The following is a 288,358-nucleotide window of genomic DNA, read 5'->3' as shown; positions in this document are numbered from 1 at the left end:
CAATGCAATTCCCAGTTAAGTAGACCAGATGTGTATGGAGACTTAGCGGCAATGTTCAATGCTATAAAATATACAAAGAGGTATCTCCCAGAGAAAGAGAGAGACAACACACTAGTGCCGCCTATTGGAAGGGGCTTGCTATGAGTTAATATTTCACTTTTTAAAGGGAACCTGACATTCTGGATATGTCTGTGTGGGATGTAACGAAAGCGGGGATAACGTTCCCTGCCTGAGAGAACGTCAATCATGATACAGGAAGCTGGGGCGGGCGGGGAATCCATGACTTGGAGGAGTAAAGCGTCGGCCTCCTTGAATTGAACGGACTCATTTCCATATGGCGGGAAGAAGACTAAAAGTGTATTTTCAGCGCATTTACTAGTTTAGGAATACCGCAACAAGAACAGCCTCCAGAGCTCCATAATCACATGAATAAGGTACCGCGGGTTAAATTGCGTATCCGAGATGTCCGTTTCTCTTTTACAAGACTTGGAATATGAAAAGGGAAAACAGCCATAGTCATATAAGCATCTGCAGACAGCCACATGCTCTTTGCATTTTATGTCACTCCGTAGAAAGAAAAAGAAAAAAGTCATGGATCTTAGGATGCGGAGATGCGAAAACATTTTCTTCTTTTTTTTTTTTTAAAAGGTTTTAATTGTGCAAAAGTAGTAAAACATAAAAAACACTTTCAGAGATCCTTTGGAAAATGAAAGGTGGAATCTGATTGGCCGCTATTAGCAACTAAGCCAGTTCTACTTTACACCAGTTTATTAAATCTCCCCCTATATATATATATTTGGTATCGTTGTAATCGTACCGGCCCATAGAATAAGATTATCGTGTTATTTATGCCGAAAAAATGAACGCCACAGAAATTATAACGTAAAAACTCAGCGGCGGTATTGCTATTTTTTTCCATCCCCCTCCCAGAAAGAGTTAAAAAAAGTTAATCAATAAGTTATGTGTTACGTCAAAAGGGCACTGCTATTTATGATCTCTCCTATGTGAGGTCACAGCTACACCTGTTACACTGTACACATACACAACTTGCCAGGAGGCACACGGGGTTACCCTATATCAGGGGTGGGGAACCTCCAGCCCCCGGTCCACATACAGCTTGCGGGATCATTTTTATATGGCCCCCAGCTCCCTGCCCCCCTGCCAGAGCATTCGCCGATTGCCGACTATACACTAATAATGCCACAAGAAGTGATAACTTCATCCATCACATCACTTCTCGCTGCGTTTGTAGAAGCGCTGCTCCTAGCTGGCGGACTGCAGGGTAAGAGCAGCGCTTCTACATGCGCCGAGAAATGCGATGGCTTCTGTCAGCTATACGCTGGTAACGCTGCGAGTGTGATATGATGACAGAAGTCATCACTTCTCACGGCGTTTGTAGAAGCGCTGCTCCCCGTCCCCTCCCGGATATCCCGCTCTAACCGCTGAGAAAGGGACAGTGGAAGCTGGATGAACCTCTCTGGGATGAGCTTGGCTCCCATTAATGCCAAATAAAGAAATAAAAAGCTATATATATATATATATATATATATATATATATATATATATATAGTGCAGGCCAGGGGTCAAGTCCTGGGAAAAAAAGTGTGGGAACTCACCCAAGATCCACTGCAACCCCCCCCCCCCCCCAAAAAAAAATATATTTCGCCGAAAATTCAGTGCAACATTTATTGTAAAGCACCAGTTTACACAAACAACTGCAAAATTAACATGAAATAAACAAATATATATAGGGACCCGCACCTATCAAACAATGGGGGCATATCCTAGCGATATGCCCCCATTGTCTGAGATGGGAAAACCCCTTTAAAATACAATACATGTGAATGGGCTTTTGAAAGCTACGTGTAGCGGGGAAAAAAAAAGCACAGAAAATCTAGCATGCTGTAATTTGTGTCACTGCGGACTGAGCCAAATGTACACATTGTGATCAAAACAAAACAAAAACTCCCCTTATATATAATTTACTTACAGTTCTGAAGACTCAGGGGTGCTGGCTGGCTTGGCCAAGCAGAAGGAGTGTGGGACTGTGAGGCCTTTTTTCTCCAAGCTGCTCCGGATCAGTGCTCTGGGCTCCGCGCTGGAAGTGGGCACAATAAGAAAAAAATATTTTTCATTACACCTCAGGTCAGACCACCAATCAGACCCCCAATGTTAATCAGACCTCAGATCACACCTCAGCTCAGACCCCAATATGAATGACCCCCAATCAGACCTCAGATAAGAGCCCCAGTGCCTCTCATCAGCCCCCCAGTGCCTCTCATCAGCCAGTAATACCAGACCCCCCCAATCATGTGCCAGTAATACCAGACCCCCCAATCATGTGCCAGTAATACCAGACCCCCCAATCATGTGCCAGTAATACCAGACCCCCCAATCATGTGCCAGTAATACCAGACCCCCAATCATGTGCCACTATACCAGACCCCCCCCCCCAATCATGTGCCAGTAATACCCGACAGACCCCCCAATCATATGGCAGTAATACCAGACACTCCCCCCCCCAATCTGTGCCAGTAATTCCAGGGCCCCCCCAAATTCCCAAATCATGTGCCACTATACCAGACCCCCCCCCAATCATGTGCCAGTAATACCAGACAGACCCCCCAATCATATGGCAGTAATACCAGACACCCCCCCAATCTGTGCCAGTAATTCCAGGGCCCCCCCAAATTCCCCAATCATGTGCCACTATACCAGACCCCCTCCCCCAATCATGTGCCAGTAATACCAGACAGACCCCCCAATCATATGGCAGTAATACCAGACACCCCCCCCCCCCCAATCTGTACCAGTAATTCCAGGGCCCCCCCAAATTCCCCAATCATGTGCCACTATACCAGACCCCCCCCCCCAATCATGTGCCAGTAATACCAGACAGACCCCCCAATCATATGGCAGTAAAACCAGACCCCCCCCCCCCCCCCAATCTGTGCCAGTAATTCCAGGGCCCCCCCAAATTCCCCAATCATGTGCCACTATACCAGACCCCCTCCCCCAATCATGTGCCAGTAATACCAGACAGACCCCCCAATCATATGGCAGTAATACCAGACACCCCCCCCCCCCAATCTGTGCCAGTAATTCCAGGGCCCCCCCAAATTCCCCAATCATGTGCCACTATACCAGACCCCCCCCCATTCATGTGCCAGTAATACCAGACAGACCCCCCAATCATATGGCAGTAATACCAGACACCCCCCCCCCCCCAATCTGTGCCAGTAATTCCAGGGCCCCCCCCAAATTCCCCAATCATGTGCCAGTATAATATAGTTAAAAAAATTAAAAAAATGAACACTTATACTTACCTCTCTGGAGCGATGCGATGCAGGCCTCTTCCAGCCTGTGTCCTGACTCCTGCGCTGTACGGCTCAGGCCGGCGGCGCGATGACGTCATCGCGCCGCCGGCCTCTGATAGGCTGCTGGCCTAGTAGTGCCGGCAGCCTATCAGAGGAACAGGAAAGGGACACACCTCCCTGCCCTGCTCCTCCGCAGCCTTCTGTTTGTATCGCTGTCCTGAGGACAGCGATATAAACAGAAACAGATCACCAGGGAGATAAGCGCTTCACTTCCCCAATGGAAGCGCTCATCTCAGTGCCTGCCGCCGCCGCACACAGACCATGATGAAAGGGAACGGCGTTCCTGCCATGAAAAAAGTGCAGGAACGCAAACAATTTTGTATGGCCCGCAAACAAATATCCAAATAGGCCTTGGCAGCAAAAAGGTTCCCCACCTCTGCCCTATATGTACGTTATGTTTAGTGTTAAGCGAAACTGTCTGAAGGAAAATTCAATTCGCCGCACAGTCAAATTTCCTTGTGCTTTGTGGTAATGAATCAATTTTCCCTGAAATAGGGTAAAAAAAAAAAAAAAACATACTCTCCTCATCTGTTTAAGTGCGAAGAGCCCGCCGCCGCCATTCCGATTGAAGACTCGGCGCTAAATCTTGTGTGCGTTGATACATGATGTCCCCACGCCAGCCGACGTGATGAAGTCATCACGCGCTGCGCGAGATTTCGCGGTGGATCTTCAATCAAGATGGTGGCGGCGGGCTCTTCGTGCTCAAACGGATGAGGTAAGTATGTTTATGTTTTTTTTTTTATATTATTAATGTCAGATGTTGCGATCATGGATAAACGCGGCATCTGAGGGGTACAATGACGGGGAGTGGCACAATTGCCGCTGCCCTGTCATTGCACCCACTACTTACAAAGAAAGGCGGTTTGTGACGAAGTAATTCGTCATAAAGCGAATTTTAGTTTTGTAAAATCCGTGGAGCGGCCGAATCGAATTTTCAAGAACTTCGATCATCACTAGTTATGTCAACTGAGCCAAGCGGTGCCATGCTCCAGTGTTCGCACCCGTGACCAGAAGCAGTTCGCGTTCGGTGCCGAGCTCTAACATCACACCCACAGTGAAGTGGTCGTAAGAAACATTGGTGCAAAACACTGCAAACATGACCCAGTTGCCCTAACTGGAGGATAACAGTTCAATGCACAATAAATAGAGTCCGGTTCAGACACATCTTTGTAAGGGGGATGGATCAGGGCTGCAGATAGCTTATCCCAACCACCCCCCGTAACATGCCCACCCTAGAAGCTATAAATCCATATCCCACATCCTGATATTTTAATGCATTTCTTGGTGGTCAAAGTCTATGAGAAAACAGCAATAAAATATAAGCTGTAATTTCACAGACACTTATCTACAAGGAAGTTCTCTGGAAACATTCTTTTGTATGGTTATCATATACAGAATCACTTCCCAACCTCTAATCAACCAGACGCTCTGGTTACCATTAATCTGATGGGGTTATATTTAGGACGGTTGGCATTCTTGAAACGTCTAATTTTCTTTTCCACTGATGGATGGAATGTGACATCGCAGTCGCTAAGGTCCTCTCTGGGAATTTTAGCTGTTTGAGGTTTCAGTGAGAATGCGGGTACTGGCCGTCTAGTGTAGGGTAAGTGCGCTGAGTGATGGGAAGTTTTATGAGATGCCAAATTCATTTTCTAGTCCTTACATTGGGGCAGATCTATTAGACTTTGGAGTCGGAAGATGTGCCAAGTTTATTACAGTGGCGCGAGCTGTCCTATAAATTTGGCACATCTTGGGAAGTTGGCACATGTACTTTTGCCTTTTTTATGCCACCTCTTGGGTGTTATGCATTAGACTAGTATTTTGCACCAAAAATAGGTGCACGCCGGTAATAAACTTGGTGCATTGTGGAACTCAACAAAGTTGTGCCCTTTACTAGGTGCAAACATCTGTTTTGTTAGCTTTTCTTTTTCCCACCTGTCAGATTTGTTGCAGAAATTTCTCAGACTGAAAATCAGTTCCATACATCTGAATGGGTTATGGAGTTGAGAATATGGATTTCTCCAAGCCCCAGTTGCAACGGGCAGGTCCCGCGCCAGGGGTCTCTTCTACAGGTGTTATGAGAGTTTTTAGAGTTTTTGTCGTGCCGGAACTGCCTGCTGGATCCGGAAATCCGTACGCAAACGGATAGCATTTGTTTCCGGATTCAGATGCGGATCCGTCTGACAAATGCATTGAAATGCCGTCTCTCCGGTGTCATCCTGAAAAACGGATCGGGTATTTATTTTTTTCGCATTTTTAAAGGTCTGCGCATGCGCATACCAGCAAACCGGATCCGTTTTTCCGGAACACTTAGTACCGGATCCGGCATTAATACATTTCAATGGAAAGTGTTCCGGAATTTTGGCCGGAGAAAATACAGCAGCATGCTGCGGTATTTTCTCCAGCCAAATACCGTAAGAGGGACTGAACTGAAGACATCCTGATGCATCCTGAACGGAATGCTTTCCATTCAGAATGCATTAGGATAAAACTGAAGCGTTTTTTTTCCGGTATTGAGCCCCTGTAATGTAACTCAATACCGGAAAACTTTAACGCTAGTATGAAAGTACCCTTACTTAAATAAACTTTCATCAGGGAGCAATCTTCCAACTTTATCTTCGTTATTGGCATTAATTTTGGCAGGCAAACACATTCAGCTCTGCTACATCTGTACTCTTTCAGATCTGCTATGCTGGCTGGATTAAATTGGAACTTTTCCTTTCTGCTGTAGGCTGCAACTTAACTTTCTGTAGTCTGACTCAGTCTTTATCTTTATCTGTATCTTTCTCTTTATCTCTGTCTTTATTCAGGGAATCTTTCTCCTGACTTTGGAGGCACTCAGCTTAGGCCTCTGGGCCCAACAGAGCAGACAGGCTCTGCTGGCCGGATTATAGCCTTCCCCTTACAGGGGGTAAGCTCAACTGTCTTCTGCAGGCTCGCCCAACAGGGACGAGGGCCTGCTCCTTCCCCAAGGAGGGGATCAGCTAGACTGACCCTCACTAACCCCCTTCACACGGGCAAGAATTCTGCGCAAGTGCAATGCGTGAGGTGAACACATTGCACCCGCACTGAATCAGGACCCATTCACTTCAATGGGGCTGTTCAGATGAACGGTGATTTTCACGCATCACTGGTGCGTTGTGTGAAAATCGCAGCATGTTCTATATTCTGCGTTTTTTACGCAACGCAGGCCCCATAGAAATGAATGGGTCTGCTTGAAAATCAAGCAAGTGCGGATGCGGTGCGAATTTAACGCATGGTTGCTAGGAGATGATAGGGATGAGCAACCCCAGACCCCATTAAAGGGAGTCTTTCACCTATACTGACCGTTTTTGAACACTAACACCATTCTCAGCATTATAGTACCCAGATGTGAATGCTACTTACTGTTTAGATGTCCGTCGCTTATTTCCTTCAAAAAACACTTTAATCCAATATTCAAATTAGGTCTGAAGGTGCCCCCCAGGGGCGGCGTTCAAGCGGCCGGTGCCCAGGCCCCTCTTCGCTATTCATATGAAACCCCTCCCCTTTAAACACTCAGGCCGGCCCTAGGTTGTTCTTATTACCGCCTCCATTCAGTGTGAAATGCAGCGCCTGCACCGTGCATCCGAATCACGGCGCCTGTGCACAGCATTACCCATTATGGGCATCGGCATCCGAGCGTTTATTGCGCATGCGCCGGCCCCAACGCTCAGGTGCCGATGCCCATAATGGGTAATGCTGTGCGCAGGCGCCGTGATTCGGATAAATCAAGCCGCCGGTGTTCTGCCGAAAGTCTATAGTTTGCCGAAAGTCTATAGCGGAAGTCACGTGGCGCGCTGCGCAAGCGCACAAGCGTACTTCAGCTAAGCATTCCTGCAGCACCGCGCGTGCGCACACTTAAGGGTATAGATTTCTTAAAGTGACAGTCATCTCCATTAAAATACAGCTCCATTAATCTACATTAATTTGTACCCTCACGGGCTCGCTTCGCTCGCCACGCATCGGGCTCGGCCTCGCTGCGCTCGGCATTTAGTGATACTAACTCTATGCCGCCATTGATAGTAAAGAAGGAAATGGATAGTAAAGAAAGAGATGGATAGTCTCTTTCTTTACTATCCATTTCCTTCTTTACTATCAATGGCGGCATAGAGTTAGTTTTACTAAATGCCGAGCGCAGCGAGGCCGAGCCCGATGCGTGGCGAGCGTACAAATTAATGTAGATGCTGTATTTTACTGGAGGTGACTGTCACTTTAAGACGATGATTCGGATGATTTGTGGAAGTGCGCTTGTGCGCTTGCGCAGCGCACCACGTCACTTCCGCTATAGACTTTCGGCAAGCTATAGAGATCTGGCAGAACACCGGCTAGATCGGGATGTTGGAGCCGGCGCATGCGCAATAAACGCTCGGATGCCGATGCCCAGCTAAACAGTAAGTAGCATTCACATCTGGGTACTATAATGCTGAGAATGGTGTTAGTGTTCAAAAACGGTCAGTGTAGGTGAAAGACTCCCTTTAAAGTCTAATCACTGTATTATTTTCCCATATAACATTGTTACAAAGGAAAATAATAGCATTCTTAATACAGAATGCTTAGTAAAATGTGGCTTGAGGGGTTAAAAAATAATAATAAATGAACTCACCTCATCCACTTGTTCGCGCAGCCGGCACGTCTTCTTTCTTCTTCTTTCAGGACCTGCCAAAGGACCTTTAATGACGTAATTGCGTTCACCACGTGAAAGAAGAAGAAAGAAGACATGCCGGCTGCGCGAGCAAGAGGATGAGGTGAGTTAATTTTTATTAATTTTTTTAACCCCTCAAGCCATATTTTACTAAGCATTATGTATTAAGAATGCTATTATTTTTCTTTATAACCATGTTACAGCAGCTGAACAGCAGCAGATACCAAAATGAAGGGAGCTGCACTGCGCTGACTTCATGTCAGAGATGCCACCTTCCTATGCGGCCATGCACAGGTTACAGAGCAGCTTGGAAACTAGGATTTAAAGGACCAGTAACGGCCCTGGTATGGATCCATTTAAAGTTGGGATTAGTCATCAATATAAAAATACTCGAAAAACCCCTTGAAGGGTGCTAAATATTTTCGACCTTTAGCAAATAACAATTATTTTTAGTGTTAAGCGAATTAATCCGGACAAAGTGGAATTCGATGTGAATTTCAGGGAAAATTCGATTCGCTGTAAGGACGAATTTCCTCATGCTTCATGGTAGCGAATCAACTTTCCATGAATGGCGGTAAAAAAACAAAACAAAAAAAAAAACATACTTACTTCATCCGTTTGAGTGTGAAGAACCAGCTGCTGCCATCTTGATTGAAGATCTCACATAAAATCCAGTGTGCGGTGAACTATGACATCACGACGCCGGCCGACGTCATCATGGGCCGCGTGAGATTTTGCACTGGATCTTCAATCAAGATGGCGACAGACAATTCTTCGCAATCAAAGAAATGCGCATCGTGACTAAGGAATTTGTTACAAAACTATTTTAAAAAACTAAAAATTCATCGAAGCAGCCGAATCAAATCTTTGAATACTTCACTCATCGCTAAGTATTTTACTTTGTTTTTGCAAAGAGCTCTACATTTTTTCTGATGTTGCCTGTTTTAAAAGTTGTAGTTTTTATTGTCACCAGTTTAGAGTAAATATAAATAATGGAGTAACTTTCTTAAAGGGGCAGTCCCGCAATATATAGTAACACGTATTAAAGAGGTTGTGAAGTGGACTAATATTGATGACCTACCTTTAAGATAGGTCATCAATATCAGATTGGTGGGGAGTCCAACTCCTGGCACCCACACCGATTAGCTGTTTGAAGGCATAGCAATATTAAAGTCCTGGGGCCAGATTTATCATTACTCTGACAGCTCCCTCCACTTTAACATATGGCTAAAGTCAGTTTTAGCCAAGTCAGATTTATGATCGGCCCTTTAAGACTGTAATAAATGTGGTATGACGGTAGCAGTTTATCCGTCAGTAAGCAGCTTTACAAAAGTAGCACATCTTTACGAAAAAGTCACACGTTTTTAGGAAAAAGTCACATGTTCTATTAAAAAGTCTCATAAGATAAGCATGGTCCTCACTGGAGTGAAATTGCGACTTTTTTGCGACTTTTTAAATAGTCCCAATAGTAAATCTGTCTAGAGATTAATTTACATAAGAAAACACACCCACTTTCAGAAAACTGGCGAGCATAGTGCAGAGCAGAAAAAAGTCGCAAATTTGTGCGCAGTTTTAGCGTTTGGGACTTTTTGGGGGACTTTTTCACTCCATTATTCTGACCTGAGCTAATGATAAATCTGGACCCATGAGTTCTACAAGGCAACCATCAAAATCACATCAAAAACCATCAAAATTGCCATGGAGCAGAAGGGCAAAACATGAAGGATTCTTCCACTGCAAATCTGGAGGTGGATTTCGAGGCAAATCCACGGAAAACCCAGAGCAAAATTCACATATAAAAGGGAAGAAATCTGCAGTGAAAATCTGCAGGTCATTATCTATGTGGAAATTTTCTGCTGCATGTGGATGAGATTTGTTAAAATCTCATCCCCATGGATTGTCCTGTAATTCTCACGTAAAATCCCACAGCAATTTTGGTACGTGTGGCTTTTATCCTTACAGGAAATTTTGAAAATACTGTCCAAACTGGTCAACCCTGTTACTTCTTTTTCCTTTCAGCTAAAAACAGATTGAACTCAATGAACCTTTTTTGTTAATGATGGGAGAGCTGGGTTCAGGGGATTATTCAGAGTAAACATTCAGTTAGCATTGATTCAGCCGCGTTCAGTTGCTCCATAGACTCGTACCATGGGTACATGGAGGACAGACCTGTTCCTACAAGACCTATGGGGATATTGGTTGGGTGCACTGAAGCAGAACCTCTTTGAATGACCTACATCAGGAGACAGGAATGTTAGAATCAGAATCCACATCTGCACAACTGGTTTTAATATAATTGCACTTGGCGTAGTTTTTTTTTTTCAAACACAAAACGTCAAGAAATGTGATCTGCCCTGGCTCCCATATTGTAATCATTGGCTCGCCATGTTTTACAGTCTTTAGACCGGCTGTCTCTGATTTCAGATTGTCTGACATGAAATTTTGGAATACTTTCCAGCATGTTTAATCAAATCACATTAGACACGTCTTATTTTTTATGGAACGTGTAAGTGAACAACAGATGGATGCAATTTTCTTCACAGAGTGCCTGAGCTATGTGTGTGGCCACACAAGAATAAAGGATTGTGATATATTCATTTATCTTGATAATTTTGTGTTTTAGCAATTACAAAATGAAAAGTTTCAGGTATAATTCCTTTCATGATGAACCCTCCAATGTGCCGCTCCTCTATTATTGTTACTCAGTGGGTGTGACACCACTGCGTCAACCAAACAGAGTTAAATTAGGGTTACTCCTAAGGGCGTTATCCTGGAAGTCCTCTGGTTTTTACCCTTTAACCCCCCATACAAGATCTGGACTTCTCTGCAGTGGCAATCACCAGGCTGCTACCTCCGAGACCGAGCCTCTAGGTGCTGAAGCAACGCCCAAATAGCACCTAGAGGCTCATTAGAGTATTTTAAAAGTCTTTATTTTAAGAGAACGGCGGTAGGCAAGGAGTTATAAAGCATATTGTTATGTACTGCTGACATTAGCACATCGCTAATATCAGTCAGCTATATAACGTTATTTCTCATGACAGAAACCCTTTAAGCACCCAAAGGTGACTAGTCATTGGTTAATGAGGATTAGGGTCTTTCAAAGCCAGAGAGAATGTGCCAGAGGGGCTTAGGCAGCAAGAAGGCTATAGCCTGCTGCCAAAACCCGAACCGACACTTAAACTCCGGTCCGGTATTTGACCTCACCTGGCTGGAAACCCGCCCAGGCGCACATGCTGGGAGGAAAATACCTGCCTTGCCAGACACAACCCCTTACTGTGTCACATACCACCCACCCTTTGTTCAACCCCGAGGGGGTGGACACACGTTAGACAATTCACCCAGGACAGGGCATCCATGTTTCCCTGCAACCAGCCTGCTCTGTGTTCTACCGAGAACTTAAAGTTCTGCAGAGACAAAAACCATCTGGTGACCCGGGATTCCTATCTTTGGCCTGGCTCATCCACTTGAGAGGGGAGTGGTCGGTCAACAGGCGGAACTTTCTCCCCAACAAATAGTAGCGGAGAGACTTGAGGGCCCACTTGATAGCCAGGCACTCTCTCTCCACTATACCGTACCTGGTTTCGGCTGGAGTGAGCTTGTGGCTTTTAGAGACAAACGGGATGCTCCTCCCCGTTGACTTCCTGAGACAGTACAGCACTGAGGCCTACTTCGGAGGCATCCGTTTGTACCACAAACTACCTCTTGAAGTTGGGCGTCACCAAAGCCGGGGACCCACACAGGGCCGACTTCAAAGCGGCAAAAGTCTCTTCTGCCCGATCATCCCAGCGAACCATCACTTATTTTCATCCCTTCAAGAACCCTGTCAAGGGCGCGGCTAGAGTAGCAAAGTGGGGAACACACCTCATGTAATAGCCCACCATTCCCAGGAATGACTTTATTTGCCTAGTAATGACAGGTCGGGGCCAATTCTGTATCGCCTCTATTTTGTTCACTTGGGGTTTGATGACTCCGCACCCAATGACATACCCCAGGTACTTAGTCTTTTCTAACCCTATCGCACATTTTTTGGGGTTAGCAGTTAGGCCAGCTTTCCAAAGGGAGTCCACTACAGCCTGCACTTTGAGTAGGTGACTTTCCCAGTCGGTATTTTGGATGACAATATCGTCCAGGTAAGCTAAAGCGTACCGACGATGTGTACAAAGCACAATGTCCATTATTCGCTGAAAAGTGGCAGGGGCGCCATGCAGACAGTGGCGTAGCTATAGGGGTCGCATCGGTCGCAATTGCGACCGGGCCCCTAAGTCAGGGGGGCCCACGGGGCCCCCTCAGCCAGGAGAGCGCGGCCCGCAGCTGATAACAGTTTTAAGTGAGTGAAATCAGATTCACATGGGGCGGGGGCGGAGCGGAGGCGAGGCCCTGCGTGACGCGCACTGTGCAGGGCAGGGCAGGCTAAGTAGGAGGAGGGAGGGGGAGCGGCTTCAGTTGAGGTCAGAAGACGAAAGAGGAAGCTGTGTGCAGCCGCCGGTACTGACTGACTCCGCCTCCTCTCCTGGCTGAGAGCTCCCCTCCTCGGCTCCTCCTATCCTGAGCCTGCAAGTGCGACTGCCTGCCAGACTGTCTGCTGTGCTGAGGTGAGCGTGGCTGGCTGGGCCATCCGACCTGACCAGGGTCCTGGTGGTCCGGTCCAGACCATTTAAAGTGTGTGTCTGTGAACTGTGATTGTCCCTGAGTGAGTGAGTCCGGTCCGGGGGCCCTAACCCGCCTGGTGGGAGCGCCGGTGGCGGTGACATAGTCAGTGATAACTAAGCCCAGCAGCCCCAGACCAGACCAGTCAATACCCGCTCCTTTAGGAAAAAACAAATCAGTACTCTCATCACTCAGATGTGACTGCAGGCAGCACAGCAGCAGGCCAGAGCCCAGAAGCGATCGATCAGCCAGGATTAATGTGCACAGCCTGGGTGGGAGGCCCCCCTTACCCTGGCCTTAGGCAAGTGACAAACTGCCCCCCCCCCCCTCTTCAATCTGAGGCAAATGACAAACCCAGCTCTGCTACATCTACAATGAGCAACTACAACAAATGTAATGCCAAACTGCAGTTCCTCTATGTGATTGTGATGCCTTGGATAGCTTCCACTGGACCTACAGCCTGTGGGTCCAGTGGAAGCTATCCAAGGCATCACATAGAGGAACTGCAGTTTGGCATTACATTTATTGTAGTTGCTCATTGTAGATGTAGCAGAGCTGAGTTTGTCACTTGCATAAGAATGAGGGGGGCAGTTTGTCACTTGCCTAAGGGAGGCCTCCCACTGTGCACATTAATCCTGGATGATCGATCGCTGCTGCTCTCACATCTTATGAGAGATTTCCTAAGGGGGTATTGACTGGCATTAAGGACGGGCTGGTGGATGAGGGCAGCCACTCAGTCCTGCCTATGGATCACCCAGTTTGCACTTAGCTATGCTGTGGGTCACAGCAGAAGTATATGTCAATCGTCCACCAGCAAGGCAGCTGGCACTGGGATCTCCATGTTATCGGTCAGTTAATACATCAGGGATGTATTAACTGGCGGCGTGATAAACTGGGTGTGGAGCACAATCCTGATAGTTTAGCTTGAACATGGTGGGCGTGCAGGGGTCTGGTGGTGTTAGGAAACGGTATTGAGGGTAGGGGGGCCCAAATTGAACGCTTGCACCAGGGCCCATGAGCCTATAGCTACGCCCCTGCATGCAGACCAAAGGGTAAGACCTTATATTGATACTGCCCCCAGGCATGATGAGGCAGTTTTCTCTTTGGCAGCCTCCGTTAAGGGCAGCTGCCAGTACCCTTTCGTGAGGTCTAAAACAGAAAAATACCAGGCTTGTCCTAACCTCTCGATGAGCTCATCTACCCGGGGCATGGGATACGCATCGAATTTGGAAACCTAGTTAAGTTTTCGAAAATCCTTACAAAACCGCAATGTCCTGTCTGGCTTGGGTATCAATACTATAGGACTGGCCCACTCACTTTTTGACTCCTGAATGATGTCTAGCTGCAACATTAGCTGCACCTCCTCCGATATGGCTTGTCGCCGAGCCTCAGGTACCCGGTATTGTTTTAATCTGACTTTTGCCTGAGGCTCAATGACAATGTCATGCTGGATTATGGAAGTGCATCCAGGGAGGTCCGAGAACACATCCATGTTTCCACTAATGAACTCCCTGGCCTCCTGAGTCTGTTTAGAGGAGAGGCTGTCAGCAATTTTTACTTGCATCAGACAGAGGGGCCGGTACCTCTTCTCCTAGAAAACCCGGCCGCAGGCTGTCTTCTGTACAGGTTTCCCTATCTTTCCACGGTTTGAGTAAATTCACACGGTAAACCTGTTCCGGCTTTCGCCGCCCTGGCTGGTGTACCTTGTAGTTTACATCTCCAATTTTCTCGAGTACCTCGTAGGGCCCCTGCCGCCTAGCCAGGAACTTACTTTCCACGGTCGGCACCAGAACCAAAACCCGATCACCCGGGTTAAAGATCCGGACCCGAGCCTGCCGATTAAAGACCTGACTTTGGGCTCGCTGAGCTGCCTCCATATGCTCCCTATCATGAGGCAACAATGTCTCTTTCCGATCTTGCATCTGGGTAACGTACTCAATGACACTTTTATGTGGAGTGGGTTGTTGTTCCCACGCTTATTTGGCCATGTCCAAGAGACCACAAGGGTGTCTGCCATATAGCAGTTCGAAGGGCGAGAACCGAGTAGAGGCCTGGGGTACCTCTCTCACTGCGAACATGAGATACGGCAGAAGGAGGTCCCAGTTCTTCCCATCTTTAGACACTACCTTTTTCAACATATTTTTTAATGTTTGGTTAAACCGTTCTACCAGACCTTCCATTTGCGGATGGTAAACGGACGTCTGTAGTTGTTTTATGTGCAGCAACTTATAGAGTTCCCTCATAATCGGGAGGTACTAGTAGACTACAGAAATGTGGCTGGGGGCTAGTTATCTGGCAGGTCGGGCAAGACTTACAAAACCCTTCCACTTCTTTGAATATGCTGGGCCAGTAAAACCGCTGTAGAATACGATTCTGAGTTTTCTGCTGCCCCAGGTGACCCCCGAGAACGTGTTGGTGGGCTAGATCTAACACAAGCTTGCGATAAACCTTGGGGACCACCAACTGTTCAATAGGCTCACCTCTTAGTTGGTTTACCCGATACAACATATCCTGATGAACCACAAAACAGGGAAACACTGACTCTGCCCCAGGTTGTTGTCGTTCACTATCTACTATTAGCACATTTTCCCAGGCGTGGGATAGGGTTGGGTCCCGACGTTGGGCGGTACCAAAATTATCCCTCCAAGTCCTCCACGTCTCCCACCATCACACTTAGCGGGGTTGTCTCACCCTCTTCCACTGAAGTGGCGGTCACCCCTACCGCTGGCCCTTCGGTCTCAGGTTCCCAGGGTTCTGGTCTCCCCCTGAGCCGGGCCACTCTGCTAGGGTTACCCCTGTCTCATGGGTATCAGTCACTCTTATAGCAGGCCAAAGTGCCGGGAAGCCTATTATAAATTTGTAGTGTAAATTTGGAGCATCTGCCAGCCCCTGTGGTTAGAGACACCAAGGCAGTGGGATAGTCTTTTAGGTCTCCATGGATGCACATGACCCCAACTTTCCAGCCAGTATACTCCTCTGACCATACCAGGGGAGCCCATACTAGGGACACCAGACTCCCCGAGTCCAGCAGAGCCTCCGTTGGAGTGTCTCCTACCTCCACCTGGCACATGTGGTTTAGAGTTTTTGGGATACCTGCTGCACACAGCTTCCTGGCATATAGCGACTGACGGTAGCCATAGTTAGTATCAATGGGATCCACCTGCTGGGGACAGTCAGCTCTTACATGGCCCGGCTCCTGACACCGCCAGGTCGTATAGGGTACACCCCGTGTGGGTTTGGTTGGTTCAAGTCGCCGGGTCTGGGATTCAGATTTACGGGGGTTGACTGCCCCCCTCCCAAAAGAACCCCCTGTAACAGTCTTAGTAGCCTCGTAGTGCTCCACCAGGTCCACCATTTTTAGGGCATTGCCAGGAGACACCTGGGCGATCCAGTGCTGGAGAGGAGGTGGCAGAACCCTCCAGAACATATTAGCCAATAGTCTATCCAGCATAGCCATGGGACTCAGCACATCAGGCTGTAGCCATTTTTGCAAGACGTGGAGTAAGTCATAATACTGGGTCCTCGCAGGCTCAGCCAGCCTAAACCCCCACTGATCTACCCGCTGGGCCCGGACCAACACATTCACCCCCAGTCTTGCCAAAATCTCACCCTTTACTTTTTGGTAGTCAGCTGCTTGAGTCAAAATACACCCGCAAGTCGAAATACACCCGCTGGGAATCAGATGCCAGGAATGAAGCGACAACCTCAGCCCACTGGTCATGGGGTAGCTTTTCCCTGATGGCCACTTTCTCGTACAACGCCAGGTAGGTTTTGATGTCGTCTGCGGGGGTCATCTTAGTAATCGCGGCATGGACTGCTTTCCGGGCATCGTGGATGCTCAGGGTTGCTCCTGCTGTCTGCAAAGCCAGTACATGTTGTAGCAGCAACTGGTTAGTCTCCTGCTGCTGCTTATTAGCCTCGTGCTGCTGCAGGTTTGTCTCTCGCTGTAGATTAGCTTCCATGAGGGCCTTCACAACAGCCTCCATTTTGTCATGGGGCACTGGTTGTAATACAGCTAGTTTATTTTACAACATACAACCATGCCTAAAAAAATGCAGAAACCAAAAATATAGGCGTTCCAGCCTCACTACTCGTGCACACATCCTCCACCAATTGTGGTGTTTCGCTCTGGTAGATAGGGTAAGCGGGCGCAGTACAGAGACAAAATACAAGTTCTTAACTCAAAATATCAGTGTTTATTCACTCTTGAGGCAATTGCACAAAAGAGAACGTAACTTTGCAGTCTTGGTGTTAATTCACACACAATGGAAAGTTCATATAACACAAGTCACCTTGCTGGCAGCTCTGCCTCGAGTAGTCCACAGCAGGCTTTAAGGTTCCTGTTTCCCCAGCATGCGGCTCTCAGCCCTCCAGCACGACACCAAGCCTCAGACCCTAAAACAGAGACATCTCTGCTGAGCCCAGCTGCCTATTTAAGGACAGCCAGGTGCTGCGAGAAACCCGGACCGGCATTTAAACTCTAGTCCGGTATTTGACCTCACCTGGCTGGAAACCAGCCCAGCCGCACATGCTGGGAAGAAAATACCTGCCTTGCCAGACACAAACCCTCACTGTGTCACAGATATCAAAGTCTGAGAAAGTGGGAGCCCATTCCCCATTCCTAGCAGAGAATAACATGTACAGTCCCTACTAATATGTAGATGTAAAATATATAAACAGCTGCATGACCTCTATTACCGGGTTCCTTGGATCAGTCGGGTCCCAGCAGTCATTGCCAATAGACACCAGAGGGCAGGTGCCTAGGGCAGCAAAATTTAGGCGGCAGCACTTTTATAAGTTTTTTTCTTTCAAGAATCCACCAGAGGGCAAAGAAGGTTTGTCCACACTGTGAAAACTGTACATTAATAACTACTTTGGCTCAGAAGTTGCCTCTAAGTCTCCTGGCATCCCCGAATCCCTCTTTTAGGAAAGAGCTAAGGAGCCACCATTTGTGTGTGAGTATATAGTGTGCATATGTGCGTGCCACTGTGTAATGAGTGTATGTAGAAGTATGTAATAAATGTACAATGCATTTGGAAAGTCTTCCGACCCTTTCACTTATTTCACATTTTGTTATATTGCAGCCTTGTGCTAAAATAAAAAAAAATAAAGAAAATAAAAAATAAAAAAATGTTTTTCCCCCAATCGTTCTGCACTCGATGCCCCATAATGAAAAAGTGAAAACAGAATGTTGAAACTTAATTCAAACACCTTTGGCAGTGATTACAGTCTCCATTCTTCTTGGGGATGATGCCACAGGGTTTCCTCACCTGGATTTAGGGATTTTCTACCATTCTTCTGTGCAGATCCTTTTAAGCTCTGTCAGGTTGGATGGGGACCATTGGTGGACAGGCATTTTCAGGTCTCTCCAGAGATGTTCGATTGAGTTCAAGTCAGGTCTTTGGCTTGGCCACTCAAAGACATTCACATAGTTGTCCCTAAGCCACTCCTGTGTCATCTTGCATGTGTGCTTAGGGTCATTATCTTCTTGGAGGCCGACCCTTTGGCCTAGTCTGAGGTCCAGAGCACTCTGGACCAGGTTTTCATTAAGATTATCTCAGTATCTCAATATTTTGCTCCATTCAGCCTTCCCTCAACCCTGACCAGTCTGCCTGTCCCAGCCGTTGAAAAATACCCCCATAGCATGATGCTGCAACCACCATGCTTCACTGGATGGATGGTATTGGGCAGGTGATGAGCAGTGCCTGGTTTCCTCCAGACATGATTCTTAGAATTGAGCCTAGAGATGAGCGAATCGAAGTTGACGAAGTTTAATTCGATCCGGATTTCATGAAAAATTTGATTTGCATCGAATCCAAATTTCCTCACACTTCGTGGTATTGAATTGCATTTTTTCCTAAAATGGCTGCTGCAAGTGTGCGGACATGGAGCAAGGAACTCTGGGAACGCGGGATCACCCATAATTCCATGCATGCAGCCAATCAGCAGCCAGCCCTGTGATCTCACAACCCTATAAATAGCCTCAGCCATCTTGGATTCTGCCATTTTCCAGTGTACTTAGGGCAGGGAGAGATGTCAGCAGGCGCTAGGGACAGTGCTAGGAAAGACTTCATTGTGCTAAAAAAACGATTTACAAGTTCAGGGAAAGATTATTCAAGGTGTAGGGAAAGAATAGGGAGTAATCATTCCACAGCATTTATGTAGAACAGGGTTCAGTAGGGGAGTTTACAACCTGGGTAATAGGAACAATCCTATTACACCTTGCTGCACTGACTGCGGATCCAAATTGCCATTATACAGCTCTGTAATTCCAGCAAACCGTTCTTGTTATTGGGGTGCAAGTGCTGTTTGATACAGCCATTAACAGGGTTTATTACAAGGAAATATTTCTAAGTCTTATTTGCCCTTGTGCGGTGCAGTTATATGTTCTAAAGCATTTTTTGGCTTATATTATTGGGAAAAAAGGGATTATTAGCCGTTGTGTGGTGAAGTGCGAAAATTACAACCCTTTTTGTCATGTATTAGTGGCAAAAGAAAAATACATTTGCCGTTCAGCGGTGCAGTTATATGTTCTAAAGCCGTTTTTGTCGTGTATTAGTGTCAAAAGTAAAATATATTTGCCGTTTAGTTATATGTTCTAAAGCCTTCTGCGGCGTGTATAAGTGGAAAAAATAAGGGCCTATTTGCCATTCAGCGGTGTAGTTATATGTTCTAAAGCGTTTTTTGTCGTGTATTAGTGGCAAAAGAAAAATATATTTGCCGTTCAGCGGTGCAGCTATATGTTCTAAAGCATTTTGTGGCGTGTATACGTGGAAAAAAAATAAGGGCCTATTTGCCGTTCAGTGTTGCAGTTATATGTTCTAAAGCCCTTTTTGGTGTGTATTAGTTGAAAAAAAAGGGCTTATTAGCTGTTGTGTGGTGAAGTGAGAAAATTACAGACTTTTTTGGGGTGTTTTTATTTCCGTTTTATTTATTTATTTGATCTAACAGTATGTCAGACAGAGAAGTGCCAGGCCCTGCACAGGGGAGTGGCAGAAGCCTAAATGCTTCTGGCACAGGCACAGGTCGCAGCAGAGTAAGGGGCATTGCAGCAGGAGTCGCAGCGAGAGGCCTGAGCTCCCGCGGTCATCTAGCGGTCGTGTCTTGACTAGCAACCCAGCGGTTCTTGAATGGTTGACTCGGTCATCTCTGTTTTGGATCCACTCCTGTTTTTTTGACATTAGCAATACTGATGGATTACTGACCAAATGCTGACCGAGTGAAGGCCGATGCTCAGACAGGATCCATTTTTTGGAGGTTATTGTTCTGACAGATCAGAGGAAGGGCAAAATAATCAGTGACGTCAACACAAACTTACTGCTGACACCCTCTCCACTCTGTCGGGCGCTCTACTTTTAATAGAGCAGGTTCTGCAGACATCTATGTGGAATCAGCTGACGATGGTGTAAAAGGAGTGCGCTTCTTCTTGGCGCTAACATCGACCTGTAAGGCTGAGTTCACACTTGAGTTATTTGGCCAGTTTTGGCCCCGTGACTGCCCAAATAAGTGAAATGTGCAGTGATTCTAAGAGCGACGCCTGTCATCTGCGTGTCATACTGACTCACAGTATTGTTTCACTACCAAAGCAGACTCCCTGTGCGTGTTACTGCAAGGCATAGTGTTCTACACCAGAAAATAGAAGTTTTTAACCTGATTCGCCGCGAATAAATTCGGATCGGACCAAATTTTTTTTTAAAAAATTGGCGAATCGGCCAAATTAAGTTTTTGAAAAATTTCCTCATCTCTAATTGAGACCAGAAAGCTCAATCTTGGTTTTATCACCAGAGAATCTTGTTTCCCCTGATTGCTTAGTTTGGTGGGGCCGCCAGCTCTAGGAAGAGTTGGTTGTTCCAAACATCTTTCATTTAAGAATTATGGAGGCCACTGTGCTCTTGAGAACTTTCAGTGCATGAGAATTTTTTTGTCCCCTTCTCCAGATCTATGAGCTCTACAGGCAGAAATCTGAGAATCTCAGTGCCTAGGGCTGCATAAGATGTAAAAAACGACCCTGCCAGCAGGTAGATCGCCACTATGTCGTCACTATTACATAACAGTCTTAGGTGGAAAACCCCTTTAGTTTGCCTGCTTACTAAACTGCAAGTGCAAAACGGGATGTCCTCCCATAATATTGGTATTTTATATGCATATTAAGTACAGAAACAACACTACAACTCTGATTAACCCTTCATACATAGTCTGTATAACTCTAGATATCCAATCATCCCCAAATATATATTGTAAATTGAGCAACTATTCAGGGTAATTGTGGTTTTCATTCAAAAACTGTTTAGATTTAGCATATTGAAAGCTAGAGGTGGCAATTAGAATAATCTGTGGCCCTGTCCACAAAAAAAGTAGACAATGCATGGCACTAAACTGGCATTGAGTCGCTGTATCCAAATTGTTCAAGGTCAAGCTGCAAGAAGCAAAAAAGATCTAGAATAACTCAACTTAATATTGTGACAACCACACAACATATTTTGAACTACAACTTTTTTATGGAAGTCACCAAGAAGTCTAAGGAACCCTTCTGTTCTTCACCCTCCTAGAGGAATAAACTTTTTTTTTAAATCAGATCCTTGGGTTGCAGTGGAGTGGCAATGGAGACGTGGCAGCTTGGGGATGGCATAGGTCAGGATGGCCAAGGGTGGATAGCAGGAAGCCAGTCAGAGATAGAAGTGTTAGAGATGATTTGAGAGGTAGCCAGAAGAAGGCCAGGGTCATTATCTGGATTTACATCTGGTACCCACTCTGTTTAATTTGGTAAGACGGCCGACAAGAACAAAGGTCAGATTCATAACCCAAAGAAACACAAAACAATGGAATTGGAACAGTATGGCAAACAAACAGGAGATATCAACCTGAGATTTAGGCAGGGTGTGAAGTAAGGAGGCTTAACCTTTTCTGGTGTGAGGACTACATTATCATAATGAACACTCCCAAGGGCCACACAAAAACTTTAAGGGGTATAAAATATATGCCATAAAAGTCTGATAGGTGCTGGTTCCACTTACAGGATTCCCACTTTTTGAGAAATTGGGGATTCCTTCTCTTCTGTTCACACTCCAGAAAGGAAGAAACAGCCACATATTTCATGAATCCCATAAATCTACAATGCAAATAGTAGTATGCATGCATGGCCACCTTCTGTGCTCCTTTCTAAAGTGCCACACAGGGGTCAGGAGGCCCCATGCTTTCAATATTTGGGTGTCCATATGGGGGTAAGCAGTGACTAAACTATCAATGGTGTGCCCAGTGCCACAATGGAATATCTGTGGTAGCAGCCAACAGACACCGACAAGCATATCTGTGACCAAATGATTAGGGGCTGAAAAGAATGGGTTACCGGGACACATGTGGCCACCAGGCTGCAGGCTGTGCACCTCTGGTGTGATAGGTTGCTTTCTAATAAATCGACTGCCTGTAGTGACATCATAAGGCTGTCCTAGGAGTAGGAAACCATCAGCAGGGAGCAGGAAAGCGGCTCTGGAATGTATAGAGGACAAACACAGCACAAGGCCACTGGTGGGAAGGGGTGCTGAACTACAAATGATAGAACACCTGGGTTTTCTAGTTTTGTTTACCCGATGAGCCAGGGAAGGTCTTGCATGTGTCAAACATGCCCATTTAAAATAATTTCCATTATCATTCATAAAATGCTCCTAACTAGTACAATAAAATACATAATCCTATAAAGCAGCATGTTATAGAGCGGGAGCAGGTGAGCAAATTGATGTTTAGTTTTACGGGAAATCATTCAGCATTATTATTTGTAATGTATTTATTTTAGACTTCTTTCACACTAGCGTTTTAGTTTTCCGGTATTGAGATCCGTCATAGGGGCTTAATACCGGAAAAAAAACGCTTCAGTTTTGTCCCCATTATTTGTCAATGGGGACAAAACTGAACTGAACAGAACGGAACGCTCCAAAATGCATTCCATTCTGTTTAGTTGCATTCCCATACCGGAGAGCAAACCGCAACATGTTAATTTTATAAATTTAATTTTTTTATGATTAATTATTTTTATGACCATAATTAATAATTCTTAATTGAATTATTACCCACCGACAATGTTGTAGTTTGCTTTTCATCCTGGGATGCAGAGCAAGATGGCATGACCCCCAATGCAAGTCAATGGGACGGATCCGTTTTCTCTGACACAATCTGTCACAATAGAAAACGGATCCGTCCTCCATTGACTTTCAATGGAGTTCATGAAGTATCCGTCTTGGCAATGTTAAAGATAATACAACCGGATCTGCTCAGAACGGATGCAGACGGTTGTATTATCAGTAATAGAAGCGCTTTTGCTGAGACCTGCTGGATCCAGTAAAAACGCTAGTGTGAAAGTAGCCTAAATCTGTACTTTTCCTGAGTTCAGCAGCCATATGGGCAGTCTTTTCAGTGACTGACAGCCTTCCCTGTAAAAGTGTGTATACAAAGACAGCTGTCAATCACAGATAAGACCACCCACATGGCTACTTAACTTAGAAAGAGTACAGAGGACCTGTCACCACTCCTGACCTGCCTGTTTTAATAGCTACATGCATTCCCCATCTAATAACAATTCTGGAGCATCTAATCTTATGTCTCTATGTTGTGCCATTCCTTTATTATTTCTACTAGAAGTTATGAATGAATTGCTAGCAGTCTGCAGTAAAGGTACAGAGGGAGGTAACCAGTTGGGGGGGGGGGGGGGGGGGGTGTACCTGCACAGACTCACTCTATCCAATCAGTGCTGCCATTTTCAGACTGTGCAGGTACACCCCCCCCCCCCCACCCAACTAGTTACCTCTCCTCTGTACCTTTACTGCAGACTGCTAGCAGTTCATTCATAACTTATAGTATAAATAATAGAGGAATGGCACAACATAGAGCCATAAGAATAAATGTTCTAGAATTGTTATTACATGGGGAATGCATGAAGCTGTTAAAACAGGAATGTCAGGAGTGGTGAAAGGTCCTCTTTAAATGTGTAAATTGCAAGTTAGCCCCATCCCCTTAAAGACCAAGAATTGACAAGAAAGATGCATACAGAACTGCATCTGTGTGTACAGTTCCTCTACCCTGCATTATCTAGGCTTCCAGCTATCATTCACCTGCCAGTGTCTAATGATAATGAGATGATTCGGTTCATTCTGTCCCACTATATACGGCAGAGCTAACAGGTGAGCTATAGAAATCAGAAAGCATCAACCTATTAAATCTGTCCTAGTGGACAGTGTGCAAACTGGAAATATTTTATGTTAATCCTAACATAAAAAATTAAAATAAAAACCCAATGTAAACCTGATTTTAATATATCCGATGATACGTTACCTTTAAAAGTACGAAAATGTTTATAAAACTAACTTCATACCACTGTACCGAAAGATGCGCCAAGATTTGACCTCCTGGAAATCCTTGCATGGGTGGGGAGGATAAATATTATCAGAATGGTAGTCCTCCCGAGACTTCTTTATTTGTTTATTTGTTCGCTCCCGATACCAGCCCCCATTAGTGATTTGAAGTCCATTCAAGTGGATGTGCTTAGGTTTATTTGAGCAAACAAACGTCAACGCATTTCTAAGCTGACCATGTGCAGACACAAGTCACAAGGTGGACTATCAGTCCCAGATATTGTGAAATACTACAAGGCAGCTAGATTAGCCCAAATGTTCCTAACTCACCTGGACCCACAGACGCACCCTCTATGGATTGCTATAGAGCACTCCAATCTTACCCCCTACACATGGAAAGCCCTGATTTGGAATACTAATTCTATTCCACCTACCATACGCACTAATTCCCTCCTGTCATACTATTCGCTGATACTTTGGAGGTCGGTTAGATTTAAATTTGCATTACAATCCAAACCTTCTCCTTTATTGAATCTTTTAGGAACCACTGCATTTCCCCCGGGCCTCCAGCACTCCAATTTTGCTTGGTGGCTAACTAACCGTCTGTACATTACATAGGTTCCTAATTAGAGGTAAATTGCTTTCCCCCGCGGATTTCAAAGAGAACTACTCACCTCCTGATAGGGAACACTTTAATATAAATCAGGTGTTTTCTTTTTTACGAACCTTACAAACATCTGACCGAACCAGAGAATTTACACAGTTTTAACGTACTATCACTTATTTATTATATAGACAGGGATTGTTGTCAAGGATATATGGGACACTCAGCGCTGCTCCTGAAGGAGATAAGTTACCTTATATGAGGGCATGGGAGGAGGACATGCAACAAGAATACTCATCCTCCAGATGGTATCAACGTTCCCGGATCCTTATGAAGGGTTCATGGCAAGTTACATTAGCGGAGACTTCTATTAAGGTTCTCCACAGAACGTATATTGTCCCTACCCGACTCCACCATATACAGTCAGGTCCATAAATATTGGGACAACGACACAAATCTAACATTTTTGGCTCTATACACCACCACAATGGATTTGAAATGAAACAAACAAGATGTGCTTTAACTGCAGACTGTCAGCTTTAATTTGAGGGTATTTACATCCAGGTGAACGGTGTAGGAATTACAACAGTTTGCATATGTGCCTCCCACTTGTTAAGGGACCAAAAGTAATGGGACAATTGGCTTCTCAGCTGTTCCATGGCCAGGTGTCTGTTATTCCCTCATTATCCCAATTACAATGAGCAGATAAAAGATCCAGAGTTCATTTCAAGTGTGCTATTTGCATTTGGAATCTGTTGCTGTCAACTCTCAAGATGAGATCCAAAGAACTGTCACTATCAGTAAAGCAAGCCATCATTAGTCTGAAAAAACAAAACAAACCCATAAGAGAGATAGCAAAAACATTAGGCTATGCCAAAACTACTGTCTGGAACATTCTTAAAAAGAAGGAACGCACCGGTGAGCTCAGCAACACCAAAAGACCCGGAAAACCACTGAAAACAACTGTGGTGGATGACCGAATAATTCTTTCCCTGGTGAAGAAAACACCCTTTACAACAGTTGGCCAGATCAAGAACACTCTCCAGGAGGTAGGTGTATGTGTGTCAAAGTCAACAATCAAGAGAAGACTTCACCAGAGTAAATACAGAGGGTTCACCACAAGATGTAAACCATTGGTGAGCCTCAAAAACAGGAAGGCCAGATTAGAGTTTGCCAAACAACACCTAAAAAAGCCTTCACAGATCTGGAACAACATCCTATGGACAGATGAGACCAAAATCAACTTGTACCAGAATGATGGGAAGAGAAGAGTATGGAGAAGGAAAGGAACTGCTCATGATCCTAAGCATACCACCTCATCAGTGAAGCATGGTGGTGGTAGTGTCATGGCGTGGGCATGTATGGCTGCCAATAGAACTGGTTCTCTTGTATTTATTGATGATGTGACTGCTGACAAAAGCAGCAGGATGAATTCTGAAGTGTTTCGGGCAATATTATCTGCTCATATTCAGCCAAATGCTTCAAAACTCATTGGACGGCGCTTCACAGTGCAGATGGACAATGACCCAAAGCATACTGCAAAAGCAACCAAAGAGTTTTTTAAGGGAAAGAAGTGGAATGTTATGCAATGGCCAAGTCAATCACCTGACCTGAATCCGATTGAGCATGCATTTCACTTGCTGAAGACAAAACTGAAGGGAAAATGCCCCAAGAACAAGCAGGAACTGAAGACAGTTGCAGTAGAGGCCTGGCAGAGCATCACCAGGGATGAAACCCAGCGTCTGGTGATGTCTATGCGTTCCAGACTTCAGGCTGTAATTGACTGCAAAGGATTTGCAACCAAGTATTAAAAAATGAAAGTTCGATTTATGATTCTTATTTTGTCCCATTACTTTTGGTCCCTTAACAAGTGGGAGACACATATGCAAACTGTTGTAATTCTTACACCGTTCATCTGATTTGGATGTAAATACCCTAAAATTAAAGCTGCAGTTAACGCACATCTTGTTTGTTTCATTTCAAATCCATTGTGGTGTCGTAGAGAGCAAAAAATGTTAGAATTGTGTCGATGTCCCAATATTTATGGACCTTACTGTATATCCAGAAATCTCTCCTAGGTGCTTTAGGGGTTGTGATGAAGATGGTTCAATGCTTCACACTTGGTGGTCATGCCCAATTGCTAAACTCTTTTGGATTCAAATAACAAACTTGCTATCATCAGTGCTAGATTGTAACTACCCAATGACACTCCCATTATGCCTTTTGAGTGATAAGCCCCACTGGTTGACCTATGCCAGATTTTAATTATCCCAATTCATATTGTTAGCTCCTAGAATCCACATTGCTTTCAAATGGCGTTCTAACTCGCTCAGCTTTCAAGCAGTTTCTGGATAGGATCAATAGAATTTTACTATGTGAAAAGATGTCGGCTATATGCACTGACACATTTCCTACCTTTTGAAAGGGTGTGGGAGCCTTGGCTGTCTTCCTCCCATTCCTCAGATTTGCGCTACAGCATTACTTTGCAAGTCCTGATTTTAACACTATGATTCATTACAGCTCTGATGGAATACCATATTCATACTTCTTGTTTGGAAGTAGATCGCTTTTTTTCTGGTGTATGAGATACTCTGATCAATGAAGTGTACACTCACCTAAAGAATTATTAGGAACACCATACTAATACGGTGTTGGACCCCCTTTTGCATTCAGAACTGCCTTAATTCTACGTGGCATTGATTCAACAAGGTGCTGATAGCATTCTTTAGAAATGTTGGCCCATATTGATAGGATAGCATCTTGCAGTTGATGGAGATGCTCTATTGGGTTGAGATCTGGTGACTGTGGGGGCCATTTTAGTACAGTGAACTCATTGTCATGTTCAAGAAACCAATTTGAAATGATTCGAGCTTTGTGACATGGTGCATTATCCTGCTGGAAGTAGCCATCAGAGGATGGATACATGTTCTCATTCTGTTTACGCCAAATTCGAACTCTACCATTTGAATGTCTCAACAGAAATCGAGACTCATCAGACCAGGCAACATTTTTCCAGTCTTCAACAGTCCAATTTTGGTGAGCTTGTGCAAATTGTAGCCTCTTTTTCCTATTTGTAGTGGTGATGAGTGGTACCCGGTGGGGTCTTCTGCTGTTGTAGCCCATCCGCCTCAAGGTTGTGCATGTTGTGGCTTCACAAATGCTTTGCTGCATACCTCGGTTGTAACGAGTGGTTATTTCAGTCAATGTTGCTCTTCTATCAGCTTGAATCAGTCGGCCCATTCTCCTCTGACCTCTAGCATCCACAAGGCATTTTTGCCCACAGGACTGCCGCATACTGGATGTTTTTCCCTTTTCACACCATTCTTTGTAAACCCTAGAAATGGTTGTGCGTGAAAATCCCAGTAACTGAGCAGATTGTGAAATACTCAGACCGGCCCGTCTGGCACCAACAACCATGCCACGCTCAAAATTGCTTAAATCACCTTTCTTTCCCATTCTGACATTCAGTTTGGAGTTCAGGAGATTGTCTTGACCAGGACCACAACCCTAAATGCATTGAAGCAACTGCCATGTGATTGGTTGACTAGATAATTGCATTATTGAGAAATAGAACAGGTGTTCCTAATAATTCTTTAGGTGAGTGTATATCTCCAAGAGAAGATATTTGTTCTATGTAAAATGATTTGTTATCATATGAAACTTATTGTAATTACTTGCTTGCTTATACTAAAATACCAATAAATGACCTTTAAAACATAAAAGTTCGAAATTGATAAGATTCCAGTTATTTCATTTGCTTGGTGGTGGTCTGTGAAAAAAAAAATGGGCCAAACAACTTCAGCAACATTTTTGACGTCTGAAGGAAACTGCTAAATGTTTATCAATGTGTATTAAAAGCCTTCTTAGGGGAAATATGTCTTACCAAATGTAAGGAGGTCTGGTGCAGATGTGAAGACTGGAGACATTAAAAATTCGGAGTGTATCCTCATTATGGTAAGCACACGCACTTGGCTGTCCCTTGAAAAGCGCAGTGTGCATTCATTTCACTTCCTACAAATTAGATAGACGTCCTCCGGAGCACAGTCTGGTGGAAAGATGGGAGTAAAGTGACATCTTTCCAAATCAGTTAGCAATAAACTAAAAGCTGTTTCTGCTTAAGTATATCTGCCATCATTTAGTGTAGTTCACTTAGGTGACGGAAAATGGGAACATTCTGCAGCTTGGACGTAATGTGACATAGGAGGCAACTGAGCAAGTGTTCTAGAAATGAGAGAAATGAATGCGCTGCATGAAACTCATCCTCTTCTACACATGAGGACAAGTGGCACTTCATTATGCTCAGGGTCTCGTACCAAGTTCGGGTCAAGGACCACTCATCTTATGAGCATGAACTTCTGGAAAAGGTGCAAAAAATATGTTTTCTCAGTCCTAATATCAATACCAACAATATCAGCTGACCCCTTAGAAAGCTGCCACTGAAAGTGGTAAAACGCGTGGGTTCATACCCCCCCCCCCCCCACTTTGCTCTGGTTATCCCCCATTTTTGTCTATTTGGAGCTGTAAGTATGTGTCACTTGGCCTGTGTAAATGATTACTTATTGTACCTGTATACGATTCATTATGCAGACTGATTTGAAATTAGAGTATATTATACATACAGGGAGTGCAGAATTATTAGGCAAGTTGTATTTTTGAGGATTAATTTTATTATTGAACAACAACCATGTTCTCAATGAACCCAAAAAACTCATTAATATCAAAGCTGAATATTTTTGGAAGTAGTTTTTAGTTTGTTTTTAGTTTTAGCTATTTTAGGGGGATATCTGTGTGTGCAGGTGACTATTACTGTGCATAATTATTAGGCAACTTAACAAAAAACAAATATATACCCGTTTCAATTATTTATTTTTACCAGTGAAACCAATATAACATCTCAACATTCACAAATATACATTTCTGACATTCAAAAACAAAACAAAAACAAATCAGTGACCAATATAGCCACCTTTCTTTGCAAGGACACTCAAAAGCCTGCCATCCATGGATTCTGTCAGTGTTTTGATCTGTTCACCATCAACATTGCGTGCAGCAGCAACCACAGCCTCCCAGACACTGTTCAGAGAGGTGTACTGTTTTCCCTCCTTGTAAATCTCACATTTGATGATGGACCACAGGTTCTCAATGGGGTTCAGATCAGGTGAACAAGGAGGCCATGTCATTAGATTTTCTTCTTTTATACCCTTTCTTGCCAGCTACGCTGTGGAGTACTTGGACGCGTGTGATGGAGCATTGTCCTGCATGAAAATCATGTTTTTCTTGAAGGATGCAGACTTCTTCCTGTACCACTGCTTGAAGAAGGTGTCTTCCAGAAACTGGCAGTAGGACTGGGAGTTGAGCTTGACTCCATCCTCAACCCGAAAAGGCCCCACAAGCTCATCTTTGATGATACCAGCCCAAACCAGTACTCCACCTCCACCTTGCTGGCGTCTGAGTCGGACTGGAGCTCTCTGCCCTTTACCAATCCAGCCACGGGCCCATCCATCTGGCCCATCAAGACTCACTCTCATTTCATCAGTCCATAAAACCTTAGAAAAATCAGTCTTGAGATATTTCTTGGCCCAGTCTTAACGTTTCAGCTTGTGTGTCTTGTTCAGTGGTGGTCGTCTTTCAGCCTTTCTTACCTTGGCCATGTCTCTGAGTATTGCACACCTTGTGCTTTTGGGCACTCCAGTGATGTTGCAGCTCTGAAATATGGCCAAACTGGTGGCAAGTGGCATCTTGGCAGCTGCACGCTTGACTTTTCTCAGTTCATGGGCAGTTATTTTGCGCCTTGGTTTTTCCACACGCTTCTTGCGACCCTGTTGACTATTTTGAATGAAACGCTTGATTGTTCGATGATCATACTTCAGAAGCTTTGCAATTTTAAGAGTGTGCTGCATCCCTCTGCAAGATATCTCACTATTTTTGACTTTTCTGAGCCTGTCAAGTCCTTCTTTTGACCCATTTTGCCAAAGGAAAGGAAGTTGCCTAATAATTATGCACACCTAATATAGGGTTTTGATGTCATTAGACCACACCCCTTCTCATTACAGAGATGCACATCACCTAATATGCTTAATTGGTAGTAGGCTTTCGAGCCTATACAGCTTGGAGTAAGACAACATGCATAAAGAGGATGATGTGGTCAAAATACTCATTTGCCTAATAATTCTGCACGTAGTGTATTTCCACACTTAGGGGATCATTTATCAAAATGGTGTAAAGTTTAATTGGCTTAGTTGCCCATAGCTACCAATCAGATTCCTCCTTTCATTTTGGACAGCTCCTTTGGAAAATGAAAGGTGGAATCTGATTGGTTGCTAGGGGCAACTAAGCCAGTTCTACTTTACACCAGTTTGATAAATGACCCCTTTCCTCTTTTGGTAATAGAATTTAAGCACGGGGGCTATGCCTATACATTAACCCGCTTACTGTATATGCTATGGGGAGGGGACAATCGTAGTTGGAAATGATGCCAGTAGTTTTCAGTTGTGTAAAAGGCAGATTTGTCCCTATGACACTGGCTACACAACAAGGCATCCACATTGACGTTCTTAATCCCAGGGCAATAGATGATAATGAAATTAAATCTGGTAAAAAACAACGACCATCTGGCCTGCCTTCGGTTTAGACGTTTAGCCGACTCCAGGTAAGCCAGATTTTTGTGATCGGTAACTACCGTAATAGGATGAATCGCTCCTTCCAACCAATGACGCCATTCCTCAAAAGCCAACTTAATGGCCAGCAATTCTCTATTGCGTATATCATAATTTCTTTCAGCACCCGAGAGTTTCTTAGAGAAGAAAGCACATGCAAAATTTACTAGTTGAAGGCCATGAGACAAGACTGCTCCTACCCCTACCTCGGATGCTTCAACCTCCACAATAAATGGCTGCGACACATCCGGCTGCACCAGTATAGGAGCAGAAGCAAAACACTTCTTCACTGCTGAAAAGACTAGTAATGCCGCATCAGACCAAACTGAGACATCCGAACCTTTCCTAGTCATGTCTGTTAAAGGTTTAACCACAGTCGAGTAGTTTAAAATAAATTTACAGTAGTAGTTGTTGAACCCCAAAAATCGCAGAAGCGCTTTCAGTTTTTTGGGTCAATCCCAGTCCAACACAGCACGGACCTTTTCAGGATCCATACGAAAACCTGAAGATAAGAGTAGGTAACCCAGGAATTGCACTTCCGGAACCACAAATACACACTTCTCCATCTTAGCATACAATGTATTCTCTCCTAGGATCTGTAACACTTGTCTCACATGATCCTGATAAGTTTCCATGTCTGAAGAATAAATTAGTATATCATCCAGATACACCACAACAAACCTGCCCACCAGAAAATGAAAGATGTCATTAATGAAATGTTGAAAAACTGCAGGAGCATTGGTCAACCCAAAAGGCATGACCAAATTCTCAAAAGGACCTTCAGTGGTATTAAAGGCCATCTTCAATTCGTTCCCCTCCTTGATTCTTTCCAGATTATATGCCCCCCTCAAATCCAATTTAGAGAAAACATTGGCACCGACAATCTTATTGAACAAATCCGGGATCAAAGGAAGGGGATAAGGATAATGGACAGTAATGCGATTAAGCTCACGGAATTCTAAACATGGTCTAAGAGTTCCATCCTTTTTCTTAACAAAGAAGAACCCTGCAGCCAATGGGGATTTGGATGGTCTAATATGAGCTTTAGCCAAACTCTCTGTGATATGTTCTCGCATGGCTACTCTTTTGGGTTCAGAAAGATTATACAACCGAGACTTGGGCAACTTAGCTCCAGCAATAAGATTGACGGGGCAATCATACTCCAGATGTGGAGGTAACTCCTGGTCTCCACTTTCAGAGAATACATCGGAAAAATCAGAAATAAACGAAGGTATAACTTTAGTTGTTACAACAGAAAGCGACGTGCTAAGACAGTTGTCTATGCAATAATCACTCCAATCAAGAATCTGTCTCGCTTGCCAATCGATGGTAGGATTATGTTTGCTTAACCATGATAAACCTAGCACCAAGGGAGCAGGCAGACCCTCCAGCACAAAACATGAAATGGATTCTTGATGAAAATCACTCACCTTTAAACAAATGTCCTGCACCATTTGTGATAAACATTTTTGTGAGTGGCATCAATTGCAAACACTGAAATATTTTTGTCTAATGCATTTGTTGTCAACCCATGCATACGAACAAACTAACCATCAACTAGGTTAACCCCTGCGCCACTGTCAATAAATACCTCAATTCCCACAGTTTTGGAGTCTAGTGCCACCTTGGCAGGCAGGAGAAATAGGGTACGACCTGGGTACGACCTGACAAAGGTAATTTCTCAGATTCCCCACCCACACCACCAAGAGTGAGATGAGGACTAAACACATTCTTTTTTCCACCTTGACACTTAACATAAGGACATACGTTAAGGAAATGTCCCCCTTTTCCACAGAAAAAGCAGAGTCTCTTCTTAAGCCTAAAGCTCTTATCAGCAGGTCCAGGGGTAGCTCCCCCCAGCTGCATTGGCTCATCGCCAGACATGTGCTCAAGTGTCTCTTTAACCAAAGTGTCGGTACATCCTGAGTGTGAGGAACCTTAGATCTCTCCCTCAGGCGTCTATCAATACGTACAGCAAGGGACATAGCCGCCTCCAAAGACTCGGGATATTCGTGAAACGCCAATGCATTCTTCAGGCTCTCGGATAGCCCTTGACAAAATTGACTACGGAGAGCTGGATCATTCCACTCCATATCCGTAGCCCATCTCCTAAATTCAGAGCAATAGGTCTCCGCAGAACGCTCTCCCTGCCGTAAGCCACGCAACTTAGTCTCGGCCAGGGAGATCCGATCTGGGTCATCATAGATATGCCTTAGAGCTCTGAAAAATTCAACTACCGACCGGAGGGACTGTACGACCAGTGCAGAAATAGGATCCATTGCCGCACTGATACAAACAAAATGGCGTTTTTTGGGCGATTGATAATGTCATGAATGATGGGGAGGGACACCAGAATAACAACAGAAGGGGAAAGACAAAGAACTAGGCCTCAAGGCTAGGGAGAGGGGAACGGTCACCTCCTAGGAAACCCCTAAACCTGGCCCTGAATCCTGTCAGTATGTATAGACCCTGAAGGTGGGAAAATACATACACCGGAATCTAAACCCTAGGAGCCCTGGAATGCCCTAGAGGTAGTGACAGGGAATGACTACTGGTTCCTTCCCAGGTGAACGCACCAGCATCTCCCTGAGGCCTAGTAACAACAACCACAAGGGAAACAACCAAATAGAAAGAGCAGTACAACTTATCTTAAAGAAAATGGATGAGCAGGAACACAAGAAAGGTCCACACACCAACTCTTCCAAATCCAAGCAGAGAATATCCGCATGGTATGAAGTGTGAGACCAAACTAAATAGGGAAGCAGTAATGACCACAAGCTGCCCCTGACAAGAGGCGTGGTCATTACCAAACTCCAACACTGAGAATCAAGAGACAGTCAGTTAACCTCACGTGCAGTCAGTCTCTCAGATCTTCTAACTTCTGTCACAGGAGGTCCCGTGACAATTATTCTCTGGATTGGTCATCAATATTAGATCGGTGGGGGTCTGACACCCCGCACCCCCTGGTTTGCTGATTTGGGTGGTAACTGGAGAAAAATTACTTTTTCTCCAGAATGAAGTAATGGATTGCTAAGTGAAAGGTAGCATTGTGCTTGGTTTAACAGTGAATTTTCTGGTGACAGATTCCCTTTAAAGATGGCCATACACATTAGATGTATGTTGGCTGAACCCGCCAACTTCGGCGGTACTGGACTACCATCTAATGCTTATGGGGCCTCCCGACTCTCCTGGAAGATGTTAGCAGGAGATTGGGATCAGGTTAATTCAACTATTTAGCCACTGCCGCCTTCTCCTCTTTTTTTTATTGAGGAATCATGCATACTTGGCCGAGGTGAGCAAGCATGTATATGAGTGTTAGCTTATGGCCGAGTATAGCTGGCCTAAGAATTTTCAAGAGAGATTGAGGAGAGAGGCGTGCTTTGACCTGCATTCTAGTCCAGTAAGATAACTTATGAAGTTTCTGGTATTATGCCAGATAATATTACCATAACTAGACATAATATATTGAAGAAAACACAGATTAAAGCATACCTGGGTTAAAAAAAAAAGTTTGCATAATGGATGTGCTTCATTGTAGAAACATAACTGTGAAGGAACAGGTCTTTTTTGGGCTCCCCTTACGTCTTAGCCATGTTATTCTCTGTTTCACTTGCACAGCTAGATGCATTTCTCTCACATGCAGGGTCCCTTCTGTGAAATCTGCCAGTACTGTATGCAGTGACCCCACTTCCCTTACTTCCCACTATGTTTGTTTTTATCTAGGGAACTCAGAAAGCTGATGAGGAGAGGGGAGATCAGACTTACAAATACCTAGGAGTAAGGTATAGGGAGTGCTTCTATCAGGCTCTGCATCTCAGCTAGCTCTGACACGCCCCCACTTTCTGTGAACTGTCTTCTATGTCTCTGTTACTAGAGATGGGTCTAGTCTAACAGGCAGTGGACTGCAAGTTAGATGGAACTGAGACCCTGACCTTGTGGTAATGATTTTACAGATTTTTTTTTTCAGGTGGGTACAGGCGTATGTTTTAAATGACGTGACTTAGAAATTTGCTAATTACACCATTCTCTATTAAATTAAATTGTGTGAAAGTACAGTGACACTAAGGTTCTGTTCATGATTGTGTTTGAGGGGCCATTCTAAGCTTCTTTTGCAAATTACATCAGATTTGACAGGAAGAACATCACAAAATTCCAATGAAGAACGCCTGACAGACCCCATTATAAGTCAATGGGATATCCATCATATTTCAGATCTGTAGTTTCGTCATCATTTCCCTAATTTCTGGTGCATTTCTATTTTGAGGACCATGTTCTTCAGTTTAATGTACCAGTATATAAAATATAGTATACTATAACTATAATTTCTATTTTGAGGACCATGTTCTTCAGTTTAATGTACCAGTATATAAAATATAGTATACTATAACTATAATTTACTAGGTAAACAAGGTATTATAAAGCTGTACAAAGAGAAAATTATTGTGAAGTGTGAGGCATTTATATTTGGTGTGAAAAATTTCTTCACGCATCTTCTTAAGTGATAAAAAGTATACTGGAAATTTTCCACTTATAATCCACATGGCATTGTGTTGTTTCTGGACAACTCTCATTGTTTTACCAAAAAACAATGCGAAAAAAATAAATCCAAATACAGCTGAAATCATTTATGAAGCATTGTGGATACCGTAGTATGAAATCCAACATCTGGGCTCATACACATGGCAGAGCCTTAGTACAGACCCCCACTGCCTCCTTGTGCACACAACAGAGTTTGATGGAGAGTGCCACAATGTGTTTTCTGTCACTGGTACAAAATCTGACAGAAACCTCTGCATGTCTCTGAATGAAATTAGATAAGAGGTACAGTAAGCTCTCATACACTTGTACATCGGAGGTTGCATCTATATACAGTATAAAAAAAAAGACATATATACACTGCTCAAAAAAATAAAGGGAACACTTAAACAACACAATGTAACTCCAAGTCAATCACACTTCTGTGAAATCAAACTGTTCACTTAGGAAGCAACACTGAATGACAATCAATTTCACATGCTGTTGTGCAAATGGGATAGACAACAGGTGGAAATTATAGGCAATTAGCAAGACACCCCCAATAAAGGAGTGGTTCTGCAGGTGGTGACCACAGACCACTTCTCAGTTCCTATGCTTCCTGGCTGATGTTTTGGTCACTTTTGAATGCTGGCGGTGCTTTCACTCTAGTGGTAGCATGAGACGGAGTCTACAACCCACACAAGTGGCTCAGGTAGTGCAGCTTATCCAGGATGGCACATCAATGCGAGCTGTGGCAAGAAGGTTTGCTGTGTCTGTCAGCGTAGTGTCCAGAGCATGGAGGCGCTACCAGGAGACAGGCCAGTACATCAGGAGACGTGGAGGAGGCCGTAGGAGGGCAACAACCCAGCAGCAGGACTGCTACCTCCGCCTTTGTGCAAGGAGGAACAGGAGGAGCACTGCCAGAGCCCTGCAAAATGACCTCCAGCAGGCCACAAATGTGCATGTGTCTGCTCAAACGGTCAGAAACAAACTCCATGAGGGTGATATGAGTGCCCGACGTCCACAGGTGGGGGTTGTGCTTACAGCCCAACACCGTGCAGGACGTTTGGCATTTGCCAGAGAACACCAAGATTGGCAAATTCGCCACTGGCGCCCTGTGCTCTTCACAGATGAAAACAGGTTCACACTGAGCACATGTGACAGACGTGACAGAGTCTTGAGACGCCGTGGAGAACGTTCTGCTGCCTGCAACATCCTCCAGCATGACCGGTTTGGCATTGGGTCAGTAATGGTGTGGGGTGGCATTTCTTTGGAGGGCCGCACAGCCCTCCATGTGCTCGCCAGAGGTAGCCTGACTGCAATTAGGTACCGAGATGAGATCCTCAGACCCCTTGTGAGACCATATGCTGGTGCGGTTGGCCCTGGGTTCCTCCTAATGCAAGACAATGCTAGACCTCATGTGGCTGGAGTGTGTCAGCAGTTCCTGCAAGACGAAGGCATTGATGCTATGGACTGGCCCGCCCGTTCCCCAGACCTGAATCCAATTGAGCACATCTGGGACATCATGTCTCGCTCTATCCACCAACGTCACGTTGCACCTCAGACTGTCCAGGAGTTGGCAGATGCTTTAGTCCAGGTCTGGGAGGAGATCCCTCAGGAGACCGTCCGCCACCTCATCAGGAGCATGTACAGGCATTGTAGGGAGGTCATACAGGCACGTGGAGGCCACACACACTACTGAGCCTCATTTTGACTTGTTTTAAGGACATTACATCAAAGTTGGATCAGCCTGTTGTCACGGCCAGGCCCATGACCGTGACTTCTTACCGCATGCAGTTGCCGGCGGTTTTGCATGGGTCTTCAACCACGGGTGAGGGCCCCTTGTCTGTGGCCTCACTTGTGGTTGCCGCGGGCAACCAGTGTTGGGGTTTAGCAGCAGAGTAGCCTGAGCGTTGCTAGGCAGCTTGCTGCCCTGGCATGCGGTCACACCTAGCAACCTTTTTGTTAGGTGTGTGTGTTGTGTGCACTGTGTTGTATGTTATTGTGTGCACTTTCCTTTATGTATGTGTGTTTCCCTTCTGTGGTGCTGGAAGGGTTAACTCCCTTCCCAGTGTGTGTGATGTCACTGGGTGGGTCTGACTGTTGGGTGTGGCCTCTTAGGCCTATATAGCCTTGGTGTTTGGCAGGGCTCAGTAGGTTGCTTCAGCATGCTTGCTGATAGCAACCTCCTGTGTATACCAACTGCCTGTGAGAGCCACCCTTGTGGTTCATAAACCATATGTCACATTTTAGTTTATGTTAAGTTTATGTGTGATGTCTATTTGATGTTTTCCTGTCCTATCTTGTTTTAGTGCAGCTTATGGATCTGGATTCCTGTTTGCACAGGGATCCAGTCAGCAGGGCTGTGGCAGGTAGGTGGAACTCGGATAGTTCACCTGCCATATCCGTAAGTTTGTTTCTGTTCCCCTTTTTCCTGCAGCTTGGCCAGTGAGACCCCTGTTCCTCCGTGTACAGTAGGAACAGGCCGTCTTACCTTGACTCCTAGTCCAGGGACCGGTCGGAGGGTGAGTTAGGGATCCGAGGTTCCGGAGCATGGGTCCTCCTACCTTAAAGGTCGGCCCATGCAGCTAGGAGTTAGGGTCAGGTTAGGGACGCTTTAGGAGGTGACCTGCTCCCTAATCCTGTTGTCCTGGCCGAGCAGCCAAAACATCAACTGGCATCGCACGGCTGAGGATTTCCCCCATCCTCAGCCGTGACACCTGTAGTGTGTTTTTCCACTTAAATTTTGACTCCAAATCCAGACCTCCATGGGTTGAAAAATTTGATTTCCATTTTTAAATTTTTGTGTGATTTTGTTGTCAGCACATTCAACTATGTAAAGAACAAAGTATTTCAGAAGAATATTTAATTAATTCAGATCTAGGATGTGTTATTTTTGTGTTCCCTTTATTTTTTTGAGCAGTGTATGTATGTATGTATGTTCCGCGATCACTCAAAAACGCAGCCATCGATTTCAATGAAACTTGGTATACACATCCCTTGCTACCTAGAAAGAAATCTTGTGGGGGTCACAGCTCTCTAGGACGTACCGTTCCTGAGATATTCCCAAAAAATTACCTGCATTAGCCAATACAAGTAGATACCAAAAGTATGGCGGCTAACCTGGGAGATCACTACAGGAAGGTGCACTCCTCAAGGTTCACCCAATTCCAAAAGTGATAGCAAATGAGAGAAAAGGAGGGGCACTCAAATATCAAGGAGCCCTGGACAACGTATGTATTTAAGTGCAATATTTAATAAACACCAATATATCTCATGAAACACCACTTGGCTAAAATACATAAAATAAAATACCATAAAATACCATCAAATGCACATAGGGGGTAATAATACGCCGCACTGGTGAACAAATTCTCTGGCTCCAATGGTGACCAGATAAAGTCTTTAGAGTACTTCAATGGAACCAAATGTACTGTGAGTACAATGTATTAGCGTTCCTAGTAGAGATGGTAAACTGTACGTATGAATAATACAGCTCTTGTAGATGAAGGAAAACGCTCATGGAATACTGTCCATGTATTAACTGGAGCAATACAAAAGGAACCATATACGTTACCAGATGGTAGCCCGATCCTGGTTGGCGCTGTAAATATTAATCTTACCGCCAAGAGGCAGATTGGTTGCTCAGGATCCTCTCTGATTCACCGTCGAGACTGACTAGCGGCGTCCCGTGTAGTCTCGCGGTGTTCTCGTGGCGTCCCACGTGACTTGGAGAGGGATCCCACGTGACTGAGGGCCCGTGCACATAATCAGGCAGTCGTGTATTACAAAGGTAGCGCTCGTTGGTTCCGCTTTTCCAAAGAGATGGTGTACTATGGAGTTAGTCAATATTCCTATGCGAATTCAAGAGCTAAAGACTACCCTAGATGAGGGAGTCACTTGCGGCAATGTCCATGTAAGTCCTGGCTTGCTACTCCGTTCAAAACTGACCAGTATTAGCCAATACAAGCCTGCAAGTCTTTCTCTTCATATCCCAACTGCCATGCACATGGTCACATGTCCCTTATCAGCTAATTGAAGCTTGCAGGCCCTTAGTCTCCACATACAAACAGTTTTACTCCAGGTTTCCATAACAACCCAGCCATTTTTCTTCACTGCTGTAGGTCAGCTTTAGGTTAGGGTTACACGACGACATGTGTCGCACGACAATTTTTTTAATGATAATCTATGGTGTTGCACTGTGACATGTCTGCTGAAATGTCCCAGTCACACACATTACACTTAGATACACAGCAGACAGTATCACACATGATAGGATTAGATACACAGCTCAACAGACAGTATCACACATGACAGGATTAGATACACAGCTCAGAAGACCGTATCATACAATAGGCCTAGATACACAGCAGACAGTTTCACACACAATAGGATTAGATACACAGCTCAGCAGACAGTATCACACAGGATAAGATTAGATACACAGCTCAGCAGACAGTATCACACAATAGACTTGGATACACAGCAGACAGTATCACACATGATAGGATTAGATACATGCAGTAGTTCAGACCGACAGGGGAATTATACATGAGGTCACGGTGTGAGCATTAGGTGGGCCGAGGTAAATACAGTTCTGGTTACTCACGGTTATGTCGTCCCTGGGCAGGCTCGCACAAGTGATGAGGAGAACGGCACAGGAATTCTCTGGGGGCACACTCTGGTGTAAGGGACACTGGCCAGATGGTGGTTGGAGGTGCCCTTGATGGTCTGTATTAATGTGCCTATGGCAAGGTCCCTTGTAGTAGGGACGCCAGTACCTTTTATGGTGGTACAACCATTTACTGTAGTGTTAACTGAGGAATTGGAGACTGAGACAAGGATGGTAAAATCCAACTTATAACTTTTACTGAACGTTGCTCCTGGTAACGGTTACATCCAAGTATAAAACATAGAAACATAGAATGTGTCGGCAGATAAGAACCATTTGGTCCATCTAGTCTGCCCAATATATCTGAATCCTATGAATAGCCCCTGGCCCTATCTTATATGAAGGATGGTCTTATGCCTATCCCATGCATGCTTAAACCCCTTCACTGTATTTGCAGCTACCACTTCTGCAGGAAGGCTATTCCATGCATCCACTACTCTCTCAGTAAAGTAATACTTCCTGATATTACTTTTAAACCTTTGTCCCTCTAATTTAAAACTATGTCCTCTTGTAGCAGTTTTTCTTCTTTTAAATATTCTCTCCTCTTTTACCTTGTTGATTCCCTTTATGTATTTAAAAGTTTCTATCATTTCCCCTTTGTCTCGTCTTTCTTCCAAGCTATACATGTTAAGGTCCTTTAATCTTTCCTGGTAAGTTTTATCCTGCAATCCATGTACCAGTTTAGTAGCTCTTCTCTGAACTCTCTCCAAAGTATCAATATCCTTCTGGAGATATGGTCTCCAGTACTGCGCACAATACTCCAAATGAGGTCTCACTAGTGCTCTGTAGAGCGGCATGAGCACCTCCCTCTTTCTACTGGTAATTCCTCTCCCTATACACCCAAGCATTCTGTTAGCATTTCCTGCTGCTCTATGACATTGTCTGCCTAAATAGTTTTCTGAAATAATGACCCCTAAATCCCTTTCCTCGGATACTGAGGTTAGGACTGTATCACTGATTTTATATTCTGCTCTTGGGTTTTTACGCCCCAGGTGCATTATCTTGCACTTATCAACATTAAATTTTAGTTGCCAGATTTTTGACCATTCCTCTAGTTTTCCTAAATCCTTTTCCATTTGGTGTATCCCTCCAGGAACATCAACCCTGTTACAAATCTTTGTGTCATCAGCAAAAAGACACACCTTACCATCGAGGCCTTCTGCAATTTCGCTGATAAAGATATTAAACAATATGGGTCCCAGAACAGATCCCTGAGGTACCCCACTGGTAACAAGACCATGGTCTGAATATACTCCATTGACTACAACCCTCTGTTGTCTGTCCCTCAGCCACTGCCTAATCCATTCAACAATATGGGAGTCCAATCCCAAAGACTGCAATTTATTGATAAGCCTTCTATGTGGGACAGTATCAAAAGCCTTACTAATGTCTAGATAAGCGATGTCTACTGCACCTCCGCAATCTATTATTTTAGTCACCCAATCAAAAAAATCAATAAGATTAGTTTGACATGATCTTCCTGAAGTAAACCCATGCTGTTTTTCATCTTTCAATCCATGGGATTTTAGATGTTCCACAATCCTCTCCTTAAGTATGGTTTCCATTAATTTCCCCACTATCGATGTCAGGCTTACGGGCCTATAGTTGCCTGATTCTTCCCAACTACCTTTCTTGTGAATAGGCACAACATTTGCTAATTTCCAATCTTCTGGGACGACTCCTGTTGCCAGTGATTGGTTAAATAAATCTGTTAATGGTTTTGCTAGTTCACCGCTGAGCTCTTTTAATAGCTTTGGGTGTATCCTATCAGGCACCTGTGACTTATTTGTATTAATTTTAGACAGCTGACTTAGAACCTCTTCCTCTGTAAAGACACATGCATCAAAAGACGCGGCAGCAGTGTTTCAGCGATTTGTCAATGACATTTTCCATCATTTGGTGGGAAGGTTCATTGTAATTTACTTGGATGACATACTAATTTATTCTCCTGATCTGAAGACCCATCAGGATCACGTGAGACAGATTTTGTCGATCCTTTGGGAGAATAAATTATATGCTAAATTGGAGAAATGTTTCCTGTTCAGGAGCTTCCGTTTATGGCATATCTGCTTTCTGACTCTGGTTTTCGTATGGACCAATTATTTACTAATTATTTACCAATTATTATAGAAAATTTATCTTGAACTACTCTACCATTGTAAAACCGTTGACCGATATGACTAGGAAAGGCGTCGACTTCTCTGTCTGGTCGGATGAGGCATTGCAGGCCTTTTCGGCTATTAAGGAACGTCTGCTCCCATTCTGATGCAGCCCGATGTGTCTCAGCCATTCATGGTGGAGGTGGATGCATCAGAGGTGGGGGTTGGAGCAGTGTTGTCGCAGGGTTCATCTCCTGGCAAATGGCGTCCGTGTGCTTTTTTTTCCAAGAAGCTCTCGGTCGCCGAGAGGAATTATGATGTAGGAGATAGGGAATTGCTGGCCATCAAATTGGCCTTTGAGGAATGGCGTCACTGGTTGGAGGGGGCGTCTCATCCCGTTACGGTATATACTGATCATAAGAATTTGGCTTACCTGCAATCCGCCAAGCGTCTGAATCCTAGACAGGCTAGATGGTCACTGTTCTTTACTAGGTTCAATTTTGTGGTTACTTTTCGCCCGGGGGTTAAAAACGTCAAGGCAGATGCATTGTCTCGTAGTTTTCCTGGGGGAAGTGATTCGGAGGATCCTGCTCCGATTTTGTCTGATGGGGTGGTGGTCTCCGCTCTGTACCCTGAGTTGGAGATGAAGGTGTTGGGAGCCCTCTTGTCCCCCAGGGAGGTTGTTTGTTCCTGCTGGACTGCGATACAAGGTATTCAAGGAACATCATGATACTGTCCTGGCATCTCGTCCTTGGACGCACTTGTCTATGGACTTTATTACTGATCTGCCGAGTTCCTCTGGGAAAACTGTGATTTTGGTGGTTGTTGACCGTTTCAGTAAAATGGTTCACTTTGTATCGTTAGCTAGTCTGCCCAATGCTAAGACTCTTGCTCAGGTTTTTGTTGATAGCATCGTGAAATTACATGGTATTCGCTCGGATGTGGTTTCTGATAGGGGCACGCAGTTTGTTTCCAGGTTTTGGAGGGCATTCTGCTCTCGTCTTGGTGTTCAACTTTCGTTCTCTTCGGCTTTTCATCCGCAGTCGAATGGGCAGACAGAGCGTACTAACTAAAACCTGGAGACCTACTTGAGGTGTTTTGTGGCTGAGAACCAGGAGGACTGGTCCTCATTCTTATCTCTAGCAGAGTTAGCTTTGAATAACTGTAGCCAGGAGTCCACGGGTAAGTGGCAATTTTTTGGCGCATACGGTTTTCATCCTCAGTTTGGTTCCTTTTCTGGGACTGGTTCCTCTGGGATGCCAGAGGAGGAGAGATTTTCTTCTGCCTTGTCTTCTATCTGGCGGAGGATCTAAGTTAATTTGGAGAAGATGGGTGAGAGGTATAAGCGAATGGCTGTCAGGAGATGTGTGACTGGTCCGGACCTGTGTGTGGGTGATCTGGTGTGGTTATCTACTAAAAATATTAAACTGAGAGTACCATCTTGGAAACTGGGTCCAAGATTTATTGGACCTTACAAAATATCTGCGGTTGTCAATCCAGTGGTGTTTCGTCTGGATCTTCCGCAGATTTGGAGGATCCATGATGTGTTCCACAGGTCTTTACTGAAGAACTATGTGACATGCTGTCACGGGGAGCAGGCAGTTCCGAGAACAGCCTTCATCGGGCTGTTCTCGGAACTGTCTGCTCCCGGTGACTACATGTGTTTCAGAGCGGCTCGCGGCGCAGGCACAGATAAGGACTTACCTCTGCAGCGCTGGACTTGGGAGTGAAGATGGCAGATCGCATGTGTTCGTCGGCGAACACTGCGAACTGGCCATCACTGCCCACGTGGGTAGTGGGACACTGCAATACACAGCTCAACAGACAATATCACACAATATAAGATTAGATACACAACTCAGCAGACAGTATCACACAGGATAGGATTAGATACACAGTTCAGCAGACAGTATTACACATGACAGATTTAAATACACAGGTTAGCAGACAGTATCACAGAGGAAAGGATTAGATACACAGCTCAGCAGACAGTATCACACAGGATAGGATTAGATACACAGCTCAGCAGACAATATCACACAGGAAAGGATTAGATACACAGCTCAGCAGACAGTATCACACAGGATAGGATTAGATACACAGCTCAGCAGACAGTATCACACAACCTAAGATTAGATACACAGCTCAGCAGACAGTATCATACATGTCGTAGCTTGTCACATGTTGCAGTGCGACACCATAGCCTATCATTATAAAAATTGTTGAGACAAAATGTCACGTGACGCATGTCATCGTGTAGCCCTAGCATTAAAGAGGCAGGGCGCTGTGGAGGTCACTGTTAAAGGGGCGGGCACTGTGGAGGTCACTGTTAAAGAGGCGTTCACTGTGGATGTTACTGTTAAGGTTGCAGGCCGCTGTGGAGGTCACTATTAAAGGGGCGGACACTGTGGAGGTCACTGTTAAGGGGGTAGGGGCCACTATTAAAGGGGCAACTGCTTTGGAGGTCACTGTTAAGGCAGCGGGGTACTGTGGAAGTCACTGTTAAGGGGGCGGACCCCTGGGTAGGGTTGCCACCTTTCCCAACAAAAAATACTGGGCAAGTTAAGCCACACCCCAAAGGGGGTGTTGTTGTGGGGGCGTGGCTTAACACAGGGTGTGAAGTCGCTGTCATACTGTAGCTCCACAGGAATATTAACGCCCCCAGTAATAGTAATGCACCCAGTAATAGTAATGCCACCTCAGTAATAGTAATGCCACCTCAGTAATAGTAATGCCCCCATTAGTGTGCCCCAGTAAGAGTAATGGCCCTATTAGTGCGCCCCAGAATGAATAATGCCCCTATTAGTGCCCCCCAGTAAGAATAATGCCCCAGTAAGAGTAATGCCCCCATTAGTGCCACCCATTAAGAATAATGCCCCCATTAGTGACCCCCAGTTAGAATAATGCCGCCCTCATCCCCCGGGAACCGTCACTCGGGGCCGGCACACTGACTGTAGAGTGTTGTGTGAGAGTCCGGCAGCTTTCCTGGGCCCAGTAACGGAGACCGGGGGTGAGGGGAAGTGTCGTGATAGGAAAGGAGCGCAGCAGAAGAGTCGGGGACGGGAGGAGCGCAGGCCCGCGGCTCGTCTCATTGTTATCCGGCCTGATCTGGGAGTGAGAGCACCTCAGTCCCGCCGCGGCCGCCATGTTGTGGGGCGATGGTTTACTGCTGTCCTTCATTAGCGTCTTCGTGCTCCTGACCACCCGCAGCCCCCAACTCTCCGGCTTCCAATTCATCCTGACCAGCGGCCTCGTCCTCCTTAGGTTCGAGCCGGTCCCGGAGTGCCGGCTGCTCACAGCTCGCCGTCGCTCACTCACCGCCAGCTGTCAGGACCAAGAGCGAGCAAGTCAGACAGTCTGCACTGCAGTTTGAAATTAATCCTGTGTCCGGGTCTGAGAAAGGCGTGTACCTGGACACAGGATTACAAACCCGGACTGTCCGGGTCAATCCCGTACGGGTGGCAACCCTACCCCTGGGGAGGTCACTATGAAGGGAGTGGGGTGCTGTGAAACTCACTGTTAAAGGGACGGGCTGCTGTGAATGTCAAAGTTAAGGGGATGGGCTGCTGTGGAGGTCCTATTTTAAAGTGGCGGGGCACTGTGGGGGGTAAGTGTTAAGGGGTGGGGGACTGTGGAGTTCACTGGTAAAGGGGCGGGGTGCTGTAGAGGTCACTGTTATGAGGGATACTGTCGATATCTTGTAACGATTAAATATACCCTTGCGAAGCCGGGTCCTTCTGCTAGTGGAGCTATAAAATGCGCATGACCATCATGATTATCACCTCATTGCAAACTTGTTCATGGAGCCAGTGGAGAGCTACATTGTCCTTGGGGCTCCATACTGAGTAGCTGTAGGCACCTTGCTAGTTGCTGGTTGGTGACCTCTTCACTCTCCCCTAGAAGCAATAGCAAAGAGATGACATCCGTGTGCTGTTTTTTTGTGGACCCATAGGGTCCGTGTGCAAACCGCAAAAAATGAGGCTCGGGCACTGATACAAAATACGGTCGTATGCATGGTGATAGGAAAATCCCTGGATCTTATCCTGGACTGTGGTATCACAACAACTTCCTTGTCAGACAATAATCCTCATTAAACTCAATGGAATCTTTATCAGAAAATAGAAGATAAAATAAACCCGTTTCTTTTGAGTATGTTGACAGCTTAAAGGGGTTATTCCATGATTAGTGTAAAAAATAAAATCAGACATCCTTTAGTACATCGCAATCCCTTTTCTAACAAAGCTAGAACCAGCCCTGTACCTCACATGGATCCAGAGATCTTCCCATTCATTCACCCACTTGGTCACCCACTTCAACAATGTTACTGAGGTGGACAGAGAAATAATGAATAGAACACAGATGCATTTTACTGAATAGTTCAGTGCTTATACTACATTTTTAAATTGCATACAATTCCAAAACTATTCAGATCCATGTGTTGGTTTGAAAAATGTAGAATATTTTTTGTGGGACAACCTCTTTAACTTGGAATTAGATAAAGTATTTAGGTAAAGTATTCATTGACCTAGTTCAGCAGAATGCAGGTTGGGCCTTGAGTTGTGGTATGTATTATGTTACCAAAAAAGAAGACAAATAACGTGTTCACCTTGAAATAAATTACATAATCATGTCTACTGTGTTGCAAGAAAGAAAGGGAATGTAATTTATCTCATTGAAGGATAATATCCCATTGTTTTCTCTAGGCACGCAATCAGGACAGTTCCTCATGTTATGCTAGAGGTCCATGCCGCCAGAATCTCGCTGCTCCTGCTGCTCTGACAACTTTTGGCCTGGTACCAGACAGTATGAACTCTGCCTGCCCTTACCTTGGCTTGTCCCTGACTACAGCTTTACCTTATGCCTCAGTGCTCTGCATCGGTGTCTCTTCATTCCCATGGGTCAGCAGTTACTGAACAGAAACTACTCCAAAAGGTAGCAGCCACATTCACTTGCACATCCACTTTTGGACGTAACGCAAGCAGTCCATATCTGATTGTGTTACACCTTACATCAAGAAATGGTATGATGGGTGTTGCACCTGCAGATTGTCATCTTTAGATTCAACTCACCTACATCAAATAAGCAAAGTGACACTTGACCAAAGCCCAGGACCTAGACAAGAACCAAGAACGAAGTCAGTGGAGGCCAAACAGTAGACATCACTCAGGAACTGGACAGCACTGTGCTTGGTATACTGTGAGGAGGCTGCAGTGCTCTGGTGACCTCTTCAGCTGATCAGCAGGTGTGACTGGAGTTGGACCCTCACTGATCAGATATTGATGACCTTTTCTGAGGACAGTTTTGTCACAATGTTGAAGAACCAGCAAAACCCCTGAATTATTACAACAATGTTTATGATTTCCACCAACGAAAACTGGATAACGGAAACCAGATGGATCCATTATGTTTGCCCATAGACCTCTATTATGATGGATCAAAACGGAATGCCTCTATTTTTGATAACCTTGTTATAATGGAAATCAATAACAGAATTGGCAACGCTGATGCGAACTCCCCCTAAGCGAGCTGTGCTATGCTGTTTCCATAATTCTCATACATGTGAATGGGAGCTAGGAAAACGGCAAAACACTGTCCGCTTGGTTGAGTCCATTACTTCCGCCACGCCGACCACAACATAAGATGGGTATTATGACCCCAGCTGAGATGGGAATATCCTTTAATAAGAGTGAATTTTCATCATAGCTCCCTATGGAATCCTTCACTGGCATGCCAATTAACCAGCAATATTAGTGTAGTTACTTACATGCAGTTCAGTAGACAGCACATTTAATTTTAAGGTGGGTTTGAGCCTTATTGCTAGTGTTGGGCGCGAATATTCAAATCCCGAATATAAATTGCGAATATCGGCACTTGGAGAATTCGCGAATATTTAGAATATAGTGATATATACGTATTTGTAATTTCGAATATTCTAGATTTTTTCTCATCAGTAACCTCTGTAACGGCCTACAAGGGAATGCTCCAAACTCTGAACGGAACCTCACGAATAGCTGCTAGCAGACGAATAGGAAACACACCCAAGCGGCTTACACTCCTAGCAATCAGTCTCTAACAGCATACAGTGAATCCCCCCCAAGAACGAGACGAGGCTCCGTGTTGAGGGTCAAGCAGTGGTCACCCAGAGCTGTGCGTTTATTGATCTTATATAACATTGTTACACACTAGTACCACCCACAGGGTTTTGTAAGACAAACAAAAAACACGTACAATACAGTAAAACACTCCCACACAAAATCCTCCCCTCTGCCTGTGATACAATTACCTTACACAATGGGTTGATGTAATTATCACAGGCAGGAGAATACACAATGTCTTCTGTCCTGGAGACAACCAAGGAGTAATTCAATTATCTCTCAGGACAAAAGGAAATCGCCAATACACACGTGGGGACAATAGACAGTAACATAGACATTTAAAATATACCCAGACGGCTTGAATGTGAGCGCTCAAAATATCCAAACAGCGCTCAGATGCCGCAAACACAGTCAAATCGCCATGGGGTTTTAGTTTAGCATGGGCTGATGAGAGGGCCCATAATCCTGGGGCAAGAGGCTGCAACCAGGCCCCTCCAAAACCCAGTGGAGAGGTTAGTTTCGCCACAACCTCCCTTCTTGCTTGTGGGCCAATGAGAAGGCTGCAATGTCTTTGTCTGAGCTTAGCAACATCCCTAGCAACCTACCCCTTACTATATAAGAACCTCCCCATCAGCCATTTTCTACAGTTTAGTAAGTTCTGAGAGAGACAGCAGTGTTATTGCTGTGCTCTGTGGTTTGCACACTACATTAGATATATACAGTAGTTAGATAGCTTATATATATAATACAGATAGTTAGTGGGAGATAGTCAGTGTAGGTTAGATAGTGATATAGTGTAGCTGATAGGTTCTGCTGTCCATACATACATGCAGACCTGCTAAAATGTAAAGTTTCACGTATTGCGCCAAAATATTTGCATCATTAGCGCCGTTTAGCGCAATCGCGAATATATTGGAGCACTCTAACTGCATATAAAGCCATTTTAATGTTCTGCCGTGCCAAACATTTTCTCCAGTCTCAGGAAACTTCTAGGAGCTTGGAAAATGGAAAAGTGACCCACGCCTGTATTTCGCGCACAGTACGCGAATATTACATTGCCGATTTTTTGCAATCAAGAAGATAATCTCGAATTCACAAATATATGACAAATGTTCGCCCAAATATTCGCGAAATATTGCAAATTTGAATATAGACCCTGCCGCTCATCACTACTCATTGCCCGTAGTGCCCAAGTGCAGAGGCCCACATTGCACAAATAATACCCTCATGAATCAATCCTTAAGGTCTACCTGCTATATAGGAGGTAAAACTGTTTATACACAATCCATTATACACAAGAATAATTTAGATGTATGAGTAGGCAGGTTCATGGTGAGATCTCATATACTATGATAGCATGGACTGTCCTGCATCTATCCAGACTATGTAAAGAAATAACACTGCACACTCAAGAGTTGGATGCAAGTAAAATATATTTTATTATTGTAGTAAATCCTCCAAATAAATTGTCAATTTAAGAGAGAATTGGCTCTATGAACATGTGACTATTACTCCTGACGTTTCGGTCAAAATCCATACCTTGGTCACAGAATAACAGAGGGAGGAAGGAAGCAGAAGAATGGAGGAGACCCCGTGGTACAGCGAAATGGCGCTGCGGGAAAAAGCACATGTAATGCCGGGTGTGTGTTTTTTTTTCCTATCCAGACTATAACAGAAGTGTGCCAGTAGACAAAATTTTAAACGTTCTGATCCATTTTAAAGCTCAGTGATTTACTATACAGATCTTTCATCATTCAAAAGCAGTTTGTCATGGAGGAGATGCTTGGTGCCTCTCTCTCCAGGGCCAGATCTTGCATCGCTGTATGGAAGGTCCTGGAAGGGCTATAGTGAAGCAGCTATTACAGAGTCTTCACAAATGTATGGATTCACATGTTGGTGCGCACTTTATATCATATATGACAATGCACACCACTAGCACAGGTCTATTATGTCTACAATGCTGAACTTAACAGAATTCAAGTTTTCAACAAATGTTGATGCACCGCTTAGTTCAATTCCTAACTAAATACGTAAACAAGTTGCACTGCTATGGACTTCCATATAGTAGAAGACTGAGATTTACATTGTGCATCAGATAGTTTCCTGGGAAGAATGGGAAGAATGAAGGAAAATGGCTCTTGGGCATGTTGTGCAAGAACCAGAACATTACCGCAATATGAATCCTTGTACTCGTAGCTGTTTTCCACGAATCTTCATTCTATGGAATGTTATAGCACGCTACATTCTGGGACTAAATACAATTACAATTTCCCAAAATCAACTGATGGCATGCAATGGAAAAAAAATTGATTATGTAATGTTAAAGAAGAAACTGCACAATAGGCTGGAAGTATGGCATATGAAGCACAACCTCTATGCCTTTACAAAGGACCTGTCACCACAAAACACATGCAATCTGCAGGTATAGAGCAGGAGAAGCTGAGCAGATTGATATATCATTTTGTGGAAAAAGATTCAGTAAAACACATCATTTATGGTATATATTTAAATCTCTGTGACTGACAGCTATCTCTGTATACACACTTACACAGAGAATGCTATCAATCACTAATAACACCTCCCCATGTACAACTATCAGTGACTGACATCTATCTATGTTCACACACTTACATGGAGAATACTATCAATCACTGATAACACCTCCCTGTATACAGCTATCAGTGACTGACAGCTATCTATGTATACACAATTACACAGAGAATGCTATCAATTACTGATAAGTGATAACTCTCCCATGTATAGCTATCAGTGACTGACAGCTAAATCTGTATACACATTCACACAGAGAATGCTATCAATCACTGATAACACCTTCCCGTGTACAACTATCAGTAACTGACTGCTATCTCTGTATACACATTTACACAAAGAATGCTATCAGTCACTGATAACACCTCCCTGTATACAGCTATCAGTGACTGACAGCTATCTCCGTATACAAGCTTACACAGAGAATGCTATCAGTCACTGATAACACCTCCCTGTATACAGCTATCAGTAACTGACTGCTATCTCTGTATACACATTTACACAAAGAATGCTATCAGTCACTGATAACACCTCCCTGTATACAGCTATCAGTGACTGACAGCTATCTCCGTATACACACTTACACAGAGAATGCTATCAGTCACTGATAACACCTCCCTGTATACAGCTATCAGTGATTGACAACTATCTATGTATACACAATTACACAGAGAATGCTATCAATTACTGATAAGTGATAACAACTCTCCCATGTATAGCTATCAGTGACTGACAGCTAAATCTGTATACACATTCACACAGAGAATGCTATCAATCACTGATAACACCTTCCCGTGTACAACTATCAGTAACTGACCGCTATCTCTGTATACACATTTACACAAAGAATGCTATCAATCACTGAAACACCTCCCCGTGTACAACTATCAGTGACGGACAGCTATCTCTGTATACACACTTATGCAGAGAATGTTATCAATCACTGATAACACCTCCCCATATACAGCTATCAGTGACTGACAGCTATCTCTGTATACACATTTACACAAAGAATGCTATCAGTCACTGATAACACCTCCCTGTATACAGCTATCAGTGACTGACAGCTATCTCCGTATACAAGCTTACACAGAGAATGCTATCAGTCACTGATAACACCTCCCTGTATACAGCTATCAGTAACTGACTGCTATCTCTGTATACACATTTACACAAAGAATGCTATCAGTCACTGATAACACCTCCCTGTATACAGCTATCAGTGACTGACAGCTATCTCCGTATACACACTTACACAGAGAATGCTATCAGTCACTGATAACACCTCCCTGTATACAGCTATCAGTGATTGACAACTATCTATGTATACACAATTACACAGAGAATGCTATCAATTACTGATAAGTGATAACAACTCTCCCATGTATAGCTATCAGTGACTGACAGCTAAATCTGTATACACATTCACACAGAGAATGCTATCAATCACTGATAACACCTTCCCGTGTACAACTATCAGTAACTGACCGCTATCTCTGTATACACATTTACACAAAGAATGCTATCAATCACTGAAACACCTCCCCGTGTACAACTATCAGTGACGGACAGCTATCTCTGTATACACACTTATGCAGAGAATGTTATCAATCACTGATAACACCTCCCTGTATACAGCTATCAGTGACTGACTGCTATCTCTGTATACACATTTACACAAAGAATGCTATCAGTCACTGATAACACCTCCCTGTATACAGCTATCAGTGACTGACAGCTATCTCCGTATACAAGCTTACACAGAGAATGCTATCAGTCACTGATAACACCTCCCTGTATACAGCTATCAGTAACTGACTGCTATCTCTGTATACACATTTACACAAAGAATGCTATCAGTCACTGATAACACCTCCCTGTATACAGCTATCAGTGACTGACAGCTATCTCCGTATACACACTTACACAGAGAATGCTATCAGTCACTGATAACACCTCCCTGTATACAGCTATCAGTGATTGACAACTATCTATGTATACACAATTACACAGAGAATGCTATCAATTACTGATAAGTGATAACAACTCTCCCATGTATAGCTATCAGTGACTGACAGCTAAATCTGTATACACATTCACACAGAGAATGCTATCAATCACTGATAACACCTTCCCGTGTACAACTATCAGTAACTGACCGCTATCTCTGTATACACATTTACACAAAGAATGCTATCAATCACTGAAACACCTCCCCGTGTACAACTATCAGTGACGGACAGCTATCTCTGTATACACACTTATGCAGAGAATGTTATCAATCACTGATAACACCTCCCCATATACAGCTATCAGTGACTGACAGCTATCTCTGTACACTAACTTACACAGAGAATGCCATCAATCACTGATAACACCTACTTTTGTACAGCTATCAGTGATTGACAGCTATCTATGTATACACACTTACACAGAGAATACTATCAATCACTGATAACACCTCCTCTGTGTACAACAGTCATTCACTGACCGATATCTATGTATACACACTTACACAGAGAATGCTATCAATCACTGATAACACCTCCCTCATGTACAGCTATCAGTGACTGACAGCTATCTCGGTATACACATTTACACAGAGAATTCTATCATTAACTGATAACACCTCCCCCATGTACAACTATTAGTGACTGACAGCTATCTCTGTATACACACTTACACAGAGAATGCATTCAATCACTGATAACACCTCCCTGTATACAGCTATCAGTGACTGACGGCTATCTATGTACACAAACTTACACAAAGAATGTCATCAATCACGGATAACACCTCCCTGTGTACAGCTATCAATGATTGACAACTATCTATGCATACACACTAACACAGAGAATGCTATCAATCACTGATAACACCTCTCTGTGTACAACTATCAGTGACTGACTACAATCTCTTTATACACACTTACACAGAGAATACTATCACTGATAACACTTGTCCCCATATACAGCTATCAGTGACTGACAGCTGTCTCTGCATACACACTTACACAGAGAATGTTATTAATTACTGATAACACCTCCCCCGTTTATAAATCTCAGTGACTGACAGCTATCTCTGTATACGCACTTACACAGAGAATACTATTAATCACTGATAACACTTACCTATTTACAGCTATCAGTGACTGACAGCTATCTATGTATATACACTTATACAGAGAATGCTATCAATCACTGATAACACTTCTCTTGTGTACAGCTATCAGTAACTGACAGCTATCAATGTATACACACTTACACAGAGAATGCTATCACTGATAAAACCTCCCTGTGTACAGCTATCAGTGACTGACAGCTATCTCTGTATACACACTTACACAGAGAATGCTATAACTGATAACACCTCCCTGTGTACAGCTATCAGTGACTGACAGCTATATCTGTATACACACTTACACAGAGAATGCTATCAATCAGTAAAAACACCTCCTTGTGGACAGCTATCAGTGACTGAAAGCTATCTCTGTATACACACTTACAAAGAGAATGCTATCAATCACTGATAACACCTCCCCATGTACAGCTATCAGTAACTGACAGCTATATATGTATACACACTTACACAGAGAATACTATTAATCACTGATAACACCTCTCTGTGTACAGCTATCAGTAACTGACAGATATCTATGTATACACACTTACACAGAGAATACTATTAATCACTGATAACACCTCCCTTGTGTACAGTGAAGCCAGAAAAAACTGAGATATAAATGTATAAATTACAAATTTGACAAAATCTGTCACGACAGATAAGTGCTGCCCTAAACTCCACCCCACCTCTGTCCCTGCCTACTTACACGGTCCATCCTAACCTACGGCGTACAACTTGGCGGCAGTCCCTCGCTTATATACGTGCAGGGGTTAGAGGAATACCATAACAGAGTCAGGCAAGTCAAAGTCAAAGCCAGGAGGTCATTCAGGTACACAGGGAGCAATACAATAACGAGGTCAAAACACAATCCGGAGTCAGAAGCCGAGAGGTCACGTCAAATCCAGGGAGGTCACAAGGTCGAGGTCAAAAACAGAGCCGAGGTCCAAGAACACAGAAATGCACAATAGGAAACTGCTGGTGAGGGTAGCTGTCACGGCCTTTTGTGTGCGCTGTGACACTTATGCCACGCTTGCTGTTGCCTGTGGCAACGTGTTGCTGTTTCAGCATGCGGGGGCAGTGTCACAGCCTTTGTGGTGTGTGCCGTGACATGGTTGCCTTGCATGTTGTTGCCTGCATCAACGTGTAGCTTTTTATGCTGGTGTGTGCACTTCCCCTGTCAGTTGTTTCCTCCTCTGTCAGGTGCTGGAGGGGTTAACCACCTTGTTGGGCGTGGTCACTAGGTGCTTTATCTTACCTGTGGCTAGAGGCCAGGAGTCAGTGGTACTCCAGCCATGGTGTGTGTTGGAGTTATGCTCCTGGTTTTCATGTTACATCTCCCAGAGTGAGGGCCTCCTAGTGGGACATTGAGGTCTCCAGCGATGTCTTCTCTCCCTTACATGTGTTGTATGTTTGGTGTGGAGTTATGATTTGGTGTGTTGTAATGTCTAGCTTGGTGTTCCTTGTCTGGTATGTTTGGTGATATCTTCCAGCATGGTTGCTAGACTTCCTAGCCTGTATGCAGTGCCACCTGGGGCTGCCATGCACCTTGAGGCATGGGGGTCCTGGCGGAGTCTGGTGTGCTGGATAACTGTGTGAGTTGCTGTTACGGTGTCCTGTTTGGAGTTAGGGCTCCGGTACGTATTCACGGGTTCCAGTCATGGTGGCAGCGGCAGGTAAGTGTGTCGTCTTGTTTTATTACCTGCCGATTCTCTTGCTGCATATTGTCTTTTCCTTTCCCTGCTTCTAGGCCTTTTGAGACTCCTGTTCTTCCATGTCCTGGAAGAACAGGGCACCTCTCCTCAGCTCCTTTTGTGAGGGATTCTCAGGGCGACTCAGGGCCTTAGGTATCCAGGGTATGAGCCGTCCTACCACCCAGGTCCGCTCATACGGTGAGGAGTTAGGGCTAGGTATAGGGATGCATTAGGAGGTGACCTGCTCCCTTATCCTTGTGTTCAGTCCTAGTTGCTTTCCTTATCCCCCAGTCATCATACGGTGGGGGGTTTTACTCACTCCCCGCTGTGACAGTAGCAAGACGAATCACAGGCAACCTGTGGCCAGCAGGTTACCTGTTTAAATAGGCCCTCATGATGGGTCATGTGACGTGGCCAGCGTCACATGAACCGCCCCCCCGCAACTCAGAAAAGCTAAGTGTCAGCTCATCAATATCGGCGCTCAGTTCCCCACGTGCTCGTTTCCTAGGGGATGGAGGACGCCGGCCATGCCGAGGAAGCGTGTGCGGCCGGGTCCTCTCCGCCCTCTGGTTACTATGGAGATGAGGACGCCGGCCGCGGCCTCGCTCCTCTTCACTAGCGGGATGCCGGCAGGGCTGCAGAGGGGCAGCGCGTCACCGGCTCCCAGTTACAGTATCCCCCCTTCCACGAGGGGCCACCGGACCCATCGTGGCTGGAACGTTTTTTCCGGGTGAGCTAAATGGAATCTCCTCACCAAACCTTGTAGCATGCATTTTACTCACTGGTACCCAAGATCTTTCATCAGGACCAAAACCCTTCCAGTGAACTAAATATTGCAAAGAATTATAAACCTTTCTCACATCAATAATCCTAGAAACCTTGAATTCTAGTTGACCGGCAACCTCCACTGGCAGCGGAGGTTCCTGTGCAGGAGATACAGGAGACACATACTTCATGAGTAAGGCTTTGTGAAAAACACTATGGATGCAAAATGAGTCAGGTAACTGCAACTTAAAAGACACTGGATTAATGATATCAATGGACCAATAAATCGAGGTGCAAATTTACCCGAAGGTACTTTCAGAGATAAATTCCTGGTAGATAGCCACACCTTATCTCCCAACCCAAGATCTACCCCTCGAGAGTGCCTCTTGTCAGCATTAATTTTCTGAACCTCCTGGGCTTTTTTCAGGTTTGACTGAACCTGGGCCCAGACTGTGCACAGTTCCTTACCCACTAGATTGACTTCCAGAATCTGAGAGGAAGACAGCAAAAATGAGTTAAAACGAGGCTGAAACCCAAGATTACAAAAGAAAGTAGACATACCAGTAGACGAGTTCACCTGATTATTAATGGCGAATTCAACCAAGGACAAATGCTTCACCCAAAGATGTTGGTTGTCAGAGACGTAAAACCTCAAATACTGTTCAAGAGACTGATTAAGATGTTCAATTTGACTGTTGGTTTCCGGGTGAAAGGTCGAAGAAAAAGACAGAGAGATATTACATTTATGACATAAGGCCCTCCAAAACTTAGAGACGAATTGAACCCCTCTGTCCGAAACTACATTCTCCAGAATTCCATGTAAACGTATTACATGATCCACAAACAGGGAAGCTAGAGTCTTAGCAATAGCTAATTTTGCCAGAGGAACGAAATTAACCATTTTGCTAAATCTATCAACGATTACCAACAAAACTGATTTACCCTCCGAAACTGGTGACAAAATCCATAGAAATATGAGACCATGGTCTACTAGGGATGGGCAGCGGTCGTAACTCACTAATCGGACGGGACCTAGGAGTCTTGGACCTGGCACAAACTTCACAGGAGGATACATATGACTGGATATCTCTAGATAAAGAGGGCCACCAGTAAATCCTGGACACTAGTGCCTTGGTGGCATTAATACCTGGATGCCCACTGAAAACAGAATTGTTGCACTCATCTAGCAGCCGGAGATGCCAATGACCAGGGACAAGTAACTTATCTTTAGGGGATTGTACTGGAGCCAAGTGTTGTCCCGTAGTGATCTCGGTCGTCAAATCGGACGAGACCGAAGCCACAATAATATCTGCCGGCAAAATAGGTTCTAGTGGAGTATCAGGAGACTGAAAATCACAAAAACTCCAGGATAGGGCATCAGCTTAACATTTTTACTTCCTGGCCTAAAAGTAATGCAAAAATTTAAATGTGTAAAGAATAATGCCCACCTAGACTGTCTGGGATTCAAACGTTAAGCAGATTCCAAGAACATTAAATTCTTATGATCAGTAATTACTGTAACCTAATGTTTAGCCCCCTCCAAAAAATGGCGCCATTCCTCAAAAGCTCATTTAATAGCAAGTAATTCTTGATTACCAATGTCAGAATTTCTCTCGGTAGGAGAGAATTTACGAGAAAAGAAAGCACAAAGTCTTAGGTTAGTGAGAGTTGATGACCCCTGGGAAAGTACTGCCCCAACTTAATCCTCGGAAGCATCAACCGCCACCACAAAAGGCAGCTCTTGGTCAGGTTGAATTAATACTGGGGCGTTAACGAAACACCTCTTGAGTGTTTCAAAAGCCTTTATGGCCTGTAAGAAGGGGCCAGGGACGTTGTTGACGGAAGGTGTGTCACCGAAGTTCCTGACCTTGGTGGAGTAAGAGCCAGTTTTCATGTTTCAGCAGCAGTTGCTGTTTGACACCTTGCTATTTAGTATGGCTGCAATAGCTGACGGCTCTTACTGGGAGTAGTCAAAGTACTTTGTGGGTGACTACTCCCCACGTTCCAGGCCGGGTTTTGAGAAGCCTATAAAAAACAGCCAGCAGTGTCAGGTGGTGGTGATGATCTCTCTCTGACATTGGAGCTCTGGCAATCTCTGTGGGATCTGAGCCTTGTGCCAGGCTGGAGGCCTGAATCCAGGAGGACTGCTCTGTCCTGTGCTATGCCGACCGGGTGTGGATTAACACCCAGGATAAAAGGTGACTGTTTTTGCTGTATGAACTGTCTAGGTGTGAACGAACACCAAAACTGCAAATGTCGTACTGTTTTGTTGCCATAAGTGTGAATAAAACATTGAAGTTTTTGAGTTACAAACTGGTCTTTGCCTCTATACTGCGTCCGCTTGTCCTGTCTACCAGAGTGAATCCCCAGCTGTATTGCAACCCGTGCCCCACGACAAAATGGAGGCTATTGTGAAGTCCCTCATGGAGGCTAATCTGCAGCAGTGGGAAACAAGCCTGCACTAACGCAAGGCTAATAAGCAGCAGCAAGAGACCAACCAGTTGCTGCTACAACATGTGATGGCTTTGCAGACAGCAGGAGCAACCCCGCATGTCCCCGATGCCCGGAAGGCAGTCCATGCAGCGATTCCTAAGATGACACCTGCAGACGACATCGAAACCAACCTGGCGATGTATGAGAAAGTGGCCACAAGGGAGAAGCTACCCGGAGACCAGTGGGCTGAGGTCGTTGCTCCATTCCTGGTATCCGATTCTCAGCGGGTATATTTCGACTTGCCGGATGATCAAGCGGCCGACTACCAGAAAGTAAAGGATGAGATTTTGGCCAGACTGGGGGTGAATGTGTTGGTCCAGGCCCAGCGGGTACATCAGTGGGGGTTTAAGCCAGCTGAGCCCATGAGACCCCAATATTATGACTTACTTCACCTTTTGCAAAAGTGGCTACAGCCTGATGTTTTGAGTCCCACGGCTATGCTGGATAGACTATTGGCGGATATCTTCTGGAGGGCGCTGCCACCCCATCTCAAGCATTGGATTGGCCAGGTGTCTCCTGGCAATGCTCTGGAGATGGTGGACCTGGTAGAGCGCTACGAGGCTACTATGAATCTTAAGGAGGGTTCTTTCGGGAGGGGGCAGTCAAACCCCATAAATCTCCACCCCAGACCCAGGGACTTATGTCAACCAAAGCCGCCCGGGATGTACCCCCTATGGACCCGGCTCCGATGGTCTGTTGGCGGTGTCGGGAGCCTCCCCATGTTCAAGCTGACTGTCCCCATCAGGTGGAATCAATGGACACGAAGTATGGCTTCCGTCAGTTGTTATATGCCAGGAAGCTGTGTGCAGCAGCCACCCCAGAAACTCTAAATCACTTGGGCCGGGTGGAAGTGGGAGAAACTCCAGCAGAGGCCCTGCTGGACTCAGGAGGTCTGGTACGGTCTGCTGAGTATACTGGCTGGAAATTCGGGGTCATGTGCATCCATTGGGACTTAAAAGACTAACCCACCGCCCTGGTGTCTCTAACCACGGGGGCCGGCAGGTGGACTCACGAAGTGGAGGTTGCCACAAACTTACACTATAAGCTTATAATAGGGAGATACTTCCCTGGTTTACCGGCACTGTGGCCTGCTACAAAAGTGTATGAGACCCATTAGACAGGGGTAACCCCAGCAGAGTGGCCTTGCTCCGGGGGGAGGCCAAAACCCTGGGAACCCTAGGCCAAAGGGCCAGCGGTAGGGGTGACCGCCACTTCGGTGTAAGAGGGGGTGTAATGGTGGGAGATGTGGAGGACTTGCCGCCGGGGCCTGAGCTGGCAGACCTCAATGTCTCCGGGGATAATTTTGGTACTGCACAACACCGGGACCCCACCCTATCCCGAGCCTGGGAAAATGTATTAATAGTAGATGGTGAACCACAACAAGCGGGGGCAGAGTCTGTGTTCCCCCGTTTTGCAGTTCAGCAGGATATGTTGTATCGAGTAAACAGCTGTGGGATGAACTCATTGAACAGTTGGTGGTGCCCCAGGCTTATCGCAAACTCGTGTTAGAGCAAGCCCACCAACATGTTCTCGGGGGTCATCTGGGAATGCAGAAAACACAGGACCGGATACTACAACGGTTTTACTGGCCCAGTGTATTTAGGGAGGTGGACGAATTCTGTAAGTCTTGCCCGACATGCCAGGCAACTAGCCCCCAGCACCTTTTCTGCAGTCCCTTGGTACCTCTCCCGATCATCGAGGTACCATTTGAGCAAATCGCTATGGACCTCGTAGGCCCAGTACCGAAGTCTGCTAGAGGACACCAACACATCTTGGTCATCATAGACTACACCACTCGGTACCCGGAGGCGGTGCCACTGCGACATACACCGGCTAAACTTATAGCTAAGGAGATAATGGAGATGTTCTCCCGAGTGGGGCTACCTAAAGAGGTTCTGACTGACCAGGGGACCCCTTTTATGTCCAAGGTCATGAGGGAACATATCAAACAGTTACGGACGTCCGTGTACCATCCGCAAACGGACGGTCTGGTTGAAAGGTTTAACAAAACACTAAAAACCATGTTAAAAGGGGTGGTGGCTAAAGATGGTAAGGACTGGGAGCTTCTTCTGCCCTATTTCATGTTCGCTGTGCGAGAGGTGCCCCAGGCCTCTACTGGGTTCTCGCCCTTCGAATTGCTATATGGCAGACATCCTCGTGATTTGTTGGACGTAGCCAAAGAGGCATGGGAACAGCAATCTATTCTGCATAAAAGTGTCCTTGAGTATGCTACCAAGATGCAACAGCGAATAGAGACCATTTTGCCTCTTGTCAGGGAACATATGGAGGCCGCTCAGCGAGCCCAGAGTCTGATCTATAATCAGCAGGCTCGGGTTCGGATCTTTAACACGGGTGATCTGGTTTTGGTGCTGACTGTGGACAGTAAGTTACTCGCCAGGTGGCAGGGGCCGTACGAGGTAATTATTAATTAAAAAAATTGGAGAGGTAAATTACAAGGTACACCAGCCAGGGATGCGAAAGCCGGAGCAGGTGTACCATGTGAATCTACTCAAACTGTGGAAAGATAGGGATACCTGTACTGAAGATGTAGCATACCAAACCAGAGGGAAAACCACGTGAGGCTTACGGTGGGCTGATGGGTGCAATAGTTCATGTACTCACGGTTAGCAGATGCCTCCCTGGGCTGGCGTACAGTGGATGGGAAGACAGCACAAAATCCTCTGGGGCTTTCTCGGTTGCAGGGAACACCAGCCAGATGTAAATTTAGGTGCCCTTGATGGTAATTGGTGTTAGGTGCTTTTGCAGCTGGGCCCCTGGTTAGTGACGCCAGCACCGTTAGGTGCAAATGTTGGTAGTAGTAGTTGAAATGATAAAAATAGAAGAAAAATCAGCAGCACTCCAACTTCTCAATGCAATTCTGTGTTTATTTCTCACCCAGCATGCAACGTTTTAACTCCAGTGAGTCTTTATCAAGCCCACAGGGCCGGCGCTACCATAAGGCAGACCAAGCGGCTGCCTTAGGGCGCGCCCTGCGCAGGGCGGAAGAATGAATGTGAATGCTTTTTTTTTTGCACTTGACTTACTTGAACCCGCTGCGCCTGCCCTGCATGTGCCGGCCGGCGGCCGCGGCGCTCGTCTAGTCTAGTCAGGGACTCAGGGCAACAGATACCGCCCGCCCCCCCCAGCCTGCGTGTGCGGCTGTGTGCCGGGCTGCCCGGCCTTCGTAGTCAGGGCAACATAGCTAGGCAGAGATAGATGATCATAGATGATAGATTCATTCATTGGCTCAGCGTGCCGCTCTGGCTGCCACAAGTGACAAGTCACCTGCACAGGGGGAGCGTGAGTAGACACAGGCAGCCGCGGCCCGCGCCCGCCAAGAAATTGAATCAGAATTATCAGATTAATCTGATTAGATCATCTAATCAGATTAATCTGATAATTCTGATTCAATTTCTTGGCTGGCGCGGGCCGCGGCTGCCGTCTGACTCTGCTGAATATATTATGTCTGAGTGACTGAATGAATATTGATCTAATTTAGATCAGAATTCATTCAGTCACTCAGACATAATATATTCAGCAGAGTCAGACGGCAGCCACGGCCCGCGTCCGCCAAGAAATTGAATCAGAATCAGAATTATCATCAGCTTCGCTTGTGTTGGCAAAAATCCTTGCATCGGCCCTGCAAGCACATGTGCTTGATAAAGACTCACTGGAGTCGAAACGTCGCATGCTGGGTGAGAAATAAACACAGAATTGCATTGACAAGTTGGAGTGCTGCGTTTTTTTCTTCTATTTTTGTACTTTGGGGACCCAGAGGTCAGGATCCGACACCACTGGCACACCGCCACTGAATGGACTTATTGAGAACATCTTAACAGGTAGTGCTGTCTTACTTTTTATTTAAAGTAGTTGAAATGAGAATATAGAATAAGGCAGACTAGAGCTTTTAACAAACTCCCAGTACTTTACTGAAGCTGATCCACAGATCATCAAGGTATGTAACAGTCATTTACATAAAGGCAGCTTTCCCAGTGATTCACATTAGTTCTCAGAAGTTGCATAAGGAATTGTCCTCTATAACAATCAGTCTTTCTCTCTCTTATTTCTCCATGTTGGAGGGATGAACTATCTCTGTTTTACTGTATAATGCTGTACCTCCGTATCCTCTTCTAGGAATACTATACTCAGACAAATGGCCCTTTTGTCTTTAATTATGGTGGGTAGCTTGTAGCTTTGAATCTCTCCACCTGAAGCAAAGGAGTCTGGAGTCTGATAAATGAGGTTGCCTTCCCTCATCAATATCCTCATTCCCTCTCTGGGTAGCCTGGAGATACTGTAATCTTTTCCCTTCTATGGGCTGGTACATGGAACTAAGCATGGAGTTTGGACAACTCACAAAAATGGCTGCTGAGGTTCAGCTTTTCCTCAGACATGACACACTGACCTTCCTCTTCCTGCACTGTGCACTGAGTGTAGGACGGAGTTAGCCCTGGGAGGCTTGTTAGAACCTCCCGCTCACTATGCAACTTTATGAGAACACATTTACAAGTACAGTTTACATGAAACACAATCACAACATTAAGCAGTGTGTTTCAGGACACTGCAAAGACAGCCCGCAGCCAGGTTTTCTAGAGGAAGCAGTTTCAACCCCTGTCTGAAGCAAGGGAAGCGGCTGCCACAGTAAGAATTACTGACAGCCTCTCCTATAAGCAGGCTCAGGAGGCCAGGAAGTTTATTGGCCAGAACACGGATGTGTTTTCGGATCTCCCTGGACGCACTTCCACAATTCGGCATGACATTGTCACTGAACCTCAGGCGAAAGTCCGGCTAAAACCATACCAGGTACCCGAGGCTCGGCGACAAGCCATCTTAGAGAGGGGGATGTGTACTAGGATAGTGCACAAATATGATACCTCTTGGCGCAAATGCACGACCTCAATGGATGTATATAAAATCTTTTTTTATTTTCGATTGGTACAGAGCGACTATACCAATCGAAAATAAAAAAAGATTTTATATACATCCATTGAGGTCGTGTATTTGCGCCAAGAGGTATCATATTTGTGCACTTTCCTAGTACACATCCCCCTACTGCATTCTGCATCACTCCTCTGGAGGACCGGCAACTCCACTTACGAGGACTGAGAGATACCGGCAGCACCGACCCTTTGCCCTCACGAGCGTTGTGCCTGCGTAGGCACAACACCAAAAGGTGAGCATAACGACTAACATGTTTTATTCATAAACATCGTTTTTTTCTACATACTACACTATGAGCGCCTTTCCCCTTTCTGCCACATTTACTAAGCCATCTCAGAGGAAATGCAGATGATGCTGAGACTAGACGTCATTGAGGAGTCTAAAAGTGAGTGGGCTAGTCCAATAGTGCTAATACCCAAGCCGGACGTGACACTCCGGTTTTGTATCGACTTCCGAAAACTAAACGAGATCTCTAAGTTTGATGCATATCCCATGCCTCGGGTGTATGAGCTTATTGAGAAGTTAGGCAAAGCCCGGTATTTTTCTGTTTTGGACCTCACCAAAGGGTACTGGCAGGTACCCTTGACGGAGGCTGCCAAAGAGAAAACTGCCTTCATCACACAAGAGGGGCTGTACTAGTATAAGGTGTTACCCTTTGGTCTGCATGGCACCCCTGCCACTTTTCAACGGCTCATGGACATTGTGCTGTGTCCACATCATCGGTACGCTTCGGCTTACCTGGACGATATTGTCATCCACAGTACCGACTTGGAAAGTCATCTACCCAAAGTGCAGGCTGTAGTGGACTCCCTCCCCAAAGAAATAAGCGATAGGGTTAGAGGAAACTAAGTACCTGGGGTACGTCATTGGATGTGGAGTTATCAAACCCCAATTGAACAAAATAGAGGTGATTCGGAATTAGCCCCGACCTGTCACCACGAGGCAAGTAAAGTCGTTTCTGGGAATGGTGGCCTATTATATGAGGTTCGTTCCCCATTTTGCCACTTTAGCGGCTCTGTTGACAGGGCCCCTTGAAGGGGCTTTTTCCGCGTTGAAGTCAGTCCTGTGCGGGTCACCGATTTTGGTGACGCCTGACTTCAAGAGGGAGTTTGTGGTACAGACCGATGCCTCTAAAGTAGGCCTCGGAGCTGTACTCTCTCAGTAAATCAATGGGGAGGAACATCCTGTTGTTTTCCTGAATCGCAAACTCACCCCAGCCGAGACCAGGTACAGTATAGTGGAGAGAGACCGCCTGGCCATCAAGTGGGCACTCGAGTCTCCGCTATTATCTGTTGGGGAGAAAGTTCCGTCTAGTGACCGACCACTTTTCTCTCAAGTGGATGAGCCAGGCCAAAGAGAAAAATGCTCGGGTCACCAGATGGTTCTTGTCATTACAGAACTTCAAGTTCTCAGTGGAACACAGGGCAGGCCGCATGCAGGGAAATGCGGATGCCCTGTCCCGGGTACACTGTCTGGCAAGTGTTCCCCCCTCAGGGTTGAACAAAGGGGGGGATGTATGTAGGAAGGCGCAAGGGACCGTCGTTGACAGAAGGTATGTGTCACCGAGGTTCCTGGCCTCGGTGGAGTAAGAGCTAGTTTTCATGTATCAGCAGCAGTTGCTGTTTGACACCTTACTATTTAGTATGGCTGTAATAGCTGATCCGGGGTTGGCTTTTACTGGGAGTAGTCAAAGTGCTGGGTGGGTGACAACTCCCCATGTTCCAAGCCGGGTTTTGAGAAGCCTATAAAAAACAGCCAGCAGTGTCAGGTGGTGGTGATGATCTCTCTCTGACATTGAAGCTCTGGAAATCTCTGTGGGATCTGAGCCTTGTGCCAGACTGGAGGCCTGAATCCAGGAGGACTGCTCTTTCCTGTGCTATGCCTACCGGGTGTGGATTAACACCCAGGATAAAAGGTGACAGTTTTTTCTGTATGAACTATCTAGGTGTGAACAAACACCAAAACTGCAAATGGACTGTCTTACTATTTTATTGCCATAAGTGTGAATAAAACACTGAAGTTTTTGAGTTACAAACCGGTCTTTGCCTCTAGCTTCCTTCTTAGTTAGGTCTGTGAGAGGCTTGGTAATAATAGAAAAGTTCTTAATAAATTTCCGGTAATAATTAGCGAAACCCAAGAAGCGTTGTAACGCTTTAAGAGAGGAAGGTCTCACCCACTCCAAAATGGCGTGTACCTTCCCTGGATCCATCTTGAAGGATTAGGGTGTGAGAATATATCCTAAAAATGAAATTCCCTGTACTCCAAAAACACACTTCTCACCCTTCATGAGCAATCGGTTCTCCCGAAGAACTTCCAGTACCTGTCTATTGTGATCCACGTAAGAATCCCAGTCAGGAGAATAAATTAGAATGTCATCTAAATAAACAATCACGAATTTTCAAATAAGTTGTTTAAAGATATCATTGACAAAATTTTGGAAAACCGACGGAGCAATACTCAACCCAAACGGCATCACCAAATATTCATGATGACCCTCTGGGGTATTAAAGGCAGTTTTCCACTCATCCCCCTCCTTAATTCTGATAAGATTATAGGCCCCCCTGAGATCAAGTTTAGTGAACCAGTGAGCTCCAAGAATTTGGTTAAACAGGTCTGGAATCAACGGCAATGTGTACTGATTCTTAATAGTAATCTTATTCAACTCTCTATAATCAATACACGGTCTCAATCCACCATCCTTCTTAGCAACAAAGAAAAACCCTGCCCCCATAGGAGACACTGAGGGTCTAATATGTCCTTTTTGTAGACTCTCCTTCAAGTAGTCCCTCATAGACTTCTGTTCCGGACCTGACAAATTATAAATACGACCGATAGGGTACTTAGATCCCGGAACAAGGTCGATGGCACAGGTCTATGAGGGGGAAGGAAATTAGCCTCGGACATAGAAAAAACATCAGCAAAGCCACTAATGTAAGTGGGAAGAGAGTTTGACTCTGCAGAAACTCCAGCCTGAATAACAGGTAGACAACATGAATCACATTTCACTCCCCACTTCTCTAATTCACCCGTGGACCAGTTGATTACTGGATTATGAACCTGGAGCCAGGGTATACCCAGAACTACCTCAACAGGGAAATTTTTTAGAATAAAAAAAGAAGTACACTCCATATGACAGACCCCCACAGTCAAGGTTACTTCAGCAGTACAATATTCTACTGTCCTGCCCACTAGCGGCGTGGAATCAATAGCAATGATATGAATAGGGTTAGGGTTAGCAAGGGACATAGGCACACCAAGGTAAAGAGCAAAGTTATGGTCAATAACATTAGTGGCAGACCCAGAATCCACAATTGCCTTCCCAAAGCCCTTACTGGAGCCAAAAGAAACAACCACCGGCAATAACACTTTCTATTTAACCAGGTTCTGGGCTTCAGGACGTGGAGATCTCCCAGAAGGAGGAACTTAAGGACATTGTCGTAACCAGTGATCCGATTCTGCTCTATAACATGTGGCCTGCTGATTGCACTGCATCTTGTGGTGACAGGTCCTCTTTAAAGGAGATCTCCAGGTCTGATTCTTAAATCTTACTGTTTGTTTAGGCCATCAATATAAGACCCACCACTCGGCTCCCCTGTCGATCAGCTGAAGGGGCAGCAGTCAGCGCTGAGGCCTTATTATTGAGTGCTTTCTTTCATACTGCATAACGTCAAACTTTTAGTAGCAGCTGTGCTTGGTATTGCAGCTTGTCCCATTCATTTGAAAAAAAGCTGAATGAAGGGGATGCCAAGAGTCGGACCCCTCACTTATCTAGTATCGATGGCTGATAGGAAATGAATTGTAAAAAGCTGGATAACCTCTTTACAGAAGACGTTTCAGCTCTCTGGACTTGTCTGTTCAAATAAATACTGATACTCATAAAATAACAATTCTGGACCACCTTTCCTTAGAAACCATTCCTCTGTTATTCTTTCTGGAAATTTATGAATAGAATAAAAGCTATCAATGGGGCATGTCTTAACACAATCTTATGCAATTAGTGCTAACAGTGTAGAGACATTCACTGACAAGAGGAATGGAATACACTCAAATGTCAAGGGGCAGGGGCGTAACTACCATAGCGGCAGACCAGGCGACTGCTATGGGGCCCAGGGCAAGAGGGGGCCCAGTCTTAGTTGGGATCATCTCCGCTTCTACTGAAGGGGGGGGGGGGGACTTGGTCAGGACTCTACCTTCTAAAGCAGGCATGCCCAACCTGCGGCCCTCCAAGCTGTTGGAAAACGACAACTCCCATAATTCCCGGACAGCCTAGAGCTATCAGCCTACAGAAGAGCATGGAGGGAGTTGTAGTTTTGCAACAGCTGGAGAGCCGCAGGTTGAGCATCCCTGTTCTAAAGGAACAACTTTTAGCAAATTAAGCAATTGAAAAATGGCCCAAGGGTCACTGAAAAGGGTTTAGGCAGAAACCCTTCTGTCCTGTGTGGGGGCCTGGTTTGATCCTTGCTATGGGGCCCTTACTTCTCTATGTTCGCCACTGGTCAAGGCCCTTGCATGTGGCTCTCCAGCTGCAGATATGATTGTATACTAGTGACACCAGGAATGCCATAGTATTACTGAACATCGCCACAAAGGTAAAAATTAAAAAATTATCTCAGTTTTGAAAATACTACTCTTACCGTACTGAGATAATTGTAAAATTTTTCATTTATACTGTATAAGCTATACCTATATTAGCAACATAAACCTCTCTCCTGACTGATACTTATATTCTACTTGCATTAATGTATTGCAGATATCAGAATGTATAATGGACTGGATTGTGAAAAGTATCGGGTCTGGATGCGAACAGGAATGTTCCCATTTTTACTGAAATATAAAATATCGGTATATTCTAAAATTGTAGTCTTGTTCATTACGCAATAATTAAGATTGATTACAGCCATTTCAATCTACTATTTACCCCTTAGTGGCCAGCCTGTTTCTGGCCTTACTGACCAAGCATTTTTCTTCCTTTTTTCATCTTCACATTCCAAGAGCTATAACTTTTTTCTTTTTCCGTCTATATAGCCGTATGAGGGCTTGTTTTTTGTGGGAAAAGTTGTAGTTTTTAATGGCAGTATTTTGGGGTACACATAACTTTCTGACTAACTTTTATTAACTCTTTCTTGGAGGGAGATGGGAAAAACAACAATTCTGCCACTGCGTTTTTACGTCATATTTTTTATGGCGTTCATTTTCCGGTATAAATAACATAATAATGTGGTTTTTTTTCTTCTTCTTTTTTACCACTTAATAGTCCCACAAGGGGACTATAACAGACAGTATTTTGATTGCTTTTAAAATGCAATTCACTATCCCTATAGTCAACTTTATTCTGACATTGACCAGCAGGCTGCGCCAGAGAGACGCAGCCTGCTAGAAATTACTCAAGGCTGGTCTGGGGCCTACATCAGACCCCTGCCAGCCTTCACACACATCAGCACCCCGCGATCGCATTTGCGGGGTGCTGATGGGAGACAGAGGGAGTCCGCTCCCTCTGTCAGCACTTTACATGCGGCGGGCGCCCATGTAAAGTGTTAAACAGCCCCGATCAGCACTCCTGCCAGTCCAGGCTGTTAGAGCAGGGCTGCGGCTTTCATGTGAGAGCCAGGCCCCCGCTCCACGGTGCACGGGGCCCGTGCAGCACTTAGACTGGGCCGCCGTAAAAAAGCGGCAGCCCAGCCTAAGGCCCCTTAGTGACCGCCATAAAAACAAGTATCGGTGCTCACTAAGAGGTTAATCGTTTTTAAGCCAACTATACAAGTCATGAATTCTATAGCAGGCAGGACACGTTCTATCTTTTGCGGAATGGACATACAGATGTGTAAAGCACACAAAAGACTTGAGTGTTCTTTCTGAATCTCTATGTCCGTTCTGTAAAAGATAGAACATGTCCTATTCTTGGCCGCAAATGTAGACCTTGGACCTATTGAAGTTAATGGTTCCGCAAAAAATGTATGCAACACAGACATCACCCGACGTCATCTGTATTTTACGGATCCATGTTTTGCCCGTAAAATACATAAGTGTGAATGCCCCCTTACTCTGCAGTAGAACATAACAAGTGTTCAATTTCCCTGCAGTGCCACCACAGGAGAAAAGAAGTAGTGCACATTTCCCATTGAAATCTATGGGCTCTTTGTTTAATGCGTTGAGTTAACGGGTCCTCCAAAGCAAATTTTCGATGGCAAGTAGATGAGGAGATCCCTTTTTTTTTTACTAACTTATAATTTCCTAATTAGGCTACTTTCACACCTGCGTTAGGTGCGGATCCGTCTGGTATCTGCACAGACGGATCCGCACATATATATGCAAATGCTTGTATCCGTTCAGAACGGATCAGTTTGCATTATGAAGAACAAAGTCAAAACGGATCCGTCCTGACTTACATTGAAAGTCAATGGGGGACGGATCCGTTTTCAATTGCACCATATTGTGTCAGTGAAAACGGATCCGCCCCCATTGACTTACATTGTAAGTCAGGACGGATCCGTTTGCCTCCACATCGCCAGGTGGAAACCATAAATGCTGCAAGCAGCGTTTTGGTGTCCGCCTCCAGAGCGGAATGGAGATGGAACGGAGGCAAACTGATGCATTCTGAGCAGATCCTTATCTATTCAGAATGCATTGGGGCAAAACTGATCCGTTTTGAGCCCTGAAACGGATCTCACAAACGGAATTCAAAACGCCAGTGTGAAAGTAGCCTTACCCTGACAGATGACCACTTTCATTTCTATGGATGAGTAAAAAAGAGAACAGGTACTATGGGGTAGATTTCTTTGAAATAGTTTTGCTTGAGTCTGCCTTGGCATACTTTATACCACATTTATCAAATGTTGCACGCTGTTTGATAAATTTGTGTTACCCATATACCTAATAATTTTGTCAAGGAAAGCTCTTCCAGTTTTCCTCCTCCACACTCCTACTGCAGTGAGATTGCAACTTTTTGCGACTTTTTAAAAAGGTTTCAGTGATAAATCTGGAGTGAAACTCATTCACATAACTAACCGTGCCCACTTTTTTTTACTAACATTTCAAAACTGGAGTGAATGGTGTAAAACTGGAAAAAGTCGCAAAATGTTTGCGCAAGTGCGTGCAAAAAGTTGCAAAAGCCCTATTTTGCGACATTTTAAAGACAGAATTCTGGAGTGAAGGCATGATAAATCAGGGCCAAGGTTTGTGACTTTTTTTTACACCAAAAATAGGCGCAGGGAGATTATAAATCTCCCCCTGTATACCTGCAACTTTGCTTCTCTTGTGGGTGGGTAAAGAAATGAATTGGCTGAAAAGATTCACCACAATCAATTATTTTCCTATTAGGGAGGACGGCGGGTTGGTGTGACAGCCATAATATCTTCATACCTTTAGCATAGATGCACAGTGCCATCCTCCATTAGTTTCTTATAATGGGAGCAGTTCTCAGAAGTCCCTACATTTACAAAAATGGTTTGCAAATGTGAAATTCCCAGATCATTAAGCAGAAGGATCCATTGTTTGTATAATAAGTAAATATTAAGTTGTTAGGAAGAATCTGACTAGAAGCCAAATTACTTTGGGAAGTGGGTGTATGCTGGGGCTGTAGAAGACATCTTCAGCTAGCTGATAAGCAAATGTATTTCTCACAAGAAACCTTTGAATTTCAGGCTCACAATTCTCATACAGTGAATATTAATGTAAACTCATAATTTTCTACAATATCCCACTCACTTCACAGCCTTTAAATAATTATATAATTATTCAGACCCCTCAGTCATTGGTATCAGTCGTTCTTGTAGCTATTTCACAGTTTGGACATAATCAGAGATGAGAGACGTTTTGAAAAATTCGATTGAGGCAAATTCGCCGAAGTTAGCCAAGAAATTTGATTCATTACGAATTAATTTGTTACGAAACGATATAGATCAGGTCTACCCAGGCCACTCTGCCTTACGGTATGGCCACTGGGAGCGGCCATGCCAACCTTCATTTAATAATGAAGACCACACTGTATAGTCCTTCTTCATTGTTAATTGCCGCGCGGCACCTTTAGGCCTCTTGCACACGACCGTATGTCTTTTTCTGTATTTTGGGGTCCGCAAAAAACGGATTTGCAAAAAATCCGGATGACGTCCGTGTGCATTCCGTATTTTGCGGAACGGAACAGCTGGCCCCTAATAGAACAGTACTATCCTTGTCCGTTATGCGGACAATAATAGAACAAGTTCTATCTTTTAGCAGAACGGATATACGGAAATACGGAAATTGAATGCACACAGAGTACATTCTTTTTTTTTGTGGAACCATTAAAATGAATAGTTCCGCATACGGACCGCAAGCGGAAACTGCAAAAAAGGAACGGAAACTGAAATAAAATACGTTTGTGTGCAAGAGGCCTAAAACAGGGGCTTATTGCTGGTATGGGGTTTGGCTTGTTAGGTACGGGCACAATATGCATATTATTGCTGTTCTGGCCTGCAATCTCAAAATCTCAATCTCAAAATCATGCGAACATATCCGAGGGGTAGCCATAGAATGTACAAGCCTTAGATGCAGCTGCATTAGAGTAAAGCTAATATAATGACCCTGGACAGTAAATCTGGCTGCTGTTACTGTACACAATACAGATGGAAGAAAGTATAAAACCAAGTCTGAGTAAACACATCCTAATAGCGATGAACTGTTTATTTGTCCCATATATCTATGCAGCTCTGTGTGTAAAACCAAAACTACATTCCTAAAAACCACTGAAAAGGGAGTGCGCATCGTTCTAGGTCATGGAGCCAAATGTCAGATGTATGATATTTTTGTAACCTTCAGATACATCCATATAAGGAGTGGAGCGACCCAAAGAAGTCTCCTCTTCCAAACTATTCAGTCTCCTGAGCTGTCGATGATATAATTATCCATTTGAATCTTTTAACATCTTCAATTAGTTAGAATGTTCTAGGTCCCATTTTTGTAAAAGACCCTCATAGATGCAGAATTTAGTTTTCCATGTCCCAAAAACAATACTGAGAATCCTCTCCAAAAGATCAGCTCTACAGGCTGGATGGGGCATAAGAATTTGCTTCAATCTTATATTTTGCCCAGAGTTTTGTATATGCTTCAAATGGTACCAATATATTTATCCCATTCTTTTTTTCTTCTCTTTTTTTATGGCGAGGCAAAAGGCCTAGGATAGCTCATGACAGACTTACCATGGGTCGCCCTAAGGGAGGATTTGGCATGCAGGATCTAAGGTCATATTATAGAGCAATCCAATTAAAAAGATGGTTACAACTCTGCTGCCCAAAGTTTCATGTCTTAGGGTCTGATATTGAACTTGCTAACATATCCATGCAATTCCTGCTAGCGTGCTCCCCTCTAATTTCGACTCCACTACTTATCATGTCAGTGAGCTTGGTTCTTTACCTCTAGATTACAGCATAGCCAGAATTTTTGGCAGAAATTCAGGGAGATTACTTTAGCTGATTTCATTAAGGACATAGGTTCCAGGGATATTGGACATATTGTCTTTCTGTTCCCTGTTCATAGGAATTTTCTAGACACTTATGAGCTCTCCTACTCTTGCAAGAACTTACTAACAAATTATCCTAAGTTAGGGGAGGCAACCTGGCTAGAGAAGATCACTCAGGGGAACTCACTTCCCAAACATGATGTCTCTCTCTTTTACCACCACATGATATCTTTCAGATGCACAGGGACACCGGCTTACATTAGAGGTTGGGAGAAGGTCATTTTCAGAAGCTGAAATCACTCAGATCCACTTGTGGTCACATGGATTCCCCAAATGCGTTCGTATCCAGAAACACTCATATCAGACCATGTCTAGATGGTATAAGGACCCTCAAAAAATGTTTCAGATGGGTTTGATGGGAGCAGACACTTGCTGGCTTTGTGGGAAGGAACAGGGTTAATTGGGCAATATATTCTGGTCCTGCCCAGCTATACAAGATTAATGGAGGCAGATAGCATATCAAATGAATAGAATCTGTGGCACGACAATCAAGATCCACCCTGAATCTGTGCTGTTGGGGTTGTCATCACCTACTTGAAGGCCTGCCAAACTTGACATGCCCACAATGCTGGTTAAAGATACTAGACTGCTTATTCCACTGAAGTGGTTAAGCGAAACACCACCATTGATTTTTGGCATGCCAACGTTGATCAGAACTGCCTAATGGAGGAGCTTGCTAGCTGGGAATCCAGGAATCACTCCAAACTTTTGGGGTCCTTGGAGGTGGGCAAGGAAGGATTGTGTGACTGGATCTACCTGACCCTCCACGATGAGGATCATCCATTAAGGTTATTTTTATTGTACTCTTGCCAGGTCTGTGAACGCTACTTTTATATTAGATGCCAATTTGCAATGGTGGTCACAGATAGTTGTCATGTCATGTTGAGATGTATACTATGTTCTTAATATCATGCACTGGAGAGTCATGTACCTTCTGTCCCTTTACCTCTTCCCCTCCCTTCTCCCCTACCTTTGCCCTTCCTTTCATGACCTTCCCATTCTGCCTTGTTCTTTATGTCTTCTTTCCTTTATTATTTAAATTTTGTATTTTGATAGCAAGCTTTTGAATGTCAATTTGCATTTGATTTCTCTATAACAAGATATTTCACGAAAAAAGGATAGCTTTACGAGAAGACTACCTATTTATTTATTTAGTCTAGATTTCCTACAACAAATTGCAGTTTCATCATATACAGTATTAGGCTTAATAGCCATCTTTATTGTGAAGACCACCCCTGTAGAATACCATTTTTGCAATGCAATTTTGGGTGGTCATCTAACGGTTTCTCTGTCCAGTATATTCATTATATAACACATAGATATCCAGAAATTGCTTTGGAAAAAGTATTAGCAAAGACAAAAACTTCTAGGCTCAAGTATAAAAAACATGACATCAGACTACATACTGATGACATAACATAGGGGTTTGTCTAGCAGTCTCATAGACACACTGCACAGCCAAGCCCCCACATGACGGAAGGTTCGTAGTTCAAACAACTAAAATTTTTCAGGATTACCACGAAGCTCCAAATACTGGACCGAAAATACGCCTCTGGTCATGCATTTGGAAGTTATCGGGTGGACCCAATACCGGCATCTTCTTCTTTCCTGGACACGTCTTCTCCATCTTGCTTTCAAGGATAAGTAACCTCAATCGCAGACGTATGTGTGCAGGCAACATGTTCCCAATACAGAAAGAGCCTAAATGGATTAATCCCTACTTAAATACACTGTAAAAGTGGGTGGACACTTTGAGAAACGCCTTCTTATTACAAAACGGATCCGCAAAACAGAAGCGAAAACGGAAACAAACGTGACTAACGGATCCGCTTTACAGACGGATCTGTTTAACTGCCGCAGGATTGCGTCCTGCGGGCGGTCGATCTGTTCCTCCTGGACGCATCGGCGGGTCCTCTCGTGAGACGCGAGATTTCCTGTAAACGCGCGCACACAGGAGCGCGCGTTCACAGGATCGGGAGGTAAACGAGTACATCTACAGCCTGCCAGCGGCGATCATTCGCTAGCAGGCTGTAGATGCGATTTTTTTAACCCCAAAAAGGTATATTAGACGCTGTTTTGTTAACAGCGTCTAATATACCTGCTACCTGGTCCTCTGGTGGTCCCTTTTGCTTGGATCGACCACCAGAGGACACAGGCAGCTCTGTAAGTAGCACCAAACACCACTACACTACACCCCCCCGTCACTTATTAACCCCTTATTAACCCCTGATCACCCCATATTAGACTCCCTGATCACCCCTCTGTCATTGATCACCCCCCTGTAAGAAAAAACAAAAAAAATCAATTTCCGCTAACTTGTGCCAAAAAAAAATAACTTCTATGAACTCGCCATGCCCCTCACGGAATACCTTGGGATGCCTTCTTTCCAAAATGGGGTCACTTGTGGGATATTTATACTGCCCTGGCATTTTAGGGGCCCTAAAGCGTCTGGAATCCAAATGCCTAAAAATGCCCTCCTAAAAGGTACTCGTTGGAATTTGGGCCCCTTTGCGCATCTAGGCTGCAATAAAGTGTCACACATGTGGTATCGACATACTCAGGAGAAGTAGGGCAATGTGTTTTGGGGTGTATTTTTACATATACCCATGCTGGGTGAGAGAAATATCTCTGTAAAATGACAACTTTGTATAAAAAAATGGGAAAAGTTGTCTTTTACAGAGATATTTATCTCACCCAGCATGGTTATATGTAAAAAGACACCCCAAAACACATTGCCCTACTTCTCCTGAGTACGGCGATACCACATGTGTGACACTTTTTTGCAGCCTAGGTGCGCAAAGGGGCCCAAATTCCAATGAGTATCTTTACGATTTCACAGGGCATTTTTTTACGCATTTGGATTCCAAACTACTTCTCACGCTTTAGGTCCCCTAAAATGCCAGGGCAGTATAAATACCCCACAAGTGACCCCAGTTTAGAAAGAAGACACCCCAAGGTATTCCCTGAGGGGTATGGTGAGTTCATGTAAAAAAAAAATTTTTGTCACAAGTTAGTGGAATATGAGACTTTGTAAGAAAAGAAAAAAGAAAAAATCATTTTCCGCTAACTTGTGACAAAAAATAAAAACTTCCATGAACTGAATATGCCCATCAGCGAATACCTTAGGGTGTCTACTTTCCGAAATGGTGTCATTTGTGGGGTTTTTCTACTGTCTGGGCATTGTAGAACCTCAGGAAACATGACAGGTGCTCAGAAAGTCAGAGCTGCTTCAAAATGCGGAAATTCACATTTTTGTACCATAGTTTGTAAACGCTATAACTTTTGCGCAAACCAATAAATATACACTTATTGCATTTTTATTTATCAAAGACATGTAGAACAATAAATTTAGAGAAAAATTTATATAGAAATGTAGTTTTGTTTGAAAAAATTTACAACAGAAAGTGAAAAATGTCATTTTTTTGCAAAAATTACGGTCAATTTCGATTAATAACAAAAAAAGTAAAAATGTCAGCAGCAATTAAATACCACCAAATGAAAGCTCTATTAGTGAGAAGAAAAGGAGGTAAAATTCATTTGTGTCGTAAGTTGTATGACCGAGCAATAAACGGTGAAAGTAGGGTAGTGCAGAATTGTAAAAAGTGGTCTGGTCATTAAGGGGGTTTAAGCTAGGGGGGCTGAGGTGGTTAAACTGATTCGTCTGAATGGTTTCCGTTCGTCTCTGTTTTGTCAGTCGTATGACGGATCCGTTTCAAATGCGTTTCAAACGGATCAGTGAAACGCGAGTGTGAAAGTACCCTAACATCCTCCTAACCAAATTAAAATGGTGGGATAATGGGGCTACTATGTGTAAATAGAGCCCATCTGTCAAATGCCCTACTAAATTCTACATCACTGAGAGTGTTCTCGCCATTGCTGATTAAGGGTGCTGCCAAATGTTCAGGTTTTTTAATGCAGTTTTTGAAGCCAAAACCAGGAGTGAATTGAAATAAGTGAAAAAGTAATATCTGCCCTTAATACCTTCTCTCCTGTTATGATCCACACCTGATTTTGGCTTCAAAAACTGCATAAAAAAAGCCTGAACATGTGGCAGCACCCTAAAGGAGAGACACAAATATTACAGAGCTATCTTCATGCAGTTCCACCCCCATCCAAGACAGATATTTGGATGCAGCATAGAGCATGCACAACCAAAAATGGTGGGCACTGGGCAATCTTAAAAGGGGTTTTCCATGGAAAAAAATATTGGCAGCACAGCATATAGCAGGTAAAGATTGAGGTGCAAGCCCACAGGTGCAAAGCCTTGAGAAAAGCTCTATTGTTGAGCTGAAACGTCGCTACCACATGAGTGAATAAAGACAACCATTTATTTTCATTTTTTGAGACAGTGCTGCCTTTATATATATATATATATATATATATATATATATATATATATATATATATAAGTAGCTGATATGAGACGCACAGGATTGAGTGAGGCCACAGGAGGAGGTGCTCTCAGTAATAAAGGATTCGCCCTTCCTTTAACAAATGAACAAATATAAAACAATATACTGGGCACTCACACTACACATGGAACCATACGGAAATAGTAATTAAACAATTTATTAATAGTATATTAAACAATTTAATAATATAAGCTGGATGTGGATGATAAAATGCAATACAATATACTACTTAAAATCTAAAATTGATACATTGGTAAAATACAATTAATTATATAATAAATATATAATAGACTAGCGTTGGTAAAGTTAATCTCAATTAGTAATGCAGCTAAAATGTGGAATAGCAGAGATGGTGCTTCATAAATAATATCTCAATCCAAGTTAGGAGTGGGTGATAAATTAGAAAGTCTCAGATTATTCCAAAGGGCAAAAAAGCAATGCAGAACACTGCCTGCATTGCTTTTTTGCCCTTTGGAATAATCTGAGACTTTCTAATTTATCACCCACTCCTAACTTGGATTGAGATATTATTTATGAAGCACCATCTCTGCTATTCCACATTTTAGCTGCATTACTAATTGAGATTAACTTTACCAACGCTAGTCTATTATATATTTATTATATATTTAATTGTATTTTACCAATGTATCCATTTTAGATTTTAAGTAGTATATTGTATTGCATTTTATCATCCACATCCAGCTTATATTATTAAATTGTTTAATATACTATTAATAAATTGTTTAATTACTATTTCCGTATGGTTCCATGTGTAGTGTGAGTGCCCAGTATATTGTTTCATATATATATATATACTGTATTTTTTTTTTATGCGGTAGAATGGGTTAAAAATAATCATTATCAATCTGATCCCCCACCACTGACTTACTGATGCTGCTCTGTTCCCCATTCTTCACATTTTGGTCCTGGGCTTGACACAGGAGATAGCTTGGACATAGCCAATCACTGGCTGAGGGGGGGGGGGGGGGCACCTTTGAAGAACCCGGCTTGTCTGTGTATTACATGGATGGCCAATTGCTTTTCAAAGGCTGATCTCTGTTCCGGTGGCTAGTTCATTATCAGGGAACCTCTTCTCTGCCAAGGGGTAATCTAATCTGAGCAACCCTTTATCTGATTGCCTTTATGGACCAGTAAAGGCTTTTGTTAGCTAGGTCAGATTGAGCTAGAAAGGTTGAAGGACACACCTCCATTTAACAACCTACAGTATATCTTATCCTGTGATGTGCAGTGTAATCTGATGTGAAGAACACTTTGCCATTAGTGATATGTCCTATGAATATTGTTCCCATGATAGTGGCTGATCATTATCTGTGATGAGTTTCATGCTATGCAGATGTTAATGACTCTTCAGTGATGTACCCTTACATAACCAGGTTTGATAAAGTTAACAGACTGAAAATTAGGATAAATCTTATGCCTGGTAAACCATCCCAAGATTCCCCTAGATAATATAATATTACACTAACTAAGGCTAGTTTCACACATGCGGTAAGAGATCCGGCAGGCTGTTCCAGCAGAGAACAGCCTGCTGGAGCTCTCTAGATTAGACATTGCCGGTCGGTACCGGAATTACCGCCAGCTCCATCAACTGTAATGGAGTCCGGTGGAGATCTGACCGCTACCTGGCAATTATGTTCGGACGCGCCAGAAAAAAAAAATGCTGCATGCAGCCGGAACAGCCTGCCAGAAAGCTGTACTGCATATGTGAAAGTAGCCTAAACCCACTACATATAGAGTTGATCACAAACAGAAAGAAGAAATACTCAGTTAGTTTTTTTTGACCACCAGAGTATGTAACAATCCTTAATAGGGGGGCTCAGGCTCTGATATGCAAGAGGATCCCAAAGGTCTAGAGGAGAAAATCCCATTTGGAACTGACTTTGGAGGCAATCACTTTCCACTAGGGTCTGTGTCCTGAATAGATGGAGGGTTGTTCCTCATACCATTTCCTTTGGTCACAGGAACTCCAGTCCAACACTGGTGCATCTAGTGAAATTTGTAAGGTGCAAGGTAATGTAAGATATTCTGCTGCCATATCACAAAAGCAATCAGGTTAGAAACCATCGATCCAGCTTTTGGATAAATTGAAGAAAACGGGAAGTGAAGATGCTCCAATGACAAATCATGTTACTGTCCTATCTGTACTAACTGTATAAGTTGCAGCAGTGACAACATAAGTCCTCAACTCTCAAATTTCCTTTATCATATTTGATCATCTTTCGAAGACATGACATTATTAAACCTTGACCTCAGCCAGTTAATATGGATTCTGGATGCACTAGGTCTTGGTTACCATTTTGAGCTCAAAATTTGTATTGTCGTAATGTGACTGAATATGTAAAAAAACTGTATAAGCTGAGGGTATTTTTTTGTTATTGCTGTGAGCCAATCAATTCTAAGAAGTCTTTGGACATCAGGGGGCTGCTAGTGAGTGGTACTTATTTTATGTAAGTTGTTCACATAACAAATATGTTATTAAAGTGGTTGTCCTAAGGATAGGTCATCAATATCACATTGGTGGGGGTCCAACTCCTAGAGTGCTACAGTCTCTTCAAACAGCTGATTGGCAGGGGTGCCTAGCATCGGACCCGTGCCAATGTGATATTGATGACCTATCCTGAAGACTATATTAAACCCCCCCAAAAAAAACTTTTGTAGTATGACTTTTTCCATTTAACCTGGGTGACAAACAATGTGGCTGCCATTAAAGGGTAATGTCATTCAGCTTTGTGAAAATTGTTGTCTTCTAGCTACCCTGACTACCCTCTGTTGCTTCATATTCAATTAGTTACTAATTTTGTTTGGGCAGTTGCTGTGCTACTGCTTTGCACCTAATTCTAGGTTGGGTTATTGCCTAGCTTTGCCTGATTGATTAGGGTGGGGTTGTGATTAGAGATGAGCGAACTTCTGTTTTAAGTTCGGCGTCTAAAGTTCGGTATCCGGTTAGCGGAGGATCCCGATATGGATTCCGAATTTTAGACGCCGAACTTAAAACAGAAGTTCGCTCATCTCTAGTGTCTATTTCCAGGCTTTACTCCATTATGGCTCTCAGATATGGCATTTGTTAGGTGCATATTCCATTCCAGATAGTTTATGCTTTGTTCTATATTCCGGGATCTGTAGTTGCATGATTGTATCTTGTTCTAGTCTAGTGTGTTTTCTGCGTATTCTGTGATCTGTAGTTCTATGGTCTTTATTGTTGTGATTGAAATAAGATTGCTGCTGTGCTGTTGTATTGTCCTGGCTGATTCAGAGAGGGACCATTCAGTATTGCTTAAAGGCTATGTACACCTATGTACAAAAAAAAGACCGCACAGCTCAAACTCTTTCCATAGGAGCGTGGATGAATAAGGTAGGTGGATGGTATCTTTAGATGCACTCAATCACTGGATTTAAGGTTCCCTTCACATCCAGGTTTCTCACCTCCTGGATGTTAAATTAGAGGACTGAACATAGTGAGGTACCGCAACACTTCATTAAACAATTGGTTTTATTATACTCACATAGATAAAAAGTCTCATGCATATAAAAGTATAAAATGATGCTCAGAATCGCATCTATGTGAGTATAATAAAACCAATTGTTTCATGAAGTGTTGCGGTACCTCACTATGTTCAGTCCTCTAATTTAACATCCAGGAGGTGAGAAACCTGAATGTTAAGGGAACCTTAAATCCAGTGATCGAGTGCATCTAAAGATACCATCCACCTACCTTATTCATTCACGCTCCTATGGAAAGAGTTTGAGCTGCGCGGTCTTTTTTTGTACAAAGGACTGAGTGTGAATTGGAACCTACTTCACTACAGACCTGCTGCGCTCCAAGGGACTTTGTGGTTTGGGACAAATTTTATAAACAAATTTTGTATATTTGTGTTCGGAACTTTTATGTACACCTTTGGAGGCAATTTTGTTTATGATTGCATTTCGCAAATTTTTGGCTAAAAATAATATTTTCAATTGGCCAATAATAAAAATATTGAGCCATTCTGTCACAAAGGGTTAACAGTTTTTTTTAACTGTGTGCCTGGTACTTTCACTTTGTGCCAGTCATCTAATAAACCTTATCTCTAAACTACTAAGAGGTCATAAACACTTATTTAAGCCACAATCTTATCAGTAAGATAAGAACTGAGCTAAAATGAATGTTTATAATGTCAGAGAGCAGAGATAAGGAGTCTGGCTGCTTCTACTGCATCTCAACTATAAACCCAAAACTACACTCAGAACAGCATAGATTATAGAAATACAAAATCTTTTATTGGACATACACTTTTATAAAACATAGAAATCCGTATACATAAGCAGCATTATATCACACAGGATGATCTCCACAGGTCTGTTACATTATAATACATATAGTTTTGCAATAAAAAATCCCAGGCTGTGCAAAATGATAATCAGTCACAGCCCTCAGTCAGTATACACGTGTTTCGCGGTCGCTTTCTCTCCCTTGAGAAAGCGACCGCGAAACACGTGTTGGGATCCAGGACTGCTTGGTCTGTATTTACCTGTATTGCATGTATTTTCCCTGTGTCATGTTTTAGCTGAAGCACTATGCACTTTATGTATACTGACTGAGGGCTGTGACTGATTATCATTTTGCACAGCCTGGGATTTTTTATTGCAAAACTATATGTATTATAATGTAACAGACCTGTGGAGATCATCCTGTGTGATATAATGCTGCTTATGTATACGGATTTCTATGTTTTATACAAGTGTATGTCCAATAAAAGATTTTGTATTTCTATACTCTATGCTGTTCTGAGTCTAGTTTTGGGTTTATACGTGTAGTTGGTCTAGGACAGCAACAATACCGGGCGTTCATTCGCTTCGCGATTTGGGTGTGCATCTCAACTATGTACAAGGATTCAATATTTTTAATTAAGACCAATTGAAAAAAAAAATTTGAGCTCAAAATAAGTACAATGCAATAATAAAAAAAAAGAACCCAAAAGGTGTACATAGCCTTTAATTTCTGTTCCTTGTCATTTATTCACTATCTACCTGTATGCCAAACACCTGCCATCTTTGGAAACACATGTAAGTAGACAAGAAAAGAGAAAAAGGTGCACATGTGTGTGGCAACCTCTCTATTCAGTCTGCCGTTGGTTTTGGCTGCTGGGTCTAGGAGAACAAGGCTCAGGGGACCTCAAATCTCCTGATAAGTAGGAATCCCAGAGGTGAGTCCTCCATAGCATCTGAATATGTCTTAAAGAGCACTGGTTAACAGGATCAACCCTATTAAACGCCTACCTGTTGGGAATGATCCTGCTGATCGAAATTATACCTGTTTTGTGAAAATCGGTCATGGCGTTGCCAAGAAAAAATACTTTTACTCTTTATGCAGCTGAGGGCTTCAGTGCACCTTGGGGTGGGGCCTAGCACCTGAGTGCACCTCAGCCTTCCAGTGGTGGCCACGCCTCTCAGTGCACTGAAGGCCTCATTTACATAAAAAATTGGAGTATTTTTTGTTGTGAACGCAACAGCAGATTTTCACAAGACAGATATCATTTTAATCAGCAGGATCAGCCCTACCAGGCAGTACATCTGGTTTAATAAGGTTTATTACCCTGCTAACAGGCACTCTTGAGATGGCTGAGATGGGAGTACCCCTTTGCTTTATTATCTCTTTTTTTTTTTGCATTGTTTTAGTACTATAGTGTATTCAGGCACAGGCTAGTAAGTTTTAGAAGTGAGATCAGAATTGTGCTGCACTATAGGTTGCAAAATGGCACATACTTACCTAATCTAATGGCATCTGAATATGGAAACTCCCTTTAAGATTGTAAAGCTGTTTAAAAAATATACATACCAAAGTGGTTGAGAACCAGATGAACCCGGCTTTGCTATACGTCTACAACTATGCTTCTGTTATGTAATGCTCAGGTGATTGACTGGTGTCCAAGTATTTTATAGTACAAAGCCTGAGGTGCCTTTACTTTTATTACTGTTAGCTTTTATAAATGAGTTTGGTATTATTAGCTGGTGCCAACTAGTGATGTATTCAGTATTTATTTACACGTAATACAGCCTGTGCCAGGCATTCTTGTAACCGCGTCTAGCTGTGTCTGAAGTAGGACAGTACCCTAGAAAGGACACTGCAAAGGGTTCATTATTGCTACAACACTTAACCTAAAGTAAGGCTACTTTCACACTAGCGTTTCTATTTTACGATATTGAGATCCGTCATAGGGTCTCAATACCGTAAAAAAACGCTTCCGTTTTGTTCCCATTCATTGTCAATGGGGACAAAACGTAACTGAACAGAACGGAATGCCCCGAAATGCATTCCGTTCCGTTCTCATACCGGAGAGCAAACCGCAGCATGCTGCAGTTTTCTTTCCGTCCTGAGATGCGGAGCAAGACGGATCTGTCATGACCCACAATGCAAGTCAATCGGGACGGATCCGTTTTCTCTGACACAATAGAAAACGGATCCGTCCCCCATTGACTTTCAATGGAGTTCATGACGGATCCGTCTTGGCTATGTTAAAAATTATACAACCGGATCCGTTCATAACGGATGTAGATGGTTGTATTATCGGTAACGGAAGCGTTTTTGCTGAGCCCTGCCAGATTCAGCAAAAACGCTAGTGAGAAAGTAGCCTTATTTAGTGCAATGTTGGGATTTATGGTTAAATCTGGTTTTTCTATATTATGTAAGTCCCATGGCAAATGTACTGGCAACTACATGCTTAACATTTATCCTTCAGGTTGTCAGGGTGATGGAACCAGGTCTGCCCCCTGTTTAATTAGAGGAGTCTGGTCTGAGGAGAGCTGCAAGATAGACCTGTGTGAGAGAAGCTCTGCAGACAGACGAGTGAGAGAGAACTGCCATATTCGAGACTTCAATTTACCAAAGAACAGCTCTAATACTAAAATACTTCTGAAAGAAGGAGAACAGACATCTTGAGAAGGTCTAAAACCTGTAAGGCTGTGCCACCGATAATGCATACTGTAACATTTCTGAAAACCCAATAAAAATTATTGTTTAAAAAAAAAGGCTGTGTAATGCCAGTAAGGTGCAAACTGTGTATGGCAAGTCACCTTATTGCTGTGGGAGGCATACAACGCTCAAGCACTACTTCGATACGGGCTTGCCATTCGTGCCATAATCTGCACCCCTCAGTTTGGGAACTGCAATAGGAGGGAAGAACCTAATTGCATGCCTATGGTTACTTGGAAAGACTGTATAGAGAGAGGGCGAGAGACTGGTGAAAAAACTGTGAAGAGTACAGTATATAGAGAGAGGCCAGAGGCTAAAGGTACCTCTACCTCCATCAATGTGTTGCCTGTTCACTGCCATTGAGGAATTTGAATGGAATTGAAGAAATTGGTGCTCTGTAAGATACTTCTGAACTGTGATCTCACTGCTACTCGTACTGCAACTCTCATCATTCAATCAGTAAATATACTTTATTTATTGCAAGCCACGGGCCTAATCATTGTCTCCATACTCTGCCGGCCCTCTTCTGGCCATCTATCCTCCTAACTTTCACTCTGACCAAACGTATACCATCAAGGACAACCCATCTACCACCGGGCAGGAGTCCCAATACCAGGGTGTGCCCCGGGGAAGAAAGGGTGCTCCCTCTATTTATTGTGTGGCCTCAAGAAGCACCAGAGAGAGGGCTGCCACTGTGAACTCTGAGGGTTGTGATAGCCAAAACAACCACTCCCATCCTCCTGCGCTCCCCTTCCTGGGTTTGTGGCACAGCCAGCACTGGCCTCATGATAGGACAACTTCTACATGACAAGATGCTTCTGTTCACAGCAGTTGCTGAACCTGTTTAGGCTCCGTTGAAAGTCCGTCACTCACATTATAATTCCTCAGCTCATCGTTTGTGCAATGGTACATAGGGCAAAGTGACTGATGCTCCATGTTTTTCATGAAAGGTGCAGAAAGGTGTAGAATAAAATAGAATCTTGTATATTTAGCAATTACTACATATCTTTTCAGTTGCATTGAACGAAGCTTGGAGAACAAATCTCACAAAGGGGCATTATTATCAGGGTCCATTCACATGTCCGCAACTGTTTTGCGGTCCGCAAATTGCGGATCCGCAAAACACGGACACCGGCCATGTGCGTTCTGCATTTTGCGGACCGCACATGGCCAGCACTACAGGGAGTGCAGAATTATTAGGCAAGCTGTATTTTTGAGGATTAATTTTATTATTGAACAACAACCATGTTCTCAATGAACCCAAAAAACTCATTAATATCAAAGCTGAATATTTTTGGAAGTAGTTTTTAGTTTGTTTTTAGTTTTAGCTATTTTAGGGGGATATCTGTGTGTGCAGGTGACTATTACTGTGCATAATTATTAGGCAACTTAACAAAAAACAAATATATACCCATTTCAATTATTTATTTTTACCAGTGAAACCAATATAACATCTCAACATTCACAAATATACATTTCTGACATTCAAAAACAAAACAAAAACAAATCAGTGACCAATATAGCCACCTTTCTTTGCAAGGACACTCAAAAGCCTGCCATCCATGGATTCTGTCAGTGTTTTGATCTGTTCACCATCAACATTCGTGCAGCAGCAACCACAGCCTCCCAGACACTTTTCAGAGAGGTGTACTGTTTTCCCTCCTTGTAAATCTCACATTTGATGATGGACCACAGGTTCTCAATGGGGTTCAGATCAGGTGAACAAGGAGGCCATGTCATTAGATTTTCTTCTTTTATACCCTTTCTTGCCAGCCACGCTGTGGAGTACTTGGACGCGTGTGATGGAGCATTGTCCTGCATGAAAATCATGTTTTTCTTGAAGGATGCAGACTTCTTCCTGTACCACTGCTTGAAGAAGGTGTCTTCCAGAAACTGGCAGTAGGACTGGGAGTTGAGCTTGACTCCATCCTCAACCCGAAAAGGCCCCACAAGCTCATCTTTGATGATACCAGCCCAAACCAGTACTCCACCTCCACCTTGCTGGCGTCTGAGTCGGACTGGAGCTCTCTGCCCTTTACCAATCCAGCCACGGGCCCATCCATCTGGCCCATCAAGACTCACTCTCATTTCATCAGTCCATAAAACCCTAGAAAAATCAGTCTTGAGATATTTCTTGGCCCAGTCTTGACGTTTCAGCTTGTGTGTCTTGTTCAGTGGTGGTCGTCTTTCAGCCTTTCTTACCTTGGCCATGTCTCTGAGTATTGCACACCTTGTGCTTTTGGGCACTCCAGTGATGTTGCAGCTCTGAAATATGGCCAAACTGGTGGCAAGTGGCATCTTGGCAGCTGCACGCTTGACTTTTCTCAGTTCATGGGCAGTTATTTTGCGCCTTGGTTTTTCCACACGCTTCTTGCGACCCTGTTGACTATTTTGAATGAAACGCTTGATTGTTCGATGATCACGCTTCAGAAGCTTTGCAATTTTAAGAGTGCTGCATCCCTCTGCAAGATATCTCACTATTTTTGACTTTTCTGAGCCTGTCAAGTTCTTCTTTTGACCCATTTTGCCAAAGGAAAGGAAGTTGCCTAATAATTATGCACACCTGATATAGGGTGTTGATGTCATTAGACCACACCCCTTCTCATTACAGAGATGCACATCACCTAATATGCTTAATTGGTAGTAGGCTTTCGAGCCTATACAGCTTGGAGTAAGACAACATGCATAAAGAGGATGATGTGGTCAAAATACTCATTTGCCTAATAATTCTGCGCACACTGTATAATAGAAATGCCTTTTCTTGTCTGTGTCTGCGCACAAGAATAGGACAAGTTCTATTTTTTGCGGAAATGCGGATGCGGACAGCACACTGTGTACTGTCCGCATCTTTTGCGACCCCATTGAAAATGAATGGGTCCACACCCGTTCCACAAAATTGCGGAACGGATGCGGACCCATGTTGCGGACGTGTGAATGGACCCTCACAGTGAGCACAAATGTTGCTGTCTCACCAGGTCCTTAGTTGACTTTGCATCATACATAATACTAGTGTGAATCAGTGTCTACACGATCCTTGTATCATGGTTATTGTGGCTTTTTAATCCCTGTTCTGTATGTGTTATTCACATACTGTGCTATTGTAATGGAAAAGATAGTAGGCAAATGCAGTTTTAACAGAGGAATGCTACAGCACACATGGCCACAATTGCTGGGGGAAACTGGGACTTTATGCAAACAAGGAGGCACAGACTTAATGGTTACAGTTCTTGTACAAATGTTTGGCAGTTACAAATGGTACACAACTTGGTGGTTACAGTCAAGTGCAAACAGTGCAGGCACAAGCATAGTAGTTATAGTTCCTGGCAACAAAAGCATGATGGTTTCTCTCACTAGGAGGCTCTAAACATTGTGGTTCTTAAAAATAACAGCAGGAACGGTTCTTTTAACAGTCGAAGACAAATTATGGAACACTTGTGGGTCACTTGTGATGGTGGCTGTCTACTGGGCTTTAATCACAGCACAGGGGGTGGTTTGTCTACCTACTGTGAATCAGTTTCTCATTTAGACAGCGGCTTGATACTTGGTCACAGTTTTGTAATTCTCTGGCACTACTCATTCTCCTCGGCCTGGCCCAGACTTGCACTGACTTTACCCTCGTTCACACGTCAGTGTTCCACGGAAGTGTGCTGTACGTGTTACCCATTCATTTTAATGTGTGTATTGTAAGAAGGAACAAGGAGCCGTCATTGACGGAAGATACGTGTCACCGAGGTTCCTGGCCTCGGTGAGGTAAGAACCAGATTTTTTCCTGAAGTGTCAGTTCTGTAGTGCAGTCTGACACTTCAACTGTTAGTATGGCTGTAAAGCCGATCCGGGCCGGTTCTTATTGGGAGCAGCCAAAGAGCAGGGTGGGTGGCTGTTCCCCACGGTTCCAGCCCGGGTTTTGGCTGGAATATAAAAACCCACCCAGCACGTTCAGCTGGTGTGGATTATCCTCCATGACAGAGGAGCGGAGGAGTCTGTGGTTTGAGACACTGAGGCATCTATTTGTGAGAGCCATAGGCTGTGGAAACAGGCCTCTAAAGCCTGCTGCGGACTGTGAGTGAAAATCATCTGCTGACCAGGTGAAGTCTTTTTGCACTGTGAACTTTGTGTGGTGTGAACAGGCACCAAAAATGAACACTTACTTTTGGCTTGTTTTCTTTCTATGTGTGAATAAACACTGAACTTTGATTTACAACCTTGTTTTTGCCTCTGTACTGCGTCCGCTTACCCTGCCTACCAGAGCGAATCCCCACATTTGGTGGAGGATGCGGGCAAACGCAGTGAGGCAGGCCTGAAGGCTGAAAAGTTTTTGTTTTCCCTGGCACAAGTTTATGTCCTATATCAAGCCGGCAAGGTTGCAACCCGTGTCCCCTGACAAAATGGAGGCGGTCGTGAAGGCCCTCGTGGAGGCTAACTTGCAACAGTGGGAGGCTAATAAGCAGCAGCAGGAAACTAACCAGCTACTATTACAGCATGTGATGGCGTTGCAAGATGCAGAAGCATCTCACAACATCCACGATGCCCGGAAAGCTGTCCGCGCGGCGATCCCAAAGATGACCCCATCTGATGACGTCGAGACCTATCTAGCGGTATTCGAAAAGGTGGCTGTGAGAAAAGTTACCCCGTGACCAGTGGGCTGAGGTTGTCGCTCCATTCCTGGCGTCTGGAACCCAGCAAGTTTTCTTTGATCTCCCTGATGATCAAGCGGCCGACTACCTGACCGTAAAAGGTGAGATCCTGGCGAGACTGGGGGTGAATGTGTTGGTCCGGGCCCAGCGGGTGCATCAGTGGGAATTTAACCCGGCTGAACCCGCTAGACCATAGTACTATGAACTGTTACACCGGTTGCAAAAATGGCTGCAGCCTGACGTTTTGACTCCCACGGCTATGCTGGATCGTCTGCTGGCGGATGTGTTCTGGAGGGCTTTACCGTACCCTCTTCAGCACTGGATCGGCCAGGTGTCTCCGGGTAATGCCCTGGAGATGGTCGACCTGGTCGAGCACTACGAGGCCACCAGAAATCTACAGGGGGGTTCTTTTGGGAGGGGGCCAGTTAAACCCCGGAAAACTCCACCCCAGACCCGGTGGCCGGCGCCAGCAAGACCCGCCCGCGATGTACCCCCTGCAGACCCAAACCCGGTGGTCTGCTGGCGTTGTCAGGAGCCTGGACACATAAGGGCCGATTGTCCACATCGGGGGAAACCCATGGACACCAACTATGGCTACCGCCACTCATTATATGCCAGAAGGTTGTGTGCCACAAGAACCTCTGAGACTCTGGACAATAGACGCCTGTGCCAGGTGGAAGTGGGGGGCACTCTGGCGGTGGCACTGCTGGATTTAGGGAGCCTGGTGTTCCTGGTAAGAGCTGCCCTGGTGCGGCCTGCTGAGTATACTGGCCGAAAGGTCAGCGTAGTCTGTATGGGGTCTTAAAGGACTATACCACCGCATTGGTCTGTCTATAAACAGTGGCCGGCAGGTGGACTCATGAGGTGGCCGTCGCCACAGGGCTACCTTATGAATTAATAATTGGGAGAGACTTTGGCCGGATACGAAAGTCACCAATACACATGAGACAGAGGTAACCCTAGCAGATTGGCCCGGCTCAGGGGGGAGACCAGAACCCTGGGAACCTGAGTCCGAAGGGCCAGCGGTAGGGGTGACCGCCACTTCGGTGGAGAAAGGGGAGACAACCCCGCTAAGTGTGATGGTAGGAGATGTGGAGGACTTGCCGCCGGGTCCGGAGTTGGCAGACCTCAACGTCTCCGGAGATAATTTTGGTACAGCCCAGCACCAGGACCCGACTCTATCTCGAGCCTGGGAAAATGTAGTAGTGGTAGAGGGTGAGCCGCAACAACCGGGGGCCGAGTCTATGTTCCCCCGTTTTGTGGTTCAACAGGAGATGCTGTACCGAGTAAATCAACTACGAGGTGAGCATATTGAACAGCTGGTGGTGCCCAAGGCGTATTGCAAGCTCGTGTTGGATTTAGCCCACCAACATGTTCTTGGGGGACACCTGGGCCATCAGAAAATGCAAGACCGAATTCTATAGAGGTTCTACTGGCCCAGTGTGTTCAGAGAGGTAGAATAGTATTGTAAGTCTTGCCCAACCTGCCAGATAACCAGCCCCCAGCCACATTTCCGTAGTCCCCTGGTCCCTCTCCCGATTATTGAGGTTCCATTCGAGCGGATCGCTATGGAGCTCATAGGCCCAGTACCGAAGTCAGCTAGAGGACACCAGCACATCCTGGTCATCCTCGACTACGCCACGCACTACCCAGAGGCGGTGCCACTGCGTCATACGTCAGCTAAACTCATAGCTAAGGAGTTAATGGAAGTGTTTTCTAGAGTGGGTCTGGCTAAAGAGGTTCTAACTGACCATGGGGGAACTCTGTAAATTGCTCCACATAAAACAATTATGGACATCCATGTATCATCCGCAAACGGATGGTTTAACCAGACGCTAAAAAATATGTTGAAAAGAGTGGTGTCTAAGGATGGGAGGGACTGGGACCTTCTTCTGCCATATCTCATGTTCGCAGTGCGAGAAGTGCCCCAGGCCTCTACCGGGTTCTCGCCCTTCGAACTGGTATACGGCAGACACCCTCGTGGTTTGTTGGATGTCGCCAAAGAGGCGTGGGAACAACAAACCACACAGCACAAAAGTGTTGTTGAGTACGTCACCCAGATGCAGGGACGGATGAAAACAGTGTTACCTCTGGTTAGGGAGCATTTGAAGGCAGCGCAGCGAGCCCAGAGTAGGGTCTATAATCGGCAGGCTCGGGTCCGAAACTTTAACCCGGGTGATCGGGTGTTGGTTCTGGTACCAACTGTAAACAGTAAGTTCCTAGCTAGGTGGCAGGGGCCCTATGAGGTACTTGAAAAAATTAGAGAGGTAGATTACAAAGTACACCAGCCAGGGAGGCGGAAGCCGCAGCAGGTGTACCATGTGAATCTGCTCAAACCATGGAAGGAAAGGGAAACCTGTACGGAAGACAGCCCACGACCAGGGTTCCTAGGGGAAGCGGTTTTGGCCCCTCGGTCTGAAGCAGGGGAAGCGGCTGCCACCGTGAAAATTACTGACAGCCTCTCCTCTAAACAGGCTCAAGAAGCCAGGGAGTTCATTAGTCGGAACACAGATGTGTTCTCAGACCTCCCTAGACGCACGTCCGTAATCCGGCATGACATTATCACTGAGCCTCAGGCGAAAGTCCGGTTAAAACCGTGCAGTATGCAGCCCTGCAGGGTATTGCGATGTGAGGTCACGGTTAATAGGCATACGAGGGTTGCTATGGGTTACTCACAGTTTCTAGGATGACCCTGGGCAGGCGTACAGCAGTGATGGAGAGGCTGGCACAGAAGTCCTCTGGGGCACTCTCTGTATATAGGGAGGGACCAGGCCTGATGGTGGGTGAGGTGCCCTGGATGTTGCAGATGTTTAATGTGCCTAGGGCAAGGTCCCTTTAACCGCCTCCGGACCGCCTAACGCAGGATCGCGTTCCGGAGGCGGCAGCCTTGCGCACAGTCACGCATATATGCGTCATCTCGCGAGACGCGAGATTTCGCTCAAGGCCGGCCCGCGCATGCGCATCGCGGGCCGGCAAAAGTTAGAGGGGGGTCGCGTCATCAGCTTGCCAGCCAATGATCGTGGCTGGCAAGCTGATGATTTTTAAAAAATCTAATCAGAAGCCAGATAACACATTATATTTGTAAATATAATGTGTTAAATGGCTTCTCTGCTCCTCTGCTGGTCCTTTTCGTCGGTTGGTTCCAGAAGAGGAGCAGACATCACAGTGAGTACACCAAACAGCACACTTAGCCCCCAGATCACCCTCCATCACCCCAATTAACCCCTTGATCACCCCTTGCTCGCCCCTGTCAATCACCTAGTGAAAGGAAAAAAGTGATCAGTGTAAACTGTCACTTTTTTTTTTCACTGGTATTGACTGATAGGTTTTAGGATAGTTTAGGTCCCTTGGTTAGGTAGTTTAGCGATTGTTTAGCGCCCAGCCCACCGCACCGCAGTCCCTTATTCGCTGATTAGCGTATCACTAATCAGCATTTGTACTTTTATAGTATCTGTAAGTGATCAAAACTGATCACAGTCAGATCTATAATAGTATTAGTGTCACCTTAGCTCGCCCTCCACCCAAAACGCAGTGTTTGCCCGATCAGGCCTGATCGGTCGCCCACACGTGCGTTCACCCACGCCCGCCCCGCCGCAGTGACAAAAAATATATATTTTTTTGATCACTGCACAATCACTTTCCAAGCGCTGCGGCGATAAAAAAATCTGTTTTGATATTTTTTATCAATCGCAGCGGCCTCCGGTACTTCGCTAGCCTCCCCTTTGTAAGACAGGCTTGCTTTTTTTCTTGGGTAGTCTCAGGGAATACCCCTAAATTTAGTAGTCCAGATGTCAAACAGGGGGTATTCTTCTGAAGAGGCCTACAGGCTTCTGACCCAGTCGGATGAGGAATGGGAACCCTCCTCTGACTAATCTAGCGGGTCAGAATATGAACCTGTAGAGAGCAGTGGCAGTCTGACCCAAAGTTCGGACGAGGAGGTTGAGGTCCCTGATAGCACCAGGCGTACCCGGCCCCGTGTCGCTAGACCACAGGATCCGCTTCAAGAGCAGCAGAGGGCTGGCGCTGTCGGATCACGTGGTGAGGCATACACCAGCAGCGCAGCCCTTTCTGGACCTAGTACCAGCACTGCCGTACAACATGGTGAAGTGGCGAGCACCAGAAGGGCAGTTGAAGCTGGTACGGTGGCACGTGCAATAGTTACCCCGTCGCAGCCACCGCAAAGACAGGCCCGTAGACCCCCTAGAGTCCCTGAGGTGCTGGCAAATCCTGATTGGCAGTCCCCAACTTCAGCCGCACCTGTAGTTCCCCGCAGGGTCTGGAGTTCGGGTTGAGACAGCTCAGATCAGTTCGGCCCTGGGATGTTTTGAGCTGTTCTTGACTGCGGAGCTCTTGGACTTAGTCGTGGCAGAAACAAATTGGTATGCCACTCAATTTATATCCGCCAACCCGGGAAGCTTTTATGCCCAGCCTTTCTGGTGGAAACCAGTCCAAGTTTCCGAATTAAAATTTTTTCTGGGCCTTCTCCTGAACATGGGTCTAACCAAAAAGCATGAATTGCGGTCATATTAGTCCACGAACCCGATTCATCACATGCCCATGTTCTCTGCTGCTATGTCCAGGGCACGTTTGAGGCCATCCTGCGTTTCCTGCACTTTAGCGACAACACCACCTCCCGTCCCAGAGGCCACCCAGCTTTTGACCGGCTCCACAAAATTCGGCCCCTCATAGACCACTTCAACCAGAAATTTTCAGATTTGTATACCCCCGAGCAAAACATCTGCGTAGACGAGTCCCTAATACATTTTACCGGGCGCCTTGGCTTCAAACAATACATCCCAAGCAAGCGCACCCGGTATGGGGTCAAATTGTATAAGCTCTGTGAAAGGGCCACAGGTTATACCCACAAATTTCGGATCTATGAGGGAAAAGATCAGACCCTGGAGCCGGTCGGTTGCCCTGACTACCTGGGGAGCAGTGGGAAGACAGTCTGGGACTTGGTGTCACCCTTATTTGGCAAGGGGTACCATCTTTATGTGGACAATTTCTACACAAGTGTGGCCCTCTTCAGGCATTTGTTCCTAGAACAGATTGGCTGCTGTGGCACCGCGCGAACTAGTCGCGTGGGCTTCCCCCAACGGCTCGTTACCACCCGTCTTGCAAGGGGGGAGAGGGCTACCTTGTGTAACGAAGAACTGCTCGCGGTGAAATGGAAAAAACAAGCGTGACATTTACATGCTCTCCTCCATTCACGCAGACACGACAATACAAATTGAGCGAGCAACCCGTGTCATTGAAAAGCCCCTCTGTGTCCACAACTATAATTTGCTCATGGGAGGGGTGGACTTCAATGACCAGATGTTGTCTCCGTATTTAGTTTCCCGACGCACCAGACGCTGGTATAAGAAGGTGTCTGTATATTTAATTCAATTGGCTGCATATAATAGTTTTGTTCTCTACAGTAAGGCTGGGAGAACACGATCCTTCCTCAAATTTCAGGAAGAGATCATCGAGAACCTCCTGTATCCAGGAGGTTCCGTGGCCCCAACCACCAGTGTAGTGAGCCGTCTACACGAGCGACATTTCCCCAATGTCGTTCCTGGTACCTCAACCCAACCGTCACCCCGAAAAAGATGTCGTGTCTGTAGCAGGAGTGGAATAAGGCGTGACACCCGCTATTTCTGTCCTGACTGCCCTGACCACCCTGCCCTATGCTTTGGAGAGTGTTTCCGGAAGTACCACACACACAGGTACACTTAGCATAGGGATTGCATCTCACAGGACAGGCACACAGGGCTATTAGGGCCCTTTTACTCACAGCTGCTGCAAACCTCTCCTTTCACCTGGGATAAAGTGCATAATGTACTTCGCCACATCTTTGGGCGATTTGCGCTTTGCACATTGTCCCATGGGGAAGGAGAGGTTTGTCCTATAAAAAGTAAAAAAAACAAAAAAACAAAACACCAGTAAGCAAAAAAGTTAACGTTCAGTTAAAAAAGTTAAATAAAGTTTATATGTTCCGTTCAAAAGTTATTATAAAGTTAATAAAACGTATTGCGTTGCGGCCTGGTTTTTTCTTTTTTGTTTTGTTTTTTTTACCTTCCAGGTGGACCAACCGATCGACTAGCTGCAGCACTGATGTGCATTCTGACAGAAGCATTGCGCTGCTGTCAGATTACACAAAAGTCGGTGTATGCGGCGCTGCAAGACGAGATTTCTCCTCTGCAGTAAAAGATACGTTTGCCGAGGCATATGAGCTGAGGAGGCGGCGGTGTTCATATGCTTTGGCAAACACTTTGTATATATAAAAAAAAATAAAAAATCACGGCAATGATTTATTCATCCACATCGATTGATGTGAATGGAGAAATCTGGTTTGCCAGGGCATACGAGCTAAGTGGGTATGGATGTTAGGCGGAGCTCCTATGTCCTTGATCGATGCGAACATTGATCGATGCGAATGAAGAAATCTGTGCCGTTCATTTTTTCTTTCAGCCCAGAGGCTGAACGGAAAAAAAAAATCTCATTACCCGTATGCTCAATATAAGGAGAATAGCAGAAACTCCTAATGCTGGCCATACATGTAATGATTGCGGAGACCCTCAAATGCCAGGGCAGTACAAACACCCCACAAATGACCCCATTTTGGAAAGAAGACACCCCAAGGTATTCGCTGAGGGGCATATTGAGTCCATGAAAGATTGAAATTTTTGTCTCAAGTTAGTGGAAAGGGAGACTTTGTGAGAAAAAAAAAACAAAAAATCAATTTCCGCTAACTTGTGCCAAATTATTATTTTTTTTCTATGAACTCGCCATGCCCCTCATTGAATACCTTGGGGTGTCTTCTTTCCAAAATGGGGTCACATGTGGGGTATTTATACTGCCCTGGATTTTTAGGGGCCCTAAAGCGTGAGAAGAAGTCTTGGGTCCAAATATCTAAAAATGCCCTCCTAAAAGGAATTTGGGCACCTTTGCACATCTAGGCTGCAAAAAAGTGTCACACATGTGGTATCGCCGTACTCAGGAGAAGTTGGGGAATGTGTTTTGGGGTGTCATTTTACATATACCCATGCTGGGTGAGATAAATATCTTGGTCAAATGCCAACTTTGTATAAAAAAATGGGAAAAGTTGTCTTTTGCCAAGATATTTCTCTCACTCAGCATGGGTATATGTAAAATGACACCCCAAAACACATTGCCCAACTTCTCCTGAGTACGGCAATACCACATGTGTGACACTTTTTTGCAGCCTAGGTGGGCAAAGGGGCCCAAATTCCAAAGAGCACCTTTAGGATTTCACCGGCCATTTTTTACAGATTTTAATTTCAAACTACTTACCACACATTAGGGCCCCTAGAATGCCAGGGCAGTATAACTACCCCACAAGTGACCCCATTTTGGAAAGAAGACACCCCAAGGTATTTTGTGATGGGCATAGTGAGTTCATGGAAGTTTTTATTTTTTTGTCACAAGTTAGTGGAATATGAGACTTTGTAAGAACAAAAAAAAATAATAATTTTCCGCTAACTTGTGACAAAAAATAAAAAGTTCTATCAACTTACTATGCCCATCAGCGAATACCTTAGGGTGTCTACTTTCCGAAATGGGGTTATTTGTGGGGTGTTTGTACTGTCTGGCCATTGTAGAACCTCAGGAAACATGACAGGTGCTCAGAAAGTCAGAGCTGCTTCAAAAAGCGGAAATTCACATTTTTGTACCATAGTTTGTAAACGCTATAACTTTTACCCAAACCATTTTTTTTTTTACCCAAACATTTTTTTTTTATCAAAGACATGTAGAACAATAAATTTAGAGAAAAATTTATATATGGATGTCGTTTTTTTTTGCAAAATTTTACAACTGAAAGTGAAAAATGTCATTTTTTTGCAAAAAAAAACGTTAAATTTCGATTAATAACAAAAAAATTAAAAATGTCAGCAGCAATGAAATACCACCAAATGAAAGCTCTATTAGTGAGAAGAAAAGGAGGTAAAATTCATTTGGGTGTTAAGTTGCATGACCGAGCAATAAACGGTGAAAGTAGTGTAGTGCAAAAGTGTAAAAAGTGGCCTGGTCATTAAGGGTGTTTAAGCTATGGGGGCTGAGGTGGTTAAGGTTCGTGACGCCAGTGCCTGTAACGGTGGCACACCGGTTGATAGTGATAGGAGTAATAAGTGAGGAACACGTTGTGGTGAACCAAACTTTCTTTTCTAGAAACAGTTAACTTTGGACAGTCTTTGATAAGTTCAGTTCCACACAGCAGTATCGCATCACAAGCAGGCTTTTACATCAATGGCAGGCAACAATGTTCTTTGCAAGATACTCAGAGGGTAAAACAACACTCACAGACCAGGCTGTACCTTCTCCTCAGAAATACTGTACACTGTTCCTTAGAACTCCTGTCTGTCTTGATCCCAAGGCCCGTATGCCCTAATGCTGGCTTTATCCTTGGTAGCAAACTTCCTCAGGTATATATCCTTGCCTCAAGTATAAATCCTTCTGCCCTTCAGCTTACTTGTCTAGCTGGAATCCTGGCTCTGCTTGGCTTGTCGGAACTTGGTATCTCAGGAGGCAACTCTTCCCCTGGTGTCAAATCTTCTGAGCTAACTCTGGCTCAATACCCACAGTCAGGCTGATCTTCACTCTTACTAGCCTCCTGGTATCAACTAGAAGCCTGGGCTGTCTAGCTGCATGTCAGGATGTGGCCCTCAGCTTCTCTCTGGCTAAGGTGCACACTCCCTTCTGTCTCTACACAGACTCCTGACTACACAGACTGACTCCTCCCTGTCTGGGTCTAAATATATATACTAGGTGTTCCCTAGCTCCCTCTAGTGCCCAGGATGCTGAACTACACCCTAATAGGCCTGCTACACATGTCACGGGAAAATACACATAAATACATATTAAAATGCATTAAAATGTACTGTGAAATACACTGCCACTGTCCCACAGGAGGTGGAGAACAACGTAGCCCAATTGACCCTTGTGTAGTGCCCACATTTACCTAGTGGGACACTACAACCGTACCGGGTACCCGAGGCTCGGTGACAAGCTATCACGGAGGAAGTGCAGCTAATGCTCCAGCTGGGTGTCATTGAGGAGTCAAAAAGTGAGTGGGCCAGTCCGATAGTATTAATACCCAAGCCAGACGGGACGTTCCGGTTCTGTAATGACTTCCGCAAACTTAATGAGGTGTCCAAGTTTGACGCGTATCCTATGCCCCGAGTGGATGAGCTTATTGAAAAGTTGGGCCAAGCCCGGTATTTTTCTGTATTGGACCTCACCAAAGGGTACTGGCAGGTACCCTAGACAGAGGCTGCCAAAGAAAAAACGGCTTTCGTCACGCCAGAGGGGCTAATGGATATTGTACTCCATCCACATCGTCGATACGCTTCGGCGTACCTGGACGATATCGTTGTCCATAGCACCGACTGGGAAAGTCACTTACCTAAAGTACAGGCTGTAGTGGACTCCCTTAGGATAGCTGGCTTAACCGCTAACCCAAAAAAGTGCTCGATAGGGTTAGAAGAGACTAAGTACCTAGGGTATGTCATTGGGCGCGGAATGATCAAACCTCAGGTGAACAAAATTGAGGCAATTAGGAATTGGCCCCGACCTGTCACTACTCGGCAAGTAAAGTCGTTCCTGGGTATGGTAGGATACTATATGAGGCTTGTCCCCAATTTTGCTACAGTCGCCGCACCATTGACAGGCCTTTTGAAGGGACGCAAGTCAGTGACGGTCCAGTGGAATGAGCAGGCGGAAAAGGCTTTCTCCGCTTTGAAGTCGGCCCTGTGTGGGTCCCCAGTTTTGGTGACGCCCGACTTCAAAAGGGAGTTTATAGTGCAGACCGATGCCTCCGAGGTAGGTCTCGGTGCTGTACTGTCTCAAGATATTGACGGGGAGGAGCATCCCGTTGTCTTCCTCAGACGGAAGCTCACCCCACTAGAGACTAGGTACAGTATAGTGGAGAGAGAGTGCCTGGCCATCAAGTGGGCACTCGAGTCTCTCCGCTACTATCTTTTGGGGAGAAGGTTCCGTCTGGTGACCGACCACTCCCCTCTGAAATGGATGAGCCAGGCCAAAGAGAGGAATGCTCGGGTCACCCTGTCCCGCATACACTGTCTGACAAGTGTTCACCCCCTCAGGGTTGAACAAAGGGGGGAGGTATGTAAGAAGGAACAAGGAGCCGTCATTGACGGAAGATACATGTCACCGAGGTTCCTGGCCTCGGTGAGGTAAGAACCAGATTTTTTCCTGACGTGTCAATTCTGTAGTGCATTCTGACACTTCAACTGTTAGTATGGCTGTAAAGCCGATCCGGGCCGGTTCTTATTGGGAGCAGCCAAAGAGCAGGGTGGGTGGCTGTTCCCCACGGTTCCAGGCCGGGTTTTGGCTGGAATATAAAAACCCAGCCAGCACGTTCAGCTGGTGTGGATTATCCTCCATGACAGAGGAGCGGAGGAGTCTGTGGTTTGAGACACTGAGGCATCTATTTGTGAGAGCCATAGGCTGTGGAAACAGGCCTCTAAAGCCTGCTGCGGAATGTGGGTGAAAATCATCTGCTGACCAGGGGAAGTCTTTTTGCACTGTGAACTTTGTGTGGTGTGAACAGGCACCAAAAAATGAACACTTACTTTTGGCTTGTTTTCTTTCTATGTGTGAATAAACACTGAACTTTGATTTACAACCTTGTTTTGCCTCTGTACTGCGTCCGCTTACCCTGCCTACCAGAGTGAATCCCCACAGTATTCACACATCAGTTTTTTTTACCGCTGATCTTTTAGCGGCAGAACCGGATCAGTTCCATATAATGCAAAAGGTTCTTCAGACACCATTATGCATCATCTTAGGGACTGGTGGTTCCCCTTCCCTTTCCTGAGCATGGTTCGTTATCTGATATGGCCCCCAAATGGGATTTGGATGCAGCATTTTGGGCAGGTGGGGGTTAATTATGGAAGCATTGTTCGGGCCCTGCCTAATAGGGGTGGCTTAATAACCCCTACTATCTAGAGAGCATATATATCCCCTCCTCTCTGCTGGACTTCCTCTTGTCCATGGAAGCTGATTTGGTATGTTGCCTATTAGCTCTGTCCACTCCAGGATGTCCGCAGGAGATGCATCCTTGAGGGATTCCCTCCTGGCGCTCTTTAATCAGGAAGGGGAAGGATCGCTGCATGCTTTCTTGCAAAGCATCAGCTCCTCTCCTTTATCCTCCTCCCCTGCTGCTTCTGGCGCTATGGGGCCACGGCCAGAGCTGGCTCAGTCAGTGGGCAGCTCTGGTCTCCCTGCTGGGGGCCGGCGGTCCGCGCGTCGCACCCGCCCCCCTGTTCGCCTGGGTCATAGCCCCCCTTCTGTGCGCCACTCCGGCTCCCACAGATCCAGCTCTTACCTTATTTCACCTGGGTGTGCTGGATCTGCGCTTCCCTGCCGGCCTGCTCGGGTGTCCCAAGATAGTGTCGTGGCTCCGCCCCTTCCGCCCTCGTCACTTCCGGTTTCGGCTGCTCCATTTGGCGCGTGGCAGGCGAGTCAGTTAGTTAGTGCCAGTATAGGAGCGCAGGAGAGCGCTGTTCTTAGGGACCCCCCGCTCAATCCCCCTCCGTCTCAGCCCCCAGATAGTGATGTGCTGGCCCCAGTGCCGGCTAACCACCCTCCTTCCCCCGCAGTGATGTTGGCCCATGCCGGAGCGCCCCACCCTGCTTTCCTTCCCCCCCAGTGGCATCAGGTTCCTTCCCTGCCCCTGCTATTCATCATCCTGTATTGCTGCCTGCTCCCTCCTTTGTGCCTATTGCCAAGGGCAGTATGGGTCAGGCTGACATAGTCGATCCACATGCGGTTTCTCCTATTAGGGCTCCATCACCGTCTTCACCTCCTCTAGTGGCCTATCGTAGATCGCGCAGGCGCAGGGAGTGTTCGACCTCGTCCTCTTCATCGCAGGGAGATAGGAGGCATCGCCACCATGGATCTCGCCGGTGCCGGTCCCGACGCAGTTCCAGGGCTTCTGGGAGCAGCAGGCGATCCAGGTCCTCTAGATGGCGCTCTCCGTCATCTTTTGATGGATCGACGAGCGCGTCAGGGGAGTCTGGCCGAACGTCTAGGTCTCAGCGTAAAAGGCAGGTGCCTTCTCGTCCTTCCAGGGCTCCTAGTGTGGTCGCCGCTGCGGTACAACAGGAGATTGTCCCGGTACCCGGTCCTTCCGTGGTAGCTGAGCCGTCAGCAATCGGTGAGTACCAATATACTGGGGCTTGGGGAGCGGGAGGGTTTGGGTCAAACATAGAGTCGTTATTGAAAGCACTGTTGGAAAAAATGCCCCAATCTTATCAGCCTCCTCCCCCTCCTTCACAGAAGCTTGCGCCCATTTTAGCGGGGGTACATAAGGATTCTTTTTTCTGTGGCGTCAGTCCTCTGGGATGCCATGTAGAAGAGTCGGTTAGAGACAAGATTTGGGCTAACCAGTATATTGATATTTGGTCCTTGGTATCCGTGGACCAGCATACCATTGATAGGGAGCGGCTGGTATCTGACAAGCCTTATGAGCGTAGGCCAAAGACCATGAATAATTGGTTACAAGCCTTTTCGGTTTTGGGATGTATCATGGGTCAGAAACACCCTGAGCGTTCTTCTGAGGTTTTCGTCTACCAGGACACGATTTACAGCGCCTATAAGGCCCATGGCGGTAGCGCCTGGTGGCGGTACGACGAAGAATTTCGTAGACGTTTGGTGTTGCACCAGGAAATTGGTTGGGGGGTCAAGGCTACCGACGTTTGGTTTCGCCTCATGATGTCTCAGCGCCAGCCTCCCTTTCCCGGAGCGACTACTGGTTCCAGAACAATCCTCCAGGGACCAGTGGCCGTTCGCCGACCTGGAGTGTGTTGGTTATTCAACGAAGGGCATTGCAAATACGCGGGTTTATGTAAATACAATCACGAATGCTCGGCTTGCGGTTGCTCCCATGCGGCGAACCAATGTCCCTGGCCCCCCATTAAATTCACCAAGCCGCCTGTCGCAGGTGCCTCCGAGGACTCCGGTGAGCGTAACCGAGATGTTACCGTGGCTCGACAGGTACCCCAATAAAACGGCGGCTGCCCAGCTTCGCTCTGGTTTTACTGAGGGGTTTTATATTCTATTTGTGCTGTGTAGGTTTCCGATGTTTTCCAAGAATCTACGGTCTGCCAGAGACCTCCCGGGGGTTCTTAAGGAGAAATTGGATAAAGAGGTGTCCTTGGGCAGAATTAAGGGTCTTTTTCCATCCATCCCCTTTTCCAATCTTAGGGTGTCGCCCCTTGGGGGTGGTTCCCAAGAAGGAGCCTGGTAAATTTCGCCTTATTCATCATCTATCTCACCCTAAGGCTGTGTTCACATGGGCGAGATTTCCGCGCGGGTGCAATGCGGTAGGTGAACGCATTGCACCCGCACTGAATCCGGACCCATTCATTTCAATGGGGCTGTTCAGATGAGCGATGATTTTCACGCATCACTTGTGCGTTGCGTGAAAATCGCAGCATGCTCTATATTCTGCGTTTTTCACGCAACGCAGGCCCCATAGAAGTGAATGGGGTTGCGTGAAAATCGCAAGCATCCGCAAGCAAGTGCGGATGCGGTGCGATTTTCACGCATGGTTGCTAGGTGACAGTCTATTCACTGTATTATTTTCCCTTATAACATGGTTATAAGGGAAAATAATTGCATTCTGAATACAGAATGCTTAGTAAAATAGTGCTGGAGGGGTTAAAAAAAATAAACAAATTAACTCACCTTCTCCTCTTGATCGCGTAGTTCCCGGTCTCTTCTGATGAGCTGTCGGCTAAAGGACCTTTGGTGACGTCAGATCACATGCTCCAATCACATGGTCCATCACCGTGGTGATGTACCATGTGATTGGAGCATGTGATCTGACGTCACCAAAGGTCCTTTAGCCGACAGCTCATCATTAAAGAAGTAAAGAAGAGAATGGGAACTACGCTGAGGAGGTGAGTTAATTTTTATTTATTTTTTTTAACCCTCAATTGATCACCTATTATGCATTCTGTATTCAGAATGCTATTATTTTCCCTTATAACCATGTTATAAGGGAAAATAATACAATCTACAGAACACCGATCCCAAGCCCGAACTTCTGTGAAGAAGTTCGGGTCTGGGTACCACAGTCGGTTTTTTATCACGCGCGTGCAAAAAACATTGCACCCGCGCGATAAAAACTGAACATCGGAACGCAATCGCAGTCAAAACTGACTGCAATTGCATTCCTACTCGCGCGGGTTTGCCGCAACACACCGGGACGCATCCGGACCTAATCCGTACACGCTTGTGTGAACCCAGCCTAAAGGGGCGTCGGTCAATGACACCATCCTTCCTGCTGATGCTTCCGTGTCCTATGTCTTCTTTGACAGGGCGGTCGCGTTGGTCCGGGATGCTGGTAGGAGTGCACTCCTTGCGAAATCTGACATTAAGTCTGCCTTTAGGCTCCGCCCTGTTCATCCTGACTGTTTTCACCTGCTGGGTTGCTCCGTTGAAGATCAATTTTACTACGACATGTGTCCTCCCATGGGATGTTCCATTTCTTGTCATTATTTTGAGATGTTTGGTTGTTTTTTGGAATGGGTTGTCCGGTATGAGTCGGGGTTCGTCTTCAGTGATACATTATCTAGACGATTTTTTGTTTGTTTCCCTGGGGACGGGTGATGGTTGTCTTTCCCTTCTGAACACGTTCCTGTCACGTATGGCCCAGTTTGGTGTTCCGATATCAGCGGGCCCGGTCACGCGGCTTTCGTTTTTGGGTATCGAGATAGATTCTATTGATATGGCGTTCCGCCTCCCTGCGGATAAATTACGAAAAGCTGGTTGAGTTAGTTGATGGTTTTTTGGCGGTTCGTAAGGTTACTCTTAGGCAATTGCAGTCTTTGCTGGGTCTACTCTGCTTCGCATGTAGGGTCATGCCCATGGGGCAGGTTTTTTCTAGACGTATGTCGTTGGCTACCCAGGGTATACAGTCTTCGCATCACTGTATCCGTCTCACTAAGTCCCTAAAAGCTGATTTGGTTGTTTGGAGGACCTTTCTTAGCTCATATAATGGACATACGTTTTTTATGTCAAAGGAGGTCCCAAAAGCGGTTCTTGCATTGTTCTCGGACGCATCAGGTTCATGTGGTTTTGGGGTTGTCGTGGGCAACAGATGGTGTGCGTCCCCCTGGCCTGAATCCTGGCATTCCATGGGTTTGTGTAGGAATCTGACCTTTCTTGAACTCTTTCCTATTATAGTGGCGGTTGAGATTTGGGGCTCCATTCTCGCTAATCGCCACGTTTGCTTCTGGTTGGATAATATGGGGGCCGTTCAATGCATAAATAGCCTGTCTTCTTCGTCTTTGCCGGTTCTTTCCCTGGTGCGTCATCTGGTTTTGCTTTGCTTGGAACATAACATTCATTTCAGGGCTCGACACGTTCCGGGTGTGGACAACAGTATTGCTGATGCTCTCTCACGCTTTCGTAACATCCCACAGTTATGTTACTGAACTCTTTTTCCCTGCTACTATTTGTTGGTAACATGTGCCTTGTCATCTAATGTGATTTATTTAATATTCCTCACAAATGTGCATTTTCTAAGCCTGTTATATATATTTGCTGTAATTTCCATGTACACCAGCAGGTGGCAGCAATGTTTAGCAAGGCCTTAGTTCAGTTTAGCATATCTAAACTGGAATAGTTTATTCCAGTTTAACTCCCCCTCTTTGAGCAGAGTGGGCTGGCCCATGTCCTGCCTCATGGGGAGAAAAGGAAGTTAGTGTGCCAGCCACCCCGGCTAGGGGAGGGCTGTGCAAGTAGGAGCTCCCAGAAATAGGGATCCCAACCCAGGATCTTGTCTCGGTTGAGACCAAAGATCTTCATTCCCAGTCTGGGCCCTTCAGCCTCAACTAGTGACAAGCAAGCAGCCATCTCCAGAACTCCAGGACGAACCATTCCCTGTGAGCATAACTGTGAGTACCATCCAGAGACCAGAAGAAGCCAAATTCCTCCTCAGCTAGTCAGTCCCCTACACAGCAGAAGATAGACAGAGCAGAAGATATAGATTCCTGCCACAAATTACAGAGCCATAAGCAGACGACTAATCCTGCACATGATAGAAGCAGAAGAGATAGTAATCCCTGCCACATATTGCCAATACCTGCTGGGACCCAAGACTATTGCTGTATCTCATGTGGATTAATGCTGCCTCCAGTAAAGACCAGTTTGAATTATATTCCAAGTCTGGATCTCATTCATTACTACCAAGTTCGTCCATTACTCCTACTAGCAACACACTCATTTATTGCAAGTGAGCCAGGATCCAGGAGTCCAGCCGTACCAAGGTAGGAGACACCGTTGACACTATTGCCACTATCACACAGAGACATTATACCACTCTGGCATTCCTAACCTGGTACGTGAGCACCTTAAAGGGCCCTGAGACTGTACCCTGTGCATGCTGCAATTGGCGTCACGAACAAAAACTATAGACTTATATACCCATATCCGGACCCACTGCATAATTTGGCGTCCGTATAACCATACCACGGTCCTGCTCATTGCACTTTCATTGGCAGGTTTTTCGGGAGTTGCATCCGGAAGCGGAGCAGTTCGGGGTGGAATGCCCGCCCCTCCTGTGGCGGTTGGCAGAAACCAGCAACTGATGTCTCTCGTCAGCTTATCTGTTTCCACATCGACATGGCAAGCTCAAGGTAAGGCCTGGGCCGATTGGCAGTCCGGGGTGGGTACGAGGGATGTGTCCTCTCGTGATGATTTCGGTTAGAGGTAACGATAGAGTGGCTGCTTAAGTTACGATCCCAGGGTGTGTCTGCTCTCGTGGCGCAGCGCAGGTTGTCTGGTGTGGCTTTCCACTTCCAGTTGTGTGGATGGCCTGATGTGACGAAGCAGTTCATTGTGCGACAGGCATTGAAGGGTTGAGGAAAGGACATGTCTCCAGGGACTCTCGCAGGCCTGTCTCGTTCAGTCTGTTAAATAGATTAGTTGCTGCCTGTTTGTCTGCGTGTGTCTCCTCTTTTCAGTCTGTCATGTTTTCTGCCTGTTTCAGTTTGGCCTTTTTTGCCGCTCTTCGAATTGGGGAATTGCTTCCCCCGTACAGTTGTAGGTCTGGTGGTTTATTATTTTAGGATGTGGTGGTGGCCAATAACTCAGTCCGGGTCTTGGTCCGCAGGTCCAAGACAGATCAGTGGGGAAATGGGGTTTGGATCCCTCTACACCAGGTTGGGGGAGGGGGGGGGGGGTCGGTTTGCCCGGTTCCCCTGATTTCAGACTATGTGGGTATTCGGATGGGGGGAGCTAGTTTCTTTTCACACCTGGATGGTTCTCCCCTCACAAAGTTTCAGTTTACCGCAGTATTTTGCTCTTGTTTGGCACGGGTTCGGGTAGAGCCAAAGGAGTTTGGTACCCATTCCTTTCGGATTGGCGCTGCTACGGAAGCGGCCAGGGCAGGCCTGTCGGAAGCTGAGGTGATGCGCATAGGCAGGTGGCAGTCTGCTTGCTATGCTAGGTATATTAGACCTGACTTGTTGAATAAAAATAAAAAGATATACAAAAGATTTAAAGGTACTGCAGTGGCAATTATCAGTTGGTATTCTTTGTTACGTTTAGGTTCTGCGATGAGTTTGTGGTTCTAGTGCGAGTTATCTTCTCCAGATTTGCTAACAGTTTTTTCTTTCAGGTGCAACGCGCCCGGCGGTATGGCTATTAGGACACTGCTATGTATTTTGGGCAACACAGCGTGCGGACTGCAGACCCGGCAGAAGAACCCTAGGATTTCGAGAGGTGGACGTGTCCTGGAGAGGAATCAGAGGGCTCAGGTGGTCTCAAGTCCTTACGGAGGTGGTAAATATCGGGGCGCAGTCCAAAGGTCCTGTCATACTGGTCGTTCATGCTGGCAGCAATGATCTTTGTCAGTTTCCTTTAGCCGAGCTGATGGCACTCATGCGCACGGATATTTAGCGGTTCCCAGCTTTCTTCCGGGAGCTTGTGCTGGTATGGTCCGAGGTGATACCCCGGGTGGTTTGGCACGGTGCCAGGGTGGCGGAAGCCGTGGAGAAGTGCAGGAGAACGGTAAACTCTCGCATTTCACGTTTCGTAAGGTCCCGAGGGGGAATTGTGGTGCGGCACCGTCATTTAGAAGGGGATAAAGGTCCTTGATGAGACCAGATGGGGTCCACCTGACAGACATCGGGATTGACATTTTTCTTTCAGGTTTACAAGATGGTATTGAGCAAGCTATGTTTCTGCTGGGTGGTGGTCGGAGTCCTGTGTGAAGTGACAGGTCTCCTTCATGGCGGAATTTGAGATGGCAGAGTTTTGGTGGAAATTGTTGGCGTACTTGCCCGCCGGGAGACCGGCGGTTGGCATTACCGCCCAATGTTATATTTATAAAATATTTTCAAGAGTTACATATTGATAATAAAAGCTGTGGCCGATCACCTCCCAGCAAAGAGTTAACAGGTTATAGAATAACTATAGAATATAGGTAAGAAGAGGAGGCTCTTCCCCCTGCCCTCCCCTGATTTGCCAACAGTCTTGAAAAATTGTATAATTTGCAAATTGCATTCCACACAATCCTGTATTTGGGTAAAGTTGTTTTCATCTGCAGTTGTTTTACGCCTACTCCAAATCTGACACTTACAGCCTGCTCATTGACACAATAATATAACTATAAGAAGCCGCTGGGTTTTTATTATTGCCTACAGGGTGTTTGAAGGAAAATAACACATGTCATATGGAGCGTACAGGGCTCACTGTAAGTACAGTGTAACATAAATTGCTGGTAATGTTAATAGCTTGACTAATCTGTAGGATGTAACCGAGTTCATTGATGATTCATTGACACTGCACAGTTATGACGGAAACATTTCTTAGGGTATATTCTATAGCCGTTTAACAGTTTGACCGCAATGACATTTAGTTGAGTGAGGGGTGGTGGGGGCGTTAACAGATATTCTAAAGTCTATAGTAATCTTTGCAAAGGCTATAGAAATAAAATACACTATATAGAGAAAAGTATTGGGACACAGCTCCTAATAATTCAGTTCAGGTGTTTCATTCAGTCCCATTGCCACAGGTGTATAAAATCCAGCCCCTAGTCATGTAATCTGCCTTTACCAACATATGTCAAAGTATGGCTTGTTCTAAAGATCTTTGAATTCCTGTAATAGGATGCCACTAATATGTGGTCTATCATGTGGTGTAAATGTATCATGGCATGACCTTTTTAGGTCTGAGGACCACATTGTCAGATTGTACAGTATAACTCCCAAGTGGCACAATAAATGTTTATGTGGTATACCAATCTGAGACTTTTAGGACATATGGACAGTATATGCCCTAAATGTCTGACAGATGTCGGTTCCAAGTCAGGGACTTCCGTTTATCCCGAGAATGTTCCTTCATTGGGTGAAACTGTCGTTAGTGCTTGCAAGTAAATGATAGTTTCTGGGCAGCAGGTCGCGCTGTCTAAACAGCATTCTGCTGCCCAGAAACAATGCAGCTGTATGACGAGCAATTGCAATAGTTATCGCTCCTTCTCATACTGTGGAGGTGATTGCTGCAGGTAAATGTGTAACGCCCCAGAGGTGCATTACCACCTTTACTCCCCTCTACTATCTCCTATGGTTAACCTTATGTCATCCCCTGTAATGACTTCCAGGGCCTGCAAAATGTGTATTCCCATTTTCTTGTTTTGTAACTGTTTAAGTGTAATCAATGGCAGAGCTAGTTTACCTAGAATGGAACCCCTCTTTACATTATAGCTCTCTCTAAGAGAGGGAGGACTTTAGTTAATGAGGAGCAGTCTAGAGTACCCCTGCGAGAGGAAAGGAGCAGATCCTCGTCCCTGCTGGACGAGCCCTACCGAAGCCAGCCGGAGCACCTTAAAGGGAACCCGTCACCTGAATTTTGTGTATAGAGCCGAGGACATGGGTTGCTAGATTGCCGCTAGCACATCCGCAATACCCAGTCCACATAGCTCTGTGTGCTTTTATTGTGTAAAAAAAAACGATTTTATACATATGCAAATTAATCTGAGATGAGTCCTGTATGTGAGACGAGTCAGGGACAGGACTCATCTCAGGTTAATTTGCATATTTATCAAATCGGTTTTATTACATAATAAAAGCACACAGAGCTATGGGGACTGGGTATTGTGGATGTGCTAGCGGCCATCTAGCAAACCATGTCCTCAACTCTATACACAAACTCCCGGTGACAGGTTCCCTTTAAGCTCAGCTGGATCCAGAGGCAGAAGCCTTAAAGGGGTTGTCCGAGTTATGGAAAAAAAATATATAGCACTGTAAATCTGATGGTCAGCGATCTATAACTGTTGTATGTGTAGGACTACAAGTCCCAGCTGTATAATGACACTGCTAAGGGAATGAATACAAGTGCTGCCCTGAGTGACATGTCTACCTGCTGGGATACTCAGCAGCATGTTGTATGTGTAGAACTACAAGTCCCAGCTCTATAATGACACTAATACACACAGGATCTTCCCCCTACCTGCAATGCTCTGCAGAACTACTCTTTCAGTTCCCAGCATTTGTCTCCTCACTGCCTGTAGCTACACAGTAAACACTTCAGCCCTGAGTCTATGCAGCTAAAGGGGTTAAGAATCCTGGGAGAGAGCAATAAGCAGCAGCTGGCAGTGCAGGGGGCGTGGCCAGCACAGTGATGTCTCCTGTACAGATCTCTCAGGCTTGTGCACAAACATTATCAGAGCAGGGAGAGAAGCTGACATCACAGGTCATGTGACCCTCAGTGAAATCTGAGAAACCAGTCACTGGAGATAAAGTGAGTTAATTGGAAAGCTGTTACATTTGCCTAGTTAGAAACATAGAAAGAATTAAAAAAATAACTCGGACAACCCCTTTAACCCCTTAAGGACCGGGCTCATTTTCACCTTAAGGACCAGGCTCATTTTCACCTTAAGGACCAGGCCATTTTTTGCAAATCTGACCAGTGTCACTTTAAGTGCTCATAACTTTAAAACGCTTTGACTTACCCAGGCCGTTCTGAGATTGTTTTTTCGTCACATATTGTACTTCATGACACTGCTAAAATTGGGTCAAAAAAGTTAATTTTTTTGCATAAAAAAATACAATTTTTACCGTAAATTTTGAAAAATTAGCAAATTTCAAATTTTCAGTTTCTCTACCTCTGTAATACATAGTAATACCCCCAAAAATTGTGATGACTTTACATTCCCCATATGTCTACTTCATGCTTGAATTGTTTTGGGAATGATATTTTATTTTTTGGGGATGTTACAAGGCTTAGAAGTTTAGAAGCAAATTTTGAAATTTTCAGAAATCTTCAAAATCCCACTTTTTATGGACCAGTTCAGGTTTGAAGTCATATTGTGAGGCTTAGATAATAGAAACCTCCCAAAAATGACCCCATTCTAGAAACTACACCCCTCAAGGTATTCAAAACTGTTTTTTCAAACTTTGTTAACCCTTTAGGTGTTCCACAAGAGTTAATGGCAGATGGAGAAACAATTTTGAAATTTATATTTTTTGGAAAATTTTCCAATATAATCAATTTTTTCCAGGAGTAAAACAAGGGTTAACTGCCAAACAACACTCAAAATGGGTTGCCCTGATTCTGTAGTTTGCAAAAACACCCCATATGTGGTCGTAAACTACTGTTTGGCCGAACGGTAGCACATAGAAGGAGGGGAACACCATATGGGTTTTGGAAGGCAGATTTGGCAGGACTGGTTTTGTTTATACCATGTCCCATTTGAAGCCCCCTGTTGCACCCCTAGAATAGAAATTTCAAAAAAGTGACTCCATCTAAGAAAGTACACCCCTCAAGGTATTCAAAACTGGGTTTACAAACTTTGTTAACCCTTTAGGTGTTCCACAAGAGTTAATGGCAGATGGAGAAACAATTTTGAAATTTCTATTTTTTGGAAAATTTTCCAATATAATCAATTTTTTCCAGGAGTAAAACAAGGGTTAACTGCCAAACAACACTCAAAATGGGTTGCCCTGATTCTGTAGTTTGCAAAAACACCCCATATGTGGTCGTAAACTACTGTTTGGCCGAACGGTAGCACATAGAAGGAGGGGAACACCATATGGGTTTTGGAAGGCAGATTTGGTAGGACTGGTTTTGTTTATACCATGTCCCATTTGAAGCCCCCTGTTGCACCCCTAGAATAGAAATTTCAAAAAAGTGACTCCATCTAAGAAAGTACACCCCTCAAGGTATTCAAAACTGGGTTTACAAACTTTGTTAACCCTTTAGGTGTTCCACAAGAGTTAATGGCAGATGGAGAAACAATTTTGAAATTTCTATTTTTTGGAAAATTTTCCAATATAATCAATTTTTTCCAGGAGTAAAACAAGGGTTAACTGCCAAACAACACTCAAAATGGGTTGCCCTGATTCTGTAGTTTGCAAAAACACCCCATATGTGGTCGTAAACTACTGTTTGGCCGAACGGTAGCACATAGAAGGAGGGGAACACCATATGGGTTTTGGAAGGCAGATTTGGCAGGACTGGTTTTGTTTATACCATGTCCCATTTGAAGCCCCCTGTTGCACCCCTAGAATAGAAATTTCAAAAAAGTGACTCCATCTAAGAAAGTACACCCCTCAAGGTATTCAAAACTGGGTTTACAAACTTTGTTAACCCTTTAGGTGTTCCACAAGAGTTAATGGCAGATGGAGAAACAATTTTGAAATTTCTATTTTTTGGAAAATTTTCCAATATAATCAATTTTTTCCAGGAGTAAAACAAGGGTTAACTGCCAAACAACACTCAAAATGGGTTGCCCTGATTCTGTAGTTTGCAAAAACACCCCATATGTGGTCGTAAACTACTGTTTGGCCGAACGGTAGCACATAGAAGGAGGGGAACACCATATGGGTTTTGGAAGGCAGATTTGGCAGGACTGGTTTTGTTTATACCATGTCCCATTTGAAGCCCCCTGTTGCACCCCTAGAATAGAAATTTCAAAAAAGTGACTCCATCTAAGAAAGTACACCCCTCAAGGTATTCAAAACTGGGTTTACAAACTTTGTTAACCCTTTAGGTGTTCCACAAGAGTTAATGGCAGATGGAGAAACAATTTTGAAATTTCTATTTTTTGGAAAATTTTCCAATATAATCAATTTTTTCCAGGAGTAAAACAAGGGTTAACTGCCAAACAACACTCAAAATGGGTTGCCCTGATTCTGTAGTTTGCAAAAACACCCCATATGTGGTCGTAAACTACTGTTTGGCCGAACGGTAGCACATAGAAGAAGGGGAACACCATATGGGTTTTGGAAGGCAGATTTGGTAGGACTGGTTTTGTTTATACCATGTCCCATTTGAAGCCCCCTGTTGCACCCCTAGAATAGAAATTTCAAAAAAGTGACTCCATCTAAGAAAGTACACCCCTCAAGGTATTCAAAACTGGGTTTACAAACTTTGTTAACCCTTTAGGTGTTCCACAAGAGTTAATGGCAGATGGAGAAACAATTTTGAAATTTCTATTTTTTGGAAAATTTTCCAATATAATCAATTTTTTCCAGGAGTAAAACAAGGGTTAACTGCCAAACAACACTCAAAATGGGTTGCCCTGATTCTGTAGTTTGCAAAAACACCCCATATGTGGTCGTAAACTACTGTTTGGCCGAACGGTAGCACATAGAAGGAGGGGAACACCATATGGGTTTTGGAAGGCAGATTTGGCAGGACTGGTTTTGTTTATACCATGTCCCATTTGAAGCCCCCTGTTGCACCCCTAGAATAGAAATTTCAAAAAAGTGACTCCATCTAAGAAAGTACACCCCTCAAGGTATTCAAAACTGGGTTTACAAACTTTGTTAACCCTTTAGGTGTTCCACAAGAGTTAATGGCAGATGGAGAAACAATTTTGAAATTTCTATTTTTTGGAAAATTTTCCAATATAATCAATTTTTTCCAGGAGTAAAACAAGGGTTAACTGCCAAACAACACTCAAAATGGGTTGCCCTGATTCTGTAGTTTGCAAAAACACCCCATATGTGGTCGTAAACTACTATTTGGCTAAACGGCAGGACATAGAAGAAGGGGAACGTCATTTTTGGAAGGCAGATTTTGCTGGACTGGTTTATTGACACCATGTACCCTTTCAAGCCCCCTGATGCACCCCTAGAGTAGAAACTCCATAAAAGTGACCCCATCTAGGAAACTACGGGATAAGGTGGTTGTTGTTTTGGGACTATTTTTGGGGTAAATTTGATTTTTGGTTGCTCTATATTAGTCTTTTTTGAGGCAATGTAACAAAAAAATGTAATTCTAAAATTGTTTCTACATTCACTATTTGGTTTTGTGGAACACCTAAAGGGTTAACATAGTTTGTAAAGTAACTTTTGAATACCTTGAGGGGTGTAGTTTCTTAGATGGGGTCACTTTTTTGGAGTTTCTAGTCTAGGCTACATCAGGGGGGGCTTCTAATGGGACATGGTGTCAAAAAAAAAACTGTCCATCAAAATCTGCCTTCCAGAAACCATATGGAGTTCCCTTCGTTCTATGCCCTGCCGTGCGGCTATATAGCCATTTACGACCACATATGGGGTGTTTCTGCAAACTACAGAATCGGGGCAATAAATATTTAGTTTTGTTTGGCTGTTAACCCTTGCTTTATTACCGGCAAAATGGATTCAAATTGAAATTTTGCCCAAAAATTGGTGTTTTGGCACAGTTTTTATTTTATATTTTTAACACCGTTCATCCGAGGCGTTTGGTCAAAAGTTATTTTTATAGCGACGACTTTTACGCACGCGACGATGCCCAATATGTATGGCTCTCAGACTTTGGAGACACTAAGCAGGCATCCTAAAACTGCGGCCCTCCAGATATTGTAAAACTACAATTCCCACCATGCCCTGCTGATGGCTGTAGGTTGTCTGGGCATGCTGGGAGTTATAGTTTTACAACATCTGGAGGGCCGCAGTTTGAGGATGCCTGCTCTAAAACTAATATTTTTTGGGGAAAGAAAAATTGTTTCCGTGTCTCCAAAGTCTGAGAGCCATAGTGTTTTATGTTCTCTAGTGGACTGTTGAGGATTATAAAAATTTAGTACTCCATGGAAGTGTGATACTCCCTGAAGCAATTGATAATGCAGAGGCCCGGATGATCGGGGCAAGTGTCACATTGAGTAGTGGTGTCCTTCCGTATCCCCCTCTTGTGACACACTCTGCACTTTTTTTGGGTTCGTCCCTTCTTTCCAGTATGGGGGACCACACCTGGAAAGTGTTGGCCAGGGACGATCCGGGCGCCTCCAATTCCCGAGGTACTCCGGCCTGCTCTTTCCCGGTCCGAAAAGATCAGGTCTTTGAGGACTGCCTCATAGAACTGGAGGAATGTCCCTGTGCTGCCAGCGCTTCGGGATAGTACAAAAGAGTTGTACATGGCAACCTGTACCAAGTAGACCGCAACTTTTTTGTACCATGCCCGGGTTTTGCGCATGGCGTTATATGGCGTGAGGACTTGATCAGAGAGATCAACTCCTCCCATATACCGATTGTAGTCGACGATACAATCGGGCTTGAGGACCGTTGCCGCGGTACCTCGCACAGGGACAGGGGTGGTGCCGTTACCGTGGATTGTGGACAGCATAAGGACATCCCTCTTGTCCTTATACCTGACCAGCAACAGGTTTCCACTGGTAAGGGCACGGGTCTCACCCCTGGGGATAGGTACCTGGAGGGGGTAGGCAGGGAGGCCGCGTTGATTTTTCCGCACGGTCCCACAAGCGAACGTGGATCTGGCGGCAAGGGACCTGAACAAGGGAATGCTGGTATAAAAGTTATCCACGTACAAGTGGTAACCATTATCCAGCAGTGGGTACATAAGGTCCCACACGAGTTTCCCGCTAACACCCAGAGTGGGGGGACATTCTGGGGGTTCAATACGGGAATCTCGCCCCTCGTACACACGAAATTTGTAAGTGTACCCTGAGGCACTCTCACAAATTTTGTATAGCTTCACGCCATACCTCGCCCGCTTTGTGGGAATGTATTGGCGGAAACTGAGTCTCCCCTTGAACGCAACGAGAGACTCATCAACCGCGACCTCCCTTCCAGGTACGTAGGCCTGCTGAAATGTGGCCCCAAAGTGATCGATGACCGGCCGTATCTTATACAGCCGGTCATAGGCAGGATCACTTCGGGGGGGACATGCTGCATTATCGGAATAATGCAGACATTTCCGGATGGCCTCAAACCGGTGACGTATCATGACCATACTGTACAGTGGGGTCTGGTAGAGTATGTCCCCACTCCAGTATTGCCTGACACTGGGTTTTTGGACTAGACCCATATGCAGCACGAGGCCCCAAAATGTCCTCATTTCGGCTGCACTGACCGGCGTCCAGCCACCGGGTCTAGCCAAAACTGAGCCTGGGTTTTGAGCGACGAACTGTTGGGCGTACAGATTCGTCTGCTCCACCATCAAATTCACCAGTGAGTTACTGAAAAAAAAACTAAAATAGTCTATTTCAGTAAACCCCACTGTGGGAATCTGGATTCCAGGATTGCCAGCAAAATCCGGAATCTCAGGCTCAAAGTCCACTGGGGGACACCAGCTAAGTTCATCGGCAGGGGGCTCCGGTGGACTTATTTGGTGGGCCGGGAAACCAGTACGAACCCCAGGGCGGCTCGTACTAGGGTGGGCCACAGGATCCCTAGCATGTGGGGCCCCTGGCTCCGCCTGGCGGCGTCTCCGCCGCCTTGGTGGCTCATCGTCATCAGATGATGATGAGGAGGATGCGGATGACAAAAGGAATGTGGGGTCATCCTCATCCTCACTGGGGCTCTCAGAGTCGGAGGCAATCTGGGCGTATGCCTCCTCGGCCGAGAACATCCGGTGGGCCATGGGTGTGTGTGCGTGTAGGTGTGCGTGTGTGGCAAACTTTATTATATGTGCGTGTGTGTGGGGGCAACGGGTGTTCGCGTACTAAAAAGTCCAGGCAAAAAAATGGGCAAGTGTTAGAAAAAAAAAAAGTTAAAACTTGCTGATCAGCGGTACAACGCTGATCAGCGGTCGGTGGGGTGGTGGGGCGGGCGATGCGCTAAAAGTGGACGGACGCTAAAAAGTGCCGGCCAGTCAGCGCACGCAGAAAAAAAAAAGTGGTGGTGAGTGGGGGGTGGGGGGTGCTGGTGGGGGGTAGGTGGGGGGGGGGAGGCAGGGGGGGGGGGGGGGAAGGGGCTGGTGGGGGGGGGGGGGGGGGGCAAGTGGCAGGAGGGGTCTGGGTTAGGGTTAGATGGAAGTTTGGAAGTTTGGAATAAAAGTACTTTTTTTTTTTTTTTTCTAACTTACTTTTCCCTTCTTTCCCTGCCTAACGGTGCCTCTCCCTCACTGACCCTAACCTACCTGGGTGGCGATGGGTGCAGGAGGGTGATGGATGCCGATTAGGGGGACACAGGAGCTCGTTCTGGACGGTGCTGCACGGTCAGGGTGCTGGACAGGAAGAGGAGGGGAGAGAGGAGCGCAGGAAGTTTGAATCTCGCGCCTCTCTCCCCTGCACCAATCAGCACCCTGGACAGCGGCATTCAGCACCAGGGCCAGCACCGCCTCTCCAAATCCTCGGACTGCGATAGGTGGTGTATAATTACGCCACCGATCGCAGTCTTTTTCCGGTTCATCGGGTCACAGGACACCCGAATGGACCGGAAACGCAGAAAACCGCAGGTCTGAATTGACCTGCGGTTTTCTGCGACCGCCGATACGGGGGGGTCAAATGACCCCCCCCTGCATTGTTACGGGATGCCGGCTGAATGATTTCAGCCGAAATCCCGTTCCGATTAACCCCTGCGGCGCCGGAGTTCCGATTTTAAGTCAGGACGTACCGGTACGTCCTCGGTCCTTAAGGACTCGGGAAATAGGGCGTACCGGTACGTCCTAGGTCCTTAAGGACTCGGGAAATAGGGCGTACCGGTACGTCCTAGGTCCTTAAGGGGTTAAGCCTCTGAAGCCAAGGATAAAATTCACTGGACACATCTAGAGTCAGACTAAAGAAAGAAGTTGCAGCATCCCGCAGAGGAAAAGATTCCTATTTAATCCTGTTAGCACAGCAGGGACAAAGAGCAACAGAGGTAGCAGAGCCGAGTGTGTTTGCCTGCCCGAACTAATGCCAAAGCCTGCTGGTAACAAAGACAAAGCTTGGAAATCGTTTGAAAGAAAGTTTATTCAAGTAAAGTTGCTGTTCAACGTTATACAAAGTGTAAACTCCATTTCTTTCTCCATCGCTTCCATCAACTACCTCTTGATTTGCTTCGCACGACCACGCCTGGGATTCCAGCGTATCCAGGTAGGAGCACTGTGACAAGTGCAACACCATTAGGGACATTTAGGCCACCCTACACCACTCTGGAATTCCTACACCTGGGTACCACCACATCACTAAAAGGGGCCCTGTGCCCTTGTTGCTGCAATGCAACTGGCGTCATGAAAAACACTTATAACATCTTAAAGGGATCCCATGGACGTTTTTTCCCGTGCGCTGCAAATGTAGCTCTTCACCTCCGTTTAACGAACAATCGACTCCTAGTCACCCCATGTAAATCCAATTAAAGGACTGTTGTCCAAAACATGTAGGCAATATAATCATATAAGATTAGTGATTTTTAAAGCATGAAATAAAAGTGGATTATTTTATCCTGGAAATGGCGGAAATTGTTTATACTTTATGGCGGGTGGTAGTAAGGAGCTGAACATGTCTGTCCACTGCCCACCTCTGCAATGTTACGGAGGTGGACAGAGAAATAAGGAATAGAACAAACAGCAGGTGGCGCTATAAAGATACATTTTATTGAATAACTCAATGGCTATACTATATCTATTATTCCATGCATTTACAAAAGTATTCAGATCCAGGAGCAGGTTAAAAATGTGGAATATTTTTCATGGGACCATTCCTTTCATATTGCAGTGAATACATAAACAAAAGACCCCCAGTCATCAGACCCTGTGGATAGGTGATAAGGGTTGATCGTGGAAAGCAATCATGATACAGCTGTTCATCTATGAATAGGGCTTTGAAGACCCTCATTCTCTCTTGGGGTGTCATAGATTCCACGACTCCACCTAACTTTTAGAACCTGTCTGAAAGATGAATAATAAAAGTAAAAACAAAAAGTATTGTCATAGGACAACCCTGTTATTGAAGCAGGAAGAGGCTACAACGCAATGCCTCTGGGCCCTGCACCTGACATAACAAAGTGTATAAGTTTTGCTTAGGTTGCCATGTTGATTTTTGGGTAAGTGTTGATGGTTGACTGGAACTAACATCTGTTCCTTATCTGAGGTAACATCTGGAGCATGGAGTTTGTATGTGCTTCATATGTTTCCGCGGGTTTCCTTCAAAACTCTGGTTTCCTCCCACATTCCAAACACATACTGATTGGTTAATAGCTTCTTATGATATTGTCCCCAGGCTGTATGACATAGGGAAATTGGTTTGTGATTCACATTGGAGACAGGAACTGATGTGATTGGTTTTCCTAAAGTTCTCTGGTTTCCTCAAAAAACCATACTGAAAGTCTAACCGGCTGCCTCTAAAATCCTCCCTAGTTTGAGTGTCTGGAACAGGGAGATAAGATTATAATCTTCACCGGGAACATAAACGAATGCAAATTATGGCGCTATACAAGCAAAAGGAAATAATTGCATTTACCTGGGGGAATAATTCATATAAGTCTTTCCTTGGATTAACTGTTCTAGAAATTATATAATACACAGGTCTGAATCTATCTGTATGTGTAGGATGTCCATGGAGGAATGGTGTTTGCTGAAGGGAAAATGTTCATAAGGCAATTAACTTGTGTGTGTGTGTGTGTGTGTGTGTGTATATATATATATATATATATATATATATACAGTACAGACAAAAAGTTTGGACACACCTTCTCGATCAAAGAGTTTTCTTTATTTTCATGACTATGAAGGCATCAAAACTATGAATTAACACATGTGGAATTATATACATAACAAACAAGTGTGAAACAACTGAAAATATGTCATATTCTAGGTTCTTCAAAGTAGCCACCTTTTGCTTTGATTACTGCTTTGCACACTCTTGGCATTCTCTTGATGAGCTTCAAGAGGTAGTCCCCTGAAATGGTCTTCCAACAGTCTTGAAGGAGTTCCCAGAGATGCTTAGCACTTGTTGGCCCTTTTGCCTTTACTCTGCGGTCCAGCTCACCCCAAACCATCTCGATTGGGTTCAGGTCCGGTGACTGTGGAGGCCAGGTCATCTGGCGCAGCACCCCATCACTCTCCTTCATGGTCAAATAGCCCTTACCTTCAAAGTTTTCCCAATTTTTCGGCTGACTGACTGACCTTCATTTCTTAAAGTAATGATGGCCACTCGTTTTTCTTTACTTAGCTGCTTTTTTCTTGCCATAATACAAATTCTAACAGTCTATTCAGTAGGACTATCAGCTGTGTATCCACCTGACTTCTCCTCAACGCAACTGATGGTCCCAACCCCATTTATAAGGCAATAAATCCCACTTATTAAACCTGACAGGGCACACCTGTTAAGTGATAACCATTTCAGGGGACTACCTCTTGAAGTTCATCAAGAGAATGCCAAGAGTGTGCAAAGCAGTAATCAAAGCAAAAGGTGGCTACTTTGAAGAACCTAGAATATGACATATTTTCAGTTGTTTCACACTTGTTTGTTATGTATATAATTCCACATGTGTGGATGCCATAGTTTTGATGCCTTCAGTGTGAATCTACAATTTTCATAGTCATGAAAATAAAGAAAACTCTTTGAATGAGAAGGTGTGTTCAAACTTTTGGTCTGTACTGTATATATATTGACGGGATCCCGGACATTAAGGAGGGATCCACATTGCTATATCAGCATTGTCCCATATAGATTTGTCTTTTTCACTGGGCAGAGATTGATTTCTGCCAAGTGATTAAGAAACTATTTTTAGTAATGGTCTTGGAGGGAAAATTTTTCGCCGTTTTTGTGTGGGTCACTGGGCAGAATGCTCATTCTGCCCGGTGATGGCCATAATTGGTTAAAGAAATTGGCCTATTGTGTTGTAGGGCTCCCTGGACCCCTGGTAGCAGGTACCTAATTGGTGGAGGAGGTTGGGATTGGGGCTATGATTGTCCTGGCTCTGCAGGCTGGCTTGCCTTTTGTCTGCACCAGCCTGTGGAGCCGGATCCTTGTGACCTCGCCCGCCCTCCCTGAAGATGATATTATGGTCATTGGCCTGTTATGGGTTGTTTTTACTTATGTCATCCTGTGTAAAAGCATGGACTCTGAAGTTATTGTTGTTATTGATAGTTTGAGTCTGAGTTTACAACTAGGCTCTGAAACTGTCATGGTTGATGGTTTTAATTTATACGTTAATAAACAGGCCATGGCAAATTTTTTATCTCCACTCTCGTGTGTTAAATTTTTATTAATATTTCATAAGTAGATGTTGTATGCTTGATGTATGTGGGACATATATGCTGTATATTTGCCATTCATGAGCTGACCTTTCTTGCCATTTCTGGTGTGTCGAACCAATATAGGAAGTTAGGAAATGCAGAGCAACAAAAACCGGAGCAGCATTGGAATAGCAGTGGTGGAGGATTGCTTGGGGTGAGTAATATATGATATTTTTAACATTGTCTGGACCATTTTTTATAGCAAAAGTGTCTCCTTGGAAAACTCCTTTAGTGCTCATGCACACGAGAGTAATGGCTCAGTGCCCGTGCTGCAAATAGCGGTCCCATTGACTAGTGACAGATTCCCTTTATGGTGTGTCTTACTGGATGAGATGACCTTTATATATAACCTTCTGAGATGTAAGTACAGTAGAAAAAACACGGGTGGACAGCACTCCTTAGTAATAATGCTGCGGGTGCTCGTCTCCAATGGAGGTGGTAAAAAGCCCCCCAAAATTAACAACTCGTAGATGTCCAAAAAATAAAAAAATGGAGTCCAAAAGGTGGAATTTTATTCCAGATGCAACGTTTCGGCTTAGTGATAGCCTTTGTCAAGCATGCATTAACACCAGAGGGTGGGAATTAAATACCCACATACAAAACATGTGAGGGGGACTGACCTATGATACAATTAACTTCATTGGTATCAGCAGGTAATACATCGTACAAAACAATAGTGACATACCTTGTTTGTTATGTGCAGGTAAGTAAGAGCGGGCGCCCTGTAGTTCTGTGGCTATGAGAAAACGCCATGTGGGACGCCAGGCTAAAATGAAATGCTAATGGAGCGCATCTGCGTTCCAATACAGTGCTTCCGGGGACGTCACTTCCGGTGCCGGACTCTTGTGGACCGCATTTGCGTTCCAACTCGGCACTTCCGGTTACGTCACATGGAATGCAAGGAGCGCATCACGAAACACAAATCCACCATCAGGAAAAAGAATGTGGAACAACCAGTTCCAAGGCATTTCTTGGATGCTAACCACAACATCAGCCAATTACGTTCCCGTATTATCAATCATATTCCGAGGCAAAGAAGAGGTGGCGACAGAGAAAAACTTCTGAAAAGATGTGAACTCAAGTGGATTGATGAGTTGGACACTTTGAGACCGAAGGGCATGAACATTGACTTTGCAATAACCCCTTTTCTCTGAATTACATTACTCTGATACACTTTCACTGGGACTTATGGACTCTTCACATGTTCACTCTCCCCCATTTTTCTTCACCCTTATGCGTGGGTTGGATAAGACACCCATAGAATATGTAGTCTAAAATTGCCTGACTATATATGTTTATATATATATATATATATATATATAGACTACGCCATGTCATGTCATAGTATCAGTTTATACACACATGTCATAACAGTAGTGGTTTAGGCTGGTGCATGATTTGTGTTGCTTATTGGGGTAGGAGCGCCTTTAGACATTTAAAATTCCTTATGTTCCATTTTGCCTGACACTAGGCAGCAATTTGTGTCTCATCTTTGCGTATTTGCGATACCTATATGTGCCCCTCTTTTTGCGCATAGGCATACATGTCTTTTTACAGAGAAGCGCTTCATCCCATTGCGCGTGCGTCAACCCATCCCACAGCCCCATATGCGCACACAGCGATCTCAATGCATCAGCTGTAAGGGAGCTCCGTGTAAACCGGATAGGACGTAACCGGAAGTGCCGAGTTGGAACGCAAATGCGGTCCACAAGAGTCCGGCACCGGAAGTGACGTCCCCGGAAGCACTGTATTGGAACGCAGATGCGCTCCATTAGCATTTCACATGGCCTGGCGTCCCACATGGCGTTTTCTCATAGCCACAGAACTACAGGGCACCCGCTCTCACTTACCTGCACATAACAAACAAGGTATGTCACTATTGTTTTGTACGATGTATTACCTGCTGATACCAATGAAGTTAATTGTATCATAGGTCACTCCCCCTCACATGTTTTGTATGTGGGTATTTAATTCCCACCCTCTGGTGTTAATGCATGCTTGACAAAGGCTATCACTAAGCCGAAACGTTGCATCTGGAATAAAATTCCACCTTTTGGACGTGCTGTCTCCATTTTTTTTTTTTTGGACATCTATGAGATGCAAGTACAGTATTGATAATACATATGGTCATCTGTAGGCTGTGTGCACTTGTGTACAGGCCAAATACACAATCCTATATTAGGAAGCCTTTGGCTTTGGCTCTGTCTGTCTTCTGAATCTGGCCCTGTCTGTTCATATGAGTATGCTCTATTACAAGCTTTCATTATTTATTTTACACACTTATGTAGCTCTGCTATATTCCGCAGTGCTTTACAGACATTAGCATCCAACTGTCCCCAATGGGGCTCACAATCTAAAGTCCCTATCAGAATGTCTTTGGAGTGTGGGAGGAAACCAGAGAACCCGGAGGAAACCCATACAAACACGGGGAGAACATACAAACTCCATGCAGATGTTGTCCTTGGTCAGAATCGAACCCAGTGCTTACTGCTCCGCCACCGTGCTGCCCACATTAGCCCTTTCTTATAAGTAATCACAGCTAAGACGATATCCCGTCAGAGGGAGTGATGACCACAGGTGGTGTATATGTATAATAAATGTAATCACAGGAAACAACCTGTTTTAAAACGTAGCCTTTAATCTAATTTAAACATAAAATAACAAACTCCCACAGACACACATAGAAAAGAACAAAAAAGAAAAGATATATCCTTGATGACATAGAAGATAATACTGCAATCGTCCAATGGCACGGGTCAATGATAGACGAGGTGGACAGTCATGGGGTCTGATCTGTCCCTATATCTGGCCCTAGACTTGGTAGCCCTGCCTAAGAACGGAATAGCCGTCCTGATAAGGACGATCCCGTGTTCTGGAACCTCCTTGTGGGACCTGATTAGACCCTATAATCCAGGTGAGTCCCTATTCCGGGGCCTACTCTAGGTACACAGAACAAAAAACAAAAAAAAGGGATATAGATAACAGTATAGGGAGCAATGGACCACCCACACTCATGGAGGCTGCGTATCGTGAGTGGACAGTTGCTTGCAAAGATTATGTCATAAAGGTACACAGACCACTACAGGTATGATAATCTATGATTGTATATCATCAAATAGGCGATATCAGTGTGTAGCCCTCACACACCAGAATTAATGTGTGATGTTCACACACCGGAAGTCGCCGTACACATTTTTACATGCAAGTGTATAGTTTAGATGTGTATACACGCTAGGCACCAGGAGCAATGCCTTTAGTGGCATGCAATCAGGTGCCAGTGTCCCAACGCGTTTCACCTTAATTGATTGCCGGGTTCCTCAGGGGACATATACAGTGGGGGAAATAATTATTTGACCCCTCACTGATTTTGTAAGTTTGTCCAATGACAAAGAAATGAAAAGTCTCAGAACAGTATCATTTCAATGGTAGGTTTATTGTAACAGTGGCAGATAGCACATCAAAAGGAAAATCGAAAAAATAACTTTAAATAAAAGATAGCAACTGATTTGCATTTCATTGAGTGAAATAAGTATTTGAACCCCTACCAACCATTAAGAGTTCTGGCTCCCACAGAGTGGTTAGACACTTCTACTCAATTAGTCACCCTCATTAAGGACACCTGTCTTAACTAGTCACCTGTATAAAAGACACCTGTCCACAGAATCAATCAATCAAGCAGACTCCAAACTCTCCAACATGGGAAAGACCAAAGAGCTGTCCAAGGATGTCAGAGACAAAATTGTAGACCTGCACAAGGCTGGAATGGGCTACAAAACCATTAGCAAGAAGCTGGGAGAGAAGGTGACAACTGTTGGTGCGATTGTTCGAAAATGGAAGGAGCACAAAATGACCATCAATCGACCTCGCTCTGGGGCTCCACGCAAGATCTCACCTCGTGGGGTGTCAATAGTTCTGAGAAAGGTGAAAAAGCATCCTAGAACTACACGGGAGGAGTTAGTTAATGACCTCAAATTAGCAGGGACCACAGTCACCAAGAAAACCATTGGAAACACATTACACCGCAATGGATTAAAATCCTGCAGGGCTCGCAAGGTCCCCCTGCTCAGGAAGGCACATGTGCAGGCCCGTCTGAAGTTTGCCAATGAACACCTGAATGATTCAGAGAGTGACTGGGAGAAGGTGCTGTGGTCTGATGAGACCAAAATAGAGCTCTTTGGCATTAACTCAACTCGCTGTGTTTGGAGGAAGAAAAATGCTGCCTATGACCCCCAAAACACCGTCCCCACCGTCAAGCATGGGGGTGGAAACATTTTGCTTTGGGGGTGTTTTTCTGCTAAGGGCACAGGACAACTTATTCGCATAAACGGGAAAATGGACGGAGCCATGTATCGTGAAATCCTGAGCGACAACCTCCTTCCCTCTGCCAGGAAACTGAAAATGGGTCGTGGATGGGTGTTCCAGCACGACAATGACCCAAAACATACAGCAAAGGCAACAAAGGAGTGGCTCAAGAAGAAGCACATTAAGGTCATGGAGTGGCCTAGTCAGTCTCCGGACCTTAATCCAATCGAAAACCTATGGAGGGAGCTCAAGCTCAGAGTTGCACAGAGACAGCCTCGAAACCTTAGGGATTTAGAGATGATCTGCAAAGAGGAGTGGACCAACATTCCTCCTAAAATGTGCGCAAACTTGGTCATCAATTACAAGAAACGTTTGACCTCTGTGCTTGCAAACAAGGGTTTTTCCACCAAGTATTAAGTCTTTTTTTGTTAGAGGGTTCAAATACTTATTTCACTCAATGAAATGCAAATCAGTTGCTATCTTTTATTTAAAGTTATTTTTTCGATTTTCCTTTTGATGTGCTATCTGCCACTGTTACAATAAACCTACCATTGAAATTATACTGTTCTGAGACTTTTCATTTCTTTGTCATTGGACAAACTTACAAAATCAGTGAGGGGTCAAATAATTATTTCCCCCACTGTATAAGTACAATGCTGTTTTTGGCATCAGTAAGAGGTAACAGAGCAGTCAGCAGGGTCCTCAATTATGATGACACAGTTTGACCAGATCATTTGCTGGTCTTATTAAGTTCAATCATTAAATAGCTCTAGACGGTCAGATATAAAGACCGTATTCAGAGACCTTTAGGGGGGCACTAAGTGAGTAAGTCAATCGCCATAGTGGGTATGGAGCATGAGTTGCAGATTCCCACACAGATATACAGGCTCATGCAAACATAGATGGTTCCCACATAGGTAATCAGAGTGACGACCTCCTAAGACACCCACACATGTATGATAACATGTGTGATAAGCATAAAGATAGTAAACAGGTAACCAGATACTACTTGCGTGTCCGGATACAGCCACGGAGGGCCCAGGCTGTCTGTGGAGTAAGTAGTATGTCCACTGTCACTCCAGCCATAGCTCGTGTACACACTGTTTGGGGCAAAGAAAGTAATCAAAGTTAGAAGCCAGATAGGGCCATAGAAACCAACCTTATACAGGTGAGAAGAAAAACCCCCAATTCTCCGAGGAACTCACAGATAATGGTGCCCCACTGGTCCTGTGTGTGAGGTCGCCATGCAGGGAAACCTGTCCGGTTTAAATAGCCCACACTTACTAAATGGTGCGAGGGGCCGGATATTCACCAGGCCATCCCTGTCCAGGCCTTGGTTGGGCGTGGACCTGTGACTCAATCACACCTCTAGTGGGCGTGTCTATCTTGCTGGATAGCTAAGGCAACCCCCATATTTGATATGTCCTGTGTGCCGTGTGCCGCCCCGTCACACCCACACGGGGTGTGCCTTATTCATATAGGCGGACTTCGTCCTAATCATAGCACAAATCCAGCCGGCATCAGAGCCGTCGCTGATGACGTCACCGGCCGGCACCCGATCACATGGCCTTGCAAGCGTCACGTCATCGGCTCAGTGCCAGGGCGCTGCCTGATGACGTTGCCAGTTGCCTCCGATCACGTGGCTAGGCAAGTATAGTGTGAAGCAATTGGATGCTTGCGGTGCACAAATCCAATTATGATAACTATCAGGTCCAGTAAGATAAATAAAACATTATCAAGATACATTTGAAAGGACCTAATGTGGATGCCCAAGCCATAATTTGAAAGTAAAAGACAATTTGCGCAAAATAAGTGCAAGGACTATAGATCAATTTAGTGTAAATGAATAAAATGGGGACAATAAATAGGACAAGTATTGGCCCTTCGAACACGGTACACATAGGGTACACAATAATAGGAGGCGATAATGTTCATGGGATAGGAATCCTGCAGGCTTAATAAAGCTATTAATGAAATCTCTGTTGTATCATAGTGAATAGAGTTAATAGTCTATATATTATATAAATTGATTTGTACATGGGATGGATAAAAACAGCACAGTAATGGGGATGGCCACATATAAGTAGAAAGTACCCTCTAAAATGAAAAGCGCATGCCTTGCAATTGTTAAATGTTTTAGATGCTTCTTTTTTTTTTTTACCACAGGGAAGAGGGTGTGATCTACTGGAAAATGTCCTCAAAATTTGATGGAAAAGTCTGCTGTCAAGTAAGCCAACTAATAAGTGGTATAAACTTAGACTAGATATCCTTAAGGCCCTCATACACTCTAATCTGTGGCGATCTCCCGATCAGGATTGGGCAAAATGAATATTTTTGCTTGATCCTTTTGTTCTCCCAGGAGATAAACCGCCTTCAGATGTTTCTAGCAGTGGTTCTCTTTAGTGTTGGGTGAGGATGCTCGGCCGAACACCATTTTGACTCGAGTATCACGATGCTCGGCACAGCGCGGTGTTCTGCTGAACACCGCGTGTGCTCGAGCGGGATGCTCTAGTCTCCTCCCCGCACGTTTGTTGGCACTGTACTGACACTCATTGTAATGCCGTATTACAGTGATTGGCTGGCCGGAACAAGTCATCGGGAGGGACAGAAATCGTTTTTTTTTTTATTTTAGGCAGGGTTTAGTCTTGAAAGGTGTTAAAGACCCAAAAGTCCTTTTAAGGACTATTGCTTTATCTGGCTGCAATATATATTATTAGCCCAATCTGCGCTAAATTGCATGCAATTGTTTGGACGCTGCTGACAGTGACACAACCTCTGCTACATCTGTTGTGTTACATTTTCGCATTCTAAATATCTGTGACATTCAGCACAATTGTTTGGCCGCTGCTAACAGCGACATTACCTGCGCTACATCTCCTGTATAACGTTTGCGCATCCTAAATATCTGTGACATTTAGTGTAATTTTTTCTTAGCCGCTGGTGACAGCGACATTACCTGCGCTATATCTGCTGTATAACTTTTGCGCATCCTAAATATCTGTGACATTCAGTGTAATTTTTCTTAGCCGCTGCTGATTACCTGCGCTACATCTCCTGTAGAACGTTTGCGTATCCTAAATATCAGTGACATTCAGTTTCATTTTTTCCGCTCGTGACAGCCACATTACCTGTGCTACATCTCCTGTATAACGTTTGCGCATCCTAAATATCTGTGACATTCAGTTTTATTTTTCGCCACTGGTGATAGCAACATTACCTGCGCTACATCTCCTTTATAACGTTTGCGCATCCTAAATATGTTTGACATTCAGTGCAATTTTTTTGCCAGTGGTGACAGCGACATTGCCGGCGCTACATCTACGGTATAACGTTTGCGCATCCTAAATATCTGTGTGTCACGGATGTAGTAGGGGAGAACACCAAAAGACAACAAGAAGGAAGGGAAAAGACACTAGGCCGCACCGCTAGGGAAGGAAAAGGGTCACCACCTATAAAACCCTGCTCCTGGCCCTAACTCCTATCCGTATGGGCACCTCTCGATGGTAGAGATGCCCATAAACCGGAACCTAGAAAACCCTGGTGGCCCTCGGATGCCCTAATGGTAATGACAGGGCAGAAACAACCCGCTCCTTCCCTGGTGAAGGAACCAGCGTCTCGCTGAGGTCTAGTAAACAACAAAGGTGGGGGGGAATACAAAATACAACAAGCGGAACACTTAACTTCTGAGGCTGATGGATGATGGATGAAGAGGACTTCAACTAGAACCACACTCCAGCTCTTCCAAAAACCAAATGAAGCTATCCAGAGCAAGGAGTTATGGGTAAAGTTAGACTAAATAGGGGAAGGTAAAGGTCACATGATCCACACCTGAACAGGAGGTGTGGACATACCAGCAACACACAGACAAAGTGAAACCAAAAGAGGCTGTCAGATCACTAACGTGCAGATAATCTTTCAGACCTTCTCAAACCTGTCACCGGTGTGACACTGTGACATTCAGTTTGATTTGTTCACCGCTGGTGACAGCGACATTACCTACGCTACATCTTCTGTATAACGTTTGCGCATCCTAAATATCTGTGACATTCAGTTTTATCTTTTCGCCGCTGGTGACAGTGACATTGCCTGCGCTACATCTCCTGAATAATGTTTGCACATCCTAAATATCTGTGACATTCAGTTTTATTATTTCGCTGCTGGTGACAGCGACATTACCTGTGTTAAGTCTCCTGTATAACGTTTGCGTATCCTAAATATCAGTGACATTCAGTTTAATTTTTTCCGCTCGTGACAGCGGCATTACCTGTGCTACATCTCCTGTATAACGTTTGCGCATCCTAAATATCTGTGACATTCAGTTTTATTTTTCGCCGCTGGTGATAGCGACATTACCTGCGCTACATCTCCTTTATAACGTTTGCGCATCCAAAATATGTTTGACATTCAGTGCAATTTTTTTGCCGGTGGTGACAGCGACATTGCCGGCGCTACATCTACTGTATAACGTTTGCGCATCCTAAATATCTGTGTGTCACGGATGTAGTAGGGGAGAACACCAAAAGACAACAAGAAGGAAGGGAAAAGACACTAGGCCGCACCGCTAGGGAAGGAAAAGGGTCACCACCTATAAAACCCTGCTCCTGGCCCTAACTCCTATCCGTATGGGCACCTCTCGATGGTAGAGATGCCCATAAACCGTAACCTAGAAAACCCTGGTGGCCCTCGGATGCCCTAATGGTAATGACAGGGCAGAGACAACCCGCTCCTTCCCTGGTGAAGGAACCAGCGTCTCGAAGAGTGCTAGTAAACAACAAAGGTGGGGGGGAATACAAAATACAACAAGCGGAACACTTAACTTCTGAGGCTGATGGATGATAGATGAACAGGACTTCAACTAGAACCACACTCCAGCTCTTCCAAAAACCAAATGAAGCTATCCAGAGCAAGGAGTGATGGGTAAAGTTAGACTAAATAGGGGAAGGTAAAGGTCACATGATCCACACCTGAACAGGAGGTGTGGACATACCAGCAACACACAGACAAAGTGAAACCAAAAGAGGCTGTCAGATCACTAACGTGCAGATAATCTTTCAGACCTTCTCAAACCTGTCACCGGTGTGACACTGTGACATTCAGTTTGATTTGTTCGCCGCTGGTGACAGCGACATTACCTGCGCTACATCTTCTGTATAACGTTTGCGCATCATAAATATCTGTGACATTCAGTTTTATTTTTCGCCGCTGGTGACAGCGACAATACCTGCGCTACATCTCCTGTATAACGTTTGTGCATCTTAAATATCTGTGACATTAAGTTTTATTTTTTCGCCGCTGGTGACAGGCACATTACCTGCGCTACATCTCCCGTATAATATTTGCACATCCTAAATATCTAAGCACATTAAGTAAAATTTTTTCGCCGCTGGTGACAGTGACATTACCTGCGCTACTGTATAACGTTTGCGCATCCTAATTATCTGTGACATTCAGTGTAATTTTTCTTAGCAGCTGCTAATTGCTTGCGCTACATCTCCTGTATAACGTTGGCGCATCCTAAATATCAGTGACATTCAGTGTAATATTTTTGCCGCTGTTAACAGTGACATTACCTGTGTTACATCTTCTGTATAACGTTTGCGCATCCTAAATATCAGTGACATTCAGTTTAATTTTTTCCGCTGGTGACAGCGACATTACTTGTGCTACATCTCCTGTATAACGTTTGCGCATCCTAAATATCTGTGACATTCAGTGTAATATTTTTGCCGCTGGTGACAGCGACATTACCCGTGCTACATCTCCTGTGTAACGTTTGCGCATCCTAAATATCTGTGACATTAAGTTTTATTATTTAGCCGCTGGTGACAGCGATATTACCTGCGCTACATCTCCTGTGTAACGTTTGCGCATCCTAATTATCTGTGACATTCAGTTTAATTTTTTTGCCGCTGGTGACAGCGACATTACCTGCGCTACATCTCCTGTATAACGTTTGCGCATCCTAAATATCTGTGACATTTAGTTTAATTTTTTACGCTTGTGACAGCGACATTACCTGCTTTAAATCTCCCGTATAATATTTGCACATCCTAAATATCTGTGACAATCATTTATTTTTTTTCGCCGCTGGTGACAGCGACATTACCTGCGCTACATCTCCTGTATAACGTTTGCGCATCCTAAATATCTGTGACATTCAGTAAAAAATTTTTCGCTTGTGACAGCGACATTACCTGCGCTAAATCTCCTGTATAACGTTTGCGCATCCTAAATATCTGACATTTAGTTTTATTTTTTAGCCGCTGGTGACAGCGACAACCTGCGCTACATCTCCTGTAACATTTGCGCATCCTAAATATCTTTGACATTCTGTGTAATTTTTTTCGCCGCTGGTGACAGCGACATTACCTGTGCTACATCTCCTGTGTAATGCTTGCGCATCCTAAATATCTGTGACATTCAGTGTAATTTTTTCGCCGCTGGTGACAGCGATATTACCTGCGCTACATCTCCTGTATAACGTTTGCGCATCCTAAATATCTTTGACATTTAGTGTAATTTTTTCGCCGCTGGCTACAGCGACATTGCCTGTGCTACATCTCCTGTGTAACGTTTGCGCATCCTGAATATCTGTGACATTCAGTGACATTTTTTTGCCGCTGGTGACAGTGACATTACCTGTGCTACATCTTCTGTAAAACGTTTGCGCATCCTAAATATCTGTGACATTCAGTTTAATTTTTTCAACACTGGTGACAGCCACATTACCTGCGCTACATCTCCTGTATAACGTTTGCGCATCCTAAATCTCTTTGACATTCAGTGCAATTTTTTTGCCGCTGGTGAAAGCGACATTGCCTGCGCTACATCTCCTGTGTAACGTTTGCGCATCCTAAATCTCTTTAACATTCAGTGTAATTTTTTCGCCGATTGTGACAGCGACATTACCTGCGCTACATCTCCTGTATAACGTTTGCGCATCCTAAATATCTATAAAATTCAGTGTAATTTTTTTACTGCTGGTGACAGCGACATTAACTGCGCTACATCTCCCGTATAACATTTGCACATCCTAAATATCTGTGACATTCAGTTATATTTTTTCCGCTGGTGACAGCGACATTACCTGCACGTATGTTTGGGTCCGGCAGTAGGATCACGTCAGCATCTCGCAGGTGCGGCATGTTATGTGAATGAGCGCCGCACCTGATTGGGTCATAGAGAGAGGGTTTGGATATAAAGGGTGGGACGAATGGCAGGTTCATTGTGCCCTGTGATAAAGCCAGAGAGCGAAACGGTCGTCGGGTTGCTCCCCCTAGCCAGGTTGGTTATTTCATTGTCATGTACTCTGTATGCCCTTAATGCTGCTTGTGGGTTCACCGGTGCTCTAACTGTACTGCACACTGTTTATGCTCCAGGGTCTCCTCAGTTTCCCAGACTGGTAACTCTAACCTGGGATGATGTGGTGCCTCCACTGAGGTGACCCATTTAGGAGTTTCTTGATTGATTTTTTTTATTTTTTGATATTTCTAGTGTGCTTGATACAGTTTCCGGTGCACCACACAGGCAGTGGCAACTTGTTACTATAATTATGCACTGATATGTATACCGGCTATGGGGGGAATTTTCATCCACACTTGTCTGTATTTCTTTTCTGGGTCTTAACCTTGTATTTAATGTACTGTATTTTTTTGCATATATGTTTACTAAAGTTTTATATGAACATCACCGCTGGCGTGCTGTGCATCTATAGGAGTTCGTGAATTTGTGGCCGTGCGGTGCACATTTTAGCTGGCGACAGACGTTGTTGGGACATTACCTGCTTTAAATCTCCCGTATAATATTTGCACATCCTAAATATCTGTGACAATCAGTTTTTCTTTTTCGCCGGTGGTTACAGCGACATTACCTGCGCTACATCTCCTGTATAACGTTTGCGCATCCTAAATATCTGTGACATTCAGTGTAATTTTTTGCTGCTGGTGACAGCGACATTAACTGCGCTACATCCCCTGTGTAACGTTTGCGTATCCTGAATATCTGTGACATTAAGTGTAATTTTTTTGCCGCTGGTGACAGTGACATTACCTGTGCTACATCTTCTGTATAACGTTTGCGCATCCTAAATATCTGTGACAATAAGTGTAATTTTTTCGCAGCTGGTGACAGCGACATTACCTGCGCTACATCTCCCGTATAACGTTTCCACATCCTAAATATCTTGTGACATTAAGCTTTATTTTTTCACCGCTGGTGACATCGACGTTACCTGTGCTACATCTCCCGTATTATATTTGCACATCCTAAATATCTGTGACATTCAGTTTAATTTTTTCGCTGTTGACAGCGACATTACCTGCGCTACATCTCCTGTATAACGTTTGCGCATCGTTTGCGCATCCTAAATATCTGTGACATTCAGTTTAATTTTTTCCGCTTGTGACAGCGACATTACCTGCGCTAAATCTCCTGTATAACGTTTGCGCATCCTAAATATCTGTGACATTCAGTTTTATTTTTTAGCCGCTGGTGACAGCGACATTACCTGCGCTACATCTCCTGTGTAATGTTTGCGCATCCTAAATATCTTTGACATTCTGTGTAATTTTTTCGCCGCTGGTGACAGTGACATTGACTGCGCTACATCTCCTGTATAACGTTTGCGCATCCTAAATATCTTTGGCATTCAGTGTCATTTTTTCGCCGCTGGCTACAGCGACATTGCCTGCGCTACATCTCCTGTGTAACGTTTGCGCATCCTGAATATCTGTGACATTCAGTGAAATTTTTTTGCCGCTGGTGACAGTGACATTACCTGTGCTACATCTTCTGTAAAACGTTTGCGCATCCTAAATATCTGTGACATTCAGTTTAATTTTTTCAACACTGGTGACAGCCACCTTACCTGCGCTACATCTCCTGTATAACGTTTGCGCATCCTAAATCTCTTTGACATTCAGTGCAATTTTTTTGCCGCTGGTGACAGCGACATTGCCTGCGCTACATCTCCTGTATAACGTTTGCGCATCCTAAATATCAGTGACATTCAGTGTAATTTTTTTGCCGCTGGTAACAGTGACATTACCTGTGTTACATCTTCTGTATAACGTTTGCGCATCCTAAATATCAGTGACATTCAGTTTCATTTTTTCCGCTGATGACAGCGACATTACTTGTGCTACATCTCCTGTATAACGTTTGCGCATACTAAATATCTGTGACATTCAGTGTAATATTTTTGCCGCTGGTGACAGCGACATTACCTGTGCTACATCTCCTGTGTAACGTTTGCGCATCCTAATTATCTGTGACATTGTTTCATTTTTTTGCCGCTGGTGACAGCGACATTACCTGCGCTACATCTCCTGTATAACGTTTGCGCATCCTAAATATCTGACATTCAGTTTAATTTTTTCCGCTGGTGACAGCGACATTACCTGCTTTAAATCTCCCGTATAATATTTGCACATCCTAAATATCTGTGACAATCAGTTTTTTTTTTCGCCGCTAATGACAGCGACATTACCTGCGCTACATCTCCTGTATAACATTTGCGCATCCTAAATATCTTTGACATTCAGTGTAATTTTTTCGCCGCTGGTGACAGCGACATTGACTGCGCTACATCTCCTGTATAACGTTTGCGCATCCTAACTATCTTTGGCATTCAGTGTCATTTTTTTCGCCGCTGGCTACAGCGACATTGCCTGCGCTACATCTCCTGTGTAACGTTTGCGCATCCTGAATATCTGTGACATTCAGTGAAATTTTTTTGCCGCTGGTGACAGTGACATTACCTGTGCTACATCTTCTGTAAAACGTTTGCGCATCCTAAATATCTGTGACATTCAGTTTAATTTTTTCAACACTGGTGACAGCCACATTACCTGCGCTACATCTCCTGTATAACGTTTGCGCATCCTAAATCTCTTTGACATTCAGTGCAATTTTTTTGCCGCTGGTGACAGCGACATTGCCTGCGCTACATCTCCTGTATAACGGTTGCGCATCCTAAATATCAGTGACATTCAGTGTAATTTTTTTGCCGCTGGTAACAGTGATATTACCTGTGTTACATCTTCTGTATAACGTTTGCGCATCCCTAAATATCAGTGACATTCAGTTTCATTTTTTCCGCTGGTGACAGCGACATTACTTGTGCTACATCTCCTGTATAACGTTTGCGCATCCTAAATATCTGTGACATTCAGTGTAATATTTTTGCCGTTGGTGACAGCGACATTACCTGTGCTACATCTCCTGTGTAACGTTTGCGCATCCTAAATATCTGTGACATTAAGTTTTATTATTTAGCCGCTGGTGACAGCGATATTACCTGCGCTACATCTCCTGTGTAACGTTTGCGCATCCTAATTATCTGTGACATTCAGTTTAATTTTTTTGCCGCTGGTGACAGCGACATTACCTGCGCTACATCTCCTGTATAACGTTTGCGCATCCTAAATATCTGTGACATTCAGTTTAATTTTTTCCGCTGGTGACAGCGACATTACCTGCTTTAAATCTCCCGTATAATATTTGCACATCCTAAATATCTGTGACAATCAGTTTTTTTTTTCGCCGCTGGTGACAGCGACATTACCTGCGCTACATCTCCTGTATAACGTTTGCGCATCCTAAATATCTGTGACATTCAGTTTAATTTTTTCCGCTTGTGACAGCGACATTACCTGCGCTAAATCTCCTGTATAACGTTTGCGCATCCTAAAAATCTGTGACATTCAGTTTTATTTTTTAGCCGCTGGTGACAGCGACATTACCTGCGCTACATCTCCTGTATAACATTTGCGCATCCTAAATATCTTTGACATTCAGTGTAATTTTTTCGCCGCTGGTGGCAGCGACATTGACTGCGCTACATCTCCTGTATAACGTTTGTGCATCCTAAATATCTGTGACATTCAGTGTAATTTTTTGCTGCTGGTGACAGCGACATTAACTGCGCTACATCCCCTGTGTAACGTTTGCGTATCCTGAATATCTGTGACATTAAGTGTAATTTTTTTGCCGCTGGTGACAGTGACATTACCTGTGCTACATCTTCTATATAACGTTTGCGCATCCTAAATATCTGTGACAATAAGTGTAATTTTTTCGCAGCTGGTGACAGCGACATTACCTGCGCTACATCTCCCGTATAACGTTTCCACATCCTAAATATCTTGTGACATTAAGCTTTATTTTTTCGCCGTTGGTGACATCGACGTTACCTGTGCTACATCTCCCGTATTATATTTGCACATCCTAAATATCTGTGACATTCAATTTAATTTTTTCGCTGTTGACAGCGACATTACCTGCGCTACATCTCCTGTATAACGTTTGCGCATCGTTTGCGCATCCTAAATATCTGTGACATTCAGTTTAATTTTTTCCGCTTGTGACAGCGACATTACCTGCGCTAAATCTCCTGTATAACGTTTGCGCATCCTAAATATCTGTGACATTCAGTGAAATTTTTTTGCCGCTGGTGACAGTGACATTACCTGTGCTACATCTTCTGTAAAACGTTTGCGCATCCTAAATATCTGTGACATTCAGTTTAATTTTTTCAACACTGGTGACAGCCACATTACCTGCGCTACATCTCCTGTATAACGTTTGCGCATCCTAAATCTCTTTGACATTCAGTTAAATTTATCCGCCTCTGGTGACAGCGACATTACCTGCGCTACATCTCCTGTATAACGTTTGCGGATCCTAAATATCTGTAAAATTCTGTGTAATTTTTTTACCGCTGGTGACAGCGACATTAACTGCGCTACATCTCCCGTATAACATTTGCACATCCTAAATATCTGTGACATTCAGTTAAATTTTTTCCGCTGGTGACAGCGACATTACCTGCACGTATGTTTGGGGCCGGCAGTAGGATCACGTCAGCATCTCGCAGGTGCGGCATGTTATGTGAATGATGGCCGCACCTGATTGGGTCATAGAGAGAGGGTTTGGATATAAAGGGTGGGACGAATGGCAGGTTCATTGTGCCCTGTGATAAAGCCAGAGAGCGAAACGGTCGTCGGGTTGCTCCCCCTAGACAGGTTGGTTATTTCATTGTCATGTACTCTGTATGCCCTTAATGCTGCTTGTGGGTTCACCGGTGCTCTAACTGTACTGCACACTGTTTATGCTCCAGGGTCTCCTCAGTTTCCCTGTCACAACCAGACATCTGAGAAGCTCTGACAGAAGCCTTTCAGAACCTCCTCCTTGAGTTTTCTTTGTTTTGGTTTTCAGTTCCTCATCTCGTTAGCCTCTCTCAGCTGTCATGTAGTTGGACTGATTGCATCCCTTTAAATTCCTCCCCATGATGCATTAGTGTGCGGCTTATACAACTTCCTGGAGTGTGTGTGCATGCTGTTCCTATTTCCCAGTCTTCTGCAAGATAAGTGCTGTTCATTTATTTATGATTTTCTGTTTGCTGGATCTCAGGTGACCCTGACTCCCTCCGTGTCTAGTGTAGGGAGCCAATGGTCGTGTCCCCTCACTATTGTAGGGTCTTTAGGTGTTAGATAGTCGAGGTACGTGGATATGCGACCATCCACCTTTGGGGTGTTCACTTAGGCTGAGCAGTCAGGGAGAGTGTGCCAGGTCTCATGCAGGGGTCTCCCTTTTGTTCCTTAGTTGTGGATCCAGTGAGTCATAGATTATTTTGCATTGTCTTGTTTCCTGTACACCATCCGTGACATTATAAGCCGCCGAAACCGTCTCAAGTATGGATCCGGTTTCACTTTTGGCTGAACGCTTCCAGGGTCTTTCATTGGAGGTAGCTGATCTCCGTAAGACTTTTTCTCAGTTTCAAGTGACCGGTTCAGCTTGCGTTTATGGAGTTTGTTCTGAGCCTAAGATCTCGCTCCCGGATACGTTCTCCGGGGGTAGTGAGAATTTTGTGCGTTTTAGAGAGGCTTGCAAACTCCATTTTCGCCTTCTTCCCCATTCCTTTGGTGATGAGAAACGGAGGGTGGGGATCATTATATCGCTGCTCAGGGGTAACGCTCAGTCCTGGGCCTTTTCGCTGCCGGAGGGGGCACGGCCCCTCCATTCAGTGGATGAATTCTTTTTAGCCCTGGGTCAGATATATGATGATCCGGATCGTATTGCTCTGGCTGAGTCTAGACTACGTCTGTTATGCCAGGGTAAACAATCTGCAAAGACATACTGCTCAGAATTTCGGAGATGGGCAGCTGATACTTGTTGGAATGATGCTGCACTCCGAAGTTAATTTTGCCATGGTCTTTCAGAAGGATTGAAAGATGCATTTGCCTTTCATGAGAGACCTACCTCCTTGGATTCTGCTATGTCTCAGGCCGTTCGTATTGACAGTCGTCTTAGAGAGAGAGGAGAGATCTCTCCTTCCTGTCATACTCAGTCCCGGGACAGTGCAGCGGTCTCATTCTGTGCGCAGGGGTCTCAGTCGCTGTCAGCCCCTTCTGAGCAGGAGCCCATGCAGCTGGGGTTGATTGCCTCTGACAATAGAAGATTCAGCCCGCATGGGAGGGTTTGTTTTTGTTGTGGAGGTATAAATCATTTGGCAAATGTTTGTCCCTCTAGGAGATACAGGCAGTTTTCTGGGAGTAATAAAGAGACAAGAGGGAAAAAATCTTTTAAAAATGTTCCGTCTGTTACTATTGGCAGGGTTGAGGCGGAAATTGAAGGTTTTCCGTTTGCTTGTAGTTCCCGTTTTGTCCTGGCTGCTAGGGTGGCGCTAGAGAGCAAGAGCATTTTTTGTGAGATTTTTGTGGATAGTGGAGCAGCTGTCAATCTCATTGATAGTCAATTTGCAATAACTCATGGTTTCCAGGTATGCACTTTGGGAAAGGATATTCCTGTTTTTGCTATTGATTCTGCTCCACTTTCTCAGAAATCATTAAAGGGCATAGTTCACAATATCCGTTTAATTGTGAGTGATGCTCATGTTGAGGATGTGTCATGTTTCGTCCTTAGCGGTTTGCCTACTCCTCTAGTGTTGGGGCTACCCTGGCTCACTAAACATAACCCCACCATTGATTGGCAAGCGAGGCAAATAAATGGTTGGAGTGACTTTTGCAGAGAGAATTGCCTCACGACATCTGTTTCTGAGGTTTTTACTAAGACTGTACCACCTTTCCTCTCTGAATTTTCGGATGTCTTCTCTGAGAGTGGAGTTCAGGATTTGCCCCCGCACACGGAGTACGATTGCCCTATTAATCTCATCCCAGGCGCCAAGCTGCCTAAATCTCGTTTATACAATCTTTCCCAACCTGAGAGGGTCGCTATGCGTGCTTATATCTCTGAGAGTCTGAGAAAAGGACACATACGACCCTCGAAGTCACCTGTTGCCGCTGGTTTTTTCTTTGTTAAGAAAAAAGATGGTTCTTTAAGACCTTGTCTGGATTTCAGGGAGCTGAACAGTATCACTATTCGTGACCCCTATCCGCTTCCTCTGATCCCGGACCTGTTTAACCAGGTTGTTGGGGCTAAAGTCTTTTCCAAATTAGACCTAAGAGGGGCATACAACCTGGTCAGGGTCAGAGAAGGAGACGAATGGAAGACGGCCTTCAATACCCCTGAGGGCCATTTTGAGAATTTGGTTATGCCTTTTGGTTTGATGAATGCCCCAGCCGTTTTTCAGCATTTCGTGAACAGCATTTTTTATCATTTAATGGGAAAATTTGTATTAGTGTATTTGGATGACATTTTGATTTTTTCTCCTGATTTCAAAACTCATAAGGAACACTTACGTCAGGTCTTGCTCATCCTGCGGGAGAATAAATTATATGCGAAACTGGAAAAATGTGTGTTTGCGGTTCCAGAAATTCAATTTCTGGGGTTTCTTCTCTCTGCTTCTGGTTTTCGCATGGACCCCGAGAAGGTCCGCGCTGTGCTTGAGTGGGAGCTTCCTGAGAATCAGAAGGCGCTGATGCGTTTTTTGGGCTTTGCCAATTATTACAGGAAGTTTATTTTGAATTATTCCTCTGTTGTTAAACCACTCACTGATATGACCAGAAAGAGGGTAGATTTTTCTTCCTGGTCGGTAGAGACGCGTAAGGCCTTTTCTAATATCAAGGAGAGTTTTGCTTCCGCTCCCATCCTGGTACAACCTGATATTTCTTTACCCTTCATAGTTGAGGTTGATGCTTCTGAGGTAGGTGTGGGTGCAGTCTTGTCTCAGGGTTCCTCTCCTGCCAAATGGCGACCGTGTGCCTTTTTCTCGAAGAAACTCTCCTCCGCAGAGAGAAATTACGATGTGGGAGATAGGGAATTGTTGGCCATCAAGTTGTCTTTTGAGGAATGGCGCCATTGGCTAGAGGGAGCCAGACACCCTATTACCGTGTTTACTGACCATAAAAATCTGGCCTACTTGGAGTCAGCCAAGCGTCTGAACCCGAGACAGGCCAGATGGTCTTTGTTCTTTTCAAGGTTTAATTTTGTTGTCACGTTCCGCCCTGGGGTTAAGAATGTGAAGGCAGATGCCCTGTCACGTTGTTTTCCGGGAGGTGGGAATTTTGAAGACCCGGGTCCCATTTTGGCTGAAGGTGTGGTGGTCTCTGCTCTTTTTCCTGAATTGGAGGCAGAGGTGCAGGCAGCCCAGTCAGAGGCTCCTGATCTTTGTCCTCCTGGGAGGTTGTTTGTGCCTCTCGCTTTGAGACACAAGATTTTTAAGGAACACCACGATACGGTCCTTGCTGGGCACCCGGGGGCAAGATCTACACTGGATCTCATCGCTCGGAGATTCTGGTGGCCTGCGCTTCGTAAGTCGGTTGAGGGTTTTGTGGCAGCCTGCGAGACTTGCGCTCGTGCCAAAGTCCCTCATTCACTGCCATCAGGTCCTCTCCTTCCCTTACCCATTCCTTCCCGTCCTTGGACACATCTGTCCATGGACTTCATAACGGACCTGCCTCGTTCCTCGGGGAAGACTGTGATTCTGGTGGTGGTGGACCGTTTTAGCAAAATGGTGCATTTCATCCCTTTTCCTGGTTTGCCCAATGCTAAGACGCTGGCGCAGGCATTTATTGACCACATTGTCAAATTGCATGGTATTCCTTCAGACATAGTCTCTGATAGGGGCACGCAGTTTGTTTCCAGATTCTGGAAGGCTTTCTGTTCTCGCTTGGGGGTTCGGTTGTCATTCTCTTCTGCTTTCCACCCGTAGTCGAATGGCCAGACAGAGCGCGTCAATCAGAATCTGAAGACATATCTGCGCTGTTTTGTGGCGGAGAATCAGGAGGATTGGTGTTCTTTTTTGTCCCTTGCTGAGTTTGCTTTAAATAACCGTCGTCAGGAGTCCTCTGATAAGTCACCATTTTTTGGTGCATATGGGTTTCATCCGCAGTTTGGGACTTTCTCGGGAGAGGGGTCTTCTGGTTTACCTGATGAGGACAGATTCTCCTCGTCTTTGTCATCTATTTGGCAAAAGATTCAGGATAATCTAAAGAGCATGAGTGAGAGATATAAGCGTGTGGCAGATAAGAGACGTGTGCCTGGTCCGGACCTGAATGTTGGTGATCTGGTGTGGTTGTCTACCAAGAATATCAAATTGAAGGTTCCCTACTGGAAGTTGGGTCCTAGGTTTATTGGGCCTTACAAGATCCTGTCTGTCATCAATCCTGTTGCCTACCATCTTGATCTTCCTCAGACTTGGAAGATCCATAATGTTTTTCATAAGTCCTTATTGAAACCTTATGTTCAACCCATTGTACCCTCGCCTTTGCCTCCTCCTCCGATTATGGTTGATGGGAATCTTGAATTTCAGGTCTCTAGGATTGTGGATTCTCGTCTTGTCCGCGGTTCTCTCCAGTACCTCGTTCATTGGGAGGGTTATGGTCCTGAGGAGAGGATGTGGGTCCCAGTGACGGACATTAAGGCCACTCGTCTCAACAGGGCTTTCCATAGGTCCCATCCTGAGAAGGTGGGCTCTGAGTGTCCGGAGTCCACTCGTAGAGGGAGGGGTACTGTCACAACCAGACAGCTGAGAAGCTCTGACAGAAGCCTTTCAGAACCTCCTCCTTGAGTTTTCTTTGTTTTGGTTTTCAGTTCCTCATCTTGTTAGCCTCTCTCAGCTGTCATGCAGTTGGACTGATTGCATCCCTTTAAATTCCTCCCCATGATGCATTAGTGTGCGGCTTATACAACTTCCTGGAGTGTGTGTGCATGCTGTTCCTATTTCCCAGTCTTCTGCAAGATAAGTGCTGTTCATTTATTTATGATTTTCTGTTTGCTGGATCTCAGGTGACCCTGACTCCCTCCGTGTCTAGTGTAGGGAGCCGGTGGTCGTGTCCCCTCACTATTGTAGGGTCTTCAGGTGTTAGATAGTCGAGGTACGTGGATATGCGACCATCCACCTTTGGGGTGTTCGCTTAGGCTGAGCAGTCAGGGAGAGTGTGCCAGGTCTCATGCAGGGGTCTCCCTTTTGTTCCTTAGTTGTGGATCCAGTGAGTCATAGATTATTTTGCATTGTCTTGTTTCCTGTACACCATCCGTGACATTCCCAGACTGGTAACTCTAACCTGGGATGAGGTGGTGCCTCCACTGAGGTGACCCATTTAGGAGTTTCTTGATTGATTTTTTGATTTTTTTATATTTCTAGTGTGCTTGATACAGTTTCCGGTGCACCACACAGGCAGTGGCAACTTGTTACTATAATTATGCACTGATATGTATACCGGCTATGGGGGGAATTTTCATCCACACTTGTCTGTATTTCCCTTCTGGGTCTTAACCTTGTATTTAATGTACTGTATTTTTTTGCATATATGTTTAATAAAGTTTTATATGAACATCACCGCTGGCGTGCTGTGCATCTATAGTAGTTCGTGAATTTGTGGCCGTGCGATGCACATTTTAGCTGGCGACAGACGTTATTGGGACATTACCTGCTTTAAATCTCCCGTATAATATTTGCACATCCTAAATATCTGTGACAATCAGTTTTTCTTTTTCGCCGCTGGTTACAGCGACATTACCTGCGCTACATCTCCTGTATAACGTTTGCGCATTCTAAATATCTGTGACATTCAGTGTAATTTTTTGCCGCTGGTGACAGCGACATTAACTGCGCTACATCCCCTGTGTAACGTTTGCGTATCCTGAATATCTGTGACATTAAGTGTAATTTTTTTGCCGCTGGTGACAGTGACATTACCTGTGCTACATCTTCTGTATAACGTTTGCGCATCCTAAATATCTGTGACAATAAGTGTAATTTTTTCGCAGCTGGTGACATCGACGTTACCTGTGCTACATCTTCTGTATAACGTTTGCGCATCCTAAATATCTGTGACAATAAGTGTAATTTTTTTGCCGCTGGTGACAGTGACATTACCTGTGCTACATCTCCCGTATAACATTTGCACATCCTAAATATCTGTGACATTCAGTTAAATTTTTTCCGCTGGTGACAGCGACATTACCTGCGCTACATCTCCTGTATAATATTTGCACATCCTAAATATCTGTGACATTCAGTTTTATTTTTTCGCTGCTGCTGACAGCGACATTACCTGCGCTACATCTCCTGTATAACGTTTGCGCATTCCTAAATATCTGTGACATTCAGTTTAATTTTTTCCGCTGGTGACAGCGACATTACCTGCGCTACATCTCCTGTATAACGTTTGCGCATGCTAACTCTTTTTGGCATTCAGTGCAATTTTTTTGCCGCTGGTGACAGCGACATTGCCTGCGCTAAATCTCCTGTGTAACGTTTGCGCATCCTGAATATCTGTGACATTCAGTGTAATTTTTTTGCCGCTGGTGACGGTGACATTACCTGTGCTACATCTTCTGTAAAACGTTTGCGCATCCTAAATATCTGTGACATTAAGTGTAATTTTTTCAACACTGGTGACAGCCACATTACTTGCGCTACATCTCCTGTATAACATTTGCGCATCCTAAATATCTGACATTCTGTGGAATTTTTTTCGCCGCTGGTAACAGCGACATTACCTGTGCTACATCTCCTGTGTAATGTTTGCGCATCCTAAATATCTGTGACCTTCAGTGTCATTTTTTCGCCGCTGGTGACAGCGACATTGACTGCGCTACATCTCCTGTATAACGTTTGCGCATCCTTAATATCTGTGAAACTCAGTGTCATTTATTTGCGAATACACTTACAAAACCTACGCTTCTGTACGTGTGACATAATTGCAAGCATATATTCCATATACATATTTAATATTCTCAAGGCGATCAGTAAGGGATGGGAAAGTGGCCGTGCTGCACGCAGAGGTCATGGCCCTGGACATGGTGAAACTGTGCCTGCTGCCAGAGCACAAGAAACACACTCATCCACAATACCTAGCTTCATGTCCCAGTTTGCAGGGCGGCGCAGGATACCACTCTCGAAGTCACACCAGTGCGACCAGGTGGTCGGTTGGATTGCAGCAGATAATGCTTCCAGTCGGTTAAGCACCACCCTGTCTTCCACAAAGTCCAGTCTCAGTAGCCAAGAGTCTGGTCAACAGAATCCTCACCCTGATCCTCCTTCCTCCCACCATCGAGAGTATTGGCAAACAAGTGATCCCACGGTCGGATATTCCGAGGAGCTTTTTTCATTCCATTCCTTGATTTGTCCCTCTCGCCAAGCCTGCTTGAAGAGGGACATGAGGAGATCTTATGTACTGATTCCCAAACTCTTGAGCATCCACAGTCAGAAACAGATGATGGTGTGGAACGGCAATTAGTGTTTCACGAAGTGGATGATGATGATGAGACACAGTTGACATTAAGTCAACGCCATTTAGTGTCTCAAGAGGTTGATGATGAGGATGAGACACAGTTGTCAATAAGTGAGGTTATTTTTAGGTCAACAAGTCAGTAGGATGACCAGAGTGAGGAAGTGGTAGAGGAGGTGGTGGACGATAAAATTACTGACTCAACCTGGGAAGGTGGCAAGCCGAGCGAGGATAGCAGTACAGAGGGGGAGGGATCCGCAGCACCGCAAGAGGCTGAAAGAGGCAATGGGGTGGCAAAAGGGAGAAGGCAGGCCACACCAAACAGGCCTGCAACTGTTCCCCGGAGCACTCCCTTGCAGCAATCTCCCTTGCCAAGGGGTAGGTGTTCCGCAGTTTGGTGCTTTTTTGATGAAAGTGCGGACGATAAAAGAATTGTCATTTGCAACCTATGCCGTACCAAAATGAGCAGGCTCGTGAACACTAGCAACCTCACCACCACCAGCATGATCCGCCACATGACATCAAAACACCCTAATAGGTGGGCTGAACGCCTGGGTCCACAATCAGTGTCTGCGGGTCACACCACTGCCTCCTCTTCCCCTGTGTTACGTGCTGGCCAATCCCTTGTCAAAGACGCAGGCCCGGATACCTCCCACCCTGCACCTGGACCTTTGCAAGCACCATCATCTAGCACATCCACTTCTGTGTACCAGCGCAGCGTACAGATGTCCATACCCCAGGCCTTTGAACGAAAGCGCAAATACCTAGCCACTCACCCACTGGCCATAGCACTAAATGAGCACCTTTCCAAATTGCTGGCCCTGGAAATGTTGCCATTTAGGCTTGTGGACACTGAGGCTTTCTGCAGCCTGATGGCGGTGGCCGTCCCTCGTTAATCAGTTCCCAGCCGCCACTATTTTTCCCGGTGTGCCTTCCCCCCTTACACCAGCATGTGTCCCGTAACATCACCTGTGCCCTAACCAACGCAGTTATTGGGAAGGTCCACTTAACGACTGACACATGGACAAGTGCTTTTGGCCAGGGACGCAACATTTCCCTGACGGCACACTGGGTGGACATTGTGGAGGCCGTGAGCGAGTCTTACCCTGGGATGGCACAGGTGCTACCGACTCCAAGAATTGCGGGCCCTACTTCCATCAGGATTTCCGCCACCACCTACATTAGTGGCTGCAACCCCCCTTTCTCCTCCTCCACCTTCTCAGCAGCAGACCCTCACCTCATATGTTTTAGATGGTCAGATCAGCAGCAGGCCCTCACCTCTAATGTTTTAGATGGTGTAGGAAGGTGCAAGGGTCCGTCATTGATGGAAGGTATGTGTCACCGAGATTCCTGGCCTTGGTGAGGTAAGATCCGGTAATTTTAAGTGTCAGCGGAAGTTAGTGCTAACTGATACTATTTGTTATTTAGTATGGCTGTAGAGCCGATCCGGGCCGACTCTTACTGGGAGCAGCCAAAGTGCAGGGTGGGTGGCTTCTCCTCATGCTCCAGGCCGGGTTTTGGCTGGGATATAAAAACCCAGCCAGCAGTCTCAGCTGTGTGGTTTATCCTCCATTTCACAGTAAAGCTCTGGAGACTCTGTGGTTTTGGGATCTGCATGAGTTGTGCCGTGCTAAAGGGCTGACAGCCGCATTGCTGGAAAACAGGCCCCCTAAAGCCTGCTGTGGATGGCTGATACAAACCCGCCGACAAGGTGGATGCTTTTTGTTCTGTGGACTTGCCATGGTGTGAATAAACACCAAGACAAGGAACTGTCATTTTTGTTTATATGTGAATAAACACTGCACTGTTTAAGTCAAAGACTTTGTTTTTGCCTCTGTACTGCGTCCGCTAATCTGTCTACCAGAGCGAATCCCCACAATGGTCAGATCAGCAGCAGGCCCTCGCCCCTAATGTTTTAGATGGTCATCTCAGCAGCAGACCCTCATGCCTAATGTTTTAGATGGTGAAATCAGCAGCAGGACCTCGCCCCTAATGTTTTAGAGGGTCAGCTTAGCAGAAGACCCTCAGCCCTAATGTTTTAGATGGTCAGATCAGTAGCAGGCCCTTGCCCCTAATGTTTTAGAGGATCACCAGCAGGCCCTTGCTCCTAATGTTTTTGAGGGCCACCAGCTGTAGCTGACCAGCTAAGACCTGTCCTAGGTTGCTAATATAGCTTATATGTTTATACAGCTAGACCTGCCAATAACCTTAATACAGTTCCTATGTTTGTGTGTTAAAGACAAAAGCAGAGTTATTTACAGTGAATTCATGTTTGAATATCATATAACTGTTATATATATATTGTGTTCACAGAAGCAGAAAAGATAATATGCCTTTAAGATTTATTATATGAATGTGAGGTAAGCTCAATGACACAGCAGAAACAACAGAAAGCATAGAGTTAAACTGTTGTTGCTGGGCAGGAGTCTAGACCAATCACAGCCAGCCTCACATACAGCAGGAGTCTTGGCCAATCAGGAGCTGCTAGGATTCATTATTCACCAGAGAGAGGAGCTGAACAGACACACACTCCACTAAGAGCTGTGTTTTATGGAAGCAGAGAGGCCAAAATGGGTATTTAAAACAGTTATATAATGTTCCTACTGTTAAGATATCTGCAAAAAAAGGGGGTTAGTCAGCACCTCCCAGTGCGCAGGTGCACGCTGCCATGGCAAAAACGTAGAGGAAAAAAAGAAACAATGCAGCAGCACCCTGCAAATCAGATAAAGTACAACAATGCCATAGTCACATAAATAATGATTACAAAAATGATGGTGCTAATGCTACACTTATATATAAAGTGAGATGCTTGGCCAATGCATTTTGAACAAAACTATCTGAGCCTGTCTGCCGAACGTCAAGGCGATCTCTGTTAGACGGGTCCTAACACTAAATACTACCTGTTATGCGCCATAATGACCGCCATAAAATTCAGGGAGTGTTGGATCCACATGCATGTTGGATCCACTCTGCCTTTTTCCATTTTTTGTGCCATAATGGCCTCCATTACAAGGGATGCAGGTACCTGCACACTGGGAGGTGCTGACTAACCCCCTTTTTTTGCAGATTTACTATGCTGGACATGTGGCACTCCAGCGAGTCGTGCACTCCTGATTAGCCTGTCTGCCCCATAGGCTGATTTTAATTACTTTCAGTATAAAGCTGTAGCCTGCTCTCACTACATTTATTGGAAGCTGTCTAGCACCAGGAAAGGTATAGAGTGGGCTCGGCATGCATGTTGGTACCTGCATCCCTTGTAATGGAGGCCATTATGGCACAAAAAATGGAAAAAGGCAGAGTGGATCCAACATGCATGTGGATCCAACACTCCCTGAATTTTATAGCGGTCATTATGGCGCATAACAGGTAGTATTTAGTGTTAGGACCCGTCTAACAGAGATCGCCTTGACGTTCGGCAGACGGGCTCAGATGGTTTTGTACAAAATGCATTGGCCAAGCATCTCACTTTATATATAAGTGTAGCATTAGCACCATAATTTTTGTAATCATTATTTTTGTGACTATGGCATTGTTGTACTTTATCTGATTTGCAGGGTGCTGCTGCATTTTCTATTTTTCCTACTGTTAAGATAGTGATTAGAACTGTATACTGAACCAGTTATATGTGTGTTTACTTACAGTTCCACCAATTGCAAACTACAAAGTTCACAATCCAAATTCAAATTCCATATTGCAATCCAAATGGCATACAACCCTACCAGATCATACTCAACTAATCTGCAAATAGTTACTGCTAACTGCATATTACAAATTGCGACCAAATTTAGCAAGTGAACTATTAGACCTCAGATATACCTTTCAGAGAGATCATAAAGTGCTTAAATAACCTAAAGTCAGAGTACAGATACTAAAGAGAGAAATATAACCACCATTTTATGTTGAATGACAAGATTGAACAGTTGAACCACCATCCTATGCATACCGCCATTTTGTGATATCTTTTCAACACGTGTTATGTACATGGACTATCTGCTGCTGAGACGGCAGTGTTATATATGAAGAAAAGTTGAAGATAATAAAGAAGTTATTTCAAGCATTTGGTGTGCTCTTTAAACCTACTGTTTCCATAGAACGGCGCTAGAGGAATTACAGAGTAATAGACAGTCTGGTTAGACTAAAAAGTCAGAGATATCAACATTTTTCTAATGCCACAGCGCAAAAGACACTTCATAGTGCTGCGCCTGCCACACCAGCAGGCCATCAATCACAATTTTTCAAGGCTGTGTAGGATCCCCTCCTTTATGTATAATAAAGGGTGTATTGGAGTGCCTTTTCCTTGTAATTTTTGGCAGCCCTTTTACTTAGTGCATAGGGTTTATGAGTGTAGGAGTCCCACTACCTGAACAATTGTACCACAATGTGAATGAGGCCCTCCTTTATGTGATATACAGGTTGTATCGGAGTGCTTCTTCCTTGTAATTTTTGGCAGCACTTGCACTTTATATGCAAGTAAATATACAGGAAAGAATGTTTCCTAACAATTTTTCCTCTAAAATCGATTTTATCTTCAGTTTTGTGCATATTATTGTCAGTCTGTAAAAGTGGCGTACTACTCGGACAACATCGTTCGCAGCAGTGACCTGGGAGTCCAAGATCCATCCAAACATCCTCCCCATGCTGTTCCTGAACCATTTCAGTGGTGTTTCCATCCATTTCTGACCTTTTACTGTGAACCAGACACCCTTTTGTCTTCAGAGCAGGGGGTGCCTGGTTTAATGCTCTGGTTCTCCCATTGACTTCCATTGTGCTTGGGTGCTCTGAAGAGCACCCGAGCATCCCAAAGTGTTCTACTCGAGCACCAGAGCACCCGAGCACTTTAGTGCTCGATCAGCACTAGTTCTTTCCTTTCTTCCCATTGAATACACACACATTCGGGAGCAAGGACGGAGTCGGGAGAGATAGCTGTCAGGCGAATGACAGGTCAGGACGACAGCTATTGAACGTATGTGGGTGGTGCATCAGATCCAGCATCAGCCACTGTGATAAATCTAGAGGATTTTTAAGTCTAGTCTAAGATTACCATAGTTGACTTTCTCGAATTTGGCGAGACTGTCCCTCATTTTCATAGACAGTCCTGGCATAATTTGGGCTGTCCTAGGCTGAAAATGGACAGGACCATTGTAAAGCCTGCCTATAAGCGGGCATTCTTGGGGGGGGGGGGGGGGGGGGTCGTTCCCCTATTTTACCAACTAAAATGTTGGTAAGTATGGTTTGGATCACACATGTAAAATGTAGATATTATTAGTAAGTCTGCCCCATTATGGTTGTGACACAATGGAGTTATAGCTGAATATATCATTTATCTTCACTCCACTGTCATTTACAATGCTATTAAAGGGTAACTGTCATTATTTTATTTGCTAGTTTATTAGAGCTAGGCATGTATACCTGAGTTAGTCTGTCAATGATTGCCAAAAGATCTGTAATTACCTTATAATTGCAGCTTTCATTAATGTCTCCTGTCCCTTTCCACTGCTCCCTTAAAAGACTGTTACTATGGCTTGTCTGTCTCCCAACTTAATGTAAACAGAAGACAGAGGGGCGGTCCTTCACAATGCATGCCTGCATTAGGCTTCAGAGAGAGGAGGCGTGTCTCTCAGTAATCCAATCTGATTGGCTGGCAGGGAGCTGCTGGCTACACCAAGTGTGTATGGGAAGTGAGGGAAAGCAGTTTTGGCCTCAGAGAACTGGCAGAGGAGCCATCTTGAGAAGGTCCTCATATTGTAAATGTTTAAACAGCCGTAACTAAGGGAAAAACTCAAGGAAAACAGTGGTAAGTGAAGAAACTAAAGATTGCTTTATACATAATGCTGCTGCAGCAGTAACATATGCCAAAATAGATTTTTTTTAATGAAAACATGACAGTTACCTTTTAAATCTGTACATTTTATCAATGCTGTGCAGCAGTGCTATAAAGAGAGAGATCATAAATCTGCCTAGATTTATAGTCTGAGGCCACAAAGAAAAGACACAACAGTATCTGGGAACAGCGGGGTCTGTCTAGAAGACATAATATATGTCAGCCTGGAAGCACAATCCTTAAAAGGACTGATACGTTGGCAGCGACATAGAGCAAGGATTTGCTGTTTATCACAGATTACAGTAGTATCTTTTACGTCAAACGCGTGAGTCACGGTCTGCGGTACAGCAGTGAGCTAGCTTTCTGGCACTACCCATACATTTTCAGCATCGCAATGAGTTCTTCTGTTGTAGGCGATTGTCAGGTAATTGCTTGAAAACATTGAAAATGGCTAAGGATGAGACAACCGGTGTTAACAAAAGCTGGAATGTGGAGGCGTTCAATACAAAAAAATGACAGGCATCGAAACCTTGAGCTACTGCCGCAGCGCGTACCCACTCCCTTCTGTATTGAATGACTGACCTGTGGAGTTCCTAGGGAAACACTATTCATGAATGCAACAACTTCATATGAAAACTATGAAGAAAATAATAGTTTGAATTATTTTATATTTTATATCGAGGCCTATTTCTAAAGTCATTGGTTAAAGGGATTTACTAGTTTAGAATATCCTATTAGGGGATAAGTATCATAAGAAAATTACAAGTTTTATTGTATAACATATTATTGGAAAAAAAATTGGTGATGTTATATTTAAAGGGGTTCTGCAGTTTTTTTAAACTGATGATCTATTCTCTGGATAGATTATCAGCATCTGATCGGCGGGGGTCCGACAACTGGGATCCCTGCTGATCTGCTGTTTGAGAAGGCCTTATCGCTGGCAGTAGCGCCGCGGCCTTATCGCTGTTTACCGCAGACCCAGTGACGTCACAAATCGTTTTAATGGCCTGAGCGGGGCTAATCTCCATTCAAGTGAATAGAGCTTAGCCCCGTTCAGGCCATTGATACTAGTCGTGACATCACTGGGCCTGCGGTAAACAGTGAGAAGGCCGTGAAGCTACTGCCAGCGCCGCTGCCTTCTCAAACAGCTGATCGGCAGGGGTCCCGGGTGTCAGACGCCCGCCAATCAGATGCTGATGATCTATCCAGAGGATAGATCATCAGTTTAAAAAAACTGCAGAACCCCTTTAATTTTCCATGTGACTATCTGTATTTAAAAACATTCCAAAATCCAGCATTTTTTGCGCTAGCCACTGAGCCTAATAATAGGCGGCACCTGTTGGTCTGCACAGATCACTTTACTACAGTCATCTCATATCACAGGCAGGATTATAATGACAAATAAAACTATGAAAACTAAGTCTAGTGTCACCAGGGATGTAACGATTGCGGATGCAGAGGGTGCGACCACGACCTGGCCAGGCGGTGGGAGGAGGCCCGCTGCGCTCACATGTAATGGGAGCGCTCTGATGGGGCCCAGCATGAAGTACAGTGACAATGCCGGGACCCATCAGAGCACTCTTCAATATACAGACAAGAGGCGGTGCAGAGGCAAGTGGGGGGGGGGCACGCATACTCACCCAGCAGTTTTTGTCACTGCCGGGCTGTCGTCTCCAGAGTGAAGCAGGAACCTCTCTCTGCTCCCTGCTTCACTTTTCTTCTGAGCTCCGGCACTCCCCCTGCAGGCCACACATCGCGCTGCTGGCTGTAGGAGGAGCGCTGAAAGCCCAGGAATCGGCCTCCAGCACAGCCAGCAGCACGATGTGAGTGTGGGAGCGTGTCATCAGGGAAGAAGGGGCACCTAATCTGCCATAACTACTTTGAGGGGGCACCTATTCTAGGCAAATCAACTGTGAGGAGGCACATCTGGCCATGGCTACTGTAAAGGGGGCACATCTGGGCATAACTACTGTGAAGGGGGCCCATCCGGGCATAACTACTGTGAAGGGGGCACATCTGGGCATAACTACTGTGAAGGGGCACATCTGGGCATAACTACTGTGAAGGGGGCACATCTGGCCATAGCTACTGTGAAGGGGGCACATCTGGACATAGATACTGTGAATGGGCACATCTTGGCATAACTACTGTGAAGGGGGCCCATCTGGGCATAACTACTGTGAAGGGGGCACATCTGGCCATAGCTACTGTGAAGGGGCACATCTGGGCATAACTACTGTGAAGGGGGCCCATCCGGGCATAGCTACTGTAAAGGGGGCACATCTGGGCATAGATACTGTGAAGGGGGCACATCCGGGCATAACTACTGTGAAGGGGGCCCATTTGGGCATAACTACTGTGAAGGGGGCACATCTGGCCATAGCTACTGTGAAGGGGCACATCTGGGCATAGCTACTGTGAAGGGGCACATCTGGGCATAACTACTGTGAAGGGGGCACATCTGCGCATAGCTACTTTGAAAGAGGCACATCTGGGCATAACTACTGTGAAGGGGGCACATCTGGGCATAGCTACTGTGAGGGACACATCTGAACATAGTTACTGTGAAGAGGGCACATCTGGGCATAGCTACTGTGAAAGGGGAACATCTGGACATAGCAACTGTCAAGATGGCACATCTGTGCATAGCTACTGTCAAGGGTGCACATGTGAGCATTACTACTGTGAAGAGGGTGCATGTGGGCATAACTACTTTGAAGGGGGGCACAATGTGGGCATTACTACTGTCTGCTGGCACAAAGGGGGAACAATTACTATGTGGGGACATTAATAGGACTGGGTGTGTATAGTTATGTTTTGGGCAGAGTTAGAGGAGTGGCCTAGTATTAAAAATATTGTCCATCTGTGTTTTTCAAAAGTTGGGAGGTAAGCATAGGGGTGCAGTTTGCTTTATGTGGCTGAGGCTCTAGGATGCACTGCTCTGTGTCTTTTTCATATCATACACTTAGTCTATGCGTCATTATCCATACAGACGTCCTATGTTTAGCCCTGAGGTCTGCAGTTTCAGCTCCCTGGAAGGTCACGTAAATTCCTCAGTGAAATGTGCTACAGTATGTGAGATCAAAATGGAATAAAGTACTTCCGGTATTTTCCTTGGCTCTCAGCAGACTGTTTACAAGCCAAATATAAAAAATTACTTGGACCTTTCTTCCCAAGGAAAAAAAGATGAATTGCAATGCAGAGTGAAATGACTAAAATAGGGAAATTTCCGCATAGTAAACGAATGGCCGGCCTTTGTATTGCTTGGGTTAAAGGATTATATTTAATGTGTGGGAAAATCGTGTGTGTCCCTAGTGATGTGTCTAATTATATATTTAGCATATACATAAAGAAATCACATCTGCTGTATTTTCCATTACATTCGCACAGCACATTATCTATCTGTCTGTCTGTCTATCTATATATCTATCATCTATCTAATATCTATATCTATCTATCATCTAATATCTACCTATCTAATATCTATCTTCCTCTCGGCCACTAAAGACATGCGCAGTTCCCCTTTACTGAATGCCGTATTATGTTTTGCCCCTTCCCCCAATCATTACAGAATTGTCACTATGCACACATGAATTATCCACCTGTTGTTTATTTTATTAATTACAATGATGAACTGTATTTTGAATTGAAACTAATGTTGGTAATGGGTATAATTCTTTCACAATCATGTATGCCATTATGTGCTATAATTATGTACACAGATGAATTTCTTGCTCTTTATTTTGCATTAAGGCCTCTTTCACACTTGCGTTGTTGGGATCCGGCATGCACTTCCGTTGCCGGAGGTGCCTGCCGGATCCGTAACAACGCAAGTGTACTGAAAGCATTTGAAGACGGAACCGTCTTCCAAATGCGTTCAGTGTTACTATGGCACCCAAGACGCTATTAAAGTCCTGGTTGCCATAGTAGTAGTGGGGAGCGGGGGAGCAGCATACTTACCGTCCGTGCGGCTCCCCGGGCGCTCCAGAGTGACGTCAGAGCGCCCCATGCGCATGGATGACGTGATCCATGTGATCACATGATCCATGCGCTTGGGGCGCCCTGACGTCACTCTGGAGCGCCCGGGGAGCCGCACGGACGGTAAGTATGCTGCTCCCCCGCTCCCCGCTACACTTACCATGGCTGTCAGGACTTTAGCGTCCCGGCAGCCATGGTAACCACTCTGAAAAAGCTAAATGTCGGCTCCGGCAATGCGCCGAAACGACGTTTAGCTTAAAGCCGGATCCGGATCAATGCCTTTCAATGGGCATTGATCCCGGATCCGGCCTTGCGGCAAGTCTTCAGGATTTTTGGCCGGAGCAAAAAGCGCAGCATGCTGCGGTATTTTCTCCGGCCAAAAAACGTTCCGTACCGGAACTGAAGACATCCTGATGCATCCTGAACGGATTTCACTCCATTCAGAATGCATTAGGATAATCCTGATCAGTATTCTTCCGGCATAGAGTCCCGACGACGGAACTCTATGCCGGAAGACAATAACGCAGGTGTGAAAGAGCCCTTATCTGTATATTGTTCTTTATTGATTAATTATGCTGCACTTTTATATTTATAAATGCTATGGTCACTATCGCTAGTTGCTTGAGAAAAGCTCTAGTACAGAGCCGGAACGTCGCGTTAGCTGAGTTTCTGCATTCATTACTAATAAAAACGGGTTTCACAGGTGCTTTGCCCATTAAATTTAGGCACACAACGCTTGGTTACTGACATCTCTATTCCCACTGTATGAACAATAGTCGCCCCCTGACCTGAATAGCAGGTGCCCCCACTGTCCATATTGTAACTTGTAGATTTGAGCATGTGTTGCTTCGTGGGAAATCCAGCTCTTTCGTGGGAAATCCAGACCTTTTCTTGCTCTTATTTAATAAGTTAGAAATATATCCAATTTTCAGCAGCGATTTGTTATAATTTTGTGATATGGTCACAGATTCATCATAGAAGTTAATACTCTCTAATACCTCCCTCCTCTACTCTCTATTTAGTTTTTTCTAGCAACACTTGATGCATAGCAGTGTAAGGTTTGGCTGGAGCCCCTGTATAATGAGCGCTGTACCTTAAAGGGGTTGTCCCATGAAAAATATTCTACAGTTTTCAAACAAGCACCTGGATTTGAATACTTTTGTAATTGCATGTAATTAAAAACTTAGTATGGCCGGTGAACTATTCAATAAAATGTATTTGTATAGCACCACCTGCTGTTTGGCATTTTTCCTATTCCTTTTCTGGCTCACTGAGATGGCCGCACATGCTCAGTTTCATCCTTTGACTGCCTCTTCAGCTGTGATAGGAAGAGAGCTGCAGCAGAAAGGACACCCCATCCCCCGAGCTGCAGCAGAAAGGACATTACCTTCAGAACCAGCCTGATATAAATTTAGCAGAGCAATTGAAACAATGAATGGGGTGATCTCTGGATCCATTTGCGGTACAGGGTTCTAGCTTTGTTAGAAATATATTGTCATGTACTATATGATGTCTGATTGTCATTCTTTACATTAATTATGGGATAACACCTTTAAGAGCTGCTGGTGCCATGGCCCAGGTCTATTAAACTGGTGGCACTGTTCTGTCACCAGGAGGCACTTTGTTGGCATCAGGAGGTGAAGGCTAACATCAGATTGATGGTGGTCATCATGAGAGTGGAAAATAAGTAGGATTCAGCACATAAGCACATGCTTATGAATTTGAACTCCCCCATACAGGTACCATACAGAGGAGCCAGGTCCAAAGAGTGTGATGCAGCTGGAATTTCGAGGCTGTAGGGAGCTGGAGGCTGATGCTATGGGCATGCAGTTAAGCCATAAAGATGCATAGGCAGGTGAAGGTAAGGAGACTTCCCACCACTTGGGTTAGTTGCTGCCTGGTCGAGTGGGGCATAGGCCCCTGACCTGTGCAATAACTTTTGGGAGCCACTTGAATCAAAGGGGGCAGACGGAGTGTGGAGACTGAATGAGGGTGGCATTGTGCTGCAAGAGGGACCACAGGCTGGGGACAATCATGACTCTAAGAGAGGACTGTATCAGGGAAGAGCTAAAAACTGTGAAATACTTTCAGCCTGGTTGATCACATCATAGCATAACACTGCACTTAGCAAATGACTTATTGCATCACACTCTCCCTGTGTAAGGGGAGGAGGTTCCTCGAGAAGCAGGAAGCGAGCAGACGGAGGCTGTGCTTGGTGCTGCTGGAAACCAGAAGAGATCATTTCTGCTGAATCTGGAAGAGAATGGACCAGCTCACGGTGGAGACTGGCGATAGCAAGAAGGGGAGGTTTGCCGTGACGACCCCAGTAGTGTCGTGTCTGTAGGATCCAGTTCTGGAGTGGACCAGGAAATAAGAAAAAGCATCAAGAACCTACTCAAGAAACTGTAAGTGCGGCTTTGCCGCGTCACATTGCACCACACTGTTGAAGTGGCATTTGGACATACAATAACGCTCCAAGTACAGTTACATTGCGATGTACGGGCTGCAAGCTAATGCATAGCCCTAAGGGACTACGCTGACACCTTCCTATCTCACTGGCTGCTCATAGGGTGTTATATGCTGTGAGCTGGAGTAAGGATTAAAGTTACAAGAGACAGACATCATTTCCCTGTGGATTACAAATTGTTCAATACTTAGGGTGCACCCCAACGAGGAACTCGTCCAGGAACATACAAGTGCAGCTAGGCTGCTTAATGGACTTTGGGGAAAACATCACATTTACTGGTTTATTGTTAGACAGTGTTACATTTACTGTTGTTTTATCCTCGGTGTACCAATCTGTTTTATATATTCTTAGCTTCTAGTTAACTACATTGTTCAGTAAACTCAACTGCTGGGAAAGAACCGTTGTCTGTGTGGCATCGTGTACCCTCTGTACCTGTGGGCCCAGCCCTCGTTCTTCTTTCACATACAACACTAAATCAGCTAAAACACAGAAGGGGATGGAGTACTAAATCAGTGCGGTGGCCCTTTCAGTCTCAGGATCGTTGCGGGTTCTGGAGGTAAGATCAAAACCAGTCATAATTCAATGACAAATCCTAGCAATAGGATAATCCTTTAAATTAAGACTATTCAAGGTAAATCATTGAATTAGAAAATATTATGACCAAAAAAAAAAAAGTATTGCAAAACATTTTTTTTTACAATTTGTGTCCTATATAGATAGGTAGCCCACTGTCACTTTACTGCTGCTGTGAGCAGGGCTGGATTAAAGGGAGGGCACGTGCCCCAGGGCCTCCACCACAAAAGCAGTGGAAGGGCCTCCACCAGAACTGATGCACACACAAATCAAAGGCATCAGTTATGTGGGCTGCGCTGCCTGGCCACCCAATGCACTGCCCATTCTAGCCCCTTTAAAATGCGCACATAAATCCTAAAAAGCAATCCTCCTTTTGTGTCCTGATGCTAGCCACTTGCCAGCGTCAAGACATTCTGTGTGGGTAGAGCTATTGCTTGCAGACTCCCCAATTTGCTCCCCTGTGCCCTTGAATCATTGCTCCATACAACCCCACTGGATAAAACCTGGGCCCTAGCTGACTCTCTTTCAAGCAGTCAGGCTTTTGTACTGTCACACATTATAAGGGGGCATTTTTTGTTCTGGTTCACATTATAAGGGGGCATTTTTGCACTGGCAATCATTAGGGGGCATTTTTCTACTGTCACACATTATAATGATAATTATTACTACTGGGGAGAATTATGGTGAGCTTTATTACTACTGGTGAAAAGAGATGGCCTTGCGGTTCACCCGGCGGTCGTTTCGAGGCGAACTTTGCTCGTTTGCGGTTTGCTGAACATGCAAACATATGGCGATGTCCGCCGACGCCATATTATTTAGCATTGTGCTGAACTTTGACCCATGACACATCCATCAGGTGGGACAGGACAGCCAATTCAGACGTTTCGGCACATGGACACACTCCCTACCCTATAAATACATTCTGTTTTTTTTGCCAGTGTAGGGAGAGGTCGCTGTGTGGAGCAGGGGCAGACTGTTAGGGACACCAAACGCTAGCTAATAGGGCAACAAAAGTTCTTTTAAAAACTGGTATAGGTGTGCTATCGATAGGTGTGACTTACTGAGGGGTGTAATATACTTATAATATATTTTCTGTGCGGTTCTGCTGTTTACAGTTCTGTGCGGTTCTGCTGCGATACTGCAGCTAGATAGAGGGACAAATGCTATTGGAATAACTAATTGCAACTGGTGTGATAAACCTGTTCCCCCCAAAAAAAACTGTTTAAGGGGTGCGTTATACCTGCTTCCACAAAATACTGATTAAATGGTTTGATATACCTGCTTCCACAAAATATTGATTGAGAGGTGTGATACACCAGCTTCCACCAAATATTAAGGGGTTTGATATACCGGCTTCCAGCAAATACTCATTAAGGGGTTCTATATACCTGTAACGGATCTCCTAGCACCACGACCGGGTACCTCGGTTGATAAATGCTCCCAGTGCCTCCCGAGGACTCCAAGCACTCAGCTCGACACAGATACCACCACAGGAACCAGCAAAAGGAACAGCTCTTACAAGAGCTAGGGGTAATAGCCAGGGGAGTATACAAGTATAGCAATCCCCACACACATGAGACGAGGCTCTATGTTGAGTGTAAAACAGGAACACTTTATTGAGGGCTACCCACCCGTATTTATGCAGGTCCCCATCTGGTGTACACGCCCCTAGGGGACCAGAAGGAAGACTGTGACACAGGACAGATACGTAGCACTCAGGATACACAGACACAACACATCCCCACAATGCATCATGGTTTCCTCCTCTCTGCCCTGGAGACACCCGAGGAGTAATTCAATTATCTCTCAGGACAAAGGGAAATCGCCAATACACATGTGGATACAACAAGACAGGAATCACCACCCAAACACACAATGTCACACCCCCACAGCAAACACAGACATTTAACATATTCCCAGATAGCTCAAGTCTGAGTGCATATCATTAGGTGAATGGCACTCAGAATACACAAATACTATAAAATTAGCTATCTGGGTACCCTCACATAACAAACAATACAATTACACAGACAGATGGTTCTGTCACACACCTCAAAACCCCACATGTCCCCATATGGCTTGGATCTGAGCGCTCAGATGCCACAAACACAGTCAAATCGCCATGGGGTTTAAGTTTTGCATGGGCTGATGAGAGGGCCCATAATCCTGGGGCAAGAGGCTGGCAACCAGGCCCCTCCAAAACCCAGTGGCGAGGTTATTTTCGCCACACATCTCCCCCTCCCAGGGAAGACTAACCAGATACCCGACCTCACGCCGTTCGGTACCTGAGTTAGTCTGGCAGCCCACCCACAACCAAATACTGGACCTGTTGAATTTGGTAGCCTGTCTCTGTCCAGTGAGTCCACCAAGGTTATGTTGGTAACTGGTACTCCCGGTCTGGGTGTTGCTCCCTGGCTTGGAGTGGAGGTTGCTTTGTGGGCAGGGATCAGCGGTACTCTGCCCTGGTGCCAGCGCTACCACGGAAGAAGCCTGGTTGGAGTCTGATTGTTGGAGGGGGAGACCGACTGTCTCCCCTTTGGCTAAACAGCCCTGTTGCTGGGGGACAGGGCCGACTGTCCCTACCCCCTGTGCTGTAAGTGCAGAGACCACGGTCCCATCTGTACTGTTGTGGGGCTTACTGTCTCCCCCTGGTGCGTTAAGCTGCCGCTGGGGAGAGGGGGTAACAAGCTCCTCTCCCATACATACTTCCAGCCGCTGGGGAGGGCGACCGACTGTCTCCGCTCCCAATACAGTGTCCTGCTGCTGGGGAAAGGAGACTGGGCTCTCTATTCCCTGCTGGACACTCTGCCGCTGGGGAACAGGACCGACTGTCTCTGCCCCCTGTAACTCCACCTGCCGCTGGGGAATGGAGACTGGGCTCCCAATTCCCAATAAATCACACGGCCGCTGGGGAATGGAGACTGGGCTCTTAATTCCCAATAAATCACACGGCTGCTGGGGAATGGAGACTGGGCCCTCAATTCCCAATAAATCACACGTCCGCTGGGGAATGGAGACTGGGCTCCCAATTCCCTGTAAATCACCCAGCCGCTGGGGAATGGAGACTGGGCTCCCAATTCCCTGCAATTCACACTGCCAATAGGGAGAGGGGGTAACAAGCTCCTCTCCCATACATACTTCCAGCCTCTGGGGAGGGAGACCGACTGTTTCCATTCCCAATACAGTGTCCTGTTGCTGGGGAAAGGAGACTGGGCTCTCTGTTCCCTGTAGGACACTCTGCCGCTGGAGGACAGGACCGACTGTCTCTGCCCCCTGTAACTCAGCCTGCCACTGGGGAATGGAGACTAGGCTCCCAATTCCCTGCAGGAGCAGTGGAGAGACCTCGGTCCCATCTCCACCGGCCACCTGGGGTTCTTCCCAGTAAACATACACAATATCCTCCCAGCTGAAGGGCTCTGGACCTGGGTCTGACACTCTGCTCTCCTGCTGAGCCTTCTCACTGGAGTGGAACAGCTGCTGGTAGCCCTGTTCCAGCTCCATCTCCCGGGTCACCAGGTGGACCAGGTCCTGCTCAATCTCATGAGTGTCGTCCCAGTCATACCTGCTCTCCCGCCACTCAAAGAGGTCCCTGTACCGGGCTTGTGTAGGGCTCCCAAACTCCAGCTCTGAAAAAGTCTCCCATAACAAGCCAGGACCATCAAACTCCTCTCCCTCCGGCTTGTCATGCTCAGCTGTCCTGGGTAGGTACTGTGCCCCATACCACCAGAGCGCCTGGTAGGCATCTTCCAGCCACAGCTCCTGCCATGCTAGGAGTTCCAATTCCTTTACCCATTCCTCCCGGGGCTGCTCTCCCAGGAACGGCATCCGCAGGGCTACTCGCTTCTGCAATCGCTGCTCTTCACTGAGGAGACTCTCGCCTCGCTAGTATTGTACATTATCCAGGGCCTGGTACCAGATGCCTTTTCTTAATGCATCCTGGCCATCCAGGTCGTCCTCATCGTATGCCACTGCTGGTTCCATCCTGCTGCTGTCAGGGTCGCTGTACTGGGACATGTGTTGCCCTCAAATTGTAATTCCAGAGAATAATGTTACTTTGTAGCTGTCCTTCTGGGCTGTGAGAATGATCCCGCTGCTTGCCACCAATGTAACGGATCTCCTAGCACCACGACCGGGTACCTCGGTTGATAAATGCTCCCAGTGCCTCCCGAGGACTCGAAGCACTCCGCTCGACACAGATACCACCACAGGAAACAGGAACAGCTCTTACAAGAGCTAGGGGTAATAGCCAGGGGAGTATGCAAGTATAGCAATCCCCACACACATGAGACGAGGCTCTATGTTGAGTGTAAAACAGGAACACTTTATTGAGGGCTACCCGTCCGTATTTATGCAGGTCCCCATCTGGTGAACACGCCCCTAGGGGACCAGAAGGAAGACTGACACAGGACAGATACGTAGCACTCAGGATACACAGACACAACACATCCCCACAATGCATCATGGTTTCCTTCTCTCTGCCCTGGAGACACCCGAGGAGTAATTCAATTATCTCTCAGGACAAAGGGAAATCGCCAATACACATGTGGATACAACAAGACAGGAATCACCACCCAAACACACAATGTCACACCCCCACAGCAAACACAGACATTTAACATATTCCCAGATAGCTCAAGTCTGAGTGCATATCATTAGGTGAATGGCACTCAGAATACACAAATACAATAAAATTAGCTATCTGGGTACCCTCACATAACAAACAATACAATTACACAGACAGATGGTTTTGTCACACACCTCAAAACCCCACATGTCCCCATATGGTTTGGATCTGAGCGCTCAGATGCCACAAACACAGTCAAATCGCCATGGGGTTTAAGTTTTGCATGGGCTGATGAGAGGGCCCATAATCCTGGGGCAAGAGGCTGGCAACCAGGCCCCTCCAAAACCCAGTGGCGAGGTTATTTTCGCCACAATACCTGTTTCCACAAAATACTGATAGAGGGGATTGATATACCGGCTTCCACAAAATATTGATTGAGGCCTGCGATACACCGGCTTCCACCAAATATTGATCAAGGGGTTTGATATACCAGCTTCCAGCAAATACTCATTAAGGGGTTCTATATACCTATTTCCACAAAATACTGATAGAGGGGATTGATATACTGGCTTCCATCAAATATTGATTGAGGCCTGCGATACACCGGCTTCCACCAAATATTAAATAAGGGGTTTGATATACCAGCTTCCAGCAAATACTCATTAAGGGGTTTTATATACCTATTTCCACAAAATACTGATAGAGGGGATTGATATACCGGCTTCCACCAAATATTGATTGAGGCCTGCGATACACTGGCTTCCACCAAATATTGATAAAGGGGTTTGATATACAGGCTTCCAGAAAATACTCAATAAGGGGTTCTATATACCTGTTTCCACAAAATACTGATAGAGGGGATTAATATACCGGCTTCCACCAAATATTGATTGAGGCCTGCGATACACCAGCTTCCACCAAATATTGATTAAGGGGTTTGATTTACCAGCTTCCAGCAAATACTCATTAAGGGGTTCTATATACCTGTTTCCACAAAATACTAATAGAGGGGATCGATATACCGGCTTCACCAAATATTGATTGAGGCCTGCGATATACCTGCTTCCACAAAATACTGATTAAGGGGTTCGATATACCTGTTTCCACCAAATATTGATTAAGGGGTGCGATATACCTGTTTTCCTAAAATACCGATTAAGGGGTTTGATATACCTGCTTCCACCAAATATTGTTTGAGGCCTGCGATATACCTGCTTCCACAAAATACTGATTAATGGGTTTGATACACCTGCTTCCACAAAATACTGATTAAGGGGTTTGATATACCTGGTTCCACCAAATATTAATTGAGGCCTGCGATATACCTGCTTCCACAAATTCTGCTCTTCTATAGAAACTTCACAGGGTCATTGTGAAAACGACAGGCAGAGGAAGAGGCAGGCCATTCCGCAGGGGTGGTAGGGGTCGGGCAGATGCACCAGGCTGGAGCCTAAGTGGGACGGTGGAGAAGGTGCATGCGATTACATCAAAGGACGCACCAAAGTTGGTTGAGTGCCTCACTCAGCCTTCCGCTTCTGCACCCTCCTCATCCTCTGTATCTGCACCCTCCTCACTCTCTGCTATGTGCACCCCCAAAGACACCACCACCACCATAGCCCCTCCACTCGAGTCAGAGGAATTATTTTCCCATCCATTCCCAGACCTTACCGATGCGCAGCCCTTCTTGGCATCGGATCAGGAAGAGGAGGTAGCAATGGCCGCCACCTAGCAGTCTGACTACAGTACCCAGATCAGCCCAAGGACGGAGGTCCCCACTGTTGCTGCCTACTCCGAGATCTCTAATATCAGTGGTGGCAAAAAGCAGACTGCAAATGTATCTAGAGCAAGCCATCCACCATGCACGGTCACATCTCTCCCAGAAGGGCATCCGAGAGCTATATGGCCACATTCAGCGGCAAGTGAATGTATCTCTGGCACACAGTGTCACAGACCACAGACACGTGGTCTAGCAAACATGGGCAGGGAAGATACATAACTTATACTGCCCACTGGGTGAACCTTCTGACGGCTGTCAAGCATGCAACTCGTGGCACCCGTGTGGATTTGGTGTTACTGCCACGGATTGCATGCAGGCCTGCCTCTTCTTCTCCTTTTCCTACTCCATCCTCCGTCTCCTCCTCGGCTGACTCTTCCTTTTCCACTGCTACCGCCTTTTCCGCTGTACCCCCCAAGCTCCCCAGAACCTATTTGACGTACCAGGTGAGACGTTGCCATGCTGTGCTGCGGCTGTTGTGCCTGGAAGCCAAGAGCCACACCGACCCTGCACTGCTTTCAGCTCTGCGGTAACAGGCAGATCAGGGGCTAACCCCACTGAATTTGACAGTTGGTGGTGGTGCAACAACGGTGCCAATCTGCTGAGCGCGCTGAAACAGGGCAAAATGACACACATGCCGTGTATGGCACACGTCCTGAACTTAGTCGTGCAGCGATTCGTTGCCAAATAACCCGGGGTCCAGGACGTCTTGCAGCAGGCTAGGAAAATCACTGGCCATTTTAGAAGATTTTACACGGTCATGGCTCGCCTTGCTGACGTTCAACGGCGACACCACCTGCCCGTCAGACGTCTGATTTGTGACAGCCCGACGCGCTGGAACTCCACCTTGTATATGCTTGATAGGCTGCTCCAGCAGCAACTTGCCGTTAATAACTACCAGTACGAACTCTGCAGCAGGACAGGTTCTGGGGAGCTTGGTTTCTTTTCACCGCACCAGTGGCTGCTCATGCGCGACGCATGCAGACTTCTGCAGCCATTTGATGAGATCACCAAACTGATCAGTCGCAGCCAGGGTGCCATCAGTGACATTGTACCTTACGCCTTATTTCTGGAGCGTGCATTGCGTCATGTCATTGATCAAGCCATCGAGGAGCAGGAGCTGGAAGAACAGGAAGTCGCAATGCTGAATGAATTCCTAGGGGGGATACTCCATCTGAGACAAGTCAGCAAGAGTCTGAAGAGGAGTCAGAGGAGAATGGTGCCTGGGGGAGGAGGAGGAGGAGGAGGAGCAAGAAGAGCAAGCTTTAACCTCTTCAGGACACATGACGTACTGGTACGGCATGTTGTCCTGGTACTTAAGGACACATGACATACCGGTACGTTATGTGTATTTCCGATCACCGTCGCCCGGCGGGACGTGATCGGAACAAGGTGCCTGCTCAAATCATTGAGCAGGCACCTTGGCTAAATGCACGGGGGGGTCCCGTGACCACCCCCCGTGTCGGCGATCGTCGTAAACCGCAGGTCAATTCAGACCTGCGGTTTGCGGCTTTTACCTGCGGTTGCCTTCCGGTGACGAGCCTGTGAGATCCAGCCCCCTGGATCTCTCAGGCCGGAAGCTGTATGAGTAATACACACAGTATTAGGCCTCTTTCACACGGCCGTTTTTTTTTTCCGTTTTGCGGGCCGTTTTTTGCGGTCCGTATACGGTCCGTATACGGAACCATTCATTTCAATGGTTCCGCAAAAAAAACCGAATGTGTTCCGTATGCATTCCGTTTCCGTATTTCCGTTTTTCCGTTCCGTTTAGGCTCAGTTCACACCTGAGCGTTCTGAAAGGAGCGCTCTGTATGCGCGATTGTACGGGCGTTTACAAGCGCGCATACAGAGACAAGTGTGCACACAGTGTCGCGCGTTCCCGAAAGTCTATGTACGGGAACGCGCGACAAGCGCCCAAAAAAACGCTCCTGTACTTGTGTGAGCGTCGGGCGTTTTACAGCGCGATCGTACGCGCTGTAAAACGCCCAGGTGAGAACCATTCCCATAGGGAAGCATTGGTTTCTCCTTGTTGAGCGTTTTACAGCGCGTAGGAACGCGCTGTAAAACGCTCAGGTGTGAACTGAGCCTTAAAGATAGAACATGTCCTATATTTGGCCGCAAATTACGTTCCGTTGCTCCATTAAAGTCTATGGGTCCGCAAAAAAACGGAATGCATACGGAAATGCATCCGTATGTCTTCCGTATCCGTTCCGTTTTTTGCGGAACCATCTATTGAAAATGTTATGCCCAGCCCAATTTTTTCTATGAAATTACTGTACACTGTATATGCCATACGGAAAAACGGAACGGAAAAACGGAACGGAAACGGAAACACAACGGAAACAAAAAACGGAACAACGGATCCGTTTAAAACGGACCGCAAAACACTGAAAAAGACAGTCCCAAAGTGGGACAAAAAAAAAGTTTCAAAAGTAAAGTTTTCCCCCAAAAAAATTTAAAGTTTCAATTAAAAATAAACAAAAACTTCATTTTTCCCAAATAAAGTTTAAAAAAATTGGTAAAAAATAGGGGGAAAACCGACTCTATAAACATATCACATGACCTAACCCCTCAGATGAACACCGTAAAAAAAAAAAAAAAAAACTGTGCTAAATATTTTTTTTGCTACCTTACATCATAAAAAGTACAACAGCAAGCGATAAAAAAATACGTTTGCCCACCAAAATAGTACCAATCTAACCGTCACCTCATCCCGCAAAAAATAAGCCCCTACCTGAGACAATCGCCAAAAAAATATAAAAAAACTATGGCTCAGAATATGGAGACACTAAAACATAATTTTTTTTGTTTAAAAAAGCTGTTATTGTGTAAAACATACATAAATAAAAAAAAGTATACATATTAGGTATCGCCGTGGCCATATCGACCGGCTCTATAAAAATATCACATGACCTAACCCCTCAGATGAACAGCGTAAAAAATAAAAAATAAAAACTGTGGTAAATAAACAATTTTTTGTCACCTTACATCACAAAAAGTGTAATAGTAAGCGATCAAAAAGTCACACGCACCCCAAAATAGTGCCAATAAAACCGTCATCTCATCCCGCAAAAATCATCCCCTACCTAAGGTAATCGCCCAAAAACTGAAGAAATTATGGCTCTCAGACTATGGAAACACTAAAACATGATTTTTTTGGTTTAAAAAAATAAATAATTGCGTAAAATTTACATAAATAAAAAAAAAGTATACATATTAGGTATCGCCGCATCCGTGACAACCTTGTCTATAAAAATATTACATGATCTAACCTGTCAGATGAATGTTGTAAATATCACAAAATAAAAACGGTGCCAAAACAGCTATTTCTTGTTACCTTGCCTCACAAAAGTGTAATATAGAGCAACCAAAAATCATATGTACCCTAAACTAATACCAACAATACTGACCCCTTTAGTTTCTAAAATGGGGCCACTTTTTTGGAGTTTCTACTCTAGGGGTGCATCAGGGGGGCTTCAAATGGGACATTGTGTCAAAAAAAACACTCCAGCAAAATCTGCCTTCCTAAAACCGTATGGCATTCCTTTCCTTCTGCGCCCTACCGTGTGCCCGTACAGCAGTTTACGACCACATATTAGGGGTTTCTGTAAACTACAGAATCCGGGCAATAAATATTGAGTTTGGTTTGGCTGTTAACCCTTGCTTTGTAAAAGTTAAAAAAATATTAAAATAGAAAATCTGCCAAAAAAGTGAAATTTAGAAATTGTATCTCTATTTTCCATTAATTCTTGTAGAACACCTAAAGCAGGCATCCTCAAACTGCGGCCCTCCAGCTGTTGTAAAACTACAACTCCCACAATGCCCCGCTGTAGGCTGATACCTGTAGGCTGTTCGGGCATGCTGGGAGTTGTAGTTTTGCAACAGCTGGAGGGCCGCAGTTTGAGGATGCCTGACCTAAAGGGTTAACAAAGTTTGTAAAATCAGTTTTGAATACCTTGAGGGGTGAAGTTTCTTAGATGGGGTCACTTTTATGGAGTTTCTACTCTAGGGTTGCATCAGGGGGGCTTCGAATGGGACATGGTGTAAAAAAAAAACAGTCCAGCAAAATCTGCCTTCCAAAAACCGTATAGCATTCCTTTCCTTCTGCGCCCTTCCGTGTGCCCGTACAGAAGTTTACGACCACATATGGGGTGTTTCTGTAAACTACAGAATCAGGGCCATAAATATTGAGTTTTGTTTGGCTGTTAACCCTTGCTTTGTTACTGGGAAAAATGGATTAAAATGGAAAATTTGCCAAAAAATTTAAATTCTGAAATTTCATCTCCATTTGCCAATAACTCTTGTGGAACACCTAAAGGGTTAACAACGTTTGTAAAATCTGTTTTTAATACCTTGAGGGGTGTAGTTTCTTAAATGGGGTCACTTTTATGGAGTTTCTACTCTAGGGTTGCATCAGGGGGGCTTCAAATGGGACATGGTGTCAAAAAAAACAGTCCAGCAAAACCTGCCTTCCAAAAACCGTATGGCATTCCTTTCCTTCTGCTCCCTGCCGTGTGCCCGTACAGCGGTTTGCGACCACATATGGGGTGTTTCTGTAAACTACAGAATCAGGGCCATAAATATTGAGTTTGGTTTGGCTGTTAACCCTTGCTTTGTAACTGGAAAAAAAATTATTAAAATGGAAAATCTGCCAAAAAAGTGAAATTTTGAAATTGTATCTCTATTTTCCATTAATTCTTGTGGAACACCTAAAGGGTTAACAAAGTTTGTAAAATCAGTTTTGAATACCTTGAGGGGTGTAGTTTATAGAATGGGGTAATTTTTGGGTGGTTTCTATTATGTAAGCCTCGCAAAGTGACTTCAGACCTGAACTGGTCCCTAAAAATAGATTTGCTTCTAAACTTCTAGACCTTGTAACATCCCCAAAAAATAAAATATCATTCCCAAAATGATTCAAACATGAAGTAGACATATGGGGAATGTAAAGTAATAACTATTTTTGGAGGTATTACTATGTGTTATCGAAGTTGAGAAATTGAAACTTGGAAATTTGCAATTTTTTTTTATTTTTTGGTAAATTTGGTATTTTTTTTATAAATAAAAAAGATATTTTTTTTTACTTCATTTTAACAGTGTCATGAAGTACAATATGTGACGAAAAAACAATCTCAGAATGGCCTGGATCAGTCAAAGCGTTTTAAAGTTATCAGCACTTAAAGTGACACTGGTCAGATTTGCAAAAAATGGCCAAGTTTTTAAAGGGAACCTGTCACCAGGATTTTGTGCATAGAGCTGGGGACATGGGCTGCTAGATGGCCGCTAGCACATCTGCAATACCCAGTCCCCACAGCTCTCTGTGCTTTTATTGTGTTAAAAAACCGTTTTGATCCATATGCAAATGAACCTGATATGAGTCCTGTGTCCGGAGATGAGTCCAGCGGAAAGGAGCCCAGCACCGCCCCCCGTCCTCCGAATCTCCTCCTTGCTGGCTGACGTCACAGAGCTAGAGCGCCGAAATCTCGCGATGCGCGAGCTAGCACATGCATAGTTCGTTCGAACATGATGCCGACACTGCGCATGCGCTCCAGCTCTGTGACGACAGCCAGCAAGGAGGAGATTCGGAGGACGCAGGGCGGTTCTGCGCTCAGAAAATTGGACTCATCTCCGGACACAGGACTCATATCAGGTTCATTTGCATATGGATCAAAACGTTTTTTTAACACAATGAAAGCACAGAGAGCTATGGGGACTGGGTATTGCAGATGTGCAGCTCTATGCACAAAATCCTGGTGACAGGTTCCCTTTAAGGTGAAATTAAGAGTCCTTAAGGGGTTAAAATATATATTTTGTGTGGGAATTTTTGTAATTGATCCCCCTCTAGTATGTCACTGTCCATGTTGAAGAACTATTTGTGCACTTCTAGTAAGTATTTGGTGGCTGTAAATATGACCTGAAGGTTTTTCAGTTTCGCATGCCATTAAAGTGAATGGGGCCCGTCACGAACTTGCGGTTCGCGAACATTTGATCGCGTTTGCGCAATTGCGTTCGCGAATCATCCTGGCCGATGTTCATCAATCAGTACTGGTGAGCTATAATGAACAAGGTTTTCTAGAATGGGCACTATGGGAGCATTATTACTTTCGGGGCACAGCGGAGACATTAGTACTGTTGGGGGCACTATGACTCCTAAGTGCACTCTGGCAGAGAATTGTTACTATTGGTGGGACTTTGGGGAGCTGTATAACTGTGTGGGGCACCCTGGCACAGTATCAGCCTAGCACAGTTATTTTTGAGGAACATTATATTTACACAATTAATGTCAGAGGCACTAATTGCTTGGCACAGTTATTTTTTAGGGTACTGAGTACCAATAATTATTGTAGTGGACACTACTTGTGTGGTACTAGTATTTTCAGGCAGACTGTTTCTACAGTATAGTATTGGGGAGCACAGTAGGCACAGTATTGAGGATGACAGGATGGGGTGTTGAGAAGGTGATGATAGTAAAGTAGGAAGCTAAGATGTCTGTTTATTAAACTCTGCAGAGACGAAACATGGCTGAAAGAAATCATAATGGTGGTCTGGTCTGAAAGGAGAAAATGAGGAAAGAGAATCTCTACATCAAAGGAGACGTCACTGGATGTAAGAGGTATGTGGCGCTGTATTACCCTGTATGTTTTGTAGCGCTGTATGTAATAATAGGAGGGAAGAGGTAAGGTTGAGAATTTGGTATGGGGAAGGAGGGGGGGGGGGTGCCATTTTAATTATCACCTCAGGCAGCAGAAAGGTTAGGTGCACCCTTGGGCCTCACAGGAAAATGGAGTAACACATTGTAAGAGTAGGAGCTCTGACATGTGCTTCCTATCTGCTCACTCTGTACTCAGGAACTCCCAGCCTACATCTGGAACATGGTGGTTAGCCCTGTTCCTGCCAACCATTGCCAACTAGTACCTCATCTGTTAGAATAAACGGCCAATACATGACAGAACATGAAATAATATACACTCACCTAAAGAATTATTAGGAACACCATAGGAACCCCCTTTTGCCTTCAGAACTGCCTTAATTCTACGTGGCATTGATTCAACAAGGTGCTGATAGCATTCTTTAGAAATGTTGGCCCATATTGATAGGATAGCATCTTGCAGTTGATGGAGATTTGAGGGATGCACATCCAGGGCACGAAGCTCCCGTTCCACCACATCCCAAAGATGCTCTGTTGGGTTGAGATCTGGTGACTGTGGAGGCCATTTTAGTACAGTGAACTCATTGTCATGTTCAAGAAACCAATTTGAAATGATTCGAGCTTTGTGACATGTTGCATTATCCTGCTGGAAGTAGCCATCAGAGGATGGATACATGTTCTCATTCTGTTTACGCCAAATTCGGACTCTACCATTTGAATGTCTCAACAGAAATCGAGACTCATCAGACCAGGCAACATTTTTCCAGTCTTCAACAGTCCAATTTTGGTGAGCTCGTGCAAATTGTAGCCTCTTTTTCCTATTTGTAGTGGAGATGAGTGGTACCTTGTGGGGTCTTCTGCTGTTGTAGCCCATCCGCCTCAAGGTTGTGCGTGTTGTGGCTTCACAAATGCTTTGCTGCATACCTCGGTTGTAACGAGTGGTTATTTCAGTCAACGTTGCTCTTCTATCAGCTTGAATCAGTCGGCCCATTCTCCTCTGACCTCTAGCATCCACAAGGCATTTTTGCCCACAGGACTGGCGCATACTGGATGTTTTTCCCTTTTCACACCATTCTTTGTAAACCCTAGAAACGTTTGTGCGTGAAAATCCCAGTAACTGAGCAGATTGTGAAATACTCAGACCGGCCCGTCTGGCACCAACAACCATGCCACGCTCAAAATCACCTTTGTTTCCCATTCTGACATTCAGTTTGGAGTTCAGGAGATTGTCTTGACCAGGACCACCCCCCTAAATGCATTGAAGCAACTGCCATGTGATTGGTTGACTAGATAATTGCATTAATGAGAAATAGAACAGATGTTCCTAATAATTCTTTAGGTGAGTGTATAACAATATGTATAAAAAAAAAACAGCAATTACATTACAGATACCCCCAGGTCTGGCATTCTGCACATCCATCAGTGGTACATGTATATGAAGCAGATGTTTTTACCCAGGGGCCTTTACCAACTTTAATCCAGCCCTGGCTGTGAGGGGAAGATGTTACCTGCAAGGTAATTCTCATTATTAATAGTAGATTAGTAGAATTGGGATAACAGTATGACAGCTCTATTGTTCGCTTGATCGGTCGGAATAGGTTAGGTTGCGAATTTGGCTGGGGGGGGGGGTCAGGCACATTTTTTGAACAGGGGCCCTCTGCTGTCTGTGTCCGCCCCTGAGGTCAGGTTTCTGCATGCATTTCTGCAGGAGTGAATTCAAACCAGAGGCAAAGTCGTACCTGTCCTTTATACTTTCTCTCTTTTCAGTATCCACTTGTGATTTTGGCTTCCATAAGCCCGAGCAGAAACCTGACCTCGTGGTCGTACCCTAACAGCCTCTTTAATCTCTACAGATACAGACTCTTGCACGGAGTGAACTGCCCAAACAATGTGCCATGCTTACATCATGGCTGGCTTTTATACATCTGGGAAGCCTGTTGACTGGAAAACACATTTACAGATTGTCCATATTTCCAGAATACAATGATGTCACTTTTAGAAACATTCCAGCTGACAGATTTTATAGGCTGCGGTAACAAATGGAGAAGGGACCTACATTTGGCAGGTGTTCAGCACCAAATATTTTCCAGGGCTGCTCATAAATTTCAGACATAAAATAGGGTAAAAAATAAATTTTATATGACATTTATCATGATGATGAACAGAGAGGACATGGAAGATCTGATGACCTGAAACTATTGAGCTTTATAGTCTATTTATGCCGTTAGGAGTTGGTGTATAATGTATTTCATGGGGTTTCTGGGACTATTGATCGTTTATCCTATCAGAGAAAGCCGGACTAGGGCTGCAAGCCTGGGGATAGATCTGTATGACTAGATTTGGGGGGAGTGGCAGCCGGGGGGGGCGAAGGGTAAATTAAGGTGTGGGAATGTTTTGACTTGAGGGTGGGTTTAAAAAGGGGGACAGGAGTGTCAGCCGGTGGCCATTTTGTTTTAAACGCCTTGCAGATTGGAGCCCCCGCCCCTATTTTTTGACCTCTTTGTTTTTTGCCTAGATGGTTTCGCAATAAGTGGAGTAGTAGCCAGACAGTCATTTTTTCGCCATGGCAGTGGGGGTTCTCGGAGTTGGTGGTAATTGTAGCTCTGGTGTTGGGGGGAGGGAGCCAAAATGGCTCTGGACTTCCCAGGTATGTGAATCAGATGTGTGAACTGGCGGAGATCTGCCCAGGTTTAGTGGGCTAAGGCCCATACTTGCATTGTTCTGCCTCTGAGCTGGCGCTTATGGGCTAGAGGTAATTTTAGCAGAGTGGTGGGGGAGATGGCCTGGTTTGATTGGTACACTTAGGAAATGTTAATAGGTGTTTGATAGTTTGGGGCTTTAGGGAAGTTATATTATTTATGTTGTTTTGTTTAATAAAATGGCTGTTCTGGCCAATTAAATCCACTTACTGGTGTTGTGTCTCAATTGGGGAGTGGGAAATGATCAGGGTGGTTAACAGTGGGGATAACAAGTCTACAATACCCTCGTCATGCCTCCAGAGAGGCGAGTGAAACAGGCCCCGCGCTTACATAGGTACTGCTCTGTACATATGGTTTTGGCTGTGTCCTGGTCATACATCTCAGTCCTAGTCACTTTAAAGGTGTTGTTCAAACCAGCACCTGGATCTGAATACTTTTGTAATTGCATGTAATTAAAAATTTCACCTAGCCACTGAGCTATTCAATAAAATGTATCTGTATAGCGCCACCTGCTGCTTGTTCTTTTCCTTACTTTTTGTCCATCTCACTGAGCTGGTCATACGTGCTCAGTTTAACTCTTCAACTGCCACCAGCCATATATTCTGTTATGAAGCTGTGGCAGTTACAAGGCGAGAGTCGCAGCAGAAAGTGCACGCCCCTGAGCTGCCAGCCTGAAGATAATCTAGCAGAGCAATTAGAACAGTGAATGTGGAGGTCTCTTAATACATCTGAGGTACAGGGCTGGTTCTAGCTTTGCTTGAAAGCTATTGTCATGTACTATATGATGTCTGATTTTTATTTTCACATAAATCATGGGCTAACACCTTTAATGGGAGCCGGACTCCAACTGTTCAAATAGTTCAAAGAGAGTCGGGTCCAATAACTGACATCATAGGTCAGCAACATAATAATGTCCCTGAAAATACCTTTAAGAGGTAGTTATGATATACAATTATAGTGGGGGGCATTTATAGACCAAGGACATTGCCAAGGTGGGCATGTTACAGGATATATAACAACGTTTTAAACATTGCAGCCATGTACACAGCTCTCCTCCACCTCCCCTGACATTGTACGGGGAGCTAACATCTTTTCTATTCTTTCCCTCTCTGTTTTGAGTGACAGCCATAGTGCTCTCCCCGGGTTGGATGATACAGCTGTCACTCAGGCAAGAGGGAGGGTCTGTGAAGCAGCTCAATGCAGAGAGCACTTCACAGTGAGGCTCCGCCTCCAATGCACTTGCAGGTCCAGAATCTGACAGAATACATGGTCATATTCACATTACTCCTGATGAAAAAAGCTCCACAAAAGATATCTTTGTCCTGTTCTTCCCGACACCTACTTATCGCTGTCGGCAGTTTTGCATGGTCAAAACTGCTGACAGATGCTGTTTAACATGGGACTAGCTCTTGCAGGAAGGATTAAAGAGGTTATCCAGGTATACATTTTTCCCTTTCCGTGCGATTCCCCTGCCAGGCCCTGCAATTTATTAATGTACTTGTGCTATTTTTTCTGTCTCACTCCAAAGATTGGGATAGTGATCACATGACTGTGTCCTCTATAGAGACTATATTTGATGCCCTCATGTCAGAATTCCCACCCAAATGGACGTGATGTACTCTCAGTACTAGGCCTCAAGCTACAGAGACTAACCATCTCTGCATGTATTTTGTGATGCACTGTGGTATTTGGCTCTGTTGGGGTGGTATAATGTGCCACAATATGGTATTTTGGGCCCAACCTGTGTTGGCTCTGCCTTCTGTCAGTTTGGACCTGACTATGAAATGAAGCCACTTTTATTATTTTTTTCTAGGCCCACTTTAAGTTCCCAGTCCGCCTCTGTGAGTCAGGTACATTGCTGCGTAAAAGCTTATGGACTTTACTGTTGTGAGTGGAATACTGGTAAGACACCATCTACAATGGGACACTATAGTGCCCTGAAGCAGGGGTATTTTGAAGTCTGGACATTTGGGGACATTTGCCCCTATTTCCCCTATGCAAAGTCATCAACTCCTTACTTTATTTCACTTTAAAGGGTTAACTTGCACTAACTTATACTGTTTAATACTGTATAACTACATTTTATATGTACGTATTATTCTTAAATAATGAGAAGCTAATAATTTTCCACAGTTACCATATAGGCTAAAGACGAATATATTTTGGAGGGAAAAAAACTGACTTGTTTACCACCAAAACCAGACAGACTGACCTTGTCGATCTCTGGTTTAGCTATGTTATTATGTCTAAAGACTTGTTTTTGTCTTGGAAAACTGCCTCATCATTCACATTGACTATTATTGAAGTTCTAATGCAAGTCTATGACAGACAAAAATTGTAACATTGTTACTGTTTGGGCTGAGTTTCTCCACTCCACTACTCTGACTAGAAGGTTCTAGATCTAGATCATCAAGAAACTGTATTTAAGTAAAGCAGTCAGAGCTCCTAGTGTTGTGCAGTTAGGGAACAATGCTTACAAAAGGAGATTTTGCTAGACTACTGAGTGACCAAAAGAAGATGCTGAGACGGGGATACTCCGTCACAGACCCTGGATCACCAACCTTCGACCAGGATACCAGCCGTCTGAGATTGTGATCGACAGCTGGCTTAAGCCTTTCTTCAGCACCAAACCTTCTTCTGCCAGGGAGGAGACTGGAGAAGCCAGTCCAGTGCGTTGCTTGTATTGTTTTGCACTTGAGTTTCTCCAGTAAAAAAAGCACACTGGTTTACTGCAGAACCTGACTCTCTGTACTTATTTCCCATTGGGATGCACCATGCTTTCCCGTCCTTCCAGACAGAAGCAACACGTGGTGACACCTCAACGGTGTCGGGGGGACCCAGCGTAGCATTGAGGCTACCTCACATCAGGCCACTGCAACATGACCTCTGATTCTGCAGATAAGGAGACTAGGAGACTGTTGAACCTAAACATAGCCTATACCCATACAAAACCATCTGGGGAGATTTGCACGGTATATTGTTGGAACTGTTGTTGAAGTACTACAATCCTCATTCTGCATTACTGTATATTAAAGAAAGACATTTATTCTGTTACATCTGGCCTAGTTACTGACTCCTACACCATATGCTGGCCAGAGCACCAACATCTCCTGACTTTCATCCACACCCAAAGCCACAACACCAAGGACAACCCAACTACCATGAGGCAGGACCACAGCCTCCGGGAGTGCCCCGAGGGAAGAAAAGCTGCACCCTCCTTTTACTGCTCTGGCACCAGGGAGCAACAGTGTGAGGATTGCCACTGTGATAGACTTTTACAGCCTGAGCCACTACCCCTCCCATCCTCCACTCTGGCTCTTCAGGGGCTTATGGCATCAGGAGAAGTCATAGATTATCTTTATGTTTGCCTGCTTATGAAAAATGCTTCTAAAAGACGTTGTATATTTTCGCCACCAGTCGACCATTGAAGCCGTGGGCAGATTGGCAACATAAAAAGTAAAAGTGGCCCCCACTGACTTCAAATATTACCCTGATGATAAATTCCCTGCAGTGTGGCAAATTAATCAAAAGGTGCACACTGTCTGTTACATATGGCTAATTTTTAAACCTAACACTTTTGTCTAGAAATGCTACTCCAGTTTTTAGCACCACCCTCCTCCTACTGGAGACTTTTTTGCAGCTTTTTCAAAAAGTCACAGCAATAAATCTGGAATGAAACTCATTAACATAGCTAACCATGCCCACCTTTAGATCCATTTTTCAAGACTGGACTTAGTGGTGCAAACATTTTAAAAGTTTCAGAAAGCCCTATTTTCGACTTTTTGAAGACAGAATTCTGTAGTTCTGGACGTCATAACTCCTCCTCAATGTCTTCTACATCAGTCATGGGGAGGAAGCAGAAGTGTAAATCTCCTACTGAGTCCAGATTTTATTTTATTTTTTATATAACTGTGACATTATAATTGAATCTTAATGAAGGAAAACTAAATTCCACATCAGCAGACCATGCAATGAAGTCACCAATTAAGTAAATTTCAATAAGTAGTCAAAACAATCACAGCCACAGTAACTGCTTTACGTCTCCTGGCGGGGAGATCGGCCAGGATTGTTCTGGGGGTCATCAATACAACTCTAAAATAGCAGCACCAAAAATAACATGTGCACATAGTTTTGTACTGTCATGTAGAAACTCTGCTGTAACTTTGATGTTATTTTTATTTTACAAAAGTCTGGAAAAATTCTCAACAAATGACTTTTAGTGGAAAGTTCTAGATGATAAAAAAAACAATCATACAAACCAAAGAGGTTGCTTATCCAACAATAAAGAGCTGTCAGGTAAGTCACTAATTAAACACAAAACAATATAAAACCCATAGTCTTGCATACAAAGCAGTTTACAAAAATTACATATATGTGTAAGGTGTGGAGACCTCCCTAAATATTGCTGGAACTGTTCCAGTTTTATAACTTTTTTATATCATGTTACGTGTGAATTTTTGTGGTGTGATTCTTTTGCACTTAAAAGTCCAGAGTCAAGGACCAGTTGATCCTGCTAATTGACTAATTTCTATGCTATGCCTGTAATAATTTGAACACTTAAAGGGTTATTCCAGGCTCCTGATATTGATGACCTATCCTCAGGATAGGTCATTGGTATCTGAGATGAGGGTCTGACACCCGGCACCCCCATGATCAGCTGTTCCTTGCAGTCTCCTGTACTGGAAAGAACACTTTGAATGGAAGCACGTTCAAAGTGTAGTGGCTGTGTTGGGTTACTGCAGCTGATCTCCAACTGAAGTGAGTGGGAGCTAAGTTGCAGTAACCTGGCACGGCCACTACACTTTGAACGGAGCTGTGCTTCCATTCAAAGTGTTAGATCCAGCGCAGGAGCCTACAAGGAACAGCTGATCGGTCATCAATATCAGGAGCCTAGAATATCCGGTCAACTTCTGCACAGATTATGTCACATGTGCCGCTGTAGCCAGTGACTGTCCTCATTGGAGACTTGTCCCCAAGCAGCACCTGACCCAGCAGTTATTGCCTGCAGCGGCACAAGTGGTCCCATCTGTGCAGAAGTTAACAAACGGGGACCGGAAGAGCAGTGAAGAGAGCCAGGGACCCAGAATGGAGCGGCAGGGGATAGGTGAGTATGGATTTCTCCACAGGTACTGCTGGCTGGAGGGGAACATAAAAAAAACAGGAGACTCTGTATGATATTGTTACCATACAGCCTCTGAGTCAGGGGAAAATAGCAATTTGCATCATGTTTTTTTTTGCATCACTGCTGTTTTGTAAGTTGGACTGAGTAACTTTTAAGACTGTTCCTCTCTTGTGAGACACACTGTTCCTTGCTATACTTGGCTGCAGCCTGGATTCTTAATTGGCCTCTGTGCTAACCTGCTGTATTTCAGTAAAATTGACTGTGTTGCTACACTGAACTGTGTCCAAGCCAGTTTTCCTAATCTGCGACTCCCTTGCACCAGTTCGAGGTACTCCATACCTGCCTGATTGTTACAGCTTTATATCAGTCACTCCCAAACTGAATACAATGGTGGAGACTGCTTAAATATCTAATGAATGGAGACCTAGGGAATCCTAATCCCAGTCCATGCCTACCTACAGAAGGCTGGTGTAGGGGGCGAGTAAAGGATTCTATAATTCTTTATTTTGGTCAGTGTCAACAAGAGGAAATTATCATGAGATCCCATACATGAACTAGCCATTGGAAATGCATTGTGAATGCACCCTTGTTTGGGAACTAACCCATAAGGAACAGACCCAAGTGACTGACTACGTCAAAGTCAGCAGTTGTCTTCTGGATATTTGGGGTTTGTATTGTGTGTCACCCTGGGTCTGTTTGGGGATCCTCTGGTACATAGTTTGTCCGTCATAGGTGAGTTTTTGGGTTATGCAATTGGGTCATACTGAAGAGTTCAGTAATCTTAATCAAGGATATCAATGGCCCACAGGGGCAGATTGGGAACTTAAAATGGCCTTGAAAAAATACCTAAAAGTGCAGCACAAATTACCACCCCAGCAGAACCAAATGCCACAGTGTAGCACAAAATACCACCCCAGCAGAACTAAATACCACAGTGCAGCACAAAACACTGTCATCTTTGCCACAGTATTCAACTGTACCACCATGCTCAGGATGAGTTCAGGAGGACATCTGCGGCCATTGGCCAGATGCATAAGTATCTGATGCTCGCAGCATCATTTTATGCTGAGAGCATCAGATCATTTTGTACCCAGCCGTCAGCCATGAGGGGGGCTCAGGTGGCCCCCTGTGCATTGGCCCACCGGGAAATTTTCCTGTAGGATCTATGGCTTGTCTGCCCCTGCTGGCCCCTTAGTTACAGAGAAGGGGAATGTGACGGTTGCATTGCTGTCATTGTGTGGTTCCAATGTTGCGCCAACTTTTTGGGAATGGCTCTTTTTTTGTATAACGACGACAATACTCCAATGTACAATGCAGGGTCTATACACTTGTGCCCCATTTCCTGAACTTAACCCAATGAAACCAACATCAGGTTTCCACTTCACCAATCGTTTTGTGGCGGTATCCTTGCAGTCATATCTCAGAATCTGGTAGGAAGTCTACCAAGAAGGAGAAAGCTGCTATAGAAAACCAAAAGGAGACCAACCCTACGCTGATATCCATGGCTTATGAATGAGCCATTTTGTTCAATGTCCAAAGGAGACGAGACAAAAGCAGAACTATATTATACTGTATATGGCATAAATACAGCATTCCAGTGTGAGAAATTCAAACCGACAATACATTTTTGCGTTGGTTTGGATTTGTTGGCTTACAACCTGGGCAATTTGCCATTTTTAAAAGAAATCTGCTAGAGCCATCTGAAGTCTCGTCACCCCCTGCCTGTACAATGCAACTGAAGTAATATTGGGTTATACAGCAAGATAAGAATCCAAAAGACAATACAAGTGTCACGAGGGTGTCAAGAACCACGCCTGACTCCGTTATACCCGGGGTCAGGAAGTCGCAGCGGTTGGCTGCGCGCTCTATGTAAGATAGGGCTGTTTCCTTATGGTAGCTTTCTGGGTTTGCTTTGCAACCCTTTTTGGCTCACTCAGGGATCCGTAGCTCCTTCTCCTCAGCTGTTCCTTGTCCAGCACTCCCAACCTCCTTATATTCCCCTCTCACACTTCTCTGGTTGCCAGATATAGAGCTTCCTGCCTGGACTTCTATACTGACCCTCTGGAGCTGTGTTGCTGCGTTCTCTGGTTGTTGGTCCAGAACGTTACCCTCCGGATCCCTGTTGGACCTTTGTGGTCTGCTGTGGTCGCCCACCTGGGTGTATGTGTTTGTCTGTATTGTCTGTCCTCTCCCTGGTGTTTCCCTCTTAGTGTCAGTGGTGCGGACTAGCAATACCACCGGCCCGTTCACTATCTAGGGCTCATTTTAGGGAAAGCCAGGGTTTAGGCACGTGATCGCCGCATGGATGAGGAACCCGTCTAGGGACGTCAGGGCAGTCAGGTGCCAGCCGCAAGGTGAGTCAGGGGTCACCACCTTTCCCTCTCCCTTGGGCAGGGCTTTCCCTTTTCCCTCCCTGTGCGTGACGCCGGTCATTACAACAAGCCTAAATCTGGCCATACTCATTAAATGTATGATTGTTGAACCTGCCGATTTTGGCAAGACCAGCCGACCATTTCATGTTATGGGGCCTCCGACAACCCTCGCAAGGCAGATGGCGAGAGAGAAGGGCCAGGCATTTTAAAACCTTTTGTTCTTTGGGAGGTAAACCCCTTTATGATGTGTCTGGTAGTGGCTTCCTCCCTTCTTCCATTGACATACATGCATGCTTAGTCGAACATGTTGCAGTGGCCGGGTTTGGGGTGGCCCCACCACTACGCTGGTTCCCCCGGACACCTTTGAGGTGTCACCACGTGTTGCTGCTCTCCGGAAGGGATGGTGAGGCGTGGTACACCCCAATGGGAAATAAGTCCAGAGAGTCAAGGTCTGCAGTAAACCAGGGTGGTTCTTTATTTGGAGAAATTCAGGAACAAAACAATACAGACGAAGCATTGGGCTGGCTTCTCCAGTCTCCTCCCTGGTAGAAGAAGGGTTTGATGCTGAGGAAAGGCCTGAGCTAGCTGTCCCTCTCTCGGAAGGCTGGCATCCTGGTCAAGCGCCCATGGTCTGTAGCTCATAGGGCTAGTGACTCATGCTCAGCATCCCCATCTCAGCATCTTCTTCTGGTCACTGGTGCAGGCTGGCATGAGTCTCCCCTCTAAGCACTGGTCCCTAACTGCAGCACACTAGGGGCTCAGACTGCTCTCCCTATATACAGTTTTTGCTAGACTAGACCCTTCTAGTGTGAGGGGTGGAGTGGAGAAACTCAGCACAAACAAATACATTATTTCAACTCCTGTCTGGTATAGACTTACATTAGAACTTCAATGATACTCAATGGCAATGACAGAGCAGTTTTTCCAGACAAGAACAAGTTTCCAGACATAACAACAGAGCTAAAACCATTCATTCAAAAGGTCAGACTGTCTGGTTTTGGTGGTAAACAAGTCTGGGTTTTTCCCTCCAAAACAGCGTGGTAAACAAGTCTGGGTTTTTCCTTCCAAAACATGATCTTTTTTAAACCCTATGGAAGCTGTGGAAAATTACCAGCTTCTCAATCAAAGTCCTAACATTCTCTCAGTATTCATTAACCCTTTCCACAGTGCCATGTAAATACAGTGATAATACACAGGATATATATCACTACATATATATAAAATGCAGTAACACAGTAATAAACAGTATAAGTTAACCCTTTCAAGAGAAATAAAGTAAGAAGTTTTAACTTTGCATAAGGGATATAGGCAAATGTCCACAAATGTCTAAAGTACTCCCTGCTCCAGGGCACTACACCATGTGTAAGGGGAGGCCAGGAGAGAAAGCTGTTGGCAGAACAAATGTGAAATCTGAATGACTGAAGAGAAACAAAACTGGTTGGGGGCAAGCAGTAATTAAGTTTAAATATCATCTGTCAGCAGGATCAACTCTATTAAAACAACCCCTCCATTGTTGAAGTTTTTTGTCCCATTTTGGAGAAATTAGCATTTGATTCCATACACTAATGATGATTTCGGGGCAATACGCAATACATGTCTTCTCACTCTGCACAGGAACTTACAGGTTGTAGTATCTCATTGCTCACAACTCACTGCGCACATCTTGGACTGTACCGCCACTATACAGCTATGCTCATGCAAGTGAATGGGAGCTGATCTGTTGTAACCCGACAATGCACTGAGTGGTAGTTCAGGCGCCGGTGTCTGATAGGGATTCCCCACCAATATGTGACCTATCCTGAGAAAGCCCTTTTAAAGTTTGCTTAAAGGGGTATCCCAGGATTTTACTTTTGATGGCCTATCCTCAGTATAGGTCAATAATATTTCTTTGGTGGGGGTCCAACAACACCCCACAACACCGCCAATTAGCTGTTCTGCAGTAGTAAATTTGGAGTGTAATACCCCAGAGTGGTATAACCATTCCTACACCCTGCTACTGCCTCTAATGGGCTAACCATAATGTCATCGACTGTGTATGGATTCCAGGTCCTTTGTCACTGTGCATTAATATTATTGCTTTGAAACTGTTATGTTCTTGTAATTTGCCTGGTTCACAAGCAGGTGGCAGTGTATCTGGCAGAGAGAGAGAGAGCGATCTTTAGATAGAATGGAACTTACCATTCTATTCTCCCCCTTTTGGACAGAAGTAGGCCAGTTCTGCTTCCTACCAAAGGGTGGGGTTGCAGTTTTAGTTTGTTCCAGTTTAGACTTGATAGTGGAGCTGAGAAGATATGAAAGTTCCACCTCCTGCAGCAGAAGTCTCAAAAGGTAAGTAGCTAATAGAGCACCATGACTCCTTACAGATCTACAGAAAGAGTGTCACTAGGCGGTCAGCAGCCAAAAGCACCCAACTCCAGAGATATCAGAAAAGTTCTAAAATCCAGCTACCAGACTAAAGCAGAGCTTAGCACAGCAGAGAGAGAGAAAGCAGAGTTATCAAGTTTGCCTGCCAGTTTATGCCATAGTTTGCTGGGACCAAGAGAAAGCCTGAATATTATATGGATTAAAGTTTATGCTAGTAAAGCTGTTAAACTTTATAAGAGTCTGGACTTGACTTATTTTCCACCACTACACTTTCTCTTTATTGCTTTGGACCCTAACCCTGGGAATCGATGGTATCCACATAGGATCACCGTGACACACATAGAGACTGTTGGGGCTGCACCACACCACTTAGCATTCCTATAAACCTGGGACACAATCGGCCCTGGGGGGCGGCACGTTGCAGGAGCAACACTGCAGTAACCAGCTCTAATCACTACACAGTGGACGGTGCTCTGTAGTTCGACCATCGACTTCTGATGCTAAAGCTACTTCAAGACAGCTGGTGCAGTGTGTTAGACCCTTGCAAATTAGATATTAATGGCCTATCCAGGGGCGGACTGAGAACCCTCGGGGCCCCCGGGCAAAATAAATCAAGGGCCCCCTTACAGGCCCCACCCATGTTCTGCTGCAAGCCCCACCCTTGTCCCGCCTCCATGCCCCGCCTTCAGCCACACCCTACACAATCTTTAATAATATTTCAAAGTTAAAGCGACACAAAAGGCACCCAGACCACTTCAGCTCATTGAAGTGGTCTGGGTACAGTGTCCCTTTTGCAAATCGAGCTGCAATGTTCTAGAGAAGCTGCATTGTTTACGTTCCAGCAATAAGTCGGCCTCTAGTCGCTGGCAGCCACCTGAGGGCTTCCTGGAGTAAAACAGACCTTTGGTCCGGTATCTGACGCTGGACGTCCTCACACTCTGCATGATGACCTCCAGGGTCAGATTTTTCCCCATAGGAAAGCATTGATTTAATGTCAGTCACTTCGGTGCGCAATCCCATCCTGCGGCGCGTGATCCCACGAGACCCGTGACCTACAGCGGCAGGTCTTGCGGGATCACGCGCTGCAGGACGGGATTGCCCACCGAAGTGACTGAACTCATTCCCGCGCAGCCCACAAGTAGCGGAACAATTACAAGAGGGGTGGGGAATAGCCAAATTAAAAAATATTTTGAACCAAAAAGTATTATGGGGGCTCTGTGGATGGCACTGTTATGGGGGCTCTGTGGATGGCACTGTTATGGGGGCTCTGTGGGTGGCACTGTTGTGGGGGCTCTGTGGGTGGCACTGTTGTGGGGGCTCTGTGGGTGGCACTGTTGTGGGTGGCACTGTTGTGGGGGCTCTGTGGGTGGCACTGTTGTGGGGGCTCTGTGGATGGCACTGTTGTGGGGGCTCTGTGGGTGGCACTGTTGTGGGGGCTCTGTGGGTGGCACTGTTGTGGGGGGGATCTGTGGGTGACACATATATAGCACCTTATGCTATATATGTGTCATCCACAGATCCCCCCATAACAGTGTCCCTGTGAGTGAATGATCCCCAATACAGGGTCTGGGGGCCGGCATCTGGTGCTGTAATGGCAGTGCGGCCCGGTGCAGTCACTGTATTCTATTACACTGAGCCCGCTCACTGTAATACTAATATTCATATGTGAACAACTTGAAATCCTCTGCGATCCTCTCCCTCTGAGCTCTCTGTACTCACAAACTCAGTAGCAGGCCGGGCGGCAGCGCAACTCACTGACGTCACACGCCTGCTCCTCCTACTTAATTCATAGTGCACCCCCCCCTCCCTAGTATAATAAATATATAAACATTGGTGGGCAGTGCGCCCCCCCCCCCTAGTATAATAAATATATAAACATTGGTGGGCAGTGCGCCCCCCCCCTCCCTAGTATAATAAATATATAAACATTGGTGGGCAGTGCCAATGAGGGTTAAAAAAATTAATAAAAATTAACTCACCTCCTCCAATTGATCGCGTAGCAGCCGGTCTTCTGTACTTTTTTCAGGACGCAGGACCTGTGGTGACATCACTGTGCTCATCACATGATACATCACATGATACATCACATGATCCATCACCATGGTAATGGACCATGTGATGGAGCTCAGTGACGTCACCACAGGTCCTGAAGAAAACAGGAGACCGGCAGCTACGTGACCAATTGGAGGAGGTGAGTTAATTTTTATTTATTTATTTTAACCCTCATTGGCACTTCCCACTGCGCCACCAATTAATTATACGGGGGCGCCGCACTCAATGTTTATTATACTGGGGGGGGCGCACTCAATGTTTATTATACTGGGGGGGGGCGCCGCACTCAATGTTTATTATACTGGGGGGGGGGGCGCACTCAATGTTTATTATACTGGGGGGGGGCGCCGCACTCAATGTTTATTATACTAGGGGGGGGGCGCACTCAATGTTTATTATACTGGGGGGGGCGCCGCACTCAATGTTTATTATACTGGGGGGGGGGGGGCGCACTCAATGTTTATTATTCTGGGGGGGGCGCCGCACTCAATGTTTATTATACTGGGGGGGGGGCGCTACCAATGAAGATAACTGAGCTGTTAATACAAATGCAGGAGGCGGGTGCCGGAATCAAATAGCGGCACCCGACCTCTATGACAGGGAGCTGCGATCAGCGGCAGTTAACCCCTCCGGTGCAGCTCCCTGTCATAGAGGTCGGGTGCCGCTATTTGATTCCGGCACCCGCCTCCTGTATTTGTATTAACAGCTCAGTTATCTTCATTGGCCACAGCCCCTCCCCCTGTCCCACTTCTTATTGGCCGCAGCAGCAGCAGCACAGGGAGGAGGGAGAGACTCTTCCACTGTGCTGCTGATAATAAATAATATTATTCTGCGGCGGGCCCCCATCCCGCCCGGGCCCTCGGACCATGCCCGAAGTGCCCGACCGGTCAGTCCGCCCCTGGGCCTATCTGAGGATAGGGCATCAATAGTAAAATCCTAGAATACACCTTTAGTAATAATACAAACTTTAAAAATACAATATTGTAGGATATCTAAAAGGCGGAAAATATACATTTGAGTGTGGTTGATGATCACACTATTTGATTTTATAGTTTCCTCCCTGAACAAAGTAGTTCCTGTTTTTCCGGACAAACAGTGACCATTGGGCTTGGTTGGGATTGTTTGTTTCATTGTTTTCACTCAATAGTGGCACAAATGTCACAGAGCACCATGGGCTCTTCGTACAGTTAAATGCTGGGGGTCCCATAAATCAGACCCCTGCCAATTTCATGTTGATAATCTATCCTCAGGATAGATAATCGATATGTAAACTTTCACAGGCCAAGGTCTTTCTTTGGAGCAATTTACCTCACACTGGACTTTTCTATCCCATACTTAAAGGGGTTCTGCACTTTCATTTAACTGATGATCTATCCTCTGGATAGATCATCAGCTTCTGATCGGCCGGGGTCTGACACCCAGGATCCCCGCCGATCAGCTGTTTCAGAAGGCAGCGGCGCTCCAGCAGCGCCGCGGCCTTCTCACTGTTTACCGCCGGGCCTGATCCGTATGACAAATGCATTGAAATTCCGGATCCGTCTCTCCGGTGTCATCCGGAAAAAACGGATCTGGCATTTATTTATTTTTTTAAAATTTTTTGCAGTCTGAGCATGCGCAGACCGCAATGCCGGATCCGTTTTGCCGGAACACTTGGGGCCGGCATTAATGCATGTCAATGGGAAAAAATGCCGGATCAGGCATTCCGGCAAGTGTTTCGTAATTTTGGACGGAGATAAAACCGCAGCATGCTGCGATATTATCTCCGTCCTAAAAAGTCAAAAAGACTGAACTGAAGACATCCTGATGCATCCTGAACGGATTGCTCTCCATTCAGAATGCATTAGGATAAAACTGATCAGTTCTTTTCCGGTATTGAGCCCCTAGGACGGAACTCAATGCCGGAAAAGAATATCGCTAGTGTGAAAGTACCCTTAAGGGCTCCTGCACATGAAGGTATTTTTGGTCCGCATCCGATCTGCATTTTTTGTGGGTTGGATGCAGACCTATTCACTTCAATGGAGCCGCAAAAAAAGGCAGACAGCACACGGCGTTCTGTCCATATCCGTATGTCTGTTTTGTAGCACCAGTAAAAATATAGAGCATTTCCTATTTTTGTCTGCCTTACGGACAAGGATAGGACTGTATTATTGTGACCTGGGATGTTCTGTTCTGCAAAATGCAGAATACACATGGCTGATATCGGTTTTTTATAGATCCTTAATTTGCGGACCGAAAAAAAGGCTATGGTTGTGTACACGAGCCCTAACACAGTACCTGCAAAGCAGGGGCGTAACTACCATAGCGGCAGACCATGCAACTGCTATGGGGCACAGGGCAAGAGGGGGCCCAGTTGGGAACATCCCCTCTTCTACTGGAGGTGAAAACTTAGTCAGGACTCTGACCTCTAAGGCCCCTTTCACACGGGCGAGTTTTCCGCGCGGGTGCAATGCGTGAAGTGAACGCATTGCACCTGCACTGAATCCGGAGACATTCATTTCTATGGGGCTGTGCACATGAGCTGTGATTTTCATGCATCACTTGTGCATTGGGTGAAAATCACAGCATGCTCTATTTTGTGCATTTTCCACGCAACGCAGGCCCCATAGAAGTGAATGGGGCTGCATGAAAATCGCAAGCATCCGCAAACAAGTGCGGATGCGGTGCGATTTTCACGCACGATTGCTAGGAGACGATCGGGATGGAGACCTGATCATTATTATTTTCCCTTATAACATGGTTATAAGGGAAAATAATAGCATTCTTAATACAGAATGCATAGTACAATAGGGCTGGAGGGGTTTAAAAAAAATATAAATAATTTAACTCACCTTAATCCAATTGATCACGCAGCCCAGCTTCTCTTCTGTCTTCTTTCTTCAGGACTTGGGTAAAGGACCTGTGATGACGTCACTGCGCTCATCACATGGTCCATCACATGATCTTTTACCATGGTGATGGATCATGTGACGGGCCATGTGATTAAAGCAGTGATGTCATCACAGGTCCTTTACCCAGGTCCTGAAGAAAGAAGACAGAAGAGAAGTCGGGCTGCGCGATCAATTGGATTAAGGTGAGTTAAATATTTTTTTATTTTAGCATTCTATATTAAGAATGCTATTATTTTCCCTTATAACCATGTTATAATGGAAAATAATACAATCTACAGAACACTTAACCCAAACCCGAACTTCTGTGAAGAAGTTCGGGTCTGGGTACCAAACATGCCGATTTTTCTCACGCGCATGCAAAACACATTACAATTCTTTACATTCTTTACATTCTTACTTTACATTCTTTACATTCTTCCCGCAACGCACCCGCATCTTATCCGGGCAAAAAACATGACGCCCGTGTAAAAGAGGCCTAAAGGAACAACGTTTAGCAAATAAGACAGTGGAAAAATGGCCCATGGGTCATTGAAAAGGGTTTAGGCGGAAATCCTTCTGTCCTGTGTGGGGTACCTGGTTTGATCCTTGCTATGATGCCCTTACTTCTCTATGTACTCCACTATTGCAAAGTGAATGAGATTTGACAAATTTTGACAGATTTTTAAAAAAAAGGAGCATGTGAATTATTTATGCAGATTTGTAGTGCAGATTTCGCCCTTTGCACTTGCAGATAAATCCCCATGAAAGTCCGGATGGATGAAATTGCTGTATGACAACCCGCAACCGTCCGTGTGCAGGTATATTTAGTGCCTGTACATCTGCCGTAAAATGGAATAGTTCTCATGGTCCTGGTAATTCACAAATGAAAAGAAAGGGTGACACCTACTGGAAAATGTGTGAAATAGACTTCACAGCAAAATCCATGACGGGATATTTTTATAAAAAATCTGTGAAACTGAAAAAAAAAAACATAAAACTTGTATCATGCAGTGTAAAGATATGTTTCATGCCTAGAAGTATACCTTAATAGAGGACTCCCTTTTCATGACCTGCAGTGCAGATCTATCATTGGGATGTGTCTACTTGATAAAGAGCCAGCAGGCAGCTTGGAATGGAAATTCCTATGGTTGACAGCGGCTAAAGTAGATTTGAATATTAGTAAAAAATATATTAGCAAATTACGTTTTGGGCATCGTGCGCACAAACAAATGGTCTGTGGAAGCTTGCTGCGGTGATAACCACCCCTGCTGATGGAAGGTTGTGTCCTAAGTCCGCCTGGACAGTAAAAAGTAATTTTAAGCAAGAATGCTTCGGTGTCCTTCTTCCATCTGTTACCTCTACCCAGCAAGTGACTAATAACCTGCAACAACTGGGGTGTACATCCTAGGTACAGGGGCCACATGTGACCTGCAATGTCACTATGTGTGGCCCCCAACCATCTGGTGACAGACATGCTTGCTTAAGCCTGGTGGCCGCTGATGTGTATTTTCCATTATATAACAATAATAATAACAATAATAATGCTTATATATTTTTAATAATTTTATAATTATATTTTCATATTTGTATTTTTATATTTATATATATTTTTTTAATTTAGCATGTAAGCTGGTATGGGTAAGAACTAATAGTAAATTGGGTGGTCATCCCAGGGACTCCCATATATTGGCAGAAGATGGTCACCTGGTCGGTGTGGCACTCTGGAAGGCAGCAGATGAGGTGACCATGCAGAAGTGCACTTACCTTCATTGTAGGTTATGGTAGTAGTGAGGCTTTCAGTAGTTTCAGAAACTGACATGAGCTACAATAGAGGGAACCACATGCACACATGGTCTCTGGAGTGCAAGAAGGAGAGAAGGGACCCTCGTTATCCTGATAGGTGGGAGTCCTGGAAGTGAAACAGGCATCTATCGGACATTTATGGCATATGCTTTGGGTATCCCATATATGTCCCAGATGAAAATATCCCATTACATTTTATTGTGGACCTTGGGATTAGTTCAATCTGACACTGTGGTCCCCGGAGCCGAAACATTTGCATATTCCTGGCCTAACCCATACTTAGATCACCATAGAGTATTATGATGTATGTTCAGTGCAGTAAAACCATTGGGGTCCAGGCGTGGCAGCTGCCCGTGGCAGCTGCCCGTGGCAGTATTAGGCTTTCTTTACACATAATATGGAGGAGATTTTTCAAGTCCGACACTTTCTGCACTGGTCTTGATATCCTCTGCACTGTCGGAGGATGTATTACATTTATGACGAGGCTCCGGCTTCATCATAAATTAGGTCCGTGTGCCTTAACATACGGTAAATCTACGGCAGCTCTGAGCTGCCATAGATTTCTGGCTTCATTTACACCAGAAAACTGATGTAAATGAAGATAAATTTGTCTTGACTGTTGGCCGCACCCCTTTCCCACCCTTGTCATGCCACCTTTTAGAAAATTGGCAAGGGCGGCGTAAAATGTTGCATTTAAAAAGTCACAGGCACAGCTTGTGATATTTTAGAAAACATTTTTATGGTGCAAAGGAGATGATAAATCTCCCTCCATGTTTTCACTGTCTGTAGGAATTTTTTTGCTTTTTATTGTATACCTGTGGCGAAAATAACCTTGCCACAGGGTTTTGGAGGGGCCTGATTTGACTGTGTTTGTGGCATCTGAGCGCTCAGATCCAAGCCATATGGGGATATGTGGGGTTTTGAGGTGTGTGACAGAACCATCTGTCTGTGGAATTGTATTGTAGGTTATGTGATAGTACCCAGATAGCTAATTTTATTGTATTTGTGTATTCTGAGTGCCATTCACCTAATGATATGCACTCAGACTTGAGCTATCTGGGAATATGTTAAATGTCTGTGTTTGCTGTGAGGGTGTGACATTGTGTGTTTGGGTGGTGATTCCTGTCCTGTTGTTCCCACATGTGTATTGGTGATTTCCCTTTGTCCTGAGAGATAATTGAATTTCTCCTCGGGTGTCTCCAGGGCAGAGAGGAGGAAACCATGATGCATTGTGGGTATGTGTTGTGTCTGTGTATCCTGAGTGCTACGTATCTGTCCTATGTCACAGTCTTCCATCTGGTCCCCTAGGGGTGTGTCCACCAGATGGGGACCTGCATAAATACGGGCGGGTAGCCCTCAATAAAGTGTTCCTCTTTTACATTCAACATAGAGCCTCGTCTCATGTGTGTGGGGATTGCTATATGTGTATACTCCCCTGGCTATTACTCCTAGCTCTTGTAATAGCTGTTCCTGTTCCTGGTTCCTGTGGTGGTATCGGTGTCAAGTGGAGTGCTTGGAGTCCTCGGGAGGCACTGGGAGCATTTATCAACGGAGGTACCCGGTCGGGGTGCTAGGAGATCCGTTACATTGGTGGCAAGCGGCGGGATCGTTCCCACAGCCACAAGGACAGCTACAGGAGACACCATTCCATGGATTTTACAATTTGAGGGCAACGCATGTCCTAGTACAGCGACCCTGACAGCACCAGAATGGAAACAGCAGTGGAGTACGATGAGGGTGTCATGGATGACCGAGATGCAGTCCGCAAAGGCATCTGGTACCAGGTACTGGGTATTGTGGAGTATATGCGGGACGAGAGACTCCCCACGGAAGACCAGCGGTTGCAGAAGCGAGTAGCCCTGCGGATGCCCTTCCTGGGAGAGCAGCCCCGGGAGGAATGGGTAAAGGAATTGGAACTCCTAGCATGGCAGGAGCTGTGGCTGGAAGATGCCTACCAGGCGTCTGGTAGTATGGGGCACAGTACCTACCCAGGACAGCTGAGCATGACAAGCCGGAGGGAGAGGAGTTTGATGGTCCTGGCTTGTTATGGGAGACTTTTTCAGAGCTGGAGTTTGGGAGCCCTACACAAGCCCGGTTCAGGGACAACCTCTTTGAGTGGCGGGAGAGCAGGTATGACTGGGACGACACTCATGAGATTGAGCAGGACCTGGTCCACCTGGTGACCCGGGAGATGGAGCTGGAACAGGGCTACCAGCAGCTGCTCCACTCCAGTGAGAAGGCTCAGCAGGAGAGCAGAGTGTCAGACCCAGGTCCAGAGCCCTTCAGCTGGGAGAATATTGTGTATGTTTACTGGGAAGAACCCCAGGTGGCCGGTGAAGATGGGACCGAGGTCTCTCCACTGCTCCTGCAGGGAATTGGGAGCCCAGTCTCCATTCCCCAGGGGCAGGCTGAGTTACAGGGGGCAGAGACAGTCAGTCCTGTCCCCCAGCGGCAGAGTGTCCTACAGGGAACAGAGAGCCCAGTCTCCTTTCCCCAGCAACAGCACACTGTATTGGGAGCGGAAACAGTCGGTCTCCCTCCCCAGAGGCTGGAAGTATGTATGGGAGAGGAGCTTGTTACCCCCTCTCCCTATTGGCAGTGTGAATTGCAGGGAATTGGGAGCCCAGTCTCCATTCCCCAGCGGCTGGGTGATTTACAGGGAATTGGGAGCCCAGTCTCCATTCCCCAGCGGCCGTGTGATTTATTGGGAATTGGGAGCCCCGTCTCCATTCCCCAGCGGCAGGCGGAGTTACAGGGGGCAGAGACAGTCGGTCCTGTCCCCCAGCGGCAGAGTGTCCAGCAGGGAATAGAGAGCCCAGTCTCCTTTCCCCAGCAGCAGGACACTGTATTGGGAGCGGAGATGGTCGGTCGCCCTCCCCAGCGGCTGGAAGTATGTATGGGAGAGGAGCTTGTTACTCCCTCTCCCCAGCGGCAGCTTAACGCACCAGGGGGAGACAGTAAGCCCCACAACAGTGCAGATGGGACCGTGGTCTCTGCACTTACTGCACAGGGGGTAGGGACAGTCGGTCTCCCCCTCCAACAACCAGACTCCAACCAGGCTTCTTTCGTGGTAGCGCTGGCACCAGGGCAGAGTACCGCTGATCCCTGCCCACAAAGCAACCTCCACTCCAAGCCAGGGAGCAACACAGAGACCGGGAGTACCAGCTACCAATATAACCTTGGTGGATTCACTGGACAGAGACAGGCTACCAAATTCAACAGGTCCAGTATTTGGTTGTGGGTGGGCTGCCAGACTAACTCAGGTACCGACCGGCGTGAGGTCAGGTATCTGGTTAGTCTTCCCTGGGAGGGGGAGATGTGTGGCGAAAATAACCTCGCCACTGGGTTTTGGAGGGGCCTGGTTGCCAGCCTCTTGCCCCAGGATTATGGGCCCCCTCATCAGCCCATGCAAAACTTAAACCCCATGGCGATTTGACTGTGTTTGTGGCATCTGAGCACTCAGATCCAAGCCATATGGGGACATGTGGGGTTTTGAGGTGTGTGACAGAACCATCTGTCTGTGGAATTGTATTGTAGGTGATGTGATGGTACCCAGATAGCTAATTTTATTGTATTTGTGTATTCTGAGTGCCATTCACCTAATGATATGCACTCAGACTTGAGCTGTCTGGGAATATGTTAAATGTCTGTGTTTGCTGTGAGGGTGTGACATTGTGTGTTTGGGTGGTGATTCCTGTCCTGTTGTTCCCACATGTGTATTGGTGATTTCCCTTTGTCCTGAGAGATAATTGAATTGCTCCTCGGGTGTCTCCAGGGCAGAGAGGAGGAAACCATGATGCATTGTGGGGATGTGTTGTGTCTGTGTATCCTGAGTGCTACGTATCTGTCCTGTGTCACAGTCTTCCATCTGGTCCCCTAGGGGTGTGTCCACCAGATGGGGACCTGCATAAATACGGGCGGGTAGCCCTCAATAAAGTGTTCCTCTTTTACATTCAACATAGAGCCTCGTCTCATGTGTGTGAGGATTGCTATATGTGTATACTCCCCTGGCTATTACTCCTAGCTCTTGTAAGAGCTGTTCCTGTTTCTGGTTCCTGTGGTTCCTGTGGTGTTCCTGTTTCTGGTTCCTGTGGGAGGCACTGGGAGCATTTATCAACGGAGGTACCCGGTTGGGGTGCTAGGAGTTCTGTTACAATACCTTAGGCCTCATTCACACATATATGAATTTTCACGGACCATGGTCCGTGAAAACCCATCCTGCCGAGTGCACGAGCGCATGTATTTGCCGCCGTCACTGTAAGTAATACACTCATATGATCTATACGAGTGTATTACTGTACAGCGGTGGTGGCACAAAGCGCACGGCATCATAGCAACCAATGACGCTGTACGCTCATGCACTCAGCAGGACGGGTTTTCACGGACCGTGGTCCGTGAAAATCCACGTATGTGTGAATGAGGTCTTAAACAACTGGTTTTTGGTTGTTTTCAACTCTTAGGCCAGACACAGACGAGAGAGTTAAATGTGATTAACTCGCTGGTTGTGTCAGTGTGAGGTCCTGTTCTGAACTCTGCTCCTCTGACAGGATCGCACAGCATTATAATGATTTATCATTTTGTGGAACCTTGAGAGTCCTGAAATCTACTGAATTAGGCTACAGTGCTGCCCATAATTATTCATACCCCTGGCAAATTTTGACTTAAAGGGGTTCTGCACTTTCATTTAACTGATGGGCGGGGCTAAGCTCCATTCAAGTGAACAGAGCTTAGCTCAGTGGGCTGCCTTCTCAAACAGCTGATCGGCGGGGGTCCCGGGGGTCGGACCCCCGCCGATCAAAAGCTGATGATCTATCCAGAGGATAGATCATCAGTTAAATGAAAGTGCAGAACCCCTTTAAAGTTACTTTTATTCAACCAGCAAGTAATTTTTAGACGGGAAATGACATAGGTGGCTCCCAAAAGATAATAAGACGATGTACAAGAGGCATTACTGTATTGTGGGGAAAAAAACATTTCTCAGCTTTTATTTACATTTGAGCAAAAAGTGTCCAGTCCAAAATTATTCATACCCTTCTCAATAATCAATAGAAAAGCCTTTATTGGCTATTACAGCAATCAAACGCTTCCTATAATTGCAGACCAGCTTTTTCCATGTCTCCACAGGTATTTTTGCCCATTCATCTTTAGCAATGAGCTCCAAATCTTTCAGGTTGGAGGGTCTTCTTGCCATCACCCTGACCTTTAGCTCCCTCCACAGATTCTCAGTTGGATTCAAGTCTGGACTCTGGCTGGGCCACTCCAAAACGTTCATGTTGTCTGCTAACCATTTCTTCACCACTTTTGCTGTGTGTTTTGGGCCATTGTCATGCTGAAATGTCCACTGGTGCCCAAGGCCAAGTTTCTTTGCAGACTGCCTTATGTTGTCTTTGAGAATCCTCATGTATTGCTCTTTTGTCATGGTGCCGTTTACTGTGATTAGGTTCCCTGGTCCATTGGCTGAAAAACACCCCCAAATCATTAGGTTCTCACCACCATGTTTGACAGTGGGGATGGTGTTCTTTGGGTTGAAGGCTTCTCCTTTTTTACGCCAAATGAAGGAAACATCATTGTGACCAAACAATTCAATTTTTGTTTTATCTGACCATAACACAGAAGACCAGAAGTCTTCTTCTTTGTCCAGATGAGCTTTTGCAAAGGCCAAGCAAGCTTTTGTGTGCCTTATCTGGAGAAGTGGCGTCCTTCTTGGTCTGCCAGGGGTATGAATAATTATGGGCAGCACTGTACATGCACACAACCGAAATCGCGGATCCGCAAAACATGGATGGCGTCCGTGCGCGTTCCGCAATTTGCGGAACGGCACGGACAGCCTTTAATATAACTGCCTATTCTTGTCCGCAAAGCGCGGACAAGAATAGGACATGTTATATTTTTTTTGCGGGGCCACGGAACGGAGCAACGGATGCGGACAGCACACGGAGTGCTGTCCGCATCTTTTGCGGCCCCATTGAAGTGAAACAACGGCCGTGTGCATGAGGCCTTATACGGAAATAATGCTGTCAGTGTAATACAATGGATTCCAGGACTCTTAGGCCTCTTTCACACAAGCGTGTCCGGATAAGGTCCGGATGCGTTGCGGCAAACCCGCGCGAGTAGGTACGCAATTGCAGTCAGTTTTGACTGTGATTGCGTTCCGTTGTTCAGTTTTTATCGCGCGGGTGCAATGCGTTTTGCACGCGCGTGATAAAAAACTGAATGTGGTACCCAGACCCGAACTTCTTCACAGGAGTTCAGGTTTGGGTTCAAGGTTGTGTAGATTGTATTATTTTACCTTACATGATAGGTGTGATATACTGAGGGGTGTGATATACTTATAATATACTCTCTAACATAGAAAGTATATTATAACGCATTTGTATTTTGCAGCAGTTGGATAGAGGGACAAACGCTATTGGAACAACTGGTACAATATATGGGGTTCGGACCGCGCTTCTAGTCCAGGTCAGTGTGCAAGTTCTTAGTCCTTCTTACTTCTTCGTTCACAAAGAGAGCCTGAGGGCTGCAAATATCCCTTAAGTAGATATCCTGCAACCAATGGAGTTATAATAGTGTAAGTCCGTATGTGACAGTAACCTGCATTGCACTGATTATACTCACAAGATGTGTATCACACAAAGCGTAAATGTAATCCCTCCGTGGTAGGTTGCACTTGTTCTGTCGGAACAGCCACGTTTCCATACAATCTGGTTAGATCCCCACACGGACCCAAATGGTATATACCTCAGACCAATCTATATTTCTTTTCTTCAGATTCCTGAAGGTTTTCTTTTGGGGGAGTGTGGCCCAGTAGTCCTCCAGACGCTGGGCGTGCAACCCTCGTTCTCTAGGTGTCGCTAGGTCCTCCAAACCTCAGGCTATTCAAAGCCTTGTGGCCCCTCAGTCCTCCTGATTGAGACCACCCAAACAGCCTCTGCTTCACAAAACAGTCTCACTCTCCCTGTTTGGGTGGTCTCAATCAGGAGGACTGAGGGGCCACAAGGCTTTGAATAGCCTGAGGTTTGGAGGACCTAGCGACACCTAGAGAACGAGGGTTGCACGCCCAGCGTCTGGAGGACTACTGGGCCACACTCCCCCAAAAGAAAACCTTCAGGAATCCGAAGAAAAGAAATATAGATTGGTCTGAGGTATATACCATTTGGGTCCGTGTGGGGATCTAACCAGATTGTATGGAAACGTGGCTGTTCCGACAGAACAAGTGCAACCTACCACGGAGGGATTACATTTACGCTTTGTGTGATACACATCTTGTGAGTATAATCAGTGCAATGCAGGTTACTGTCACATACGGACTTACACTATTATAACTCCATTGGTTGCAGGATATCTACTTAAGGGATATTTGCAGCCCTCAGGCTCTCTTTGTGAACGAAGAAGTAAGAAGGACTAAGAACTTGCACACTGACCTGGACTAGAAGCGCGGTCCGAACCCCATATATTGTACCTGTTTATAACGTGATTGAACCCACATCACTTTTCGGACCTGCTGCATAGCAATTTTTGCGGACTGGTGATATATTTATTTTTTATTGTGGCTATTGGAACAACTAATTGCAACGGGTGTGATATACCTGTTACCCCCCAAAAAAAACTAATTGAGGGGTGTGATATACCTATAATATACTTTTTAACATAGTAAGTATATAGTGCATTTGTATTGTGCCGCAGTTGTGTGCGGTTCTGCTGCGATACCGCAGCTATATAGAGGAACAAGCGCTATTGGAAAAACTATTTGCAATGGGTGTGATATACCTGTTGCCCCAAAAAAACTGATTGAGGGGTGTGATATGCCTTCTTCCACAAAATACTGATTGAGGGCTGCAATATACCTGTTTCCTCAAATAAACAGGGTGGTGGGATTAAACTGTTGTGGCAAAAAAAAAATATTGAGGGGTGTGATATACCTGCTTCCACAAAAATACTGATTAAGGGGTTGGATATACCTGCTTCCACCAAATATTGATTGAGGGGTGCGATATACCTGCTTCCGCAAAATACTGATTGAGGGCTGCGATATACCTGCTTCCACAAAATACCGATTAAGGGGTTCAATATACCTGTTTCCACCAAATATTGATTGAGGCCTGCGATATACCTGCTTCCACAAAATACTGATTAAGTAGTTTGATATGCCTGCTTCCACAAAATACTGATTGAGGGCTGTGATATACCTGCTTCCACAAAATACCGATTAAGGGGTTCGATATACCTGTTTCCACCAAATATTGATTGAGGGGTGTGATATACCTGCTTCCACAAAATATTGATTAAGGGGTTTCATATACCTGCTTCCACCAAATATTAATTGAGGCCTGCGATATACCTGCTTCCACAGAATACTGATTAATGGGTTTGATAACCTGCTTCCACAAAATACTGATTGAGGGCTGCGATATACCTGGTTCCACCAAATATTGATTGAGACCTGCGATATACCTGCTTCCACAAATTCTGCTCTTCTCTAGGGACTTAGGCACAGGGTCATTTTGAAAATGACAGGCAGAGGAAGAGGCAGGCCGTTCCGCAGGGGTGGTAGGGGTTGGGCAGGTGCACCAGGCTGGAGCCTAAGAGGGAAGTTGGAGAAGGCACGTGCGATTACTTCAAAGGGCGCACCAGAGTTGGTTGAGTGGCTCACTCAGCCTTCCGCTTCTGCACCCTCCTCATCCTTTGTATTTGCACCCTCCTCACTCTCTGCTGTGTGCACCCCCAAATACACCACCACCACCATGCCCCTCCACTCGAGTCAGAATAATTATTTTCCCATCCATTTCCAGACCTTACCAATGCGCAGCCATTCTTGACATCAGATGAGGAAGAGGAGGTAGCAACGGCCGCCACCCAGCGGTCTGACGACAGTACCCAGATCAGCCCAAGGAGGAAGGTCCCCGCTGTTGCTGCCTACTGCGAGATCTCAAATGTCAGTGTTGGTGAAGGTGACAATGATGACGTGTCGATGGACGCACGTGGGTGCCCACAGGAGAGTAAGAGGAGGGGAGTACAGAGGGAGAGACGGAGCAGCAGATAGGAAGGAGAAGGAGCAGGCAGAGCTCGCAGGGCACAGGAGGCAAAAAGCAGACTGCAAATGTATCTGGAGCAAGCCATCCATCCATGCACGGTCACATCTGGCGCTCCCAGGACGCAGGGACATAGCTCCGAGGGTGTGGCCTTTTTTTTTTAACGTGTCAGCTGCTGACAATAGTGTTGCCATCTGCAGCCTGTGCTGTCAACGCATAAGTCGCGGTAAGCCCAACACTCACCTAGGGACGACCGCCTTAGGCCCCATTCACACGTCCGCAAAAGGGTCCGCACCTGTTCCGCAATTTTGCGAAGTGGGTGCTGACCCATTCATTCTCTATGGGCCCGGACGTAAAGCGGAGAGCACACTATGTGCTCTCCGCTCCTGCATTTGCGGAGACTTAAGAAGGCACCTGGCCTTCCATCACCGAGCCCAATGGGAGCAACGCCGTCAGAACCCACAAGGCCACACTCTCGGTGCTCCACGTCCTGCCTCTTCTCTTTTTCCTTCTCCTCTCTCCTCCCATTTGTCTTCCACTCCACCTTCCACTGTACCGTCGTCACTTTCATCTGGCAGAAGGCAGGCACCCGTGGGCCAAAAGTTTGAGCGTAAAGAGTTGATGACGCCGGATAACATTCTTCCCCAACGGCTGACCGCTGGCTTGTCGGAACTGCTAGCCCGCCAACTACTGCCATATAAACTGGTGGACTCGGAGGCCTTTAGAAAATTTGTGGCCATTGGCACACCGCAATGGAAGGTCCCCAGAAGGAAATATTTCTCCCAGAAGGGCATCCCAGAGCTATATGGCTAAGTTCAGCGGAAAGTCAATATATCTCTAGCACACAGTGTCAGTGCCAAGATACATCTGACCACAGACACATGGTCTAGCAAACACGGGCAGGGAAGGTATATAACTTTTACTGCCCACTGGGTGAACCTTCTGATGGCTGTCAAGCATGTAACCCGTGGCTCCCGTGTGGATTTGGTGTTACCGCCAAGGATTGCATGCAGGCCTGTATTTTCTTCTCCTCCTCCTACTCCATCCTCAGCTGACTCCTCCTTTTCCACTGCTACCACCTCTTCCGCTGCGCCCCTCCCCCCCAAGCTCCCCAGAACCTTTTTGACGTGCCAGGTGAGACGTTACCATGCTGTGCTGCGGCTGTTGTGTCTGGAAGCCAAGAGCCACACCAGTCCTGCACTGGTTTCAGCTATGCGGTCACAGGCCGATCAGTGGCTAATCCCGCTCAATTTGACAGTTATTTAAGTGGTGTGTGACAACGGTGCCAATCTGCTGAGCATGCTGAAACAGGGCAAAATGACACACGTGCCGTGCATGGCACATGTCCTGAACTTAGTCGTGCAGCGATTCGTTACCAAATACCCCTGGGTCCAGGACGTCTTGCGGCAGGCCAGGAAAATCTTTGCCCATTTTAGAAGATATTACACGCCATGGCTCGCCTTGCTGACATTCAGCAGCGACACCACCTGCCCCTCAGACGTCTGATTTGTGACAGCCCGATGCACTGGAACTCCACCTTGTATATGCTTGATAGGCTGCTCCAGCAGCAACGTGCCGTTAACGACTACCTGTATGAACTCTGCAGCAGGACAGGTTCTGGGGAGCTTGGTTTCTTTTCACCGCGCCAGTGGCTGCTCATGCGCGACGCTTGCAGACTTCTGTGGCCATTTGATGAGATCACCAAACTGGTCAGTTGCAGCCAGGGCGCCATCAGTGAGATCGTACCTTATGCCTTCTTTCTGGAGCGTGCATTGTGTTGTGTCATTGATCAAGCCGTCGAGGAGCAGGAGCTGGAAGATGAGGAAGTTGCAATGCTGAATGAATTCCCAGGGGGGGCTACTCCATCTGAGACAAGTCATAAGGAGTCTGAAGAGGAGTCAGAGGAGGATGGTGGCTGGGGGGAGGAGGAGGGGCAAGAAGAGCAGGCTTTGAGAGGGACTTTAAACTTTTCGGGGATCCCTGGTGTTGTCCTTGGCTGGGGGGAGGAGACCAAGGATGACATTCTCCTGGGCGATGAGCAGGAGCCAGGGCGCTCCACCGCTTCCAATTTAGTGCAAATGGGGGCCTTCATGCTGCAGTGTTTTAAGAGGGACCCCCGTATAAAAAGCATAAAGGGCAAGGACCAGTACTGGGTGGCAACGTACTTAGACCCCCGGTACATCTCCAGGCCTTGCTGCGAGAGATGCTGCATTCTACTGTTGCGGCCGCTGGCAGAGGAATTTCCACCCACAGTGGAACAGGTGCGGGTACCAATCCTACCGCACATGCAAGAAGAGGGCGGTTTGAAGATGTGTTGGTCACTTCGGATATGAGATTATTCTTGCACCCAACCCATCGACAGCCACCCTCCAGATCCAGCCTCAGGGAACTCCTGGACCGACAGGTGTCCAACTACATCGGGTTAACGGCTACATTGGGTGTGCAGGCTTGACCTGTGGCCAGAGCTGGCACAATTTGCCATGGAACCCTTGGTTTGCTCCTCGTCGAGTGTCCTGTCCGAAAGGACATTCAGCGCAGCAGGGGGGATCGTAACCGATAAGCGCACTCGCCTAGCTCACAACATTGTGGACTACCTTACATTTCTAAAAATAATTGAGGCATGGATCTCGGAGGAATTTAACACCTGTGACGACCACGTGTAATTGAATTTCCTCATGCCAGCCCACACATATCCGCCACCACCAGGAACAAATATTGGTCCTTGTCTTATGTATATACAGCGGCATAAAAGGCCTTTTCTGTCATGTGAATGCATAATTTTTGTACTCCAGTGGCCTTCAGTAAAATTTTTATCCAGTGACCGCCTAATGTACCTCCAGCCACATCATCACAAGTTCTTTTCTGTCAGGTGAATGCCTAATTTTTGGGGCCTGTACTGGCCTACAGTAAAAATTTTATCTAGTGACCGCCTAATGTACCGTCAGCTACATAATCACAAGTTCTTTTCTGTCAGGTGAATGCCTAATTTTTGGGGCCTGTACTGACCTACAGTAAAAATTTTAGCCAGTGACTGCCTAATGTACCTCCAGCGACATAATCACAAGTTCTTTTCTGTCAGATGAATGCCTAATTTTTGGGGCCTGTACTGGCCTACAGTAAAATTTTTATCCAGTGACCACCTAATGTACCTCCAGCCACATAATCACAAGTTCTTTTCTGTCAGGTGAATGCCTAATTTTCTAGGCTCCAGCAGGGCACATTTTTGAGAGTTTCCCTTTAAGACGCATAAAAATGGCGCCTGATTAAAATACATATTTTTTGTGGGAATTTTTGCCAATAATCCCCCTCTGGTATGTCACTGTCCATGTTGTGGGACTATTCGTGCACTTCTAGTAAGTATTTGGTGGCTGCAAATATGACCTTAAGGCTTTTCATGTACGCCTGCCATTAAAGTCGATGGGGCCCGCCGCGAACGCGTGGTTTGCCAACATTTGTTCGCGAAAGCGCGTTCGCAAACCGCCCTGGCCGATGTTCGTCCATCACTACCTAAGGCCAATTTCACATGAGTATATTTAGTCTGGGAAACACGCTGTGTGTGAGCTTTATCTTCCGTACTGAACATTGTTCCCGTGACACAAACTCATGGCGTTATCATGATTTATAATGCTGTGCATTCCAGTCTGACTGTGGCTGTATTGAATTGTGCGCACAGCATTATGTGAGTAAAGTTAAGCAGACCCAAGGTCAGGCAGGAACACGCAGCATTATAAATCATTATAATGCCATGCGTTTTCGTTAGGCTACTTTCACACTTGCGTTGTTGTTTTTCTGGTATTGAGATCAGGCAGAGGATCTCAATACCGGAAAAAAAAAATGTTTCAGTTTAGTCCTCATGCATTCTGAATGGAAAGAGATCCGTTCAGGGTGCATCAAGATGTCTTCCGTTCCATCAGCATTCCGTTTTGTGACCGGATACAAAACCAGTGCAAGCTGTGGTTTTGTGTCCAGTCATAAAAACAGAAACAAATGGATCAGTCACTGAAAACAATATAAGTCAATGGTGATGGATCCATTTTTTTAGGAGCCTAAAAAACTGGATCCATCACCCATTGTCTTTCAATGCATTTAGTGATGGATCTATTTTTTTACGTTTTGATTTCACACAACCACATCCTAACGGAACAGATGCATCCTGATGTGCAATATCAAAACAAATCTGTTTAATTCCGGTATTGAGATACTCTGCCGGAATTAACAACGCAAGTGTGAAAGTAGCCTTACAGGAGCAACGTTTAGCCCAGGAGATAGAGCTCACGTACGGAGCATGTTTCCCGGACTGAATATGCTCATGTGAAATTGGCCTTATAGTTGTCTAAATCAGTCATAGGCTCTGATCACATACACTACTTGCAAAAAGTTATTTGGCTTGTGGGTTAAATTTCAGGATGAACCTAAAATGCACTCTAACCTTTACAGGTGAACTTAATGTGACCTTCTCTGAACTTTTGAATGCAAATGTCCACCTGTTTAATGTTTTGGTACTTTTTGCACAACTTGCTGTTCTCTAACAAGGAGCTTAATGGCAAAATTCACAACAGCTGTTTGATCCATGAATCGCCCAATAAATTTCATTGTTCGATTAGAATTGGTACTTAAACAGTCCTCCTCATCATGCTGTTCACATTTTGACATCATGAGAACAAGACGACACCTAAAAATTGATCAACAGTACCTTGCCATTACTAGGCTTCAAGCAGGATGTTCACAGGCGGAAGTGGCCACTGAGCTTAGAGTGTCACAGAGTGTCATTAGCAGGTTGCAACAGAGATACAGAGAGACTGGAAGAGTCACAGAAAGGCATCAAAGTGGACGTCCTTTGGCCACATCCCACGCTGATGAACGCTTAATTGTGAGCAATGCCCTGCAGAACCGGATGATGAATGCCACACAACTCCAGGCACAATAAAGGGAAGTGAGAGGCACCCAAGTATCACTTCAGACCATTCAAAACCATTTACATCAGCGTGGTCTGCGTGCTAGACGACCTGCAAGGGTACCTTACCACACCACCAAGCACAGACGTCATCATCTTGCATGTAACCACAATCTGCACTGGACGAGGCACCAGTGGGCCCTAGTACCGTTCACTGATAAAAGTCGATTCATGCTGAGCAGAAATGATGGCTGCCAACAATGTTGGAGACGTCAAGGAGAGCGCTATGCATCAGCAACTATTTGCCTTTAGTGGTGGTGGTGTTACAGAGTGGGCAGGTGTGTCTAGTCAATGCAGAATTGGCTTACACTTTGTGAATGGTACAGTGACAAGCCCATACTACTTGCATAACATCATTTATCCAGTCATTGTGCCTCTGCATGAACAAAACAGGCCTAATTTCATCTTCATGGACGACAATGCGCCAGCTCATCGAGGTTGCATCATTAGGGAATGGCTGCTGGAGACTAGGACACCTCAAATGGTGTGCCCTGCACTTTCTCCGGACCTGAATTCTATTGAAAACCTATGGGATCCGCTGAGTCGTTGTGTAGAGGCTTGTAACTCTGTACCCCAGAACCTCACTGACCTGAGGGCCACCCTTTAAGAAGAGTGGGATGCCATGCCTCAGCAGACCATAAATCGACTTGTGAACAGCATGAGACGTTGTTGTCAAGCTATAATTGATGCTCAAGGCCACATGACCTGTTTTTGAGACACTGACCTTTTTTGTGGGGGTATACCCACCACTGGTGTTGGCTTTTGTTTCAATTAATTGTTTGAGATGAGAAAATCACCATTGTATGTTTCTCATTAAATGTCCTACTTTCATGATATAATATCACTGTAGTGTGAACTTTTTAATTTTTCCATAAATTTAACCCGAAAGCCAAATATCCCTAACTTTTTGTGAGTAATGTATGAGCTATGACCCTCTGTTGGGCAGTTCAGTCACTTAGGGCAGGGTGCACCTTTATTCTTTCCATCAAACTGATAGAAACCTTGAAAACACCCCATTATGAGTCAATGGGGTCCTTTGGTCCCTACCTGGATCTGTCATACACACAGGTAGGTGCAAGGAAGGGTGGGGTGGATCACTAGTATGAGACACCAATTTTTAAAGTCAACATACAATGGGTCCAACATTTCAACCCTGTAACCAACCACCTCTGCCCGCTACATGATGGAGGGAGCGGTGTAGTTTCGGCACCAGGGCTACAAGGTCTCAGCTGATTGGTGGGGACGCGTGGGGTCGGACCCCTACTGATCAGATATTTACGGCCAATGCTAAGGAAAGGCCATTGATATTAAATTCCTGGACAATCCATTTAATGATTTTATTAATGGCAGATCATCAGGGGTTAAGTAGTACAGGTGACAGGTGAAAAAGATGAAAGCAAGTATTAGCAGACAAACAATGGCTTCTCTTTGATGTTATCTACACAAGTAATCCAGTGTAATGTACAATAAATGACACGTTATTTACTGTGTCCGAGGTCATGGAATGTACATGGGAAAATCAATGCCCTTATCATTCACAGCTCAGCCCGAATTATTATACGAAAACTGCAGATAAGGGGAAGTGAGCCTTTGTACAGAGAACTAGTGTAAGAACTGCAGCATTAAACTGCAATTCTTGATCAGTGGGGGGCGCCACCATCCATCTCTAGAACCAGGGACGCCAGGTACAGCACAGTCATGGTCTCCCACACAGTGCTATTCCTGACCTGACCGGACACCAGTTTGGTTAAATGTCCCTCATAGGGGAAGATTTAGCAAAACTGGTGTAAAGGAAAACAGACTTATTAGAGGCCCATAGCAACCAATCAGATGCCACCTTTCATTTTTCACAGCTCTTATGGAAAATGAAAAGTGGAACCTGATTGGCTGCTAGGGGCAAATAAGCCAGTTCTACTTTACACCAGTTTTGATAAATCTTCAAAACTATCCTAGGGCCCCTGTGGGGCTCCTGTTGACACCCACTTACGGTATCTTACATCAATGTCCATATTTGTAAAACCTTTTAAGTTACCACTGACTATTAGGAGTATTATTAACGGTATTAACCCTTAAGTAGTTTTGGGAATGTTGTCTGTGTATCCAGGTGGCATGGTGACCTTAGAAAATTTTCTGTAGCCCCCTGCAGTTTGCCTCTGCTCACTTTATTTGTACACCCCCATCACTCTCACCCCTATGAGTGTACTAAGATGTCATGGGGCCCCATAGCAAAAGTTAGTAAGCCACCACTAGAGGGAGCTCAGTGCAAAGGAAGTGAAAGGATTTAGATACTTGTGGCCTTAGGACAGGCCATCAATATCAGAACTAGTCTACACATTATAACAAAAATGTGATTACTTTTGCCTCCAGCCTGACTTTTACGTCTTTCCTGTTTTTTGGGGGTTTTTTTTGTCTCCCAGCAAAATGCATTATTTTGCTCACTATATCTATCACTGTGGAAATGAAATCCGCACCCAGGGACATAGCTATAGAGGTTGCAGAGGTAGCAGTTGTGCAATGGGCCTACTAGTGACTTGGGGTATCCCTTGCCCCTGAAGAGGTTTTTACGATATATGTCCCTCTGATAGAGCAAGTTGTCGTGACGCCAGTTGCATTGAAGCAACGAGGACATGGAGTCCCCTTTAAGTATAGTGGTGTTATCCAGATGTAGGAATGCCAGAGTGCTATGAGGGTTGACTATAGTGTCCCTTAGGTGTGGCTTTAGCACTTTGTCATGGTGCTCCTACCTGGATATCCAGAACCCCAAGCGTTGTAGTCTGAACCAGTGCAAATAGGGTTGTGAATGAAGAAAGGAATTGAGTCCAGACTTGGATTGAAGTAATCAAACGCAGCTTTACTTGGCAAACTTTCATTAAGGAACAATTTTCCAACTTTGTCTTGGTTACCAGCAGGCTTTGGCATTAGTTCTGGCATGCGCACACTCTCAGCGCTGCTACATCTGAACTCTTTCGGCACTGCTATGTTAGCTGGCTAAGATAGGTACTTTTCCTTCTGCCTACTGCTGCAACTTCTCTCTTTCCATCTGACTCTCTCGTTGTCTTTGTCTTGTCCAGGGAAACTTTCCTCCTGGCTTCAAGCTTCCTTTGCTTGGCTTTAGGCAATGCAAGCCCAGGAGGGGACATGCAACCATTTAGAGCTCACAGGCAGGGCCTGTCCGGCAGGGACGAGGCCTGCTGCTTTCCCATACAGGGGCTGCTCTGAACTCCCTCTAACTGACTAACTCCTCCCTCTCTAGAGAGGGGACTAGAATGGAATAAGGGCTCCATTCTAGGTAACACAGCTCTGCCAGAAATGCCGCCATCTGCTGGTGAACCAGGCACATTACATGTTAAACCATTGCAGAATAATAAATACTTTTACACATGGTGCAGGACATGGTATTATTTGCATGAGATGACACAAGATCAACCATTACAGATAGTGGGGGTCCAAAAAGAGGTGGTAATGCCACTCTGGGGCGTTATATTCCCTGGCACTTAAGAGGCAAGCCGCCCTCGGCTTATGTTTAGGGTACACAAAAATATAAGTACCATAAATATGCTCTCAGGGTACCAAATAAATACAGAGTGCTGCATTAGATAGACATACATTGACATAAAAGACGACTACCAAAAGGTCTCTCTGCCCTTGTGAATAGGGTGTCCGTTAACAGTTTCCCCCTCAGGTATAACCAGAGAACCATACGATGTGCACAAAGCGCTCATTCCTGACTTTTCTTTGAGTATCGGGCCACTAATTCCAAAGAAAGCGCGGGGGTGTCTTTACTCTGTATTCCCACCACTATGCAATGAGACGCCCGCAAATAGGAGGGTGGGTTTATCTTGTATTCCCTTCCAATAACAAGGCGTAATTATGCTTGTCGCTTCGTCACCTTGATGAATGAAACAGGTAGCTAGACATTTTTCCTAAGCCGGTGCACTAGGCTTTAGGACAGAAACAACCTTGGCTAAAGACAAAGTGTACATTAGGAGGATGAGTCACACTCAAAGCTCTCCAAAGATGACTACTTTAGGAGGAGGAGCTTTTCTCCTACCACTCCAAACAGACAATAGCAGCGGGTTACCCTTAACGGTGTTAGATCCGCTTGTGACAAAACCACTCGGTTCCTTTAAAGATAAAGACCGTTAGGTTTAACCGTCCTCAGAGGCGGTCCATATGAGCAAGGCGATGACAGAGCTGCTTGGAACGTACCAGACGTCCTCAGAGGCAGTCCATAATACAAAGCAGCAGAGTGCCAACTATCAGGTGACCTGAAAGAAAAGTGCAAAAATAATAGTCCATGCAAATAGTGCAAATAAATCACATTGAGGTGCCTACAAAAGAAATACACACAATGGGCTCAGTTTCTTGTAACGTTGCAAAACCTGGAAAATAAGTGCAAATAAATAAGGCACACTTTTTTTATGCAATGAAATTCTATGGAATCACACTAGAGTCACTTGCTTTTGTAAAAGTCAAATGCACCGAACAGTAGCTTTAAGTGCAATAATGTCCTTCAAGTGCAAAACGAGCCCTTTGTAATCCATAGGGAATAAGGAAACATCATTATTTGTAATCCAAAGGAGGTAATATTTGTAATCCACGAGAAATAGCAAAGTCATTTGTAATCCACATGAGTAATAGAATAGCAGCACAGGTCATGAGTAGTGTTGGGCGAGCATGTGTTCGGCCGAATACCGCATGTGATGCTCGAGTCTCCTCCCAGCACGTTTGTTGCCTGCTACGCAGCCAATAAACATGCAGGTAAGTACTGCCATTCACTGTAATGCCGTAGCCATGTTGGTTACTGGCATTACAGCGATTGGCTGGCCGAAACGCGTCATCGGGTGCAATATATAAACGCACAAACGGGGAGGAGACTCGAGCATTACATGCGGTATTCGGCCGAACACATGCTCGCCCAACACTACTCATGACCTGTGCTGCTATGCTATTACCCATGTGGATTACAAATGACTTTGCTATTTCTCGTGGATTACAAATATTACCTCCTTTGGATATAGCACCCGATAACACGTGTTCGGCTCAGTCTTAGGGTACATTCACACGACCGCAAATGGGTCCGCATCCGTTCCGCAATTTTGCGGAACGGGTGCGGACCCATTCATTCTCTATGGGGACGGAATGGATGCGGACAGCACACAGTGTGCTGTCCGCATCTGCATTTGCGGAGCGCGGCCCCGATCGATCTTTTGGTCCGCAGCTCCGCAAAAGATAGAACATGTCCTATTCTTGTCCGCAGCTTGCGGACAAGAATAGGCATTTCTATAGGGGTGCCGGGCGGGTGTGTTGCGGATCCGCAACACACCACGGTCGTGTGAATGTACCCTTAGTCAGGGAGAGCTGGAGAGCAGAAGGGAGAGACAGTGTTGGGAGTGAAATAGGAATATTTTAGTTTTATACTTGTTATAGACCCAAAAGTCCTTTTAAGGACTATAGTTGTATCTGGCAGCAATATAATTATTAGCACAACCTGCACTAAATAGCTTGCAATTGTTTGCCCGCTGCAGACAGCGACATTATCTGCGGTACATCTCCTGTGCAACGTGTGCGCAGCCTAAAAAAATCTGTGACAACCAGTGTACTTTTTCCGTAGACGGTGTCCGCTGCAGACAGCGACATTACCTGCGCTATACCTCCAGTATAACGTTTGCCCATCCTAAATATCAGTGACATTCATTCAGTGTAATTTTTTATTAGGCGGTGGTGACAGCGACATTACTTGCGCTATACCTCCTGGATCGGCATGAGCCGGGGAACGCTATGGATTGACATCATGCCGCACGACTAAGGCTACTTTCACACTAGCGTTCGGAGCGGGTCCGTCTGATGTCTGCTCAGACGGATCCGCTCCTATAATGCAGACGTTTGTATCTGTTCAGAACGGATCCGTCTGCATTATAGTTTGAAAAAAATTCTAAGTCTGAAAGTAGCCTGAACGGATCCGTCCGGACTTTACATTGAAAGTCAATGGGGGCGGATCCGTTTGAAGATTGAACCATATTGTGTCAACTTCAAACGGATCCGTCCCCATTGACTTACATTGTAAGTCTGGAAGGATCCGCTTGCCTCCGCACGGCCAGGCGGACACCCGAACGCTGCAAGCAGCGTTCAGGTGTCCGCCTGCTGAGCGGAGCGGAGGCTGAACGCCGCCAGACTGATGCATTCTGACCGGATCCGCGTCCACTCAAAATGCATTAGGGCTGGACGGATGCGTTCGGGGCCGCTTGTGAGACCCTTCAAACGGAGCTCACAAGCGGAGCCCCGACGCTAGTGTGAAAGTAGCCTAAGGCTACTTTCACACTCGCGTTTTGTGTGGATCCGCCTTGTATCTGCACAGACGGATCCGCACCAATAATGCAAACGCTTGTATCCGTTAATAACGGATCTGTTTGCATTATTCATAAAAAAAATGAAAATGTCTAAGTCAAAACGGATCCGCCGTTTTCAATTGCACCATATTGTGTCAGTGAAAAATGGATCTGTCCCCGTTGACTTACATTGTAAGGCCTCTTTCACACGACAGTATGTCTTTTTCAGTGTTTTGCGGTCCGTTTTAAACAGATCCGTTGTTCCGTTTTTTGTTTCCGTTGTGTTTCCGTTTTTGTTCCGTTTTTCCGTTCCGTTTTTCCGTATGGCATATACAGTATACAGTAATTACATAGCTAAAATTGGGCTGGGCATAACATTTTCAATAGATGGTTCAGCAAAAAACGGAACGGAAACGGAAGACATACGGATGCATTTCCGTATGTGTTCAGTTTTTTTTGCGGACCCATTGACTTGAATGGAGCCAAGCACCGTGATTTGCGGACAAGAATAGGACATGTTCTATCTTTTCACGGCACGGAAATACTGAAATACTGAAACGGAATGCACACGGAGACACTTCAGTATTTTTTGCTGAACCATTGAAATGAATGGTTCAGTATATGTACCGTATACTGAACTCAAAAAACGTCCAGTATACTGAACGCAAAATACTGTCGTGTGAAAGAGGCCTAAGTCAGGACGGATCCGTTTGGCTCCACATCGTCAGGCGGACATGAAAACGCTGCAAGTTGCGTTTTAGTGACCGTCTAAAAAACGCAACGGAGACCAAACTGATGCATTCTGAGCGGATCCTTATCCATTCAGAATGCATTGGGGCTAAACTGATCCGTTTTGGGCCGCTTGTGAGAGCCCTGAAACGGATCTCACAAGCGGACCCAGAAACGCCAGTGTGAAAGTAGCCTAAGTTGGTCTCCATGGATATGCTGACGCTACTATTGCCGGGCGTGTCGGATGGGATCACGTGGACTTTACCTGTAATGTCATGTGATACAAAGTGCGTCAGGTGACGCTCTGACGTCTGATTTTTGTGAGTTGTGATTGGGGAGAAAATGATGCTGCATAGACATGTGCAGTTGTTCTGAACGAGCGCTGAGACAGACGACATGTGCCTGATGCCAATATCCCATGAGCCGCCAATCATCACAAGTAGCACATACAGTATGTTCACTAATTATTGTTGATATTAATCCCTGTTGGAGAATTGTTACCAGTGGGTGGTATAATGACACGTATATGTATTTTATTGGTCCTCCGTGAATATGGGAGGCACCTTATGCACTATATATGTTTCTAATTGTTGCCTAATATTATGCTTGAAAAAGGCTACTGTGTAGCCAAAATATCGCACTTTTTGTACATGGTTCATTGAAATTCGGTGAATAAAAGACCCTCATGGATCTGCTGCTGTCATCTTCCGTTTGTATACTGATCTGTTGACCATTGAGGATCGGTGGCCGTGGGCACGCTGTTGCAACTTGAGTGAGTCTGCAAGGTACATGGATGCTGCTCCTAATTTGAAATTGTACTATCCTGAGGATAGGTCATCAATAGTAAAAGCCCGGACAACCCCTTTAAGCAGGGTACTGACTCTCCTTTTCAGAGACCAGTCCTGTATGTAGGTATCTCCCAAGGAAGAAGAACCATCTCACCAGCGCCACCTTATGGAAGTGGTCCCCTATGAATCAAAATCCATTTTTTTTTAACAAGCCTTGGAGTCGGATTTTGACTCATAGAGAGCCACTTCCACAAGGTGGCGCTAGTGTGATGGCTCTCTTTCCTTGGGTGATACCTCTTTGCATATTCTCTTCCCTTTCTAAAACACGTGCTTGTGAAATGCTCAGTAAGTGATTTACTGACACTGATACGGTGAGAATATCCCGAGGGTAAATAATCTGTGTATACCAGAGACAGATTAGGGCCAATAAAATCATCACGTTTTATAGAATACACTCCAACTACTCAGCTGTTTGGTTTTGAGAGAAGCAGTGGAAGATAAATGAGGCTCCTGAGTCCTAACCAAGCTCCTGGATGAGCAGGCGGCAGCAGTCAGGGCATATACTGCTCCCATAAATGCACAGTAGGCTTAAAGGGGACCTGTTACCTCTCCTGACATGTCCGTGTTAGTAAAAAAATTGTATTCCATGTCAAATGACAATGAGCATCTACAGTGTATTCTTATGACCCTGTGTTATGCTGTTATTATTCTGTTATTCCTACTAGAAGCATATGAGTAAGGTACTTTCACACTTGCGGCAGAGTGATGCGGCAAGCAGTTCCGTCTCCGGATGCTTGCAAACAGACAGCATTTGTAGACGGATCCGTCTCACAAATGCATTGCATTTGTCATACGGACAAACGGATCCGTTTCTATTTTTAATGCCGGATCCGACACTAATACATTTCAATGTAAATTAATGCCGGATCTGGCATTCTGACAACTGATCCAGCATTTTGGACGGAGATAATACCGCAGCATTAACTGAACTGAAGACATCCTGATGCAGCGGATTTCTCTCCATTCAGAATGCATTAGGATAAAACTGATCAGTTCTTTTCTGGTATAGAGCCCCTAGGACGGAACTCAGTGCCGGAAAGGGAAAACGCTAGTGTGAAAGTACCCTAAGGCCTCTTGCACACGACCGTATAGCTTTTTCAGTATTTTGCGGTCCGCAAAAAACGGATCCGCAACAAATACGGATGCTGTCCTTGTGCATTCCGTTTTTTGCGGAATGGAACAGCTGGCCCCTGATAGAACAGTACTCTCCTTGTCCGTTATGCAGACAATAATAGGACATGTTCTTTCTTTGAATGGAACGGAAATACGGAAATGGAAGGCATACGGAGAACCTTCCGATTTTTTTTGCGGATTCATTAAAATGAATGGTTCTGTATACGGAACGCAAAAAACGGAACGTAAATGGGTTAAAAAAACACGTTTGTGTGCAGGAGGCCTAAGCCTATTGCACACGACCATATGGCTTTTTCAGTATTTTGCGGTCCACAAAAAACGGATCCGCAAAAAAAATGGATGACGTCCGTGTGCATTCCGTTTTTTGCGGAACGGAACAGCTGGCCACTGATAGAACAGTACTATCCTTATCCGTTATGCGGACAATAATAGAACATGTTTTATCTTTGAACGGAAAAACAGAAATACGAAAATGGAAGGCATACGCAGTACCCTCCGTTTTTTTTGCGGTCCGTATACGGAACGCATAAAACGGAACCTAAACGGGGAAAAAAAAAAGACGTTCGTGTGCAAGAGGCCTAACAGTCTGTTACCAGATGGGCGTGTCCCTGACACTGTCCAATCATTGCTGCCAGTGTCAGACTGTGCAGGGACACACCCCCAACGGGTAAAACCTAGTAGGACCTTTATTCTTCTAAGGGGAATAATAGAGTTCTAGAAAAAGATGCTCCAGAATTGTTATTACATGGGGAATGCAAGTAGTTACTAAAGCAGATATGTCACGAGTGGGGACAGAGTCTATTTAAAGAAATATTAAAGGCAAAAACGAATGCAGTGTGGCGGATTTATAATCCTATAGATGGTGTAAGATTACACCGACTGTCTAGACCTGCAGCAGATTTATCCCCGGGGCTCAGGATGGATGATAAATGAGGCCTAATTCCATACCAACTCTTGGTTGGCTTAGTTTCAGACAGAAACAGTATATATTCGGCCACACCCCTTTCAATGAAGCCACACCCATTTTAAAGCAGACCCCGCTTCTGAGCTAGGAGCAAAGAGTTTCTCTAACCTTAAATTGCCCCAAACAGCACCATATTTTGGCACAATTTGCACCAAAATCTAGGTGCACTCACATGGAAATGGGGCTGCTGTGTTATGTCTCATGAAGGACTCAGTATTTGACACAGGGATTCAAAGAACAGTAAAGAAATAATGCCTGTGTCAAGCACCACCTCTTCAGGACCTGTACTAGACATAACACAGTCTATGGATTCTGTGCGGAGTGTTCCTTTAAATCCCCAATGAGGATGCCGGTCAGGGGCGTAGCTAGAAATGCATGGGCCCCATAGCAAAAATAAATGGCCCCTCCCCATGCCATCCACAGATCCCCCTCCCCTAAATAGTGCCATCCACAGATCCCCCTCCCCTAAACAGTGCCATCCACAGATCCCCCCTCCCCTAAACAGTGCCATCCACAGATCCCCCTCCCCTAAACAGTGCCATCCACAGATCCCCCTCCCCTAAATAGTGCCATCCACAGATCCCCCTCCCCTAAACAGTAACATCCACAGATCCCCCTCCCCGACGCTCACAGGAGTACATTTATAAACTAATCAGTAACTTTAACTTTAATCATTGACATTGCTGATCTCTTTACTGGGATATCTTACTCTGTCTTAGCTCCGGTAACAGCAGGCAGTGCGGGAGGGCGCCTGCTCCTCCCTGCTGTTACCGGAGCTAAGACAGAGTAAGATATCCCAGTAAAGAGATCAGCAATGTCAATGATTAAAGTTAAAGTAGTTAGTTACTGATTAGTTTATAAATATACTCCTGTGAGCAGCATGGCCCTGTATATTCTAACCCCCAGGCAAGCGTCCCTGTCACCATGGGAACGCCTGGGGGTTAGAATATACCATCGGATCTTACTCAGTGGCCTGGCTGGAGCCTCCCCAGCCTCTGTGTCGGCCCGGCCCTGCGTGCGCCCTGCTCCAGTCCTGACTCCTCCCCAGCCAGGCCCGAGCCGCGGACCGCCCACTACACTAGTCTAGTGTAGTGGGCGGGCGGTCCGCGGTTCAGGCCTGGCTGCCTGTGTGTGGTGTGTATGTAAATAAAAAATAAAAATAAAAAAAATAAACAGAAGGCGGCCCGGACGGGCCCCCAGTGGCGTAGGGCCCCATAGCCACTGCTATGGCGATCCCTACGCCACTGATGCCGGTAATTGGTTTCAATCCTCTCAGCCTCACTGAAGAGGCTGACAGTATTGAAGCTGCAATTCTCATATAAAATGAGCAATTCTTAGTAATAAATCCATTTAAAAAATCCATGATTGTTCAAAATGAAAAAATTAAAAATGCATTTTGTGTGATCATATATGAGCTTTAAAATAATTACAAAAAAGTAAAACAAACTTACAAATATATATATATATATATATATATATATATATGTATTGCAATGCATTGTAAAGGGGATCAGACTCCCAAAAGTTGAAATCCCAGAGTGGGGCAAAAAATAAAGTAAAAAAAAGATGAAAAAATAAAGTTTTATAAAATAAAAAACTTAAAGTATCCTTTTCCCAAAATAAAGTTACATTTTTTTTAAAAAAATAGGGAAAAAGAGAAAAGTAGACATATTAGGTATCACTGTGTCCATATCGACTGGACCAATAATACCAAATGATCCATCCAGTTAGGTGAACGCCGTAAAAAAAAAAAAAAAAAACAGTGCCAAAACAGCTATTTTCTGGGCACCTTGCCCCACAAAAAGTTTAATACCAAGAGATCAAAAAGGTGCATTTAGATCAAAATATCAATCAAATCATCATCTCATCCCACAAAAAATGAGAGCCTACCTAAGACAATCGGCCAAAAAATAAAAAAAAACTATGGCACTTAGAAAATGGCAACAAAAAAACAAGATTTATTTCTGTTCAAAAAGGCTTTCACTGTGTAAAACTTAACAAAAATAAAAATGATAGACATATTAGGTATCGCCACATCTCTAACAACTTGATCTATAAAAATATCACATAAGATGCCCCCTCAAGTGGATGTTGTAATTTTTTTTTATAAAAACTATGTCAAAACATCCCTTTTTTTCAACTTGCCTCACAAAAAGTGTAATACTTAGAGATAAAAAAGTCTTATGTACCCCAACCCTACCTAAAACAATCGCCCAAAAAATAAAAAAAATATGGCTTTCAGAAAATGGCAACACAAAAACAAAAATTTTAATTCTGTTCAAAAAGGCTTCCACTGTGTAAAACTTAACAAAAATAAAAATGCTAGATATATTAGGTTTTCACCTTGCCTCACAAAAAGTGTAATACCAAGCAATCAAAAAGTCTTATGTACCCGAAATAGGTACAAATGAAAGCGTCACCTCATCCCGCAAAAAATGAGCCCCCACAAAAGACAATCACTTAAAAATAAAAACCAATGGCACCCCTAAACCATTCCATCAAAATCTGCACTGCAAAAGCCATATGGCGCTCCTTCCGTTCTGAATAGTTTACCACCACATATGGGGTGTTGCTGTATTCAGGAGAAAATGGGTAACAAATTATGGGTGTTTTTTCTCCTGTTACCCCTTGAGAAAATGAAAGAGTTTGGGCTAAAGCAACATTTTATTGGAAGAAATGAAACTTTTCATTTTCACAGCCAAGTGCTTCCAAATTCCGTAAAACGCTTAGGGGGTCAAAGTGCTCAGTACCCCCTTAATATATTCTTTAAGGGGTGTAGTTTCCAAAATGGGGTCACTTTTTTAAGGGTTTCCATTGTAGGGGTACGTCAGGGTCTCTTCAAATACAAAATGGCGCCTAAAAACATTCTAACAAAATCTGCCTCCAAAATCCATATGGTGCTTCTTTTCTTCTGACCACTGCCACGTGCCCATAGAGTAGTTTATTGCCACATATGGGGTATTTCTGTAAACTGCAGAATCAGAGTAATATATATTGAGGTTTATTTTCCTGTTAACCCTTGCTGTGTTGCAAGAAAAAATTGATTAACATAAAAAAAATCTACCAAAAAAGTTGCATTTTGAAATATCACCTCCATTTTCCTTTAATTTTTGTGGAACACCTCAAGGGTTAACAAAGTTTGTAACATCAGTTTTGAATAATTTGAGGGGTGTAGTTTCTAAAATGGGGTCATTTGTGGGTGGTTTCAATTAAGTAAGCCCCTCAAAATCACTTTATAACTGAATCGGTGCTTAAAAAATTAGAAATTTGTTGAAAAATGGCTTCTAAACTTCTAAGCCTTCTAACGTCCTAAAAAAAAAAAAAAGACATTTCCAAAATGATGCCAAGATAAAGCAGACATATGGGGAATGTTAAGTAATAAATATTTATGAGGTATCACTTTCTGTTTTAAAAGCAGAGAAATTGAAATTTGGAATTTTTTCATAAATAAAAGGTGAAATTTATTGACTGAAATTGATGACTGTCATAAAGTACAATGTGTCACGAGAAAACATTCTCAGAATGGTTTGGATAAGTAAAAGCGTTCCAAAGTTATTACCACATAAAGTGACACATGTCAGATTTGCAAAAATCGGCCTGGGGTTTAAGGTGAAAAGTGGCTCGGTACTGAAGGGGTTAATCCCTAAACCACTCCTTTTTTTTCCGTTTCCGTTCCGTTTTTTGAGTTCCGTATAGAGAACCATTCATTTCAATGGATCTGCAAAAAAAAAAAATGGAAGGTACTCCGTATGCCTTCCGTTTCCATATTTCCGTTCAAAGATAGAACATGTCCTATTATTGCCCGCAAATCACGTTCTGTGGCTCCATTCAAGTCAATGGGTCAAAAAAAAAAACGGAATGCATCCGTATGTCTTCCGTATCCGTTCCGTTTTTGCGGAACCATCTATTGAAAATGTTATGCCCAGCCCATTTTTTTTATGTACTCACTGTTTAAACATTATTGTATGCTTCTGTATGTTTCCGTTTGCAATCCGCAAAAAACGAATCACAAACGGAAACCAAGCAGAAAAACGGAACGGAAGCGGAAAGGAAATGGAAACACTACTAAAACAAAAAAAAACTGAAAAACTGATACTTTTAAAATGGACTGCAAAACCATACGGTCGTGTGCAGGAGGCCATATATGTAGAAGGTTGGCAAATGCATCAATGACCACTAGATGGCACTACTCCACAAGCTATGACATTCACAGTTGTGATTGTGTAGTAAATGTGAATGAACAGAAACAGGCTAATATCTAGCAGTTAGGTTATGGTCCCACTTATGAGGAATCTGTGCCTATTTTCAGTTCACTGACAAATTCTACCAATGGAGAAAATTATATAAATGTTAAGATCAATTAAACTGAATTTGGGAAAACAGGACCTGCAAAGGAATCTGCAGAGTGCTACTTTTACTACACATGTGTAGCAGGTTATATGGGTAAATGCACTGCACAAAAACACAGCGGACAAGACTGCATCTAAATCCACATGTATTTTACACAAAACACAGGAAAGCCCAGTGGTTAGCACTGGTGCCTTGCAGCACTGGGTTCTTAAGTCCGAACCAAGGACAACATTTGTATGGATTTTGTATGTTCTCCCTGTATGGCCTCATGCACACGACCGTGCCGTTTTATGCGGTCCAAAAAACGCGGATCTGCAAAAAAAAACGGAAGCGCCCCCCCCCCCCGTGTGCCTTCCGCAATTTGCGTAACGGAACGGGCGGCCCATTGTAGAAATGCCTATTCTTGTCCCCAAAACGGACAAGAATAGGACATGCTATATTTTTTTTTGCGGGGCCACGGAACGGTGCAACGGATGCGGACAGCACACGGAGTGTTGTCCGCGTCTTTTGCGGCCCCATAGAAGTGAATGGGTCCACACCCGGGCCGCAAAAACTGCGGCTCAGATGCGGACCACAAAAACGGTTGTGTGCATGAGGCCTATTTGTGTAGGTTTTCTCCGACACTCCAAAGACATAACGATAGGGAACTTAGATTGTGGGGATAATGTCTGTAAAGCGCTGTGGAATATGTCAGCGCTATATATAAGTGAGTAAAACTAATTCATTGCCAACTTTACTGTAGATTTGAATAATTTTTCTAAGATACTTCAAGGCCCCGAAGGAAGAAAACAGACCTTAAAAAGGACTTTTCACCTCCAGTCAGTGCTGACAGTATCAGACGGTGTAGGGGTGTACCCTTTTGTGAAGGCGAATGGTTAATGTATTTATTTATTTATTTTTATGTTTCTAGGATGTATAACAGAGGAACAGCACAATTTAGAGTTCGAAGTAAAGATGCTGCAGAATTGTTCATTTGTGAAGGATACAAGTATGTGCACCATGTACATCGGCAAACTGCTGCTCATTAAAGGGCTTTTTCCCCCATAAATGACATTTAGCACTTACAGTATTCTGTGCATAGCTGATAAATATTAATTGTTCAGAAACAACTTTAAATTGCTTGCCCACCATGTAGGATTTTGTTCATACCTGTGTTTTGACGCTCCATTAGATTCTTCTATTGCAGATTACATCACAGCTGACAAAAAATAGTACTTCCATGAAGGAACCTGACAGACCTCATTAGAAGTCCATGGGGTCCATTGGACATCATTGCTGTGCCTTGTGTGATGGATCAGTCAAAACTTTAAAGGGAACCTGTCACCGGGATTTTGTGTATAGAGCTGAGGACATGGGTTGCTAGATGGCCGCTAGCAGATCCGCAATACCCAGTCCCCATAGCTCTGTGTGCTTTTATTGTGTAAAAAACCCGATTTGATACATATGCAAATTAACATAAAAGAGTCATATCTTACTTGTGTGACCAGAGAAGAGTCATATTTTCAAGCTCTGACTCATCTCAGGTTAATTTGCATATGTATCAGATCGGTTTTTATACACAATAAAAGCACACAGAGCTATGGGGACTGGGTATAACAAAAAAAAATTAAATTCAGAACACAGATATTAAAGGGGCTTCCAGGTTCCATATATTAATGACCCATCCTCAGGTCACCCTGAAGTGGTCATGCCGGGTTACTGCAGCTCTGCCCCCTTTCAAGCGAAAGGTAACCCAGCACTGCATTAGAGGCAGACTATGTGACTGCTCTGGTGGGGAGGATTGCCAACACTGAACTTGCTCTTCTCTTCCCTACGTGAAAATACTGCATTTGCAACCACCACTAGGGGGAGCTCAATACAAAGAGATTATTATAGCTTCCATTGCAGTTGTATTAATTCCTATACACTGAGCTCCCTCTAGTGGTGGCTGCAGGCATCCAGTTAGTTTTGTATTGGAAGAGAAGCAGGAGATTTATCAGTGCACTTTTGCCAGTTTGTAGGTGTAAATGCGTACAGAATGAGCACCATATTTTTGAAGCAGCTGTTTCACTTCTTCTGATATTTAAGTCGGATAAAGTAGGTAAGGCCAAAGGCAGTTAAGGCTAGTTAAAATTTCTGCCACTTGATTTTAAAAAAAAAACAACAACTTTAATTTGTCTAAAATCTGGGGTGCTGCGTTTCCTGGCAGTGACTGACACACGTACACTGGGGGCCCATACTAAGTTTTGCCATGGACCTTTATGAGGTCTGTGTACGCCCCTGCAAGGGACTACATGCTGTGATTTTATTGTGGTCCTTACTCTTCTGCTGTGTGAACATTATCCTTTTACTATGACATGACTGTGTTTACCTTTTGGCTTTGACATCTCAGTTTTATTATACTTTTAGGGTGAGTTCAGAGGATTTTACCGTACATGTGTGTAGGAGGGGAGAAGATAATTCAGACCTTGATGGGACGGAATCAGCAGTAAATGCGACAGAAATTCTGTGGCAAAATCTGCAATAGAAAATATCCACCATTAGGCTACATGCACACGACAGTTGTTTTTTGCGGTCCGCAAATAGCGGATCCGTGTTCCTGTTTTTTTTACATCCACATCCGTTCAGCAAATTTTGTAGGTTGTGTTTCTGTGTGTCTTCAGTTTTTTTTTGCAGTCCGCAAAAAAAACCTGAAGGCTGTAATTCTTGAAATTTAATATATACAGGTTTCCCAGCAACCATCCGCAAAAAAAAAAAACTGATGCGGATGACATACGTATGGCTTCCGTTGGTCATCCGCATTTTTTGCAGACCCATTGACTTCTATGGGTCCGCAAACCGTTTTTTGCGGACAAGAATAGGACATGCCATATTTTTTTTGCGGACGTGAAACAGGGACAGATGACGTGGACAAGAAATGGATAAGTCCACCGCATTTTTAACGGATCCATAGAAATGAATGGGAAACCGCAAAAAAAAAGGAACAGAGGCCGCAAAAAAACACTGCCTTACTGGAATGAGTTCATTATCAATGTACTGTCACGTTTATTTTTAAAATCCATTAAATTTCTTTAAAAGTAAAAAAAAATGCAGGGGGTCATTTATCAACCAATATACGCCACTTTTTGGCCTATATTAGGTGCAGATTTTGTCGCAAAGGTGTTTTGCAGCCAAATCTGCGACTTTTCCCCCTGAGAAAAGGGGGCGTTACGTGGGCGTGTAAGAGGGCCGTCTCCTTTATCATTTTCTGCATACATAATCAATACAAATAATCTACATTCATACATAATCGACACTATTTACATGATGACATTTTCGCTATGGCATCTTTAAAGCGTTTGCCGAGACAAGCTGCCGACTTTTCTATCTTGAGCAAATCAAATCTCCCACTCAATAATCTTTCAGAAAGCCTATTATTTTTCAAAAAAAGGAAAATCAATCTAAAAAGCAGCCAGCAGAAGAACGTTTAATAATTAATGGCCGGTTAGCTGACTAATAGTATTTACCCAGCCTCTCAATAAACAGGTTCCACCAAAACATTAAGATAAAACATTAAGATTCTAAACTTCATAGGACACTGCTTGAGTCCAGGCGTGCATGTCAAAGGAGGTGAAAAATAGGGTCATTATGACGAAACATTATCAGTCCTGGATATTTAGATATTACTTTCTTGTTAACATAACAGTGGCCAGATAGGTTGTAGTTATAATGGGGTAGTAGGAGAATGAAATCACAATTATTAGATGTTGATTGCAAAATGTATTACATCAGTGTTTTTGGATATTGCCAAATCCTTTTCTTAATCTGCTACTACAAAGTCCTCGCTGAAGACTGGCATCATAAGGGTATTAGGATTAAGTATCAGCATCAGATTTGTACCACCAGCCCTTCTCAGCATAGTGACACCACCAGTGATGGTCAGTTCGCCAGCGAACACATGCGGGCTGCCATCTTGACTCACCCGTCCGGCGATGCACAGGTAAGCCCTTACCTGTGCCTGTGCCGGGAGCCGGTCTGAGATCAAATGCAGTCACCGGGAGCGGGCAGTTCCGAGAACAGCCCGATGAAGGCCCCCGGCGGCTGTTCTTGGAACTGCCTGCTCCCGGTGACTGCATTTGATTTCAGACCGGCACAGGTAAGGGCTGAGTCTACCTTACTAAAGATGGCATAGATGGATAGATCATCAGTATCTGATCGCTGGGGGAGTCCAACACCAGGGACCCCCGCCAACCAGCTGTTTGAGAAGGCATTCCTAGGCTGAGTGACAACACGCTCATCGGTCGCTGTGCTTGTTAAGCTCCAATATGGCCGCGGCGCTCACAGAAGCGCCAGTGTCTTCTCAAACAGCTGATCGGCAGGGGTCCCAGGTGTCGGACCCCCACTAATCAGATACTGATGACCTATCCTGAGGAAAAAACATTTTTACCATATATATATTTTTTTATATATATTTATGTAATGAATATTAATATTTATGTATTTACAAAAAATGGGAGGATGTTTTCTGGCTATAATTTTTTGAAGTCACTCCATGTATTCTACTTCCTTTCTTGGTTCTTCTTCCTTTATTTGGACTTTCAGCACGGCAAAGTGCCTCACTTAACTTTCTCAGTCAGATCATTACTGTGACCAGAGAGGTAAGGAGATGAATGATGCAATTAGCGCATCACATATTACACATCACTTTGAAGTCCCAATGCGTTGCACTTGTGACAATTGTCCCACGTTCCTGATAACTGTCTTCTGGGACTTTCAAGGTCCTATTCTCGAAAGCTAACATCGGCTTTCCTGCTGAAGGTGGCGTCTTTAATTTTTTTGCTACCAGAGATGATGGATCCTTCCAATAAATATTCTACCGTTTCCTTTCTGGCTCCTAATAGTGTACCCACGTTTCATTGCCAGTGACTATCTGATGCAGAAAATCGTCACCTTCTTCACGATAACGGGACAAGTTATCTACGAGAGAATTTTATGCCCATATTGAGCACACATAGATGAATTTGTGCTCCTGACACACCTTCTGCCCACAAAAAGCATATGATAGAACGCTGTTCTCTTATACTCTTACACTAAACTGCAAGGTCAGCCAGCTTGCCAGATAGTCAAGTCATAGGACACTCTCAGACATGACCAATTACTAATCGTCCTGCCCTCACCAGAAACTTTTTGAAGACCCCTCGTAGCTTGTTGGGCTATTCCTCCTGAGAGCATCCATGTGTGAGGCCCTAACAGACTCCTACGGCAGCAACCTATTGCCCCATGAACAAAATGCTCAGACTTGCAGAATATTCCAGGGTAGAGTCATGACATTTCCATACATATTAGATAGTTCGCTGGTAAAGGCAAAATCTGCGGGTTAGGACAACTTATTAGCAAGGAAATAAAGGTTTGATAATGATAACAGGAAGGGCTGAAGGAAAAAGAAAATGGATGGAGACAATAATGCAAACCATGCGCAGCAAGCCCTTGAGGAACCGGTGCAGAGGATGGGAGTGGTAGTGGCCCTGATGAAGTGTGGTGTCATGGTGTACTCCATCAGGCTGTTGCTCCCTGGGGATCGGTGTGGTGGAAATGTAGTTTTGAAGAATGCAGCCAGAAGTAAAAGTATAACAGTCTAAGTGAAAAGCATAACTTCAGGTACATTCAATTGCAGCAGATTCCAAGTGAAATTTTCTGGCACCAGTAAGGAATATGGAGGCAGGTTGGATGGCTGTAATTTAGCACTTGTAAGTGTAGATGTCCAGTGTCAGGTCCAGACATTAGCTTTACCGGGCCTAGTGGTAGTTTGGGTAATGGGTGTCTTAGCTGTAGTCCCTAACCTTCCAGCAGTGCCTTTGATGCAGGTGTTAGCAGGTCACTCTGCTGTCTTTAAGCCGTTCTCTCTGGAGAATCCTTTTCAGGAGCAAGAGCTCTGCAGTGTGCTTCCTTTCCTGTCTCTGCTTACACAGGAACTCCCTTTCCTGGCAGGAAGCAGGTCCAGCCCACTCCTACCAAAAGGGGAGGAACAGGGTGGTTAGCCCTTTTCCTGCCAACTATCTGCCAACCATTTTCTTTCACTGGTAGTAACGGTCAAATAACATGAAATTACAATATAATACAATACATAGCAATACAAAACTATATACAACAATTGCAGATACCCCCATGTGAATACACCATTGAGAATCCTGAGGGCCCAAACAAAAAACTGTTTAAGAAAATAAGAGTTTTGTGATGTTATGGTAATAATAATGGTGTGGACAATACAAGTATGGACAAAAAAAGTATGGATAACTTAGGGCTCAAGTACACTGTCATGGAGCCTGGCAGGACTTGGAGCCTATGAGGCTCCTTTAATATACAGGGTGGGCCATTTATATGGATACACCTTAATAAAATGGGAATGGTTGGTGATATTAACTTCCTGTTTGTGGCACATTAGTATATATGAGGGGGGAAACTTTTCAAGATGGGTGGTGACCATGGAGGCCATTTTGAAGTCGGCCATTTTGAATCCAACTTTTGTTTTTTCAATAGGAAGAGGGTCATGTGACACATCAAACTTATTGGGAATTTCACACGAAAAACAATGGTGTGCTTGGTTTTAACGTAACTTTATTCTTTCGTTAGTTATTTACAAGTTTCTGACCACTTATAAAATGTGTTCAATGTGCTGCCCATTGTGTTGGATTGTCAATGCAACCCTCTTCTCCCACTCTTCACACACTGATAGCAACACCGCAGGAGAAATGCTAGCACAGGCTTCCAGTATCCGTAGTTTCAGGTGCTGCACATCTCGTATCTTCACAGCATAGACAATTGCCTTCAGATGACCCCAAAGATAAAAGTCTAAGGGGGTCAGATTGGGAAACCCACGACAACCAATCCACTTTCCAGGAAACTGTTCATCTAGGAATGCTCGGACCTGACACCCATAATGTGGTGGTGCACCATCTTGCTGGAAAAACTCAGGGAACGTGCCAGCTTCAGTGCATAAAGAGGGAAACACATCATCATGTAGCAATTTCGCATATCCAGTGGGCCAGTTGAATGGCCCCCAAGGTCTCCCGATGTAGAGCCATTTAGCCACCATGCACCATCAGGATCCATGTTTCTGTAGATATTCTTCCCTAGAGGAAAAAAGCAGCATATATACATCTGATGGAGCATTGCAGTTTTCATATGGAATCCAAAAGAAAAAAAATATCCTTGTGCCTCTGTATGAAATCAGAGACATATGGAGATGCCTTAGAGACCGCATGCATCTCTATGGAATCCCAGTTATGGCTCCATACAAAGAACACCAGCAATATACTGTAGACAAAAACCCTTCAAGCTGTGTGAAAAAAGACTTTTGAGAAGACAGTATATTTTGACCAAATTTTGACCAAATCAAGTCTCCCACTTGACATACATTCAGATTTAGGATACCTTATTCTGAACACATTCTATGAAGACCCAGTTCAAAAATATACTGGGAGGAACTGAAGAGAAGGCAAATGATGAAGAATGAAAAATTATTTAAGTCATCTACAAGCCATTCTGGAGAACCATTATTCAAGTGGTGGTCAGAAGTCAACATGGTGGCCAGAAACATATTGACACTAGATTTCTCATTGCTGTATCTGCTTGATTTGTACATTTTTTAAAATACTTGTATTGATATATCCTGAAGACAGGTCGTAAAAAGGGAGTCTTCTTCAGGTGTACGTGTAATGATGTGGCAAAACAAATGGAAATAAAATGAAGGGTGTGGATGAAAAAAACCCTCTTCTGACACCATTTATTGGTCCTCGTGACTGGAATATTTATTTCCGTGCCATAGTTCCCTCATCGATTTAATGAATAACCCGTGCTGTCTCTCTGAGCCTGTCTACATGTTGGACCTGCGCAGTCCATTCAGATGCTTAACCAACCATGAACAGAAAATTTTTCCCGAAAGATACAACAGGGTTAATTCCAGCCCTCATTTTTGTAGTGAGATAGCTGAAGATGAGCATGACAGTCGTTCACATGGGTGTTAATCCTTATACAGCCGCTTTTACTGGTTTATAGTGCGACCTGTTAAAAATGAGTTAGATCTGGTGTCATAAAAATGGAGAATGGCAGGTTGTTAAAATGATTTGGCGCCATAGTAAGGTGCCACTGTGGTGTTATCTCTTACATTGGGAAGCTGCTTCTTATCGTAAGTGACCTAAAGCCCCTCAATCCATCATCACACAAAGCCGAACAGAACATAAAATGGCCTCCAGTTCTTTTACAGCTTCATTTAGTTCCTTCACTTGACTCAGAGATGTAGAGACACTGGATGTAGAGGGACCTAGTAAGGTAAGTAGATACTTTACTGAAATAAGGTATTTTTTATTTTCTCCTGCTTAATAAAGGGGATTTTCCTAGTACTTTATACTGACGACTTTTCCTCTGGATAGGTCATCAGTTCCAACATTTGGAACTCCCGCCGATAAGCTGTTTGAGAAGGCAGTGGCGCTCGCAGTAGCACCACGGCCTCCTCGCAGCTTAGCCTAGGCCATGTGACATCACGGTCTTTGGTAACGTGGCCTAGGCGCAGCTCAGCTCCATTGAAGTGAATGGGGCTGAGGTGCCATTCCAAACACAGCCACTATAAAGTGGATGGCACTGTGCTTGGTGAGTAGGGAGAAGGCCGCAGTGCTACTACAAGCGCTGGTGCCTTTTCATACAGCTGGTCAGCGGGGATCCCGGGTGTTGGACTCCCACGATCAGATACTGATGACCTATCCAGAAGATAGGTCATCAGTAAAAAAAAACTCTCTGAAAACCCCTCTAAGGTTTTTATCTACTGGTCTCCTCTGTGTTTCTACAATGGCGATAATAGCAAATACTCTGAGGGGCATCTGAATGGAGTTTTACAGTTGAAGGGGTTGTCTGGTTTATCATATCCACTTTCAAACACCCATTTAGGGTATTCAAACTTTGGACCTTTCATCGGTCCAAACATTGTAAGATAACTATCAGGCTGTGTAGAGCGGCGCCCCGGGATCTCACTGCACTTACTATTATTCCAGGGCGCTGCTCCGTTCTCCCGCTATGTCCCCTGGTATTTTCGCTGACTTGGTTATACTGGGAGGAGTCTGTCCTGTTTCTCCCTGGGTGTTCCTTCTCCCTGGGACATAGCGGGAGAACAGAGCGGTGCCCTGGAATAATAGTAAGTGCAGTGAGATCCCGGGGCGCCGCTCTACACAGCCTGATAGTTATCTTACAATGTTTGGACCGATGAAAGGTCATCTTTAGGGTCCATTCACACGTCCGTTTTTTCTTTCCTGATCTGTTCCGTTTTTTGCGGAACAGATCAGGACCAGTTCTGGACCCATTCATTTTCAATGGGTCCTGGAAAAAATCGGACAACACAATGTGTGCTGTCCGTTTCCGTTGTTCCGTTCCGCATGTCCGATTAAATATAAAACTTGTCCTATTCTTTTCCGCAAAAATCGCATCCTGGTACAATACAAAGTCAATGGATCCGCAAAAAACGGAAGACATTCGGATGTCATTACGTATGTCATCCGTTTTATGCGGATTCCGTTCCTGGAAATTACATTTTAATTATTTTTTTTTTTTTTTAAAAGAAATACAAACAACTTTATTTGCTTATTGAAATTTATACATGTTTCCGTTTTTTGCGGATCCGCAAAAAACGGATGACATACGGATGACATACGGAAACATTTTCAGGAACAACGGATCCGCAAAAAACGGACCGAAAATCGGGATATAGAAAAATACTGACGTGTGAATGTAGCCTTAAAGGGGTTATCCAGGGTACAGACATTGATGACCTACCCTCAGGACAACCGACATCCCCACTGATTTCCTGTCCCGGACAGCTGCGGCGCCGGAAAATATACACTGTATGGAGCAGAAGCGGAAGGCTTTGTACGTTGTGCAGATTCCTAAACTGGTATACTGGAGCTTGGCTGCTATTCACCTGAAAGGGCACAAAGCTGCAGTACCCCAGCACCACCACTATACTGTGTATATAGTGGTGCTCCACATACAGCATAGTTTCCAGTGGGTGGTGCCAGGTATAGGACCCCCACCGATCTGATACTGATGATCTATTCTAAAGATACAGTGGTGCTTGAAAGCAAACCTTCACATACGTTTGGCACTTGCAGACATGTGATATTGGACCAGTTTCCTCAATAAATAAATTACCAAGGTTAATATTTGTAACTCATTTTATTGATTTCAGTATTTACTTTATCTGATGTAGTTTTGGGTCAAATTTATGGAAACATATAGAAGATTCTGAAGGGTTCACAAACTTTTAAGCACCATTGTAGGTTTTTAACTTCTGTATCCCAGATGAGCTCTTAAATAATGAGGAGCTTCTTATTTGAGTATCTGGAGAATGCTAGAAGGAGCATTTCTAATTCTGGAGGACCTGGCTGTCATGTCCATGCTTTAGGTTCCATGTGGTGGTGCTGCACAGAAATTGAACATTTGCTGCCAAGTTCTCCCATACATTACAGATGATCGCAGGCCAATCCTATAGAGCAGGAGGAGCCATTCAGATTGTTGCTTCGTTTTGTGGGAAAAAATTTCATAGAACTTGTTTTAAAGGGGTTTTCAGATTTTTTTTATTTTTGATCTAGAGAAGGGGCTGTGTGAACTGAATAAAAAACATGCTTACTTTTTAAATGTCCTACTGGTCTCTCCCCCCAACAATTCATTTCCCACTGTTTTGATTCCCGCCGGGCCTGCAGCAATCACATGCCGTTCATCATTCACGTGACCACTGCAGCCAGTCACTGACTTCAACAGTCCTGTGGAAACGAATGACATGTGACTACTTAGGCCAGATTGACCGCAGGTGTGCAATGAAAGGCTGGTGACCTCTGCAGGTCCACCAGGAATACATATTAGCGTACTGTTGGCTGAACACGCTGATGACGGTGGGTTCAGCCAACAGTCTAATGTGTATGAGGAGCTCCAGGAGGATTGAGTGAGGTCAGAGCGGCGCAGTGACTCAGTGGTCGGCACTGGTGCCTTGCAGCGCTGGGGTCCTAGGTTCAAATCCGACCAAGGACAACATCTGCATGGAGTTTGTATGTTCTCCCCGTGTTTGCGCGGGTTTCCTCCCACACTCCAAAGACCTACTGATAGGGACCTTAGATTGTGAGCCCCATTGGGGACAGGTGGATGCTAATGTCTGTAAAGCGCTATGGAATTTATCATCAGCGCTATATAAGTGCATAAAATAAATAAGCCAATATTTTTGCCCGGTTCTCTTGGTAGATAAGCAGTCCCTAGAATTTTCTCCCCTCTCCCCATTGAATACATATCCATATCTGGACGAACTGAACATGGATGTATATGGGAGAACCAGGAGAGATAGCTGTTGGCTTAATGATTGTTTGGGGGACAGCTGTTGTATATATAGATGGCAGACTTTAAGTTAGGCCATAAATGCTTGATCTGTGAGGTCACCAATATTGTATTCCCAGTGATCTCCTAAAATGTTTAACTCTCTAGTGACATCATTACAACTCAATGCCATCACTAGTTCTTAGTAGACTGATACGGGACACAATTACTGTAGCTGAAACCTAGAACTGATGGCACTACAACGTCCTGACAAGCCTGATTTACTCTCGTCATCGGCAATTTCATCTGCTTCCTCCTTTCTTTGTATGCGCTGCTTTAATCTGGTGCCGGACCAGTTATTATCTCTTTCCATGTACAGTAATCGTTCCAATATTTGTCCAAATTACACCTAGTTTACTGTGTAAACTGATCTTTCCTTGCCAGGGACTGAACATCTGCTTGTGTCAGGATTCAGAAAAGTATTGTGTTTGCATAGACATTTGTCGACAAATATACCACCCTAGACCGGCCACTCACCTGCACTTTACACAACTGATAGTAGAACTGACAGCAGACGCCTGGTTTTCTTTTTTTTTTTTTTTTTTTTAGTTACACGACCTGAGCTCAATATGGCGCCAGTCTACCTGCTCACTTAATCAATTATGTCAGCCGGGTGCATTGTGATTTGCAAATAAAAAGGTACAAAGATTATTAATTTCACTTTGAGTGAAAGCATTTCGGTTTGTAACAAAAAGATACAGCGCGTGATAATATCAGTGTCCCCCGAGCTATAAATCTACACATCGCGACACCTGCCAATAGCTTACAGGCCCCACACCTCTGTGGACTGATACTCCGCAAACAAAGGATTACTAAGCTGCATGTCACGCGGCTCCTGTGGAGACATCATTCTTTGTGGTTATATATTCTGTATGTAAGAAAATGGACACAAAATTATCCCCCACAATTTTTTTTTTTAAAACAAAATTAATTAATTTCACTTCTGAATTGTTCAGTTCCATTACGTTACTGGAGAACACTGGCCTAAGTAATTCTCTTATCTCAACGCATACTTGGAAAATGAAAAATCAGGAAAATGATTGACAAAACACATACTGGACAATAAATGGAGTTGACAAAATGCATAAAAAGAGAAAAAATATATTAGTCAATGGGAGCATGTTCATTCTTTTTTAATTTCTCAGTTAAACCCTTCTTTACTACAAATATATACTTAATAACCAATGGGTAGTGAAAATGTAATTTATTGTGAAAAAAAATCTTTCTATTTCTATTATTTATTTCTAGTTCAAGACCTGGCACATTTCTTTTTTTTAGTATGTGCACCTTTGAAAGCCATAACATTTTTTTAGTTCCCCTTTTTAAATAATGTGCACCTATTTTTGTTTGTGATCTTTTTTTTATGAAAAGGAAAAATAAAAAAAAGGTTTTCTATAAAAGGTTTTTTCTATAAATTTTTTTTTTTATTACGTCCCATTTCTATAATGATCATTTTGATATATGGGATGTATAGGTTGTGGTGGCTGGGGTGGAGCCAGAAGCTGTGGTGCAGAGTGTGGTGTCATTTTTTTTATTACTTTTTAATTTCTTCATTTTGTCTTTATTTTATTTTTTTTTAATTCATACTTTGCGCACCCATAAGGTCGTACAAGACCTTTGGGGGACATTGCATTTTTTTTGCAGATTTTTCCTGTAACTGGGGCTGACATATTACAGGGGGAATATAGCCCCTAGAGAGGTTATGCAGAACTGTAGGTCTGCAAAAACCAAGTAGCTTGTGCAGATTCCCAGCTTCCAGCGTTTACATGACCGCCAGGACCAGATCAGGAAGCCACAAAGCGCTGTGTACAATGGGGAAGACAGGGGCAGTGACAAAAGTCCCTGCCTTCTCTATAGGGAGCTCTGCTGTCACTGACAGTGGGCTCCCCCCTCCTGCAGCTGCACAATTAGCGTGCAGTTGCAGTCTCTGCACATACATTTTAAAACATTCATGCAGAGATATGTGCCAACTGCCCGAAAGTATATAGTAATCTGGCTGTTGGCAAGGGGTTAAGGCAGATTTACTATAAATTTTACAATATATCATATTGTGGTAAGGGTGAAAAATACAATAAAAATAAGTACCGTATATTTACAAAATGCATAAAACAATATAAAATGGAGTGTATAACAAAAGAACATTCAAAGCTGGCAGTAGAGATGGCCAGTTCGCAGTGTTCGCCCGCGAACACTTGCGATCTTCCATCTTAACTGACAAGTCCGGCGAGGCACAGGTAAATCCCGAAGACCGCATTTCATTTCAGACCGGCTCGCGCACAGGCACAGGTAAGGACTTACCTGTGCCTCGCCGGACTTGTCAGTTAAGATGGAAGATCGCAAGTGTTCGCGGGCGAACACTGCGAACTGGCCATCACTGACTGGCAGATCACAAATAAAAAGGAATTACTGGTCAGTTTTTAAGCTTGGTTTTAAGACTCATTCACACATCAATGTTTCACAGACGTGTGCTGTATGTGTTCTCCACGGACAGCACACGTCCCCATTCATTTTAATGTGTGCATTCAGAGATCAGTGTTTTTAGCACGGATGCATGCTCTATTTGTCCGTGTTCACGGATCCATCACGTCCATTATAGTGCCATCTGTGTTGCATCCGTATTTGACGGATCATTAAGAAGAGATGTTTTGAAAATTATTTTTCAGCTGTTCATTGTCAGTGAAACACGGATGCAACACGGACAGCAAAAAAACGGACACACGGGCAGCTTCACGGATGCATCACTGACGACCTGCTCACAGATTTGAGCACGGACGTGTGAATGAGGCTTTAGTCCGCGTTGCCGTAATTTGTGCCAAATTTATCTAATGTTGCATGTGATTTAGTGTATCTTAAAACATAGCATATCACTTTTGTCTAGAGTTGTTACAAAAAAAAAATTTGTTACTTTTTAAAAAGTCACAGATAATAAATTTGGCATGTACTTAACCTCTTCCCAACTGCCGCCATACATAAATGGCAGAAGTCAAAAGTTGGTGCCCACTTTCGAGCCCAGCAGGCTCCATAGCTGCCAGGTTTCTGCTGTTTTAAACAGCAGACACCTGGGGTTAATGTCTGTGATCGGCGATAATGCCCCATGTTGTAGATGGGCCCAAATTGACAGAAGGTGGGGCAGCACAAGTAGGCAGGGCCAACACAAGTAAGGATGGATAACAGAAGTGGGCAGGGCCAGCAATACCATGGTGCAGCACAAAATACTGCAACCGCTGGCCAGATACATAAGTACCTTTTTCTCCTAGAATTACTTAATACTAGGATCATCAGATCATTACATACCTGGTCAGTAGCCGTCAGGAAAGCTCGGGCGCCCACCTGACCAAACTCCTGAAAAGGAGTGCTGACCAAATGTTCTATTATTTGGACTTATATGGAAGACAGTAGCCATGTCTAATTCCTTTAATTTGCTTCTGTATATGTGATGTTACTGTAATCAATGTATGTTGTAAGGTTACTTTTTGTGCTGCAAATATGCACTGGACCGTGACATGCTGCAAAATAGTAAATCTGAGAAGACAGCACAGCAGACTGAAGCTGCTAAGGGGTTAATGCTACAATGTTATGGTATATTACTAAAGCTGTTAAAATGTTTATTGTTATTATCTATGCACTATGAATTCCAAAAGGCTATGTAAGGGTAGGAAATATTTAACTTCTAGTCTTTTTACTTTTAGTTGCTGGGTGGTGAGCTGGTCCCATGTTCCCCTGGTTAGTTAGTGCACAGTCTTCTACTGAACAGGCAAGAGATAGGACCAGTTTTGTGTGTGCTTCTGCCAGATAGGCCAACACAGGAGCCTTATCCTGGAAAACACCATTCCTGAGAGTGAAAAGTGCCAGAAAAGCAACGTTGCTAAAGATAAACCTTTAAGAGAAGGAAGTATTGAATTATTGCAGAAGGTTGAGAACCATGAAGGTCATGTTTGGACTGGGACAGTAAAGGTAATACGCACATATGGCTTTAGACTTTACTGCACAAGGTGAGGGTTAATTGCTTCTGATGCCCACTAACACGTCTGAGATGGCCTGGCCATCAAATCTAAGGCTGTACCCTGCAGTTGGGAACTGCAGAAATATAGAGCAAGGACTTGCACACCTTTGGTGGTTTGGGAAGATTGCTAATATCCATAAAGAGAGAGACTCTCATAGCAGCCACCTCTTACATACAGCCTTTGGGAATATCCTACTCTGTGAATGAAATACCTGAGAACTGCTGTACTACAATCCCCATCATCTATTCAGTAAATAGAGACTTTATTATAACGAAGACGGCCTGGTTATTGGTCTCCACAATTCTCTTGCCTTGGTCTCTGTTCTCTTGCCTTGCACCCTGCCACCCGAGGCACTCAATGTAAAGGGCACCTCAGCCCCCATCAGGTAGGATACCCCACAGTCCAGGGTTTTCCCAGACGGGAAGAAGGGTTGCGCCCCTCCAGTCACTGGGGGAGTGGTGGAACAGGGATTAGCCACTATGAGGACTATGACCATCCTCATTGTTACTGCACCACTCTCCGGCCCAGCCTTGCGTAGGTGTACTTTTTCGGTTAAATTTGTAAAATTACAGCATGCTCTGGAGTTTTTTTCATCATTGCCTGGTGTTTTTTCTCCTATAGATTTGTCTTTTCTAGCAGCTTCAATAAACGCATGTGCAATGTGTGTTGGGGTTTTTAAGGGCATTTTTGCGGCACAATTTTTTTTTACTTATGCTTTTTTTCTTATACTGCTCGACAGAGAACGTAAATTCGGATGCACATACCTTAAAGCAAATTTATTAAAGATTTTGCACAATTTTTCTGCTAAATCCGACAAGTGGGCTTCTAAAGTTTGACTCCCATTTATCATCCAGCATCAGCCACTGTGATAAATTTATAAATTTGGGTGGAATTTATTAAAGGGGTTTTCCAAGATTTTTTTTATCATTTGGCTTATAGGAGGGAACTGTATAAAATGAATCTCTCAACTTTTAAATGTCTTGCTGCTCTGCTCCCCGCTACACCGATCCCTGTTGGGCCTGCAGAAGTCACATGCCATTCACCGTTACATGACCACTGAAACCAATCACTGGTCTCAGTAGTCATGTATGCATGAACAGCTGGTGGAATTTATCAAAATAATCATTAAAACTATTCTTGTTGCCCACAGTAACCAGTAACAGCGTGGCATTGAAACATAAGCCGCAATGTAATTGGTTGCTATGGGCAACAATGAGAGATTTACTGTTAGTTTTGATCCCCTGAGTATCACTTCCATCTTGCTTATCTCATAATGAATCACTCCATCTTCTTTATCTCGCACAAAATATATCACTCCCATCATCCCTAAGCCCATATGCTCACAATCTATTCTTTCAATGAGTCTGATCAGTTGTTCCTTGTAACTGTCATCCTTCTCTGATTGGTTGGATACAGAATGCATCTAGCTTTTCTTCTGCCTGAGAGAAAATTGGTATGGTACTATCCCCCAGCCCATCTCCCCCCTGGCCAAATTCAAAATTCTCAGTCCAACCTCTCACCAGCCCTACTGTTAAAGACACGTAGATGAACATTAGATACAGTGCTACAAAATATACAGGGTAATACACCTCTATATACCCATTACATCCAGTGATGTCTCCTCTGATGTAGACGTTCTCTTTCCTCATATTCTTCATCTGACTAGACCGCCATGATGACTTGTTTCCGCCACATCTTGTCTCTGCAGAGTTTGGCACACAGACATCTTAGCTTCCTCATTTTTCCATTATACTCCCCCTCCTGGCGCCCCGAACATTGTTATCCTGCTGCTACCCCCAGGACTGTGCCCACTGTGTTCCCCCATGCCCACAAACACTATATTGCAGAAATAACAGTGTAAGGGTCCATTCACACGTCTGTGTGTGTTTTGCGGATCCACGGATCCGCAAAACACGGACACCGGCAATGTACGTTCCGCATTTTGCGGACCACACATCGCCGGCATTTAATAGAAAATGCCTAATCTTGTCCGCAATTGTGGACAAGGATAGGACATGTTCTATTTTTTCGAGAACGGAATTGCGGACCCGGAAGTGCGGATCTGCAATTCCGGATCCGGGCAGCACATCGTGCGGCCCCATAGAAATGAATGGGTCCACAATTCCGTTCCGCAAAATGCGGAACAGAATTGCGGACGTGTGAATGGACCCTTATAGTCCCCCTCTATAGCAATAGTGTTCCCCTGACTGCCCTTAATACTAATAGTGCCCCCTACAGTACGCCCAATAGCAAGGATGTTCCCCAAGAGTGCCCCCATTAGTAGCAGTGCCCTCCATATTGTGCCCAATAAAAATAATGCCCCCACAGTATCTGCAGCTTTAATAATGCCCCCATAGGGCCCCTAGTAGAATAAAGGCCCCACTATAGTGCCTCCAGAAGTAACAAGGCCCCTCTATAAGGCACCCCTTTAGAGTCCCCAGTAGTAATAAAGCCAATCTATAAGGCACCCCATAGTGTCCCTCAGTAATTATAATTCCTCCTACAGTTGTCCCAGAAGTTATAATCCCCCATGTAGTAGCCCCAGTATTTAATAAAGCCCCGCTGTGCAATGCCCCCTGTAGTTAAGACTCCTTGTAGGCCCCCTGTATTATTATGTCCCCTGTAGTGCCAGTACATATAATACACCCCCCTGTAGTGCCCACATGTATAATGCCCCATGTAGTGCTCCAACCTGTATTATAACGACCCTGTAGTGCACCCTGTACTATAATCCCCCCCCCCCTGGAGTGGTAGTATATATTATTCTAGAATTGCTAGAAAGGCAAATCAGAACCCTTGCTTGACTGCAAAAGACCTTCAGGAAGATTTAGCAGACTCTGGAGGTATAGTACATTGTTCTACTGTTCAGTGACACCTGCACAAATATGGCCTTCATGGAAGAGTCATCAGAAGAAAACCTCTCCTGTGTTCTCACCACAAAATTCAGATGTTTGCAAAAGAACATCTAAACAAGACTGATGCATTTTTGGAAATAAGTCCTGTGAACTAATGGGGTTAAAATAGAATTCATTGGCCAAAGCAAAGGTATGTTTGGAGAAAAAATAACACTTCTCCAACCATTAAGCATAGGGGCGGATCAATCATGCTTTGGGGTTGTGTTGCAACCAATAGCATGGGGAACATTTCATAGGTAGAGGAAAGAATCGATTCAAAGAAATTCCAGCAAATTCTGGAAGCAAAATTAACACCAACTGTAAAAAAGATGAAGCTGAAAAGAGTATGATTTCTACAAATGGATAATGATCCTAAACACTGCTCAAAATACACCATAGGACTACCTCTGAAGGCGCAAGCTGAAGAATTTACCATGGCCCTCACAGTCCCCTGATCTGAACTGAAAATCTGTGGATAGACCTCAAAAGAGCAGTGCATGCAAGACGGCCCAGGAATCTCACAGAACTGGAAGACGTTTGCAAGGAGGAATGGATGAAAATCCCTCAAACATGAATTGAAAGACTCTTGGCTGGCTACAAAAAAACATTTAGAAGCTGTGATTAAAGATGAGCGATCTTCATATTTTGAAATTCGTTCACGCTTTGTTTACTTGTAAAAGGTGAATTGCTTTATGGATTCCGTTACCACGGACCATAACGCAATTCTATGCCTTTAGAGGCATTCCATTATTCATTCCATCATAATAGAAGTCTATGGGCTGCAAAATGGATCCGTTCCGTTTCCGTTATGCAGAGGAGTCCTCTACAGGGGAGTAACATTATGCCTTTTGGAGATCATTTCTTCACCTTGCTTAAAGGGGTTGTGTCACTTCAGCAGATGGCATTTACTATGTAGAGAAAGGCATGTTCTCCTATAGTTTGCAAGCACGGCCACCGCTGCTGGATTGTAACCATGGAAACGAGCAGTGTATCAGTTGATGTAAAAATGGATCCGGCCAGCAAAGGAAGCAATACAGACAATCACAATACATTAGTAAGTGCTTTGTATTAACTTTCTCTACATGATAAAGGCAATTTGCTGAAGTGACACAACCCTTTTAACTGTTCACAGTAACAGTCATTTTGACCAGGGGTGCCCAAACTTTTGCATGCCACTGTACATATAATTTTCACAAAATTTTCCTTTTTTACACCAGTTTCTGGCATAGGAGTCATAGTAAATAGAACACATTTACTGTAATGGTATTTTCAAAACTGTAAGTTCCCGTACAAAGACGTTAACACATTATTTTGGGGATATTTAGATTGACGCAAAAAAAAAAAAAAATACCTCATAAGCCCCAACAACTCTGCCCACAAAAATAATGCAACATCGACATAAAAGTTTTACCCTCAGAATACAAAGTGACAAAAACTTTTTTAGTATAGAACTGAATTATTTAATGAAATCTACCTGTATAGCGCCACCTGCTGTTTGGTCTTTTCCCTATTTCTTCTTCACCTCACCGAGGTGGTTGCACTTGCTCAGTTTCAATCTTCAACTGCCACCAGTCATGTTCTGTCAGAAGCTGTGTCATTTACAGGGAAAGAGCTGCAGCAGAAAGGACACGTCCCCTGAGCTGCCAGCCTGAAAAAAATCGAGCAGAGCAATTGGAGCAATGAATGGGGAGATCTCTGGGTTCATGTGAGGTACAGGGCTGGTTCTAGCTTTATTAGGATTAGGAGATTGAAAAATACTATATGATGTCTTGTTTTCATTTTTTATATGAATTATGGCATAACCCCTTTAAGGGTACGTCCACACGTACCTAAAAATATTGTGGAAAAGTTTGCAGCGTTTTTTGCCAAGGAAAAGGCGGTGGACTTAATTTTCTCTATTGCAAAGGGTCAAATCCGCAGGGGAGATCCACAGCATAAATTGAAATACTGCAAATTTCAAATCCGCACCACAGATCAATTTACGCAGCGTTTGTTTGTACACCGTGCGTGGATGAGATTTCTTGTGTCATTCACTTTGCTGGTACTGTACAATGCAGTTCAGTCACGTGTGGACAAGAATCTAAAGCTGTCTCCAGGCAGATGAAGAAATCTGCAACAGAACCTACAGAAATGTGTACAACACTGAGTGACTGACAGGTGGCGCTATTTGACAGTTGATAGAAGCAGGATTGTCGGAGAAGAATGGATCATGTTCTTTAGTTATTGAGAGTTTTGCTGAAGTAAAAATAACATGAAAAGAGAGGCAACCACTGGCAAAATAAAGGTCGACACCAACTGAGAACAGGTATTACCGTACATTTAATGCACTACTTTTTCAAATTTTTCAAAACTTCTAAAGAATATTAAAGGTCATGTATTCATTTTTCAATTTAAACAATGGGGATGAGGTAAAGTCAAATAAACAAATGTTTTTTCACAGCCTGGAAGTTTGCTTAGAAAAAGTCTTCCGGATACAGCCAATAGTCTTTGAGGATATGCAATAAATGTCTGGTAGATGTGGATCCCACCTCTGAGCCCTGCACTTATCTCCAGAACAGGGGTCCTACAACCATCGTCCCACCAGGTGAGGTGTCCACTGGCTGCTGCATCCAGCTAGGGAGTGACTAGAGAGGCGGCCACACTTCTATGGAAGTCAAGCACTTGCTCCACCGATTCCCGTAGAAGTCAGTAGAGAGAGCTGTGCACATCCGTAGCCACCACTCTATTCATTCTCCACCTGACATCCAATGTCCCCAGGGGCCGAGCTATAGGGGGTGCAGAGATAGCAGTCGCTACCGGGCCCAGGAGCCTGAGGGGGCCCAAAGACCCTTGTGCCACATAAGACACTGGCATTATAGAAAGTGCATACTGGTCAATTTACACCTCTGGCTGGAGGGAAGGGGTTAAGTTAAGAATTTGGCATGAGGGGCTGCCCTTAAATGTTTGCCTCAGGCAGCAGGTAGGCTACGTGCTCCCCTGCTCCTTGCCAACAAGCACTGAGGGACGGGGGCCCAAGCTGAACTCTTGCACTAGGGCCCATGAGCTTTTAGCTACGCCCCTGAATGTCCCCTTTAAAAGGGTGTTGATTTTGTTACTACATTTACAACATCTGGTTCTTTAGTTGTTTGAAGCCATAATAAGGTCCTCAGAGAAGCCTGTGGGACATTACCTATGATTTCTTAAGAGTCCTGTTGGCTCTTAGTTTTTCTGTTGAATTTCCAGACTTAGGGCTCATGCACACGACCATATGTATTTGATGGTCGGCAAAAAATGGATCCGCAAAAAATACGGATGACGTCCGTGTGCATTCCGTATTTTGCGGAATGGAACAGGTGGCCCTAATAGAACAGTTCTATCCTTGTCCGTAATGCGGACAATAATAGGACATGTTCTATTTAATTGCGGAACGAACATACGGACACGGAATACACACGGAGTAACTTCCGGAAATAAAATACGTTCGTGTGCATGAGTCCTTAAAGGGATTGTCTGGTAATCATTTTTATCTAATGCACGCAGGCTGCCTCCTTAAACAGAAGATTAATACTTCCCTGCTCCCAGCCAGAACCCAGGTAAGTATGATGCCCACCAAAGGTTTAGCCACACAAGTGGGTCAGCCCAAAAGGCCCCCAGGCATGAACAGTTTGTTTATTATACTCACTTATATAGCACTACTATATTCCGCAGCGCTTTACAGACATTAGCGTCAAGCTGTCTCCAACGGGGCTCACAATCTAAGGTCCCTATCAGTAGGTCTCTGGAGAGTGGGAGGAAACCAGAGCACCCAGAGGTCTCCACGCAAACATGGGGAGAACATACAAACTCCATGCAGATGTTGTCCTTGGTCGGATTTGAACCCTGGACCCCAGTGCGGCAAGGCACCAGTGCTGACCACTGTGCCACAACAATTCCTTTAATACTAATACCAAACACCTCTTCTAGCTATTCACAGGTGTAACCCGCTCACTCTACCATCTCCTGCCTGCTACCGACCATGAGGTCTGCAGAGCACTGCTATAGATACTCTCGCTCTGCCATGTAGCCTCCATGAGTTCTTTACTGCTTAAGGGCTCGTTCACACAAACGCATGGGTTCCGTTGCCGTATTGCGGACCGCATATGCGAATCCGCAATAAGCGGACACCATTCCATGTGCATTCCGCATCACGGATACATACCCATTCACTTGAATGCGTCTGGAGATGCGGCACGGAACGGAAACCCACGGAAGCACCATGGAGTGGGGTTCCGTTCCGTACTTCCATTCTGCTCAAAGATAGAACATGTCCTATCTTTTTGCGGAATGGAGGGATGTGGACCCATTCAAGTAGAATGGGTCTGGATCCATCCCGGAGGCCACACGAACGTTCTCTGCGCATTGCGGACCGCAAATTGCGGCCCCAATGCATGGAACGGAACCCATGCTTTTGTGTGAACAAGCCTTAACACACAGACATTTACAATGCACACAATTCCATTATAAAGTGCATACACTGACATTACACAGTGTAGCATAGATTTCTCCAGTCTCTGCAATGTCCACCACATCCTGTCCATGGTATATTGTAGTGTACGGGAACTGTAATACCCGTCACTACCAAAGTGTCACTTGGTGTGCTGTCGTCCCTCCTTAATTATGGAGAAGTTGGTATATGTCAGTTTTATAAAATGTCATGTAATGTAATGTTATGTATTTCCCTGTTACTGTGAAACTTGCATGTACAGGCCTGCAGGGGTGTCATTCCAGCTTCTAGTCGCTAGAGGGAGCTAGGGAGCCCTAGTTTATATAAGGCCCAGTCAGGGAAGTGCAAGGCAGACGGAGTCTAGTGTCTGTAATCTACAGTTGGAGATTAGACAATGTCTGAGACAAGTCCAGGCGAAGATTCCCTCCTGAATTCCCACATGCAGAAACAGGAATATGTTAGATCAAGAACCTGAGGAAGTTTCCAGCAGCTGAGAGAGACAGAGGCAAAGATCAGGAAAGCCAGAGGTACTCAGAAAGACAGAGGAGGTACTTATAGAAGCCATAGCCAAGGATATAAAGCCAGAATTAGGTTAATGGGCCTTGGTGAAGAATTGCTGTATTCCAGGATCAGACAGAATTAGAGTGCAAGCTCCTGTGCTGCAAGTCCTGTGTTCAACACTCTGTAATTACCCTGCTATAACTGAATTGCCTGCATCGACCGAATTGCAAAATCGACTGTATGCTTAGGAACTGCATTTCCAATATTGTCTCTGCTTGCAAAACTACTAAAGTTGGAGTTCTGTTTTAAGACCACGTTTCCTCGATTTATTCCTGCATCCGCAAACGGCGTGCCACCGTTTACTTGGCACTGGCGTCACGAACTATCTTTACCTATACCTGCCCTTGCAGAGAGTCAGCTGTACCAGGTTAGTGTATATTGCACTACATCACCCAGAAACACCTATTGCACACAACTTGAGTACGCTGCACCTCTCTTTTGGCGTCACGAACAGGATTCGCACGCTTTCTAGTGCAAGAAGCGTGAACTTTGTGCCTTATACCGTTGCCCTGTGACCAAAGTGACAATTTTCCTGTTTTATTCAAGTGGACTTTGTGGACTGAAAAACGTACCCAAAGTGTACCAAAAACCTCTAAAAAGCGCTGTGCAGTGTTGCGCTATACAGAGGAAGAAAATCGCCGCATTAGAGTGTGGTTTTGTGGACTTTTTACATTCCTGCTTGCTGTCAGTGAATAGACAGCGTTTTGCTAAAGATGGCCGCTGAGCTTGCTGAATTTACTGCTGCGTCACATTCATCCCGAAAAGGCGGGAAAAATTGGCGCCTTTCTGAGGAAAAAGCGGGAAGAAGGTGGAGGTCAGGCGCCACGCCTTATCTGGATATTTGCATGTCTGCCAGCATGAACACCGCCTTCCATATACTAGAATACCTGGGGGGCGGCCTCCCAGTGCAGTGGGAGGAGCTGGCTACTCTAATTGACGCGACCCTATCGCTCTCCTCAGAAGGATCGAGCATGTTGGAAAGTGAGCAGAGTGTTACTGCAGCGTCCGCACCTGAAATTGCAAAGATGACTGACATCGGTGTAGAGCCAGAAGAGGCTCCACCGGCCTACTCTCCGGGACCGGAGCAACCCGCCTGCCGCCCAAGGGAGAAAGAACCCGAGCCCTGCTATGGCTCGTGGAGGGACTTTTTCCAACCATCTTTTAAATGGTCCTCCCTGATGGCGGAGATCCGAGAGGCCGCTATAAAGCGGAATACAAAGACTAAAATCATCTATGAAGAACTAACTAAGACAATACATGAGAAGCATACGCACACCCAACCCCGCCTGGAAAGGAGAAAGGGAGTGGTGCTGTCATTTGACAAACCCCGTGGCTACGGGTTTATTCAGGACTATCTAACTGGCAGAGACCTCTATGTTAATCGAAGGTCTGTCAAAAGAGACTACCTCCCTTCGTACCAGCACAGCCTCCGCGAGGGAGAGGAAGTGGAGTACACCCCTGCCGAGAGCCTACGAGGCCCTTATGCAACTGCCGTGACCCGTCCCAAGCGAGCTCCTGAGGACTGGGAGGCAGAAGAAGGAGAAGACTACTCTGGCTGCGAGCGGGAACCGGAACGCTCTCCAGAGCCGGCCCATCACGCCTTTCAGGAGCGGAGCTCCTTCATTGGGCCCAATGTCTTCTGGCAGCCAACCGTGTTGGAGAAATGGGTGAGCCCCTATCCTTCCCCCGAGCTGCCTCGTCGGGAGAGGACCATATCAGAGCTGGAACAGTTAAAAGGACTTAGTGCTACCTTTAAGAACATCCGGATGGGTCGGAGACCAGACGCATCGCCAGAACCTGCAGAGGCCGAGTCCGCACCATCGGTGACTGTACCTGCGCCGGCGGCGCCAGCAGATGACAGCGACTCCGACACAGAGAGCATCGGTGAGCAGATCGTCCGGCTGGAGGAGAAGTTGCGGGAGTTACGCAAGATACACACCGCCAGGATCCGGACACCGCCAAGGAAGGATGAGGTAAGGGTGCCTGTCACCACCCGTAGACCGCCTTCTGTTGCCACCGCTCCGTCAGTGCCCCAGACTGGACCCGCGATTGCCGTAAACTGCTGCACCCAGAGCACCGGACCGCTTGCTGCGGCGGTGCCAAGCGCGTTACACCCTGCAGTGATCATGTCAGGACCGGCAAGGTCCACCAGAGGGTTCACCCCTAGGCCTATGGGGCCAATACCTATTAGGGGCCCCTTTACCCTACAGCTGCCCCCTGACACAGTTATGTGGGCACACCCTCCTGTAGAAGAATACTACAGACGATACTTGCCAGCAGAGCCAAGTGGTTATGATATGCCACTGTAATCAGCCTGCTAGGCCTTCGATTTACTTCACTGCAGAAGTTTGATGTTAACCCTTCCAGGACAGGAGTCCTACGTTTCTGGTCCTTGTTGCGGCTGCCAGTTTGTCCACGGCTCAGTGGTAGGTGTTGACCACTGAAATCACAAAGTCAGCAAGGCCACGTTTGTTTCCAGGATCTCCTGCCTGCTTTTGTTACCCCACGCCAAGTTGTGCCTGTTCCTTTAGTTGCACCTTTTACCCTTCACCCCCTTTTCAGGTTGATCAGGGGTATTACAGCACTTGTCTTTGCTGTCCTTTTATTGTGCAACTTCATACTAAGGAACCGTGCCCGGAGACAGACTCAAAAGTACCTGAGCCTCTGAGATTCTTATTCTTTTAAAAGGAAATGTGCCCAGAGATGGACTCCACCGCATGAGAGCCTCTGTGATTTAATAAGAAATAACCTGGGTACGGACTCATGTTTGTTCTTTGAGCCTCCAAGAACTTTTATACTGTTTTATCCATTTTGCTGTTCTATCATGGACTTATTCATTGTCATGGACTATCCTGGTTATAATGTTACGCTGTGCCAGGTCAGCGCCCCCGTTCCATTCATTATCCTGAGAGAAGAGAACGACGCCCCTTGTCACTACCCTTCACCTTTGCCAATTGGACCTGATGTAAATGCAGATGAATTACATGTATGTATGCCTGCATGTCTCTATTTTCTATTTCAGGTAGAGATTCCAGTTGGGCGACCCATGATGGAGTACGAGGTCGTACTCAGCTTAAAGCAGTGGGGTATGTAGTGTACGGGAACTGTAATACCCGTCACTACCAAAGTGTCACTTGGTGTGCTGTCGTCCCTCCTTAATTATGGAGAAGTTGGTATATGTCAGTTTTATAAAATGTCATGTAATGTAATGTTATGTATTTCCCTGTTACTGTGAAACTTGCATGTACAGGCCTGCAGGGGTGTCATTCCAGCTTCTAGTCGCTAGAGGGAGCTAGGGAGCCCTAGTTTATATAAGGCCCAGTCAGGGAAGTGCAAGGCAGACGGAGTCTAGTGTCTGTAATCTACAGTTGGAGATTAGACAATGTCTGAGACAAGTCCAGGCCTGAAGCCTGCTGTCCAGGAGAAGATTCCCTCCTGAATTCCCACATGCAGAAACAGGAATATGTTAGATCAAGAGCCTGAGGAAGTTTCCAGCAGCTGAGAGAGACAGAGGCAAAGATCAGGAAAGCAAGAGGTACTCAGAAAGACAGAGGAGGTACTGATTAAAGCTATAGCCAAGGAGATAAAGCCAGAATTAGGTTAATGGGCCTTGGTGAAGAATTGCTGTATTCCAGGATCAGACAGAATTAGAGTGCAAGCTCCTGTGCTGCAAGTCCTGTGTTCAACACTCTGTAATTACCCTGCTATAACTGAATTGCCTGCATCGACCGAATTGCAAAATCGACTGTATGCTTAGGAACTGCATTTCCAATATTGTCTCTGCTTGCAAAACTACTAAAGTTTGAGTTCTGTTTTAAGACCACGTTTCCTCGATTTATTCCTGCATCCGCAAACGGCGTGCCACCGTTTACTTGGCACTGGCGTCACGAACTATCTTTACCTATACCTGCCCTTGCAGAGAGTCAGCTGTACCAGGTTAGTGTATATTGCACTACATCACCCAGAAACACCTATTGCACACAACTTGAGTACGCTGCAATATGACTCTCCCCTCTGCCCATGACATCATCACTATACATTGTTGTCCTAATTTTGATGCTTACAGGGCATTTTACCCACAGCAGTGCACATACATTTACAGTACATGGGAAGCCACATATCAACACTACATTACATTTCCTCCTAGATGTAAGATACACTGCAGTGTTAGGAGAAATAATGGCATGCATAAAATTAAAGGGGTTATCAAACCCCTATAATGCCCCCAAAATGCCCGGGCGCCTCACACAGGTTGTACTTAGCTTTCTTCCTGGCACCCGCGATGCTTCTGATGCCTGCACGACCACTGCTGTATTTCCCCATCGCGCGGATCAAAACATCTGGCAACAGGGGGGGTTGACGACGGGCTGGGAGCCAATAGTCGACCGCCATGGGAACAAGACTCCCTAGAGACACCCACAATGCTAGCTGAAACTGGAGCTGAAACCATCTCCCCCCCCCCCCGCCACATCACCGGATGTTTTGATCAGGGCGAAGGGCGGATGTGCAGCAGTGGCCGTGCGGGCATCAGAAGCGACACAGGTGCCGAGGAGCAAGGTAAGTACAACCTCTGTGAGGGGCCCGGGCATTAGAGGGGACATTATAGGGGTTGGATAACCCCTTTAACATAAAAGCAATTCTGCCATGTTTTAGTAACATTACAATACTGTACAGTACAACTAAGTGGTATTGCCACCATAATAGGGTCTAATGGTAACTCAAAGCAGCAGCTACTGTAAAGGATGCAGTTTTCTCTGTGAGGTACAGGTTTCTGAATTCATTTCTGGTTTTGGCTTCCATAACTGCATCAAGAAACCCAACCGCGTTGCCGTACCCTTACACACGCATGCAGACTGCTGCTCTGTTCATCATTATTGAACAGTCTGAGATAGCTAAACGCTGTACTCTGCTACGTCCAGCGGTCCCATACAGTTGCAGTGTACATGCGTGAACACCGCTCCATTCTAAAGGGGAAACATGAAGCCCTCATGCTTGCAATTGTGGGGACACAGCGCGGCTGGCTCATCACAGAACAGGAGACGAAAACTTGCTGTTATCTGAAATGACGCAAAGCTTCCTGTTGCCTGACTAATCAATTGATTGCTTAGATGGCGTTGTATCTATAAGATAATATATGCAATAAAAAATTTATGTTGCATCACCACAGCGATTTTTACACATTTGAAATAAGCCCAGCTTTTAACCCCCAGATAGGTTCGGACTGGCCCACCGGGGAGGCGGGGGATTCCTCAGTGAGCCCCCAGTCTCCTGCGCCCGGAGATAAGACGGAGGAGTAATTGTTTCTCTTGTTTCTCAGGAGAGATAATTATTGTAGCCACTGGGGGGCAGTATCGCACAGCGATGCAGCCTCCTACTGGTGTAAATTGTACAGGAGACCCCGTAGCATCTTCTAAACTTCCCGGCTGCTGGCAGTGAAGGAGGAGAGAACATGTCTGGCCATCCTCCTGCCCTCCCTGCTGTCAGAAAACTGGCTCCTGGAGAGAAAGACTCCTCTGCGGTGCTGGGCTGATTTCTCAGGTGTGTGACAGTAGTGAGCTGTAGGAGACTGTAAGGGAGAAATACAGAATTTGTTGATAGCAGACACATATCTGTGTATGTGTGCTGCTCTCTGCAGAGTTCAGAGTGGCATTGGGGGGACCCTGCCCTAGGTCCCCCCAATGCCTCTGCTTTAGGTGCACCCTCATAAGTGCTTTAGCTCCAGATGCCCCCCAATGCCCCTATTATAAATGCACCACTAATATTGCATCTTTCCAGTTGCCCCCCTAATACCTCTGCTCCAGGATCACCACTATTACCCTGCCTCAGGCGACCCTAATGCCTCTGCTTTAGGTGCACCCCATTAGTGCCCTAGCTCCAGATGCCCCCACTCTAAATGCACTGCTAATATTGCCTCTTCTCCAGTTACCCCTGCTCCAGGATCCACACTATTTCCCTGCCTCAGGTGACCCTAATGCCTCTGCTTCAGTTATGACCCTCAGTTTGTGCCCTTTGCTCACGTTGCTCCTCTAGCACATTTGCTTGGGCTTTGCTAAAGGTTATGACCTGCAAAGGGGGTTGGACTTATGCCCGAAAAATTCTGCACAGTGCGTCACATTCTCCAGTATTGACAAGTATGGTTTACATGGGCGGTAGTGATGATGTTCCGTATTTACAGGCATCACTGCTTCCATGTAAAGAGATACTGGTGGAGTGGTGGAGGATTTAAATGGGTTGTGCAGGTTTTCAAGTTATCCTCTCCAGACCATAGGGCATAACGATATAATTAGTGGGGTCTGATTCTGCGACCCCCCACTGATCCCAGGAACGGGTCCTGTTCCCCCTTTTTGATGGTGTGGCAGGCCACACATACGCCCTGCTGCTCCATTTATTCTCTTTGGGACCACTGGAAATAGCCAGCGCTGTACTCTGCCATCTCCAATGAGAATATGCTCGACCTGCCACTCAATCAAGAAGGGGGATCAGTGGGGGCTCCAGCGTTCAGACCCCCACGAATCACTTAGTTATCCCCGATCCTGTGGATAGAGGATAACTAGAAAAGTGGACACAGGTCCTTTAACAGGCGAGCATCTCTATTTTAGTTTGACATATTTTGGGCCAGATTTTTTATTTTAATTTATTTATTTTTACACCCAAAGAAAACCTTTCAGGATAGGGAATGTGAAAAGGTCCAACAGCTATGACACGACAGGTGATAAGTGTCTGATTGATGGGGGTCTGACTGCTAAGACCCCCATGATCAAGGGAACGTGGTCTTAAGACCCTTGTGTACATAGATTGGCGGTAATGTAATTGAATCTCTCAGGACCCCTTTTTTCATGATCAGTGGGTGTTCCAGCAGTCAGACCCCAGCAATCTGATATTTATCACCTATCCTGTAGATAGGCGATAGGTCATTATGGAAGGACAACCCTTTTAATTATAATGTAGATTATGTGCAATCTGAGGAGGTTAAGATTCGGCAAATTTCATGCCAGACATTTATGCTTAACCTCTTCAGGACACAGGGCGTACAGGTACGCCCTGATGTCCGGGTACTTAAGGACACAGGACGCATGGCGGGCGGTGATCGGAAGCCGGTGCGTGCTCAAATCATTGAGCAGGCACCTCGGCTAAATGCGCGGGGGGGTCAATTCAGACCTGCGGTTTGCGGCTTTTACCTATTGCAGTGGCGGCGGGCGGCGGTGCCATCGGGTCCCCATGGGGCTGTAGGGGGAGACCCGATGGCATGAAAGGCAGCGCGATGCCTAAGGAAGGCATCATGCTGCCTTCCGGTGACGAGCCTGTGAGATCCAGCCCCCTGGATCTCACAGGCCGGAAGCTGTATGAGTAATACATACAGTATTACTCATACAGCCAATGCATTCCAATACAGAAGTATTGGAATGCATTGTAAAGGATCAGACCCCCAAAAGTTGAAGTCCCAAAGTGGGACAAAAAATAAAATGAAAAAAAAAGTTGAAAAAATAAAGTTTTCCCCCCCCAAAAATTAAAAGTTTCAAGTAAAAATAAACAAAAACGTCATTTTTCCCAAATAAAGTTAAAAAAAATTGGTAAAAAATAGGGGGGGAAAAAAGTATACATATTAGGTATCACCGCGACCGGGTCTATAAACTTATCACATGACCTAACCCCTCAGATGAACACCGTAAAAAATAAAAAATAAAAACTGTGCTAAATAAACCATTTTTTGTCACCTTACATCACAAAAAGTACAACAGAAAGCGATCAGAAAGGCGTTTGCCCACCAAAATAGTACCAATCTAACCGTCACCTCATCCCGCAAAAAATGAGCCCCTACCTGAGACAATCGCCCAAAAAATAAAAAAAACTATGGCTCAGAATATGGAGACACTAAAACATCATTATTTTTTTTTTAAATAAGCTGTTACCTACATAAATAAATAAAAAGCATACATATTAGGTATCGCCACGTCCGTATCGACCGGCTCTATAAAAATATCACATGACCTAACCCCTCAGATGAACACCGTAAAAAATAAAAAATAAAAACTGTGCTAAATAAACCATTTTTTGTCACCTTACATCACAAAAAGTGTAATAGCAAGCGATCAAAAAGTCACACGCACCCCAAAATAGTGCCAATAAAACCGTCATCTCATCCCGCAAAAATCATACCCTACCCAAGGTAATCGCCCAAAAACTGAAAAAATTATGGCTCTCAGACTATGGAAACACTAAAACATGATTTTTTTTGCTTCAAAAATGAAATCACTGTGTAAAACTTACATAAATAAAAAAAAAGTATACATATTAGGTATCGCAGCATCCGTAATAACTTTCTCTATAAACATATCACATGACCTAACCCCTCAGGTGAATACCGTAAAAAACTAAAAATAAAAACGGTGTAAAAAAGCCATTTTGTGTCACCTTACATCACAAAAAGTGTAATAGCAAGCGATCAAAAAGTCACACGCACCCCAAAATAGTGCCAATAAAACCGTCATCTCATAATGCAAAATTCCTACCCTACCCAAGGTAATCGCCCAAAAACTGAAAAAATTATGGCTCTCAGACTATGGAAACACTAAAATATGATTTTTTTTGTTTAAAAAAAGAAATCATTGTGTAAAACTTACATAAATAAAAAAAAGTATACATATTAGGTATCGCCGCATCTGTGACAACCTGGTCTATAAAAATATCACATGAGCTAACCTGTCAGATGAATGTTGTAAATAACAAAAAATAAAAACGGTACCTTACCTCACAAAAAGTGTAATATAGAGCAACCAAAAATCATATGTACCCTAAACTAGTACCAATACTGCCACCCTATCCCGTAGTTTCTAAAATGGGGTCACTTTTTTGGAGTTTCTACTCTAGGGGTGCATCGGGGGGGCTTCAAATGGGACATGGTGTCAAAAAAAACCAGTCCAGCAAAATCTGCCTTCCAAAAGTTGTATGGTATTTCTTTCCTTCTGCGCCCTGCCGTGTGCCCGTACAGTAGTTTACGACCACATATGGGGTGTTTCTGTAAACTACAGAATCAGGGCCATAAATATTGAGTTTTGTTTGGCTGTTAATCCTTGCTTTGTAAAAGTAAAAAAAATATTAAAATGGAAAATCTGCCAAAAAAGTGAAATTTTGAAATTGTATCTCTATTTTCCATTAACTCTTGTGGAACACCTAAAGGGTTAACAACGTTTATAAAATCTGTTTTGAATACATTGAGGGGTGTAGTTTCTTAGATGGGGTCACTTTTATGGAGTTTCTACTCTAGGGGTGCAATCAGTTACACTGCTGGGCCCTAAGTACCCCAGTCCGACACTGCTCCAAGAGCTTATATTTCATGTCCTATAATGTGACAAGGCACTAAGTAATTGGGACTAATGACTGATCTTTCATTTCCTGATATAGACTCAATTTATAAAGAGGCTGAATAATCACAGCTCCGCGCTCTCAGCAAATGGTCTATTAAAAAATGCTAATACAGTTATGGATTATATTTGGCTGAAGAGACAAAGATGATTGTATCCTATTGGATATAATGACATAATTATTCCATTTAGATTATGTACTGAAATATATTTACCAGATTTTATGACTTTTTATTATATTCGGTGACAGGCGTTTGAAGTCAATTGTAACACGGTGGTGATAATTAGAACACATTACAGCAAATCAGCATCTTTAAGTAGGTGCTTGGCAGGTTTATGTATGCCAATTGCTGATATTCTCTAGTTAGAGAAATTACTAGTGCCGACATAGATTGTGCCTGTAATTAATATAACAGCACACACAAAACATTAATATGTAGATAGACAACTATTCCTTTTATTTGGCTCAAAGACTTATTAAAGTATTAAATTGTAGCTGTCATTAAATTATTTTTTTTTCTAACGTGTAGCGCACGTGACAAGGAAAGTTTTTATAATATACTTTATTAAAGAGTAAATAAACTTTTGAATACAATTTTAATAACATGCTCCTAATGACATAATAACACTTTTTCTAATATACATTATTAATGGATTTTGTATTTTTTTATTACAGTCCCCCCCCCATCCTAAAGCGCACTTTTCCCTGTGCGCTTAAAACTGACATTTCTGTACACCTCTGACTGCTCAGTGGTGTACAGAGTACGGACTGTAGACATTTTATGAATGGGGCCACAGCTCAGTGAGTACGGGCAGGAGCGCACATTGCTGCTCCTGCCTGTGCCCCCCGGAGGTTTACTAACTCCTGGCATAGCACATAGGTACTCTGTACCCATGTACTATGCCAGGATTAGCTGAGTGGAGTGGGCTCCTGCTCCTGCCTGCTCCGCTAAACTAAGGCCTCTTTCACACGGGCGTTGTGGGAAAATGTGCGGGTGCATAGTCATATAACATGTGTGGCGATGTGAACTGTAAAATGCATGGGAAAGTCCCGGAAGGGGGTTATATCTCTCCTAGGTTCCTCAACTGGCTGAGGCGGGTGAAATCCAGAATGACGCTGGCTTCAGTAAATATAGTTGCTGGAGCTATTTTCGTTGGATTGGGATGGTAGGTTTTGGCAGTGGGACCTCCCAATCCACCCGCCTAGTCCGGGGCAGATTTTTCACTAGCAGGAAGGTGATCGCAGGTGAAGCCTACCCTAATCAGGCTACCATAAATCCACCCTCAGTGTGTCAGTCTGGGGGGAGTGTCTGTGAACATGGAGCAGAGGCTCTGTGTGTGGTCTCAGTCAGGAGGACTGAGGGGCCACAAGGCTATGCAAAGCCTGATCTCTCCCCTGTGTGGACTGACGCTTGATGAGAGGAACCTGCAAAGGCTTGGAGCCTGAGACCTTGACCCTAAGCGGTACTTAGAGGTGAGTCAGGGAAACCTATGTGTTTAGGTAGAACCCAGACGGGCAAGGTGTTTTATTTTGGCTTTGTATGTTTTTCGTTATGCCGTGTGCCACAATAAAGCACAGTTTGGCCCTAAATCCTGGTGTCCGTGAAGAAGTGTGTGGTTGCGACCCCAGTGAAAGAGAGCTACCCCTTACACATGTCAAATATAGAAAATCCTAAAATGACACATAGAGGAGTATTCTTGACAGGCTGTAGATAATCCCATGCTGGCGGTTTTCATCACTTGTTCCCCATTCGCCAACTGTCAATAAAAACAAGGACAAGATAAATAATTAGTATAAATATAAGAACACCAAAATGATGAGTTGACTAAATGCTGAAAGTCCAGAAAAGAAAAAGAGAAAAAAGAAGAAACAAAGAAGAAAAAAGAATGGAAAAAAGGGGGAAGAAAGGGGGGGAGGAAGAGGGAAGAGGGGAAAAGGATTTTCTATATTTGACATGTTATATGACTATACTATGGGTGTATCTGGTGTTACTCCATTGCTTTATTTATGTGTTTTTGAGGAATGAGGTGGTGATGTTCTGTTGCAAGTATAATTTGACACTTTATTATTTATTTATTAATATTTTACAACATGGGTCCCTCTTACTATTGGCGTAGTGTGGTTCCCATGCTTAACATTGGGATAGGTACTCATCCTTGTGGAGCCCTTGCTGTCTAACCAGTGTGGTCTCCACTGGGTAACTCTGATCAGTGGCCCCTGTGCTACATCGATGTATGAGAGTTGTTCCTTCCCCTTTTTTATATTCCTTTTTTTATTTTTTTATTTCAGTTATTATTTCTTCACAATATAACAGACAGTATTTATGTTCGTTCTCCCTGACCGGAGGGCTGACATTGCTGTCTGAAGATGTGGGGCTTCGGGGGCTGCTGCCGTGACACCAATACCTTCTATATATCTTTTCAAGCTTGCCCTTTTACCTTCCTCCTCTTTCTTTTTTTTATATATTAGGACAACATTTGCTAATGGATTAAATAACCAGCACCCCGTTATATTTGGTTAAATCTTAACTTCCTATTTCTTTATTTTTTTCTTTATTCATGTCAATATACAAAAAAATACACATATACTTATCTGCTATATTGCAGTTTTGTTAACTGGACTAAACTTTTTGGTTCGGAGTTACTTTGGAAATGCGCTTCAGCAAAGCGCGATCATGTGATTTTTCCCTTTGGTCCCGTGATAAGGGGCGTCTCCAGGATCTTTGAGTATTATCTGGTGATGTAGCACCGACACACTAAGGACCTTCTGGATGCGCAGGCGCACTTGTTCCTCACACATTGGGTCACATGACATAGACCTGCTGATGTCAGTTTGTCATGTGATCGGACGCTTTTTGCTGACATACGCATTTCGAAATGGAAGACGCTCAGGCTGCACAGATCGCCCATGCTGGTTTACAGTTTGCCCTCATCGCTCACTGATGTTTTTAATCTAGGTCACTTGGGCTCTCATGTGTTTTTAGTTATGTAATCATTACACTTAACGATGGATCTTATCTTTTATGTTATGTAACTACATTTGATTATTGCGATTCCTGCACATGCTATTCCATCATGTTAAAAATGCACTATTTATATATTTTATTTTATAATCACGTTTTTTACTCCTATTTATATAATCATGGCGTTTGTATTTACACTTTTGTATTAATTATTCTTAATAATCAATTATCATGTGGGTGTGTATGTATACTTGTATTTGAGCACCATTGTGTTATCATCATCACTGCTGGAGAAAGATCCTATTGAGTGGATTGAAATGTTGCTGTTTTCTTGGTGAATACATTTACACTATTTTTGGAAGTGCCGTGGAATTTGTCCGTTTATGTAAGTAAGGTGGGTGGATCGCCCCCACAGCCACTGGCACCCAGATATACATTTTTCTTTTTGTCTTTTTCTGCTGTGCCGCCCTTGTTTTTACATATATACAGTGCTGCCCATAATTATTCAGTCATAATTTTGACTTAAAGTTACTTTTATTTAACCAGCAAGTAATTTTTTTTGACGGGAAATGACATAGGTGTCTCCCAAAAGATAATAAGACGATGTACAAGAGGCATTATTGTGGGAAAAAATTGCTTTTATTTACATTTGAGCAAAAAATACAAGATGTTCCGCACTGTGGAAAATCTCAGAGGACGTGGTCGGAAGCCAAAAGTAACACCTGTGCTGGCCAGGAGGATAGTTAGAGAGGTGAAAAAGAATCCAAGAATCACCACCAAGGCCATCCTGGTGAATCTGGGCTCTGCTGGTGGCAATGTCTCAAGGCAGACAATCCAACGGACACTGCTGGGTTCCACTTCTCCAGATAAGGCACACAAAAGCTCTCTTGGCCTTTGCAAAAGCTCATCTGGACAAAGAAGACGACTTCTGGTCTTCTGTGTTATGGTCAGATGAAACAAAAATTTTATTGTTTGGTCACAATGATGTTTCCTTCATTTGGTGTAAAAAAAGGAGAAGCCTTCAACCCAAAGAACACCATCCCCACTGTCAAACATGGTGGTGGGAACCTAATGATTTGGGGGTGTTTTTCAGCCAATGGACCAGGGAACCTAATAACAGTAAACGGCACCATGAAAAAAGAGCAATACATGAGGATTCTCAACGACAACATCAGGCAGTCTGCAGAAAACCTGGCCTTGGGCACCAGTGGACATTTCAGCATGACAATGACCCAAAACACACAGCAAAAGTGGTGAAGAAATGGTTAGCAGACAACAACATGAACGTTTTGGAGTGGCCCGTCCAGAGTCCAGACTTGAATCCAATTGAGAATCTGTGGAGGGAGCTAAAGATCAGGGTGATGGCAAGAAGACCCTCCAACCTGAAAGATTTGGAGCTCATTGCTAAAGATGAATAGGCAAAAATACCTGTGGAGACATGCAAAAGCTGGTCTGCAATTATAGGAAGCGTTTGATTGCTGTAATAGCCAATAAAGGCTTTTCTATTGATTATTGAGAAGGGTATGAATAATTTTGGACTGGACACTTTTTGCTCAAATGTAAATAAAAGCTGAGAAATGTTTTTTTTTTCCCCATAATAATGCCTCTTGTACATCGTCTTATTATCTTTTGGGAGACACCTATGTCATTTCCCATCAAAAAATTACTTGCTGGTTGAATAAAAGTAACTTTAAGTCAAAATTTGCCAGGGGTATGAATAATTATGGGCAGCACTGTATATATATATAGTCGTTTCCCAACTATTTTTATATTGTGTAGTGAGCACTGACAGTGTACAATCCTTCTGTATTCACGGCGTTCTGAATAACTAACCAGCTGCCGGGAGTCAGCAATCACTATTGTCAGTAAGTATAGAGGAAAGGAGACAGGGAGCTGTTCTACAATATATAGGGACGGTTATATATATTAACACAGGTAGCCTTACACTTGCAGTGAGTGGCAGGGTATGACATCTTTGTTCCCATGCTGTTGTTGGGGATTAGGCGAACAGCCAGTTGGAACTTCTTTGAAAGAAAAGATCTGGACCATCACATCCTGACCATTGTCTCTGTTAGAACAGGGAATAATGCCATGAAAGGAAAATAAATGCAATTATCCAAGCTTCCCGAAGAGGACGATAAAGAGCTTCTGTTAGCAAAACGGAGTGATCATGGAGTTGAGACCGCACCATTGGATAACCAATGTTTTAACAGAGTACAGTAATTATGGACAGAGGAATCTGTGGATCATCACATCAAAAATAGAGCATACAAGATTTCTAAAGGTGGATACATCATCCCTGGGATACCAGGGAGTGGACCAAAAACTACAGAATCATCATGGAGTGGAACCTTTATCTGGTGTGGACACAGCACTGCTGGCTCTTCACAGAACAACACAATAACCTAGAATGGGCACAGCAATACTCAATACTGCTAGTATTATATGCAAGTTCTCCTAAATAGAACCTTTGGAAGAGTGAGGACCCGTGGCATAGATAAGGGTTAAACACTGGAGGGGGGCAAAACACATCTGAGATCTGAGTGGGCCCCAGGTAACACCACACTAAACCACTACCAATGCCACTAAATAGAGACTGAAATCTGAGTAATATTACCACCATACTATTACTGAAAAAAATACATCATACAAAGATCAATATCACAACTATCCAGTGACCATATAGTGGTAGTTATTTGAGTTACACAGGCGCTCTGCAGACAGTATAAGTGATTATGGTACAGTTACATGTAAATCCAGCAACTTACAGCTGATGCACTTGTTCTCCGATTGGAGTCATTTACTTTTCCCTTCTTTTCCAACTGGCCCAGATCACCATGATGACTTCTTCCAGTCACAACTTGTGTCTGCAGGCACCAGTAGGCAAAGTTGCCTACGACCTACAATATGGCAAATGATAGGGCATAGAGCACATGCTTCCTGCTCAACCACATTGCCCCCCCCCCCCAATGTCCTGGGGAGGCTGGTACAATATGTGAATTGTGCTCACCCAGTGATTGCCATACCTCCCCGGGTGCATGTGAGTGGGCCCAAGGCTATGGCCCCCCCTGCACCCAATAGCTAAACCTCTAGTAAAGTCATCCAAGAGGCCCTAATTATTGTCTAAATTGCAGATCATTATCAAGCCATTGGTCAGTGGTTACTAATACAACTTTCTTTACAACAAAGAATGGCCATCTTTAATGTATATAAAACCTGCATACATGGTGAGAAAAATAATAGCAGTCAAAGGGAATTTATCAGCAGTCTTGACAAAGCTACTAAAGGGCCGGGTAGAGCACATACCTTTTATGTAGCTTTTTTTATCAGGAATAGTGTGAAATGATTTTTAATTCTACTTGGTTTTGCAGCAGCAAGTGACCGGAAGGTGGAGCTTCACTGTGAAGTGCTCTCTGGTCTCTTTGTGCTGTCAGCAGTTTAGCATGGTCAAAACTGCTGACAGACTCCCTTAAACCCCTTAAGGACTCAGCCCTATTTCACCTTAAGGACTTCACTGTCACTTTAAGTGCTGATAACTTTGCAACGCTTTGTCTTATCCAGGCCATTCTGAGATTGTTTTTTCGTCACATATTGTACTTCATGACACTGGTAAAATGAAGTAAAAAAAAATCATTTTTATTTATAAAAAATACCAAATTTACCAGAAAATTTAAAAAAAATTGCAAATTTCCAAGTTTCAATTTCTCTACTTCTATAATACATAGTAATACCTACAAAAATAGTTATTACTTTACATTCCCAATATGTCTACTTCATGTTTGGATCATTTTTGGAATGATATTTTATTTTTTGGGGATGTTACAAGGCTTAGAAGTTTAGAATCAAATCTTGAAATTTTTCTGAAATGTTCAAAAACCCAATTTTTAGGGACCAGTTCAGGTCTGAAGTCACTTTGCGAGGCTTACATAAGAGAAACCACCCAAAAATGACCCCATTATAGAAACTACACCCCTCAAGGTATTCAAAACTGATGTTACAAATGTTGTTAACCCTTTAGGTGTTCCACAAGAATTAATGGAAAATAGAGATACAATTTCAAAATTTCACTTTTTTGGCAGATTTTCCATTTTAATAATTTTTTTCCAGTTCCAAAGCAAGGGTTAACAGCCAAACTAAACTCAATATTTATGGCAGTATTGTTGGTACTAGTTTAGAGTACATATGATTTTTGGTTGCTCTATATTACACTTTTTGTGAGGCAAGGTAACAAGAAATAGCTGTTTTGGCAGCGTTTTTTTTTTTTTGTTATTTACAACATTCATCTGACAGGTTATATCATGTGATATTTTTATAGACCAGGTTGTCACGGATGCGGCGATACCTAATATGTATACTTTTTTTTTATTTATGTAAGTTTTACACAATGATTTCTTTTTTGAAACAAAAAAAATCATGTTTTAGTGTTTCCATAGTCTGAGAGCCATAATTTTTTCGGTTTTTGGGCGATTACCTTGGGTAGGGTATTATTTTTGCGGGATGAGATGACGGTTTTATTAGCACTATTTTGGGGTGCGTGTGACATTTTGATCGCTGCCTTCCATGCCATCGGGTCCCCCGTACAGCCTCATGGGTACCTGATGGCACCTCCGATCACCGCCACCGCATAAGGTAAAAGCCGCAAACCGCAGGTCTGAATTGACCTGCGGTATGCGGCGATCGCCAACACGGGGGGGTCACGGGACCCCCCCGGCGTTGTGACAGGATGCCCGCTGAATGATTTCAGTGGACATCCTGTTCCGATCACCGCCCGCAGCGCCGCAATCTAGTTTTAAACTTAGGAGGTACCGGTACACCCTGAGTCCTTAAGGACTCGGCAAACATGGCGTATCAGTACGTCCTAAGTCCTTAAGGGGTTAAAGAGGATGTCCAATTTAGATAACTCTTTTTAAACCAGAGGAAAGATCAATGTGGTTTTTCAATTAATATCAATCTGTGATATCAGTAGTAGAGGACTCAGACATTGGACTCCTAAATGTTTATCCAATCACAGTGATTTACATAGGAATGTGGCCGTGGCTGGTACTGTAGTTCAGTAGGCTGTGCTACAGTGGCAGGCATGGCCACACTCGTTTGTAAGCATCTTGCTTGGATGCCCAATCAAGGGATCATAGTGGCGAAACCCCTTCGCACTCATTTTTTGACAGGGACCATGTGGGTCAGACCCCACCGATTGTAGATGGATGGCCTATCCTAAGAACACACCATCAATTGAAAAGCCTGGATTACATAAATTATCTCTTATATACAGTATATAAAGAAGGACGTATATATGTGTGTGTGTGTGTGTGTGTGTATGTATGTTCCGCGATCACTCAAACACGCAACCATCGATTTCAACGAAACCTGGTATACACATCCCTTGCTACCTGGAAATATATCTTGTGGGGGTCATACGCCACTACACAGCAGCTGCATGGAGTTTGAATGCTCCAACTGTTTTTGCTACACACATATTGCTCTGTAAGGCTATTTTCACACTTGCGGCAATGTGATCCGGCAAGCAGTTCCGTCGTCGGAACTGTCTGCCGGATCCGCCGATCTGGATGGGACTGAAAGCACAAATGCAGTCACAAATGCATTGCAAGAACGGATCCGTCTCTTCGCTTGTCATGCGGACAGACGGATCTGTCTTGTATCTTTTTTCACATTTTTATACGTCTGCGCATGCGCAGACCGGAAGGACGAATCCGGCATTGCAGTATTTTGAATGCCGGATCCGGCACTAATACATTCCTATGGGGAAAAATGCCGGCATTCAGGCAGGTCTTCGTTTTTTTTTCACCGGTGATAAAACCCTAGCATGCTACAGTTTTATCTTTTGCCTGATCAGTCAAAATGACTGAACTGAAGACATCCTGAACGGATTACTCTCCATTCCGAATGCATGGGGATATGCCTGATCAGTTATTTTCCTGTATAGAGCCCCTGTGACGGAACTCTATGCCGGAAAAGAAAAACGCTAGTGTGAAAGTACCCTAACTCAAAAACTCATCGATCAATTTCTACTGAACTTGGTACACATATCACTTACTATCTGGGAAAGAATACTGTGGAGGTAACATGCCGATACACAATGAGTTTCTGTCTGTCCCGACGTCTGTCAGTCTGTTCTTTATGCAGGACCAAACGACTGGACCGATCTTCACCAAATTAGGCACACAGGTACATCAGGTGTCCGGGAAGGTTATAGGACGTACCGTTCCTGAGATATTCCCAAAAATTGACCTGCACTAGCCAATACAAGACTTCATATCCCAACTGCCATACACATGGTCACATGTCCCTTATCAGCCAATAGAAGCTCGCAGGCCCTTAGTCTCCACATACACACAGTTTTACTCCAGGTTTCCATAACAACCCAGCCATTTTTCTTCACTGCTGTAGGCCAGCTTTAGGCTAGGGCTACACGACGACATGTGTTGCGAGACAATAAGTCTCACGACACATAGGGCCCAACTACACTGCTACATGTGTTGCACGACATGTGACATCTTGGATGGATTTTTTGTGACTGTCGTGTTTCAGTCGCAACATGTCACAATGCGACACCATAGCCTATCATAAAAATTGTTCAGACAAAATGTCGCGCAACGCATGTCGTCGTGTAGCCCTAGCATTAAAGAAGCAGGGCGCTGTGGAGGTCACTGTTAAAGTGGTGGGCACTGTGGATGTCACTGTTAAAGAGGCGTTCACTGTGGATGTTACTGTTAAGGGGGCAGGCCATTGTGGAGGTCACTGTTAAAGGAGCGGACACTGTGGAGGTCACTGTTAAGGGGGCAGGGGCCACTATTAAAGGGGCAACTACTGTGGAGGTCACTGTTAAGGCAGCAGGGTACTGTGGAGGTCACTGTTAAGGGGACATGCCCCTGGGGAGGTCACTGTCAAGGGAGTGGGGTGCTGTGAAACTCACTGTTAAAGTAGTGGGCTGCTGTGAATGTCAAAGTTAGGGGATGAGCTGCTGTGGAGGACCTATTTTAAAGTGGCGGGGCACTGTGAGGAGGTTAGTGTTAAGGGGTGGGGAACTGTGGAGTTCACTCTTAAAGGGGCAGGGTGCTGTAGAGGTCACTGTTATGGGCGATACTGTCGAAATCTTTTAATGACACTCACAAACATTAAATAAAATGGATGAAATATACCCGTGCAAAGCCGGGGCCTTCTGCTGGTATTAAAATAAATTTGCTTTTTGTATTGTTAAAGTATGCGAGCAGATCTCAAGACTTAAAAGCCATATATACGTGATAATCAGGTGACCGCCCTGTATGCCCTTATCTGCGACATAGGCAAAGGGGTTGTCTAGATTAAACAACCCATCTAAGCGTTAAAAAAGAAGATTGATTTATAATACCCTACAATTATATCTCATAAAAATTACTTTTTGAAGGAACCCTGGATGCATTGCTGCATACTGGACATGAAATTTCAACTATTCCCATCCCACGCTCACATCTCGACGGCTCAAAACTTTTCCTGGCTTGCATTGCACTAGATGCTTTCACACCCTGCGAGGCAGCACGGCGTTAATTCCATATTAACATTCATTTGCTGGTTAATACATAATAAACTTGTATCTTTCAATAACAGAATACATCTTTTAATGTGCAATAATATTTTTCATAGATCCGGGGGTACAGGTGACTGCAGCCCTGGGAACGTGGGGAGCTTTGTAACGATTATGCATATGTGGCGTTGGTCTTTTGCTCACTTCTAATACGATTAGTCTTGCTCTGCCTTCTCCCTTTATCCCCCTGTCTTGTGGCTGTCTCGTCACTCTCTCGGTAATGTGATTAGATTAGTTTTGGCCGTGCAGAAAATGCGAGCTGGTGTCAGAAAAAGATGTGCTTACACGAGCGCACCTCTCTGCTGAATGCAACGTCTGCTACCGGTCACAAGAGCGTTTGTTAACTTTTGGGCCACGACAGAATGGGGCATTTATAACCACCTCAATAAAAGCTAATGTCGAGGGACATTTAGGAAATAGATAGACAGGAGGCATATGTTTTCTCTCCAGCAGATACTGCGGAGGTCCCATTGTCTTCAATGTGTAATGACTTTTTATGGCTATTTACAAATGCTTTTTAGACATGGCAAGATGGTGTCGAAAGCCAAAGATGGACAGATACTCTGAATGATGTCCTTATTCAATGCAAATACAATCATGACGAAAGTGGCATTTTAAAGGTAACCCCACCCACACTACATAATCCCCTACCCCCCCAATTACGTTTTTTTTTTTTTTTTTTTGTAAGGCTGATTCACATTTTGCATTCAAGAGGTCCCCACATGGTGCACAACAAAGACGCTTCTTCTGTTTTTTCATAGCGACGAGCTTCTCATTCACCAAAAACAATGGCAGATTGTCTATCAAAGCCCCGTCCGTCCCTGTTACTCACAATATACGTGCAGATGAAGAGAGTGATGCCGGGATAATCCGTGATGCTTATTCAACGACATCTTAATCCATTATTTATTGTTTATTTCCCATGGCTTTGATAGCTCCAACAAATTCTGCAGCACTGTACAGAGATGGTCACCATTCACAAAAGTCTTGGCCCCAGACTGAAAAGCTAATTTTCCAATCTATCACAAATGTCCTTGTCCCCAGACTCAAAAGCTACCGTAATTCTCCGATCTTACACACACTCACACACATGGACCAATTTCGTACGAAGCTAATAGCCTCTCAGTATGTACGGGGAAAACATACAAACTATTTGCAGACATTATCCTTGTTCACCTTCGACCAAATGTTGCTGCAAAGCAACAGTGCTGTTAGCCAGTGGGTAACTAGAAAAGGTTGGCCTCTTAGTACATTTTTGAATAGAAACCCCCCCAAGCATCTTCCCTGTAAACCCTCTTCCACAGCTAGTCAAGACCGCCCATACTCGCCATACAACCAGTCATGTAAACAGTTTACTTTACAGTATGCCACCCAGGCTCTGTATACCCCCTTAGTAGTGCCCCACACAGTAGTTATTGTCACACACAGGTCATGTCACTTACCAGTAGGAGGAGCTCCCGGCCGGACCTGTCACTTACCAGTAGGAGGAGCTCCCGACCGGACGCAGACCATTGCAGCTCGCAGGTAAGTATAATGGTTCTACAAATTGCTAAGTAACCATGGCAACCGGGACTGCAGTAGCGTCCTGGTTGCCATGGTTACCGATCGGAGCCCCAGCGAATAAACTGGGACTCTGATCGGTACACTCCGCTGCCACCAATGATAGGGGGGAGATTTTAATTAGGAGGGGGAGGGAGGGGGGGCCCACTGGCCACCAACGAGTTAACTACAGGGGAGGGAGGGGGGCCGGCCACACTGGCCACCAATGAGTTAACTACAGGGGAGGGGGGGCCCACTGGCCACCAATGAGTTAACTACAGGGGAGGGGGGCCCACTGGCCACCAATGAGTTAACTACAGGGGAGGGGGGGCCCACTGGCCACCAATGAGTTAACTACAGGGGAGGGGGGGCCGGCCGCACTGGCCACCAATGAGTTAACTACAGGGGAGGGAGGGGGGGGGGCCGGCCACACTGGCCACCAATGTGTTAACTACATGGGGGGGGGCTGCCCCCTGCTGCCTGGCAGCACCTGCCAGGCAGCAGGGGGCAGTCATGTACACAGTTCTTTTAGTATATTCTAACCTGAAGCGTCCCCATCACCATGGGAACGCCTCTGTGTTAGAATATACTGTCGGATTTGAGTTTCACGATGTAACTCAAATCCGACGGTATATTCTAACATAGAGGCGTTCCCATGGTGATGGGGACGCTTCAAGTTAAAATATACCATCGGATTGGAGAAAACTCCGATCCTATGGTATAGTAACTCCTGACTTTACATTGAAAGTCAATGGGGGACGGATCCGTTTGAAATTGCACCATATTGTGTCAACGTCAAACGGATCCGTCCCCATTGACTTGCATTGTAATTCAGGATGGATCCGTTTGGCTCCGCACGGCACTTTTTTTTCATGTCCGTGGATCCTCCAAAAATCAAGGAAGACCCACGGACGAAAAAACTGTCACGGATCACCGAAAAACGGAACCCCGTTTTGCGGACCGCAAAAAAATACGGTCGTGTGCATGAGGCCTAAGGCTACATGCACACGACCGTATGTGTTTTGCGGATCCGTTTTTTTTGCGGATCCATTGTAATAATGCCTATCCTTGTCCGCAAACTAGAAAAAAATAGGACATGCACTATTTTTTTGGCAGAGCAACGGAACGGACATACTGATGTGGACAGCACACGGTGTGCTGTCCGCATTTTTTGGGGACCCATTGAAATGAATGGGTCCGCATCCTATCCGCAAAAAAAACGGATCAGACACGGAAACAAAATACGATCGTGTGCATGAGGCCTAATCCATATTCAAATAAGCAGTTAAGTGCGCCGAGAGCAGACGCAAGCCACTCTGTGCACCCTTAGGCCTCCTGCTTCCTGGGGTGCACAAATAACATGCTGCCACCACCATATGCTGCAAAAATAATACAGTGATAACAAGAAAGTAAAATCTCTATACATAAAGTAGTATAGTAACAGTGCTGTACAATATGTAGATAAGATAATACTACTATACAAATATTAAGACTAGCACCCTCTTCTGCAAATATGGCTGATGCATCCTCTACATTCACAAAGGTCACACACCTCTAAAGGTAAATGTCGTCCGACAGCTATTCCTCCTGACCATCCTCCCCCCATACACATTCACATACACTGCGTGCAGAATTATTAGGCAAATGAGTATTTTGACCACATCATCCTCTTTATGCATGTTGTCTTACTCCAAGCTGTATAGGCTCGAAAGCCTACTACCAATTAAGCATATTAGGTGATGTGCATCTCTGTAATGAGAAGGGGTGTGGTCTAATGACAATCAACACCCTATATCAGGTGTGCATAATTATTAGGCAACTTCCTTTCCTTTGGCAAAATGGGTCAAAAGAAGGACTTGACAGGCTCAGAAAAGTCAAAAATAGTGAGATATCTTGCAGAGGGATGCAGCACTCTTAAAATTGCAAAGCTTCTGAAGCGTGATCATCGAACAATCAAGCGTTTCATTCAAAATAGTCAACAGGGTCGCAAGAAGCGTGTGGAAAAACCAAGGCGCAAAATAACTGCCCATGAACTGAGAAAAGTCAAGCGTGCAGCTGCCAAGATGCCACTTGCCACCAGTTTGGCCATATTTCAGAGCTGCAACATCACTGGAGGGCCCAAAAGCACAAGGTGTGCAATACTCAGAGACATGGCCAAGGTAAAAAAGGCTGAAAGACGACCACCACTGAGCAAGACACACAAGCTGAAACGTCAAGACTGGGCCAAGAAATATCTCAAGACTGATTTTTCTAAGGTTTTATGGACTGATGAAATGAGAGTGAGTCTTGATGGGCCAGATGGATGGGCCCGTGGCTGGATTGGTAAAGGGCAGAGAGCTCCAGTCCGACTCAGACGTCAGCAAGGTGGAGGTGGAGTACTGGTTTGGGCTGGTATCATCAAAGATGAGCTTGTGGGGCCTTTTCAGGTTGAGGATGGAGTCAAGCTCAACTCCCAGTCCTACTGCCAGTTTCTGGAAGACACCTTCTTCAAGCAGTGGTACAGGAAGAAGTCTGCATCCTTCAAGAAAAACATGATTTTCATGCAGGACAATGCTCCATCACACGCGTCCAAGTACTCCACAGCGTGGCTGGCAAGAAAGGGTATAAAAGAAGAAAATCTAATGACATGGCCTCCTTGTTCACCTGATCTGAACCCCATTGAGAACCTGTGGTCCATCATCAAATGTGAGATTTACAAGGAGGGAAAACAGTACACCTCTCTGAACAGTGTCTGGGAGGCTGTGGTTGCTGCTGCACGCAATGTTGATGGTGAACAGATCAAAACACTGACAGAATCCATGGATGGCAGGCTTTTGAGTGTCCTTGCAAAGAAAGGTGGCTATATTGGTCACTGATTTGTTTTTGTTTTGTTTTTGAATGTCAGAAATGTATATTTGTGAATGTTGAGATGTTATATTGGTTTCACTGGTAAAAATAAATAATTGAAATGGGTATATATTTGTTTTTTGTTAAGTTGCCTAATAATTATGCACAGTAATAGTCACCTGCACACACAGATATCCCCCTAAAATAGCTAAAACTAAAAACAAACTATAAACTACTTCCAAAAATATTCAGCTTTGATATTAATGAGTTTTTTGGGTTCATTGAGAACATGGTTGTTCAATAATAAAATTAATCCTCAAAAATACAACTTGCCTAATAATTCTGCACTCCCTGTATGTTCAGCACAGCAGCGGGGAAAGGAAAATAACAAGTCTCTTCCAGACTGCTTAAGTCTAATATGTATAGCTACCTTAAGATTCCTTCACACACAGTTTTGTTCCTAGCATTTTTTGGGGTAATACAAAGCCTAAAAAAATACCTGACTTGATCAGCATTTTTTGTAGTCGTTCTTAGGGTCCATTCACACGTCTGTAGTGTATTGCGGATCCGCAATACACCCGGCCGGCACCCCCATAGAACTGCCTATTCTTGTCCGCAATTGCGGACAAGAATAGGATATGTTCTATTTTTTTCCGGAGCCGCGGACCGGAAGATCGGGGGCGCGCTCCGGAAATGCGTATGCGGACAGCACACATCCATTCCTGCCCCGTAGAGAATGAATGGGTCAACACCAGTTCTGCAATTTGCGTAACAGATGCTGACCCATTCTGTGGACGTGTTAATGGACCCTTAAGGTGTTTTGGCCCATATGCTGGTGTTTTTTAGAGGCGGTTTTTAAATGCCTCGATCTTTTAGATTAAGTAAAAAATAAAAAATAAAACGCTAGTACAAAAATGCCATTAAAAACGCTAATGCACATTGCATCTGTGTTCTCTGGAAGTAAAAAAAAAAAAAAGAAAACTAGGAGGTCTACGGGAGAAAATGCCAGGCAATAAGAGAGAATAAACCAGACGCAGAGCATACCGCAATTTTAAAAAAAATGCCACTGACACATAAAAAAAATAGAACATGTCCTATTATTGTCTGCATGACAAGGTTAGTACTGTTCTATTAGGGTCCAGCTGTTCCGTTCCGCAAAATATGGAATGCACACGGACGTCATCCATATATTTTTTGGGGATAAGTTTCTTGCGGACTGCAAAATAAATACGGTCGTGTGCATGAGCCCTAGGAATCACATTAAAATTAGAAAAACCCTCCCAAAAATGTCACGTTTTTTATTGAAGATTGTTAATATGTCTCTGCAGTAAATCTTGTTGGTACACAACTCAGGGGACACAATTGCATTTTTAAGCAGTTAGTGACATAATTAATTTTAGCCTGCTATTGGCTGAACCCCCCATCGCCACATGTTTTGATCAGCGCTGGAGATGCAGCGGTGGCCATGCAGGGATCTGGAGTAACATGGGTGCCGGGGAGTGGGGTAAGTACAGTATGATCTTTAGGAGGGGCCCGGGCATTGTGGGGGGCATTTTTAGAATTGGATAACCCCGTTAAGGACCAATAATATTTTTTTATTTTGCAGGATTAATTGTAGGTTTTTTGGGAAACATTTTGGGGTGTACAGTCGTGGCCAAAAGTTTTGAGAATGACACAAATATTAGTTTTCACAAAGTTTGCTGCTAAACTGCTTTTAGATCTCTGTTTCAGTTGTTTCCGTGATGTAGTGAAATATAATTACACGCACTTCATACGTTTCAAAGGCTTTTATCGACAATTACATGACATTTATGCAAAAAGTCAGTATTTGCAGTGTTGGCCCTTCTATTTCAGGACCTCTGCAATTCGACTGGGCATGCTCTCAATCAACTTCTGGGCCAATTCCTGACTGATAGCAACCCATTCTTTCATAATCACTTCTTGGAGTTTGTCAGAATTAGTGGGTTTTTGTTTGTCCACCTGCCTCCTGAGGATTGACCACAAGTTCTCAATGGGATTAAGATCTGGGGAGTTTCCAGGCCATGGACCCAAAATGTCAACGTTTTGGTCCCCGAGCCACTTAGTTATCACTTTTGCCTTATGGCACGGTGCTCCATCGTGCTGGAAAATGCATTGTTCTTCACCAAACTGTTGTTGGATTCTTGAAATAAGTTGCTGTTGGAGGGTGTTTTGGTACCATTCTTTATTCATGGCTGTGTTTTTGGGCAAAATTGTGAGTGAGCCCACTCCCTTGGATGAGAAGCAACCCCACACATGAATGGTCTCAGGATGCTTTACTGTTGGCATGACACAGGACTGATGGTAGCGCTCACCTTTTCTTCTCCGGACAAGCCTTTTTCCAGATGCCCCCTCGGAAAGAGGCTTTTATCGGAGAATATGACTTTGCCCCAGTCCTCAGCAGTCCATTCATCATACTTTCTGCAGAAGATCAATCTGTCCCTGATGTTTTTTTTGGAGAGAAGTGGCTTCTTTGCTGCCCTTCTTGACACCAGGCATCTTCCAAAAATCTTTGCCTCACTGTGCGTGCAGATGCGCTCACACCTGCCTGCTGCCATTCCTGAGCAAGCTCTGCACTGGTGGCACTCCGATCCCGCAGCTGAATCCTCTTTAGGAGACGATCCTGGCGCTTGCTGGACTTTCTTGGACGCCCTGAAGCCTTCTTAACAAGAATTGAACCTCTTTCCTTGAAGTTCTTGATGATCCTATAAATTGTTGATTGAGGTGCAATCTTAGTAGCCACAATATCCTTGCCTGTGAAGCCATTTTTATGCAACACAATGATGGCTGCACACGTTTCTTTGCAGGTCACCATGGTTAACAATGGAAGAACAATGATTTCAAGCATTACCCTTCTTTTAACATGTCAAGTCTGCCATTTTAACCCAATCAGCCTGACATAATGATCTCCAGCCTTGTGCTTGTCAACATTCTCACCTGAGTTAACAAGACGATTACTGAAATCATCTCAGCAGGTCCTTTAATGACAGCAATGAAATGCAGTGGAAAGGTTTTTTTTAGATTAAGTTAATTTTCATGGCAAAGAAGGACTATGCATATCATCTGATCACTCTTCATAACATTCTGAAGTATATGCAAATTGCTATTATAAAATTAAGCAGCAACTTTTCCAATTTCCAATATTTATGTAATTCTCAAAACTTTTGGCCACGACTGTATATATATAGTGTATTAAATACATTTTATTATTTTATTTTTAGGGGGAAAGAAAAAAACTGCAAGTTTAACATAATTTTGTGGAATTTATTTTCAGCGTTCACTGTGTAGTAAAAATAAAAATTTTATTATGTGGGTCAGTACACTGATGATAACACCACGTTTCTATATATCTTTACTATTTTTCCTCCTGCAGCTGTCAGCTCTGCAACTGCTACAAGACACTTACTAATGTATTGTGATTCTCCAGATTGACTCCTTTGTTGGCTGGATTCATTTTTGCATCGCATTATTCACTGCTCATTTCCATGGTTACGACCACCCTGCAATCCATCAGTGATGGCCGTGCTTGCACAATATAGGAAAAAGTGCCGGCCTCTCTGGTGTCCGGGGCCGTGGGAGCTCACATTGGCTGGTGCTTTTTTTTTATGGTGTGCAAGCACGAACACTTCTGATGGAGTTCAGGGTGGTCGTAACCATACAAACGAGCAGTGTATAATGTGATGGAAAAATGAAGCCAGCCAGCAAAGGAAGCAATATGGACAATCACAATACATTGATAAGTGCCTTATATTAACTTTCTCTACATGAAAAATGCTATTTACTGAAGTGACACAACCCCCTTAGACAAACTGACTGTTTGAAGCCTAGTGACCATAAAACAAAAGCTGCCACAAAAGATTTTAAGCTGAATTTTATTACCACCTTTTCCTCATCACATCTTGAGATGAGAAGGGTCCTATGTGAACACTGCCCATTATTGAGAAGCAAACCTTTAAAAAAAATAAAATTCCGCAGCTACCCGCCATCACATATTGGAGAGCCCCTAGCATGAAGAACGTATTGGCACCCAGTCGCCTTAGATAGTATTAATAGTGCACAAACTAAGTTAGGGTCTATAGGTGCAAAGCTAGGAAATGCCAGTGTTGTTTAATGATAGGCCACGGGCAGATGGTCTTTGGGTCAAATATTAATAAAAATATGTTCCCTTTTAAACACTAATTATTCTGTAAGTCTGAATATGTTGTCTATCTTGCTGGCGTGCCTGTGGCCTCCAGTATGTGGGACGGACCACACACATTGCATGAGAGGCCAAACCAGCACAGGTACAACATTAGGAGACAATATCTAAGGCTCCATTCACACGTCCGCCCTGGCCTCACCTACCAGGACACAAATATGAGGCGCTGCATTTCTCCAGAGGAACGGATCATCGTTACGCTGAGGTATATATATTTATTACTATGTTTATCTAAATAATGTGTTCAGATTATTTTGTATATTAATTGTGTAACACTAGGTTAGTTATGTGTAAATATCTGGGGTCATTAATAGAACTGTTGCAAAGTAAGACTGGCTTAGTCGCCCGTAGCAGACATTCATATCAAACCTTTACGTTTGGACAGCTCCCTTTGATAAAGAAAGGTGTAATCTGATTACCGGTATTTTCTATGGGCGACAAAGCCAGTTCTACTTTATAACAGTATGATTAGTGACCCCAGTACTGTCTGGTTAATATTTTGAACTAATTTTTATTTTTTTCAACAGGTTTCTGGCGACTGGTAATTCACTTGCATCTCTGCATTTTGAGCTCCTGCTGGGAGTCTCAACTGTTCTCGGATTGTTCCTCAAACATGTAAAAATGATTTGGCAGCGACTCCGGGAAGCGGTGATGCCCGAGCCCAAAGCAGAGAATTGGATCAGAATTGCTGACGGCTTTCATCTTGATGCGCAGTTTCTAAACTGCATTGGGGCATTGGATGGCAAACATATTCGTGTGAAGAAGCCGCCTCACTCAGGATCCCGGTACTACGTTTATAAGCAATACTTTTCCATTGTGCTGTTGGCTTCAGTTGACACTACATATAAGTTTATAATTGTGGATATTGGGGCCTATGGAAGCACTGCAGATGTGCGCATTTTCAGTTCTTCCAGATTGAGTGAGAGACTTCAAGCCAACCAACTCGCCCTCCTAGATCCCAGAATCCTGCCAGGTTCTGCGTGTCCACCGGCTCCATTTGAAATAGTTGCTGATGAAGGTTTTGCTTTGGCCCCACGTCAGGCGACCCTTCCCCAGACGCAATATGAATGACAGGCGACGTGTATTTAACTATCGGCTGACTGGAGCCCGTCGGTATGTAGAGTGTGCGTTTGGAATACTTACAAGTGGAGAGTATTCCTGTCATCCTTACAGATGGCGCTGGACAATGCCACCCTGGTTATTAAAGCGTGTGTGATCCTGCACAACTTCGTCAGGATTCATGATGCTCCCTCAGATGCTGGTTTAGAGGAGTCTGGTGCCTCTTCTTCATACACAGGATTGGACCAGACTCGTCATGGACGGCCTGGATCTGCAGGACTTGCATTTTGAGATCTCTATGCCAATTACTTTACCAGCCCTGAGGATGCATTACCGTGGCAGATGGACGTAGTTTTTGGCAGACAATGATGTGATCTGGACTCAGTCCATTGAAGTATTTTGTTATTCTGGAGTCAGTTTCTTTTATTAGATAGTGTAGGGACTCGCAAAACAAAGAGGGGCCTTGATATGAGCTTTCGGGCTGGGGTGTATTGTAGTCAAAGCGCATAGACCAAATTTTCCCTATATTTTTTGTACAATGAAAATGTACATGAGTATGTGTGGCGGGCAAGACCTGGTGGGCCAGTGGTCCCTTTAAGGGGTTACATCTGTCACTCTTTAACTCTGCTGTGCTGACAGGATTAAATAGAAACGTTTCCTTTCTGCTGTACTTAGCTTTCTGAAGTCTGACTCTGTTCTCTATCTTTCTATTTGTCTTTATCTTTATCCAAGGAATCTTTCCTCCTGGCTTCTGAGGCTCTTTGCTTTTCTCTCTCTGGTTCCAGCAGAGCTGATGGAGCTCTACTGGCCTTGGCAGGGCCTGTCCAACAGGGACAAGGGCCTGCTTCCTTCCCCTTACAGGGGCTTCTCTGAACTGAACTCCTCCCTCTCTAGAGAGGGCTAGAATGGAAAGAAGGTTCCATTTCAGGCAAACTAACTCTGCCATGCATGCCGCCATTTGCTGGTGAACCAGGCACACTACACTTTAACAGTTGCAAAATCAGAAATACAAATACACAATGTGAAGGATCTGGCAATAAATACACATGATGACACTATTAGAGATGAGCGAATTTTAAAAAAATTCGATTTGCCGGTTCGCCGAATTTTTGGGGAAAAATTCTGTTCGATCCGAATAAATTCGCAGCGAATTACATAAAAAAAACTGCTATTTCCTGGCTGCAGAGAGCCTTTATAGTGGTGTACAACACTGTGCCTTGCAGTAACACGCATAGGGAGTCTGCTTTGGTAGTGAAATAATACTGTGAGTCCGTATGACATGCAGATGGCAGGCGTCGCTATTAGAATCACTGCACACTTCACTTATTTGGGGCCAAAACTGACCAAATAACTCAAGTATCAACTCAGCCTTACAGGTCAATGTTAGCGCCAAGAAGAAGCGCACTCCTTTTACACCGTCGTCAGCTGATTCCACATAGATGTCTACAGAACCTGTTCTATTAAAAGTAGAGCCCCCCGACAGAGTGGAGAGGGTGTCAGCAGTAAGTTTGTGTTGACGTCACTGATTCTTTTGCCCTTCCTATGATCCATCAGAACAATAACCCTTAAAAAACTGATCCTGTCTGTGGAGCATCCGCCTTCACTCGGTCAGCATTTGATCAGTAATCCATCAGTATTGCTAATGCCAAAGGAGTGGATCCAAAACAGAGAAGACACGTGAATGGAATAGTTGCATGTCTTCTTTGTTTTGTATCCACTCCTGCCTTTGGCTACCAAATCACAAGCCAATTTTTATTTTATTTTTTGATAGGGGGAGAAAAAAATTATTTAACAAACAGGATATTAACACACATAAAATACAACACAGAAGGGGTTAAACCACAAGATTTAAAAGACAAACTAAAAAAACTAAGTGCTTCATCAACAAGAATGGATTGACGACCAGTGTCGGGGTGACCACGATGGTAATGCATATGGATCAAAATATTTATGGGGTTATGGCTGATAACTGGAGGACAGTCCAGCAAACAAGCCGACTCCAGCTCATTCTGTGACGAGCTGGGTTGCTGTTAAGTGGATTCTAAAGTGTCTGAAGAAATGTGAGTAAAGACATTGGAATAAATTGTCCACTTTCTACAAAGTGACCTCGTCCTTTGATTTAAAATATCATTCCATAAAGTCTTTAAGTCCTCTGCGTGGATGGCATAAGAAATGTCCATGCAAGGTTCGACAGGCACAGAGAAAACAATCTCTGTGGCCGACACTGATCCAGACACGTGATACCCGGTCCACATCACCTGAGAACTGATGACCAGCTTACCCAAATAACAGTCAAAGTTTCTTTGGAACCACATCCCTACGATATGCGTGAGCGCCTCAGAGCCGTTATACAGGAAGAGCGGGAGGCAAGTAAATGTCTTTGGTAACACCTCCAATAGATCGTCCTCTGTGTACGTCCCGCAGAACCAACTTGTCCACACAATCCGGTCCTCTGTGCTTGCCTTGGTGAGTGGAGGCTATGACGAAATCTGTATGAGCACAGCCAGTGGATCTCTGTCCTTTCCTTTGAGTCCAGGTAAACAGGAAAATTTGGCTTTTAGGTTCAGCTCTGAGCCCACTTCAATGGCAAGACCCTTCTGCTTCTCAGCAGCTATGTGGGCAAGCAGGTGCTTGGAATATGCTTTCAGTCTGATGTATGAGAAATTATACATCGGTGTCATGCTGTACAGAGTCCATTGTTTTTGAAGGAGCAAAGCAGCCTGTGCCGGATCAAGAGTTTCCTCCAAGGAGGTGCACTGCGGGATTTTTCTTTTAGACAAGCTTCGCAATGCAGACCTTTGACAAGCAGAGGTCAAGCTTCCGGGAGGATACCTTAAGCTGTGAAAATGACTGCTCCTTCATGCCACTGACCTACTTTTAGGGGTTAACACCCCATCGGTGGGTGTTTGCATATCCTTGCGATAAATGATGTTCCCTTTCACTGACTGTAAACTAAGATATTGACAGACAAACGTATCAAACTCTGCTGCCATCTTTCTAGGTGCCACGTCCTGACCAGCCAGATTTACCAGCATCTGTTCCAGGACATGAAGCAGTGGAAGGACATCATTCATCCCGTAGTCCTGGCGACTGACAAATAATGTGGCCTCCTCAAAGGGCCTGAGTAAACGGTAAGTGTCACGCATGAGCTGCCACTGGCTGACATCAAAGTTACACAGGGTACTACTCCTGTCTGCTTGGATCATCAAGAAATCGTTGATGGCCTTTCACTGTTCATACAGTCGGTCCAACATATGGAAGATGGAATTCCAATTGTTGTAACCGTCGCATATCAGCCTATGTTGGCGGATGCCCTTCTTCCGCTGCAGCTCAAGGAGGGTGTGCTTTGCGTTGTACGAGTGGCTGAAGTGCATGCAAAGTTTCCTGGCTATTTTTAGGATGTCTTGCAGATGGGTGGAAGACTTCAGGAACCGCCTGACAACCAGATTGAACACGTGTGCCATGCAGTGTGTATGCAGGGTGCATGGCTCATTCCTCCTTGATGCAGCGCCGACACCATGTTCTTCCCGTTATCAGTCACCATGGTTACGAATTTCAGTTGTCGCAGAGAAAGCCAGGATTGGATTTCTTGATAAAGGACACAGAGTAGTTCCTCCCCTGTGTGAGTGAAGTGCAGAACAGTGTGAGAGTAATGAGAAGGGTCGCACATGGCTTGCATACACTACATGCCTCCAACATAATTCTTGGATCTCTACATGAAAATAATGTATTTGCTGTAAATCGCAAGAGGGGCATTATTGGAGACATTGACTTCACAAGAGATACAGAGCAGCGGAGTTTGCTTTGAAATTTAAAATTTCAACACTGCGTAATTCAGTCCATACAGGAAAAGGAGGTGTACAGTCACCCATCAATTTTCCCAAAAAAAGCCCGTTTCACATAACACATTTCACCACTACGTAATTCGGCCCATACCACAAAAGGAGGTGTACATTCACCCCTAAATTTTCGGGAAAAAAGTCAGTGTCAAATAAAGAATTTCACCACTAAGTACTTCCGTCCATACCGCAAAAGGAGGTGTACATTCACCCATAATTTTCAGAAAAAAGCCAGTGTCACATAATAAATTTCACCACTACGTAAGTTGGTCTATACCGCAAAAGGAGGTGTACAATCACCCATACATTTTCACGAAAAAAGGCTGTGTCACATATAACTGCATGGCTGAACGGCAAGTAATCCCTTAATTGAGAGGGGTCGCAACTGGCTTGCATACACCACATGCCTCCAACATTGGATCTCTACATGAAAATAATGTATTTGCTGTAAATCGCGAGAGGGGCATAGCTGGAGACATTGACTTCACAAGAGATACAGAGCAGCGGAGTTCAGCCACCTCAATTTGCTTCCCGCTGTTTACTGCTCCTGAATTAAAATTGGGGCAACCAGCTTCAGCTTCCTCTGATATGTATGCCCACGGAGTCCTTTTGTTATGGCTTTGCACAGGGAGCAAGATTGTTACGCACAATTCTGATGGAACTCCTGATCTTAAGAAACTGGACTTGGACTCCAAAGCAGAGGCTCTCCTGTCATGTCTTGTGTGCTGTGGAGATCGAATGCAGACGGAGCAGATAAAAACACATGAATGTTTTCAACTTAGTGAAGCTGCTTGATTTAATTGTGAATAGATGGTAAAAGCAAAGTCTGCTGATGTGTTGTCATCAGCGTCTTCATTATGTTTACTGCAGGACCCACGACGATGTAATTCGGTTCGGTCCATACCGCAAAAGGAGGTGTACAATCACCCATCAATTTTCCCGAAGAAAACATGGTTGAAATAAAAAATGTCAACAATGAAAGGATAATGGAATTCGGTTCATACAGAAGAAAGTCTAAAATCACCAATCAATTTTCTAAATAAAAGCATGTTTCACATAAAAAATTTCACCACTACGTAATTCGGTCCATACCGAGAAAAGGGATTCACCACATATAACTCCACCGCTGAACGGCAATTAGGCCCTAATTTATTTCAACTTTTACAAAACAAAACAGGCTTTTCAACAGATAAGTGCAACGCTGGACGGCGAATATATTTTTATTTCGCCACTAATACACGGCAAACTGGGTTGTAAAATATCTCACTGCACTGCTAAACGGCAATTAGGCCCTAATTTTTTTCTATTTTTACGCAAAAAGGCTTTTCAACAGATAAGTGCAACACAGGACGGGGAATATATTTGTATTTCGCCAGTAATACACGGCAAACTGGGCTTTAGAGTATAGCACTGCACCGCACAAGGGCAATTAGGTCCTAGTTTTTTTACACTTTTACAGAACACAACAGGCTTTTCAACAGATAAGTGCAACACAGGATAGCGAATATATTTGTATTTCGCCAGTAATACACGGCATACTGGGCTGTAAAATATCTCACCGCACCGCTGAAAGGCAATTAGGCCCTAATTTTTTTCTATTTTTGCACAAAAGTCTTTTCAACAGATAAGTGCAACGATGAACGGCGAATATATTTTTATTTCGACATTAATATACGGCACACTGGGCTGTAAAATATCTCATTGCACCGCTGAGCAGCAAAGATATTTTTCCTTTTTCCACTAATACACGGAAAAAGGGCTTTAGAACAGAAAACTGCACTGCTGAGCGGCAAATATAATTAACTTTTGCCGCTAATACACAACAAAAAGGGCTGTAATTTTCGCACTTCACCACACATCGGCTAATAAGCCCTTTTTTCCCACTAATACAAGCCAAAAAATGCTTTAGAACATATAACTGCACCGCACTAGGACAAATAAAACGTAGAAATATTTCCTTGTAAAACCCCTGTTAATGCCTGTAGCAAACAGCACTTGCACCCTAATAAGAACAGTTTGATGGAATTGCAGAGCTACTGTAGCTTTTCACACAGTCACCTTGATGATTACACTGGTAGCTAACCACACATATCTCTAAGGCCGGGCCACCAACCCTTAGGGCACACTAAAAAAGGGGAAAAAGCCGGTTAACTCCCCACACACATAATAGCAGCAGAATTACCCTTCACGATCTTAGACCTGCTTGTGATGTTTACCACTTGGTTCCCCCTGTGTAGCAATAGGCTATATAGCACAAGGTCACATAAGAACCATTAGTATTTTACCGTCCTCAGAGGCGGTCCATAATAAGCAACAGCAATGTTAGATCTGCTTATGACGTTCGCTGACGTCCTCAGAGGCAGTCCATAATAACTAAGCAATAAGGTGCTGACTATCTGGTTAACTGCATAATTACACCAAAGTCTATACAAAAGTGCATATCAGATCACATTGCGGCACCTGGAAAAGAATATATACAATAGGCTTAAGTGCTTGAACGTTGATAAAAAAAAAATGTGTGCAAATCACAATAAAGGTAGTGCAATAGGAAAATCACATTAGAGTCTCTTTCTTCAATACTTGAAGGCAAAGTGCACTGAACTGGAACTTTTAAGTGCAACAGAGTCCATTGTAATCTAAGGGAATAGTAATGTCATTATTTGTAATCCAAATGAAGTAATAACGGTATTTGTAATCCACATGGGTAGGAAAGTCATTTGTAATCCACATGGGTAGTAATGGAATAGCAGCACAGGTAATGAGAACATGTTAGCAAAGAGGCTCCCAAATAACCTGAAAAGGGGGGAAAAGGAATTTTGGCGTAACCTATACGCAATGGGGATGTAAACGATGTAGATGGAGCGAGTCCTTACTCTCATGGCCATCCAGGAGAGGGCTAAACCAGGGCAACCTAAAAACACAAAACAGATAAAACATGCCAACAGGCCCTCACCCTTCAGATGCAGTCGACGGGGTGGCTGCCAAAAGTAATCTTTCTTTAATGCAGATGCTGGATGAGGCTCTTTAGAGTAAGGACCGGACATCCTCCTCACTACTGGAGCTACTAAAGCTCATAAGAGGTTTTTCCTGCCTCTGGAAATTCATCCGAACTCGAGTGGTGGAGCGCCACTGCCCTCCTGTGGCGGAACTGGGCATCACCTGGGTGGTGACACTCTTAATTTGGGTGGCAACTTTTTGTTTCATAGGAGCGGATTCTCCTGCCATGCTAAACGGGTCCAGCACCTCCGGCTGCATGGGCGCTGGAAGGTAACTCTCACATGGTGGTGATCCTTGAGCCGCGGCCATCCTCCAGGGGAGTTGGTATACCACTCTCAGATGGAAGGAAGTGATGGATGTGGACACGCAGCCCACTTGACACACTGGTGGTGTAGGCAACCCTGGAATGAGCGGACCCGGCTCTGGTTGAGGTCGCTCTCTGTAGCGGAATACTCCATCTCTGGTTTCCTCTAGGCGGCCAGGCAACTGGATCTTCCTGCCAGTGCTCCGGCATGGACCCTAGGTTTGGGCATTAAGCTCACTCCCGTGGCAAAGAGGCCTTTATGGGACCGCATGGGGGTATACTCAACCTGCTCCCCTTTGTAAAGGCTATGCCTAGCTTGGAGCAGGTACGACCTCTTAACTGACCGTCTATTGACAAATAGTTCCGTCCCCGATCTATCATCTTGCAGGAACCCCGTCCCTCACTCCACGCTGAACCATAGTACGGTGGCAGTTCTCTGATCCAGTACCGGGTCGTGAGGCAGCGGGCGGTCAATCAGGCAGAGGACCCAGTCCTCAATGGCTTTTCGGTACTCCCAGGTGTAGGTGGGGTGGGCCGTCACTCTCCAGGGCACCATGGGATTGAGAGCGTCGACCTCCTCGCACCTATAGGGTGGTTCGCTTCTTCTGGGTGGCGGAGCGGAATCTCCGGCTGCCCCCACTGCGCCAGCTGGTGCGAGGAACATGGGCATCTCCTTCCCCGATCCCCGGACGAGTTGGGAGAGACGGATCTCCTCCACAGCTTCTTTCAAGTCGAAAGCTTTAAGGGAGGAGCTTCCACTTCCTTTCTTCATGCAGTAGCATCGCTAGGGGCAGGGCTAGACTTTCCCGCTCCAACTGGGGACGTTCCTGTATTTTCCCTCTCTGTCTGGGCAAGAAGAAGCTGTGCCATGGTGTGTAAAAATGGCAGATTAACCCTTTGGGCGCCGGTGCGCAGCATTTTGCGCTAGTCACGCCACAATAAATGCATTAAAGTCATTTTCAAAGACAATTTTGTAAATCCAATAGGCTATAACGTTCAGTGGCACACAGTTTTAACGTATTTGGATCCTGTTCGTGATGCCAAATGCGGTGTTATAAAAGTTTTTGTCGTGACGCCAGTTGCATTTCAGCAACGAGGGACAGAGTCCCCCTAAGTAGATGGTGGTAGTGGTTCCCAAATGTAGGAATACCAGAGTGGTGTAAGGGTTGCCTATAGTGTCCCTTTAGGTGTGGCTGTGCACTTGTCACGATGCTCTTACCTGGATATGCCAGAACACCAGGCGTGGTTGTCCACCGCAGAAATAAGGGATATTTGATAAAGAGAATGGAGAAAGAATTGGAGTCCAGACTTTGTATTAAAAAAAGTTCAACAGCAGCTTTACTTGAATAAACTTTCATCAGGGAACAATCTTCCAACTTTATCTTGGTTACCAGCAGGTTTTGGCTTACGGTATGGCAGGCAAATGCGTTCGGCTCTGCTACATCTGTCACTCTTTAGCTCTGCTGTGCTGACAGGATTAAATAGAAACTTTTCCTTTCTGCTGTACTTAGCTTTCTGAAGTGTGACTCTATTCTCTATCTTTCTATTTGTCTTTATCTTTATCCAGGGAATCTTTCCTCCTGGCTTCTGAGGCTCTTTGCTTTTCTCTCTCTGGTTCCAGCAGAGCTGATGGTGCTCTGCTGGCCTTGGCAGGGCCTGTCCAACAGGGGCGAGGGCCTGCTTCCTTCCCCTTACAGGGGCTTCTCCGAACTGACCTCCTAGCTAACTGAACTTCTCCCTCTCTAGAGAGGGCTAGAATGGAAAGAAGGTTCCATTCCAGGCAAACTAACTCTGCCATGCATGCCACCATCTGCTGGTGAACCAGGCACATTACACTTTAACAGTTGCAAAATCAGAAATACAAATACACAATGTGCAGGATCTGGCAATAAATACACATGATGACACTATATTAACCATAGCAGATAGTAGAGAGGCATAGAAGGTGGTAATGCCACAATGGGGCGTAACATTTGTTACTTGCCAAAGTGACTAATTTTTTTTACTACATAAACCTTCTAATACCTCTTTAAAACAAAAAATTATATTTATTTTGGATTTATGATATGAAATGTTTATATGTCTGTAATGTAAAATGTTTTAATTAATTTTCTATTTATCTGCCCTTGTCTTCTCTTAGGTTTTACAGGATAAGAGGTTAAGACGGTGTAGAAGATTACTGGTTGGGATGTTCACACAATGATGAAGATGTCACCTACTGTACGTATCTATTTATGTTTGAATAAAGATTTTACACTACATGCAATAAGTTTTAAATAACTTTTAATAAAATAATTTGTTTAAAAATAAAATATCACTATGTGTTTGCATTTACACATGTTAGCATTGACTTTTCAATAAAAATATTATGTAATATATCAAGATGGTGACAATATTTAATAAAAAGGTCAACACAAGATTGGATTTTATAAAGTATATTTACTCAAAATAAAATATTTTCTGGGCTTAACATTCAGCCATAACATAAATTAAAATAATAAATAACAAATACATCAAAAAGCTAACGGGTGAATGGTCCATGTGCATGGGCTGGATCCACACCCACATCACCAGGTGGATGGTACTGTAGAGGGAATGAGGTTTGTCCCGGGTATTGCGGGCACCAAGCAGTTTGCCGGTCCTGTGAATACAGGGGCTGTGACATATACTTTGGCGGGTCTGAGTTGGGGCCATACTTGGTCCCGGTTGTGGCTCTAGAGACCTCGCATACATCCGCTTCTTCGTGCTGTCCGGCTTGGAGTCCATTATTGTGGCCACAGAAGTCATCATATTAACAAATAGCCGGGTTTTTTCTTGGGGCCAGTCTTGGATAAGGGGAGCTAGGCCACACGTCATCCGCTCCGCCTTCCCTTCCTTCCTTCTCTCGCTCTAATACTCGAGCACCTGACTATCAATCAAAGCTTGAGTATCTGAGCGAGATAAAGGATTGGGCCTAGCCCCTTATCTCCGCTGATGCTGCCTGGGCTGTGGGTCAGGACTGGAAGTCGGTGCTCCTCCAGCTTCCACAGCAGACAATTCCTCCTGGCGTGGTTGATGAGTGGCCAGCTCCTGAGTGCTGAAGTCCTCACCAGGCACAGGATGTTGGGAATGCGGTCCGACAGCAACTTGCTCCTCCTCAAGCGAGCTGCTGGACTGTTGGACTTCCTCCTCCAGATTGTCAACGGTGCTGAGATTGAAAGAAACAGAGTATTTCTAAATAAATTATATTTTAGAAGCATCACACATTATCTGTTAAAAAAGAAACAGTGGAAGATATAATTAATTGTTAACAAACCCAGGTAGCATATACAGTTGCAAGAAAAAGTATGGGAACCCTTTGGAATTATATGGATTTCTGCACAAATTGGTCATAAAATGTGATCTGATCTTCATCTAAGTCACAACAATAGACAATCACAGTCTGCTTAAACTAATAACACACAAAGAATTTAATGTTACCATGTTTTTATTAAACACATAATGTAAACATTAACAGTGCAGGTGGAAAAAGTATGTGAACCCCTAGACTAATGACATCTCCAAGAGCTAATTGGAGTGAGGTGTCAGCCAACTGGAGTACAATCAATGAGATGAGATTGGAGATGTTGGTTACAGCTGCCCTGCCCTATAAAAAACACACACTAGTTCTGGGTTTGCTTTTCACAAGAAGCATTGCCTGATATGAATGATGCCTCGCACAAAAGAGCTCTCAGAAGACCTACGATTAAGAATTGTTGACTGCATAAAGCTGGAAAGGGTTATAAAAGTATCTCAAAAAGCCTTGCTGTTCATCAGTCCACGGTAAGACAAATTGTCTATAAATGGAGAAAGTTCAGCACTGCTGCTACTCTCCCTAGGAGTGGCCGTCCTGTAAAGATGACTGCAAGAGCACAACACAGACTGCTTAATGAGGTGAGTGTCAGCTAAAGACTTAAAAAAGTCTCTGGCATATGCTAACATCCCTGTTAGCGAATCTACAATACATAAAACACTAAACAAGAATGGATTTCATGGGAGGATACCACAGAGGAAGCCACTGCTGTCCAAAAAAACCCATTGCTGCACATTTACAGTTTGCACAAGAGCACCTGGATGTTCCACAGCAGTACTGGCAAAATATTCTGTGGACAAATGAAGCCAAAGTTGAGTTGTTTGGAAGAAACACACAACACTATGTGTGCAGAAAAAGCAGCACAGCACACCAACATCAAAACCTCATCCCAACTGTGAAGTATGGTGGTGGGGGCATCATGGTTTGGGGCTGCTTTGCTGCATCAGGGCCTGGACGGATTGCTATCATCGAAGGAAAAATGAATTCCCAAGTTTATCAAGACATTTTGCAGAAGAACTTAAGGCCATCTGTCAACCAGCTGAAGCTCAACAGAAGATGGGTGTTGCAACAGGACAACGACCCAAAGCATAGAAGTAAATCAACAACAGAATGGCTTAAACATAAGAAAATACGCCTTCTGGAGTGGCCCAGTCAGAGTCCTGACCTCAACCCGATTGAGATGCTGTGGCATGACCTCAAGAAAGCGATTCACACCAGACATCCCAAGAATATTGCTGAACTGAAACAGTTGTGTAAAGAGGAATGGTCAAGAATTACGCCTGACCGTTGTGCACGTCTGATCTGCAACTACAGGAAACGCTTGGTTGAAGTTATTGCTGCCAAAGGAGGTTCAATCAGTTATTAAATCCAAGGGTTCACATACTTTTTCCACCTGCACTGTTAATGTTTACATGGTGTGTTCAATAAAAGCATGGTAACATTTAATTCTTTGTGTGTTATTAGTTTAAGCAGACTGTGATTGTCTATTGTTGTGACTTAGATGAAGATCAGATCACATTTTATGACTAATTTGTGCAGAAATCCATATCATTCCAAAGGGTTCACATACTTTTTCTTGCAACTGTACTTACAGCCTTAAATATAATAAGGGCCGCAAAAACTGCAGCTGACGCGTGTAGATGTAGGGCTTTTTTTTTTTCAGTCCTCCATCCCCACTATGTCCCTTGGCCAATACCAACTCCCGCCGATATTGGTCACAACAGGACTGCCATCTTGTCTTGACTTTGTGTACTGTTAACACACCACATAAAAAAAATGTATGACCTTCATTAACTTTTGAAGCATGTACATGTGATATTATATATCTAAACATAATATTATATGACTGGCGAAATTACATATATGCTTCAACATAGCGCAAACATGTGTTAAGTGTAGAAGACAAAACATATACGTCATACATATTATGCATTTTTATGAGTTAACTGTCAAAACAAGTACTGAGGAGGAGGTACATCTTTGCAATGAGTTAAATTCCTCCAGGGTGTCCCCCTTCATAATAGTGGCGCAAAACACGCATTTCCTCTGATTCCCCTATAGCTACGCATCTGCCTAAAATATAGACACTAACAAATTGTCATAAAACGTAAACATGGGTGGTCTTACCTAGGTCACGGCGCTTTTTGGAATTTGCCTTCTTCCATTTGTTCGGCAGCATGTGTCGCTCAACCTCCCATGCACGCTCCTTGGCTACCCGATCATGGTAGCCCTCACTGAGGGTGTCCCAGATTTGTGGTCTTTCTTGGATCACACAAATGAGCCTCTCCACATCCATCATGAAATATAGGATCCACAGCACATCTAGGCCTCAGGGACTTTTCAGCACATGTGCTCAGCCAACATTAGTAAATACTAAGCACCTGGCAAAAGTGAGCTGGGCATAAAATGTAGAAAAAATAGTTCCGCAAAAACAGATGACATACGGTTGCATTCCGTATGCATTCCGTTTTTTTTTTTTGCGGAACTATTGACTTGAATGGAGCCACGGAACGCGATTTGCGGATAATAATAGGACAGGTTCTATTTTTCTGCGGAAATACGGAAACGGAATGCACACCGAATACCTTTGGGTTTTTTTTGCGGACCCATTGAAGTGAATGGTTCCGCATACGGTCTGCAAAAAAAACGGAAAGGGAAAGGAAAGAAAATACGTTCGTGTGCATTAGCCCTAAGGATGGCCCTGGATACGAGCACTGTGGTGGAAGGAGATTTTCTTTTGTACCCTTGGCACTTCATTGATAAGTATCTGCTATTATGTGGCATTTGCATGCTTTAGTATGCTTTATGCTTTAATTGCATAAGATAGATGCTATTTTCCCCAAACTGAGATCCTATTTTCATAACAGATATAATTAACACCCACGTTGAATCAAAAAGTACTTCAGTGTGTTTCATTTATCAAATTCAGATAGCAAATTACCTGGAGAGGCAGTAAATGACAAAATGTGCTTAATGGCTTGTAAAGTCATCGGCATAATTAGCATGAAGCCAGATACATTTTTGACCTACCAAGTAGTATGGAAAGGCTGCAATTTTAAGTTAATAATTTCATCTATTTGATATGTGTTCAGCATTCCATGGACTTCACAATGTAGTCCTCCTGGGAGGGAGGAGACAAAGTTCTTGCCCAAGTACTGCAAATAGGCTTTTGAGAAATGTCTGATTGTAGAGCATTGATAAAATGTACAAAAATGTGATCAACAGATTACTGACTCCAAATCTATAGTGTTCATTTTAGGACATGGTCAGATATCATAGTCACATATCAGAATAATGTCAGAGTGAGGCAAAATACTCACCCTGACACCTGAGCCCAATACCTAACCCCGACACCTGACCCTGACACCTGACCCTGATACCTGACACCTGACCATGACACCAGACCCCGACTCCTGACTTTCATATTTGACTCTAATATCTGAGTTTGAGTTAGAATATTATAGTCAGAATGAGTTATAGATATACTGTGTATGTGTATGCTAAATCACACAACCAAAGAAAGTATGTGGCTGAGCTTCTGGCTATGTGTCTGAAATGCTGTAAGCTAACACATTGCAGTATTATATGAGTGCATAGCTCAGTGTTTAGGTTACTGGCTTGTGCACTGGAGTTTTGGGGTTCAAAACCCATTAGTAACCTTAAAACAACAAGTTAATGTTTTTAAACATTACATAAGAGACAAATTCAGGTTATGTGTGATGCTGAAATCTGACTGTCTTCACTTGTCAGGGTCACAATGACTTTAAGTTTACTGTGTTTTTGTATGCTAAATCATATACTGTAGATGAAGAAAATCCCAAGCTAACACTAAACAAGCTCAGTGGTAATGCAATTGCCTCATATCCAGTGTTCCTGCGTTCAGAACCCCTTTCAGCCTAAAAAAATATAAAATTTTATTAAGCCCTAGATAAGAGGCAAATTCAAGTGATGTGTGACGCTGATATCTGACTTTCTTCACTCGTCAGGGTCAGCGTCAATGACTTTTACGTTCATTGTATTTTTGGTATACTAAATCTCAGATAAAAAAAAATCATCATCGTCATCAGTGTCTGAATCAATAGCTCAATGGTAAGACACTTGCCTTATAAGTAGTGTTCATGGGTTCAAACTCCTTTCAGGCTTTTAATAAAACGTATATTTTATTGAGCCCTAGATCAGAGACAAATTCAAGTGATGTGTGATGTAAGTAGTCCTTTTTTATTTTATTAAGAGTACATGGGCAGCACTATAGTAAAGGGGGCACTAATTTACTGTATCTTCATCTATTTTCAGGTGACTGAGGGCTATTTCAATTTTTGTTGTCTTGAAAGAGTCACTGTACAATATAATAATGTATTCTTATTTCTTAGGAAGGGGTCTAATTATCAGATCTGCAAATCACTTTATTGAAATTATTTGTTGGCATCCACCCAAACATAAGCTGCAAAGATATGACCACTAGGAGTCTCACTAGTCCACTGTCTGTGGTTAGGCAAGGTCCAGCTCTCCCAGCAAATCCAGGCAGGAGGAAGTGTGGGAGTAGCTGATGCTGCAGGAGACTTCCAGGATTCACTACCTCCCTACAGATCTGCAAACCAACTTATCTTCTAAATGTGCTCTCTCTCCGCTATCTTACATGGCTTATACATTGATTCACCTCTCTCAAGTGTGTATGCAGTTATTAGTAGTGTTGAGCGCAAATATTCGAATAGCGAATTTTTATCTCGAATATCGCAACTTGCGAATATTTCGAATATAGTGCTATATATTCGTTATAGCGAATATTCGTCATTTTTTCCCATCTGAACACATGATTCCTCCCTGCTTCTTGCTTGTGGGCCATTGAGTCATCTCACTGAGATCGTGAAAACTCAGATCTGATGGTATATTCTAACCCCCAGGCGTTCCCATGGTGACGGAGACGCTTGTCGGGGAGGAGTATGCCAAACTGTACAGATTGAAAAAAAAAAAGACGAATATTCTAAAAAACTAATATATTCGATATAGTGCTATATATTTGTTTTTTAGAATATTCATAATATTCTAAAACAAGAATATATAGCAATATAGCGAATATTCGAAAAAACAAATGTAGAGCAATTTAGCTAATATAGTGCTAGAATCTTCTTTGTCTAATAGTTGTAATTTTTTTCTCATCTGAAGCTCAGATTTGAAAAAAATTACGACCATTAAGAAAAAAGATTATAGCACTATTTTAGCTAAATTGCTCTATATTCGTTTTTTTCGACTATTCGCTATATTGCTATATATTCTCGTTTTAAAATATTACGAATATTCAGAAAAACGAGTATAGCACTATATTAGCTATATTGCTCTATATATTAGTTTTTTTAGACTATTCGTCATTTATTTCCATCTGAAGTCATGATTCCTCCCTGCTTAAGTTGCTTGACAAGCAACTTAAGCAGGGAGGAATCATAACTTCAGATGGAAAAAATGACAAATATTCTAAAAAACGAATATATAGCACTATTTTCTATAGTGCTATATATTCGTTTTTGACCCACGCCTGTATTGATCGCGTAATATTCGCATTTTCGAGTAAAAAAAAAAGTAGAATATAACGAATATTGAATTTGCGAATATTCGACGAATATTCTACAAGATATTTGCGAATTATCGCGAATTCAAATATGACCCCTGCCGCTCATCACTAGTTATTAGCAAGAATCACAATTTTTTTGGGACTCCTGAAAAATTTGAGTAGTCACTATATGCAGAGCTGTGTCCTGGCTTATACATATCTACTGTATATATGTGTATTATACACACAGCGTGCTATAGCTTCACCACACTGACATCTGCTCAGAAAGCTAATATTCATATTACTGCTTTATTCACAGCCACAAAATATGATTATGCAGACACCAGTACTGTGTGATAGCTTATAAGCATCGAGAAACAACATATTTTTATGTGGTAATACTATAGCTTAGAGGTTAAAGGGGTTGTCCAAGTTATATTTATTGATGACCTATCCTCAGGATAGGTCATCAATATCAGATCGTCTGGGGTCCGACACCCGGCACCCCCGCCCATCAGCTGTTTGAAGAGAAGGCGCGCGCCGTGCCAGCGCTGCCTTCTCTTCATTGTTTACCTGCTAGCCATTGCATCTGCAGCGGTGAGCAGGTGTAATTACACCCAAGCCGTCCCATTCATTTCAATGGTACGGATCGCTATAGAAGCTGGCACGGCGCGCGCCTTCTCTTCAAACAGCTGAAGACTTATTACTGGTTTATTCATACTATATATTTATAAAGAAACCAGTAATATTTATTAGCTTTCTAAAAAACATTATTCTCAATATGACAAGGAGATAGAATTGTCTTATGGGATAAATGTGGAAGAAAAAAAATATCTGAAGCAAAAAACTTCAAAGTCTCTTTTGAGATTCAAACCTAGGATCTCTAAAATTAAAACCAAGAGCTTAACCTCTAAGATATAGCATGACCACATACTTCTGCATGTCTTTTCTATGCTGATAAGTAAAGATGAGCG

This window comes from Bufo bufo, chromosome 3 (genome assembly GCF_905171765.1).
Source record: "Bufo bufo chromosome 3, aBufBuf1.1, whole genome shotgun sequence".
NCBI classification, from domain to species: domain Eukaryota; kingdom Metazoa; phylum Chordata; class Amphibia; order Anura; family Bufonidae; genus Bufo; species Bufo bufo.
This window is presented reverse-complemented; position numbering follows the sequence as displayed.